The 268,926-nt window shown below is 40.4% G+C and overlaps 7 protein-coding genes and 3 long non-coding RNA genes across 74 annotated transcripts in view; 5 read left to right on the top strand and 5 right to left on the bottom strand.

The window, feature by feature from the left end:
* The window catches only part of LOC122868200 (PH and SEC7 domain-containing protein 1-like), an 82,521-nt gene extending 43,901 nt beyond the window's left edge, over positions 1-38,620 (bottom strand). The window contains exons 1-6 of one of the 5 annotated variants that reach the window (XM_044179975.1): positions 38,293-38,620; positions 10,985-13,521; positions 9,644-9,761; positions 7,887-8,448; positions 7,099-7,566; positions 566-760 (exon numbers count right to left, since the gene is read on the bottom strand). In XM_044179975.1, the coding sequence (XP_044035910.1) occupies positions 566-760; positions 7,099-7,566; positions 7,887-8,448; positions 9,644-9,761; positions 10,985-13,234 (3,593 nt within the window). In that variant the 5' untranslated portion in view covers positions 13,235-13,521; positions 38,293-38,620. The other 4 variants (XM_044179977.1, XM_044179976.1, XM_044179974.1 and 1 more) reach the window with 4 other exon arrangements.
* LOC122868247 lies at positions 4,153-5,775 on the top strand. The gene is made up of 3 exons (XR_006376067.1): positions 4,153-4,525; positions 4,788-4,838; positions 5,730-5,775. It is a non-coding gene; the product is annotated as an uncharacterized LOC122868247 (long non-coding RNA).
* An 11,667-nt stretch (positions 38,621-50,287) lies between the features above and the next one.
* LOC122868229 (elongation of very long chain fatty acids protein 6-like) lies at positions 50,288-70,898 on the top strand. Its single transcript, XM_044180092.1, has 4 exons — positions 50,288-50,709; positions 56,557-56,688; positions 64,866-65,017; positions 68,089-70,898. The coding sequence occupies exons 1-4, from the start codon at positions 50,615-50,617 to the stop codon at positions 68,517-68,519; spliced, it is 810 nt and encodes a 269-aa protein (XP_044036027.1). The 5' UTR covers positions 50,288-50,614; the 3' UTR covers positions 68,520-70,898.
* Positions 70,899-78,468: 7,570 nt separating this feature from the next.
* On the top strand, positions 78,469-104,582 carry LOC122868226 (transmembrane protein 150A-like). Of its 6 annotated transcripts, XM_044180085.1 has the most exons (8): positions 78,469-78,607; positions 81,250-81,336; positions 84,372-84,419; positions 86,737-86,823; positions 88,969-89,036; positions 94,466-94,593; positions 101,702-101,879; positions 103,321-104,582. In XM_044180085.1, the coding sequence occupies exons 2-8, from the start codon at positions 81,272-81,274 to the stop codon at positions 103,566-103,568; spliced, it is 822 nt and encodes a 273-aa protein (XP_044036020.1). In that variant the 5' UTR covers positions 78,469-78,607; positions 81,250-81,271; the 3' UTR covers positions 103,569-104,582. The 6 variants fall into 6 exon arrangements, with proteins under 6 accessions (XP_044036020.1, XP_044036023.1, XP_044036021.1 ...); XM_044180088.1 differs by lacking the exon at positions 88,969-89,036 and having other exon boundaries at positions 78,553-78,607; XM_044180086.1 differs by lacking the exons at positions 78,469-78,607; positions 81,250-81,336 and adding an exon at positions 82,088-82,299.
* LOC122868242 lies at positions 78,538-83,753 on the bottom strand. Of its 7 annotated transcripts, none has more exons than XR_006376058.1 (3): positions 81,477-81,922; positions 79,925-81,320; positions 78,538-78,669 (listed from the first exon to the last, which is right to left on the bottom strand). It is a non-coding gene; the product is annotated as an uncharacterized LOC122868242 (long non-coding RNA). The 7 variants fall into 7 exon arrangements; XR_006376054.1 differs by having other exon boundaries at positions 78,614-78,757; XR_006376055.1 differs by lacking the exon at positions 78,538-78,669 and adding an exon at positions 81,930-82,021 and having other exon boundaries at positions 79,383-81,320; positions 81,477-81,798.
* Positions 104,583-104,624: 42 nt separating the features above from the next.
* LOC122868218 (S-adenosylmethionine synthase-like) lies at positions 104,625-115,529 on the bottom strand. The gene is made up of 9 exons (XM_044180070.1): positions 115,202-115,529; positions 112,900-112,977; positions 111,611-111,733; positions 111,254-111,366; positions 110,794-110,937; positions 108,722-108,940; positions 107,685-107,867; positions 106,745-106,878; positions 104,625-106,616 (listed from the first exon to the last, which is right to left on the bottom strand). Exons 1-9 carry the CDS (start codon positions 115,515-115,517, stop codon positions 106,514-106,516), a joined length of 1,413 nt encoding a protein of 470 aa, XP_044036005.1. The 5' UTR covers positions 115,518-115,529; the 3' UTR covers positions 104,625-106,513.
* A 3,855-nt stretch (positions 115,530-119,384) lies between these two features.
* Positions 119,385-162,873, top strand: mapta (microtubule-associated protein tau a). 37 transcript variants are annotated; one of them, XM_044180037.1, is made up of 18 exons: positions 119,385-119,581; positions 127,447-127,629; positions 139,162-139,327; positions 142,288-142,380; positions 143,380-143,463; positions 144,540-144,563; positions 147,053-147,087; positions 148,764-148,904; positions 149,290-149,356; positions 149,487-149,525; positions 149,780-150,033; positions 151,514-151,531; positions 152,209-152,301; positions 152,960-153,052; positions 153,702-153,794; positions 155,676-155,757; positions 156,946-157,052; positions 159,604-162,873. In XM_044180037.1, exons 3-18 carry the CDS (start codon positions 139,180-139,182, stop codon positions 159,799-159,801), a joined length of 1,569 nt encoding a protein of 522 aa, XP_044035972.1. In that variant the 5' UTR covers positions 119,385-119,581; positions 127,447-127,629; positions 139,162-139,179; the 3' UTR covers positions 159,802-162,873. The 37 variants fall into 37 exon arrangements, with proteins under 37 accessions (XP_044035972.1, XP_044035975.1, XP_044035965.1 ...); XM_044180040.1 differs by lacking the exons at positions 119,385-119,581; positions 127,447-127,629 and adding an exon at positions 128,757-128,780; XM_044180030.1 differs by lacking the exons at positions 119,385-119,581; positions 127,447-127,629 and adding an exon at positions 134,451-134,553 and having other exon boundaries at positions 144,543-144,563.
* A 329-nt stretch (positions 162,874-163,202) lies between these two features.
* LOC122868202 (KAT8 regulatory NSL complex subunit 1-like) lies at positions 163,203-196,909 on the bottom strand. Of its 13 annotated transcripts, none has more exons than XM_044179989.1 (16): positions 196,867-196,909; positions 196,094-196,176; positions 188,333-189,806; positions 174,225-174,366; positions 173,960-174,043; positions 172,268-172,377; positions 171,434-171,575; positions 170,384-170,549; positions 169,625-169,780; positions 168,790-169,008; positions 168,122-168,276; positions 166,588-166,712; positions 166,311-166,368; positions 165,446-165,558; positions 165,074-165,326; positions 163,203-164,905 (listed from the first exon to the last, which is right to left on the bottom strand). In XM_044179989.1, the coding sequence occupies exons 3-16, from the start codon at positions 189,736-189,738 to the stop codon at positions 164,696-164,698; spliced, it is 3,339 nt and encodes a 1,112-aa protein (XP_044035924.1). In that variant the 5' UTR covers positions 189,739-189,806; positions 196,094-196,176; positions 196,867-196,909; the 3' UTR covers positions 163,203-164,695. The 13 variants fall into 13 exon arrangements, with proteins under 13 accessions (XP_044035924.1, XP_044035935.1, XP_044035925.1 ...); XM_044180000.1 differs by having other exon boundaries at positions 166,588-166,709; positions 168,790-168,999; XM_044179990.1 differs by lacking the exons at positions 196,094-196,176; positions 196,867-196,909 and adding exons at positions 189,925-190,010; positions 192,887-193,369.
* Positions 193,456-204,348, top strand: LOC122868245. The gene is made up of 4 exons (XR_006376063.1): positions 193,456-195,994; positions 200,018-200,079; positions 202,886-202,937; positions 204,289-204,348. It is a non-coding gene; the product is annotated as an uncharacterized LOC122868245 (long non-coding RNA).
* A 2,509-nt stretch (positions 204,349-206,857) lies between these two features.
* Positions 206,858-267,764, bottom strand: LOC122867879 (corticotropin-releasing factor receptor 1-like). 2 transcript variants are annotated; one of them, XM_044179285.1, is made up of 14 exons: positions 262,143-267,764; positions 259,104-259,191; positions 256,372-256,431; positions 255,891-256,016; positions 232,603-232,688; positions 225,708-225,814; positions 221,487-221,607; positions 219,926-220,079; positions 217,933-217,993; positions 216,465-216,537; positions 212,676-212,761; positions 212,358-212,493; positions 212,045-212,086; positions 206,858-207,982 (listed from the first exon to the last, which is right to left on the bottom strand). In XM_044179285.1, the coding sequence occupies exons 1-14, from the start codon at positions 262,398-262,400 to the stop codon at positions 207,842-207,844; spliced, it is 1,539 nt and encodes a 512-aa protein (XP_044035220.1). In that variant the 5' UTR covers positions 262,401-267,764; the 3' UTR covers positions 206,858-207,841. The 2 variants fall into 2 exon arrangements, with proteins under 2 accessions (XP_044035220.1, XP_044035221.1); XM_044179286.1 differs by having other exon boundaries at positions 263,911-267,204.
* Positions 267,765-268,926: the final 1,162 nt, after the last annotated feature.

The raw sequence follows: 268,926 nt of genomic DNA, 5'->3' as shown, positions 1-268,926 counted from the left end.
CACTTTTGGGGAGCTGTCATGTCGTCCATCTTTATATACAGTCTATGGTCGCTGCTATGGCTTTCAGGGCGATTGCTAGCACCTCAGAAGGTGATTGCAGACTGGTTGCTAAGTTGTTCAAAGTGGTTGCTATGTGGAAGCTAGTTTTTTTGCTTGTATGAGGTGTTATCATAATGTAGTTGATTGAGGTGTTCCTCAGTGTTGCTATAGTGTTCATTGTGGTTGCTAGGGTAATTGCAGTGGTTACTAGTGCATTTCCGGGTGGTTGCTAAGCTGTTTCTTTGGCTTTTTTTCCCCGAACTGTTGCTAAGGCTTTTGTAAGTGGTTTCTAGGGTGATGTGGATGGCCTTGGTTAGCAGGCCTTACTAACAACAGCTAACTGGTGCTCGTCTATTTAGGTGATTGCCCGGGTGTTGGTAGGTGGTTCCGAGGGTGTTTGGGATGGTGGCTGCAGGATTACAATAAGTGTGCTTGAACGCTGCACAACAAGCACACTTCTGAGAGCCTCACTTTTGGGATTTTCAGACAAGCTTTGCGACAACACAATAACTCTGGAGCCGCTCACTTCTTGCTGAGGTGGCGTGCCACATCGGACTTCCTGAAGCCATCCAAGTTGAAGAGACGTTTGGCCAAGCGTTTGGCGGCTGCTAGGTCGGCACGATGACTGCCGTTGGTGAGGGTGTCGCTGCTGCCCAGACCCAGCCGATCACTGAGGTCCTGGTCCAGCTCCGAATCTGTCGCCAGACGGGCCTTCTCCCTGCTGAGATGGATCAGAGGTTGAAGAGAGGGCAGAAACAGTGAGTGATTAATATCAGACACAAATAGATGGACAGAAAAGGATGTGGCAAGGAAGGGAAAGATGGGAAATGAAGAACACTTGGGTTCAGAGATCCAGGAGTGGAAAGTGGGACAAAGAGAGAAAGAGAAGGACAATTGACACAGATTGGTAAATAATTGAAAAGGAAAGAGAGGAAGGGATAAAAGGAGGAACAAAGAATGATGGTGATATAATAATAAAACTAATAACTCCAGTATATCAATAATTTAATAATACTAATGTCTGATCTGTGCAGCGCCGATCTTAAATCAGAGTTTCCAGCTGTACGTGATGTTTTAAACAAGAATACTAAAATACATAATGAGGAGATGAAAAGAGTAAGGACGATCAATAGAAATAAGCTTAAAAGAAAGATAAATATCTGTTAAATGAAATAAAATTTAAAAAAACATGAGCAGTAGTAAACAAAGTCCATATTTTACATTAATTTTGTATCAAGTTTGACAGAACGTGTGCAAATCATTTTATATTCAAACACATTTGGCATGATTATACACTTTAAAAACTGCATTCAAGATCTCCTCTTTTGCCATCTTTCTCGCTTTCTCGTTATCGCTTCCTAATTAAGCCCCTTCAAAGCATTAACCAGTTCAGAAGTCCAAAACTTATTACATCTGAATTATTCTGTGATAATAATTTAAGCATGTTATGTCACTCTGAGCTAAAAGAGAACTACTTTTCTGGCTTCTGCTAGAATATGGATGACAGAAACAAGGTCTCTGAGTTCAGATACTTGGAATTCGACATGATGCTGACATTTGTCGCTGCCGCCGAAAGCTGTCGACCAGAGAAAACAATCCAACAGTCAACAGCTGAGAGTCGTATTCCAAAAAGCAAGAAACACTTCCTGAACAAGCGGAGCTCTCATTGGGATTTCTCAGCATGAGGAACAAGCCAAGAAAACCCACAGTCCCAGGGCTTTGCTTCCCACACTTACACATCCTTATACTGTCAATGAGTCAGGCAAAATCACAGCAGAGCAAACAGTAATTAATAAAACATGCTGACTGGGTAAGAAAGCTACAAGGGTTCAATGGTCAACTTTGGTTTCACAAAGTACACTGAGCACACAGAAGAGCAAGACTGCAGCCAGCCACTGTGAGGTTGTACTTGAGCACAGCAGTGCTTTGAACTAAATGCTAACATCAGCACCCTAACATGCTCACAATGATATATAAACATGCTGATGCTAAGCAGGTACAATGTTTACCACGTTCACCATCTTAGTTTAGTGTGTTAGCATGCTAACATTAGTACGAAACACAACGTACAGGTGAGGCTGATGCGAATGTTATTATTTTGCAGGTATTGAGTCATAAACCAAAGTATTGGACAAATTAAAAACTTGACCGGACAGTGGCGCTATATGAAAAGTCAGATGTTCACCAAAGTTAGTACAATTCATCCAGATGGGGACGTGAATGCCAAATTTCATTTTAATCCATTCACTCAAAACCACAAATGTCAACGTGCTAGAGGAAAAGTCAGAGGATCCCCAAAGTCACCTGGGAACCATGAATGTCTGCACAAAATCTGGTGCCAATCCATCAAGTAGATGTTGAGATGTTTCAGTTAATAAATGTAAACTTTGACCTGCTGGTAGCACTAGAGGAAAAGGCAGGAGGTCACCGAAGTATATCAGAATTCCTCCTCTGGGGGCCGTGGATGTCTGTACCAAATTTCATGGCAGTATATACAATTGGTGTTGAGACATTTCACCAAAAGAAACCCCCCCACAAATGTCAACCTCATGGAGGCGCTAGAGGTAAAGTCAGGGGATCACCAAAGTCACTAGGCTCCTCTGGGGACCATGAATTAGTTTCCCCAAATGAGATCTACTCTGCATCTATCAATACTGTTGTGAAGTGAACAGACTTGCAAATATACTCTGTACGACTCCTGACACCAAAAAAGACCATTTGAATTTTCCTTCTGGCCAAACATGATATTCAAATCCTCTGATATCCATGGCAGACAGGTGAGACAGCTTCCTGGGTGGGGACCTACCTGTGGCAAGACCGCCTAATTGGCAAATGCCTCTCCTCTCCGACTGCAGATGAACCATCACAGCAGAAGACAGACGGTGTCCTCATTGCCGTCCCCTGACCGGCACCTCGCCTCACACTGCTCGCCCGACTGACCCCTCCTCTCCTCCTGGCCTCGTAACCTGAACGCATCACCGTCCAATCCAGAGAGCAGGAGCCAACGCAGAGGAACACCTGTAGTCGCTCCCAAGAGGCCCGCGGACTTTCACATTCTTCTGCTTGGTTTTGAGTCTGACTGAGACTTCATGGGTCCCCCCTTTTCTTTCCTCCACTGTCTCACTCTCCCTCTGTGCTCGCTGTCATTTGATCTTCACAGCAAGATTCCTTCCCCCAAAGTAAAAGAGCTGTTTGTCCTGCAATGCCTCTCCTTCTCTATCTTTTCCCCTCTGAGTCTGTTTGCTGTTGTTTCTGTTCCTTCTTTTCACTCCTCCCTCTTTCTCCCTCCCTGTTCCACTGTGTAAACTCTCACTGTCCCCTGCTGACCTTGGATTCGGAGCATGGCATGAAACTTTGCTTGTCTATTCCCTAAAAATCTTCCTCCCTTCCCTTTTCCACCCCCCGCATCTCCAATTTCACACACACACACACACACACACACACACAGTATATCCATCCTTTGGGTGTTGTACAAATTCTAGTCTACCTTGTTTCTGTTGTGAGCTTTTAGCACACCTACAGAGAAAACAAATATATGAGGTGTCAGGTTTAACCTTACAGCGATATCTATTGGGTGTGTGTACGTCTAAACTGTTTTCTCTGCAACCATAACTACCCAGGGGAAAAATAGGTGGCCTTTTCTCAATGTCTGGGGCCATTGTTGAGTCTGTTTACAGCATACTCTTCATCAGGGCCTGCAGGAGTGTTCATAATCATAAGATTAAGCCGGCACTCTAGTTTTGGCTCCGCCAACTTTTAACATTGTCACAACAAGAGCCAGCACAATGCCAAGAAGTCCTGAGAGAATTACTAGTATCAGCCTCTGCTTCAACGGTATCCCCGCATAATTGAACCCCCTCTCAGTCCACTGAGCAGCTCTGCACAATGAGCCACTGTCTAATGGTGCAGATCGTCTGAAGAGGGTGATGTGAGGGAAGGAGGAGGAAGAGGGGGGTAGGGGAGTGAAATTCCAACTTTTATCAAAGTATGGACAAGCCTTCAGAAATATTTGTCTCGTCGTCTCGCTCCTGGATTCCACAGCTCTCAGAGCTGCCAGCGTTGGGACGATTATATAAGTGTGATAAGATAAGTTAAACTAAGCAAACACTTACCTGAACTAGTCCAGTGTGATTTGGTTCTCATATAAAGAGGAAGTTAGAGAAAAATCCGTGAGTTTATGTTTAAAAACACTCAATGACGAGAAAAGTGAGAGCAAAATGAAGCTGCTGTGCTGTTCTTAACCTTTCAGAGTATTTGTTACCAGATGAAACTTGAGGCTGGATTACTTTCTCACACACGCACACACACACACACACACACACACACACACACCTCTTTTCCTGCTGCTCAAAGTAACACACCTGCATTAGACTCACTCTTTACAGTACAGTACTTTACAGAATGTTTGCTGTCCTCTTCCGCCACCTAGTGGTCAAAGCAACAAGGAGACCCGGTGCAGTGACTCTACCTCTGCAGTGCTGTCACAGTAAGTTGGGGTGACATTCACAAAGCCAGTCTACCTCATCGTCACACATAAGCACAGTAGCAGTCATTCCCCCACCACAGCAGAGATAGACTGCTGTCCCAGATTTCTGCCATAGTGTGAATCTATCACATGTCTTGCAGTAAGGAGGATGTAACATGGATTAAGAAAGAAAGAAAGCTAATGTTTAGCTACGAAGGAATATTCTGTATGCAACATAAAGACAAAGGATTCTGGATATAAACTAAGGTGTACTGTATTGCAGGTGGGAGTCTGTGGAGAGTAAAACAAAGTCTTTGGGACTCTGACAGTCAAGGTGAGTCTCTCACTGCTGCAGCAGCCATCTGCCTCTGTCTAACAAACCTACACACACACAAGCATGCACTCCAAGTATACAACCATCCAAAAAGCACAGATACACGTGCACGCACACACTCAAACACATACAGATAGGGGAATATGCACAGATGGATTCACAAATGACACACACACACACAGCCTGCCACAGGCAGCCTTCTAGCAACCTTCACTCTAAGCTACTCTAAGCTACTGGGCTCCTGAACAGCACTGCAGCACTGCTCTGCACAAGGAGAATGATACAGACAGAGACACTCATTCGTCTGGAGGCTGACAACAGTCCATTAACGGGGTTCTGACCTCAGATAAAGGCAATCAAAACTGCATTAATACTGAATTAAGATTTTTTAAAAACTCTGTAATTTGTAACTGCTTATGATGTTCCTTCAACAGTTTATTCAAAGGAAACAGGTTGACATGAGACCAGGTTCTTTTTACCAAACCGATATATAACTGCATGCTGTACATATTTTAAATATATTTTAAATTATACTGCTCTTGCGCCTTATTTCAGTGTAGCGTGGCAATAAATAGAAAAAAGTAAAAGAAAACAGAATGATATGCAACAATAAACATGACCCAGATTCTTGGTGAATCACCAAAGCATAGGTCACCCGCATATCCGTTGTCAACAGTCAGCTACTTGCTTCACTTCCCAGTAAACAGAACATGTTTACATTGGAGCTCCGTAGATTATTATCAAAACACAATCATGTATTTTGGCAAGATAACGGCAAAAAAGTATGTGGACACCTGAACATTACAGCTATATGCGATTGTTAAACTTGTCATTCGATAAACCATGGGCATTAATCTGCTGCGCTAACAGCCTCCGCTCTTCTGGTTTCAGGCTCATTTTTTAGGAACCTGGCTGCAGAGATTTGCTCCCATTCAGCCACAAGAGCATCAGTGAGGTCCAACACTGATGCTGGGTGATCAGGTCTGGCTCACAGTCGGTGATCCAGTTCATCCCAAAGGTGATGGATGGGGTTGAGGTCGGGGCTCTGTGCAGGCCAGTCAAGTTCTTCCACACCAAACTATTTCTTTACGGAGCTGGCTTTGTGCACGGGGACAATGTCAAGTTGAAACAGGAAAGGGTCACTGTTGCCACAACTTGTTGTCTAAAATATCACTGTATGTTGTAGCATTAAGATTTCCCTTCATTGGAAATAAAGGCCCCAATGATGACAGAGGAGGGTCACACTCAACAACAAGAAGTCACTTTAAACAAAATGTTTTCGGCCCAAACCATGAAAAACAGCCCCAGAAGTTCACTAAGCTATATGGATTTGAATGTCTACATACTTTTGGCCATATAGTGTATGACAACACAGCTGATTCTGTGATACTGTGATATATTACAAGACTTCCACATTAGCAGTTTTTAGTATTGTTTTTATTTACAAATCAGAGCCAAGCCTATTCTGCATTCACTGCATTATGAATTATTAAAAGCTTTCAGTTTTAAGGACAACTGAGATTAAATCATTTGGGCCAAAAGAGCATTGAGTCTGAGCCTTTGCCAGAAAGCAGAACAGTTCAGTGATCAAATATCTGTAACGCAAGAGAAAGTATCACTGTACTGCCATACTGATAATGGATCACAATATATTGTAATATACTTTTTCATTTGTCCCGCTGAATTTAAAGCTGCTTTATACAATATTTTTATATTAACACTAGATCAAATGACTACATGTAACGTGAAAGAAGGTCGCTCCGTGGTTCCTCTCAGTTTTTAGGTCATTGTTTCGGTTTTACAGCCCACACCTTTACTGTTTTGGTTCGGCCTTATAGCTCTCATCATCAGCGTCTTTTCCAGCAGCAAACCCACTGCTCAGCACCAAACGGCAGACAGACACAGTCAGAGAGCAGCTGCTGAACATAGTGGAGCATCTAGCAGCTAAAGAGCCAGATGTTTCCCTCAGGAGCTGGTGGAGACCAAACACAGAGCTAAAAGGAGAGGGAATATTGAACTTACTGACAGCTAATGTTGCTCTGTGTCTGCTGGATGTGTAAATAAACACGTAGAACAACTTTATAAGTTGATAATATGTCTGTACAGCTTGTTGCACTGCCCTCAAGTGGCCCAAAAAAATCAGTGAATGCAGGTTTTTGTACTGTTCAGCAGTTTGGTTACTATTATACCTGTCATGTGTGACCTTCCCACATAGGCACAGTAACATTTATCATGTCGACTTGACGTGCTGCTAACTCACCTTGGTAATGAGAAAGAAATGTTGCTGTACCAGCTGCTCCCCAGCTGTGCGCACTCTCGTCCTCTGGGTGGCGTGTCGTCTGAACCGCTGCTCAGCCTCTCGCTGGAGGGGGCTCGGGTGGCGTCCGAGTCCCCAGTCACGGTAAAGATAGAATCGGAGAGACTGGGCCTCTCATCGTGTGCCAGCGGGGCGAAGCTAAGCTGGACGATCTGCCTGGCGCTCTGGCAAACCGGAGCGTGGATGGCAGGGGTTAGTGTGGGCAAGTCAAAGGTCAGGACCGTTTGGGTGCTCGAAGTCAGCAGCTCCTCGCTGTCCAGGCTGTTGTACGATGTCCCTTTGGCTCGGTGAGACTCCATGATGCTCTCAAAGTGGCGGCTGAAGGTGTCCTCTGCAGCACAGCGAGGACCAGAGACCAAGATGGGGGATTTCAGGGCTGGGTGGTGGTTGTCAAAAAACGTTTCCATTGGTCTGGACAGAGAGGGAGGTTTTATAAACATTGCAACAACACAGCAGTGTTCAGTAAGAAAAGCTTAAATGTGTGTTAACCAAGGAAACATCTAGAGAAAGGGAACTCCAGTTGTATTTTTAGTAAGGCTGTCTATGCCAGGATGTAATGTACTGTAGTGTTAGAGAGTTGTGACTAATTAATGCCAAACCTGTTTACGGTCTACTTGAAAAATAGGTTATGACGAGTGAGATACAAATTCAGATCAAAATATAGGTCAGGGGAAAATCCTTGTGTGTGTTTGCAGGCGTGTGTGTGTTTTCCTGTGTGTGCTTATGTTCACCTCTTCAGAAGGTGGCCAAACACCTCTGGCTCCTCCTGAGCTGCGTACTGCTGCTTCCTGGTGTCTCCTTGCATCCTCACACTGGCCCAGCTCACCATTTCGTCCTCCTCCTCCTCCTCCTCCTCCTCCTCCTCCTCCTCTTCCTCCTCCTCCTCCTCCCTTCCTCCTCTTCTCTCCTCTCCCACCTCCCCATCTGTCCTCCCATAAACCAGACCCCCCAGCGGGCTGCTGCCTGTCCCTGAGGTGCCCTGCACGCTGCGGTTACTCCCAAACGCAGAGTCGGCGTCATCCTGCTCAGCCAGCAGCACCTCGTCTATGTCTGTCTCGCGGTAGCAGCGTAGTGGAATTGCATCCAGGTCAGTTTCTGAATACTTAAGCGTGCGGCCAATTATGCCGGTTTTGGGCGAAGTCCCGATAACGGCCGGGGGAGGGGTCACCAGCTCTACCTCCACATGCTGCACCTCATGATTGGCAGAAAGCAGAGGCAGTGAGGACGGGGGAGTCGGGGTGGGAGACTCACTGGAGTTGCCACTGGGAGGAGCTGTGGAGGCTTCCAGTGAATCTGCAGATAGAGAGAGCGTTAAACATCAACATCAATCATTTTTTTAACATGTGATTGGTATTCCCTGTTGTAACTACACAGAAAACATATTTAGATAATTTGCTTGCCCTAATTGGTGGTCCAGAACCATAATTAAAGGCTAGGGCTGAGTTTCAAACCTTAATACTTTTTGGTACCGACTGAGTATCGAAAACTGTGAAGTACTAAAAGATGGCATTAAATGTCTGATCAGATTCGTCATCTTGTTTACTTATTGTTTAATCAAACATTTACTGATTTTAGATTCAGGTTTATCAAAATTAAACACATCTCACAACTCTCCATTACACCATTCTTTATTTATGAACATTAATATTTTTCTTGTAAACCTTTTTTTTAACTATTAAGAGTAAATATTGTATTGTGTAAAACCTATTTTGAAAAGATGATTGCAAAAATATTTAATTACTTGTATTTATGGCAGTTTATAAGTCACATGACTAATTGATGGACTACATAAAGAAACTGGAAACAACCTGATGAAGGGAAGATAACTTTGGGCAATAAAGCGTGATATATCGGAGATGAGTTGTGTGACGTATTTAGGATAAGGCTGGTGATATTCTTCTAAAAAATAATACAAAACAACAATGTCTTAGTCCGTCACTCTGACTTCTCTATCCTGTCTGTGGCAGCCCCAAGCCCATTAATTCCAACTGAAGACGTAAATCTTTAAAAACAGATCACGAGTATGGACTTTCATTTTTTTAAAAGGCAAAACATTTCCTATAACAGCTGGGCGCTGTAGTTTTTAGAAAACGTTACTCAAACAGAAAGAAATAGTGCATTTATCGGGGACTATTTTCAGCGGTGGATTGATACACATTTGATGCTCTAGTGAGTATTTAAAGCAGCAGGATGATGTATGTGTGATTGACTCCTAATAAACTACACAGTTTGTACAATGGAGCTCTGTGGCACAGAGGAATAAGATATATCAGGCTGACATATTAAGTCTGAATATGTTGCCCTAAATGACAGACAGTGACACTGACAAGCAGCAGTGTGTCTCAGTTGGCTTCTCTATTTCCTTTATGTCCCCTGAAATATTATCTTGTGAAGAATGAAGGAAAAGGAATAAGAAATCTTCCACTCTGGTACGATATGAGAGCTGAAGTGCAGTAACTAGATGAAATTGACGTGGACATGCTCTCACTTTTCTCTCCCCTGCTAGCAGCCTCCTCAGCAGGGGTCCCGAATAGAAACTCCCACTTGGCACGCGCGATCCTCTGACAATGGAGCGAGGGGACGGGCACTGCACAGCCGCTGTCCGTCTGGAAGATACACACAGAGACAAACTAGAGCTCTGCAGTGCAGCATTAAATGAATAGTCAGACATTTTGGGAAATGTGCTTATTCACTTTCTTGCATAGAGTTAGATGAGATTGATACCACTCTCATGTCTTTGTGTTAAGCCAGGAGGATGATTAGCTTAGCTTAGCATAAAGATTGGAGGCAGGGGGAAAAAACGCTAGCATGGCTCTCTTCTAAGTTAAAAAAGACATCTACCAACACCTTTTTAAAGCTTGCTTGTTGTGTGCCATGCTAGCTGTTTATGCTTAGCTAAGCTATTAATCGCCTCCTTTCTCTAGCTCAATACTTGCACGGACATGAGTTTGGTATCAATTTAAGTGTATGTCCTAAAATGTTAAACTATTCGTCTAATAACTCTAGTCAGTTTGGGTACATTTCAACTAAATTTCAGTCAAATATTTCTCAATAGAATGAAGGTTTGCTACAAATTTAACTAACAATGGGAGCATTTAACTTTATGAGAATATTGATATCACTCTAATGTCTGTGAATATGAAGCTAGAGGCAGGAGGCGGTTAGTTATCTTATCATAAAGACTGGAGGCAGGGAAGAAACAGCTAGAACTGCCTTTCTACAAAGTTAAAAAAAGACATCTACCAGCATCTGTAAAGCGTATTAGTTATATCTCATTTGTTTAATATCTACACAAACAAAAATGTAAAAACTACAGTTTGTGGCTTTAGTGGGAGTTACATGCTTTAACTATTTCTTGGAGAACAACAGCTAGGTGCGGCGACTTATTGTTGTCACTGTGAGGTTGCCAGGCAACCAGACGCTGCACAGAAGTACTGAGCATATGTATAAACTTCTGTTTGTTAAGAAATAGTTCAAGCATGTAACTCCACATAGCCAAAAAGTGTTTTTACATGTCTATTTGTGGGTATTGAACAAATGAGAATATGTTACAACATTAGTGGGGTTCAGAGGTGTTGAAGTTTGGAGAGAGCTAAGCTAGCTGTTTCCTCCTACTTCCAGTCTTTATGCTAAGCTAGACTAACTGCCACCTGGCTCCAGCTCCATACTTACAGCACAGACATGAGAGTTGTATCAATTTTCTCATCTAACTCTGGGCAAGAAAGTGAATAAGCATATTTCCCAAAATGTCAAACTATTCCTGCATTTATAAGTATCAAAACAAAAAGTGTAATTTGTAACTTGGTTCCAAAGTTCACCCAGTTCCCACCTGTATTCCTGAAGTGGCGGCCCCGGTCTCGTTGCTCTGGTGACTGGACTGACTGGACTCTGGGGACACACAGTCCCTGTCCCCCAAGCTGCCCGTCACCCCACTGGAGCTCCGCGAGGACGACCCTCCCATTGCTCCATTCTGCTCCACCTCTGGTGGCTCTTCTACCCTCTGCAAGCGTGGCTGCTGCCCTGCCACAAATCCCTCCACCTCATTGCCCTGTCCTTCCTCATCACAGCCCTCATCTTCCTCTGGAGAGTCCAGCACCACAGGTCCCAGAAGCAGGATCTCTCTCCTCCTCTGCTCAGCGCGTTTCTGCTGGGCTGTGGGACTGAGCGGCCTGTAACGGTGACTGGATTGATGATCAGGAGTTTTGTCATTGATGGACCCAAATCCAGGTTCAGGGCTTGGCCTTGGGCTGTTCTCCTCCTGATTCCCCCACTGTTGCCTGGATGTCCAGCTAACTGGTGCCTCCTCAACACTCTGATTGATAAAGAGCCTGCGAGCAAGCTCTGTGCAGTCCACCCTCTCGAAACAGCTCAGGTCTCCTCTCTTGTCCAGGCTCGGGGACCAGGAATCTCTGGTGTACTGCGGGAGCTGACGGCGATGTAGGGTGGGGGTATCTGGTGCTCGGAGCTCTGCTTGGAATAGCCTCGGGTCCCTAATGGGGGAGCTGAGCTCAGTGGGAGGATGAGAGGGACGGAGAACACGTGAAGGAATGGCGGGGGAACTCTGAGCCGCTGATAACATTGAGCTCTGATGCTGGGATTTCTGATTGCAGTCCTCCTGGTGTGTTTGATAATTACTATGGGAGTTTGTTTCAAGTGACTGTGACTGCAAGCTAGCGTTTTCAGGCTGGTGAGAGTCTGTGTTGTCAGTTGCTGGCGTGTGTTGGTCGTTTAAAGGGATGTTCATCTTGAGCATTTGCTTAGACTGTTGTGCATTTGGAGATGAATTGTGAAATTCTCCGGCGTTCGAGCCTCTTACAGGCTCACCTAAAGCATTGTGCAACGAGGACCTTCTTGCCTCTGTGAAAATAGAAGATACTTTGGAAGCCTCCTCTGCTAGCCTGCGGGCAACTTCAGGGCTATGAGCCGGAGAAGAGGATTTACTGTCACTTAACTGGTTCAAGCCCTCAATTACATTATTGCCAAGTGTGAGGATTGCTCTCTGCGGTGAAGTCTTCCTGTTACAAGCCCTGTGAACATGTCTTTTGGTGGCTGGACTGCCTGCCACAGCTCTGTCCTCTCCTGAGCAGTGAAGACGGCTCTGAGACTCGACACAGGACTCAGGCTTTGAGTGAGGAGACTGCCTGGACTGGGAGGACAGCTGGTCTGACGCTGGACTCCGAGGCAGCCCACAAACAGCCTGGCTCCTATCTGTGATGTGGTCTTTGGGGTTTATGCTGATGTTCTGACGCTGAACAGGAGACCCAGCCCAGGACTGACAGCGTGGCTGTTGGTTGTAGCGTGAGGATGAGGTTTGCTCAAGTGCATGGGCTAGTTTAATCCTCAGTAGAGGGGAGCCAAACTCCTCCACAGCCCTCTGGGTAGCTGCCCTGCCGATGGGGTCCAAGGATGGTTGGCGAAGGCCGGGAGAGAATGCCTGCTGGTGACTTCCTGGAGATTGGAAAGTCAGCTTGGGACTGGAGCTGCATGATGAATTGGGACTGCCAAACCAAACTGGGTCGCTGAGCCTTTTACGAAAGTGAGAGGGGGTGGATCTTTCCTCTCTGGTCCCTCTCTCGCACACAGAGTGGCGTGGACTGTCCACGGTCTTCACATTGGACTTCTCAATGTAACTGAAGGTGACCACAGACCGCGTACCATCACTGACTTGTTCCTGGTTAAACCTCCGGCACATGGGTGATGTGTGAGGGACTGTGACCTTTCCAGAAGAGGGCATTGGTGGAGAGTGGACGGCAGACACTCCGTCACAGGGTGCACTCCACTTCTTAGTGACTGTAGGGGAGCTGCTGGCTTGCTGGATCTGAAAGCTAATAGCGTTTCTAGAAGGAGACTGGCTGTGTGTGCAGTCCTGAACCAGACGGTGCGCTGTGGAGGCCTTGGTGACGTTCTGGCAGGTCGGCTGACTCGCTATCTGAGACAGGAGCTCCGCAGGACTGTCCTGAACTGAATGCCCCTGAGCAATCCCTTCTTCATTTTCTCCAAATGTCCCTTTCCCTCCCTTCTGATCTGGGGCAGATCTCACTTCCACATACAAATGAAGGACTTTTCCAGACTGGGACATGACCTCCTCTCAGGCCGTAATGAGGACAGAGAAGCAGAAATAGAGCAGACAGACAGAGTCAAACAGGGTGAAAAAGACAAAAACAAGTTCTTCTTTGTCCCGTTCTTCTTTTATTTGTTGGTTTGGTTTTTGTTTTTCTGCTGGTGGTGGCTGGTGTCAGTTTATTTTTAGACGGTCTTTCTTCTGCCTCCCAGAGCGTCTGTGTGCAGAGCAGAGACACACCGGCTGAACGGCCAGAGGACAAACATGCCCATGGGACACCTCCAACTGATCCCTATTCTTCATACCTGTGAATGAAAGAAAGGAGGAGTTGTTATCTTTTGTATCCTCAAATGACGCTAGATACACACGATATTCCAGTATTTGTGATGATTAACTTGTTAGTGGTGCTACCAGTTGCTCTTAATACTTATCATTGTATAAGATCACAGAAAATTATTTACATTTGTCTGAAACCATATCAGCATTAAAGGATATTAATAATAATTTACTTATTGTCAACAAATCCCATTAAAAGACCAAAATCAACAATGTGTTAGTCCGTCTGTCAATACTTTCCAACTTTCCTCATTCATACCTTTTTTAAAAACAGGTCACAAATATGTAAATATATAAGTAATTTCCCAAAACAACAACACAACAATGCAACAACACTCCAGCAGTTGAATTTGCGCGAATAATACAAATGCAAAATTTTCTTTGCTTTCTGTCTGAACACACCTTCACTCAAACAGGAGTAAATAGTGCATTTGTTGGGACTAATTTTAGATCCAGATTCATACACATTTGGTGCGCTAGTGAGAATTTACGGCAGCAGGATTTGTTGAAAAAAATCGCCATATCGCCAGCCTCATCCGTTAACGTCTATAGCTGGATCTCAAACAGTGGAGTGAAATCTGTAGAGGTAATTTTTCTGGCAGCCTGTTAATGCCCCATAAATAACATACACACAAACTGAGGCTGTTAATTGATTCATACGGCAATAAATAATAGCACTGTAATCCTTTATCTTTAAGCAGAGTAACAGCGCTCTCTCTGCCAAAACAAAAGAGGAGCAAAATGCTGTAGCTAGCCAAGGTACAGTAGTAGAAGAGGGTGAGTGCCTCAAAAGAGCAACAAAAAGATGGTAAACAGCCTCCCTTCAGATCATTGCTGCAGGGTTAAACCCTAATCCATTAAATTCACACCTCTTCTAAATGCATACAGATAAGGATGTACATACTAAAACTTGTTGAAGGCCAAATGATTGGTGCATTATAAAGGCTGTTACTGTGGACTGAAATAAAAGCTGAATTACAATACATTCACTTGGCACCAGTTAAAGCCAAACCAGGTTTATCTAGATTACTGTACATATCTGGTGAAACCCAAACGCTTCTTTTACAACAACCTTTCAGAAAATGTGTTTTAAGTGGGTTTAACTGTAAATGTATTGAATGACTGTGCCTTGGCAGTGTACTTGTCTCTTTTGAAAGAGATTCTTCTCCTGAAAGAACTTGCCATCTATTCAGCCACTGACATTTTGACTCCTTGTTCAGTTCAGACAACTGACAGACATCTGTTTTGTTGTAAAAGGTCATTTTTTGCTCAGAATTGGTCTTGACAGGACGTTCTGAAATTTTGAACCTGTTCTGAATGTCTGCTTAGACGTGATCCTAACAACTTTCATTCAAGTGGTTTTATAAAGACGTTGAGCCTCTTCTAAACATCCACAGACAGTAAGATGATGAAGGGGATTCGTGAGCCTGAGCCTGAATGTAAATTGAAATTCAAAATTGGTCTTGAAAGCACATAGTGAGTATAGTATAATGATAGATATCGAAGCCGCCAAATATAACACGTCCAAAAACGGGTCGTCCACTCGGTGGGCGGTTCGGTCCCAGCTTCCCCCAGCTCACATGTCGAAGTGTCCTTGGTTAGTCCTATGATTAGTTTCTTTCAACTGATGAGCAGTTGGCACCTGCCATCAGTGTGTGAATGTGATATGTAGTTGAAGTGCTTTGAGTAGTCGGAAAGATATATATATATATATAAGTGAGATGTTATCAAATGTTTACACATTACGCAGATTTGGCCATAAGCCTGGCATTCAGCAGGTACTGATATTGCAGGTAGGATTTGCATCATAGACAATACAAATACATGATTAAGAGTCATATTTTCGCTATTTTAGCCCCTTTTCAAAGAGGCATACTTTGACCTTTTTTTTTTTTTTTGGTTCCATTTCCGGTTTTGTCTCTTAAAGAGGGAGTGCGGGACTTTTACATATAAACGAACGGCCGTTACATTCGAGCCCTTGTTGCCAAACGAGTTCACACAATGCTGATTGAGCCCGTCACCGCCAGGTAGATCTCTCTGTATTTCACAGTATACCGGAGTTTTTAAATCGGTTGTCTCTGGCGACATTCCCGCGCTTGTGCACCGGTAATGATGCGTTTTAATTCAACCAGCAATGGATGGTTTGGCAGAGCAGAAGCAGGGAGCCACCCAGAGCCATGTAGAGAGCTCCGCGATCCATCGTTGCTCTTTATTTTGTTTATTGTGATTGTTTAGTTTGTGTTAATATGCTTTGGCAACGTTGTATTGTATGCAGTCACGCCAATAAAGCTACTTGAATTGAAATTGAGTTGACGCAACTCTCTCTCTCTCTACATGGATCTGGAGCAACCGTAGCGACGGAGTAGGCTGCAGCAACTAGGAGTTAAACCTAAGAAGCGTCCAAGAAAAGTTTCTGATGCTCCAGATTTAAAAAAAACTCGCCGTTCAGAGGAAGGATTACAGTCGAAAAAAAGAAAGCGATCGGCGGCGAGGACAAACAGGGATAACCACTGGTGTAGCTTTAGCTTTTCCTCGTTGGAGAGCGCTGAGAGAAGACACGGATGTCACGTTACTGCTCTTGGACTTTACAGGTTGGTAAAATATTTGGAGTATGTAGCTTTTACATTTACTCTACCTAAATAATGGATTGTTGTCTTGAAACTTGTCTGTATTTTTGTAAGTATTTCTGAACACGAGCCTGGGGCGAGCTCACTGTAGGCGAACATCATAAGCACGCGTCGACAGTGTTTGTGTAATTACTCTCCCTGCCAGAAGGGGGAGACAAAAGTCCCCTCCTCCAGCTTTAACTTCCAGTCACTTTTGTTGGCTACAGTAAACACAAGTAAAAAGTCACGGCCCTGATCGGTTCACACAGCCCACTATACACACATCCACACAACACCACGGACATCAGATTAAAAAGACAATCGTCAGCAAAAAGTTAAGTGTGGCATTAGCTTATATCTAGCTCAATTAGCTGATTGTGTGTTGCAGTAGCTGTGTATTTGGTGAAACGTTGAATTTTTTTAATGCTAATTTATCAGTATGATGATGCAGGTTATTGAGTTATTAACTTTATTTACATTCTTCACAAACAATCATTAAACCAGTGCTTGATGTTTGTTAGACTGCTGCAAATTTTGTCAGTCCTGCTCTGTGGTGTTCACTCGACAATTCCTGAGGAAGATCTCGGTTAGATCGACGAAAAAAAAAGAAGTAATACTTTATTAAATCTACTGGCAGCTGTCAGAACAGTGAGCGGATCCTTTGTCTTCTGTCCTTTCTGTATTGTGCCTTAAATGTCTTGTACGTATCATTTTCTGTGGGATGTATTTTGTACTGTAGTGAGGTGAGTAGCTGTTTCATGGTGTCAGAGAGAACTTGAGCTCATCGTGCTGGGAGAGGAAGCAGGAAATTACCCCCCCTCTTCCTCCCTTGCTCTCTGACTCACCATTGATCTGGTGACAGTGCTTTATCTTACTTCTGAATCAAACAACTCACCGCTCAGGATTCAGTCACGAATGAATCTATTAAAGGGATTGAGTTTCCGATTGCGGGAGAATACACAAATGAAAATCAGATTATCTGATCAGATTTTATTTTGGGAATGGCTGTGACACCGATGCAGCGATGACTTCCTGTGTGCAAAGAGTATTCAAATGAGTAACAGCAAATTTAGTTCCTCGCTTGTCTCCCTCTACCTGTATCTCTCAAACCTCAGAAGTTCGCTGACAAGTCAAACATCAGATCCAGGACCCCCCCTGGGGGGGGCTCAAACACATCATGCACCAACACCAAACTCTCATCACAGAAATGCCTTTGTTATTCTGTGTTTAAATCCTGTGCTAGAGCCACTTTTTTCCTCTTTGTTGAGCTAAATCCCTCGGCAGTTATTCAACTCAACCGAGCTGAAATCTTTCCAATTATCACCCTTCTGTTTAGCATGCAGAACGACTTTACACGCCAATAATGCCACAGACAACAGAACTCTTGTATAAAAAAATAAATTAAAAAAAAGTCACTCAAACGAGGATGGTGAACTCCAGACTGCTGCCAGCAGCGACAGATTGGAGTTGCCTTATGGTAGCTGTGGGAGAGAATGAGTGTGTCCAAAATTGAAGTTGACAGAACAAAGAGAACTTGTGAGGGACTTGGCACGCAACGCGAGCAACTTTCCCTCCTTGACCCCAACTGATGTTTCTGCCCTCGCTTCAAAGAGATCAAACTCACCAATCTTTTCAGCCCAACAAATTTTCCTCTTCGCTCTTAATTATTTTACCCAGCCTCTCTGCATGGAGTCGCAGCGGCGTTTATTAGGCTGTTTGCTGCAGTTTAGACCCTTACATTCACTATTGGCCACCTGATTAAGCATTTTTCTATTTATTGTAGAGAAGAGCAATTTGCAAAGTTCCCTAATTTAAAATACAATTAAAAATGTTTCTTTTTCTCTGGTTCTAATTAGCAAACAACTTTTACTGCCTCTCCATTTGTCACACTCTATTTTTCTGTAATTTTCACACCTCAGAGATACTGTTCTCACAGCTACACTATTCACAAAAAAAGCCCTTTGTCCAGTTGTTGGTGGCTCCATGGGGTCCCATTGTCTATAAAGGTGTGAGGAAGACGACGTGGCTCCTTGGCTGCATCAAGGGATAAAGCCACTGCGCTGATTAGCATATATGATTTGTCATCTTTGTCACTGCTTCCACACTAAGCTGGCTATAAGTGAAATAATCCTTTTCTCTCTGTTTTGGCCCTTTTGTCCACACTAAGCTGAGCTTTTCAAAACTGGTTAATATGTGGAAAAACCTGAAAACCTTTTGTGTATGGATGAGGGAAACAAGGCTCTTGGAAAACAATGACATAGGTTGACAGTCAGGAGCTGTGTGGCAGTAAAGTTAGTAGGTGTCCAGGTAGAAAACAGCCCTGCGGTAAAAATCGGGGGCTGTGTTGGTGTGTTGCTTCAGTTACCAGAAGTTCAGTTTAGGTAACAGATCCATGATTTTGAAGGGTTATCAGATGCCAAAACACTACACAGAGGTTTATAATTTTATGAAGAAGGATTTTATGACTCTGGAAAGTTATCAATCATTTAATCTTTCATCGCGATGATTGTAAGGTAAACAGTAGAAATTCACATTACAGAGTCATCTACCAAGAATGTGCGCTTGTATGTGTTTGATTGGCCAAAGCAGCGCCTTTCTGGATGACATCGCATTGCAGCCAAAGTTGAGCCTGGTTCAACTTTTTTTTTTCCCCACCAGCCTGCGTTGTTTTTCTGGAGCCGTCTGCGTTGGCACCCACCGCTGCCTCAACATTCAAGCGAACGACGGGGCTGTTGGCTAAATTTGATAACCTTTTCTCCATCCGTCCACACAGAGCTGGCGTTTCTCTCAAAACTGAGCTTTTCTAAAATGATCTTCGGTGGATAAATCTCCAAAGCTGTTGTCACCAACCCGTATTTATGTTAGTTTGTCAGATGACATTGCAATCATAAAATAGTGATTTGATCCACGTCTCACTGCAGCAGCACAGGAAATACAAGAAGCATCTATAAGCCACAATCAAATCACTATTTCTTACTTGATTCGTTGTCTGACAACAACAAATGAAAAACATGTAAATGAGAAGAACTAAATGTTGAGTTCGGCTGGATTAAAACAGAGCACTGGTGATCACAAAGAGCAGGAGGAGATATAACGGAGGTTGGACCAGCTGAGACCTGGCAGTGTCTGTCCCACTCCTGGGCAGATGTCAGCTGTGATGCACAGTTTTGTTGTTTGCAGACTAAAATAGAACGAAGAAGACGAAGTTTAATCTGTTTTCTGTGGTTTTGATGTTTTAGTGTGGACTGAAATCAATAAAATCACTGGTGTGGACGCAGTGTTTTCAGCTTATGGGACACTCTCTTGGCTACATCACAAATGTGACAGAGCTGGTCGAGGGATAGATCCACAGTGATTATCATTCGATATGATTTGTCATCTTTGTTGCCACCAAGAGAGGAAGTCTGCAGGACAACGTTGGCTGCTATCGATTCTGCAAGGAGCTGATGAGCCTGAACTTCATTTGTGCCCCTTTTGATCAATGAATTGATCATCTGAGACAGATGCTGATGGGAGCAAGCGAGATAAAGACGGGTGAGAGAGATAGGCTGAAGGAAACAGAGAGGCTGGCAGCGAGAGAGAGAAAGTACAAGGCAAGCAGGAGGAGGGAGTCATGAATGGAGAGTGATGGGAGTGTAGTTACAGGAAGGTCCATGTTAGAAGCACACAACTGCAGATGTAACATAATCCTCTTCCTCTGCAGCGAGAAAGTATAAAGGGTCAGTTAACCTAAATCACAAAATAACATATTTTCCTACTTAACCCTGGTGGGATCCAGCCATGCAGGTAGTTTAAATTCTAGTGAAGATGCCGAAGGTCCCTAAGATACCAAATATCAGGAACATTTTTAGGAAATGTGTGTAAAATGATTCACATGACATGTAGAATATTTCCGTTCGATGGAGTGATTTCAAGGGAATTCAAAGTGCTTTACATAAAACATAAAAGTAAGATAATATAAAAAGACATTTAAAAAAGAGTTAAATAGAAAATATAAACAAGATAAAACAGGAGAGTAAAAGTTACAGTGCAGTGTAAGAGCACAGTCCAGATGACAGAAGATCTGAGTTGCAGAGGTGGAGGACGTATTCAGATCCTTTACTTAAGTAAAAGTTCTAACACCGCACTGTGAAAATACTCCACTACAAGTAAAAGTCCTGCATTCAAAACCTTATTTAAGTAAAATAATTTAAGTATTATCAGCAATATTTACTTAAAGCACCAAAAGTAAAAGTACTCATTGTGCAGTAAAACGCTCCTGTCAGTGTAAAACTATTATATCTGATGTTTCTGGATTCATATTCCTGCTGCATTAATGTGTAAGTTGCATTTTACTGCTGCAGATGTTTAAGGTTGAGCTCATTTTAACGACTTTATATACTGGTAAGCTGCATAAAATGGAAATACTCAAGTAAAGTAGAAGTACCTCAAATTTCTACTTAAGTACAGTACTTGAGTAAATGTACTTTGTTACATTTCACCGCTGCTGAGTTGATAAAAATGTTGATAAACTCATGTGAGTCAGCTTCAGTTATCACCGAGCTTAAGGATCAGCAGCGAGTGCTTTGTGGTGTGTTGTTGCAGCCTAAAAGGAAAACCTGCAGCCACTACTCAGGGCAGAGTAAAATGTACTGCCAACTTAGTTTTTTGAGTAATATTTTTTTTATCTGCAGTTAATATTCTCCTAAAAAGATGCTAGAATTGACCATCAGTTCTTTGTGATAAAGATGCAATTACAACATTATCTATCAGAAAGTATCAGGCATCTATAAAGGAAACTAAAACTCATTTGGGATAAGTGCACAATCAATACAGAGGTTTATACTTCCATTATTATGAAATGCACAATAACCAATGCTATCCTAATTTGTTATAAGAAACATGGAGTTTGAATACTTCACTCAGTGAAAACATGGGAAAAGATGATCTTGAATAAATGTGTATGATACAGGAATAAAGTCACTTTTCCAACCTTAACGTTACTTAAGAGGAAAATATAAGGGGAAAACGTGATCTTAAGGTGTATTACTGTATGTTGCTGTAAGTATTGTCCTTTTCTCCCGCCTCGGCCTTCTTCTTGGACCCATACAAAACTCTTAAATCCCCTGAGTGCCCAGTTTCCTGACAGACGTCCAGCTTGGCACCGGTTCTGGTGGGACCGTCGCTGCTGTGCCAGGAGTTACAATAGAAACAGACCATTACCACTCGCCACCTGCTCACGCTCTGCTTGATTTACAGTGTAACACTTCAATCACACAAATTAGCTAAACTTGGACATTAATCAACAAGGAATCTTCTCTGAACTCCAATAGCATAATACAGTATTCGCCTACTGTAGTTGCTAGTATTTAGATGAGTGAAACAGTGGTGGAAAGTACATTAACTCCGGTACAATCTTTATTAGAGCTGTTTCATTTCATGCTTCTTTTTGTACTTATTGTTACTCTGCTACATACACCTACCTACACTGGTTACTTTGCAGATTTAAGATTTTATATATAAAACATATGATCATCTTGGATGTAACTACCTCAGAATATATAAAGTAGTTGAAATGATCTTAACCTGGCTTACATTTAAATGCATCAATAACAATAATCCAATAATAGCACTTCAGTGCATGTTGGTGTTAACACTTCCTTTTAGTCTCATAAATGGTCTGTTTACTTTTAAAATAAATTCATACCTTTTTGAGCAACACTGGAGTGACTTATGTCATATTCAGTAGCGTTAGATCATCATTGCAACAGCAGACAACAGCCCTGAGGATGGAGAGAGATGTACGATTCATGTGAGGAGGATGCATTAGATGCATTATGTATCTTTGGTCGTATCTTGGCTGTATTTATGAATGTTTTTAATTTTTTTTTCAACCCACTTAATTAAAACGGAGTATTTATTACTACAGAGTTATGAAGTCGGAGGAGTCCCTGGTTCTGGAAGTAAAAGTCCCATTGACTTTTCCTATAGACGATGTTATGCGACTCACAGCTTCTCTCTCGGTTTAATCATCAGTCCAAAATATTAACAACTGTGTTAGAAAATATCTGTTTCTTTGATAAAAAAAAAACTGACACACACAGTCCGCAGCTTAAATCAGTTCACTTTTAATTTCTGGATCAACTTGAAACTATGGCGCCGCGTTTGGTTTATAACTGCAACAACTAAACCTTTTGAATTTGCTTCTGCTCTGATTCACACCTCTCACTGGCTTCTTCTCCGTGGCAACGGCGGCCAAGGCTCATGGGTATTGTAGTATTTAGACCCGTCCACTATGCCAAAATTACAGATAGAACCTGATTTCTCAGAAACGAGGTTAGCATCCGGGAGAGTCCCGTATCTGTATTTGTGTTACTATCGATCTGCTGCAGCGGAGCAAGGAGAAACAAAGAGGGAACTTTGTGCCAGAAGACTGTAACACTGAAAGATTCCCACTTGATTAGTCAAACTCAGACTGCTGGAGCGTCACATTAACTTCAGCTAAACTTTGAAATGTTTTTTGTTTTTTTTTACAAAGAATGAGGACTGTGGATTTTGTTATGTCCATTTCTTGAAATCCTTACTGAAATCGCTTTAGGAGGAGATCTCTTTGCAGCCAGTGTGGACAGAAGGAATTATTGCAGCAATTAATAACTCCTTTATTGTACACGTGGGCATGTGAATTTTGTTTTAAGACTTGAAGAAATATGAACTTAACTGTCCTTGTGCAATCAAACGTGGTGTGAGAGCTGGTGATAAAATATCCTGAGTGGCCTTCGAGGGGAGCCATAATGTCAACTTTTTTTACTCACTGTGATACTAAATTGGTCACTTTTTGGCAAAACGTGGAGGGATCAAAACTGTTCTCAGTGTTCTTGCATTTAAACAACAGACCTGATGTGAGAGCTGTAACTGAAGGACAAAATATACAACTCTGACAGGTTCAAGCAGCGCTTCTTGACATACCTCCATAAACAAAAAGCCACAGCTGCTCAGTATTGATGATTCAGCCTCTTGTTGGTAACAGAAGGAGACACTCACATGCACACATCTGGATGAACTCCATCGGGTCTTTGGGTGGGCTTTCGCAAGTCAAATCACACAGGTAATTAAACCCCAGCCAGCATGTGCAGCTCTAATATTAGCTCTGTGGCTATGATAGGGTGCGGGTGGGGGTGCGGGTGGGGGCTCATGCTAATATTAGCTCTCAGTTTGCTTGTTGCTGGCGCTGTGCACTAGCAGCTATGATTTCAGCAACATGACAGGTTGTGCAGTTTAGGTAGAAACACATTAAAGCCTGCAGAGATTACCAGGGTTTGTATGACGTTAATGGGTGACGAGGGAGATTCGGGGACATTCATAGTGCAATGTCAAGCCTCACTCCACTCATACTGATCCTGTAATATTAGGTTGCATCATACTGCATTTGACACAGCATGCAAATTCCCAAGAAATGGACCGAGGGCTCACTGTCACACCCAAAACACACTGCTCAAGCTTGATGAACTTCCCCTCGTACTGCACTGAATCATAATTAACCAAGCGACGACTAAAGAGGATGAACTGAAATTAAACAGGAGAGAAGTGTCAAAGCTGTCTTGGAGAGACGACTTTGTTTGCATGTGATACAAGGCCGTCTCGCTCTCCAGCTTTCCCCTCTTTCCTTTTTGCCGCTGCCTTCAAAGACACATTCAGACAAAAGAGCTGGGTCCTCTGACTCATGCAGAGGCACAAAAAGTGTGTGTGTGTGTGTGTGTGTGAGAAGAAAGATGCAGAGAAGCTTATTGGTGGAGAAAAGAAGGGAGAGACGTTCAATCAGCACCACATTGGCCATGACCTTGCTTGCTCCTCCACTCAATACCTTTCAACATATCTATCCAGCCGCCCTGGACATGTGCACGCGCGTATTAATGAACATCATTGTACATATCAATGTACAATAAGCAACTGACAGATGTAGCTACATTTTCTACAGTTCTATCTGAAACGTGTGGAAATAATTATATTATATAATTATATTTAAACCTGCAGCGCGCTCAGCTGCTGCAGACTCGGTCAAAACTACAGAAAATAAAATTAAATAAAATTCTTTAACATGCAGACTTAGCATGTACGGGTCGATTACCACTCTGGTGTTTTATTCAACATGTTATTCATGATGCTTCACGTTTCAGATACTGGATACGTGTCTGTCAGCAGCTGTCAGTGCTTTCTCTGCGCAGAGCGTTTATCACCTGAACACTGGACACTGCAGGAAAATATTCCCAGATTGTGATTCCCATGCAGCAGCATCTTTAAAATCTCACAGAAAGTGACTCACATTTCAAAGCAAGTCAGAAAGCACTTTTTCTTGCTCACCCTATTATCTCTACCGCAGGGTCAAGTTCTGCTGAATGGATCAGCCCAGTGACACTGATGCAGACAAAACAGGCCTTTTCTGCCATCTAACGTCGCACCAGAGAGAGTTTAAACGCCCGGCCAAAGATAACCAGGCTACGAAACAAGATGACTAACTTCTTATCTTTGGGTCCAAGAGGACAGTTTTCATCATCTTGCCAAAAGATGAATCCACTACAGCAGTGACAGAGGTGGTTGTCATGGGGCTAAAAACTGGTAACAATTGACAAACTGTGGCTGCAACTAATGAATGTTTTCATTATCAATTAGTCTGTCAATCTTTTTTTTTTTTGATTGACTGATCCTAAGCATTGGCTCTTTCCTTCAGTGCACCAAACACAGCTAAGTGACAAAACCTCGGTCATCTTTCTGCTCTAATGCCTCGGCTGTTGCTCTCTTTTTTTTTTCTGCTCTCTATATATTTGCACTCTTTCCTACTTTGTACTGCAACTGCTGCACGACAATTACCCTCGGGATAAATAAAGTTCTATCTTATATGTTACAAACTACACGTTCACGATGGTCAAAAGATGTGCCTGGTGATGTATAACAAGGACACTCGGTGTCCTGGTCATGTGGACGGCGTTGTTTTTATTTCCAAAGCCTAAAATAAATTCAGTTAAATGTCAAAAGGGGATCAAGCTGTGCAGCTCAGCATCAGCACCGTCAGTAAGGACACGTACGTCTGTTCAAAGGTAACACTGTCATGATACTGGTGTGAGCTAACATTTAAAACTAAATGGTAAAACAGCAACAGCATAGCAATACTAACTAAGGGAGAGGCGTTGAGCCTGCTTAGGATCAGTGTTTAGTCTTTAAAATGTCAGAAAAAATTAATAACGTCCATCACAATTTGTGACGTCCTCAAAATGCCAAAGGTTCAAAACCCAAAGACATTCAGTTTACAAAAAAAAACAGCAAATCCTTACATTTGAACGAGAGAATATTTGGGATTTTTGCTTGATAAATGACTGAAACGATTATTTGATTATCAGATTTGCTGGCGATTAATTTTCTGTTGATCGACTGATCGATGAATTGTCGACACCAAAAAGACTTCATGTGGGATGAAGTAGAGGACGATAGAGCATGTCGTGACTTTAATTTCACTCGTCATGAGGAAACTGTAACCTTCCTCAAATTAATACATGAAATAAATATAAATACAATATTTTCATCATGTTTTCTACATAGTTGTCCATCGTTTGAGATTTGATTACATCATATTGTTGCGCCCTCTTCTTCTGCAATGGTTTAATGTTACCCAACTGGGGAAATAGCGCCACCAGCTGTTTATCTTGCTGAAGCAACTCCCAACATTAGCATAACAGTAGTGGATGGAAACACGGGTTAATTAGCATTGTCTTTTGGCAATTTTCTGGTTGAAATCACATTTTCTGACATCAGTATATATAATAACACAAATTAATGCAAAATCACATATAAAATCACATATAAAATCATGTAAGCAATGAATTGTGTTTCACCGTTTAGCTTTACAAACTCTTCAAATGTGTAAAACAAAACTCTTAATGATGCATTTTGTTAGTTTTGTATTACAGTTTGCTCAGAATCGTTCATTTGGACCACAGAAATGTGTAGAAAGATGACATAATAAGGTCACTATATATTTTCTGAAATTCAGTAAGGATAATAATTACCGTGCAGCCCAAATATACAGCAGCTCATTGGTAAAAATGACATTGTTGGTCACGAGCGACGCATCTTAAACAGTGGGGGCATTGCATGTACTGATGCTCACACGGCTTGATTATACAAATATATGCAGTCCCTCATTTCACACACCCTCACACATGTTCTACCATTCATGCCTTCACACTCACAATCTCACACACCCACAAAAACACTATATACTGTGGAGTCCCACTTTTTTCTGTCCATTAGTCATCGGTTCATAAGTCTTACAACATGACATGCACATCTGGATCATCTGGATCGCAAAGCTGTCAGCTACCTCGGTGGATGCTTATCTTTATCGACCCTGAGTTGTCAGCAGAAACCTGAGACACCAACAGCTACATACAGGCACACAAACACATGCACAAAATCTTTCCTCTCCTCCTCCCATCTCACTCTCACACTCACCTCTCCTCCTCCTCTCACAGCCGCTTCATCCATACAGGATTTACACCTCCCACATGGTTTATCTTGTCTCATCCTTTCTGTTATTCCTTCTTCCTTCCCTCTCATCTTCCCTCCTTCTCTCCAGCAGAGCAGTCCAGACCTGTCCGGCCAGCACAGCCAGCCTCCCTCCCCGGCAGCAAAGCTCACACTCAGCCAAACAGCACGCTCACATCGCCTAGCCCTGCCCCCTTTCCCTTCCCTCTGCCTCTCACATACATGCTGAGTCAGTGTGGAGTAGTTAGTGCGGGTAAGGGAGGTGTTGTGAGGAGGGAACGTGCAAGACGGTGTGTTTAAAGGCACCGGGTAAAAGCTGGACCCCCTCTCCATGTGGGATACAGTTCAAAATAAAAGTGTCAGATGTGAGTGGATGAAAACTGGACATGTGGTCTGATCGGCAGGGCGGCAACATCTCAAGCATGTGTGAACCCCTCCTCCCAAACACTTCAGTGGGAAATAAAAAGATGGGGATATGAAGACATCCACTACACTGCAAACAAACATCAAAAATATATTAAAAATACAAATACTGAGTATAAATACCGTCTACAAAAAAGCACAAGTGACTTCATCACATGTAAAACACCATTTCACGTGATATATTTACACATAAACATGTGGTTTTCTGGAATTTTACACAGAATCAAGGGGAAACTCTTTCGTTACAGCTGCTCACTGTCACGTCAGTGCACACAGGAATAGAAGTACTAATCGAGCAGAAACAGAAACAATAATAAAATACGTCAGCAACGAGACAATTATTTCTAGTAAGAAATAAGAGATGTGCAAATCAAAATATAATACACTATAATACAGCTGTACGTGATGAATTCACCTGATATAGAGACTTGTATTTGTCAGATATTTAACATGTGAAATGTAATATACAGGATACAGGAGCGTGAGGTTTTTCATGGATGAAGGATGTTATGTTCCAGAAACATCACTACTATTTTAAAGGTTTTATTTCAGCTTTGGGTGGGCGAAGTGTCTCAGAAATATAAAGGCAAGCAAATAGATAAAGATAAACTACGACTACAGTGTATACCAACTGTATTTTTTTTTGATTATTTTATTATTATTATCATTTATTTACCTGTGAATTCTCTCTTGTCTGTCCTGCCTCCTGATATTGCCTAGCATTATCGGTCGTACAAAATCTAGACAATTACAGATGAGTGGAGTTTTATTGTATTTATGTCTTTTAAAACTCATGTTGTTTTAATGCCATGTTTCGATGTGTTTCTTCATTAACTGTCTTGTGGTGAAGCCAAAGACAATTTTCCGTATTCTGGACAATAAAATTCCTAACAGACAAACTAACTAACTAAAAATTAAACTTCACAACTTTACCTTTTAAAACGAAAGCCTACCTGCCATTTCTACCTACAAAATCTGACAGAACTACACCATGTGGCCAAAAGTATATGGACACACAGTAACTGTACTTGGTGTACTTTTGGTCTGGGGCTTGTTTTGTCGTTTTTGGGTTCGGCCCCTCAGCTCCAATTAAGGGAGATCTTAATGGTGCAGCATGCAATGATATTTTAAACAATAGTGAGCTTCTCTCTTTCCTGTTTCATCGTGACAATTCCCCCGAGCACAAAGCAGCTCCATAAAGAACTGGTTTTCCCAGTTTGGTGTGGAAGAACGTGACTCTCCTGCACAGAGCCCCGACCTGAACCCCATCCAGCACCTTTGGGATGAAGTGGATCACCGACTGTGAGCCAGACCTGATCACCAACATCAGTGTTGGAGCTCACTGATGCTCTGAAGAAGAGTGGAGGCTGTTATAGCAGCAGATTAACACCCATGGTTTTGCAATGACATGTCCAGCAATCACATGTGGCTGTTACGTTCAGGCGTCCACATACTTTTGGCCATGTTGTGTAACATCTATATTTGGTACATACAGTAATGTCAGTGTTTGTTTTGCTTTGTGACAGTTTTTAAATAATTCAATAGAGCATATAGAGTAACATCACGATAGTTTCCCTTAACGCTGCTGGAGCAGCTGCATCAAACAACAACTCTAAATGATAATAATAATCAATAAAAAAAGTTTTTTAGGGAGACAAAGAAAAAAATGAGTCACACATGTGAGTTATATCAAAAACCTCTTGCAGGGCCAGAAAACATCAGAGGGAAAAAGCAGGAAAAAGCTCGCTCTCACTCCACTGAAATATTAAAGAGAAGCATGGAAGCCTCAAACGCCACAAAAACACTTTTTCACTCTTGTTCTCTCTTCATACGAATGCATACGTTGAGTCAACATCCACACTCTGGTACTCAAACAGCTATAGCGGTTGTTTCAAGAATAAGAAACTACTGTACATCCAATCCCTGATTTATTGAAGATTTTACACACAATGTTGCGTTTATGACCAAATCCAAGCTAAAGTTACGGTTAAAGCTGCACTAGGTGCAGAACTACACCTGATTTATTGTCCTAAATTACAAAATGGAGCTACAAAAAAGCCATTTCGAAGCGTCCCATCCCCACTACTGTAAGTGAGATTCTGCAGAGAGTAAAATGTTTCCCTGTATAGCAGAGACCAGACAGCCAGACTCTCAGGTACAAGGAAAAATACATTTCTGTCTGAGGAGACGCATTTTGTGGATATTATGTTACATACTGTAATATCTGCCTGGTAAAGTCCTTTGAACTTTAAAAAAATACATATGAACCATAATTTATTTCTGTCTTTCTTTGCTGAAAGATAGAAAAACTGTTTACATGGATTTTCTACAGTATTTTGTCATTTAATGACAATTTTATGCCTCTTTTGTATAATGATGGGACTTGTTTTTCGTTGTAAAGCCATAAAAAGTAGAGTGCTTGTGTAAAATGTCGATACAGTAGTCAAAGATATGACAATAAGACCCAGGTTGTAAAATACTGGATCTTCTTTTTAATACGAACACACAGTGGACTGACACACACACACACACACACTTAGTAGGTATTTCTGCACTATCGCTCTGATCTGCCAGTCTCCAGCCGTGTCGCTTTGCTTGTTTATCTATCTCTGTGAGGTCTAATGTCAGGGTGACTGACCATGAGATCCCTCTCAGATTTATAACACAGTGACAAACTGTGGCCTAACAACAACTGCAACTTTCTCCTCTCATCCAAAACGGCCTTCGCAGACTCAGAAGAGAAACCTCGTAAACACAGCAGACAATCAAATCAAAGTTTTAGTGAGTTGAGAAGTTTTTAAATTGGCTCAGAGTCAGAAATTATATCACTTTTCTAGATAGATGGAAAGCCTGTATGGCCAAAAATGTGTGGACACCCAAACATACGTGATAGCTGAACATCTCAATGGGTGTTAATCTGCTCCTCCACCCTTCTGGTTTCAGGCTTTTCTGGAACCTGGCTGCAGGGATTTGAGAGCATCAGTGAGGTTCAACACTGATGTTGATCTGTGCTCCAGTCAAGTTCTTCCACACCAAACTGGGAAAACCATTTCTTCATGGAGCTGCTTTGATCAAGGGCTCAACTACTTTGATAATCGATTAATCGCTTGAGTACATTTTTAAGGAAAGCTGCCAAACATTCCCTAGTTCCAGCTTCTGAATTGTCAAGATTTGCTGCTTTTTGTTACATATAGACACCAAGTTCAGGGTGTTTTGACTTTAAATCCAGATAAAAAAAATGCATTACGTTCCAGTTATCTGCTTAAAGTTACACAGAAACGGTAGCTAGAGCGTTTTTAGCTTCTGTAATGCGACTTATTTCCGAGTGAAACAGTATATGTGGGTTAGGGGTAGTTAGTTACAAAACTGATTTAAACCAAATGCCTCGCGTGATTTAGCGAATGTGTGGAGCTGTGGAGACACATGGAGCCAGTGCATATGATGGGCAGGATATGGAGATGTGCAGATAGAGTCATGTAAGCGCACACAAGTTCAAGATGAGCCATAAAAAAATGTTTTATTTTGTTATAAAAATTCTTTATTTGGAAGCATATTTAACATAAAACAAAAGCTAAATGAACATTTAACACAGGGACACAAGATTATAACATGGACTGTGTCTTTAAGGCTTAAATTTACATTTATGTCTAGGATAGGATAAATTTCTAACCAGTGATAAACTATAGATCTGTTGTACTCAGAGGAGGAACCTCGTATACACAACACAACACTCAAATCAAAGTGAGTGTAGACGTTTTTAAGAACTTTTTAAAAATTCATTACATTCTAGTTAAGTGCTTAAGGCTTAAAATGCCTAAATATACATAATGACTATTAAATTTGGCAGGTGTTAATACAGCTATATTTGTCTTTTATCATCTTGAGCTTTAAGAAACATGATGGACATTATAGACTAAAGACTGAGCGAATAATTGAGAAAATAATCTGCAGATGAATCGATAATGCAGCCCTAAAGATAAGATAAGAACTTTATTTATCCAGAGGGAAACTGTTGTGGAGTACAAAGTAGGAAAGAGTGGAAACATAAAATACCAATAAGGTGCAAATCCAAAATATACACAATGTCAAAAATATAAACAGGTTAACGGTAAGGATCATTCACCATAGATAGATAGATAGATAGATAGATAGATAGATAGATAGATAGATAGATAGATAGATAGATAGATAGATAGATAGATAGATAGATAGATAGATAGATAGATAGATAGATAGATAGATAGATAGATAGATAGATAGATAGATAGATAGATAGAGAGCAGTTAGGCATTTGACCTCTACTCTTGGCCCTTGAAGCCAGCAGCTCATTAATCTAAATAAAGCCACACCTGAAATGTCAGCAAAGTCTGGCACTCGACGTTCATCATCCTCCAGTGTTCAGCACGTCTGACTCTGAGTAACAATATCAGCCAGTCAGGTCCTCTGAGAAGACAGAAACAGGATTAGACAAACTTACAGCTAAAGCAGCTTATGTTTACTTATATTAATACCTCGAAGAGTTTGGAGATGTTTGACAATGACGTACCTCGGACAGGGGGGATTCATCATCATTTTCAAAAACTGCTCGTCAAAGTCTGCGTCTGGCTCAACGAAGCGCTAAAGCCAACAGTTTGGCACTCAGGTTTCCTCTGAGTGTGTATGAGGTGAAACAGGTGAAAATGACAGGCAGCTATCAGCGGCAGCCCATCTCTGCAGACTGCACCAAGCACCGCCGAGCCAGCTTTTACCTTACAGCAGTGTCAGCACTCCTGAGGCAGATGTGGATGAGGCTTTTTTCTGCAGCCTGTATGAAAACAACATCTTGACCGCTGTTCTATTTCAGACAAATGACGTTAAGGACAATGAAATTAAAAGCTCGTGTTGAATGCCAATCTTTGTGGGTGAAGTTGAGAGTCCTGCGGAGAGAAACAATGGCGCTCATTGATCGATGGGGTTTTAAAAATAAACTCCTTGGTGTGACAAGTGGAGGATCAAGATTGGATGTCCTCTTTCTGTCAGTGTGTCCTTCACTCCCAACTGTCTCTCTCCACTTATGTCGGGTCAAGAATATACAGAAGCCTGCATTTTGATTAGTGGTAAAACTATTAGGTGAGCGACAGAAAATCAACCGACAACAATTTTCATAACCAATTAATTGTTTAATTCATGTATCAACAAAATAAAAGCCAGATTACTGGTTCCAGCTTCTAAAATGCGAGGATTTGCTGCTTTTCTCTGTTATATATCATTGTAAATTCAATTCTTTGGGTTTTAGACTGTTGGTCCGACAAAACAAGACATTTGAAGACGTTACTTGAGAAATTGAGACATTTTTATAGACTAAATGATTGTTGGTTAAATTCCTAATTTATATACTGAAACTTTTTCTTATTTTAGTAATTGTGGCCTATATTGGAACAAGCAGAGCAAGCCTCCTAAATCTTTCCTAACAAACGTCTGTTTTACATAAATCATTTCAAGCGCTTGTCTCTGAGTCTGACCGAGCGTAAACACAGAAAGTAGTCCACTGGATTAGCTATTGTAGCTAAATCCAAAGGTATCTACTTCTAGGTCAACTTTTCAGCTAATCAAGCTAGCTGCACTGCAGTTTACACGCGCGAGACTGTGGGTCGCTGTCGATTTAGCGTCGGTGCACGCTAGAGAAGTGATAGCAAACATGAGAAGATACAGTATGGTTATGTTATTGTCTTCTAAGGAGATTTAAGAAAATAAGTGCAATGGCAGGATATCCGGTGGACTATTTGGCGATTGGAGTTATTTCATGTTGATGGCCGAATTTGAACCAGAGAAGCCAGACGAGGAGCTAAATCAAATGAAAGAGGCAAGATTAATAATTGAGGCAGAGGCAGAAAGGAAACAGATGACTGTCCTGCAAGACAGCAAAGAAACTGGTTGTATTCCTGCAGTGATCTCAAATCTAGATGTGAGACTACAACAAATTTGCAGAGCTCTTATCAACGTTGCCGTGGTGGAGGCTGCTTTTCACCTCCCCAAAATCAGCTGGAAGAAAAGATTGAGGCTGGCTGGACAAAACGGTCAGTTCTCCGTATGGGAAACAGCAGCAACAGCGACCTCTACAAAGCAACCAAAGCCTTTTAGGACAATTTTCCAGCCATGCTAACGATGTGGCTTGAGGGATGGCAATGTCACTCTGGCAGTTGGTTGGTCGGTCCACCAATATATGGTCCAGACTGAAAAATGTCAACTCATTTAAGATGAATTGCCATGAAATTAGGTAATTTGTACATTGTTTTTATTTCTAATTAGCAAATGTTAGCATGCTAACACGCTGAACAAGTACAGCCTCACAGAGCAGTCTTAGTCTTACCTCTGTTGCAGTAGAATCGTGGTATATATGAAACAATAAGTAATACATGCTTGTTATAACTGCAGATAAATACTTGTTTAGTTGGAGTTCATGTTTTCCAGGACTCATAGTCAGAGAGGCCACCATTATGAAAATGAGGGCTGGGTTGTGTTCGATCAGAACTAGTTCGTAAGACGTGGAGTGAAAAGCTGGCCGTCATAGAGAGAGGGAGGAGACGCGATATCGTTTAAATAACGGGGATAACGGTGCACATTTTCACGCAGTCTCTCCTGGAAGACATTCATAGTGTGTTGGCCTCGGTTGTTCTCATGAAAATTGACAGAAATAGTTGTGTAAAGAACAAAAAAAGAGAGTTGAGAGAGACGTTCAAACCCTGGCTCCTTTCTCACCTCCACACAGCCGAACAATCACAGCGTCAAATGGGGTGTGAATGTCGGATTGTTGGTTTTGGAAATAAACTGTCGGACACAGGCCCCCCTAATCCAATGTCGGAAAGGTGAGGGGGTTTCCGATGTTATTCGACCATCTGACAAGTAGTTCTGAAGAAGCACACTGGCAGCTTAAGACCTAGGTTGATTTTTCCTTTAAAGCACGGGTCAAAATATAGTCAAAATATTTAGAAGTGCATTACAGAGCTGGTGATTTATGTAACCGTACTCCTCGATTAAATCCCCTGGAATCAGATAAACTGTGATATCACTTGCTGCTGGACACTTAACAGGGCATTGTGGGTTATCAAGCATCGGGAAAAATCAATTACTGGCATTGAAATGTTACCAAACAGCCAAGATCGAAGGCTGTTTCCCCATACTCAGTAGGCGATTTGTTAACTTTCAACAGGGGGGGTGGCCCAATGGGAGCCAAGGAAGGAAGGATGGGTTTTGGTCATTTTGGTCAAGGGGGATCATCCCTTCTCATCCCCCCTCAAATCGCCTACTGCCCATACTCATATTGCACCATTAATCACACGGGATCCAGGCCACTGCAAAGCGCTCCATCTGCACCGCAGCCAACATACAGAAAAAGCCTCACAGATTGGAGCAGCTAGCAGCAGACGAGCACTCATTATAGGGAAACACAGCAGGATTGTAAAATGCTAATGCTCGCCATCATCACACACGCTCACTCCTATCCAAATGCTAAAAGGCCCTTTTCATTGCCAGCACTCTCACCTCCTAAATACTCCCACTACCACACCTCCCAAACGTATTCTTGGCTGGATATTAGATGACTGGATATTATGAGCAGAAAAATACACCATATAGCTCTTCATTACAGCTACACTGACTTTAGAGTTGTACTTGCAAAATCTGCTAGTTCTTTGAAACAAAAAGACAACCAAAAACTGAGCAAATGATGAACAAAAAAGACAGAGACAGTAACGAAGGGATAGCGAGAGGGAGCAAAGAGTGGGAGAGTGTAGGAAGAAATGAAAACAGACGTGGGAAGGAGGAAAAAAACAGCAATTCAAGACCGCTCCGGTCACCAATGCTGTTTTCTCAGCACCACTAACAACATGTGAATAGAAAGAGGGCTGACCATTGCAATCTTCCAATAAGAACTGATGGAACCCAAACAGTGTTAGCGCTAACCACTTTGTTATCACAGCTCTCGCACAGGCCATCGAGGCATCTGTGTGTGTCCTGCTTCCTACAGTACGACTTTTTATCCTCTAACTGAAGGATAAGCTTGCTGATAGTCTATATTTTTGGTGATCTTGTGTATCCAAAGCCTGATCTATCTTCTTCCTGCGTGCCATAGAGCTCCACTGTTGTTCAAAAACTATTAAAAACACATCAGTGAGCCGCACTGTTGCACTGGGTGACATGTTCCTTCATCACCATGAACACACACACTGTAGTTTATTCTGACTCCCATATACGTACATCTAGCCTGGTTGCAGCCCACACATCTCTTATTTTTTTAGAAAATACATCTGATGTTGCGCTCATTGACAGTTCAGTTTGTTACGTTCAGTTAAAAGTACAAAACTAGGCTCATACGAGCTCCGTTTCCAAGGTTAATAAGGTGTCATGAAAGCGCCCAGAGATGCGTCATATTGTTCAACAAACAATATAGCAGCACTATAGTTCAATTTCTTTTTAATTTCAAATCCTGTCTAATATATTCCTATTTGGACAGTCCTGGTAGAGTTCGGTGCACGGGGGGGGAGGATAGCAACAAAGAGGTTTTAGGATTATTCAGATGCAGTTATTATTCAGCAAGTTTTTGGTATTTTGGTGGAAAATGGGTTTTAGACGTTGCGTTCAGAATAGACGTCTCAGAACCACCACTTGCAGCAAATACACAGAAATGTAAATCTATTTTAATCAAACACTCTCCAGCCAGTAGATGCTGTTAACCCTGCATCAAAAATTACTTTTAATACTGTTAAAGCAGGAATGTCGGTACATCAGTCAGCATACATTTAAAAAGGTGATTCTTATAGTATCTGTTGCCCTCAGCTGTATGAAAATCCCTGCAGCCATCTGATGAATCTATGTGCTGATATATCTGCAACCTCGGATTTGAAAAGTGCCGCGTCAGAGCGCAGGGCCATTACGCACGGCTGTCCACTGTGTTTATCTTCATTAAATGACATTTAAATGACACCAGGCTGCTACAGAATAACCACACACACCTCTTCACACTGGTCTGTTGTAGCTCATTTTCTGCCTGCTTATGTGGGAGACATCACGTTAGTCATTAATCCTGCGTCGTGACCTCCTAAATGCATTACGGTGAAAACACTGTTATAAATAAACACAATATAATTTGACGACTTGCAACGTGAGATAAGAGCAGAATAATGACTGACGTGTCGGCTTGATGCGATCATATAAAAAGGCTTCACCAAACAATTTTTTCATTATTTCTTTGTAGCAACTTTGCACTAAATAATTGTGTTTGGTGCTGTGTGTTCACATCGTTCAACAATATGACTGTTGCCGTTATGTTCGACAACTGAAGTTCAGCCTCCCCAAACATCATATCCTGGCGCCACCTATGTTCTCAGTCACCAGGAGCTCCAATGCTAAAAGCTACGGATTCAGTTAGCGATAATAGAGGTTCACTATAGTCAGTTCAGTTTAAAGATTTGGTGCTAAAGATCTGTTCGTACATGTACTGAACACCTCTAGAATACGTCACTTGCTACTGACTGGGAGGGCAAATAAAACTAAACAGTGAAACAAAATGGCACTTTAGTCTAATTATCAAGATAATACACATCCTGCTGCTGTTAAAACTCACTAGATCAACAAATGTGTGTTAATCCGCAGCTGAAAATAGTCCCCAACAAACACTCTATTTCCTCCTGTTTGAGTAATGTTTGCTAAAAACTGCAGTGACCTTCAGTAGGAGCCAATGGGCTTGGAGCTGAGAGCCACAGACACTGTGGGAAAGTCGGAAAGTATTCAGAGACGGACAAATACATTGTTGGTTTTGCTCTTTTCATAGGATTATCCTTGAAAAGACTTTGTCCTTCAAGTTTTTCACTCAAGCCGTTCTCTGAGCACATCTAGGAATTTGTGATCAACTACCCAAGGTGCAGAAACTGATTCTCACTGTCACAGCGTTAAAGAATTAAAGTAATATTATGACGTTCTGCAATGTAACAAACAGTGAGCGTGCAGCTGACTCCTGGAGCAGCTGATTCCTCAGAGAGACGCTCTGACAGACAGCCCTGTAAATGTGATGGAGTAAGATGTGTGTGTTTTACTTCTCTCCAGGAAAGGTGGGAGTCTTTGTTAACCGTCCATTCACTGAAACCCAGAGGCAGAGTCTAGACTGAGCCCCAGGTGGGGGATTCATAAGCTGCAACAAATGAAGACAAAATGCTGGATCTGCTCTCGGGCTTCTACAGAGGGACGTTTGACAGCGTCTTCAACCAGCCGTGCAGCTCTGTCCTCTCTGAGCTGCAGAGAAGAGACCTTTCCTGCAGTGTCATTTATCACCAGGAGCCTCCATTAGCATGCAGCCACATTTGATCCTGTTTTCATCTGAGCTGCAGCCAAAGCTTATTTTCTAATTACTGATTAATCTGCTTTAATTATTTTCTCGATTCATTTCAGCAAATTGTGAAAAATCCCATCTGTCAAATGAATAAAATGTAATGTGTAACTTTGCTATCACAGGAGAGTAAGATAACCAGAATATATTAACATTTGAGAAGCTGGAAACAGTAAATTTCTGCTTTAAAAAAAAAAGATAAATCTATTATCAAATAGTTGCAGATTCATTTTCTGTCGATTAAATCCACTATTCATTTCAGATTTGATGTAAAATGTAGAAAAGTCTATGAATGGATGGGAAACTTTGTGTGTTTGACTGATTTTCTGCTTTCATTCAACACGAAATCTCGTTATTTTTGGCAAAAAAAGGCCAATAATTTGTGTTTTTGTGGAAATATTTATATCCCAAACCCCCCTCGTTTATTCATTTGACAGAATGTGATTAAAAAAATGCAGCAGGTCTGCATTCACCTGTATCTCTTGTGTTCAGGTGCAGTTAACTTATCTAAAATCTTCTCACGTACACACTCACCTTAAAGATGAAACACTCCAGTGCCAACTTTTCCTGCCAAGGGCGAAACTCTGCAAACTCTGGCTATGCGGGCTGTGAACGGCACGCACAGATGCGTCAGTGACCTTTCTCTGGCGGTTCTGCATCCTACAGGTCCCGGCTGGAGGTGTCAGTGATGCAGTGGCTCAAGTTATGCACTTACTGCACGCATCCGAGGCGGCAGCACAGCGCGCTAAAACCCGCAAAGAGCTGAAGCTGAAAACGCACGGCGGTGTTTCCCGCACCTAACGCGGAGATGCAGGTGCAGAGAGCCGGCTACTCACCAGGAGCGTGATGCGATCTCTGGTGCAGCTGCAGCGGCGGCGGCGGCGGCGTTTGTCTTCCCGGTGCCAGAGATGATGAGATGCTGCAAGTGAGACACTGCGGTCCACATTAATCCGCTTCCACCAGCTCCACCAGTGCGTGCGTGTGTGTGCGTGTGCGTGTGTGTGTGTGAAGGGTATGTATGGGAGGAGGGGGGGCGGTGTGTGTCACGGCAGGTGGAAACAGACGTGATGCTGTGAAATGGACAGCTCCTCGTCGGGGTTTTTTCCGTCCGCCTCAGCTCAGAGACATTTCAACTCTTCCTCCCTCTCTCTCTCTTCGTCTTCCCCGCACAGCCTCCTCTCCCTCCCCTCCGGTTTGGGCATGCCCAGTCTCTGCCTCCTCGCGAGCACCAGTTTATTACTTAGGTAGTTAGTCAGGTCAGGTTATGTTACCATCAGTGGTGGGGGAAGTATTCAGATCCTTTACCAAAGGAAGAGTGCTAACGCAGTAAAAACACTCATACATAAACATTTTGTACTTATAGATTATGTGAGTATGAACAGAAATGTACTTCAAGTATTAAAAGCAAATATCATTAGATTATTATTACTATTATCAGTTATTAGTTACATTCCACCACTGGCTATCAAGACAGCAGCATTAAACAACATATAAAAACAGGTTGACAGACAGACAACAGACAGACAGACAGACAACAGACAGACAGACAACAGACAGACAGACAGACAGACAGACAACAGACAGACAGACAGACAACAGACAGACAGACAACAGACAGACAGACAGACAGACAGACAACAGACAGACAGACAACAGACAGGCCTTAAGACAGACAGACAACAGACAAACAACAGACAAACGACAGACAGACAGACAAACAACAGACAGACAGACAGACAGATTGACAGACAGACAAATGACAGACAGACAGACAGACAGACAGACAGATTGACAGACAGACAAACGACAGACAGACAGATAGACAGACAGACAGATGGACAAACAACAGACAGATAGACAGACAGACAAACGACAGACAGACAGACAAACAACAGACAGACAGACAGACAAACGATAGACAGACAGACAGACAGACAGACAAACGACAGACAGACAGACAGACAGACAGACAGACAGACAGATGGACAAACGACAGACAGACAAACGACAGACAGACAGACAGACAGACAGACAGACAGACAAACAGATGGACAAACGACAGACAGACAAACGACAGACAGACAGACAGACACAGACAGACAAACAGACAGACAGATGGAGCTTGCATTAAAACAGACCTGAATACACACTCACAGGTATGTTAAATGCAGGAATATGAGGTAACATAATATTACAAGACATATACGGAGCATTGTAATAATAATAATAGTTATTATGGTTCAAATACTTTGTCAATACATGCAACAAGACTACGGGTCTACAGCTACGCTAGTGGCTCTTTGCGCTAAAAATGCTAACGTTAGCATGCTGGCATGCTCACAGTGATAACATTAACATGCTAATGTTTACCATGTTCTCCATCTTAGTTCCTACCTTTTTCCTACCAGTGGTCAATATTGGTTTCTCTTAACCAAATTGTAAAACGATATTTCGACATGTAAATACGCTTATTCGCTTTCTTACTGAGAGTTAGATGAGAAGATTGATCTCATGTCTGTACGGTAAATATAAAGTTACAGGCAGAAGATGGTTAGCTTAGCTTAGCATAAAGACTGGAAACAGGGGGAAACAGCTAGCCTAGCAGTAACTTCCTGGTTAAGAATAGTCAAGCATGATGAGATGTGTTAATTGTTAATCAGTGAGCTTTAGAGGTGCTGGTAGGTGGATTTTGTTACCTTTGGACAGAGCCAGGCTAGCTGTTCCCCCTGTTTCCAGTCTTTATGCTAAGCTAAGCTAACCATCTCCTGGCTGTAGCTTCAAATTTAACAGACAGAATTGAGAGTAATATCAATCTTCTCATCGAACTCTCGGCAAGAAAGTTATTAAGCATATTTCTCAAAATGTTGAACTATTCCTTTAAACACAATGGTGGCAGATCAGAGACATAATAGATAGTTATTCTTTATTGTCCCAGGAGGAAAATGTTTTTTCAAAGCCTGCACATGTTATAAACGGATACCTGCAATACACACATATATTCACATATAGTACATTCATATATCCTTACATATACTTAAATACACATGTATACACACATCATCCTCCATGTATCTTGCTCCCTCCCCTCATTTACTGTCTTCTTACTTTGGAGGACATGTTGGGAAAATCAGGATCTTTGCACTGAGCTCAACAGGAAGAAAAGAAGGAGACAAGGTATTGGAGAAAGAGATAGAGGAATAGGAGGTTTCCACTTTGAAGTGGAAGACCCTGAAGAAAGCCTTGAAAGAAAAATATATCCCAGAGAGCAGAAGAACTGAGTTATACTGCAAAAACAGAACATTTACCGTAATACAAGCACACATTTGTATGCTGTCGCATCAAGTTTTATTTTGGGACAATATTGTTTTTTATTCCTTTTTTAAATTACATGTGGCAGAGATTTAGTTTGAAGGTGATAGTACCCCCTTGCACACCATCAACTGCCGAATCTGTTCAGGTGTTTCCTGGCAATAATGATTTCCACAGGGAAATAAATACATTCCTTTTTGCGATTAAAGAAATGCTGAGACACCTTGAGATGTCCATGAGTTTCCTCACATTGTCCTCTGGAGTGTAATAGCCCGGCTGTTGTTTATGTGGGATAATGAACTCATCTTCAACTCTCTGTGATCTGAATGTTAATAAAGTCAGGAACCACTCAGGGAACGTGCTGCCCTACAGAGCCAAAATGCAGTGACTACATATTTGGTCAAAATTGAGATGTTAAGATGGAATCAGACTTTTTGACATCTGTTTTGCTGGATAATAATTATCATGCCATTGAAATGTGTCATTTTTGAAAAGACAAAGTATGTAAAATGTCCAAGAACTAGAAAACAGAGCTGAACCAAACTCCAGCTAATTAATGCTAGCTGGTGAGCTAGCCTCAGCTGAAGCTAATTTACCGCCCCAGTTTTCTGTAATTGAAAAATCAATTTTGATGCTCCAACACCTTAGAAATTCAGTTTGTTACACCACATATGTAAGACATTAGCTAAAACTAATCATAATGGAGAAAAGAAGTAACACCGGATAAACTAGTTAGCCAAAAGCTAACTAGCCTAGCTTAGCACGGTGGCAGCGACTGCCGTCTCTGCAGCCTCTGACTCTAATAAAATGTGTGTGATTTCTTGTGGTTAAGCTACCTTTAAATCACAAATTTAAACGTATTACTGTAAAGATTAATTTATTAAATCAACTTGTTATAACTTGTCCAAACATAGAGTGCAGTATATAAATGTTTTTTTAGGTTTTATCCAGTGGTGCAATGTAACTAAGTACATTTAATCAATTACTGTATTTGAGTAATTACACAGGTACTTTATACTTCTGCTCCACTACATTTATTTAATAAATTTAGTTACTAGTTGCATAGTGAGTACTTTTACCTTTGGTGCTTTAAGTATATTTTGATGCTAATACTTATGTACTTTTGTACTTTTACTTGAGTAAAATTTTGAATGCAGGACTTTTACTTGTAACAGAGTATTTCTACGCTGAGGTATTTCTACTTTTACTTCTTCCACCACTGCTTTATGTGAAGGAACTATGGTTAATATTCAGCCTAGATAGGCATAAAGTTAAGGTTTGGCTGAGAGCCTTTAAACTTCAAACCCCTTTTCTCAGCTTCACTGTTTCTGTAAATACTGTAGTTTCTCTGCCATGCAGATGAGAAATGTACTCAAATAGGTATTTTACCACTGTAATTTGTTTCCCTTTAGCCCACAGCGATGGCCCCGACTGTAGCCGATGTTCACGCTTGTCTAAACTGTCAACCTCATTTCCTGCCAGAGGCATTAGCGCCAATTTACTGTACACTGGTTTGAAATGCATTTAGATCACAGCAGTTGTGTTCGTTATAATTCCCGCTATAATCCCTTTGGATCTTGTTCTGCTCCAAATGGAGTCACTGACAAGCAGTGGAGCAATGTAACTAAGTACATTTACTCAAGTACTGTACCTAAGTACAAATTTGAGGTACTTGTACTTTACTTGAGTCTTTTGTTTTCATGTCACTTTCTACTTAATTAGTTTTTACGTTATTTGCTCACCATTTTTATTATATTATAGGCAGATTATTACATTATCAGGTTTTTTAAATGACATTATGCGCACTTATTACATTATCCACAGTTATTACATTATGAGTTTATACAACCCCTCCTCTGATGCTCTTCCTGGGTTTATATTTTATTTTTGGGGGGGCAGTTTTTCTTTTCCGAATCGGGTCTTATGATAGAGGGTGTCGCATGTTGCACAGATTGTAAAGTCCTCCGATGCAAATTTGTGATTTTGAGCTGTATTTGACTTGACTTTGTGGAACTTTAAAGCGGCTAAGATCGATATATTTATAATAATGTAAAAAAGGAGAATAAAAAAACAATATGACAATGTGAAAGGTGCCGCCTGTAGTGATGAACGTACAGCGAATTATTAGCTGAATCTGCAGCTCCCCTCGGCTTCACTGAGCTTCATAGGGAGTTTCAGCTTGCTGTTTAGCTGTCCGGCCCACACTTTACTGTTTTGGTTCACTGTCACCGCTCTCATGGCGTCATTTTTAGCCGTAGTAGACAGCTGTGTTCAGTGAAAAAGCTTTAAAAAACCCACTGTACCTGTCATCATATCTGTGCGAGCCAGTGATCACCAAAGAAAAAGACTAATAAAACAAATAAATTCTGGCTCTTTTTATATACAGATTTGTTGCATGAATTCATCTTGATACTGTCACATTAAATTAATCAGTCTGCGCAATAGTACCCATTTTTCCCACTAATAAAACTCATAAATACCCTCCCAAGAAAAGCATTTCCCCTTCTAAATAACAAAAATCTCACGTGTTTGAGGATGCCTGTGCTGCTGCATTGGACCCAGAGCAGCAACATCCTGCTCCTGGCTGCCATCTGCAGGCGGAGAGGGAGGTGGTGTACTCGGTGGAAGTGGATCAAAGGTCAGCAGCAGCAGCGCAGCGAGGTTGAGAGCAGCAGCTGAGTGCAGACGGCTGCTGTGTTTGAGCTGTTTTCACTTTTCTGTCTCCTCTGCAGGCTCACGATAACTCCTCTATTTATTTACCCACCGGCTTCTCCACTTCAGCGCTGGAGTGCAATTAAGTTGAAGTGTGTTTATAAATCTGAAGGCTTCTGCATTTAGAAACAAATTACTTGTTTGGAAACAGAAAAATCTTGTCATTGATCTTTGTCATAGCAACTGCAGAATAAGAGACATTTAAAGGCTGAGAGTCCCCTTCATGCTTTGTCCAGCAGATGGCCCAATATATTCATTCTTTATTTTAACCTTCCAACTCACTCAACAGTGGTGGAAAATAACTAAGTACATTTACTCAAGTACTGTACTTGAGTACAATTTTGAGGTACTTTACTTGAGTATTTCCATTTTATGCCACTTTATACTTCTACTTCACTAGAAAGAGAAATATTGTACTTTTTACTCCACTACATTTATTTAAGAGCTATACTAACTGGTTACTTTTCAAATTAAGATTTTACATTTAAAAAAAACATGTGATCAACTCATAAAATATGATCTATTGTTACAGATTAAACTACCAAAAGTATATGAAGTATTTAAAATTAGCTCCACCTTGACCAACATAACATTAAAGTACCGCTTACATATGAATCATTAATATTCATCCTTAATAATGATCCAGTAATACAATAGTATAACACTGACAGTAGTCACTTTTACTTTTTATACTTTAAGTATATTGTGTTGCTAACACTTTAAATGCAGGACTTTTACTTGTTGTGGAGTATTTCTGTACTGTGGTATTGCTACTTTAACTTAAGTACAAGATTTAAATACTTCGTCCACCACTGTCAATCAATTTATCATCCTTTTCATTTGCGTAATAATTTTGTCACTTTTGTAAGATGTGTTAAGATGAATTCATGCAGCACATTTGTATATAAAAAGAGCCAAAATCACACAGATTTGATGACAGGTTTCTAAAAAAATGTTACATCTCGCAGTTTAATGTTTCACCAGCTAATCTAACTAAGAGGTGAAGGTGGAGTCTTTTCCTTGTCTCTGCACCAGCAAGTTTGGACGAGATGCTGGACCTCTATTAACTCCCAGTTCCTCCCCCTTTCTGTGCATTGTGTTTTCTGGAATATTACGTAGCCAAAATTGATTGAATACAAATTAATTTAGGAACATGCACCATGTAAGCTCAATATTGCACAATATTCTCTCTGATTTGGAGACAAGCCAATCTAGCTGTCAGTGTTGGAATATTAGAATATATTGTGATCATCTTTTCATGCTTTTATTTATCCACTTTATGTATTTATTCTATGATTTTTAGCCTTGCATGAAGCGAGGCTCTATGTGATAACGTCGGCCTGTTGGTTGGTCCACCATTTTGGTCCAGACTGAAATATCACAGGTTGCCGTGGAGTTTTGTAGAGACATTCATGGTTCTCAGAGGATGAATCCTACTGACTTTGGTAATCCTCTGACTTTTCCACCAGCTGTCATGGTTTTGGGGGTTTTGTCCTGTTATGTCCTGTTTTATTTTGTAATACTCCCCCTCCATCTTGTGTCTGTTAGTTTTGCTTTTGCGTTGATTGCTTCTTGTGTTTTCACCTGTGTCATTGGTTTCACCTGTGTCTCGTTGTCTCCCTCACCTAAGGGTATTTAAGTCTGTGTCCTTCCTTTATACTTTGTCCCAGTTATTATGTTGGTTTTGGCTTCTCTGCTGTTTGGACTTATAGCTACCTGTTTGGTATCTGCCTACCTGTACCTGCCAGTAAGCTCTATTAAATCATTGTACTGTCTCCTCTGTCTGCATTTGGGTCCTTTCCTGTTCCCTGTTCCCTGTTTGCCAACAGCAGGTTCACATTTGTGATTTTGACTGAAATGTCTCGACAACTATTGGATTGGTTGCCATAAAATTTGATTCAGACATTCATGTTCCCCTCAGGATGAATTGTAATAACTTTGGTGAACCTCTGACTTTTCATCTAGCGCCACCATCAGGACAACATCTTTGTTACTGCATACTTTGTTTTATGACCAAATACCTGCAAAACTAATGACATTCCCATCAGCCTCAGCTGCACTTTGTGTTTAGTGCTAATTAGCAATTGTTAGCATGCTGACATGCTAAACTAAGATGGTGAACATTATACCTGCTAAACATCAGCATGTTAGCATTGTCATTGTGAGCATGTTAGCATGCTGATGTACAGCCTCACAGGGCTGCTAGCATGGCTGTAGCCTTGTTAATATACTGTGTATCTATATTCCTTGTTATAGGATATTTATTGCTGTGATATTTTCACTTTTACATTTTGATAATTGATTATTCTCATTTCCTCTACTTCATTATGAGTCTGACTTATAGGTTTTGTAACCTCTTTGTTCGTTGTGCTGCTATCTTGGCCAGGACACTCGAGTTAGAAAATGAAGCTCTTAAATCTAGATTTTGACACCTTTAAGATCAGGTGATAAAGCAGGATCCTTATAATGGACAATGATGTTTAGTTTTAGTAGTGCAAATTCACATTCTCAACAAAATTACAGTTAATGACGTTACCACAAATCAATTGCAACACGATGAACCTGGGACTTGACTGGTTACCTTCGCCCTGTTGGCAATCCAGCCTGGATTGTGTCCAGTCACAGCAGTGAGCTAACAGATCTTTGTGCAGCTGTGCAATCAGGAGTCTTATGTAACTGCACGCAGTTTCAAATGTAGTGACTCACTCCCCTTTGGAAGAAGTACTCTTTTACTTAAGTAAAAGTAGCAACACCACAGTGTAGAAATACTGCTACAAGTAAGTCCTGCATTCAAAACTTTACTTAAGTAAAAGTATTAGCATTAAAATATACTTAAAGTACCAAAAGTAAAATTAATGCAGAATGGCTCATTTCAGAATAATATATATTATCTTGCTGGATTATAATTATTGATGCATTAATGTGTAAGCATCATTAATGATGCAGCTGGTAAAGGTGTAATTTGAATTACTTTATATATTGCAGGGTGGCTTAATCCATAAAAATACATCATAATTTATTAGTTGATTTATATTTTGTATTATTAATCTGGATCTGCAAAGTGACTAAAGCTGTCAAAATAAATGTAGTAGAGTAAAAATTACAATATTTGACTTTGAGATGTAGTGGAGTTGAAGTATAAAGTAACATAAAATGGAAATACTCAAGTAAAGTACAAGTACCTCAAAATTGTACTCAAGTACAGTACTTGAAAATACTGTAATAAAATATTCGATTAATCGACTAATTGTTTCAGCTTTAGATTTAACCCAACAAGCAGACATTTAAATTTGAGTTTATTCTGTCGTGAAACAACATAAACATATCACACTACCAAAAATTCATAATAAATATTCACAATAATAAAAATAAAATGAAGTAGAATGAAATAAAACTAACTATACACAGCATGTAAAGTACAAAAATCAGAGTCCAGTGTCCCAGTTATTGTCTGGGTGGTGATACTGGTGACCAGACTGGACTCCCAGTCCCAGACAGACTGACTCCGACCACAGAGGAGCAGACATGAGCTTTACCTCACCTGCTGTTATTTGAAGAAGACTACATCGTGACAAAGTGTTCAACAACCCCATCATAACATTTCCCGATAGACTTGAGTTCTTCCACCACAGATTTAAATATTTTGGCCAAGTGTCTATCAGAATCAGAAATACTTCATTGATCCCCGAGGGGAAACTCTTTTGTTACAGCAGCTCACTGTCACGTCAGTGCGCACAGGGATAGAAGTACTAAGCAAAAAATATAATACACTATAATACAGGTCAGAAAATAAATTAAGTACCAAGTGAGTATAAAATAAAATAAGTTTGAAGTACTTTTTACCAGTTTATGATAATATGGTATAAGGTAATAGTGCATAAACTTTCAAGTTAAATGTAGCTTATTAAGATTATAATGAGACGGAAGATATTGCACAGCAGTAAAAATATCAATATCAATAAATAGGGAATTTTAAACTGAAAAGAGTATATTGCACGGGGGTATTAACACAGAATATTGCACAATTATTTCAAGTATTGCAGAGATGTTAATGATCCAATGTCCAGTTTAGTGACCTAGGGTCATACAGACTGACACTTAGAGGGAGGAGTTAAAGAGTCTGATGGCCACAGGCAGGAATGACTTCCTGTGGCGCTCTGTGGTGCATTGTGGGAGGATGAGTCTTCAGCTGAAGGTGCTCCTTTGTTTGACCAGCACGTCATGGAGCGGGTGGGAGACGCTGTCCAAGATGGCGTGTAGTTTGGCCAGCATCCTCCTCTCTGACACCACCGCCAGAGTCCAGCTCCACCCCCACAATGTCACCGGCCTTACGGATCAGTTTGTTGAGTCTGTTGGCGTCCGCTACCCTCAGCCTGCTGCCCCAGCATGCAACAGCATACAGGATAGCACTGGCCACCACAGACTCATAAAACATCCTCAGCATTGTCCGGCAGATTCTGAAGGACCTCAGCCTCCTCAGAAAATAAAGGGGGCTCTGGCCCTTCCTGTAAACAGCCTGAGTGTTCTTAGCCCAGTCCAGTTTATTGTCCATGTGTACTCCCAGGTACTTGTAATCCTCTACAATGTCCACGCTGACCCCCTGGATGGACTCTCCCCTGTGCATGTATGCCGACTCTTCTTCTACCTGGACGCAGGTCTAGTAGCTCAGTCTGCCATCAGATTATTTTCAATAATTTTTAAGCAGTATTTTCTTTTCACCTAAATCCACCCTCCATCCCTGCTGGAAAAGGCACTGATACAAATCACTGCTGAAAAATAAAAGTAGTTTTATGATGTGACCACACCGTGGTTAAGGTTTGGTTAGGCACAGAAACAACTTGGTTAAATTTAGGGAAACATTGTGGTTTGGGTTAAAAACCCTACTTCCTTAAACGGTAGGGAACCAGTGTTGTCATGGTTACCATAATAACTATGCGGTTAAGGTTAGGGAAAGATGGCGATCATGGTTTTGAAAAAAACAACGTTGACTGTGGGTTGGAAATGGGAAACGAACCGTTTTAAAGTCTGACATTTTGTTGACCCAAAAACATATTTCACCAATAAGCAGCCTGAACCAGTTGTCAGTCGGTTTTTAATTCATGCTAATCATCTTTTTCATAGGGAGGTCGACATGAAGCAAAGTTGCCTTGTTTCTCTAGTCAAAGGATCAACACACAGCAACATTTTAATCAACATTTTTAAGTGGAAGTAGAGAACTTTTGATCATAACAGAGTATAGTAACTTTCACCACTGCTCATTTTAGTAATCTGGCGTCGCGAGTTTTGTTGGGATAGCTAGACGCTGGCGGCTAATGTTAGCTAACTCGCTAACCTCTATGGGAAACAACAGTAGTAAGCTAACAGGCTAGAAAGGCAGTGGAAACCGGAAGTGCCTTACGAAAGTCAGAACAAACTTTTAAATTAGGCATTGTAGATCTAATATGAGTGACGTTTTAGCAACTGAAATGCTTATTTCTCGTCTCAAATTTGTTCAGAAACAGACTTCTGTGGACTGCTAAGGTGAAATAAGTGAAAGTTTACGTAGCCAACTTCATACAACGGAACACTACTACGCATGCTCAAACCCCATTGGCTCCAGTGGCCTCAGGAGGGCGGGCTGCAGTTGGGCCCCTCTCCGCCCACCGGAAACGATCCTGGGAAAATGAAGGCTAGCTAGCTAATGCTGGAAGCCAGAAACAAACATCTACGATCCATTGTTTGTTTGATAATATAAACAAAGAACAGGTTTTCTTGCGGTGGCCTTTCGAAAATGAGCAGTGGTGAAAGTTACTATATTCTGTTATGATCAAGGAGTTGATAAGCCATAAGCAGAAAGCGTTAGCTAGCTAACGCACTAGCTAGTTGAAAAATTGTCTGGTACTATGGTGCGTGATTTGTTTGTGTACCGCCCCCCGTATAATACTTAGAAATGATTCGCTGAGATAAACAGTGATTGACAACTGGTTCAGGCGGCGTATTGGTGAAATTAGTTTTTGTGACAGTGGATTGTAAGCCACTGATTGGCCAAATGAAAACATGATTGACAGTTACCACGACCTCTCAAAGTCTCCGGTCTGCAGAGATACAAACTTGCATCACTACATGCTCGAGCTCGAGGAAGAGAGAAAGTGCACCGCACAGTAACAGCGCGAGGTACAGGAAATATACGATTCTACTTTCACAATAAAAGTTGGGACTGCAACGAATAATCATTTCCATTTATTGATTAATTTATTGAGTAATTTATAACTCCTTTTAAACTATAAAACGTTAGATCATACCACCTAGATACAAAACGGAGCACTTCAGGCGCTCATATGTACCCACTACCATCAGACTGTACACCAAATACATATAATATTTATTATATTTTATTACATTTTATACTATATTTATTATCTTACTTATACTATATTCACACTATACCATATTATATTTTTTATTCTATGCTATATTGCAGTACTATACTATTATGTTATTACTACATTTCACCTTTATAATTATATATTCCATACTATATCGTACTGTACTTTATTATGCTAATATGTTATACTGTACTATAATATATTTCGACATTACTTAATCATATGACATTTTTAGCATTTCTACCTTGTGGTGTTAGCATATGCAAGGTTTTTTCATAGGTTTACAAAGGGTGATATACAACCCGCAGGCTTTGAAATTATTTCTCTATATAATTTCACAAGCTCAAAATCGCATTGACCCATATCTGAGCCCATATAAATACCACAAAACTAAAAAAAAAGTGTGAATATAGCGTATATTAAAAGCATTAAAAGCTGCCAGTATAAAGGGCCCAAAACAATGGCACAGTCATACGTTGCGTCATCGCTCCGACACGTTTTATTTTGAAAATCCAAACCGGAATAGCATTATTTATTTTAGCTAGCTTGCCGGCCTTGCGAGAAAGCGAGTGACGGTGGGGAAGTGCATCTGGTGGTACCGCATCATCCCGTCATCCCAAACTCTAACCGGTGATAATCCAGCTAATATCATCCGGATAAACGAGCAGCAGTCGGACTGTTCGCTGTCAGTAGGCCGGTTCGGCGCGGTCACATCCCTCCAAATCCTCCTAAAACGTCCAGCGGAAGAAAGGCTGATAAAAAAAAAAAAAAGATGAACGATACTGAGCTCAGTTCCCCGCCGGCGGAGTACGATTTCGAGCGGCGTTTCGACGAAAGACGAGCCCTGGAATGGATGCAGGAAAACTGGTATGTAGGATAATATTAGCCACTAGAAATGGCAGATGATAAGATAAAAATGTCGGCGTGGTCCTCCTCCCCATCCCCGACAGACTGTGGCGGGCGGTGAACGTTACCCCTGTCAGGGCTGCTCGGGGTCTTACATCTTTAAACTGGTCACATCTCCCTCCATTGACGTGCACGTTAATGTGTCGCATCACAGGCTAAAACCCATCAGAATGAGCTGAAGTTAGTTTAAGAAACCGGGGAATCCCATTTTACCCGCTTTAATTCAAACGTCATTGAGGATGCACGATATGAGTTTCATCCGTGCTCCCATAGGCCAGGCTTGGCCCGAATGAAAACTTAATAACAGGCATTTAAATAAAAAGAACATGTAATCTGCATGCATGAAAAATAAATATTGCTTTGGCTACTGAGTATGCACCACAAATATGTTGTCAGCTGTATACACACAAAGCAAAAATGTTGAATCACTGCTTGCATAGACGCCTTCCTCATCGTCCAATTAAGTGTCTTGTAAAGAGGGCGTGACCCCTCACTGAGCCCATCCACAAGGGAAACCTAGTAAGATCACATTTTTTAGCCTCACACTAATAAGGCTGTGCAAGGCTGAACCCTTAATGCAGCTGTCTTTCTGCTACAGAAGCAAGTAAGCTGTCAAGTGAAGCCCCATAAAGCTCAGGGGAAAGTGCAGGGCCGGCCAAACACATCCCATTCCTCCTCCAAACTGGCCCCGGGGCTCCACATTGTGCACACAGCGTGAAAGAAGTAGACACCTTTTTTTTAAAGAGTAACAAGTGAATAACAGCAGGGGAGCTTGGCTAGTTTTTTTGTTGTTTTTTTTTGCACAGGGTTTGGACCTGCTTCAGCATTCTGCTGAGTCGTTGTGTAACGTTGCTGCAAAGAGAAATCAGCAGGATCAATTCAATTTATAGTCTTGCAGTTCTGCAATGAGTAATTCGCTCCTCCTCCCTTTACTTGAAACTGCTTCCTTGCTGTTTCCGGCGATCAGTATCACCACAGGGCAGAGTATGTGCTCGTAACTTAGCCAGTGCCGATACCAAATCCTACTTTGAGGAATGTAAACAAGTTTTTCTTCGAAACTAGGGCTGCGGGTATTTTATCGATTTCATCTGTGGATTATTTTTGATTAATTGTTTAGTCTACAAACACTAGTGTCAGCTAGGGTCCGACCGATAAATCGGCCGATATTCGCTTATTGCAGATACTGTATATCGTATAAATAACAAGAAATTAAAGTACAGAAATGCCAAAGATATGTTTTGAAACGGTGTCACCATTTATTTTTCTTAGTCACAATTGTCTAATTTAAGGGAACCTTATAAAAAATGTTTATTGTTATCGGTCCCATCCATCCATTAGCAACACCCGCTTATCCTTTAGAGGGTCACAGAGGCTGGAGCCAATCCCAGCAGACAGCCATTCACACCTATGGGGAATTTATTCTTCATTTCAATTTTTTTTTTTTTTTAGGGGGAGGATGCCCACGCAGGCACAGGGAGAACATGCATATATATCACACACAGCATATATCATTAGCAGATTTTTAAACTCTCAAATATCAATATCGGTATCTGCTGGCAGTTGCGGCAGATAATCGTGGCTGGCGTAGCTAATGGGGAGCTTGATTAGTAATAGCAGGTGCTATTTTTCCCCCCAGAAAACAGATAGTCGACTAATCGATTGACAGAAAATAAATCGGCAACTAGTTTGATAATTCAGTAATTGTTTTTTTGCCGAAACATCTCAAACAAGCTGTACAAGAACTTTGCACTTTTTCTAACTTTGTCTAAAATTTAAAATTTTTTCATTTCAATCAGGATTTATCTGATCAAAGAAGAAGTAAACAAGATTACGAGTCCGACCAGGCAACTTTTGGTACTTGACAGTTTTCGATACTCTGAGTTAGCTGCCACAGACACATTTCGGTCAGGAAGTATTGAGGTTCGATACTGGGGGGATCAATTCTGAGATGCATCGTGGTTATCTCTTGACAGATTGTCTCGATGCAGAAAAGTCAATAATCTGAAATTGAACCCCCCCCCCCGCCTTTTCGAGGCGGAGCTCTCAGGATGGCTGCTAATGAACCTGAGATTGCCCACAGCGTTCAGGCAGCCTCTCACTGAGCCAAAGTCATATGCTGTATTGTTTATCGCTGCGTATATGCGACCACACTCGCGTTTAAAGCCAGGAAATGTAGATGGGCCAGACATTTTCTGCAGCCTATTCAAAACCTTTTTGTTTTGTTTTTGGTCATTTTAAACAAATGCAAATGAATGTAATAAAAAATAGCAGGAGTTTGGAGATGGCGGTAAAATAAACACATACTTGCCAGTCCAGGCAGCGTTAAACTGACGGGCTTCACTGTCAAATTTACGTTTCAGGGTTGACAGAGACATATTTTCAGTAGAGCCCTTCCCTACTTGTGACTGTCGACAGCCAGCTGTTTTAAAAGCTACTGAGCTGGTCGGAGCTGTATGAATGAGCACAAGCTGCAGATCAGGAATTATCCACAGGTGGAGCGTTACTGATTATTTATTGTTTCTTATTAACAACATGCCGGTATTTGAGTGCCTTAACTTAACAGTAAGAATTATGGCCAGTGAGCCGCTGTTGAATGTTGAATTTACTGCATTTACGCTTATGGATCGTTATAAATACGTTATGTTTTAAAAGTGGCAAGTAGTCACACAGTGAGAAAAAATAAATCATGCATAGAAATCGAACATTTTGATGCGTCAAGATGGATCGATAACTGTTTTATCATCGCATCGCAGCCCTTTGAGTCAGAATCGAATCGTGAGGTGCCTATTCGATACCCAGCTTTATCACCTCTCCTTTTCTTACACACACACACACACACACACACACACACACACACACACTCACACACAGTTCAGGAATGTAATTAAAAGGGTGTATTGTGTTACTTCTTAGCACTGCAGTTCACAGAGAGGGAGGTGTTCTCTGTCGTATCAGCTCCTGTTCTCGGGCAGTATTAATGAGTCGCTCACCTTATAGCCTGCAACAGTAGCTCTTCATCTTTCTTTCTCTTCATCTGTGCTACACACACTCTCAAACACACACTCACGCTCAGATATCTCTACCAGTACACTCGTGCTTGGAACTGTGTGTATTGAGAGCTACTGAACACCAGAGTCAACTTCCTTATATGTGTCAACGTGGTTTAAATAACAGCCACAGTCATTAAATATATGACGTTATTTCCCTGAAGGTTAATATTTTATTTGAAAGAATATTTTTTTTTTATGACATTAGCGGAGGTGGTCTGTATTAGGGATGCACCGATCATGTTTTTTCTCTCCCGATACCGGTCCCTCAACTCATGGCATTTAATGCAGAGTACTGATCCAGAACCAGTACTCTGTTTTTCCCAAATTTAAACTCTGTGTACCTCACTGCATGTCAGGTAAAATGTGGCCGGAGGTTGCTGTGGATGTAACTGATAGAGGAAACACTTCAATTATATGACAGAATCTATTTAATGTGCATTGGTAACATCTGGTCGATACAGCCTGTTTTAAACCACCTGAACCTGAACCAAAAACAATGAGTTGGACTCCATGACCTGGCCTCTTAAAAACTACAGACACCCCACACGGGTATCCCTGGTATTTTTGTCAGTTTTTCAAATTCTAATAAAATTATTGCAAATTATTATCATATTATTTCCTTTGACGAGGAAGTTATACGTGGTCCTATTTGTCAAAATAATAATGTTCATTTTTGATATTCCATATTTTACTTTAATTGGTCGCCAAATTCTTGTAGCCCTTTGACAAACTGTCATAACTCATGATCAAATTTTAAATGACGCGTGCACTAATCACCTGAGATTAATCTGTTTCGCTTATACTGCTTGCCAAAGGTAGACAACAGCAGAAACAGTGAAGATGAGAGAAAAAGGGTTTAACATATTCCAGCTGTTTCTGTAAACTGTGCAACAGATATGTAGATTTGTTGTAATGACTTTATTTTCTGCCATTTTAAGGCTCATTAGTTTACTCTGCAAAAAAAAACAACCTGGCGTAGATATAATACCTAAAAAATGCTGCTCTCTGCCTTTAGACAACACTGCGAGTAATGCTGGATAATCAACTGACAATTAATTGACAATTTTGATACTCTATTAATCAATTAAGTCATTTATCAAGCAAAAATGCTGATTCCAACTTCTCACATGTGGATGTGCTGCTTTTCTCTATTTTATATGATTGAAATATCTTTGCGTTCTCGCCTGTTGGTCAGACAAAACAAGCGTTTTAAGGAGTCATCTTAGACCTTGTGAAATTGTGATAACACTATATTCTGACATTTTATAGACTAAACAATCATTTAATCGAAACAAATACATAACCAACAGATTCATCAAGACTAAAATAATTGTTAGTTGCAGCCACAGTACACCCCTTTTTAAATATTTAAAAAATCTTATCAGTTCCTGCTTGGGCATCCTTGAGGGCTTCGGCTTCATGCACCCAACATGGATGGACTGGGAACGGCTGTCAGAAGCCCCCTGTAGCATTAACTGGGTCAAGCAGCAGCAGCAGCAGCATCTACTCTGCCTGATATGTATTGTACCAATCTGGATTAGTCATCTAGTCTCTTCCCAAACCACCTCAGACTCACGCACAGCCTCACAGATGATCTTTATTTATGTAAAGACTGGATTTCTGTTTCTCCGCCGTTTAGTACTCAGCTGTTTCTGCCTGAGCTCAGCAGTTGACCTTTTCTGTTCTTTCGTAATTTTCTGCTGCCGGCTGTAATTGAAATTGGATCAGCGGTTGTTGATAAGGCAGGCGGAGCAGTGCCCAGTTAAAATTGCCTCATCACTCAGTCTACATGGTCAGTGTGTCAACAACTAATCTCTTTTAATCCTTTGCGACGATTATAAATGAGGATAAGTACGAGGCTAGCGTCAGGAGTGAAGGATGGCTTTATAAAACTGTCATTTTTTAATTTATAGCTTGAAAACACATTATGCACATCTAATGTGTTTACCTGACACTTGGCCCCAGTAAGCAGTCAGTCAGGTCATGTCATATTTGCTTTTAATTGCAGTTGTCTGATCCATTCACCCTAATTGTGTAATGGTCTTATGTAACAGCTCCGATCTGTTTAATCATCTGTTGTTTCAGCGTCTGGCTGAGGTGATTCAGGGTTTAGCAGGACTGTCTGTTGCAGGAAGTCGTCTTCTTCCTCTTTGTAACCTGAGAGGTCAAAGTGCATGTAGGGCTGCATGGCCGAGGAGGTTGTTTCAGTAAAATATTGGCTTTTTGGCTACTTTTTATGTGAAGTAATGTTGTCTTCTCTTTATCATTTGTACTTTATAGGTGGAATCAAACAAATAAATCATTCAACGCTGAAATTCCCACAAGGTAGCAGGTGTATCAGATCAGTTAGTCCATTTCTAAGAGACAGAAGTGATGGGTATGAATTATCTGCACACTGCTTGTTAGTTCCCAATTCTTCTTTACACTCAGCTGCCAGTTTATAATCTATATCTAAAACTAATGCAGTCTAATACAACAGTCCTGCAATAAATTCTCCCTTCACGAAGATTATAATCAGTTTGTCGAAACGGTTTTAGAGGTGTTGATTCAACTGTATGATCATTTTGGAGGCTGTAGTTTGTGGTGCTGTTGAACTGTAGGGTTTCTATTATTTTGTCCACCCAGTTTAAATCAACGACTCTACGCTAAATAACAGAAACACTTCAAAATGTCCCAGCTAATAAAAGTCTATTCTGTTTAATAATTAGTGTATGTATGCTAATGAGTGTATTATTACGGTGTGTTTTGTCCTCCACAGGAGCAAATCGTTCATGTTCTGTGGCCTGTACGCTGCGCTCGTGTTCGGTGGTCAGCACTTCATGAGGGAAAGGCCGAAGCTGAACCTGCGACGCCCGTTAGTGCTGTGGTCGCTCAGCCTGGCCATCTTCAGGTGAGTCAGACTGCTGGAGCGCTGAAATGATTGACAGTAAATGTAATATTTGATCAATCGATTAAGTGGATTAAGTTGTTTATCAAGACAAAATACCTAACAAATCCAGTGGTGGAAAGAAACTAAGTTAATTTACTCAAATGCTGTACTTAAGTACAATTTTGAGGTACTTTACTTTAGTATTTCCATTTTCTGCTACTTTATACTTCTACTTAGGGTTGGGCGATATGACCGTATAGACGGTATATACCATGCGACGGTAGAAATGTGTCCACCGGTAGAGATTTGGCAATACCGTTTCCACCGCGGGAGCTTTCCCTTAGTGTCTCTGCTATATATTCGGGGGAAGGGTATGTAGCGAATCCAGGTGCCTCGCAAGGTAACGTGATTTGGGCAGCAGGACTGCTTACCTGGCGGAAACGCACCTCTAAGCTGGTTTACCAACTGCCGCAGAAGAAGAGAGTGACGAGAAAACATGGAGGAGGAGAGTGAAATTGTAAATACAGAGCAGGAGGAGTTGTTTTTGTTTGTATAGAAGTTCCAATTAAAAGAAGTTACCGTGATGTAAAATTACATATACTGTGAAGATTTTGGCCGTATCGACCACCCCTGCTTCTACTCCACTACAGTTCAGAGGGAAATATTATACTTTTTACTCCACTACATTGACTTTAAACTTTAGTTACTTTGCATATTATTATTACATAAAATATAATCAACTAATAACTTATGATGTTGTGTTATCAGTGTTGGGAAAGTTACTGAAATTTAGTAATTAGTTAGTTACTTCTCTCAAAAGTACTTGAATTACTTTACCAGTTGCTGCATATAAAAGTAATTAGTTAAAAGTGGCTTTTGTGTTACTTTGTCTGCTTCAGTTGTCTTATTAATGCACACATAGCTATATTATTTTAGTGACAGCTGTCAAATTATATTTATCATTGTGCCCGTGATCACTCATAGGAGTTATTAATACCCCTGACCACCAGGGGCAGCACTAGCGTTCCTGCCTGTAAGCTACACTTGGTTAGACAGTAGGATCTGGTAGAAGAAGACTCACGAAGCTGGACGTATGTTAACCGAGCGTCGCTACAGTAGTTGATGAACCCACGTTTCTTCAGTTTATATTAGAAACATTACAATCACGATGATGAGAAGCGATTTTTTTTTTTATGATTATGGATTAATCTAGCCTTTAATATATAAAGTAGTTAAAACTAGCGCCACCTTTACCAGCTGCAACATTAAAGTGATGAACAATGCCTCAATAAACATAATCCAATAATATAACATTATTCTGAAATTAGCCGTTCTTCTGAATGAGTACTTTGACTTTTGATACTTTAAGTATATTTTGATACTTTAACTTACAAAACAAGCAATTTGACACCATCCCCCTGGGCTCTGGGAAATGGTCATTGGCATTTTCTAGACTAAATGATTCATTCATTTTCAATCATTGAATTATTAAAAAAACGATTGATCGGTAATGAAAATGCTGGTTAGTTAGAGCCCTCGTCTGCAGTATGTTACACAGGTGTGAAGGTCTAACATAACAAGACACGATGTAACCGTCTGAAGATAACTGTAGGCCAGAATATCATTTCATTTCTCTTGTGTATTAGAGCATAAAATGTGGAGGTGTGAAAAGCAGAGTGTAGTTTTATTCCTCTAAGGGGAGAGCAGTCTGTGCGTATAAGCAGAAATCAGTTTCTCAGTGAGCCATCTTTCTTTAGCTCCTTAACTAACGTCATTTTCAGGAAACTAAGCACAACAAGAACGATGCTTCGTGGAGTGGATTTTAATTGGGGTGTACTCTATATGGCCAAACGTACGTGGACCCCTGAACATCTTATGTTCAGTACTACGAGTTGTTTGTGCATGTAGATGGAATAAACTCAGGAACTACACTAGATGACCAAAAGTATGTGGACACCTGAACAACCATATGTGATTGTTGAACATCTTATTCCAAACAACGGGCATTCATCTGCTATAACAGCCTCCACTCTTCTGGGAAGACTTCTCACCAGATTTAGGAACCTGGCTGCAGGGATTTGCTCCCATTCAGCCACAAGAACATCGGTGAGGTCCAACACTGATGTTGGGAGATCAGGTCTGGCTCACAGTCGGTGATCCAGTTCACCAAGTTCAAGTGTTGGATGGGGTTGAGGTCGGTCAAGTTTTTCCACAACAAACTGCGAAAACCATTTCTTAAAGAGGAACTGTGCCAATTTTACACATCAAAGTCTGGGGAGTACAGAGGAGTACTACTGCATATGTAACAAAAAGTTGCATAAATCCTTTAGTGTCTCCAGAGGGAGCTGTGTGAAGTCTGATAAATGTCCTCAAGTGATGTCACTTGAGTCAGCATCAGTTGGGGACTACAAGACTACAAGTTTGAAAATCTGGGGGTGTGGAGTGAGAAAGAAGTGACCTCTGTAGCTCCTCATCTCTGCTGGAGCCTCGAGGCTACATTCGCCGCTACTAGCATAACACACCCGAATCTCCGGCCGACGTCTCTGCAGTTGACTTGCATTGTGGGTAATGTAGGCGCCAGGTTTTGGAAGAAGAATGTGTGAAATAAAAAAGATGATATTTCTAGTTCTGCTGCATCGATTTTGATCTTTTTTTTTAAACTGTCCATAGTGAGTCTGACGATGTTATAGGACTGCAATGCTAAATTTGTGGAGTATTCTTTTAATGGACCTGGGTTTATGCACAGGGACGGGAAAGGGCCTTCACCAAACTGTTGCCACAAAGTTGGACGCACACTCAGGGCACAACCCAGAAAAAACAGCCCCAGACCAAAAGTATACAAAAGCATGTGGACAGGAGGAGGCTTGGGGGCTATCAAGGTATTATGGTGTACCAGGGTATTTAGAAATCCTGAAGGTATGAGTTCCAATACCGTCAAAAATACAGACGCTCCTCTTTATATTTAACTGATACGGAGCATTTTTTGTGGCTTAATGTGATGAACCACAGACTGTATATAAAGATGGACGACGCGTCTCCACTTCCTCCCACTGTACAAAAATGACGTGAAACCCCCTTTTTTTTTACAGCATCAGATAACTCATTAAAACCAAACTTATCAGGAAAATTAACACTTGAACAAACATCAAGAACAACCTAAAATGACAGAAACCATCTCTGGCTCATGTCCCGTCCACTAACACGGAGGGGGCGGGGTTTATGACCTACACTGCAGCCAGCCACCGGGGGGCGATCCAGATGTTTTGGCTTAACTTTTGGGGAGCTGTCATGTCGTCCATCTTTAAATACAGTCAATGGGATGATGTTATCTCTGGTGTCCCAATGGGGCAGCTGATGATAAAAATACTCTTTCAGTTAATCTTGTAGTGGAATGTTATTTTAGCTTTAATTTAAAAAAAGAAACAGTCAAATCTCAGTTTGGACTTTTGCTGTACTACAATATTTCCCCCAGCAATCGATACCTGCAGGGCCGCTCATCTCAGTCCCTTCATCGGTTGTTTTTGCCTCTGATTTACTGTTAACAAAAGATGAGTAGTTTGACTGTGAAGTTTTCTGGGTAAACAGGAAGATTAGACGATCAGCATTGCTTTTACCAGTGCAGGATGAGTTCAGGGAGGGAATATGCTCTGAGAATGTGTTTTCTTCTGAAAAATGTTGAAACCAGTTAGATGACGCGACTGTTTCAACACATTCCTCACTGAATTTAAAGGTGTGATCCGTGCCCTCAAAGGAAAGGCAAAACCTTTCACAGAATGAAAAGGATCTTTACACCTCACAAGCTATGTCTGGCCACCATCCTGTGTCTACACTCAGTATGTATTGCAGTAGTGTTGCTTGAGCAGAACACAGTGGTATCACAAACATCTTGCCTCTGGCAGCTGCACCACTTTGTCGTCTTATCTTTCCACAGAATTTCATCCTGGGTATGTGGGAAAATGTGCTGTTTCCTTGACACGTGATATTTAGCCTTTTGATTTACAGATTTATGTTATTTCCTATGTTTAATAGCTTGCTGTGTACCATGAATTTACTGAAGCCCTTTTGAATTAGATGACCACATTGTATTTACATGCCATTAGATGAGAGGACCTAGATTATAGTAATACCCTGGAGGGTTATGTAATTTGTGTGATGTTTATCTCGAAATCCAATTACCATATGAAAACCACACTTTTATATTTAAAGCACCTGCTACTGTATGTAACTGAAAGTGTTACGCTGCTGTGTTTTCTGCTTAGACTGAAAAACCAAACATGGTGCCTACTTTACAATCACAGCCAGCAGAGTTTGTAGAGATTGTGACCCACTTGGCAGGTTGCAGCAGGCGGGGCTGCTGTCCTGAGCACGGAGCTCCATCACCGGTGGATCTGTGGTGTGTTGCGCCCTCCCTCTAATCTTAATCCCACAGCAGTGGGCCCGACCTGCCCTCTCCACCCCTCAGCTGTCTGCAGACAGGACATGACTTTGGGGTTTCCAAGGCTGGTGATATTGTATATTTTTCTTATTGTCAATAAAGAACAAAACCAACGATTAATGTATCTACTAACAAGTATTATCTGTGTATCAAAGCCTGATATATCTTCTTCCTCTGAGCCACAGAGCTCCGCTGTTGTCCAAAAACTATTAAAAACACATCAATGAGTCACACTGTTGCACTGGGTGACATGTTGCTTCGTTACCATGAACACACACACTGTAGTAGAGCTGCAACAATTAATTGATTAGCTGTCAACTATTAAATTAATCGCCAACTATTTTGATAATGGGTTTGAGTCATTTTTTTAAGAAAGAAAAGTCAAAATTCTCTGATTCCAGCTTCTTAAAATGTGAATATTTCCTCCTTTCTTTACTCCTCTATGACAGTAAACTGAATATGTTTGTGGACAAAACTAGACATTTGAGAACGTCATCTGGGGCTTTGGGAAACACTGGTCGACATTTTTCACCATTTTCTGACATTTTATAAATCAAACAACTAATCAATTAATCGAGAAAATAATCGACAGATTAATCGACAATGAAAATAATTGTTAGTTGCAGCACTGTAGTTTATTTAGACTCAGTCCCACACACACCGTCCTGCTGCCCCAAATACTCACTACAGCACCACATATGGATTAATCCACCGCTGAAAATAGTCCCCAACAAAAGCACTATTTTCTCCTGTTTTAGTGACATTTGCTAAAAAGTACAGTGAGCAGCTGTTTTAGGAAATTACTGAGCCTTTTAAAAAATATATATATATATGTATGAGCTGTTTTTAAACATGTATATCTTCAGTAGGAACCAATGAGTTTGGGGCTGAGAGCTACAGAGAGGAAGTCAGAAAGTATTGAGAGACGGACTAACGCTGTTGGTTTGTGTCTTTTCATGGGATTTGTTGACAATAAGAAAAATGTAAAATATCGCCAGCCTTTTCCTGTAACACTACAGTCTTAAAACAACTTCGTGAATTAGAAAATATTATTAGAAATAATGAGAAATATGATGAGAAGAAACGCCTACGGGACACAGCAGCTTCATGGCTCGGCTTGTGAAGATGTCAAAATTTTAATATTTCTTTGATTCATCATTGATAGACATGTCGGGACAATGAAAATGAAGGAGGGAGCCTCTCATTTGACCCGACGCCCAGACAATTTCATTCATACTTCTTTAGTTGAATGTTCTGCAAAGCAAGGGAGTGATTTCTCTTGTAAATTAGTATTTTATAGTATTTTGTACATTTTAAAGTCAGTGGGGAAACCATATACCAACTGAGTTTGTACAGTTTGTGCTTGAAAAATCAGAAAAGTAGGTTCAGTTGATCAGTAGTAGAATTCCTTCCTGCAATCTCTGGATCAGTGTATGATTGCACGATACTGTGATTGCAGGGTTTTATTGACATAACAGGGATGAGTGACGTTGAGTCTTTATGGCTGTAGCAGAGCTGGAACAATGGACGTGGAATCGTGTTTTTTATGAGAAACAATGCCATGGGTTATAAAACTAGTGCGTTTAAGCCTAAAGTTTGTGACTTAGGAAGTGTTTTGACCCTTGAGGATGTTTTCCATTCGGCGCTGACTGAATGATTACACTTTCACACATCAGGGCTCTAGACTGAGACCATCCCATTTTTCCAAGGGCGATGAAAAGACTGTACTGAATGACAAAACCGGTTTTGGGATGCCTTAGGAATGATAATGTTGTGTGCTTAAACTCAGCCTGTTATTTGTAAAATATACAACGAGGTAACCTGAAAATAAATGGCTGTTAAATAGCAACAGTAAGGAAGGAAGGACTTTTTATTTTTAAATAAGTAATGTACATTTCATCGGAAAAATGATTTCATTAGTATTGTCTAGGGCTGGCTGTTGGCACTGATCTCCCTGTTTGATTTATTTAGATGCAGAAAGTCCAGATTTGATTTGTTTTGATTAAATTTGCTTTGATTCTTGAAGATTTGGTTGCATCAGACAGAAACCAATACCAGTATTGCATAGATATGAAACTCTTCTCAGAATGTATGCTGGGGACTTAATTTTTGCAACACTGTTGTTTTCTTTTAAATGAATAAAAGTGCAAATACAAAAATACACAGCTTGTTTCCCTCAGGATGGTGAACACTGTCCTCTGAATGTTCTCATTCTCATCCAGCACGTTGTCTTTATCGAATCCTTTGCAGTGCCCCCCACACAGCATGTTTGCACTTATATACTCGAGCGATCATTGAGGGGCGATCCTCATTTACAATGACATCGAGTCAATTTATAAAAACAAAGAAATGTAATAACAGAGAAAGGTAACACCACAATTAGCTAAAAGTCATAAAACTTTCTGATTAGGAAAGATACATTTGATTGATAAATTAAGGTAATTAAAATGTACAATTACAAGTAGAAGTTCGGAGGTTTAAGATCAAGTTTATAAATGGCCAAAAGGTACAAGTGTATTGATTTTAAGGAGGTGCTGTAATTTGTTCCAGGAGGTGCACTAATTTTAAAAGCAGTTCAGATCAAACTCGTGGAACATGAAGCAATAGCCAATCAGTAGAGCGAGTCTGATAAAGCTCATTGAGTGATGAAGCAATTCTGAGAGGTAATTTGGTATTTTTCCAGGTAGGGCCTTTATAGATAAAAAATAAACCAGTATCACGTCACTCTTGAAGAGAAGAGCATCCAACCCTATCATATAAAATACAATGATGTGTAACATAGGTGTCACCGGTAATAAATCTCAGGGCAGAGTGATAAACAGAGTCCATGCCTATAAATCACATCACCGTAGTCCAGGACTGACATGAAAACAACCCTTTTCCTACAGAACATGAGAAAGATTATTTTATTCCTGTAAAAATAGCCAAACTTTTGAGTCGGCACACACAGATTATCTACGTGAATTGTGAATGTGAGTTTTTCATCAATCCAGATGCCGAGATATTTATGTTCTGTGACTCTTAAGTCTGTTCAAATACCATGAACTTCGTTTTTATCAGCATTTAATGCAAGTCTCAGGTCTTTAGGAGCATCTTGCAGAATGTTAAACGAAGTTTTCGACTGCTAAATGTACAGAATCAGCAAAATAATACAGCACTGTGTCATCCGCATACAGATGAGCAGGACAGTTTGCCAGAGATTAAATATTGTTGATTTAAACAGTGAAAAGAAATATGTATACATTACTTCTACTTTTTTTACATATATTTCGAATGTTTTATCTTTCATTTTTATCCTCTATATTTCTGTTTCTAGCACAACACATTGCATTTCAGTACACATATTGAGGATGTGGCAGATAAACCTTTGAGTCCTTATACGGTATGGAGAGACTTGTCACTATTACAATATTGTGGACCAATAAAGGCAACCAAGAAAAATAAAATTGTACCTTTTTATAACACGGAACTACAGCCTGCACATAACCTTTAGCACAATGCACACATATCCAAGGGCACAGATAGGAAGATCTTGATCTTGCATTTTAAAAGGTCAATATTGAGTCATTCAACTGAAAATCTCACAGTCCTGATGTCATTTTGAACAATCTCTTTCCAGTTCAGGATGATAGACACGTAGATGGTGTCATCTCTGTATTTTAATAGGAATTGTATGATTTCCTTTGAACACAGTCTCTCAAATGTAATTAGACATGAGTTAAACTGTTTGCTAATGTGTTGGCATGTTGTGTGTTCACTGCAGCATCATAGGGGCAGTGAGGACTGGACTGTACATGCTGCACGTCCTCACAAGCAGCGGCTTCAGACAGTCAGTGTGTGACATCAGTTTCTACAGCGCCCCCGTCAGCAAATTCTGGGCCTACGCCTTTGTTCTTAGCAAGGCCCCCGAGCTGGGTAAGGCTTCCTCTAATCTCTCCTGATAGTGTCCTTAATGTCCACGTGTCGTCTTTAAAGCAGCATGACTCACAGTTACAACAGCTACTGAAATGTTAATGATTAGGTGATTTGTATTGTAAGTCAAAAGACATGTAGATGTCTAAGTTAACACGGATCTAAATTTGTTTTTTAGATGTCTAGGTTACATTTAATCGTTGTTTTAACATTTTAAATGACTGTATTTCAGTGTCAAACAGGTCCTAATTACATGTTGAAATGAAGGCATTTAAATGCTTTTGAAACAACCCTTTCAACAAAATCTAAGCTGATTTGAACCTAAAAGTTTAGAAGTCTCTTGGCCTGCAAATCACCAAATCAATGCTTATGGGGAACAGATTTTTAGACTCCAGGTAACAAGTTGGCATGTCACTTGAATTCCTTATCCAGAATGATTTGCTATAAATTGAAATCCACTGAAGATTAGCTTTCCTGGCTCAGAGGGAGCCGCAGCGATGTTACGTTACAGACTTCTTACATCAGCTCACAGGATATTTACATGCAATGAGACACAAGCTTTAACCTTGACTGACCAAATCATTTCTCTCATCTCTTGAGGTATGTTCCTCGGAGCACTTAAACTTTCCAGTAAATTTATCAGCAAACAATTATCTTAAGAGCTGCCTCTCTGGGTGTTGCTGCTGTCGCCGTCTGCACGCTAATCTAGTCTCTTCATGCTCTCCGGCGGACACGGAGACCTGGTTGCTCTGTGAAATGGAGGCAGATGCTGAGTGGGCAAAAAAATCCATTAGTGCATGATTGATACAGATCATGTTTCCTCGGCTGCAGTCAGGAAGAATGCCTTCATCCTCCTATTGGTCAGCCCATTAGTTCACTACAGGATGTAAGATGAGATAAGAAGGAATGCCTTTATTGATTCCCAGAGGGGAAATGCAGGTGTTGCAGCAGCACAAGGACAGAAATAAGTACAGATAAATAGAAAAAGTGAAAAATAAACAATTAGAAGTATAGAAAATAAAAATAAGAATAAAAATAGAAACCACACAAGAGCAATTAAACTCTAAATTACAAGACAAGAGTGACATAGTGGTGTGATTAGTAGCAGCAAAGTCAGTATAGTATAAGTAAGAGTAATATGATACCATCTACTATAACAACATACACCAGAATAATATATAATACTTAGTGTTTGTCTGTATTAATATAGAAATATAGTATTGTATATAATGTAATAAAACAATATAACACATTAACAAAATATTGTATAATACAGCATAAAATATGATATAGTACAGTATGAGTATAGTATAATATATAACAAAATATATAAATAAGACGACGGAGAGGCGTGTGTGTGTGTTATTTATATTGTTCAAGACCTGTATATAGGGAAGCACAGTGTTATTTGCAAATAAGCCTTATAAATTAGAAATAAAGGATAATTCTGGTTTATGACAACTTGGGTCTTTCTTTCACGGGTTTCTATCGGTTATAACATTGTACTCACTAAAGTGATCGCTGAGATCACAGCAATGTCACCACAACAAAGTCTGATGGGGCAAGAAACAGGTTGTAAACAAGCCAAACAGTTTATCTAAACACTCTGTTTGGAGGTAAAACTGAAAGGGAGTGCAGTTTAAATGTTGGTAATAATTCCTCATTGCATAGGAAAACTGTGGTAAATAGCTGAAGTCGGTGTGTAAGCTGTGATGGACGTATACAAAGAACAGTTTGGGTAATAATCTGTTTGCCTTTGTTTCTTTACAGCCTGTCTGAGGTTTAATAAAAACATAATTGATGTATCCTCATAGTGCAGCATAAAACCCCATTAACAGAAATATGTTTGTGCTGGTTAGGGCTGGGTATAGTTATAATTCATTATACAGGTCCGCAAATTCCTTATAATTAATATAATTAATATGATTTCCAAATAATTTTCTAGGAAGCTTCCTGAAAAGAAGCATGTAATTTGGTGCTAACTATAAGTAAACTAGAGACGGTGTTCAACTGGTACACTTCCATTTGGATAATCCCAATTAACTGCTAAGATAATGTAACTGTGAGTCTTTTAGTCGGTGCACAGCAGGTCAGCTGAACATGCAAGCATGTGAAATTAGTCTACAGGCAAACACGTACAGTTCAACATGTATGGAGAATACATTTTCCAAAAATAAATGAACGATGAATACATTTTTACTTGGATTTAAATGACGCGGTCTTCAATGAATATCCTCTGGAAATCAAAAACTGCTGTTAAACTCAACGAAAGTAGCTATCTAAAATAACAGTTTTTTTTTCAAGAACCCTTCAAGAAATTAGTAGGAAATAACCCGTAAAATGAAGTGTTATCAAATTTTTATATACTAGTGCCGGTACGATACCTGAGTTTTCGGTACCAGTACCTGAACAATACTTTTATTCAGAGTTTAAAAATATACTTTTTTTTTTTTTTTTAAACAAAGAAACCAAAGCTCTCAAAACTGTTGTCCAAACACAAGCTGCGGTACAAGAACTAAATAAAATAAAGTCTGAAATTGGCAAAAAGTTGATTTAAATCAGCAACTGTCTGCTCAAAGAAAAGGTAAACAAGATAACAAAGTTGACCAGCTTGCAGTACATGAGTTTATGATACTACAAACACATTTCAGCTGCTGTTACTAAAGTAATGAGGTTCAAATTTCAGCACTGGTACTTATATTTATATATACTGTATATATATATATATATATATATATATAGTGTATGCACCGTACTCATCATACCTCCAGCTGTCTATTCTGTATATAATATTTCACTATTGCCATTATTAGTACTTATTATTGCACTATATATTTTGCCTAATGTAACTGCTGCACATGTTCGTACTGTATATATTTTAGCGTATTCTTAACTACCCCTTACTGTTTATTCTGTTTATACCCCTATACACGTGTCCATACTCAGCACTTTACTGCTTTTTGCACTTCTGGTTAGATGCTGAACTGTGTTTCATTGTCTCAGGACTTGAACTCTGTGCGATGACAATGAAGTTGAATCTAATCTGAGTGATTTCCGCTGCCCGTCTCTCCCAGGTGACACAGTGTTCATCGTCCTCCGGAAGCAGCGCCTCATCTTCCTGCACTGGTACCACCACATCACCGTGCTGCTCTACTCCTGGTACTCCTACAAGGACCAGGTGGCGGGCGGCGGCTGGTTCATGACCATGAACTACGTGGTTCATTCTTTCATGTACACGTACTACGCTGCCCGGGCGGCCGGCCTGCGGGTGCCCCGTCCCTGCGCCATGATCATCACGGCCACCCAGATCCTGCAGATGGTGATGGGCTTGGCTGTCCTGGGCCTGGTGTACCGCTGGATGCACGAGGTGCGCTGTCCGTCCTACGTGGACAACATCGCGTGGGGCTCTCTCATGTACCTCAGCTACTTGGTCCTTTTTGCCTTGTTCTTCTACAACACCTACCTCAGAGGCTCCTCCGGGGACAAAAGATCCAAGGCAGAGTAGCATGTCTGTACTGTGCTCGGCAGTCGTATTGAAGTGTGCCATACGTAGAAATGACCAACAGTGAGGGGCCATGAATGTGTGAGTCACAACTAGTTAACTGGTTGCTCGGTCCTCCTCTTTTTATGACATTTTCACTTGACTTTTTATAGGCGTCTGTAGCTCAGAACAGTGATTCGTCCGTGGATTTAGAGCGGTAGGAAAGAGGAGGCCGGTTCGGACTGAGCACAGTTTAATATGATCTCATAATTAGTTTGGAGTAAGTATGAAAATTGATGAAAGACGGGGATGGAGGAATACCATGTTTGTGTTTGACTAACATAGTACTCACTTCATTTATATTATTGCCTTGGTTACTTAGACTATTGACCAGTATCAAAAAACCGCCATATGAGGGCCAAATATTTGTCAGAGGTGGTTAACAAATGTTTCTGTTCGTATGTTGTAATGAAGAAGCGAGTCCTTGATGTAAAAGCTCTGAACTAGAACTTGTGAATTTTAAATTGTTAAAGGACGAGTTCAACATGTTGGGAAATGCAGTTATTTGCTCTCTTTCTGAGAGTGAGATGAGAAGATTGATATCAATCTCATGCCTGTGCTTTAAGTATTAGGGGGAGTGCCGGAACTACTTCTTGACAAACAGCAGTTTATCCATCCGCCCAGTACTTCTTAGCAGTGTCTCCGGCTATAGCACGGGTTGCCAGATGCAGCTGGTGCACAGCTTTTGGTGTCTGTACAGAGAGATTGGTACCAAACCTGCCAACTTTACTGCGTTGCAACACTTTATGTATGAAACAAGCAAGATACAACGTGTTAGTAATGAGCTTTAGAGGCCCTGGAAGGTGTATTTTTTTCACTTTGGACAGAGCTAGGCTAGCTGTTTCCACCTGCTTCTAGTCTTTATGCTAAGCTAAGCTAACCACGTCCTGATGCTAGATCTGTATTTAACGCACAGACATTAAATTGACAACAGTCTTCTCATCTCACTCTCAGAAAGAAAGTAAATAAGTGTATTACCCAAAAAAATGTTGGACTTTTCCTTTAAAATGGTGTCTGATTCTGCCCTAGCACAACTGTGACCTACAGGATACTAAATTTAGGATTACCAAAAGGGAATCAAGACCTCAATGCACTGAATGGAAGAAGGGTGTTTTCTCATGTTTAGTTTTAGCACTCACCACACACACACACACACACACATTACACACGGCATTTTAAATATGTACCCCTGTCACAGATCGCTTCAGCATGTCACCCTCCTACAGTACTGCTCATAAACCACAGAGCTTTTTATTACGCTGTGTGTGGCTACAGTAAACTGACACATGCTAATACGCACTCATTATTATGCTGTTTTTCTTTTTAAAAGGAACGCTGACGATCAATTTATCTCGGCCTGTACTGTATGTCTGCTCTCACCACACAAGCACTTTGTTAGATGATAAGATGTGAGCGACGCTCTGCAGCTGACAGCCGTCCAAGAGCAAATTACGTCCAGGAAGAGGGATGTGTAATATGTTGAGCTTCTGCCCCTGTCCTTTGGTAAAAAAAACAAAAAAATCAGGTTTACTCAGTGTGCACATTTTGCCTTCTTCATCTCACTCGAGAGCCCAGTCTGCATCTCCCCTTCACGACTGAGGAGCGTTTTAGTGGGTGATATCAACATGGTGTCAACAGCCAGATGTGTAAAACTCTGTCTATGCACAAAGACAGAAATACTTACCTGTCAGAGTTGTGTAAATTGTTGTGAAACTGGGAGCAAATGCACAAACCTCACTGCCACTCCCACAGTTAGCCATAAATCAATATAGACACGCCCCTAATCACCTAATTACTTCACAAGACCGGTCACTGAAAAGAAAAGAGGCGTAGTTTCACTGATTGTCTCCAACCTCCCTTCGCAGGACTAACTAATTATGTACTCATCATTGTACCTGTAAACCGTCTCAATCATTATCAAACATCACGAAAAGCTAGTCAATGATTTAGTTTGTAGCACTTTAATTGAAACAGACTTTAAGATAAAAGATAATATGAAAAAGAACACAAACACATTTTCATTTGAAGGAGTTTTAGAGGCCCCAAAGAAATCAAAGTATCCAGTATTTTACCAGGGAAAAAAGCTAAAATTAAGAGAAAAGTCAGAGAAAATAAATATAATTTTATGTAACAGAAAATATTTGTGTGTGTCCAATCCCTTTGATCCTCTTGTAAACCCTCATATTTATCTTGGGACCCTTTGGGGTTCCTGAGCCCCAGTTTGAGAACCACTGGTTTTAAAGGTCCAGTGTGAAGTCAGAAATATAATATTTATAAGTATGTTTCCATTAGTGTATAATCACCTGAAAATATGAACCGTTGTGTTTTCGTTACCTTAGAATGAGCCGTTTTTATCTACAGAGGGAGCGGGTCCCCTTCCACGGAGGCTGCCATGTTTCTACAGTAGCCCAGAACGGACAAACCAAACTCTGGCTCTAGATAGGGGCGTTTCACCGTAGTTTCTCCTACACGCTTGGCAGGGGAGGATGATCCAAGTGGTATTCAAATGGTTGCAATCTGCAATTTAAACGCTAGACGCCACTAAATCCTACACACTGGACCGTTAAGTACTATGTGTGAGGTGCAGAGCTGTGCCTATAGTTAGTACCAATCCTCTTTTGCATATACTAGTTAATGTGTGGAAAATGGTGTCTGCAGGTTTTTTAAATGCGTACACATCGTCCTACATCTGGCCCCTGGAATCTGTGTTTTGTTGCACTTTTATTTTAATGTACGTACTCGCCCTTTACCACACTGCGGTGTTTGCCCCTTTGTCCCGGTGGTGTTGAACTCTCAATTTTACCTTGTGTGTGATTATTTGAACACATCCAACCCAACATACCGTGGATTCCCATGTGGTGGATCAGGTGATTTGGTAATTACTGAACTATAATTTGATTTAATTTGTACTTGTTGGCTGTAAAAACCATTGAGATTCAGTGATGCTTCACATATTCTGAGATGCTGATTCTGACACGATGTGGTTTAACAGAAGATAACCAGGCTGCTGTGATACTTTGTGCTGCACTCAATGAGCTGCTAAGAAGAAAGGTACAAGATGATGTGTCCATTGTAAATAATAAGAATCTATTTATTTTCTTAATATATAACATTCTCCAGCAAATCTGAAGTGCACCTAGTAGATGTTAGCATATTTTTATTAGAATGAGCTGTTAGATGTCCTTCATTTTGTCCTCTTTTCATCCAAATGTCATGTTTTATGTTTCCTCATTCCTTACATCTGTTGACACCATTTTTGCCTCTTAAATGTTAAGCGATGGAGGATAATGGTAAAGCCATTAATACTTCATGTTGAAAGGAGATTTAAGTAATTGTGTTTAATTTGTGATATGTGTAGTGTAATTTCATACCGTCCTTTTTCTTCATGTCCTGTGTTTTATGCCCTTTTAGGTGAAACCAGTGCACATTATGGATAAATATCTGTGTGTAGTAGCAGCTTACAAATGTACATTGAGGGGGATTTTGGCTTGAACGTAGAGTTCTCTACGCAAAAGTCAAACCGTTATATTTTACTTGTTGTTCAGCAGCGTGTTGGATCTTCAGACGGTGTTTTCATGATGTCTTCTGTCTGCCCGGAGAAATTAAACGTTTAAACGTTTAAATCCAACTTTTCCAGACTGCTGCAGACTTAACGTACAAATATTTTATCATTCGGCGCAGAAAGTAGAATCTATGAAATCACAAAAAGTACCTCTGAGGATGCAACCCGCAGCTGGACGACAGGTTAAGAATAACGTTTTGGTTTTTCCTCCAAGGTTTGCGTAGGGAACGCTGTGTGACCGAATCAGGGAGTAATGTACGAAGTGCTGAGACCACAAACGTCCCCTCTGAATTATCTTCACCACCAACATGTTGCCAGTGTAGCCTGAAGTTCGCTAGTGTCTCTGGACTTCTAACGACTACCAAACCCGTAGTTTTACTCACAGCTCCGAATACTGTTTATCATTTTAAGAGGGTAAGAAGTGTTTGTAATGTCAGTAAAGATTCCTGGTCAGGATTTTAGAGCTGAAAGGCCGACTTGTTGTAACACCTTTTTAAACTTGAAATTATATTATTGAGTCATTTGTGTGCCAAACAATGTTTGTTATTTTTATTTTTTTTTCTATCATGGATCCATGTGAGCTCACTCGTGTCGGTCTGTGCTTTATGTCTCCTCTTGTAAAACATCAGAAAACCTGATTTCCGTGTGGATTCTACTGTCGACTGCGATCGAATGGAGAAAAAAAAAAAACGTTCAAGGGCTTTTGGTGTTGAAATGTTGTCACAATAAATCCATTCTGGTTTTAAAATGTCTCAGTTCATTGTTTCAGGGGGGGAAGCATGCTTTGTTTTCATGTTACAGACAACAGAAGAATAGTTACGACCATTAATTCAGTTATTTTCGAAGTCTTTAGAGCGTAAAAGTATACATACATACATATACATACTAAAAGTATACATACTGTATCCTTCCCATCTGCACCTCTCTCTTCTGTCATAGAAGGTGAAGAGAAAATCCATGAAAAGTTCAATTATTTGTAACTGAAAACAAAAAATCCAGTTCAAAACGATAATTTAAGAGTCAAATGTTGACCAAAACTATGTTTGAACATTAGGTTCTATTGATTTCCTGGCTGTAAAGACCTCAGAAATTAGTGACAACGCTTGTTTTTCTAACTCCCATTAGGGCAATATAACTTACAGACACAAGGGTACAGACATTTCAAGTCAAATATGAATTGAATAGAACATTATAGCATTTAATTTTTTTTAAAGCTTCAAAATTTGTGACATTTTGACATGTTGATTCAAAAACACGCATGTACAGGTGATCCCAGAGTGTCACGAGACTACTGTACTTGAACCAATACTCCGATAAATGTTTCCCACACACCGAAAACGAACCCTGCATTTGCCCGGTTAGTACGGTTGGTTTGGGCTGATGTGAAAGCCGTCAAACGAACTCTGGTAGACCCTTGAGAGGAGGTGGTCTCGGTCCGGGGTCCCAAACGAACTCTGGAGTGGTTTGTTTGTGGTGGGAACGTGATCTGGCGTACCATTAACCACCATTAACATATCACGCTTACCGAACACGCCTTCGGTCCTTGTACATGCTCAATGTTAGCTCCCTTGTTCTGCTCAGTCGTCTGCGTGTGAACGTTATAAGTTAATCGTAGAAAAGGTTTCGGTCGTAGTCATCTGGACGCTGTTTTCAGAATCAAGACGTTTCGGCTCCCATCCGGAAGTCATTCCCAACTGTGAAAATGGTCTGCGAACTCAGAAATTTAAGCTACTCTGTGTTGTTTAGGCCCCGCCCTCAGGGAGGAGTCTTCCTGAGTGTCTGCCTAGTTTCACCTGAAACTGACCTTATAAGTTAACTTAGTGTTTTCAAGACGTTTCCTCGAAGTGCATTCAGCTAGATAATTACCACGGTTATGAGCAAATGCCAACTGTGCCGTCGCTCCAAGCTAAATGAAATGTGTCACAGAGTCCAGAACACAGGACCTTCTTCCTGTATTTACTTTCTTGCTCCCGCCCCAGACACATCTGACCAATAAGCGGAGAGAACGCTCTCACGTGGTTTGTATTATGCGTTTTGGTTCGTTTGGATTTTTCTAAGCGCGAAAAGAAACCGAACCAATGGCAAAACGCTCGAACTGATTCGGTCCAGAGCAAACCAACTACAGGTGTGTGAAAGCGTCAGCAGGTCGGTCCACCGCTTCGGTCCAGACTGAAATATCTCAACAGCTTTTAAATGGTTTCCCATGAAATTTTGTTCAAACATTCACGGTTCCCAGAGGATGAATCCTACTGACTTTGGTCGTCCTCTGACTTTTCCTCTAGCGCCACCATCAGGTCAAAATTTCAATTGTGACCAAATACCTGCAGAACTAAAGACATTCCCATCAGCCTCGGCTGTACTTTGTGTTTAGCGCTAATTAGCAAATAGCAGCATGCTAACACGTTAAACTAAAATGGTAAACATTATACCTGCTAAACATCAGCATGTTAGCATGCTGATGTTAGCATTTAGCTCAAAGTGCCTCGTGGAGCTGCTCGCTGTGGGTAAACAAACCTACACTCATGTTGTTCATATATTTGCTCACTAGATGGATTTTCTTTAGTTAGCTACTACAGCATTTAATCAGTCATTTTTATAACTGAAGGCTTTTTTAGTCACAAAAATGGGATTTAGATAAATGGTAGTTTTTTTTGTCTCCTTTGTCATGTTTTGCAATATTTTGGGAAGCATTTTGTCATTGTTATCAAACTCCCTGCCTTCTCAGATGATCTTCTCTGCTGAGGATGGACTGATCGAGGACAACACAGAAACTCTGCAGACTGATAATCCATCTCTCTGACTTCCACTGTCCTCCACTTTTACAACCAGTTAAACCCCTGAGTGCAGTAAGAGTGCAGGACTTTGTCTTGTGGACGCAGTTAAAACCCTACAAGACTCCTGTGGTCTTAAAACAAGCAGCTCCTCCGCAGCACTGACTCTGTCCTGTAGACGTCCAGGCTGAGATGTGAACCGCTGGGACGTTGTGGGTTGATAGAGGACAAAGCTCTGCCTGCTCAGCACATTAGTCTTGCAGCTGTGGGTGGGTGACGCCAGAGGACACAGAGGACAGACACACTGAGAGGAAGCATCCCAGAAAGGATTAAGGTCACAAGTGCAGGGTTTCTTTTTACAAAACCGCCACATGATCTGCAGCTCTGCTCTGTGACAATATTATATATATTAGAGAGTTTCACTGCAACGAAGTCTCATGAGGTTTAAACCATAATAATCACTGCTGATGCACCAAGACTGTTAAAATAGCAGTGTTGGAATACAACTAAGTACATTTACTCAAGTACCGTGTTTAAGTACAAATCTGAGGTACTTTTCATGCAGCTTTATACTTTTTTCTCTGCTACATTTATGTGACAGCGTTAGTTACATCCAGTTACAACATCCTGCTTTACATTAATGCACGAGGAATAATAATCTGATGACAGAATATATAACAGCACAACAGCCACAGGGACGCTTCACTGCACCGAGTACTTTTACTTTAATACTTTAAGTACTTTTACCTGATTATACTGACATACTTTTACTGCAGTAACATTTCAACACACATTTTTACAGTGTGGTATCAGTACTTTTACTGCAGTAAAGGATCTGAATGCTTCCTCCACCTCTGGTTGTTTGTGACTGACGTTATTTTGATGCTGTAATTTCCCACTGGGATTAATACTCTATCTATCTATTGATCGATCGATCTGTAATTATACAGGCTACAGTAGGGTCACCATAAACTCACCACTGAGTAGAACTACATTTTATTCATGCAGTTAAAGAAAGCCTATCTCATTTGTCCCACTACAACCAGTTCTTCACCATCACTGGGGCATCATGGACCAGGTCAGACTCAAGGTGTCATATTATAGATCCTTTAGCGCCCTCGTGTGGCAGAGGTTAGTTTTCAGTGTTTTCTCTGACTGATGTAACAGAGGAGCTGCAGCAGCTTCAGAAAAACACTCAACTTTGCGGCACAGACGCTTTATTTCCGCCTTAAACACACGTTAATTGAAAGCAGCTGTGGATAAACATCTGCACACTGAGGAGCCCCGTGAGGATGCCTTCAAGTGCCGTCGGGAAAATTGAATTCTTAACTGAACATACATCGATTAATGAGCAATAATAGCTCTAATAATAAGATTTTTCTCTTGCTAATGTGGGTTTTTTGTTGTTGCACAGCAAAAAACTTCTCTGTCTCTCTACATCTTCTTGTTGTGATGAAATACAGTTTTTAAACTGTGTTGTTAATGTACTTATACTGTACATTTTACTACTTGTACCACTACATTTCCACTACAATTATCAGCTATAATTAGTTCCTTTACTATACTAGTAAAAAATACATGTTCACATCTGAAGTAGTTTAACAGCATAAAATACTTCAAATTAGCTCAACTTCAACCACCTACAACATTAAAATGGTGTTTGCATGTTAATGCATCGGTAATAATAATCCAGTAATATAAATAGTAATATAATGAGATAAGATACAACTTTATTCATCCCAAAAGATTTTTTGTGCCAATGATGCACAAGTAAATATAAATAATGTATCTATATGTATTATGTGTACATACATGGTAAAATACACATACATGTATATAATATTAAAGGGGATATTACGCATAATGAATTTGAAACTTACTGTAAGTACCTTTTTCTGACAATAGCCTGCCTATATAAGTACATTTGTGAATGCAGGACTTTTACAACAGAGTATTTTTATATTGTGGTATTGCTACTTTTACTTATGTGAATATAACACAAAGAAAACTGACTCTGCTCGGCAAAAAAATAATTTTAAAATAGTGTGCTCAGTCAAAGTACAAGTACGTCCATATTGTACGACTTGAGTATTTCCATTTAATGCTACTTTATACTTCTGCTTCACTACATTTCAGAGGGAAATGTTGTCCTTTTTACTCCGCTACATTTATCTGGCAGCTGTTGTTACTGGTTACTTTACAGTTTAAGATTTTACATAAAAAAACTTTTTAAACTCAATGCATTGTTAAGAGATTTCCCCTCCAAACTCCTCCTATATATATATATATCACAACCCCTCAGAATTACACATTGATCCATCACAATTAACAGTTTAATAATGTCGTATAATATCACTCACAGGGGCCATTTTTTGTGTGAAGAATCTGTACTTTGACGTTTGACACTTGAAGTACATTTTGCTGATAGTACTTGTAATGTACTTGTATGTGAATATATTGGTAGAAGGATGCTGAGGTTGGAGCTGCCAGGCAGGAGGTCTAGAGGAAGACCAAAGAGGAGATTTATGGATGTAGTGAGAGAGGACATGAAGTTCATTGGTGTGAGTGAAGAGGACGCAGAGGACAGGGTTAGATGGAGGCACATGATTCGCTGTGGCGACCCCTGAAAGGGAACAGCCGAAAGGAAAAGAAGACTTGTAATGTACTTGTAATGGAGTATTTTTACACTGTTGTTTTGCGACTTTTACTGAAGTAAAGGAGTACTTCCTCCACCACATTATGACAAACATTAAATCATACAAAAGTGCAGCAACAATAAAAGATAAGGATGAAAATGGTTAAATGATTTTTAAAAGGGGGGGGGGTGTATTAAACCAGCAATAAATACATTTGAATGCAACATTATGGGGTAAAGACCTGGTTAAGGCGCAGTTAGAGCAGATGGTGGACTTTAAAATCAGACTAAGTTTGAGGGGCACAGTTCAAAATCTTGAGTTTTAAAACAGTGACTTTTCCTGCCCTGCAGAAAACTTCCAGTCACTCATTACACAGGCCCCTCCACCACTGCCAGCTCAGAAACAGGAGCTTACAAAGGGCCCCTGAAGGTATCATATCCGCTTTCTTGGAAAACATTTTGAGCTGATTTGAGGGGTAAAGAAACACGAAACCCAACATCCCAGACTGCACCGAGCGATGTGTAATTTATCTGCAGTCCGGTTGTGAAATCTGCTTCCAGGAACTAGACGGAGAACAAAATGATCCGATAAAACAGCAGCACCTGCAGCTGGTCCAACACAGTCCAGAACAGCAGAGGTCCAGAGGCACAAGCTCATAAAAAAAAAGGAGAAAACGGACTTCTTTTCAAACACTAGTGAAGTGAAAAGTGGCGTCAAACCGACACAGACTGTCAAATGTGTCTTTTAAAAAAGGGGGGTAACATCTGAGTGAGTCCGGGGAGGAGTTAAAAGTTTCTGACTCCGGCAGCTCTCTCCACCTCTGGTCATAACAGCCAGGCTGCAGGCGGAGGACGGGCGGAGTGTGTGATGAATGAAAACAGGAAAACACACCGTCTCCACTTTCTCCTCATCCTGATGTGACAAATCTGCATCGCATCTGTCACGTTTTGACAATGAAATCAGTCGCAGCAGCTCAGGCAGAGGAGCTCGGAAGCGCAGCGACTTCTTGCAACTTTTCCTCGAGTTTGGAGGAGCTGAGATGAGGAGCAGAGCCGGAGGCTTTTCCCACTGAACACACGAGAGGTAGGACCGAGCATCTGAGTCCCTTCAGACCAGCTTTGCACGCAGCTTTTCCTGAAGAAGGGCTGCAGTAAAAACCGAAGGAGAGCAAAGACACAGTGACCGTCTCACAGCGACTTAAAGGTCTGCTGTGATGTCCTGAATTCAAAGTTCCTGCAGGAACACAGAGTTCAAGATGTCATTAGTCAATTGACAGAACTTTGGTGATCAATGAAATGGTCTGAATGGTTCTTACGCCTCCATTTTCAACAGTTTTTGTAGCTGAATACACAGTAGTTCTGTGTTGTTTTTATCTATAGTTTTGTTTTATGGGTGTTTATTTCTTCTGTCCTGTAATCAGTGTTGGATGGTTTAGGATGGCGGCACTGACATTTACAGGATTTTATGGATGAATAAATGTGTTTCTTTCATGTCATCCCACTGTAAATAGAATATTTTTGACAAAATAACTAATTTTAAGACGTAATTTCTGTGTTTGGTCATTTGAGATGGGGATTTGTCTTTATCTGTGACATTTAATGTACCACGTGATGAGGTTAGTTGTAACCCTAGGAATGAATGAGTCGATAAATCAATTAATAGATTGTCAGAAAATGAATCTTTTATAATCGATTAATCTTCAAAGTTATTTTCTAAGCAAAAAGTCCTGAAATTCTCTCGTTAAAGCTTCTCTGTGAGGATTTGCTGCTTTTCTTTGTCTGAAGCGATTTTAAACTGAATATCTTTGGGGTTTGGACCGTTTGGGTGAACAAAACAAGCAATTTCAAGAAGACTCCAGGACTTTTCCACCATTTTATTGACCAAGCAATCAATCGACTACACAAGAAAATAATCAGCACGTGAGCTGATAATAAAATAATTGTTAGTCGAAGCAAGATTTGACGAGACAAGTTTGATAATCAAATCAATCAAGTCATTTATAAAGTACAAATACCAAACATCAGGCAGCTTCTCAATTATGAGAATTTCATATTTTAAATTATAATTATATTATTAATTATAATATTTTTGGGTTTCTTTTTACTGTTGGCCAGATAAAATATGCAATTTTGAGACATGACTTCAGTTTTTGGTAATATCATTTTCACATTTAATGTACTAATTACATATATACACTACACATTACATGTATAGTTAACACACAGAAGGAACACCAAGGCTGGGTGACTAACAAGGTAAAGCAGGCAACTGTCCCGGGGGCCCCAAAACTCCCGGGGCCCCAAAAGTTCCTGGCTTACAGTGTGTCAACTGGTTTGTGCTTATTTTATTAAAAAAACTGACGTTCAAAGTTCATTCTTGTCCTTAAGAAAAAAATCTCACCACAAGGTCCACGTTGTAGCTGTTCTGGAGCTTTCAATCATATCCCATGATCTTCATCAGCAGCTGGAAATCGCCCAGCAGTCGTGGGATTGTAGATGTAAAGACTTCTCGTCCATGCTGGCTTGAAAGTCGAAGTTTAAAGAATTTACAAAATGTTTGAGAATATGCAACATAAAGCTAATGTACCGTCGGTAGAGCTGGAACAATGAATTGATTAGTTGATCGAAAATAAATCTGTTGTGTTTTGATAATCGATCAATTGTTCAAAAGTCATTTTTCAAGCAAAAATCCCAGACGGTCCCTAGTTTCAGCTCGTCAGTTTTGAGGACTCGCTGTTTTTCTTTGTCTTATGTGATTTGTAAATCAATAATTTTGAGGTTTTTGGACTTTAGATTGTAAAAGCCAAACCGAGACAGGCATTTTTCACTTTTTTGACATTTTATAGACTAAACAATGAATCGATTGATCAGGAAAATAACCGTCAGATTACTAGATAATGAAAATAATCAGTAGTTGCAGCCCAAACCGTCAGCCCTCCTTTATCTCGAGGCCCTGTTCATGTGTCAAAATCTCTTTTTTAAGACCTTCATTGTCTCAGTTCTGTCTTTACACGCCACATATTCCTAAACTGATGTGTTTAATTTAACGGCTTCACAGCAGACCTGGGGCCAGGTAAGATCCTGCCTCTCACATGGTAGAGAGGGGGGCAGGAACAGGGGGTTAGGAGGGGCCCGGCTGCTCCTTTCTGCCCCTGCACCCCTGGCAGGTAAATCTGGTCGTCCACAGGTTTATCTGTAAAGATCAATCAATACAATATTGGTAAACGTCTCTTGCACCCCATTGTGAGTGTATTGATCTTTTCTCATATGGTGTAACTGTATCAATACTCCTGTTCTACAGCTATTGGTTTAAACCTATTGCAGGCCTGCAACTGACTATTATTTTCATGGTTGATTAAGCTCTGGATTCATTTTTTTTTTTTTTAGTTTTCATCAATCAATCAGTTTATAAAATGTCAAAATATAACAAAAAATGCCCAAAGTAATGTCTTCTAATGTCCAGCCAACGATCCAAAACCCAAAGACATTTCATTTACAGTGATATAAAACAGAAAATGCAGCAAATCCTCACGTTTGAGAAGCTGGGACAGTAATTGTTGTGATGTCCTAAAAGTGCACGACAGAATTAGTGTAGTTCTTGTTGACCAGAGTAAACTGTAAATTGCAATCATGTCACCGTGACAAACGGGTGATTTAATGGCCTGCTCAGAGTCCAGGTCTGTGGTCCAGGTCTGTGGTGACGCTGGTGTGTGTTGATGCTTGCAGTGGAGATCTCCAGGTGGCCGTCATGTCTCTGTGGATGATCCTTCCTGTCAGCCTGCCCGTCTTCACCATCGCTGGAATATGGGTTGTGTAAGTATACATAAAATAAATAAACATCAACATCTGCTGTCTTGTAGGAACTTCTTCCACGTGTATTTTCTTAACAGTTAACAATAAGTAAACAAACTACGTAGTACAAAGTGTTGCATTAGCCTGGTTAGACGGGCTACCTATTATCCCTGCAGTGAGCACGATGACCTCGACTGGCTGTACAAAGTTCATGAATGTAAAACATCTCCTTCTTTGGACGGAGAGAGAGTAATGGCTTGCTGTTTATTCTACGATTGTGTCGGAGAAGAGTCGTCCTTGAAACTCGTCTCGGCTTGTCTGGTCCGTGTGCCCCTTTTTTCACTCACAGCAGTCACATCTGTAGCTCTTCACGTGACGGCAGCGACCAGTAGCAGCTGCTTTTATGGTGGAAATGAGCGAGCAGAGCTGCTCCTGTGAGCCTGTCACGCTGCCGGTACGAGTCAGCAGGTGGTGGCATGTGCTCTAGTGCCATTGTGGAGGAAACATAAATGGCATCTGTAACATCTGTTTTGAAGTGTAACAATAACTGTACAGAATCGAGCATAATCCAAGACTGAGTACAAGATTCAAGGGACATGTAGTTGGAAACTTACCTTAAGGGAATGGTTTGACGTAGAAAAGGTTTCAGTCGTAGTGATCTGGACACTGTTTTCAGAATCAAGACGTTTCGGCTCCCATCCGGAAGTCATTCTCAATTGAGAATGACTTCCGGATGGGAGCCGAAACGTTCCCGTCGTCTACTACGACTGAAACCTTTTCTACGATAGAACAGTCCTGGACGAATGAGGGACTATACCGTCTTATGGAATGGTTTGACATTTTGGGAAATATGCTTATTTGTGTGGATGTGAAGATCAACACCACTCTCACGTCTGTACGCTGTATATGAAGCTACACCCAGCAGCTTAGCTTAGCATAAAGACTGGAAACAGGGGGAAACAGCTAGCCTGGCTCTGTCTAAAGGTAACGAAATCCGCCTACCAGCACCTCTAAAGCTCACTAACACGTTATCTTGTTTGTTTTGGTCACTAAGCTAATCAAACCACCTGCGGGCTTCAGCTTCATACGTACATTGATTGATTTCTCATGTAAAGCGTATATATCCCAAGATGCAGGACTAAAATACAGGATATTTTGACCTCTGCTGCATCAAATTTAACCATTTAAAAGAAAGAAAAAAAAAGAAATCTGTCTCTTGCAAGTCCCCCAAATGTTTGGAAGTGCAATACTAAATTCCTGCAGTAACCCTTTAATGAAAAGTAATCAGTAGCTGCAGCCTTAGCTGTGCGTCCCTCCTCCTACACACCCTCATGTATGTCTCATGTAACTCCACTGTGTGCGTTCAAGGGCAGTAGAAAGGTCTGGGGAGTAATGAATTAATCATAAAAACAGATATACCATTGTGTAGGTCTACATCAAGAATCAGATAGTAGACTTAAACTCTCCCCTGGTGGCTCACAGTTACATTTCTCAGAACAGTTTCTAGTTATTGTTTCAGCGAATTCATTCACAGGGAATTTCGCAGAACAACTACAAACCTCAAATCTGTGGTCAAATGTTTGCTTTGCAGCACTTGTTGTTAATGAGAGACTGAGGCTATGTACACTGGGCTAAATCCCTGAATAAACCCAGCAGGCTGCACGCTAGGAAGCGCTAACACCTTCATACACTCACCTACTGCAGATGTAGGATGTTGAGATACAGTGAGACGTCAGTGCTGAAAACTTGCCTCACCTTAACGTCTTTGTTTAAGTTGATTTCCGGACTGCGTGACTGTTTCTTTATCTCCCTCTTCCTTTTATCAACTTGGCGTGAGTGGATTGACACAGTCTCCTTTTGTAAGAAGCCTTTCACACCTTCGCAAAGTGGGCGCGAGAATTTCTCACAACTGGTCACCAAAGCTTTCCCTGTCAGAGGCGAGTGTGTGATCCCCCCTCATTCTGCCAGACCTGTTGTTTTTCAGACACGTTGACACCTGTCTGCTGGTGCCTTTGAATGCTCTGTTGAATAGTTGTATCACCAAGACACATAACTGTAGCGTGTACTGGAGCTCTGGCTAGTTTGTGAAGTTTTCATAGGAACGAATGAAGGGATACGGCTGTAAAAAAGAAGGGTCCATTTTTTACATTTTAACCAAAGCCAAGTCAATGATTTAAATCAAACACTACCGAATCTATGAGTAGTTCAAACCAAAATGCTGTGATAACCTCTACCACAGTTCACTGTTTGTTCAAGTAAAAGCAAATCAATCCTTCTGACCTGAGTGTCCCCTTGTTATCAGCGATCAATAGAGGCACTCCAACCATCGCATGCCTAATTTTCAGTTTTTGTACGGTAACATTTGTCAGCAGATTGTTTTGTTGATTCCTGTGTGTATCTCATCTGTGGCACAATGTGTCTTTTGGGTGTTTTGAAAGGAACTGATAGTGTGTTGCAGTGGCTCTTGATATGTTTAAATCTCAGATAACATATTGTTGACATGCGGCTACAGTTAAAAGATGAATCAGAGATGAGAGTTTACAGCCGTGCTAGCAGCTCCTTACTTCAGCACAGAGGTTCCAGTAGATGTTGAGATATTTGTCTGGACCGGCCGACAGGCCGACACTGCCGTCCATGCATCCACGCAGCAGGTTTGAGAGGCTGAACATCTGCTGATCTGTCCTTCATCTGAACAGGACTCTCAGCCAGAGGCCTCAAATGTAATTCATAAAGTTTTTATGGCCTGGAGCCAGCAGCCTCTGTGAACATGTATGACGAAGGCAAGCGGCCTCAGTCTGTGAGAGCAACAGTACGGAAATTCACGTGAAAAAATATGTTGTACTTTTTAAAGCCGCGACTGGCGTTGGTCTTGCTGTATCTGACGGTGAAACAGAGCTTTTGTCCTGCTGTAGCTTATTTATTTTTTGTTAAACAGTAATAAACAGTAGAGTACTGACAGCCATGTTTTGAGAGTGTAGCTTTGAGCATGCTAGTTGAAACGATATCTGTTTCTTCCTGTTCAGTTCTTTGATCGAAGATTCTTCTCTCCTTTACAGATATGCGATGGCCCTGTACAACCAGCACGTCTGCCCTGTGCATAACTGGTACGGTACGCACACACACACAGACACGCACACACACACACACAGATATGCACACATGCACACACATATGCACACTGCTTTATGATGTCAGTAATGTCTGTGATGCACTTACTATTATTGATTAGGTTTAAGTACGTGTTGCCTTGGTTTTGGGTTTTGGTGCCATAAAGTTAGCATCTCTTTGACTTCACAAACACCGCAAACCTCACAATACGTCCACATGAAGTCAGATACATTTCAAACCGTTTCAGGTCACTTGAACAATAGTAAAACAGCTAAATATCTTCTTCTTCGTTGTGTTTTGCTGATATCTGGGAAGGAGGAGGACGTTTACTCTGCTGAGTCTCAGCTGGTTAAACCCCTGTCATGTGATCGATCAGCAAACTCACAATTTAGTTCTCATTTACGTATCTTTTTGTTTCTGTTGTCAGGTCAAGTATGAAACTGTTGTAGCTTATAAACGCTACCTGTTAACCAGACAAACAGTAATTGCTGCGGTGCTGCACTGTGACATCGATCAAATCCGTATGCTATGATCACAACGTCATCTGACAAAAACAGCATGAACAGGTGACAGAAAGTTGTCTTCGTAGCTTCACTGTCCCACAGCCCCCAACTGTGTCTGGGCAGGCTTAAGTCCCAGTTTTCCTGAAGCTGGTTTCCCTCGTCTACACTAAAACAGGAAGCCAGTGTTTTATATTCATTTAAGCTGGAGAAAAGCTCAGTTTCTGGGTCTGGAAAAACAGCAGCGCAGTGTGGACGGAGGGCCAGAACAGAAAGAAAAAACATGATTTTTCAAAAGTAGCGTTGAGGTATTCTCAGTTCCTGTTAATGTGCCACAAAACTGCAAAAGACTCAGTCACTGATTGTGAATAATTACTCACACGTGCTCACTGTGAAAAGTGTGAAAAGTAAAAACACCACTTTCTCAGCTGGTGTGTTTATGTAGCATTGATTCAGGAAAAGGTCATCTTTTCTCAGCCTACATAAACGAGGCCCCGCTCCCCACTTCCTGGGAAGTCTGCGGCGTGAGATGGAGAAGGATTGGAGAGATGAAGATGGGGAGTGGACATAAAGAAAATAAAGTGCTGCAGGGCAAATGTTGACATGATGGGAGAACGTGGAAAGAAAGAGTGGGAGATTTCGAGTTACAGTAAACCGAAGTTTCAGAAAAGACAAGGAATGCAAACACATTGGTTCAAATGGAAGGAGGAGAGACCCAAACTCATGTCAGGGCAGCAGCTGGATTTATCTCTGATATCAGGCGACTTCTGTGGTATGTGAAATGTAAACATGGATTTAAACCATCTGCCTGTTTCTTTAATAAAAGTACCTTCCCAGCTGGTACAGGAAACACATAAATACGCCAGCACATTAATAACAGTTTTAGTTATCACTGTCATTTTTAAAGGAGTAGTTGGTGAATTTAGGTTATTGGTCCAGTTTCCGACGCATTGACTGGTGCTGCTGTGTTTTCAGTGCAGGTAATAACATCTAAACGGCTCTCAAATTATAATATAGCCAAACATTTAAAATACGGACTCCGTATTGTTGTTCATTAAGTCTAGATGTAGTCGTTTGATACAATTCTGTTTGTACATTTCTCGAAAAGGCAAAATTATAGGCCGTTACTGGTATTGGTATAAAGATATTTGGGAGTATTTTGTTTTCAAATCAAGGTCAATGTTACTTTTATTGAAAAAAAAAGCTGGATTAAAGGAATTGATGCATTAAACACACTTAAAATAAATAATTGCTCATGTGCTATCACGCTGTTAATTGTGTGCCCTTTATTCAAAATGTTAGATCCGTTTTCATATTCGCTTTAATTAGAAATTCATCATAAAGCAGCTGCATCTCTCAGGTGTTAGTCTTGCTGATGGCAGTACTATAGAAGTGTATTCTGTGATGAAGTGATTGTTATACTATATACAGGATTTAGAGGAAACCCCTGATGCATCTTACAGCTCTGTAATCAGAACACATGCAGTTATTTAAGAGACATTTCACCTGAAAATATTTTGGGTTAATTTTCGACTGTTGTGCGAGTTGATGCTCAACTATTAACAGAGGTTTAACACATTTGCCTACTTTAGATTCATTATGCACCAGTGATGTGACTCTTAGGGGGTGAAAGATTATGTTTTTGAACTACTTTAAGACGAGTGAGTTTCAGTCTGTCCAGCTGGGCCCAAAATGGGTTTTTGAAGAAGTTTGCTTTTGAAAATCTTCGAGAACAGCTGAACCTTCAGTCTTTTATCCTTCAGTGTCTGCAGACTGAAAGTGAGTGTGTGCGTGTCCATGTGTGTGTTCACAGGCTTTATAATGAGTCATGCGAGGAGCAGCTTCCATTACAGAGGGGTCCTGTTCTGTGCTGCACCCTGGACAACATACCACTCATCAGGTCAGTGACCCCACCTCTGCAGGTATGAAGCTGCTGCCTGTTATGTAACAGTCCCAGTTATCTGGCTCCTGTGGGTGATGTTGACACTGAGTTGCCGCCATTGGTGCGGTTTCTTGAAACCACTGTGGTAAACCAATGACGAAACTGACTGAGGATCCTCTTTCCACTCTCACAATAATAAAAAATAACTTTCAAGCACAACAGAACACACGTTGTACGCGTGATGTGACCGCGGCTATCAAATCATATGAAATGGCATCTTGCCTCGCTGTGGTCATTTCTATATGCTCTGCTAAGTCAGGTTTTGTTTTTTTTAACAGTAAATAGTCGCTTTATTTCTGCTCTTTTATAAAATTCTCTTTTGTTGAAACACTGAACCCAAACAGCAAATAGCTAAACCAGAATATTTCAGTGCACATTGTGTTTTATTTGGCACGCAGTATGGCCTGTGATTAGTGAGAAAACTTAGGAAAACATGAACCTTTGTACTGGACTAGTGAGGTTCAAGGACTTTATGTGAAATATAAGACATTTAAGTCGTTGCAACAGAACATTTATCAGTCAAAACTGTTGAATATTGGGCACTAACCTGCAGCTCCTTTCCCCTTTACATCAATCTGATGGCAATTTAACATGATGGTCTCATGTCTGAATAAGCGCCCTGTTCACGTTAACGTAAAAGTCACGACGGCGATCTGATGAGGTCAGACCTAAAAACTTTTCTTTATCACTTTCAACATGACACAAATCTGACTGGAATGTCGTCAGATTAACGTAAAGGCTGCAGCAGCACAAGGATAAACTCAAAGATCACTGTAATACATGTATTTTCTCAGTAATCATCTCTTATACACAAAGAAAATAAAGTAAATGTAATAAACTAGGAAACATTGTGAAAGAGCCAATTTTAACATCTTCTCACATCAGATCAGTCTATAAAAACTATTTTACTTTCTCTGTGCGACCGAGGCAAAAGAGGTTAAAAGACCCTCGAACTCCACAGTAATGTCTTTCCCTATATTTTTACATTTTCATTCATGCCAACTGCATCAATGAAGAAATGTCCAGCGAAACGCTTTGCAGTACAGAGTGTGAGCCGCTGTAATAGGAATAAAATGAGTCCCAACTGAATGTCCTGAATGTCGGATATTATAAAACAGACAGCAGAATTCACTCTATAATAATATTAAAAGAAGAAACTGATGCTAGTGTGTGTAATGTGCGAGCGTATTTCGTGTCATTAATTAAGGCTTCAACGGCAAAATAAGTTTTAAAATCCATCAGTGATGCAGCCTGTGAGAGAACAGAAAACACTTGCTGTTATTGCTATCATAACATTTCAAATCGTTTCCCCTCCACCAGGTGCCGAACATCGCTGCAGTATCGTGGCTCTGTCGTGTCTGAATGACACAAATCTGATAGACGAAGCCAGCAATGTTTCGGATCTATGTCTGAAAAGGGCTTAATATAATTGAATGCAGAAGGTAGTTTAGTGTTTTTTCTCCACCTGGCTTTGGATAAATTGCTCTGATAGCTGGTGAGCAGCTGCAGTGCAGAGTTTGTTGTGAGATAAGCCCACACTTGCCCGACTGAGGCTCGCGGTCGGAGAGGAAGGGGGACCTCTTCACCTCGACAGGAAGAAGAGCTTTTGTTGTGTGTAGTGGATCCTTCGCCGCACTTTGAAATGTTGCCACACTGAGTCGCAAAATGTAAACAAGAAATGCTCCCCCGCATACAATAATGAACAAGGGGTTCATGCAACTACAGATTCACCCATCTTCAGCATGTCTCTCCTGTTGCTACAGTCCTCGTGTTTTAGTTTCACAACATTTTTCTTGGTGCTTTTGATCTATAGATAAATATCTCAGTGTCATTCTTTCCTCGACCACCCAGCAAGTCTGTCCTTTTTCATCTATAGACATTTTTCTCTGCTAAACTGCTGTCCAAGGGAAAATGCTGGCATGGTTTTAATGCCACAGAGTAAGAAAGCACACACATATTAGGCCGCGCTGCTTTTTCATGACTATTTTTAAGGAATTATTGCCTAACTCTGCAAAAACTTGGTTGAACTTGCACTTTAGCCCACTGAGCCTTGAGGCCAGCCCGCACTAACTACCCCTCCTCTGCTCTCTGTTTTCATTGCAGTAAATGTGGAACTCTCCCACCTGAAAGCTGCTTTTTCAGCCTCATATGCAGCACTGGATCCTTCATGGGTAAGTTTCAATACAGGTTTAGTATTGAAACTAAAACTAGTAGTAGTAAGTATTCAGTCAGATGCACTTTTAGGATTGTGTGTACAGAGAATGTAGGTCTAGTACTTTTTTTACCTTCACACACTGCTCTCGGTTGAACGGTGCTCTGTGCATCCAAAACGTTCAGGCTTGTTTTCTCAGCTGTTGTGGCTCCAGCCAAGTCTCTGCTCCCCCGAATCGACTGCCAGGTCCCGCCCCCCCAAAGGAAAAAGTTACTCTATGCCATGAATGCTGCATTTTTATGCATTCGCCCTCTGATCACGAGGGCAACTACTCTGCTCTGCTGTGTGCCAAAACTACTTTAAACCATCTATTTTGGGTGGTTTACTCCGCTTTATAAAACTTTGTCAGGCTCCTGAGAATTTACACTGCAGGAGTAAACCATAATACCAGCCTGATTTTCTGCCAGGTTTTGCAGCCAAAGTTCAGCTAAAGGTTGGGTTATGCTCGAACTAGTTTATAAGACGTGTTTATCGTTGTTCTGAACGGCCACAAGGTGAAGGTGGAGTGAAGAGCCGGCTTTCGCAGAGCGAGAGGAGGCGCTATATCGTTTAAATGCGGGTTAATATCGCACATTTTCAGACAGTCTCTCCTGGAAGACGTCGTTGGACTCGTGAAAAGTGACAGAAATCGTTGTGTTGAGAATGAAAGAACAGAACGTGGGGAGAAGTTCAAACCTCTTTAGACCATCCGACTAGCCTTTCTGAAGAAGCATACCGGCAGCTTAAATTGAACTGAAACTCCAAATGCACCCCTGTACCTCCACAATGTGCGTCCAATGGGATTCTGGCATTGATGGTGGCTACAATTTTACTGTAGAAAAGAATAGTGGAAACATTTTATGCATGAGTTATGTCACTCTACTCTCCGATACACCTGGGAAATGAGTAAAAAACATTGCAGAAAATAGAATAGAAGGCGGGATACCATGTTAGAAAATGAATATTGGGATTGTTTACATTCTGAAGTCGTCCGTAGTTTTCTAGTTAGCTGCTTTGTAGGATGATGTGCCGCTCTTCATTCTGTGCACTTACGCAAACTATTCGCTCTTAGACTGTATTATGTGACCCATCAGATTCTGTAACCTGAACAGGACTTTCGGCTGTATTGCCGCTGTTGTTATCATAGCTATCAAATTTTGATAGCTTTTAACCAAAAATTGTGACCCTGTATGTTCAGATATTAGATACAGAGTGAGTCATAGCTGTGATAAAACTTGAGCCTCTGTAGAGCACTAACGCCTCTGCTTGAAATATTTGGTCGACACTTTGCTCTTTTTCATACATTTGATCCGCTAGCGTTACAGGTCACAAATTTCGGTATTTGGAAATCACAGCTATCAAAGTTTGCGACCCGATCTCTTGAGACTGGAAGATGTCTGTTAACACACAGTGTGTGCAGCCTTTACTGAGATGTTTTGCACTCACACATTGTTCAGTTAGCCTAGATTCACACTTTTGTAAGACCAAATTTTGGCTCTTGTATTTGAACAGAAAAGGATGACATTGAAGTGGTCATTAGATAATCGCCTTTTGGTGTTTGTAATTTCTCACACAGATGTGTTTGTTTGAACAGCGACTTTTTGATGTAGTATTTCAGAGGAGCTGGGTTTGGTGTATGAATATAGTGTGAAGTGCTGCTGATCACGTAGGCTTATCTCAGCACGACACACTGCTGTCTGTAAACTTCCATCAATACAACACACGGGGAACTGACCGCTGCACAATACAGTATATACTGAGGACAAATATTACAGTTAGACATAATAGAATTTCTTTGTTGTCAGGATTTGAGGATAGCAGTAGGAAAGGAGATAAAATGATGGATGTTCTGAACCTTTTAGTAGTTCAGACATACATGGAAGTAGTTTTATAGTCACATGTTCCATTTCGCAGCTAATCATATATGATCTTGACCTGTCTAACAACTACCAGCCGGCCCTTATAAACAGATATGAAGCTTTTTCTATGTGCAGCTCAGCGATGTATTAGGTGTTATGTCAGGCTTGATGATGGAGTGTCCCATGAGCACACCGTCAAACTATAATGTTGTAATAAATGTTTAAAGCTTGGCAGGAGGGTCCTGACTGAGGTTGCATATTTGTACTCTCTTCAAACATTGAATATCTGTGACATCTCACCGGGGGAACACCTGGTTCTTTCTTTTAGTTTGTTTTTTTTAAGAAAATGCTGGAATTTGGGGACGTTTAACAAAGCCATTAACCTGTCTCAGCTCAGGGTTTTTATGTGTCTGCTATATATCTTACAACCTGGCTGTTAACACCCACTGAGCGTCCTGCCATCTTCATGACTTCACATAACCAAGACGCAGGCCGAGATTTATTATTATTATTAAAATTAGACAATACTCTCAGGAATATTTTATAATCTCATCTAATCTCAAACATTTTATAGTTCATGCAGTTTACACCTCATTACTTACTGCTGGAAGGTAATTTTGAATGGCATACAGCAGCATTAGCAAGAGCTGCGCGGTGTGGACAGGCAGTCGGGGAGACCTGCTGGTGACCCACAAGGGTCAAAGGTCAGGTCAGACAGTAAAGTCATTTGGTTCAAATGAAAGTAGGGCTGCAGCTAACAATTATTTTTATCAGCATTTTTTCATAAAACAACCTGTTTATAATTTTTTAGAACCTAAGGTGACGTCTTCAGATTGCTTATTTCGTTCATCCAACAGTCTAAAAATGAAATATAATCAGTTTGCTATCATATGTGATAAAGAAAAGCAGCAAATCCTCACATCTCAGAGGCTGGGTCCAGGAAACGTTTGGCATTTTTAGTGATGCTAGCAGCATTTGAATGGATTAATATGAAATTCAGACATTCATGTCCCCAACCGGATGAATCCTTCCGACTTTGGAGACTCTCTGACTTTTCCTCTAGCGCCACCATGAGGCTGCCATTTTTGGTTTTGAGTGAAATATAACTTTTGGATGGATTGCCATGAAATTTAGTACCTCGGTGATCCCTTAACTTTTCCTCTAGCATCAATACTTTGGTTTATGACCAAATTCCTGCAAAAAATAATGACATTCCCATCAGCCTCGTCTGTACTTTGTGTCAAGTGCTAATTAGTGCTAACATGCTAAACTAATATGGTGAACATTTCAAATATTATACCGGCTAAACATCAGCATGTTAGCATTGTCATTGTGAGCATGTTGCCATGGCTGTGGACTCTTAGTCTTATTGCTTAAAAAATTACTTAAACCATTAATTGATTATCAAAAATGTTTCTGTCGATCACCTAATCCATTACACGACTAAACATTTCAGCTCCAAATGAAAGCGACTGTGCTGGCGTGTGCGAGCTCACACTCTGGAAATTTCCCCAACATCAAAAGCGTTTCCCCCTTTTTTTTTTTTGTGCTCTCATGAACAATACTCAGTTTATGTTTGTGAGGCAGTTTGTTTAACTCGAAGGTGTGGTGTGAGTGCAGATGAGAAGATCAGACAGTCGATCCCTCGCTGTGCGGCGGCCGGTGAAACACACTGATAACCCAGAACCCAAAACAGGGAGTCTTATCGCCGCGTACACTCCATCATCAAAAACTGAACACTGTGTTTGCTGCTGGACTAACAACATGAACATCAAAACGGTCGCTCTCTGTAGTTTGCAGCGTGATGAGCACCAGATGTGAACGGCATGAGCATCAGATGGATGTGTGGGAGAGCAGCGTGGAACTGCTGTGAAGCTTTGATGGAGCAGTTTGATAAACAGACGTGAGGAATCTGCTCACACAGAGATTTATGTTTCGGATGCAACGCTGTGAACTCGCTGCTCCTTAGATGCTGCTTCACATTCTTGATATTAAAAGGAGAGTAAAGGTCTCTCCTTTTAGCACTGTTAAGTAGGTTTATTCAGGGCATTGTTAGCGTTTTATTGTATTTGTTTGCACATTAATTATAAACACACATATACAGAAATTTAAAAAAAAAACTCTGCAGGAGAGGTGAGAAGCTTACAACTTTACTATTTTGGTTCCCTCTCAGGACTCTCACCAGCGTCAGTTCCAGATGCAGCAGTTTTCAGTGAAAAAGCTGTAAAAAGCCGCTGTGCTCTACCTGCTCAGCAGCAAACAGCTGACAGACACAGTTAGAGAGCAGCTGGTGAACATAGTGGAGCGTTTAGCAGCTAAAGAGCCAAATATTTCCCTCAGGAGCTGGTGGAGACCAAACACAGAGCTAAAAGAGAGAGAATATTGGACTTACGTTCATCAGGTGACACAAACACGACTCCATATGAATGATAACGTTGCTCTGTAACTGCTGGATGTGTAAATAACCAACTGTTTGCCAACAAGGTCAACTTAAAAGGTGATAATGTGTGTGTGTACAGCTTGTTTCCGCTGCCACCAAGTGGCCAAAAAAAGAAGTTCTTGCAGGTTTAACAATAAATAATGTTGAATTTACATTTTTACCAAAGCAAGCACTGTCCTTTACCTCCTTATCTTTAGATGTTACACATTGCCAACTGTAAGTCAAAATCTAAATTGATATATAATTTTTTCCCTCCTGAAGAACATGCAGAGGTCGCGGTAGTAGTGGAGTGGAGTAGTGACTGCGTACAAGCCCAACAGGCTTCACCAGTCAGATGAAAATGGAAGCCTGTATGTAGCCTGAGCCAACGGTCCGCAAAGCATTAGCTGCTGCTTGTAAAGCTTCTTGCTGTGAGCGAACGGAAACAGTTGAAGGTGGCGTTTTATCTACTACATCTAGATTATGGCGTCTCAACTGAAACTGTGAAAGTGTGGAGGGGCAAAAGGAGGATTTTGAAAAGTAGCGCTCCTGTGCAATATACTCTTTTCAGTTTAAAATTCCCTATTTATTGATATTGATATTTATTCATACCTCTATTACTGCTGTGCAATATCCTCCGTCTCATTATAATCTTAATAAGCTACATTAAACTTGACAGTTCATGCACTATTACTTTATACCGTATTATTATCAACCGGTAAAAAGTACTTCACACTTATTTTATTTTATACTTATACCCACTTGGTACTTAACTTATTTTCTGACCTGTATTATAGCGTATTATATTTTTTGCTTAGTACTTCTATCCCTGTGTGCACTGACGTAAAGGCGAGCTGCTGTAGCAAAAGAGTTTCCCCTCGGGGATCAATAAAGTATTTCTGATTCTGATTCTGAATTACACCCTTGTGTCCAACAATCAGTACTGTAAACTAAGATGATGAATGGTGAAGTAACTCCTGAATCTAGATGTGTTTGTTTCTGGATGCAGAGTGTCACCCTGAACATCTGAAATACAGCCTGTAGAGTTGCAGTGTAGTGTTCGCAGTGTTTGGGTTATTCAGCTGTATGATGAAATATGCCGTCGTCTCTCTCCTTTCTCTCTGCCTCCAGTGATGCTGATTGGCCTGCTGCGTTATGCTCATGTGATAGAGAAGCACCAGAACTGTATTCTCAACACGGCCGGCCTCTCGACCGCGTGGATCTGCGCTGCTGGCCTCATCATGGTGGGAAACTTCCAGGTAATCACAATCTGATCAATCACCTTACAGCTTCAGGACTGAAACGTTATAGCAACACGTTCTTTGTTCTTCAGGTTAATGATGTTACTTTTAGAGCAGATTTTTTTGGACATATTGATGTTGGTACCTGTTGATAGATACTGATCATATAACAAAGTGTTAACTACTTCAGTCAGTAAAGCCTTAGATTCAAGGCTGGTTTTCAGACAATATCTCCTACAGACTTTGGTGATCCCCGGACCTTTCCTCTAGCGCCACCATGAGGTTGACATTTGTGGTTTTTAGAGAAATATCTCTACTACTGGATGAATTGTAAGAACTTTGGTGACCCCTTAACTTTTCATCTAGTGTCATCATCACGTAAAAATTTTAATTTGTCCTATACTTTGGTTTATGACCATGGATATTTTTAATAATGCAGGTCTATGGGGAAAATGCATTTTGGGCCGCAGGGGATTTTTCTGTTTTCTGCACCGCGAGTGGCCCCTGGGACAAATTGGCAGCAAGGCTGTCTTTTTTCTTACACAGAGACTTTGCACACTGTTAAGACCTTGTTGCTTAGATAAGACTTTACATGATTTATGGGTCAGTGCCATGGCAACTGACTGCAGAGGGTCTCTGTGGCCTCCATATAACATAAACAGTGTGGAGGTAACATTAGAGAGGGGCCACTAAGGAGCTCAGACCATCCTGCTTCTCTAATTAACTAACACAGATACTCTGAGCTGAAGTCTCTGGTGCAGGTCAGAGATTTGCACCCGTAAATAATCCTTACAGATGGTGAGAACACATGAAAGTTGAACAGGTAAAATAGTTCCTGCTCTCTGCATCTCTTACTGCCAGCCCTGCTGCTACGCGGACTGTATCTGTGCCGCAGCCGAAACAGGGATTAACTGATCTAATCTGTGAGAAAAGTTTTAAAAGCAGTTCGTTTCTGCGCTCACAGACACTTTTCTCACAGATTACTGGTTGCCATTGTTTTAAAAATAATAGGGGCCCATGGCAGTGTTGGTCATTTGCTCTGTCTGGCCATCTGACATCTTGACAACCAGATTGCCATAAAATTTAGAATGAAACCATTATAAATAAATTTATAATGGGAAAACTGCCATGAAACTGCCATGCTATGCAGAGGATTAACCTTCTAAACCCTCAGAAGATAAACCAATAAAACCTCACGTTTCACTTGTTTTTAGCCCCACAAAATAGAAGATAGGGGCGGGCGGTACCACAAAATTTGATTGAGATATGATTCCAAGAAACACCAGGGCCAGAATCACCAATATTGTTAATTTATTATTAAAAGTAGATGATGTACTATCATGTTTTATAGTTTAATGATTCATTAATGGGCTTCTGAATCCACTTTCATTGCCACTGATTTGCCAAACATTTCTTTTTACCGTTCTTATTATTGATGACTCAATCACATGCATGCTAAAACAGTTCAAACAAGACAGTTTTTAATGGTTCATAACAAAAAGTGTTTGTTGTGTGAATTCTTTGAACTAACAAGGTAATCACTGCACGCATGCACACAACAGCAGCAAAAGAGCAGTGAGTGCATGCACTAAGAAAGGTGTTCATGTGCCAAGAACTTATTTTATATAGTACATTGTTCGTTGTGACCATCGCTTAAGTAGTTGTTGAACATTTATATCCTCATTGGCCCATTAGGTGAGTTTAAAGGTGGAACTATACTTCCACTTCTACTCTATCTGATTATATCACGTCATTAGGAGTAATCGACTGGATTATGTCACTAAATACTACTGTGAAAGATGGATTAACCATCTTGGAAGCTGAATCTGATCAGTACTCATGTATGCGAAGCCTCTGCTGGTTGAATAACGCTCCGCTGTGTCGTGGCTGCTCTGATGTGCTTCTCCCCTGCAGTCTCTCAGCACTTTGTAGACCTGCCAAGCAAATTTCTTTTGATGCTGTGTTTGTTCTGTCTGGAGATTGTCTGGCAGCCTCCCTGTGGTAGTACGAGCTTAAAAACAAAACATTTTGGCTGCGTGTTGTGGGTGTGTGTTCCTGCCCTCGGTACAGTCAAGAGAAGTTCAGGTTCAGGAGGCGCTCTCATGATGAAGTCCCCAGTTGTTTTGAGAAGAAGCTCAGTATGAGGGTCACCTTTTGTGCTGATTTGTAACTGTACTGTTGGTTTCAAATAGCTGTTGCGATAAAAGCAGATTTACAGTAGAGAAGAAGAGTTACAGTACAGCACATGTACGCGCATGTACGCTTGTTCAGTAGATGCACAGGGACATACTGCACATGCACACACCTGCACATGCATATAATGTCATTCTGCACACATCGCTTCCCGAGTATTCATTGCCTCAGGTGCTGGTTGTGTTAAATCTGGTGCTGAACATGTGCCAACTGTGGGGTTTTGCCAGGAATGTAGTTCAACATCTGAATTTTACACTGACATGTGTTTTACGCGCAGTGGTGGAAAGAAACTAAGTACATTTACTCAAGTACTGTTATTAATAATGTACTTTACTTGAGCGTTTCTGTTTATATTAAAAGTTCTTCTTCACTGCCTTTTGCTGGCTCATTACCACCACCGGTCAATCGGTGGAATGATGTGAAACCACTGGCAGGACTGTGTATCACGTCGCTGTGTGCGTTCACAAGTCACAAACAAAACGGGGATGCACTGATCCTGTAGCGCTGCTAGTTTTTCAAAAATTCCACAGGATACCTTTAAGAACAATCTGAATGCAGGACTTTTTACATTGTGGTATTACCACCTTTACTTTTAACCTGCAGTAACTGATTTATTTGGCCACTTGGGGGCAGCGGAAACAAGTGATCGCAACAATGACATATTATCACCTTTCAAGTTAATGCGTTGAACTTTTTAGCAAACAGTTGGTTATTTACACGTCCAGCAGTTACAGAGCAACATTATCATTCATTAGGAGTCGTGTTTCTGCTCATCCGATGAATATAAGTCCAATATTCTCTCTCTTTTAGCTCTGTTTTTAGTCTCCACCAGCTCCTGAGGGAAATATCTGGCTCTTTAGCTGCTGAATGCTCCACTATTTTCACCAGCTGGTGTGTAACTGTGCCTGTCTGCTGTTTGCTGCTGAGCAGGTGGTGTACAGTGGGTTTTTACAGCTTTTTCTCTGAAAACAGCTGCCTGTTGCGGCTGAAAACGACAGGCAGCTGACAGCTGAACAACGAGCTGAAACTCACTTTGAAGCCGAGGGGAGCTGCAGGTTCAGGTGCTAATTCTCTGTATCACTACGAGCGACCCCTTTCACATTGTCGCATTGTTTTCACGCTGTCATTTACATTGTTAGCATAGAAAAAATAATTATAGCAGTTTTAAGTAAAAGATCTGAATACTTCTTCCACCACTGGACATGTGTGAGTGTGTCTGTGTGTCTGCGTGTGCGATGTAACATCCATCAGATCTGTTTTGAGATATAAGTGGTAATAATCAGGCACAGGTGTATTGTCAAAGGTCAGTGTTGTATTTGGAGGCCCTCGTGTGTGTGTGTGTGTGTGTTGTGTGTGTGTGTGTGTGTGTGTGTGAAGCTGCCGTCTCAGATTTACCCCTGCTCTGTCTGTACATGTCTGGGCCCCTTTAACTACCTTACACTGCACAGATTATCCTCAGAGTCCATCATCCAATTCACCCACTAGCGGTAAAGGGTGGTCCTCCTCTTCTCTCTGATTGGCTGCAGGGCCCTCCTCCCTGTCCGTGCTCAATCTTACATAATGAACCTCAGTGTTTGCCTCGGAGTAAACCTGGCAGGAGTCCTTGAAGGGCTGATGTACGGTGTAAACGTGCTCCACGCTGACGTAACATCTGCCGAGTGCTAAATGGCCACGCACACACGAGGGCCGTTTACATCTCAAAGTGTTGATGTTGGACTGGAGTTTCAGGAAGTCATGAATGAGACGGGCAAAGGAAGGAGACGTACCGAACCTTGGTACATAAAGTTTTCAATAAGATTTCATATTGGTCTCATTCATTAGTGATCTGTCCACATTTTTAACCCCTTAAGTATATTTTAAGGTTGGTTAAATTATCTTATTCCACACTGTGCAACCGAAGATAGACAGGAAAAGGGGGCAGTAAAGGTCCGCAGGTTGGATTTGAACCCGAGCCGCTGCAGTAAGGAGCGTGCGCTCTACCAGGTGAGCTTACAGGGTGCACTAAGGATTATTAGTTTTATTACTGATTTGATGATTTTTAGTCAGAAAACAGCTGGATGTCTTCAAATTGCCTGTTTCTGTCCGACCAACAGTCTAAAACCCAACGACATAAAATTTACAATGATGTTAAACAGAGAAAAGCAGCAAATCCTCACATTGTAGAAGAACCAGATACATTTTTGTCACTTTTGCTTGATAAATTACTTAAACGATTAATCGATTATCAAAATTGTTGCTGCTAAGTTTTCTGTGGATCTACTGATCTATTAATCGACTTAGAGTTTCAGCTCTAATTCCAACTTTTCAGTGAAATATTGAGTGAAATATTCAAACCCAAGACTCTCATATATTTAATGGCTGCCAGGGGCGGACCTTACCATTAGGCGACATAGGCAACTGCCTGGGCCCCCCAGTTAAAAGCGGCCCCTAACAGCTATACAATTATGACGATGTTGATTTATGAGTTATGTTACTAAATCATATATATCCTGCAGTAACTTACAAAATGCTCTCAAAGCGCTTCTTTTATGATCGCCAGTGTGCCAGGTAATCTTCTTTGCTGCTGCCTGTGAAACCACAAGCAGGGCCCCCAAGTCACTAAATCACACCTCTGATGGCTGCACCTTTCCCCAAGCCTGATTTAGTATTTTAAGTCAAACTGTGGGTTTAAACAAAGTTTCACTGCGCTGCATGAGTTTGTAATGACTTACCCACGGGCAGGTCAGTGGGTTTACATAACTGCGGACGTCACTTCCTTTTCTGCCACAAAAGTAAAACAGCAAATAGGCTACTACTTTTACTGTTGCTCAGAATGAGTAATAATGCTGTAACGTCTGTGTAAAAACTGCTGTAAGTGAAATAAAATTCCAAGAAAGCCACATAAAGCGTGATCAGGTATTACTGAGCAAATATAATTTTATCTTCAGTCTTTTATAGACGTTTGCTTACATTAAAATGTTGAGCATTTTGAAAAGTGTCCCCCTCACTTTTATTGTATTAAAAAATCTCTTCTTACTATCCAGCTGTGAAAATCCAGATGAGACAAAAGAGGAGGTGGTAAAAATGTTGATACGCTCATCTGAGTTGCTTTCAATTGTTGCACTGGGTTTCACCTCTCAGGCTGCATACAACACCTCTGCATGTTTTTCGGGGGGGGGGGAATCCCATTCAAACTATATTTTTACTCTCAATATAGCCCAAAAAATATGCTATAATTGAAACCCCAAATCAATTATTGAATTTTAGATAAGGCAGTTAAGGACTGTGCTTTTTTTGTAGTGAAGATGCACACACAATATTTATCTGCAGTATGAGAGTCTCTATCAACAAATACTAACGTAGTGGGTTTTTTCTCAGCATGTGTAGGATTGGTTTCACAATTTGGGGGACACACAAAAAGTTGGAAGTTAAAACAATTAAAGTACATAGATGATGAATTACATTTCTTACATTTTATATTTGCATATCAATTTAGAAATTATGAAATTTGTCACATAATGCTTTACAAATGAATGGTAGTCTAATTAAAAAACAGAAATGCTGTGTAAATTAAAATCACAGTTAATGCCACTTAAAGTCTTAAGCAGAGAGACGAAGTGTTTCCAATCGGGTTGAAAACAGACACGAGATCTGCAGTTGGATCCTCTTGACATAAGAGGTTATATGAAGGAGATTGTTGAATTTCATTGTTGTGAAGGTGGAGACATCTTTTAACTTGTGCTCTAAAATGGGTGCAGCCTCCTCACTGCAAATACTTGGCATATTCTTCCCAGTAGACATGAATGGAGAACGTTTAGGTGGTTTGTGTCGAACCAGCACACATATAAATCAAGCTTAAACAGCTGTAATGTCTCCCACAATGCACCTCTGTCATTCACTCACACGACTCCGTGTTCAGGAAGTGTCATCCTCATACCAGCTGCTGCATTTGTGTGCGCTCACAGAATACAGGAACTATTTAGAAAACTGTAAATGCGGGGAAGATGCACTTCCTCTGTCTGCGACGCTGAACCTGGATGATTAAATTACAGTAACAGCTTTCTAATCAGCTCTTCAGTTCAAACTGACACAGTGTCAGAGGTGATAATGGAGATGATCTGGTTGACTTTGTAAATTGGTATCATTACAGTTTTTTCTTCCAGCTCCTCTCTCATTTTCTATATCCCTGGTGCGGACCGTCCTGTCCTGTGACATTCGTTGTCAGATGATACTGTGTTAGGTCACGATGACCGCTGTGTATGTGTTTGTGTGTCATTTGTGTTTTTATCAGCTTTGTTGTGTCCTGACGTTCCCACAAGTAATGATGCTCAGATGTTTTTAGATTTAGACTTTTCTTTTTGCACATGTTTTTTGAGGGTGAAGAGTATTTTATCAGTACATAGATAACAAATGTTTTGTGACAGAGATCAGCGTCACAAAACCTGACCTTAGATTTAAATGTCACGAGATCACCAAAGTTATTGCAGTTAATCCTGAGGGGAGCATGAATGTGTGTACCAAATTTCACGGCAATCCATCAAATAGTTAATGAGACATTTCACACAAAAAAAAAACAACCCACAAATGTGAACCTCATGGTGGCGCTACAGGAAAAGTCAGGGAATCTCCACAGGCTAAAAACAGAAGAAACATGCAAAGGAAAAAAGACGTTAAAAATGAACTGGGGCTGACGAGGAAACAAAAGTAAAGGACACAAACCATAACAACTGAATGTGATGCCCATTCTTATGAAAGACGGTTTGTAATGTCAGTATATGAAGTAATTCTGTCTTATCCCCAAGAATACAAAGTTTAGGTGATAACCCGAAACCTTTTCTTACATTTCTGCTTACTTTCCAACATAAATAATCCTTAGCCAAACTCATACTATGCAATTTCCCTGAGGTTAAATAGTACCCAGCAAGATTTGTGTGTTTATCTGTTTATTTCTCAGGTGGATTTTGCCAAAGTCCTCCACTACGTTGGCGCCGGAGTGGCCTTCCCCTCCAGCATGCTGTTTGTGTGTCTTCAGTCGGCTCTGACCTACAGACTGGCCAAGACCCAGGAGGAGTACCGAATAGGTCACTTACGTGTGGGGATGGCCCTGCTGGCACTGATCGCCCTGGTGCTCAGTATCCTACCAGCATGAAGCAAATGCCGTGTTTCTGCTAGCATTGTCTTTTGAGCAAACGTCACGACATTTGTCTAAAATATTTAAGGCATTCTTCTCTCTTGTTTTGTGAGTTTTGAACTGTAAGATCTATTAAAATATCGCTATCACTACACCAAGAAGACATAACTACTACAAAAAGTCTCCTTTTGCTTCAAACTGTAGATAACACATACAGAGTAATTCCCTTTCAACAACTTCAGGGAACTTTGTGGAAGTGAATTGTAACATCTGCTTTCATGAATGGCATGGGAGTGCACTGGTGTGTTACGTTTGCTTGCGTGATCTTGGCTGTGAGTTTCTTGGCTGTCCACACTGTGATGCTCTATCGTCCTTGCAGCATGTGCAGAGGTTATGTGTGTAAATTGTGTTACAAGGCCCCCTGCTGGAGAAAAAACAGCCTTACATCCCTTTGCGTGAGTAGAGCATGGCCGAATCCAAATGGATTTTTTCTTTTGGACTCGGCCTTAAAGGTCTTCAGCCATACATATTGTAATGTGTCTGAAGTGCTGAATGTCGTCACGTCAAGTCTGCGAAGGCACGAGGGGATAAAATACACTTTAAGACAAGACCTCGATTACTGTGCCAAGAGCTTGACCCCATAAGCCATCTGGCATATTTTTTTGGAGCCGTTCCGAACCGAATTTACAACTAGTGTACAATAAGCAGTGGTGGAGGAAGTATTCAGAGCCTTTACTTAAGTAAAAGTACTAATAAAAGTCCTGCATTAAAAATGTTACTTAAAGTACAATTTCCTGATTATACTTACATACTTTTACTAACGTATTAAAAGTACTCAATGCAGAAAAATGGCCCCTGCGACTGTTATACTATCACACCATCACAATCTTGTTTTAACTGTCCAAACCTCAAAGTTATTAAAAATACATTCAAAATAATTAAAAGGAAAAGCAGCAAATTTTCACCTTTTGAGAAGGTGAAACCATTTCGCATGAAAAACAACTTATTATTACGATTATCAAAATAGTTTAATTTCTGTCATGGTTTCAGCTCTATTTGTATATATTGTCAGGTACTGTAGTTTAATTTATAACGAAGCGTCATATTTTATAAGCTCTTCATATGTTTTGTGTACAAAAATCTGTCAGATAAATGTAGTGTAAAAAAAGTACAATGTTTCCCTCTGAGATGTAGCAGAGCAGAAGTGTAAAGCGGCATGAAAAGAAAAGACTTAAGTAAAGTACAAGTACCTCAGTTTTGTACTTAAGTACAGTACTTGAGTAAATGGTTTCATTCTTCCAATAACACACCCATAAATGACACAAATCTGTAAGTGTGGGGATGTTTGGAGTCATGCGAGAGAGATTTTGGGGTTTTGTTTACTGACTTCTTGTCTCACTCCTGCTGTGCAGCCATTGTTCTCCTTAACCTCTGATCACCAGGTGGAGTTTTCTTTTGCCAGGAGAGCTTCGCCCTGCAGCACGCCTCCGCCATCTTTGAGTGGATCTACTGCATGCTCATCATGCTCTTCTACGGGACTTTTGCCTTCGAGTTCGGGGGCATGTCGGGGGACACCCTGATGGTCCTGTCCAGAGGAGGGGGAGTACAAAGCTTCTCCACCTCTGAACACAAGACAGAGGTGGGCGGCGGCTCCAACCACCACCAGCCTGAGAGCTTATCGGTGCTGTAACCAAACTGAAGCGTGCTTCAGCATCCCTGGAGGTCAAAGGGCAACATACATGGGCCAATCTGGAAGACCCCAACACGGAGTCTAGAGCCTGGAAGCTGCATCCTGCATATCCTCACGCTCACTATTGCACACAGCGACGGTGCCAAAGCTGTTCTGCTCAGCAGTGACCAAAGACTTTACAGACTTCACTGACTTCTATCCTGCTTTGCAAAAGTGCAGGCTACACTGCACAAACGTTGCACAATGTTGTAAGTGCCTTTCTGAACACAAAGGCCAGCAAAGAGATGCACATGTACACACACACGCACACAGTCCTCGCTGTTTGTTTTAATTCTCTTAATGAAATAATCACTCTCTGAATTCTTGGCTGAAGTTGCCTTTTATCAGATTGAACGTTCTGAAAGGGCCTCAGATGTTGCTCCTCGCCGAGCAGAAAGCAGTTTGTTTTAATGTTTAGACGTTCAGACCCAGAGCTCTGCATTGTTTTTTACTCAGGAAGTTTTGTTACATAATCAGCTTTTGCCCTTTACCCCACCAGTAAGGTGAAGTTTTCCAAAAACCTTTGACAATAGATGGAAAGTTATTGTGTAAAAGAATAATTTGTTTCTTTCAACGTAGTTTAAATGTTGTACTTTGTTAAATCATTTGTGTTTTTGCCCCAAATTATGTCTGCCCTTATGTTGGACAATTTCTTATGTTTTTCACAAGTTTATCTTGTAATTAAAGTTATGATATCCACAGAAACGTCTTTATGGCAATATGGCCCAAGTAGCTGTCTCATATTGCCCAGATAAGCTCTGTTGTATATTTTGTTGTATCTCACTTCAGCTCTTTACCAAAAAAACTTGTATCAGTGCTCTCAGTAACAGCGACAGGTTTAATGGGACCAAACCTTTCAGTAAGGAGCGATGTTGTCATGCTGTAATTTGATCATATATAGAAATACTTTTCCAAGAAAATAATGTTCAATAATGTATGCAGAGAACAAAAGAATTAAAGCAAATAGGAAAAATATATGATTTTGTGGTTTTATGCAGCTTTGAAGAAAAAAAAATCTTCTTGTTAAAATGTTTTATTGTTCAAAATTCATATTTACATAATTTCCCAGGACTAATGACACAGAGTGTGCAAAGAATAAGATTTGGTTCACTTGACTTCTTTGAAACGTCTTTGGGAATCTTCTGTATTTCTGTAAAAGTCAAGTGTCCGCAGGTCTTGATGATGATGATGATTCATACTGTTTTAGTATCAAATAATATAAAACTTAAGAAACAGCTGTTTCTCAAACAATGACCTTAGCAGAAAATATGATAGTATGTTCAGAATACAGGTTTGTGCACTGATTTCCTACTGAAACCTTCAGCCTATACCGAATGTAATCATTTTAAGATCTTTAAAGGCTTCAGATTATCCAGCTAAAACCTGCAGATACTCTGCAAGCAGCCCGCTATCTATCGTATAAAAGTAAATGTTAGGAAGCATTCAGGATTTCTTTAATTCCCAAGTTATGAGTCGCGGACATTTGAAACTTCTTTGGGACATCTACTGTGTTTCTCCCCTCTGAAAGCATCTTTGTTTTGTCTTTTTGTGTCTGCAGGTCATTTAGTTTAATACCAAATAGTACAAAACCTAAGAAACAATATTTTAATCTCAAACATGGACCTAAGATGTTGGTATAGAGAAAATATAATTGTGTATTTAGAAGAATACAAGTTTGTTCATTAAGACTCCAAAAAACTGCAAAGACTTACAGTTTATTCTGAAGTTTAAGACCTTTTGTAGGCTTCAGATTATCCAACTAAAACCCGCAGACACTCTGCTAGCAGCCAGCTATCTATCGTATAAAAAACTGTCAACAATAATTAAAATATGTAGTGTAAATGTTAGGATGCATGCAGCAGAAATGAATACTTATGAGTCACTAACATATGAAACTCATTTGTGATATCTGCTGTATATCTTCCCCTCCATCTTTGTTTTGCAGTCATTTTGTGGAGATCGAGTGTCTGCAGGTCTTGATGAAATTCATTTTTTAAAGACCAAATGATATAAAACTTAAGAAACAAACGATAGATTCAGGGTACAGATTTGATTTCATGCTGGAAAACAAAACATGAAGACCTCATACAGTCTTTACTGTCTTTACTAACTTTTAAGATCTTTAAAGGGCTGAGATCATCCAAAGTAACACTAAAACCTGCAGACACTCTGCTAGTATCGTACAGTATTAATCATATATAAATACTGACAGCAATAACAAAAATGTAGATTTTTTTTTCTGATTTTTTCAGACGTCATCGTGGTTCTGAAATGTATCTGCAAACATGGCTGCTCTCCCTTTTTGGTCATTCACTTATTTCTGGACAGAAAAGCCAAATAGTTGCAAACAACAAACTCTCTCAACCAGTTTAAGTGTGAAACAAACTGCAGGCATGTGACTGTACACTGTATCTACGGGACAAAAATACCAAATAGCTCACTCATATTTCAGGTTACTATTGAGGGGCTACGAAGTCATAAATTACAGATGAGACCTCTTTCCACCGTCCAATGGCCGGAGGTTATCTGCACCCACCCAGACCCATCTGTGCACCCCCTCCCAGCTGCCTTTCTCTTACTGGGTTACAGGAGCACGAGGGCAGCTATCTATACATCACACACTGTCGTGTTTCCACCACTTCAGAGGACATTACACTGACTTACAGTCATTTCCTGTAGACTTACCCTAACCCTGACCATAACCACTACTTGCCTAACCTTAACCTTAAGTCTAAAATTGAATGATTTACATTATCGGGACTTGCATATTGCCCCCAAAAGGGTGTCCACCCCGCCGAGTCCCCACAATGTGACTGCGTAAACAGATTTATGTCCCCACAACATGAGTAATACACACTCATACACATACACACACACACACACACACACACTGGTACACAGATACTCTAGAAGTTGAGGTTCTTTGGGACCTCCCAGGGAAACTCCTTTCTGCCAAAGTGTCCGTAGCAGGCCGTCTTCTGGTAGATCGGTCTCTTCAGGTCCAGGTCTCTGCAGCACAATCAAGCAGTAAAGGTAAATTCAGGTACTTACAGGTTAAACATGTCCTTACATTTCCCACAACAGTCATGTTGCGTATGACAACAAAGCAGATGCTGTGTCATCAGTTTAATGCTGACCTGACGATGACGCCGGGCCTGAGATCAAAGTTTTTATTGACGATCTGCAGCAGCTCCTTCTCGCTCCTCTGAGAGGAGCCGTAGGTGAACAGGGAGATGGACAGCGGGTGGGCTACTCCGATCGCATACGCCACCTGGAAATACAGACGAGAGACGCAGTAAATCTCTGATGACTTGTAATAGAGAGACTTTCAGTTATTACAGTGATCTGTATTTTAGACCATGCTCGGGGTTAAGAGTTGGGGTTTGTGGATGGATTGAACTCCTTGCACAAGATACAATACATGGTCAAAAGTATGTGGACACAAGAGCATCAGTGAGGTCCAACACTGATGTTGGGTGATCAGGTCTGGCTCACAGTCGGTGATCTAGCTCTTCCTAAAGGTGCTGGATGGGATTGAGGTCGGGGCTCTGTGCAGGCCAGTCACGTTCTTCCACACCAAACTATTTCTTTATGGAGCTGCTTGGTGCACAGGAGCACTGACATGTTGAAACAGAACGGGAGGCGCACTATTGTCTAAAATATCATCGATGTTGTAGCATTAAGATTTCAGCTTCATTAGAACTAAGGTGCCCAAACCATGAAAAACAGCCCCAGAATATAAGTGGAGTGTCCGCATACTTTTGGCCATACAGTATAGGTGAGATAGCAAAGTAGTTGAAATAGTGTCAGCCAAGTTGTTAAGATAAATGAACGTTAAAATATCTTCCTGTGATTGTGTAAACGTTAGCATTCTCTTGGAAGGATAAAATACTAAAGCACGAAAGGCGAATACAGCAAAAACATCTGATCTTCTAAAATGACTTAGAAGCTGAAATGGAGAGCTGAGCCACATTAAAACAAGGTCTGGGAATCAGTTGTCAGGTTAAAGTGTTTTTCAAAGAAAAGCATAAAAATGGTGAAAGAAGATCCACACCAAAGCTCACAGATGGCTCTCACCTGCACCAGCACCCTCCTGCACAGTTTGGCCTTCACCAGAGACTTTGCCACCCAGCGGGCAGCGTAGGCAGCTGAGCGGTCCACCTTGGTGTAGTCCTTCCCAGAGAAAGCCCCGCCCCCATGGGCCCCCCAACCGCCGTATGTGTCGACGATGATCTTCCTGCCCGTCACTCCAGCATCACCCTGACAGAGAATCACACAAAGATTTACTTTTCCATTTTATACACAAAACATTTGTTCAAATGCTTATGAAAGAATCGTGGATCTTAAAAATCACTTCAGTATCTTGTATTATTTCTTATTTGTACTCTATAATATATATATAAATGTGCAGCTGCATCAACATAATGGATTCTGTTGCATCTTGTTTAAACATGCTCTAGAAGTGATGAATGTGCTGCACTTTTGGTAGAAAAAAAAATCACATGGAAAAGTTTAGACACGATTCAGAGCTGCAATCAAATCAGCAATTCTTCTCATTAAATGGTCATCTGTTAATTTTTGCAATTTGTAGATTATTAATTTAGTCCATAAAATGTAAGAAAATTGTGAAAAATGCTCATCATAATTTCAAGATGACGTCAAAAATGATATTCACTTGCATTTGAGCTGCTGAAAACAACAAATGTTTGGCATATTTCCATGATAAAACGATTTAAACAATTCATCAATTATCAAAATTGTAGACATTTTCTGTGAATCAGCTAATCATTTGATTAATAGTTTCTGGCAACAATATGGTTTAGAGCACTAAGTTATCATATTACGCAAAGCGGGAGTTTGCACCGTCACATCTTGTGCACACTGTGAAGCAGTAGGAATTTATAACTTCATCTACTTCCACGGTGCACGGAGAAGAGAGAAATAGTCAAATCGTCAAAACTCCAGCAACACTCGTGAGACCAACTCGTTTTGGCTTGTGGTCTTCATCAGAGTAATCATAAAACACGTTACAAAGAGCATGTAAAGTGTTGCAGGAGTTTTGACCCCTTCCTCCTATGGTTAAGGGACATTCACTGCCACCTTAAGACCTTTACCTGTGGTCCACCAATCACAAAGCGTCCGCTGGGCTGCAGATGATAGATGGTGTTCTCGTCCAGGTACCTTGACGGGACCACGGCCTTGATCACCTTCTCCTTCAGGACCTTCTTCTGCTCCTCCAGGCTGACGTAGTCATCGTGCTGCACTGAGATCACCACAGTGTGAACCCTCTTGGGGATCACAGCTCCGTTCTCTTGGGTGTAATGAACCGTCACCTGGACGGGAGTGGAGAGAAGGTGGAGGAGAGGTTTTAGCGTATTTACTGGAGGAATTACATTGCATTATGCCTATATAATTTATGTGTTATGGCATGTAAAGTGATTTTTAACTGTAAGCCAAAACACAAGAAGAAGCTCAAAATATCCTCTTAATGTTTCCACATCTACAGACAAACTTCCTCTTTTCATATTTCAGCTTTTGCAGATGAGTGTTGGGAGTCTTGCGTGTGCAGTGAGCCCGAAGCACCACCACGATAGCTCTGTGGCATTGCACAGGCTGAAACTGTTGGCGGTGTTATTGGAAAGGCGTCTCCCAGCTCAGATGTTGCATACCAGCGTGCTCTGGTTGGTGTCTGCTGGTAAGCACATTCTGGAGGCCGCTATCACCGTCCCACCTACTAGTGAGTGACTACACCGTACAACCGCAGGCTTGAGTTCCTCGCACACCACGATACCTGAATTTAAAGATGTTTTGATCCATATGCAAATGTTTTATGGTTTACAGCATGTGTGTATACCGACCAATATAAATATTTAGGTTTTTGTCGTGGTTTTGGGTTTGTGTTCTGTTATTTCCTGTTTTATTTTGAAATAGTCTCCTTCCCTGAAGTGTCTATTAGTTTTGCTTGCTGTCTTTGATTGCTTCGAGTGTTTTCACCTGTGTCTTTGGTTTCACCTGTGTCTCGTTGTCTCCCTCAGATAAGTGTATTTAAGCCTGTGTCCTTCGTTTGTTCGGTTGTCAGTTTGTCGTTGTATCTCTGTCAGCACGCTGGGTTCTTGTGCCGTGCCTGTCTGTGGATTTTAGCTGCTCACCGTTGGACTTGTTTTTCTGTTTTGGACTGCTGAGTTGCTTTTGCCTGCCAATTCAGCGTAATCCTCTTTTGTTAATAAATGATTGCTCTGCACCAGCTCTACCTGCTAGTCTGTGCTTCGGTCCTGTTCCATTGTATTCCCTGTTTGACTAATTATAACAGTTTTGTTTTAGGTGATTAGTGTGTTAGGTCATTCAGAAGGTAGAGTGCTGGGATCAGTACGGAGCAAAGTCACACTATGTAAGGACCTGGGATTCTTACACACACCTGTAGGTCTCGTGTGTGTGTGTGTGTGTCCTGTCCAGGTTATACTTTTGGTATTTGGGGATTATGTGAACAGCAATTATATTATGTTTGGAAGTTCAGAAACTTACACCAGAAGATATGTGATTGCAACCTCCAAACATTAGAGCAGACTTGTAAATATGCCTAAAGGATCTTTAACTGGGATATTTTACACGGACATCCCCGAATTGTTGAAGGTGAAATCTTTATTTATATGATTGTGGTTACAGTGTAATATTTATGATGCTCAGTGCAAATTGTTCCTGATGTTTAAGGAAAGATTACGGACATGATCATCATGACAAACAACTCCAGTGAGCGTTACGTGAAGCAGAATTAAAGGTTAAAGATCTGTGTGCACAGTTACGTTCTGGTACGTCACCATCGGCCATAGAGACAGGCAGCTGTAATGGCCTCCCCGAAGAGAAAAGACTTATGATTTCTTTGCTCACTATGGGATTTTAAGGGCAACACCTTTTAGTAAACTGAGTTTTTCTGGTTGGATGATAAGAAAGAGAACCTTTTTATTGTGGCAGATTTTATGTGTAGAGCCTGAGACAGGAGACAAAGTTCTTTGTAATGTAAGAAGTTATGTTCACGTCTGACGAATGTTTCAGCAGTTTTTGGTGTCTTAAAGGTCCGTTTGGGTGGGGCACTTATGTGCAGGCCACAATAAATAACTAACAACCATATCAGCACGTTTTATGGTCATTTTAATTCTGTCTATACTGCTGTAGTGTGTTTGGGTCCCACCTGTGTTTTGGAGTCCGGGCGGAGCCAGGGGACGGTCCCATTACGTCTCAGTTCGGCCATCTTGGCGTTGAGTTTGTGGGCGAGGACGACGGTGAGTGGCATGAACTCTTCTGTCTCATCAGTGGCGTATCCAAACATCAGACCCTGTCCGCAAAGATTGAGTAGTGTTAAAACTAAAGTTATGTTGCCATCAATGTCTTTTGTCCTATTCGTAGCAACCTCATGTTACGTCCTTTACTGTACACAGGTAAAGAGTTGGACTGCAGTTTGAGCTGTTCAGTGACTGATGAGACAGAATGACCTTTAAGTTGTCTTTGATTCGATGGTTTTCAATCTCTTCAAGCATTTCTGTGAATAACATAATTGCGTGACCACAAGTTCTCCAAAATCCAAGTGGGAGGGTTAGTTACGGTCAATAAAACAGTATATGTTGTTGTTGTGTTGTGTTTTTCCGGAGGACCTGGTCTCCAGCTCCAATGTCACTCTCCAGACGATCAATATGAACTCCCTGTGCAATATCAGGCGACTGCTGCTCGAGGGCCACCAGCACGTTACAGGTCTTATAATCAAAGCCTGGACAGACAGAGGAAGAGACAATGAGAAGGGGACATGCACAATTAACTCATTTTGCATTAAAGAAAGTACAACTCCTGACTGATATCGCATTGTTTGGTTCATGTTTGTACACAAACACCAAATCGCAGTCCAGTGGGATGTTTTCACTCATACATGCCCATAAAGTGAAAACAACAGTTGAAGGAACAGGTGCAGAGGTGTAAACTCTGACAATAAAAGTAAAAGGTCTGCTTCCACTCACCTTTGTCGGAGTTGTCATAACCGATATCTCGGATGGTTTCTCTCACCACCTTCTGGTAATCCACGTTGGCTCGGGACGTGATCTCACCACAAAGCAGCACCATGCCAGTCTTACACACCGTCTCTGTTTCAACACAGACGAGGACGTTACACTGCACGTTTGTCTTGATACCATAAAGTGCACTTTTTCTTTTTTTGTTGCTTTTCTCAACAACTGGAAAGTTTAAACAATTCCTCCTTCTGAAATCATTAAAATCAGTCAGACTGAAATGATTATTGTTTTGATTTCGAAGGTAAACTGAGAAACCCATTTTTTCCTGTTTTCATAATTTCATACGTCAGAAGAATAATTGCTTGCACAGTGGTGTTGTTGTGCCAGTATGACTCAGAGTACTCGACAGATTTAGCATTGCACTCAAAACACTGTCGGACCGACGACGTTAAAGTTTAAAAAGAAGTAGCAAAATCGATGCAGCAGAACCAGAAATATCGTCTTTTTTATTCCATGCATTCTTCCCCCTTTATCAAAACCTGGCGCCTACATTACCCACAATGCAACTTGACCGCAGGCAGTTCAGTCAGAGATGTGGGTGTGTTATGCTAGCAGTGGCTAATGTAGCCTGCAGCAGAGATGAGCAGCGGGCTACAGAGGCATGATAAGCTCACTTCTTTCTAACTCCACACCAACAGATTATTTTCATTTTCAGACTTGTAGTCTTCAGACCCAACCGACGCTGACTCAAGTGACATCACTTGAGGACATTTATCAGACTTCACACAGCTCCCTCTGGAGCCACAAAAGGCTTCATACAACTTTGTTCACATATGCAGTAGTACTGCCCAACGCCTGTAAACAGACTTGATTGATTTCCCCTTTAAAGATGCCTGCGAACCAGACTGGGCTCACACAGTGCTCGCAACGACCAGGTAATACATGATGCGTGTCAGCTGAATTCACAAATAAGTGGTGCACTTATAACTTTTCGTCTTGCTTTGGAAAAAAAATGAATACGTTTACAAATGCAAACGTTTCGGGCTCTGTCTTCCTCAGGGCGGAAGCAGAAAAGTTGTGAGTGCTCGCCTCTTTAGCTCCTGACTGGCAGCATCCTGAAGGACAAGAGATCTAATATAAAGGCATCGTTAAATTGTCTTCCTTTGGATAAAACCTGATGTAAAAGGTGATTTATATATATATATATATATATATATATATATATATATATATATATACTGTGTATATGTGTTTGTGCACTACGTCCCTCTGCTGGAGAGAAACACACTGTTACTCACCACAAGCCACTTTGGCATCAGGGTCCTGCTTCAGGTGAGCGTCCAGCACAGCATCGCTGATCTGGTCACATATCTTATCTGGAAAACAAGAAAAGGATTTAAATACATCGATATCTGGATCGCTGCGTGTGCCAGGTTGTTTCCTCGTGTGACCATCTGTCACATTCCTCATCTGGGCAGAGCCTGAAAATATCAGATTTCACTGCTCCATCAGAGTACTACACCTCATTGCTATTAGGAGCTTCGGCCCTATGAATAGCCTCGGCTTGGTGAACGCATGACAGTGTGACACGATACGCTGTAACTCCATCAGATCATCAAAGCACCGCCACACTGTCATCAACTACTGTACTGAAACACGTCACATTTTCCTTTCTTTTACTTCCACTCTGCTTCATTTCACACGGGAATATTGTACTTTTTATTTATCCGACAACTAAAGTTACTCTGCACTTTGCAGGTTCAGATTTTTCAAACAAAAAATATGATTATTTTATAAAATATGATGCATTGTTCAGTGCACAAAATCTCCATCTCATCTCACGTCATTTTAGTCTGTGACTGAGTCCTTTTATATTTTTTAAGTGAAACAAATCAGCCAGTAAGAATATTACAACCTATTTTCAATGCAAATCAACTTGTTTCAAGAATTTTCCAAAATCAAGTTTCATTTTTCATAATTCTAGTGCAGAAAGCTGCCTTATTCTTGCTTGTTTCAACCTACAGACACATTTCTAAACAGGCCGATTTCAATTAAAAACAAGCTGAAACACTCTTACTGCACCAACACATTTTTTGTTGTTCTCGTTTTAAATTTTTAGGACTAAATCATAGACAGAAACGTCTTTATAAGATCGGGGCTTTTGCAGATTTAACTGTTCAGGCAATAAGTACTTTTACTTTTGATACTCGATGTACATTTTGCTGTTAATACTTCAGTACTAAGTAAAATTTTGAAAGCATGACTCTTGGTGGTGTTGAGTAAATGATTTCTAAACCTCTGACACCACCGGAGAAGGAGGTGGACAAAGTTCTCAAATACGATTACCTGTGTATTGAGCAACAGAGCCATTATTATGGGTGTGAGAAGAGCTGAAGTGATTAGTCGATTAATAATCGCAGAAATAATTGGCAGCTACTTTGATAATCGATTTATCGTTTCAGTTATTTATCAGACAAAAAGTGCAACAATTTCTCAGGTTCCAGCATCTCAAATGTGAGAATTTGCTGCTTTTCTTTGTCACAGTAAACTGAACATCTTTGCGTTTTGGACAAAACAAGTCGTTAGAAGACGTCACCGTGGGCTCTGGGAAGTTGAAGTAAAATTTTTAACATTTCATAGACCAAATGATTATTCGACTGATCAAAAAAACAATCGGCAGATTAATTGATAACGGAAATAATCGTAGTTGCGGCCCTACATGTCAGCTGAGCGTCTGCACACAGCTAAAGTCTTAGAGATTACTGCCCTCTGTGTCGGTTGACACATTTCTTACATAGTAAATGTCAGTCACATGAGAGAAAACCCAGAGTGGCTGTTATACCGGTCGATCAGACAGCTGCAGTTCTCAGATCTCAAACTCCCAAAAGAATCAGCAGCAAAGAATCGTTCATGCATTTTTGGCCAGCACTACTCGCGTGTTGTCTTTGCACTATCTCTGATACAAAAGCAGCAGCTGTACGTTCTTCATGTCAAACGAACAACTGAGTCTTCAAACTGAGAAAATGTAACGAGAAAGCAAATCTGTCCGTAACATTTGTGAATGTGGCTGAGCAGTTGTTGATTCAACTTAATAGAAGTTTATTGAATTTGTCTGCTCAAGTTCAGTGAAGTCATGAGTTGTTCATGACTCTGAACTAATTATTCAACCTAAGTTCAGTTAACTCACCTTTTTAAAGCAGCAGGGGAACAGTGCAGCTGCAGAGTGCAAAGTTCTTGCACTTTCATTAAAATCCTAAGCATCATATGCAGCTACAGTGCAGGTTTTCTCTTTGATAATGTACTGAAGCATGTTGAAAAATTGGCAAATCTAATGTCATGTCTGTATAATGCAGGATTCATGCTCTAAATACTTCTTCTAAATACAAATTACACCATAAATCAGTGCTGTGTGGCTCGTCAAACTACTTTTTATGCAACAGTGCCTCCATGCACCGCTCAGGATTCTGCACATTCCTCGAAGTCATCAATGATCACTGAAACATAAAAGTGTTTAACACATGATGACAACCACTGCTCCTCATTCATAATGTGTAGCAGCTGCAGAAGAAATGCTGCATGGAGAGGGAGTCCTCTACTCACCAGGATGCCCCTCTCCCACAGACTCAGAGGTAAACATGAAGGACCCGTCATGAGGAGCGTGGTCGTAGTTCCCATCCATTGTACCATTCATTTTGTCCCTTTCAGAAGCTACCTGGCACGCTGCAAACTGGAGAGAGACAGCAGAAGTGATGGCTGTGGGTGGAGCAGAGGAGCACAAGAAGCGTCCTTGTATTCTTATCAAAACAGGAGAACAAAGACGGCCAGATTGTGTGGCAGACTTTGGCAGCAGTGTAATCTCACAGTCCCAAGGCAGTGCAGCCGGATAACTCTGCACTATATAAGGCAAAGACAACATACACTCATGCACACACACACACACACACACACACACACGGGTGGGGGGGGGGGGGCTGCCATGTGAACCAGTGGGTTAGACCATTCAGTGGCGAGAAAGGGGAGGTGGGATTCTTCTTCTTCTTGGAAATGCTTTTTTTTTTTAACTCCTCGTGTGCTGAAAGTTCCCACTTTGTCAGAAACTGGACTCATCAAACTCAAATCGCTCTGATAGTCAAACTAGCTGTCCTCTAATCAGAAAGCAGAGCGTTCATCTGAAGCGAACGCTCTTGCTCTGAAGCTCCCCCACCTATTCATTCATGCCTACTCTGTGTTTCTTTGTACCTGGGGGCCCCTGAGGTCTCTGATGGGGCGTCTGTGGCTGAGTACACGGGGAGATGTCTGCCAACGGGACAAGTCAAAGCTCAGATATGAACTGATACGTATCGATAAGTATCTGTAATTTGATTTACTTTAAATAACAATAAAACTGTATTGATATACACCTACATCTGGGAACAGTTGGTACTGATGAACAAGATCAGCTGTGTACGTTATGTGAGTTAAAAGTAACAGAAAATGAACTACACGTTGTTTTATATTGTCCTTTATTGGAGCTGAAAAAGATCACCTTTTGGGTTACACTTTATTTAGCATTCATAAGCAATGTATACACATTTAATAAAGGGTTTATAACACACTATAATTAGGTTATAAGGTCTGTTTATTATTTGCCAACAACTTTAACTCCTCCTATGAAGCGTCCATACCTGGATGCTGCTGTATAAACAGATAATTGATAACACAAAATAAACACAGTTGAACTTGTATAAAATATGTCTTTATAGGATAAGTTCTAATTGTTGACAGTTATTGTATATTAATAAACACTTAAAAATGTCCTTATATCTGCTAATCTAGTAGACTAGATTACTGTAATGCACTTTTTTTGCTGGACTGACAAAGCAGGTGTTAAATAAACTCCGGCTTATTCAGAATCCTTCAGCCAGTTTTAACTAAAACCAGAAGGTTTGAACACATCACTCCTATTATAACGTCTCTTCACTGGCTCCCAGTAAAACGAAGAATAGATTTTAAAATACTTCTTATTGATTTTAAATCAATTAATGGCTTAGCTCCGTCCTACGTTGCTGACGTGCTCACCAGACAGATCGCTTAGATCATCAAAAGGCAATCAGTTCAGCTCATGGTCCTACTCTCTTCTTTTAAAAACTGACTAAAAACATCTTTTTTCACAAGCTTTTAGTTCGTTTTAAAGTGTGTGGTCAAAACTTTTATTTTAGAATCAGTATTATTATTGCCTTTTTAATAATAATAATAATAATAATGATAATAGTACCTTCTTATCTTACATGTTTTTGTCATGTACGCCGATTTTTTTGAAGCACATTGAGTCTACGCCTGTTGTATGAATAAACTTGACATAACTACATTATGATGTGTTATAAACAACTTATTACACGTTTATTATCTGCCTTTAGACAATAAATGTTACCATCTTTGGTTGGAAGATGCTAAAATAATGAAAAGAAAACACAGTTGAACCTTATGGATTAAAAGAGGAAATTAATTTAGCTTGTTTTCTGCGATTGTTCTGAGAAATTAATCCATCGTGTGTTTTATGATGTTGTATGATGTTTCCTAAAAAGTCTGATATGCTGTGACAACAGGCCATTGGGTAGACGTGAGCAACTTCCAGAACCTGTCCATTCAGCTGTGTGCAGGCATTTTAAACGTCTACCCCACCACTGCCTCTTCTTCCTCTGATGAAGACATGCTTTATATGGAAACGTTAGCTGCTGCACGTTATTGAAAGCCATAACTCTGTGCTCCAGATCTGCATATCACAAACTGTACATGGTTCCTGAACTGTTTTACACAGAAACTAAGAAGAATAAAAAGTCATACAACACATTTCCTTATTGACCAAAGATAGTAACATGTTTCATCTAGAAGCAGATAATAAACATATAATTGTTAATACCACATAATGTAGTTATAAGCAGATATAAGGACATTTTAAGTGTTTGTTAATGTACAATAACTGTCTACAATTATAACCTATAAAGACATATTTTATACAAGTACAACTGTGTTATGTTATCATGTTTATACAGCAGCATCCAGTTATGGACATTTCATAGGAGGAGTTAAAGGCAAATGCATCAATAAACACTTAAAAAGACGATATACCTCCTTATAACTACATTATAGTGTGTTATAAACCATTTATTAACTGTATATATATATTGCTATCTTGTGAAAAGCTCTTACTTTAACCGTGTGCTCCAGATCTCATCTTTCCAGATCCTCCCTCCGGTTTGAGGTTTGACTCCTTCACCTTCATGCAGCAAAGATTTGTTGACAGAAGTCTTTATTTACATGTATTTATTTACATGTATTGAGTGTCACGTAACCCAGTGTGGGATCATCAGAAAACCTTTATATAAAGCTGTTTATGCTCTGATAAATGCCGATAAACTAAGAAATTGGGGACGTTGTTACTCTAATCACACGTGTAGTTTTGCTTTTACATAAATAGCTGCATTAGTTTTTGAAAAATATGTATTTCAAAGGAAATAGAAAGAGATTAGCAGAGACTATTTTAAGATATTTCTTTTAAAGCTCTCCAGTGCACATCTGTGAGTTCATCTGCTGCAATAAAGCTCACTTTGTGTGTCTGTTGCCGAGCTGTATTGTGACGCTGTGGCCACTGGATGTCAGCCTGATGCAGAAGCACTGTTCATATTTAGACATTTTCAAAGTGCTGAAAGAGCGCTAAACTAACAAACAAACTCCAGTGTAAATATTGTCTTATTTATTATTATTAGTTATGATGTTATGGTCACCACAGACAGACTACATGACCACTACTGAAGAGTGAACAAACAGGAAGTGTGAGCCAACTGGTGCATTTGGAGACACAACAAATCCCGTTATTCATTTAGTGATTGCAATTTAACCACATTTCAACAAAGAACACTGTAAGTAAAGTAGGAAAAGGTAAACATGAAATATGGCTGCTGATCTCTGTTGCCTCTGGTTATCTAATACCATCTTCTGGTAAATAAATTGGGAGGAGGGAAAGTTTCCATGTATACTTATATAGATGCATGCAAAGTTTTTAATAAGGTGTTTTTGTATAGTACAGTCTCAGTTTTCTTTAAGATGCACAGAATAGTGTAATGGTATTGTAACGGAGCGTCCTGGGTTCGTCTAACTGTATAAACTTAATAAGGAAACAATAAACGGGACGACAAGTCCAAACTTCTGAATTTAAACATTATTTATTTATAACATTTTGTTGTAACACACCACACACAATAAAACCCCTTCCCAATAGTGGTGTGTCGGTCGCGAACGAGCCATTAGAGCAGAAATATTTTTTGTTTCATATTATATCATAGAAATTAAACTGAAATATATTGTATGTGTCTGTGTAGAGTTGTGTAATTATTAAATAAACATACTATTTCATTAGTAGGGTGTTATTTTTGTTATACACCTCGATATGACAGAATATTTCAATGCACTGCAGATGAAGAATCTTGCATATTTATTTCTCGCAACAAATAAGAAAGTAACTTAGGCAGCGACCAGCAGAAGTGGTATTAGATGAAGAGCCGTTTGGGAGCCGAAAGAGCCGGCTAAAGGATCCGGCTCCCTTCAAAGAGCCGTAATTCCCATCACTAGAAGGCATGACCCGCCCTACTCTGCCTCTGATTGGCTTAACCTGATATCTTAACCCTAACCTTAACCAATCGCACTCCTCATGCCTAAACCTAACCAACCGAATCAACGAAAGCAACGAGTACTAGCCAATCAGAGGCAGAGTAGGGCGGGTCATGCCTCCCGGGTTCCTTACAAGATGGCGGCGAAAATAACGGCCGAAAGCGGGGATTTATCTCTCTCTGATCTCGTATCGTGCCCAGCTTTAGTGGATCAGAACATATCGGGTATGGAATCAATCTGCAGCTGCTCCGGTTCAAGATGAGACCAAACTTTTATATGGATGTCAGTTTTTGAGCCACGACAAAAGCCAAAATGTGGCCTTCGACAGACTGGGTAAGCCTTGTTATTAGCCTAGCCGATTGCCGTAAATGCTTCTTGCTATGTCGTAACGCATGTCGTAAAATGGCGAATACTGCCGAAAAGACGAAAGTCTAAGCTTTACGATATGCTCAATCAATAAAATAGGTTTTTCAAAAAGCATACAGTCATAAATGTGCACAAATAATATTAGGCTGATGGGTCCAGTAGTGTGCGAGGTTACACACAGTCTCACGCCTGGAGATAATAATGATCTAATCTTAGTACTGTTTAAACATCAAAGATATAACTTTTACAGTATATTGAGACTGGGCTTGGTGCTGGTGGTGTTGTGTGGAGTCCTTACATTGCTAATAATAAAAGAAAAGATGATTTCATGCAGCTGGCAGAGGCTCTGTTGAATGCTGCAATGTCTCCCTCTAGTGTTTGATTCCTTTCTTGTTCTTCAGCCAGTTTTTTTTTGTGCACATTAATTTCCAAGTACATTTACTCAAGTACTGTATCTAAGTACACATTCGAAGTACTTGTGAACTTTATACTCCGCCACATCAGAGGGAAGTATTGTATTATTTGCTCCACTACGTTTGTCTGAGATCTTTAGTTAATTTTCAGATTGCAATTTTTCATCCCCTTCCTGTCCAGTGTTTTTTTTACTAGTTTTTGGACAACAGTGGAGCTCTGTGGCACAGTGGAAGAAGATAGATCAGGCTTTGGACACACACACACAGTACTTGTTAGACTTATCGCAACCATTTCACACCAATCCTTCACTGGTTACCTCCCAGTTTTAGAAATGATCTTATCTCTATGAGCCTGAGTGCTGCTTGCAGGGCAGACAGTGTTAGCTTTGTTTCATGGCTTGACATGGCAAGTGTTTGTAAATATAATTTGCATTTTATCTTTTACAGATTGCAGTACGGTAAAGGACTTTGTAATGTTGTTTACAGTGGGAGTGCATGTGAGTAATTTAACAGTAATCCAGGGGAATTATCACACCGTGTCTGTCTGATTTGGATAAACTCGGGTTACACAACTTTCTTTTTTGTGAGAGGGGGCAGATGGTCAGTTAGTCTTTATGTATTTTTCCTGACAGCGACGCATGAAGACTTAACTGGCATCCAGAGAAATCATTACTGTGACGTGAAGTGCTTTGTACAGTCAACACTGATCTGAATCTACTGTCGCAGTCAGCTCCCAAATACCTGAGCCACTGATTGGTCTTTTTACTCTGGAGCTCCTTCAAAGAGCCGAGAGCAGCTTGTGTTACAGCAGCACTGGTACTGCACTTTCATTCATTTCATTTATAAACTTGAAACAGGCAGCCCAAAACACTGGTATGTTCCTTTTTTTTTTTTTTTTAAAAACTTTGAACCTTACGGCTAAAGAAAAATATCCTCCGTATATAGAAATCTAATATATGGCAGACGTATCGAAACTATTTAGGAAGAAAAGGTTGTGATTGTGGAGAATCAGAATCAGAAATACTTTATTGATCCCCGAAGGGAAACTCTTTGTTACAGCAGCTCGCCTTTACGTCAGTGCACACAGGAGAAAGTACTAGCAAACAATATAATACACTATAAAAACAGGTCAGAAAATAAATTAAGTATCAGGTGGGTATAAGTATAAGATAAAATAAGTGTGAAGTACCAAGTGGGTTTACCGGTTGATGATGATAGTACAGTATAATAATACAATGTAATAATATAAGTAATAAGCAGAGGTGCATGTACTGTTGAGAGTAATAGAGGTATATAATATCAATAACAATAAATAAGAAAAACTAACATGGGAAAACTAATATTGCACGGGAGTATAAACACAGAATATTGCACAATTATTTCAAGTATTACAGTGATGTAATGATCCAATGTCCAGTTTAATGACTTAGGGTCATACAGACTAACACTTAGAGGGAGGAGTTAAAGAGTCTGATGGCCACAGGCAGGAATGACTTCCTGTGGCGCTCTGTGGTGCATTCTGGGAGGATGAGTCTTCCGCTGAAGGTGCTCCTTTGTTTGACCAGCACGTCATGGAGCGGGTGGGAGACACTGTCCAAGATGGCGTGTAGTTTGGCCAGTATCCTCCTCTCTGACACCACCGCCAGAGAGTCCAGCTCCACCCCCACAATGTCACCGGCCTTACGGATCAGTTTGTTGAGTCTGTTGGCGTCCGCTACCCTCAGCCTGCTGCCCCAGCATGCAACAGCATACAGGATAGCACCGGCCACCACAGACTCATAAAACATCCTCAGCATTGTCCGGCAGATTCTGAAGGACCTCAGCCTCCTCAGGAAACAGAGGCGGATCTGGCCCTTCCTGTAAACAACCTGAGTGTTCTTGGTCCAATCCAGTTTGTTATCCATGTGTACTCCCAGGTACTTGTAATCCAATACAATGTCCACACTGACCCCCTGGATGGAAACCGGGGTCGCTGGTGCCTTAGCCCTCCGTAGATCCACAACCAGCTCCTTAGACTTTGTCGCATTGAGCTGCAGATGGTTCTGCTCACACCATGAGACAAAGTTCCCCACCACAGCCCTGTACTCAGTCTCATCACCACCGCTGATACATCCCACCACAGCAGAGTCATCAGAAAACTTCTGAAGGTGGCACGACTCTGTGTGTGGTAGAACTACTACTTACTACCAGTGGTGTAGCACAACAACCTGGGCCTGTCCTCAGGGGGTCTCAGCGGACCCCCTTCACACACATGCTCACACATGAGACCAACTAAAGCATCTGTTGCATTTATTAGGGTGGTTAGTAATGGACTGGTTGGACCACATTTTAAGCCAGTTTTACTTAAAATAATCTGTGGTACTGTGTGTGCTTTAGTCTGCACATTTCAGCAGTTGTGGAAAAAGTATTCAGATCCTCTGCTTAAGTATATTATAGAGTTAAAATACTCCACTACAAGTAACAGTCCTGCATTTAAAAACTTACTTAAGCAAAAGTTTCAAAAGTGAAAGTCGTCATTGTGCAGTAAAACGCTCCTGTCAGTGTTTTATTATATCTGATGTTTCTGGATTCATATTCCTGCTGCAGATGTTTAAGGTTGAGCTCATTTTAACTACTTTATATACTGTTGGGTAGTTTAATCTGTCATCACGTGTTTGTATTGTCGCTGTCCTGTGAGAACCACGTATCAGAGAAACAGCCTGTTTTCAGCTCTGTGACGATGCGTTTTCCAGCTGATCCGAGAGGGTTTTTAATAGTTTATTCAGCTTCAGAAGGAGGAGAGTTTTCTCAGCCCATAAAGGAAACACCTTCAGTTTATCACAGACATTCAAAATCACCACATTTGGAGATACGTGGTTTTCACTGGACAGGAAGGGTAGGAAAACTGTGAAGTGAAAAGTGACTGAAGCCAAATATAAAGGAGTAAAAAGTACAATATTTGCCTCTGAAACGTTGTAGAGTAGAAGTGTAAAGTTCAAGTACCTCGAATTTGCATTTAAGTGCAGTACTTGAGTAAATGTACTTAGTTAAATTACGCCACAGCATTTCAGCTCTTTTATCAACTGTAAAAATTAATTTGCGATACTTTTACTCTGAGGTTGACGTCACATGAGCACATTATGGAACATTTCCTTCACTGCTTCGGTCTTTATTATTCCCTGACAAAGGTGGATCGAAGCCATCCTGCATTTTTGGCCTCTGAGAAAGTTTTACTGTGTTTCACAATACAAACCAACTGATTTAGACATAGTCTCGGGTCATGTGGGTCTTCAGCATTCCCCTCATTATTTACAATGACTTTAAGCTTGTCAAACTTTCATGAAACTAAGGGGAAAACACTAAACGACATTCTGGAGTAGAGATGATTGTTTAAAGAAGTTGCTTCCTTCGTCTCAAAAGCTTGGAAAAGAAGGCAAAGATGGATTTTTTTTTTTATGATGACTTTATCTTGATGAACATGTTATAATTATATACCGTGTGCTGCATCTGTAATGTTTTGCTGTAGACGTGAAGGTCTTAAAAAATGTAAATGGTATTGTTTTCTTTTCTTTTGCAGTATCAGTTGATAATGTCTACACTGTACTGCACCCTGAATCTGGTCATCAGTCATTTGTCCTGTAAGAGAGGAAGTTTAATTATATGTATCAGGTCAAAATGGTTACCACAGCCATATACTGTATATATGTACACATCAGTAGTCTGCCAGTGGCAGGTGTGGTTTAAACAGTTGTAGTACATCAAATGTACAGTTAGGCTATGTGAAAGGAAAACAGAAACTACAAAATTACATATATACCCCCAAAATATCTCCAAATATATCCTTAATCTTTTGTACACATTTTCATGAATGGCGTATTGTAAACCAAAAGTGTGCAGGCTGAATATATTTGAACAATTGACACAATCATAAAACACATCATCAGATATTGAGATGCATATAATAATATATTTGAAAATATTGTGGAACACAGAAAATAATATCTTTTTAAGGAACAGCTTGACATTTCGAGAAATACGTTTATTCACTCTTTGGCAGAGAGTTAGATAAGATCTCATGTCTGTACGGTAAATATGAAACTACAGCTAGCAGCCTGTTAGCTTAGCTTAGCACAAAGAAGAGGGGACAGCTAGCCTGTCCAGAGGTAACAAAATCCACCTACCAGCACCTCTAAATCTCAATAATTAACACGTTTATAAAATGTTCCGTACAAAAGTGTAAAAGTGACACGTTGCGTTTTTGTGGCGGACTATTTCTTGGACAGGAGCAGTGACTTCCTTGAGTCTTATCATCACTGTGTCGTTTTTACACTTTGGTTTTGTGCAGATTAAACAAACAAGATATAACATGTTATTAGTGAGATTTTAAAGGTGCTGGAAGGTGGATTTTGTTACCTTTTGGACAGAGCCAGGCTAGCAGGCTGTTTCCAGTCTTTATGCTAAGCTAAGCTAACCGGCTGCTGGCTGTAGCTTCATGTTTATCATATAGAGATCCGTGATATGGACCATCTCATCTAACTCCGCAAGAGAGTGCATTTCCCAAAATGTCAAACTATTTGTTTAACATAAAAACCTGCAGCTTTAAACTTTAAACCTGCATCGTATTCAACTCCACTGAGCTCCACTTCCTGTAATGCGCATGGAAAGAATGAAATGTCCTGCAGTCCCTGAAGTGGCTCCTCCAGGTGAACAGACTGCTGACCACGTGAGGATTTAAAGGGTGTGTAGAGGGAGATTTTCAGCCTGAGACGGATCCCACAGCAGCACCTGGCCCGCAGCGAACTCCCACCACAGGATAAAGCCAATCATCTTCAGCCACACAGCTAGTGGCAGCTGCTGCACTGGGCAGGTTTCCAAAAAGAGAGAGGGAGAAAGAAAGAAAGAAGGCACAAAGAGTCTCGTCTTGCCAACACATCGTGGCTTCAACATTCCCAAACAGCTCTGACCGTCAGTAATTCCACTGCTGTTTTCCGGAGCTGAATGGTTTCTCGACTTAGTGTAAAAGTTGGCACCCAGTGTGTGATAGTGAGAGGCCACGGGCAGGCCAGTGACACAAGGGCGCACTGTTCAGTCCCCCAGGCCTCCACTGTTTTATGTGCCAAGACTCGACCTTTGTGTGCCGACCGCGCTGATCGGTTACTGTAGCTTCTGTTCAGTCTGGATGTCACACACACACACACACAATCACTGCATGTTAAATAAAAGCTATTTACAACCTGCTTTTATTCCCCCATTCAGTCGCTTTAAGGTTGTTAAAATCATCTTGTTCCGCTCTTTGTTGAAGCGTTATGATGAAGGAAATATCTAAACACAAGACTCGATGTTTTTATGGCTGCACCAGCAGATATTTTAAATGTCTTATGTGCATCAGTTTCCCCAAAATCCAGCCACACATATTTGGTGTCTTTGGAAACTTTGGGATCTCCGCTAGAAGTTAAAATAAAGTTTTGTGGGTTTGAACAAAGTTTGGATGCACAGCTTGAGTTTGTAACAACTGACCCATCGTCAGGCCGCTGTTTGTTAGAGGGCTTAAATATTCAGATATATTCAATGAAAATACATTCATAAAACAAAACAAATGTAAAAGAAAATATCTGACTTAGTAAGAAAATCTCATAACTCAGAATTTGTTTTAAAATGGCCAAACTGACCATCTATGTGTAAATAATGTTAATTGAAATGACACTGAAGGCCTTTGTGCTTTCACTCCATCTTTTCACTCATTTAGGTTTACATTCACTTACAGGCAGCTTTCATAATAACAATTCATCAATAAGCAAACAACCAGCACAGTTTAGGGTTTTTCTATGATATTTTTTGACACATTAATTTCCAGATGAAGCACATTTAGTTAATTTTGTATCGTCAACACTTTTTTAAGACTCATTATTATAATCTCTTTCTTTTGAGTTACCTGCAGGGTATTGTGTTTGTTCACCCCTCGTGTCTGTTAAACGGTTTAGCCTGCCAGTATTAATGTTCCCCTCGTGCGTCGTTAGTTATGTCAGTTTAAGTCACTTAGTTCTGTTGCAGTTGTGTTTCGAGCTTATTTCTGTTTTGTTGACCTCTTTAGTTAATAACCCCTTTAGCTTTGCCTTTTCTCATATTTTTTTGGAGAAATAAAAATCCACCTTTTCTGAAATCCAAAAACCTGCATCCTGTGTCGTCCTCTGGTACCTGAAAGTGCAAACATTAGCTGGACACACACACACACACACACACAACTACGGCTGTGCACCAATCCTGTGCTTGCATCCAGTTTCAGGAAATGAAAGGCCTCAAAACAATCTCGAATTCACTACATGAACACCATAAGCATGGACGTTAGTTACAGAAGACTTTCCAGCAGATGTTGGAGCCTGGCTGCAGGGATTTTGCTCCCGTTCAGCCACAAGAGCATCAGTGATGTTGGGTGACCAGGTCTGGCTCACAGTCGGTGATCCAGCTCATCCTAAAGGGGGAGCTGTCACGATGAAACAGCAAAGGGACAAACACAAACTGTTGCCACGAAAGCTGGAAACTCTCTGTTGTCTAAAACATTATTGTATGCTGCAGCTTTAAGATTGACTTTAGACCTTAGACCTTACTGAGGTCTTGAGTCCAAGGCCCCCCACCACACCAAGATTTTGACATGAATTGTCAAATAATGTTCAGTATTTCAATGTTTCATATTTTATTCAATTAACCGATTATATTGTCTGTCTGTAAGTTGTATTTCCCATAATGAAGATCTTAACCATAGACTGTGTCTGTCTATCTATCTATCTATCTATCTATCTATCTATCTATCTATCTATCTATCTATCTATCTATCATCTCTTTCTTAAGTAAAAATCAACATCAAAATATGCTTAAAGGACTAAAAGTAAAAGTGCTCATTATGCAAAATGGCCCATTTCAGAATAATGTTTATTATATTATTGGATTATAATTATTGATGCATTAATGTGTTCATCACTTTAATGTTGCAGCTGGTAAAGGTGGAGCTTAGTTTAATTCGGAGGAGTTTAATCCATAATAATATATCATCATTTATTAGTTGATTGTTGTTGAATATTAGTTGTGTTTTGTATTAATCTGAATCTGCAAAGTAACTAAAGCTGTCAAATAATCGCAGTGGAGTAAAAAGTACAGTATTTCCCTCTGACATGTAGAGTAGAAGTATAAAGTAGGATACAATGGAAATAATCAATGTAAATGTACTTTAGTTACCTTCCAGCAGTGGAAATGGGCCAATTCTGCTTAGTGAGTACTTTTACTTTAATCTTGAATGCAGGACTTTGTAACAGAGGATTTCTACACTGTAGTATTGCTACTTTTACTTAAGTAAAATATCTTTAATACTTCTGTGTGTTTTTATAGAAAATGAACCAAAGTAACACTGTGTCTGTAAAGCTTGTATTTGCACTTCTTTGTTTACAGCCTCCATGAAACCAGACGGGCTGCTGTGTGCAGACAGGTCGCATTTCAGGACCGACGGTCTGCGCTGCGCCCCGCTCCGCTCCGCAGCGCCCCGCTCCGGCCTGCAGCTGCACTGCGAGGAGAAGCTGTGTCAACCCGGTGAGCGACTGCCGCTGAAGAGACGACACCGCTGTCTGCGCTCAGGTAAGAAAAACCCCGACATATTTCTATTATTTGACCTATCCAATCTCCGTGCAATCGCACCGAAACATCCCAGCGAGCGGCCGACGTGCGAGCCAAACGCTGCGTCGTGTTTCTCCATCGGCATTCGTCTTGTCACTTAATATTTTTTTTTGCTTGAGGTGGAAGAGGTTGGGCCTCCTGTGCGTTTACACGTATAGAAATATCACGCGCATGAATGAGATACATTTTTCTTAAATCCTATGTCAGCATAGATCCTCCTGCAGCGGCTTATTTCGCACGTTTTTAAAAACCAGACTTTCATTACGCGCGATCGCCATCTTCATCTATCCTCGTTACAATAAACAGAGAAAACGTGTTTTTTTTTTTTTTTGGTTTTGTTTTTTGTTGCAGCCATCATCGCTCCAGCGCTGGAGGAGCAGTCACCTCCCCACAAACACGGCACAGCGCATGTTTCCTCCTCATTCCCGAGTAAAAAGCAACAAATAAAAGAAAAAAAATGTCTCCATCCTCCTCCGGAGCAGGTCCTGCTGTCGCTCCAGCCGCACGGAGGTTGCCTTTGCGCGCGATAACAAGACTAATCCGCCAGAATATTTATAATCTCATTATTAAAGGATCCCAGGAGGACAATGCAATGCTATTTCTCTCATATGTACTGCAGTTTATTAGCGGTAAACACCTCTTTTCTTTGTGTCGTCTGATTTTGAGCGTTGTGAATGTGAATTTCTGGCTGTGCGGACTCCTCGCGTTGCCTTTTTCTCCCCCTCCCGTTATTCTGGATCTTTCGCTTCTTTCTTGCATCTGAAGGCCTAAATGGTTTCTAGCGTAGCTGTACGTGCAACACAAACGGGCTCCTTTTTTTTTTATTTCTTTAACGTGAAATCCCGCATCTAAAGCAACGACAAGCCCCTGGTCTATTGCATTCATGTACATGCGTCTCTACTGTATGTTCATATTCTTAAATTATTTAGAGAGCGGAGACTGTAGGGAATCGGAGTGATGCGGCGCCTGTGCGCAAATGCCAAGCCCATTTTTTCATCTGATCTCTCTCCGCTGTCACACAGCCCGAGCAGTGAACCAGGCTGCTTATCTGACACATATGGGCTCTTCAGTAATCCGCTCGGGGTCAGTGGACAGGATCTGATCCACAGTAGGTGCGTGGAAAGCCTTTTCACCCTTCTACAAACCAAATGAAAACAATAGGGGCTGAACGCGCCTTTTGCGCGCCAGTGATAATAAAACCTGTGGTCTGGATGGATTTGTTGGAATGAGGATCTCTTGTCTCTTTCTTCGCCTCAGACACACCTCTTTCCCATCCTCGTGGGGAGAGCCAGTTTCTTGTGCGCCACTCTTTACAAGGAGCGGGCATGTTGTAGTCTGTAACCGCAGCTGGAAGCCATTCCAGCCGGCCAGATGATCTGCGCAGAGGAATGAAAGACATCTCAGTGTCATTTTGTTAATGTTTGAAGACACAGACCGCCTTCTGCATGTTTCTGCAGCGCTTTGGCACGGGTTGTTACTGGAGAAACGTACTGGTATGCGCGCACACAGTGAGGGCTGACATGGACTCCTCCCTTCCAGAGAGCTGCTGAACTTGTAGTTCAAATTTAAAGGATGGGTTCAGAGCCCATGTTGTTGAAGGGATGTCTTCAGGCAGCAGTAACTACAAAAACAGCTATAAAGAGCCAAAGTGAAACCAGAACTTATGGGTTCTGTTTCAGAAGTAAGAAAATCTCTCTCAAAATCTCATTGACATGCTAATAACAAAAAAAATCCAGCCTCGGAAGGGCTCGCTAAGGTCTAATATTGTAGTTTATTCAATATTTATGTTTTTAGCTGCCTTTTAAAGGTCCAGTGTGTATCATTTAGGTGGAGCTACTGGCAGAAATGGATTATAATATTTATAAGTATGTTTTCATTAGTGTATAATCACCTGAAAATAAGAATTGTTAAGTTTCGTTACCTTTAGAATAAGCCGTTTATATCTACAGAGGGAGCGGGTCCCCTTCCGCAGAGGCCGCCATGTTGCACCGCCATGTTTCTACAGTAGCCCAGAACGGACAAACCAAACACTGGCTCTAGAGAGGGCCTTTCACGAGTTTCGCGGCCATCGTAGTTTCTCCTGCACGCTTGGAAGGGGGGGGTGAGGCGAGCGGTGTTCAAATGGTTGCAATCTGCAATTTCACCGCTAGATGCCACTGGATCTTTAACGAACACCATTTCCCATAAACCCTAGACTTTCACAGGCTAAATGTCGTGGCTTGACAAAATGGGCATTATGGTTAGATTTAGCTTCTGCCTTATTTATGTGGTATGACAAACTCAATTACTAAGATGTTGGAGAATCAAAACTGATATGTCAGTTACAGGAAACAGGAAAAAGTTAGCTTTAGCCTTAACTATCCGGAGTGTCGCTGCGATTTGGTTTTTATATCTGTTTTGTAGTTCTTGCTAATTTTACATGATGTATTTGTCTGAAATTGCACTTTCTATGGTAAAACAGATGCCGAAAAATCTGATTTTGGTCTTGGCTCAATTTTTCAGTTTAAGTTAATTAGCTACAGCTGATCTAATCTGTCACCAGTCATTTTAACCAGAGACAGCAGCAGTCAGCTAAAAGTCAGAAGCCGCTACCTATATGTTTTCCATTGCTCTTTTCTAATAATAAAGAGTGAAGAAGAAAAATCTTTGGATAAAAGACGTTAGCGTCTGAGCTTAACGAATACGAGTATTTTGTCGACCAGGATCCGGATCTGGATGAATAACCTTAATGTGTCAAACAGACTTAAGACAGACTTGAACCTATCCTTTTTAATTTCTGATTTTGAACTATTAGATAATTATTAGCTGTCTGCTTAGTTTCCAATATTTCTTTATACCTGTCTAACGATGGAAACAAGCCCAAGACTTTAATCGTTCAGTCCATAACAAAGTCTGATAAGTTGAATTTTATAGATATGTTTAAATGTTGTCAATCGACCAAACCAACACAAATTCACAATAATTCACCGAGCAGTTGAAGGGAAATCCAAAACTACGACGTGGCCAAGTTTGAACAAAGTGTAGTTTTACCCTCAAAGATGCAGGTTCGGTGAAACAGTCTCTGGATCTGGCTGCTGACTTCATCGAGTCATCAGCTTCAGCGACGTGGCTTCGAGCGTCAGAGATTATGAAATGAATCCACACTGAAGTGCTCGTTTTAGCAAAGACCGACGTGTGGGCTCAAGTCCAAAGGTGACCGCATCCAGCCAGCCTCATTTTGGAAGGAGCTGCCTGAGAAGCTTAGGCTGGCAAAACCAACAACATCACTGAAATTACTTCTCTACAGCTTTTTATAGAAGGTAGTCAGATTTACTGTATTTGACTCTGATATCTGCTTTAGAGCCGAAACAATTAGTTGATGGGTCGGTTGACAGACAATTAATCTGCAACAAAAAAAAAACATTTTAATTTTAACGTTTCATTTAACATTTTATTGCCAAAATAATGAATCCAGAAAATAGTCAACAGATGAATTGATAATGAAAATAATCATTAATCTGCTTCTTCTGGGGTCTTACGTTTGATTATTGATTCATGTTTTGGATAATCAAACAGAAAGTTTATCATTATTGCTTGCATTAAATATTCTTTTATCAAACTTTTACAGTTTTGTAAAGACAAATCGATTCCCGGGCTTATCAGTGCATTCATTCAGATGTACAATAAGAAAAAGACAAGATAAACCTGGCAGAGTCGTAATGTCTGCCAAACGAAGCTGTTCAGACGTCGTCTCTTTAAAGAGAAGAAGAAATGCCACAGCGGGCTACAAACTGCATTCTTGTACGCAGTTAATTGGCACCATGCTGATGGAGGACTTTGGTTAACTGCACCAGTAAACAAGTGTGTGTGTGTGTGTGTGTGTGCGTGTGTGTGTGTGTGGTGGCGGATCAAATTGTAGCTCTGGGTCTTGTGTACATATTGAAACATGCAGCAGCTGGAGCATCTGATTACTTTAAACTCCTGCACCATGACAACACAAGAAGAAAGAAGAAATCCTCATATTTTGAATTCCACGCAGCCAGTTTGTAGACTCGCGCTGTGTCTTTTACTCCTCTGCAAACTGGAACTGAAAGTCAAGCTTTGATTATGTAACAAATGTCTTGTTTTAAGAAGCTGCAGCGTCTTTTTAAACTGAAAGGAGGCTGTGTGGAAAGGTAGCAGGGCGTGGTGTACATCCTGGAGGTATGAAAACGCAGGTGGAAAATGTGACTACTGGGCACCACAGATACTAAACGTGTGTTTGTAGCTGCTAGTGGATGCTGAGCCCAAGATGTTTGGCCTCCAGCGCTTAGATGGAGGGCAAACTGGAAACGGGCTCCACCTTCAGCCCCTCCACTGCAGGGCTGGGCCCTCATTAGAAAGGTAGAGTCAGTCTGAGGCTGGCGGAGGCCGGGAGGCTGGGCGAGAACACAGACGCAGGGAATGATGAGGAAAGTAGGTCAGAGATACAGAGGCAATCAAGCATGAGAGCAGCGTCCTCGTCTCTCAGCTGGGCTACAAGCAGTGCTGGTGAGCAGGCAGGACGATGCACGGCATCAGACAACGCCTTGGTTTTTGGGTTTGATCTGTTTCAGTTTACAAAATGTGAGGATTCGCTGCTTTCCTCTGTCTTATGTTTAATGTAAATGGAATATCTTTGTTTTTTTTGACTGCAGGTCAATTTAATAGATAACCCCCCCCCCCCATTACGACAACATATTGATTGGTTTCAGTTGTATTCTCTGCCGTACTTTAGAGCTGAAACCATTAGTCGAATAATTGGTTAATCGAGGGCTGCAACTAACAATTATTGATGACATTTTCAGATGTCTTGTTTTTTCCAACAAACAGACTAAAACCCAAAGATAACACAGATTTTAAAAAAGCAGCAAGTCATCTAATTTTAGAAGGGGGAACCAGAGAATATTTGCCATTTTTGCCTACTTGCCTAATTGTAACAATTGTTGATTAATTCACTGTCAATTGACTACTTGATTAATCGACTAAACCAACCATTTTGACAATAATTTAAATAATTTTTTACATACATATTCTCTGTCTCCAGCTTCTGAAATGTGAGGATTTCCCTCTTTTCTTTGTCTTATATGATAGTAAACTGAATATCTTTGGGTTTTCTGTTTGTGTGACGAAACAAGCACGTTTTGAAGACGTCACCATGTACTGAGAAGGGCATTTTTCACTGTTTTCTGACACTTTATGGACTAAACGTTTAATCAAGAAAATAATCAGAAGATGAATCGATTTTCGATAATGAAAATAATTACAATAATATAACAGCCCTAATCTACATAAAATCTGTATAAACCTCTTGTAACTGTTATTTAAGAGGTACTTCAGTGATGTAGTATTACATTAGGGACTTGCAAGAGACAGATTTAAAAAGAGATGGTCAAAATTGAAGCAGCGCATGTCCTGGTTTTTAGTCCCTAATACGGGTCAAGCTCCAGAAACACTGTGCATCTAATGGTATCTTTTAGTTTCGGTTAGAGCCTTCGTGCCTGGTAAATGCCTGCACCTTTCAAACACCAAACCTCCAGTTTGGAGAGCACGTTTTCTGATTTGAAGATTTGTTGACTCAAGCCCAAGCCGAGGTAACCGGTTATTATTATCAGACTTGACAAGCAGAGCCACAGACGACATTAACGGTTTCCTTCCTGATTACAAAACTCACATTTCTGTGTAAAGTCAGTGGAGTTCCCCTTAAGAGAAATCAACATTTTGCCCCACTTTGGTGCAACACACTTTGGGGTAAAAATCACACACACAGTTTCAGACTGCATGTGTTGCTGCATGCTCAGTGCTCCTGGAGCTGTGTCAACATCCCTGTTGACCGTGCTCCTTGCGGAGCCGTCTTTAGCAGTTTGCTCGGGAGGCCGGAGCCTGTGCCAAGATTACATTTTCACACGCCCCTGAGAGGAACAAGCTGCATCAGCAGACCTTTGAGCCTTTTCCCCCTCATGAAGCTGCAACAAAGACCGCTGTCATGTTCCCTTTCTGCAGCAGGTGAAATTTGTGTGCATGTTTTGTCCCAAAGCAAATCATCAAGAGGGCCTTGTCCTGTCTTGCCCCCTAACACAATGAGTGACTTATGGGTGTGTTGGTGATAATAAAAGCTCTCATGTTTACTGAGTAAACTATAACTCTTTGACACCTGTCTCCTGTAATATAACCATGGTGCAGACTAATGTACATTCCCTCTGTACACTCGATTATCAGCTAAACGATCCAGTTCTTATCAGTCGTGAGTTTGTCTGCTCTCTGACCGTCTGAGCACCCGGATGCAGAGTGAACTCAAAGGGATTGTCTTCATTGGCAAGGGTGCAGCTTTCTTGTTGTTTGGATTCTGTCATGTGTAATGCTACAATGGGAGTTTTGTCCGGGAGCTGTGTGTGAGCACTGAGAGTACACTATTCATTAGACTCTCTATGGGACACACAAACATCACTCTACCATTTATAATATCTTCTTTTTAAATGCAGTTTTGCACTTTTTTTTTTTAAAGGAAAAGGTTTGTGTTATTCTGTATTTTTCTTCAACAAATCCCATGAAAAGACGAAAACCAACAATGTGTTAGTCAGTCTCTGAATGCTTTCTGACTCCACTGTCCTGTCTGTGGCTCTCCGCTTCAAGCCAAGTCTGGTTCCAGACCTTTGAATCGCTGCCTACATCTCCGATTATTTCAGTGATTCAAATAGGTCTGGTGTTGTGCTCATTGGCGGCTGTTTCCACCGTTTGGAAAACACAACAGAGCCAATCAGAGCTTTGTGGGCAGGATTAAGAATGGGCACGTTATGTTCCTGTACCAGCACCCGAAAAATTACGAAAGACATGGCCACGAAAATGGCGGCAAGCGTGGAAGAAATCGATGCAGCTATACAGGTTGTTGTAAGTGAACTTACAGAAATAATAACTCTTAAACTGGCATATTTCTTCAATGACAAATATTAAGTTAACTGCTACTAACAGCCGCTGCTTCTGTGTCGACTGAAAATGACGTTGGTGGGACGGATGTGTGACTTGCTGCTGATTGGTTATAACAAAATGGCAAACCTTGTCAAACAGAAGTTGGCTAACGCAAATGCGATGTAGTGAAACAAAATCGTAATTCAGTTTCGTATCTCAAGTCCACTTGTCTGAAGTAAATATTTTCTCACAAATATAAAGTTTCATGTTTTAAAAAGGCTCAGTAATTTGCTAAAACAGCTGCTCACTGTAGTTTTATCAAAGAAACTGGAGGAAATGGTGCATTTGTTGGGGACTATTTTCAGCGGTGGATTAATCCACATGTGGTGCTCTAGTGAGTATTTGGGGCAGCAGGACGGTGTGTGTGGGACTGAGTCAGAATAAACTACAGTGTGTGTGTTCATGGTGATGAAGGAACATGTCGCCCAGTGCAACAGTGCGGCTCACTGATGTGTTTTTAATAGTTTTTGGACAACAGTGGAGCTCTGTGGCTCAGAGGAATATCAGAAGCCATATCAGGGTTTGGATACACAGATGATACTTATTAGTGGGATACATTCATTGTTGGTTTTGGTATTTTAATTGGATTTGTTGACAATAAGAAAATATAGAATAATGGGAACTTTATCATCTAAGTGATTCCCAACCTTTTTTGTCCAACGTACCCCCACAGCCTTAGGTGCCCCTTTATCATACCCTTGGATAGATGGGATGGCTTTATGGTGTTCAATGGTATTTTTTAGTAGTCAAGTTTGCATTTGTACTACTGCCGTTTGGAGTGACAGAAACTGGTTGTTGACTCGGGTTGGTGGAAAACTGAGGAATGTCTTGTGCAGACTACCATAGTTGGTACGTTATTGTGACAATAACTATAAAGATCACCATCACACAAATTTGTAATCTTACTTGTGTGTTGATTTTTCTCCTAAACACAAATATGTGGATATACATTATCAAATCAAAATTTGTATTTTTTTAATTTTTATTTGCTGAGCTTCACAAATTTTCCACGTACCCCCCTGGTAACTGCAGAAGTACCCCTGGTTGGGAATCACTGATCTAACCGACTGGGGTGGAAATCATCAAGAGAGCTACTCAGGCAGTAAAATATATTAAAAAGATGAAACAGTTTCCATTTGAATTAACTGACGTTATTAACAATAAAGGCCTTTAAACTTTCTATTTTTAAATCTTTCTTTTTCTATTTTTGAAATATTAATGCAAAAAATATCAATACTTTGTGTCAGTGTATTCAAAACTGTTGAGAAAAGGATTGAGATATTTAAACCATATTATTTGTATTTATACCATATCATTGATAAGTTAGCCTGATTATTGGCTAATGTATAAATACAATAACATTTATCAGAATAAATTGTTGAGTCATGAGACCAAATTAACACCATATTACGGCAGAATGTTTCGTGAATCAATACTTTATACTTATATTCTAATATGTCATTTGACTGATTGTGATATGTATGATCAATTCATTACATAAACTGGACATTTTGGTGTAAGAACTGCCTTCCAGAAGGATCATGTTTTAAAGTGTGGTCTATTTAAAGTGTTTTCTGACCTGATCTGGTTGCCTTCCAGTCCAGTTTTCGAGCACACCACAGCACAGAGACATCCACTTAAACACAGACAGTGGCAGAATTTCAGTATTTGTATTATTGGATCTCAGTGCTGCGTTCGACACCGTCGACCACAACATATTACTAGACAGACTGGGAAAACTGGGTGGGACTTTCTGGCTCAGTATTAAACTGGTTTGAATCCTATGTAAAGGACAGGGACTACTTTCTGTCTATAGGTAACTACACATCTAAGTGGACAAAAATTACATGTGGAGTTCCCCAAGGCTCCATTCTGGGGACTTTTCTGTTTAACATCTACATCCTACCACTGCCTCAGATTTTGGAAATAACAAAATATGTTACCATAATTATGCAGATGACACACAAATTTACACAACAATGTCACCAGGGGACTATAATCCCATACAAGTGCTGAATAAGTGTATTGAACAAATCAATGATGAATTTCTATTAAACAAAGATATAAAACCGAAGTCATTGTTTTTGGAGCCAAGGAGGAACGATTAAAATTCAGCACTCAGCTTCAGTCCTTAATGTTAAAAACCACAAACCAAGCCAGAAATCTTGGTGTAGTCATGGACACAGACCTGAATTTCAACAGCCACTTTAAGACAATTACAAAGTCAGCCTACAACCACCTTAAGAATATATCCAGGATTAAAGGACTTAAGTCTCAACAGGTTTTGGACAAACTTTGGAAAACCATTTATCTTCAGTCGACACAACTACAGTAACAGTCTTTACAGGTCTCTCTCTAAAAGATTGATCAGACAGCTGCAGCTGATTCAGAACGCCGCTGCTCGCGTCCTCACTAAGACCAAGAAAGTGGATCACATCACTCCAGTTCTGAGGTCTTTACACTGGCTTCTTCTCTGTCAAAGAAGTTATTTCAAAATACTACTGTTGGTTTAAAAAGCACTGAATGGTTTAGGGCCAAAGTACATTTCTGATCTTCTGCCTCTCTCATTTGGTCTGGGACAGGTCTGCTTTCTTTCCCTAGAGTCAAAACTAAATCTGGAGAAGCAGCGTTCAGTTTTTATGCATCACATATCTGGAACAAACTCCCAGAAAACTGCAGGTCTGCTGCAACTCTCAGTTCTTTTAAATCAAGGCTGAAGACTTTTCTGTTTGCTGCTGCGTTTTTATTAAATCAAATAATGATTAATTTCTTACGCTGCACTGTAACTTTTTACTCTCCTGTTTTATCTTGTTTTCTATTTAACTCTAAGTGTTTTAAATGGCTTTTTATATTGCCCTATGTTGCTTTTATGTTTTATGTAAAGCACTTTGAATTGCCTTGTTGTTGAAATGTGCTAAATAAATAAACTTGCCTTGCCACTTTGTCCCCTCCATGCCGTTTGTGCTGAATGTGGAGCGTTTGTTTGGACATCCAAGGTCAGGAGATATGAAAGTACACAGAAGGAAGGTCACATAGCTGAGCAAAGTGCCTTTAGAGTAGGTTTTATGGGGTGGAGTAACCACGGCAACAGTTTTAGGCGTTGCTGCTTGTAAAGAGACAATTGCATCAGGTGCCATCACATCACTGCAAGGTATTTGGGGGAAAAGCCTGAAGATAACCAGAGGCATCAAAATATACTTAAAGTACCAAAAGTAAAAGTATTCATTATGCAGAATGGCCCATTTCAGAATAATGTATATTATATTATTGTATTATAATTATTGATACATTAATGCGTTCATCGCTTTAATGTTGCGCTGGGTAGCTCGTGAATTTACCCCCAGGGATCAATAAAGTCTTATCTTAACCTATAATAATACATCATAATTTATTTGTTGATTTAGATTTTGTATTATTAATCTGATTCTGTAAAGTAACTAAAGTTATCAGATAAATGTAGTGAAGTAAAAGTACAATACTTCCCTCTGAAAAGTAGAAATATAAAGTAACATGAAATGGATATACTCAAGTCAAGTCCAAGTGCCTGAACATGTAACCTAAGTACAGTTCTTGAGTAAATCTACGTAGTTACTTTCCTCCACTGAAGAGGCCAATCTTTTATGGCAACATCTTCAACTTCAACTACTTGCATTTAATCAATGCTGATTCATTTCCACTGATACATGATATTGACGGAAGATAATTTTGTAAGCTAATGGTATATACTGTCTTTGGGTCACTACGGGCTTTAAGCACTAGAGATTAAACCGAGTCATGTTTATGTGCCAAAGTGGGCATGAGGGTGAAAAAAAAAATGATCAGAAGCTGACAAATCTGCATCAACATACAAACACGGAAAGAGCAGTTTGGACGCAGAGACTGATTACGCCATAAGCTCTCTGCACTGGCTCGCTTTGTAAGTTTGTGTGATAGAGAGTGATTGTGTGAGAGGGCGGTGAAAATAAATATGATTCGAACTGAAAACTACTGATGTAACCAGAGGCTTGGGTCTAATCTGATATGTAATCCTCTTTTTATGAGATTTGACGCAATTCAAATCTCTCCGGTTGAAGGAGCGTGTCGGGGCTGTAAGGTTTATTTCCTGTGGTACAATATATTCGCATCTTAATGACTTGTTCTGTGCTGAGGTATGGCGGTACATGAAACACAAGTGCTGCTTGTTCAGACGTGGTTGTTTAGGAAGTGACAGTGAGGACGGCGTGCACATGGGCAGAAGGGACTATTTTTATCTGTGAGGCTGTAACATGAAGCGCCGACCCCACGTCAGGATGTATAAATAACTGGTTTTCACAGGCACAGTGTCTGTTTACATTTCGTGGGGACGGACTGGGTTCAAGGTGTCCATGAAGCATGCCAACATTATATTTAATCCTTAAAACCAGGTTCTTCCTGGTCAGATACTTTGCATGTAAAACTTGTAACTTGTCATATGTTTGAAACCAGTAATGTGACACATCCTGGACTGACAGTTTGACTCCGTCCTGATCTTCATTTATTGAACTTTTGCAGCCTGACCTGCAACTGGCAATGGACTACATGAACAACGCCTCCAACAGCTACAGTTCTGGAGACACCATGAGCTCCTCCTTAGCCAACATGACCATCAGCGACCAGCACCACCAGGAGAACGGAGTCCAGATGGGACACAGAAGCCCCGGAGACGCCAAAATGAAAGGTCAGACATGAGACATACAGACAAACCAGTACGGTCAACAAAGAGACGCTTCCTCTGTTAATGAATCAGGCTAAATGGTGAAAGTAAACATACATGTTACAGAATAAGTGGGTGTTCAGACTGAAAACAGCCCTGCGTTGAGTAACAGAATCATTCTAAAACTATGAGACAGGATTTTTAAACTCTGTAAAGCGGTAAACAGCCGAAATGCAGCGTTCATGTTACAAAGAAATTTACCAAGAACGTTTGCTTGCACGGATTTGATTGGCCAACGCTGCACCTTGCCAAATTCAAATGAATTAGTTTTTTCACGCAGCGCTGTTGTCTGTCTGAACACGGTGACATAATCCTGATGACATCATTCATATTATCTTCTTATCATTACGTCATGGGTCAGCTCTGATATCATGACAAGATCCAACACAGAAATTCACTCTTAAAAATATGTTTGCTGTCATTTCCCATGAATAATATTTTAGTTTCCAACCAGTAAACATGTATCGTTTGGCCAATGTACAGTTTCCAAGGCTACAACAGATTTACTAACTGATATTGACAAGTTTGAACAGACCTATAGCTTTAAAAAAGGAACGAATAACTGGTTTAATATAGTTTATTTATGTGCAGCAACATCAAAAATACCTGTGCATTTGACGTCCAAGAAGAATAATATATATTAATAATAATAATGATAATGATAATGATGATAATAATGTCTAAATTAACAACAACGCAAGTTAATATGAAAATTGCTTACATTTTCAGGGAAGTTCTGAATGGTTATTAAGCAGCCATGAAAATAAACATACTATGCAAATATAACCTACAGTAGATTAGACAACTATTAGTATTTCTTTTTATTGTATATGTTTGATTATATGGCTGGGCGATATGTTTGAAACCACTATAACGGCATAAACAATGACATTTTTCAATAGATATTCATCACAATATGGAAAATGTATACAAAATTACATATAAAATCAATCAATATTTCGTATATGTCGAACAAAAACAATTGAAATCATTAATTTGAGTAACAAAACTTTGTAGAATGACATAAAATCATATTCGGTAAAGGATAGCACACGATTTTATTATAAATAAAATAATATTATTAACACTTAACGTACCTATTTAGCATATATAAGAAGTATATAAACATTTAATAAATTTAATAACACACTATAATACAATAATTAAATCTAAAATATAATAACTATTGTAGTTGTAAGCTGATATAAAGTATTTATTAATATATTTGTCAACAACTCTTCCTGTGAAGCATCCATGACTGGATGCTGGTATATAAACAGATAATGAATGATAATATAACACAGTAATGTAATTATTATAAATCATTTGAAGACATATTTTATACAGTTGACAAATACTGTTCATTAATAACACTTAAAAATGTCCTTTAATCTGCTTTTAAGGACATTAAAGTGTGTTATAAACCATTTATCATGTCCATGCACTGCTTATAGATGATCACCCGACCCAGCTGACTTGCGGGGCCCCGCAGGTTAAAGGTCAGCTCAGCCCAAGTCAATCACAATGGCTTCATGTTAGCGCTTTAATCCCAGAAGATATTCTTAAATTATCTTGGAGAGAAGGATTTATATTTCCACGCACAGTTTCCTAAAAGTCACTTTAGGTCTGTATAGATTCGGGGCTGAGGCTGAGCCCCGCAGTTTCATCTGTGCTTTGTTTTAATCCCGCTTTACATAATGGATACAAGACATGCTTGACTGGCCCTGAGTGCCCGACTGCAGCTGCACTGTGCTGTGTAATCCAGGCATCTGGGTCAGACCCCCCTCAGAACGAGCCCTGTCTCCATCCTGTGTCACTGTTCGCTACCAATTCAGTTCATAAACAATCAGGCTCTTAATGCTGCACAGAAAACATCAGCTTTTTAAATGTCTGAAAGGGTTATTAATGTGAAAACAGCAAATAAATGTCAAGGGCAGATCTTGTTTGTCAGCTGCAGAGTTTGTAAAATAAATAATAACAGTCCAGACTGTTCAGCTTGTAGCTGATAATCAGTTTCAGTTTCTTCCCTTCTTATCCCGATCAACCATATGGCCAATTAGTACGTAGCCTAGCTTTCCCCAGTTTACAGCCCTCGCTAGTGCAGTCGTTCTCCCCGTTTCTACTTCCCATCATCTCATGTACAAACAGGAAACAGCACACAGAGTCAGGTCCGTCTGCAGAGATAAACAGCACATTTATCAACGGTGAAGCACAAAGTGAGTATCTCATTGATCTGTCTGAGTAGAAGACGTAGTTCAGTAGAAATAGTTGACTTTGGAAAGTGTAGTATAAAGTTAGTTGTGTGGTTAGTTTAAAGGAAATGTAGAACAGTAAATTGTGTTATTCAGCGGTTCGTATGATATCTCTGGGATATGGAGTCCTGTCTAAACTGTATAAACTAAGTAGGAATTAACTTTTTATTACATTTTTTTGTGTTTTAGAGTTGTGAAGTGGGAGGAGCTATTTCTGAAGTAAAGGCCCCATTAATTATCCCCATAAGCAATGTTAAAGTGGCTATGATCTATATTTTACAATGTGAAAGGCGTCGCTCGTATTGATGAAGCAGCAGAGAGTTATCGGCTGAATCTGCAGCTCCTCTCGGCTTTACGGAGCTTTATAGTGAGTTTCAGCTCATTGTTTAGCTGTCCGGCTGCAACATTATTTCAAATGAAGCCATTTGGGTAAAAATGGTGAATATATTTGAATTTGTTCTAATTGTGCAGACCTGGCTAAATGTTTTTTTTATTGTTTGTTCTTGTTATGAGTTAAATCATAAGAGGTTGCCAAGATTTTAACCATTTTAATTCTATTTCACAGCTCACAAGAACATTAGTTGTGCTTGATTTCACCAGTGTTTCTAAGTAACGTCGGCTTCTGTCGCATTAAGCCTCAAGTTTGACCTCCAGCTTACCTTTAATTCGCAGAGAATGAAGCAGCGCTCAGTGAAAACGGGGTGAAATCTGTGTCTGAACTCTCTCAACCAGAGAGCAGCCACTGTGGCGACGAGGTGCAACCTGGTATGCCCGCCTGCACTCCTCATGTCATGATGCTTGAACACCAGAGCCACAACTTAACCCTCACGTAGCATGTTTCAGTCTGTGTGCATATTATCAGTTAATTTCTCCTCTTTTACAAATAACTTTCCTTTGTTTCAGAGATATAATCGGAGAAATGCTCATCTTAGTTTGTTGATTTTCTTCTACCTCACAGTTTTCATTATTTTCAGCCCTCCAACTCTAACCCGTCCTGGTTTAAATTTGGGGTTTTCTGCATGTATGCTAATGTATGCTTTAAACCTGCTCATTTGCCCAATATTTATAGCTTAATGGTGATAGCGAGGCAAGTGTAGCTGTGTTTTCACAACAATCAAAGTGCAATAAGAGCCTGTTACCCAGTGAATCACCACTTCACGAGCCACAGAGCGCTGACTAACATGGAGAATAATGGCTTTCTGTGCCTGTAAGAATTAGCCACAGTAATAAATAATAATAAAACTTTTATTTATAGAGCACTTATCAAAACAAAGTACAAAGCGCTTCACTACAAGAGAAATAAAATACCACAGTGAAAGATGAAATATAAAGAAATAAAATACACAAAAGCAATAAAATAAACAGCCATTTCAGGGAAAATCAGGATCTGCTTTCAGATAAAAATGTGTTTTGAGACGAGACTTAAAAGAAGACACTGACTCAGACAGCCTAATGTCTTCGGGCAGGTTGTAGTAGCTCCACTTCAAGTCTCTCTCAAGCATGCTTTGATCATAAATACAGAGAGTGACAGCTAGTCCAAAGCGCAGTGGAGGGGAGGGTCATCAGGTTGAAAAGCCTCCTTGATCTGTTAAACAGCTCGCGAACATGAGAAATACCACAACTGACCCGTTGCAGGAAACACAAGGTCAGGAGGGCGCCGCTTTAGCCGAGTAAATTTGAGGAACATCTGTCAGATTAGGGTTAGATTTAGGGCTGAACGACTCCTATTCTCTGACTGACAAGTGACATCTATTTATCCTGCAGCAGAGACGTCTGCAGAGAAAGGCGGTGTTGAAGCTGAGCTCTCAGAAATAGAGAGCACCTCGTGTGAAGACGAGGGGCAGCTTGGTATGCCTCCTGCCTTTGAGCTCTTGCCTCCTTTCAGCTGCTTGTGCATTCAGTTGTTTTCCTAGCATCTTTATTTGGGACATTTTGGGAAATACGCTAGCAGTAAGTTCCTGAAGTCTTGTCGTCACCTTGAGGTTGCCAGGAGGCCAAGAAATAATCTGGCAAATAACCCCTCCGTAAAACCACACCTTTGGTTTTTGTACGGATTAAACAAACGAGATATATGACATGCTAATTAGAGAGCTGTAGCCCGGCTAGCTGTATGCACCTGCTTCCAGTCTTTGTGCTAAGCTAAGCTAACTGGCTACTGGTTGTAGCTTCATATTGAACACACAGACATGAAAGTGGCATCGATCTTTTCATCTAACTCGCTGCAAGAAAGTGAATAATTGTGTTTCCCAAAATGTTGATTTATTCCTTTAAGTTTTACGACCAAAGCCTCCTGCTGCTCCCGTGTTTGTCCCGAGTGTAAAACGAAGCTTACCATCTTTTTCTTTCAGCATCATAATTGGAAAAGAGTGGGGGGGTTTTTGGGTTTGTTCTGTGGCTTCGTTCTTTTTTTCTTTATGCTTGCTCTGATGGTTAATACTTTGCTTCTTTCAGAACTGCAACTTGATCATAAGCAGACTCAAACATGTCCTTTTTTTTTAAACGAAAAGATGGTTGCATCCTGGCTATTTCAGAGTGAGCCGAATGGCCAAACCGCAGGCAGATTTAAGACTCCTGTGATCTGTTAAACAGATGCAGCGCTCCCAGTCGTGGGGAACGCCAGAATAATGTTAAAAACAGCTGAAGCACCACATGGAGCACCAGCTTAGGTGTGGTACTGCTACACCATGACAGACTCACATAAAACCTGTGGAAACCTGATCGTTTGCATAGTCATCCCTATGTTTTTGAATGATATATTTAACAGTTATTTGCTATGGGCTTTCTGCATTAACTGAAGACATGCTGTATGTGGGCTTTGCATTGATTTCTTTGCAGTGAGTGAGTGTTTTATGCAGTCATGAGTGACAGAAAGCCATTACTGATCATGCTCTAATGTCTTTTCCATCTGTCTCATCATCAATCAGCAGCAGGAGGAGCTGCTTCAACAGGTAGGCTGTTTTATGTTTTATTGATCACACTTAGACTGTATTTATTTACTGCAGACGAGCGACATGAGTACAGTTATAACTCCAGGTGGACAAAAAGTTACCCAGAGGGGACGGAGCTGTTCTCTGCAATCTGTTTTCATAGTATGTGCCATATATTGACAGAACTGTCATATATTGCTGCTCCTGTATTACACAGTCTGAAGTGTGTCACCTGAATAATTATTGACTTTTACAGGCTTTAATTATAACTAATTAATAAATTAAACCATTTTAAAAAGGTCATTTTGGATTGACATTGCAGTTAAATGATGTATTAATAAACTAAAATTAAAAAATGTATATGTAAAAAGATCACTAAATTTTTAAATTTCCTCATTCTGTCTTTGAGTGATGAGTTAATGGTTGAACTTTAAAATAGAATTGCAAAATTTATTTTAAAAAGGTTTTTTTAAGTCTTACTTTTAAAGCTGCATTATTAGATCTTTTGGCCACTTGGAGGCAGTGCAACAAGCTGTAAACACAACATTGACATAATAATAATAACATAATCTAAACACAGTTACAAAGTGCGTTATTAACGCCAAAGTTTATTTGGTGAACATGTTAATAAACAGTTGCCTATTTACTTATTCAATTTACTTACATATGTGTCATTTCCATTTCACTTAAACTTAAAGTCATCTCTCTTTAATTTAGAGATGTGAGCGTTTAGCCACCTGAAAATGAAGTCCAAGCCACATATATATTTAAATTTTTTACTATATTTTTTATTAATGCAACATTTAAATGCTAAATAAATCTATTGTAATGTATGTAGTTCTTGGTGTCACACTCCAGACTCCATACACTTTTTGTAGCTCTTTAATAGTTTGCTTCATCACTGCAGAAACTAAGATCACCGGTAAAGTTTTTTTGGGGGGGAATGCATTATTTTACAGTCAGAAGGAGTCCAGGAAAGACTTTATATCATATTTGAATGATGCATTACTGTCCATTTTCATCTCATTTTATTTTGATGTGAACTTTTCCACCACTGATCACGTCTCAGTTCATGGTCTTGCATCTTCACATTTTATAGCTCTCTCAGTTTTTTTTCCTGATTAATGAAACACAATAGTCTGTTATTTTCCTCATGGACACCAATTTCCCAGTTCTGTTCACTTTTTTAATTTTTAATTTTTTTTTTTGGTTTTAATGGGGAGATGGAAAACAAGTGCTGTGAATGTCATCATTAACCTGCTTTCCAAACAAATTAGCAAAGCCTGGTTCTGGAGTCCGCAGTGAGTTTGCGTTTGCGGGCGACGGATCAAAGCCTGCTGTAGACGGAGACGCTGGGGAGGGCGTTGACTTCATGGGAGCTTCCTGCTCCCTGGACCCAGGAAACGAGGCGGTGGGAGAGTGTGGGAAGAGGCTAAGTGACTCTTTATGGGCTTCTGAAGACCTCAGCTGCGGGTCAGAGATTAGACGGGACGTACCGGCCAGCAGGGGGAGCCCTGAGCGGACTGGAGCTGCGGATTCTCAGAGGGCGATCAGCCTGGACGCCTCCGAGTGCCTGACTGAAATGAGCAATCTGTCTTTAGTTCGCAGCATGGCTCTGGAAGACCTGACATCCATCGGAGACCGAAGCTTGTGGGTTAATCAAGGAGAGGAGCTCGACTCTGAACAAACAAAAGATGGAGTGACTGCAGATAGAGACTCTGGAAGCAAAAATATCTCCCCAGAAACACAACAGCCGCCTCACACCCAAAGTCTGTCGCACTCTGGCTTTGATTCTCATTCAGAAGATCCTCATCCAGCACGCAGCAGTAGGAACATTTCCGAGAAGGATAGCCTTTTTACCAAAATGCCATCTGGCACGGCAACTGAAAACAGCAGCAGTGACTCATCGTTACATAGGGCCAGCTATTCAAGGCCTGACATTTCTAATGACTCTGACATGAGGAGCAATGTGGTTCAGACCACCGGTACCGCTGAGCTCCAGAAAACACCCCCCCAAAGCTCTCCAGCCAGAAAGTCTTTGGTGCCAGTCGCAATTTTCAAAGGTCTGTTTGCTGTCATGTTCACCAGTTCAGAGTCCTCTTCAGTTAACTCCTTCCACTTCTTTCTTTTACAACGCAGCTTCTACTGTATGTTATGCTGCACTCTCCCTCCGAATTGTTTCTATGGGCGTTTTCTATGACCCGAGGGGAAGCTTGTTGTCCTCCCTCCCCACTTTAGCTTTTCATTTCATCTCTCCATCTCTGCGCACTCTGCTGGTTATGCAGCCCGAAAAGCCACTTTTTGTTTTCCACGAGCACCATGCACGCTGCATACCCCACACCACCAAGATTTGATTTAGTTTCTTTGCCATGAGGATGTGTTTAGGCACACACTTGGAAGCAAAAGTTAGAATTTACTTCACTTGGGTGGATGTTAAGGAGAAATTTTAGATATTAAACTTAAACAAACTGGGTCAAACTCTAAAGTGTGCTTCTCTCTTCTGTCTGTAGCTCAAGCAAAGATGGATAACGGCTCTGCAGACAAGGTATGTGACCAAGAACATTATTAAAGGTGTGTCACTCATTTCTTTTTCTAAGAGGATAATTCTGCTTTATTACAACTTGGGACATATTGTTGTAGCTTTGTCCATCTTTTCTGTCAGTAATTGTACCATTGTATCGCTGAGATCTGGGAACGTGGCGACATCGGATCAAGAAACGGACGATCAGACAGGTTGGAAATAAATCTCCAGGTTAGAGTGAAATATTTGGAGGAGAAAATGAAGGCAGATTATTACCCAAACTGTCTGTTATAAACATCCATCACAGTTAACTGACCGACGTCCTGGTTCAACTTTGACCTACCAAACTTGCCATAGTTTTCCTCTGCAATGAGGCATTATTATGCTCATTTCATGTTTTACCTCCAAATAAAGGGCTTCAGATAATCTGGCTAAACTTCTGGCTTGTTAACAACCTGTCTGATCGTGTTTTGAGACTTTTAGAGCATCAGTCGTTTCTAAAAATACCTAAAGTAACTTATACTTATATGCACCTGTCTAGGACGTCTAATGGCCGTGCAAATTATGACTCATGTCTGTCATGAGCAAAGGTGGAAGTAGCGTGACATTGTTATTAGCGGCGCAAAATCTTTAACAGAGGGTGGATGGTTGTGTCTACAGAGAAGACATTTTTTCCAACAGTCAACATTTATTTTAACCGTGACTACAATCTTTCTCCAACAATAAACCTGCAATAACTGATTTTTGGCCACTTGGGCGCAGTGGAAACAAGCTGTAAATGTAACACTATCATTATCAGTTTTTCAGTTGATATGTTGAACTTGTTAGCAAACAGTTGCCTATTTAGGCATCCAGCAGTTACAGAGCAACGTTATCATTCATGTGCAGCCACCTGATGAATTTAAGTTCAATATTCTCTCTCTTGTAGCTCTGTTTTTGGTCTCCACCAGCTCCTGAGGGAAATATCTGGCTCTTTAGCTGCTAAATGCTCCACTATGTTCACCAGCTGGTTGCTAACTGTGTCTGTCAGCTGTTTCCTGCTGAGCAGGTGGTGTACAGCGGGTTTTTACAGCTTTTTCTCTGAAAACAGCTGCCTGCTGCTGGAAGCTACGCTGATGAGAGCTGTGAGAGTGAGCCGAAACTATAAAGCTGTGGGCTGGAAAACCAAAACAATGAGCTAAAAGATGCTAAAACACAAGGTGCTGAGGGGAACTGCAGTCAGGTGATAATTCTCTGTGGGTTCGTCACTATGAGCGACACCTTTTTTGCATACAAGTAGTAATTTTGCGATCCATTCATATAAACATATTGATTACAGCCAGTAGTTTTGTGCCTACACCTAACCAAAGCGTAGCCATAGCGGTAGCAGATCATTATATGAATCATTTGAATGGTTTTGGGAGCATCAGATCAAAAAATTACATATTTTGTCATTTTGTTTGGAGCATTTGTTGCGCGTTTCTTGCCCCGTCAGACTTCCCAGAGCTCAGCAATTACTTTGGAAAGTGCAAAGTTTTTACAACTGATAGAAACGATGACCAAGACTATGAAAATAAACCAGAATAATCCTTTAAGATTATATTTGTGAAATACATTTTATTCTTTTCCATCATTTTTCATTTGTTAAATCATTCCTTTGTTTTATGGTCATTGTCATTAGAACTTTTGTTTTTTATTCATTTTTCCTCTTCATGAAAAAGACTCAAACTGCCACCAAACCAACCTCTTCTCTTAAAAGACCATCCATAGTCACCAAGGGCAACAAATCACACGCTTCCTCCCGAAACGGCCCCAGCTCCATCCCCATTAAAGCCAACAGCACAGGGCCCAGGCAGCCCGGAGTAAGTACAGGTCTGAATGCAGCTTAGAGTTTAGACCTGAGCGGGGTTCAGGATGGATGGATGTTCAGTTTCCTGACCCCTCCTGACTGAAATATAACAGCTAAGGAGGTTGTTTAGTCAGTTTGAACTCACCCAAACCTTTTTTTGTCAGTTACCATAAACACTAACCAAAGCCTCGTCCATTCATCACTGATTACAGTTTGCTCAACCAGATCAGAAAGAGTTGTACGAGATTTGTGTGATTACTGCATGCAAACATGTTTTTATTACTGACCTGCGTTGCACTTAAATACAAGTAGAATAAAAGAAACTGCAGCTTTCTGAGGTAAAAGCAACGTCTCTGCTGAAAACTAAATAACTTTTTGGTTGTATTGTTGATTTTCAGAGTCTTGGTGGTGCAAAGTCTCAAACCCCTGGAGCCAAAACTTCTGCCAGAACTGCAGCTCAGCCAGGTTTGGAAAGAGGACTTTCCATTTAATTATTTTTATTTAAATTTAATTCTTTTGGTTTTGATTTCTGTCATTTTACATGGGGTAAGATTTAAGGATTACTTATGATGTGTCATATTTTTTTGTGATACAGCTAGTGCCAAGAAACCTCCCACTCCAAAAAATGAAAAAGGTAAAAAAAAAAAAAAAAAATTTAAAAAAAGAAAGCAAATGCACAAATCATTAGAGATCACTTTTAGTCTTGCATAGCCACAATGCCACAGTCTGATCCGGTCCCTCCTGGATCAAACTTGGTCAGCTTTTCGCCAGCTGAGCTAGTTTGTTTTTATTTTTATGATTTATTATTATTTCTTCATTATTTTCCTTTCATCCCTGCCCGTTGACTTGATTAAAACTTCTCACCCATTGCTTCTCCAACTGCTTAAGATGCCCAGAGCGGACAGAGCAGCCCTGGTACTCCAAAATCTCCCTCTAGCCAAGCCCTTGCTGCGAAGGCGGCGGCTGAGGCCAACAAAGTGAAGAAGGTGGCAGTGGTGCGTTCTACGCCCAAATCCCCGGGCTCTCTGAAGAACCGCCCGCCGGCTCCGCTGGCTGCAGCAGCGCCCATGCCAGACCTGAAGAACGTCAGGTCCAAGATCGGCTCCACAGACAACATCAAACACCAGCCTGGAGGTGGAAAGGTACCCTGACTCTGACTCCAGCTGTTACACTGAGTACACTTCATGCTTACTGTAGTTTGCAGATGGGAGGTTTAGATCCATTTATCCATTTAACAGTTTTGGAGTCAGAGCTGCTTTGGAGCCAGAAATAATGTTATTGGTAGGTTTGAACCTCAGCAGGCAGATCCAGAGGTCTACTGGCCTCGTAGACACACAGTCTCAGTTCCCGTCCTACAGCACACAGTTTTTTGACGGTTCCTGATAAAAGGCACATGGCATTAATACATACGTATTTAAGAAGGTAGAATGTAAACTTAAAGGTGCCCTTTGAGGTCTAAGAAACGTTTTGAGACCATTTCCTTCCTTAAACATTTGCAAAGCCGATCGATTATTTTTTTTTTTATATATATTTTAAATCCTGCATTGTTTACAAGCAAGTTTGCTAGTTTGCGGTCTTCTGCACAGCCTTTGAAAGCGCAACACTTCTAATCGCGTTATGCTGCATTCACATGGATTCAGGCAGACGACAAACGGACGAGAGCAGGACGGGAAAATTAGGGGAGGCCGGCAGAGAATACCGACAATGGTAATGGTAGACGGCATTGCCGTCCAAAGTTAAAATATTTCAACTTTTTGCCGTCCTCTGCGACAGAATTTACAGTCGGATGTTACGTAACTCCCTCACACAAGGAGAAAACATGGGAGGTCTAAACAACGAGAAGCTAATAATGTTGGTTCAACAACACGTGGAATTACTGTATATGATCAGAGCTTGAAATCCTACCAAGATATTACAAGAAAAGCTGACGTATAGCAGGTAATCAGCACAGAGCCCGGTGGAATACCAGGTAGGTAATATGGAAAGTGTGTTATACTATATTAGCTTAGCGAGCTATCTGGCTAGCTATTAACTTTGTGTAGCTGACATCACAATAGCAACATATCGCCATGCGTGTTTCATTTTTCCGTCCTGCCATTCCTGTTTGTTTTTCCCGTGCCGTCCACAAGGTGTCGTCCGTCTGCCGTCTGCCTGAATCCATGTGAATGCAGCAATACCGCCACCAACTGTCGATCAGCGGAATAGCGTGAAACTGGCGGCAGGAATCTGTACTGCGTCGCGCGTGCATGCTCGAACAAAAACAAAACGGGGACCCACTCATAAAAACATCACTCCATAGCACTTCTAGTGGTCAAAAACTCCACAGGGTACCTTTAATATCAAGTAATATGCATTATTTGTTTTGGTGAAAGAAGATGTCAGAAGCACGAGCAGTCAGACACGGTTAATGGGGAAGTTATTACTCAAACTGTTTGTTGTAAACATCCGTCACAGTTTACAGACCGACTTCACTGTTCAGCTTAGACCTACTTGTAGTTGTGTGCAGACAGTTTTCCTGTGCAATGAGGGATTATTTGCCTCCGAATGAGGTGTTAAATAAAATGTCGGCTTGTTTACGGACTGTCTGATTGTCTGTTTGTGTTTCTTCGTTTGTGTTCCCAGATCTCAGCAATGTCTTCGGTGAGTACAACGTCATCACAACTGATAGAAAAGATGGCCAAAACTATGAAAATAAAACGTAAAAGTAATAAACCAAAATAATAATTTCCCCCCCAAAAATATAATTTCTGCTTCCAGAGCAGCTGAGAAACGTTCGTGGAACTAAAACTCCAATCTGCCTTTTGATGTTTCGAATGCTGTCAGTGTACTGTGTGTGTGTGTGTGTGTGTGTGTGTGTGTGTGTGTGTGTGTGTGTACTTGTGTTGTGGTTGATGAGTGTGTAAGTGTGTGAGGTCCATTTCAGCATTTAAAGCACCGCAAGTCTTTGTTCTAATTTTGTGTTTACCTTACTGACGTTTAATGGCAGATCAAATAAATAGAAGAGAGGATGAGCATAAAAACTCCAGAAACATTACAGCTGTTTTGAAGACAAATGGTTTTTACATATTCCTTACTGACTGCAATGATTCCCTTCCTGTATGTCGTCCTGTGGCCTTCCCGGTCAATATGAGAGGAAATGAGAATATACATCCTTTCTGTCCTCTCTGGCATAATATCACTTCAACCTGCATGCGGTTACACAAAGCAACACGAGTTAACAGCTGTCTCTGAATCAGTAGTAGTAGCGTTTCTTTCAGGCTTCACAGCTCATGTGTCAAACACTCAAAATCTAAAAGCTGACGTTTTCATTTTTCCAGGTACAAATCCTTGATCAGAAGTTGGATTATAGTAATGTCCAGTCTAAGTGTGGCTCCAAAGACAATGTCAAACATGTACCCGGTGGCGGCAATGTGAGTAACTGAGGGATGAACTCAACACCAGACTCTTGAGTATCTCTGCAGTTATGATCATCAAAACCAACTTTTGGTAAAAAACAACTAAGTGCTCTCTTTATTTGTGCTCTCCATGTTAAAACGATCAGAAGCTGGAGTCTGTACAATCACTAATACTTTTTTGCACTAAAAGCACAAGGTGCATTTAAACAAAAAGCCCACTGCTTTAAAGTACTAAAGTTGGCATCTGTAACATTTTATTAGTTATTATATGATTTTATTTGGCCGTTTGTGTGTGTGGGGAAGTACAGAAAAACAGTGTGGAGACTCACACACACTCACCCGTCCTGGTTGACAATAACATAATACCTTTTAAAACTGAGCCGGTGCGCTAAAAGTGTCACATTTTGCACAATATTTGTATTTCCATGCACTAAAGTCATTAGAATACCCCCAGTAGTATCACACATTGCTTCCTCATGCAGTGGTTAAATCAAGCAGCTGTAACAACAAGTGTGACAAGCATGCATGGACGGCAGCTTTAATGAAATGAGTCATAAAATGTCTAGTCTTCATCCCTTCAACATCTTATTTCCTCCATTTGGGCTGATCCCCTCCTGCAGCTGTTCTCATTTTAATTTCTGATTCGCTGTATTTTTCTTCTCGCACTTCGCAGGTCCAAATCCTCGATAAGAAGCTGGACTTGGCTAACGTCCAAGCTCGTTGTGGTTCGAAAGACAACATAAAACACACGCCTGGTGGAGGCAAGGTGGGAGATCTGGACGGGCGGTGACACAACTCGTGTTTGAACTTTTGAAATAATTGTCAAAATCTGTTTTATTTTTTTTCCTGAGCTCACGTAGAATGATGCCTCTTCCACAAGTAGAGGAAATGTTCACAACGAAGAAAAGAAATCAGTGCAGCTACATTATTATACATTACAAACATCATTTTAGTGCTGTTTTCTCTTATTAACACAAGACTGACTTACAATAGTAAAGTACAGTAGCCTTGCTGCTCTCAGTCACTCCCCTTACCTCTGCACTTTTCCAGGTTAAAATCCTTGATCAGAAGTTGGACTATAGTAATGTCCAGTCTAAGTGTGGCTCCAAAGACAATGTCAAACACGTACCGGGTGGTGGCAATGTGAGTAACTTAGGGGATCAACTCAACACCAGACTCTTGAGTATCTCTGCAGTTATGATCATTACACAAATTCTTGTTAAGAGGAAATTAAAAAGTCCTTCCCCGTCCTCCTTAATCGGCCACGTTCCCTGGTAAGATCTCACACCCTTGAGCCTCGAACTCGTCCCTCAAAGATCTAATTTCCTCTCCAGCAATGGTCCTCATTCGCAGCTCGGCTGCTGTTGCTTTCTCCAAGATAACCCGTCTTCTTTCCCCACATATCAACTTTCCAGGTACAAATTCTTGAGAAGAAGTTGGACTTAAGCAATGTGCAGTCCCGATGTGGCTCCAAAGATAATATAAAACATGTACCCGGTGGTGGCAATGTGAGTAGACATGGGATCTGGCCCGTGGCAAGCTGCAGGTGTGCAGCTGTTGCCAAAAACCCGTCTTGTTGCTTCTACTGAATGCATCTTCACAAAGGAGCAGGATGTCAGAGTGCACGCAACCTCCTGTCTGTGTGAAACCCATTTCCTTCTGACCTCGATACTCCCAACACTCTGTTAACACCTCCTATTAACAGTTTTATCGTTAAACTTATACGCAGTCATGAGCATTTCATATTGACAGTTAGATTACATTAAGTGCAGTACTTAAATACACATTTGACTTACTTGTATTTTACTTGAGTATTTCCATTTTATGCCACTTTATACTCTCAGACGGAAATATTGTACGTTTTACTTCACTACGTTTATCTGACAGCTTTAGTTACTTTACAGTTTAAGAGTTTTGCACGCAAAACATATGAAGAGTTTATAAAATGTGATGCTTTGTTAGAAATTAAACTACCCAACAGTTTATAAAATAAGAGATGAAATGATTAGTTGATTAATCGAATAGTTGATAAACAGAAAATTAAAACTATTTTAATAACTGTTAATTATATTAGTCAAACATTTCGTGGTTCCAGCTCCTCAGAAGTGAGGATTAGCTGCTTTTCCTCGTCTTAAATTACAGTAAACTGAATAAATTTGAGGTTTGACAGCTGGTCAGACAGAATAAGCTGTTTGAAGGTGTCACTTCACTTTAACCAATCGATTGATGGAGAAAATCATCATCAGCTGCAGTCCGATACAAACCGGCTCAACATGAGCTCCAGCTCCACCAGCTGCAGCAGCAACATCCTGCTTTACATTAATGCACGAGGAATAATAACCTGATGACAGAATATATAACAGCACAGCAGCCACAGGGACGTTTCACTGCTTTTAATAGTTTAAGTACATTTTCCTGATTATACATTTTCAATGCAGGACTTTTACTTGTAACAGTATTTTTACAGTGTGATATTAGTACTTTTACTGAAGTAAAGGATCTGAATACTGCCATAGATATACTTTACTACCAGTATGTACTGAATCTTAGATTTTAGTTGTTTTTTTTGTCAGTGCACAGTCATGGTTTACTGTTCTCAGTGCATCTACTGTCACAGCTAACAGTGTTATGTAATGCTCATGGTCTAATGTAAGCTTGATAACTCTGTTGAATCTGTGCTTGTCGGTTTTTACCACCCAAACTGGCCCCTAAAGCAACAACATGCATGAATCCTGTCTGTGGATGTCTTTATTCTCACTGATCCGTGCCAAGATCGGATATTCTTTCCGATCAGAAAATCTATAAAAAAGAAAATCTTAATTCCTTTTTACGGTGGAGTGAGCTAATTGTGTCATAAAGGAGAAGGAGTCTCTCCGCAGTAACAAAGAGTCTCTGTCCTTGGCCTCTCCGCCAAACTGTGCCTGTTGTCGTGAGCGCTGAGATGACCTCAGCTGAGAGACTGAGCGCTTTGTGTTACGAGACAAACGGCCATGACAGGAGAGCCTGAGATGAGGTCATTGTGATGCACGGCTGAGAAATATGGCTTTTATCAACAATCAATGAGCAGTGCATGTTAAAGAATGCAGAATACGATCGATTAAACTTGATATTAAATGTTTTTATCCTGAAAATGGATCATTTTTCTGCATTTGTTTAAATAAAAAAAGGTCACGGATGGTGGCATTAAGACTTTAATATCTAATCCACTTTGTCTTCACGTGTATGATTAGTGTTTTATTGATCTGGGTTTCCTTCCTGGTAACACTTTTAGAAGACTAACAGTTTCTAGGATCAGTTCCAATGTAAGTTGCATGCAAAGTGAGTTTAGAGTGACATCGTGTTGCTTTAAATTAAAACTGTATTTTTCTGCTCTGATTTGTCCTTCACAGGTTCAGATTGTGCACAAAAAGATCGATCTGAGCAACGTTCAGTCTAAATGTGGATCGAAAGCCAACATTCATCATAAACCTGGTACGTTTGTATTCGTAATATCTTTGGACATCATAACCTTTCTAGCTTTTTAGAGCTTTCAATCACATCTCACAGTCTTCATCAGTGAACGGAGCTGGGTTAGGTGTTTCCCTGTAACATGGTTGTGTTGTGTACCAGTGGAAAGCAACTAAGTGCATTTACTCAAATACTGTATAATTTATGCTACATTTCAGAGGGGACACTACATTTATTTCACAGCCGTAGTTACTAGTTACTTTCTAGATTAAGATTTTACGTGAAAAACATATGATCAGTTTATAAAATACAACACATGGTTAAAGATTAAACCAGTGATTTCAAACCTTTTTGGCTCCTGACGCTTTACATAAACACAGTGTCTAGTTGAGGCTCCTTGTCATGTTTCAGATATCTATAAGTTCCACTAAAGAGACATTTTCCTCCTCAGTTTGGTTTCATTAATAACTGTGAGGCCAGAGTGTATCAGAACTTAGTTTCTTCTTCTTCCCTCTCCCATTAATCATCTCACGACCCCTCAGATTTATCTGGTGACCCTTTGGAGGGGCCCGACCCCTAGGTTGGGAACCACTGGACTAAACTAGCTAACCGAATATAAAGCAGTTAAAACTAGCTCCGCCTCGAGCAGCTACAGCAGTAAAATGCTGCTCTAACATTGATGCATCAGGATTAACAATCTAATTGTGTCAGATATAATATATCAGTCACATTTTACTGCAGAACCAGTACTTTTACTGCTGATACTTCTTTATATTTACTTAAGTATGATTTTGAATGCAGGACTTTTACTTGGAGTATTTTTACACTGAGGTTTCTGCCTCTTAAAGGAAGTTTTTCCTTGCCGCTGTCGCCAAATGCTCTCTCTCTCTCTGGGTCTCTGTAAATAATATTATAAAGAGTTCGGTCTAGACCTGCTCTGTAGGAAAAGTGCGATGAGATAACTTCTGTTATGAATTGGCGCTATATAAATATATTGAATTGAACTGCTGTATTAGTACTTTGACCTAAAAGATCAAAGGACGTATTCCACCACTGGTCTTGTGCTTATTATTGGCCTCTTTCTGTTTGTTTGTATTGTCTGTTGCCTCTTTATGTTACCTGTTGTTAAAAAAACAATGTCTTACATGTTTGTACATATGGTTATATATATGTTAACTTATTAATGATGGCGCTATATTCTGTTTTCATAAGGTGGTGGAAATATCGAGATCAAAAATGAGAAGCTGGAGTTCAAAGTCCAGTCCAAGATCGGCTCTCTGGACAACATTGGCCACGTTCCTGGAGGTGGACAGAGAAGGGTAAAAACAGCATGACCATACTCCATGTTAAAAACACTACATTACTTCTTTACTATTAGTGTATTGTTGCCCTTCTTCATGTTATCATGTTCTGCTGATTGCATGGCCAAAGCTTTATCTGCGTAGCTGGAGAGCGTTTTCTTCAGAAACACGGTTTTCAGTCGTCGTTACGATCTACAGACTGACCTGAACGCATCATGAGCAGCATGTGCGTCTCATTTTCAGCCTTTGGGTTTTCTTAGTGGGTGAAACAAAGTCAGCAACACAGCGAGTTTCACACCTCAGAAACAGCAACACCCAGGTCATTTTAACATCAAAAACAACTGAAAGGTTTCAATGACATCTTAAGGAGTAATTTTAAAATTAAAACCACACCTTTTATGGGTTAAAATCGCTGTAAACAGTGTCCAGTGTCTTCACTTATTGCAGTGAGCTCACAACAAGTAAGCTTTACAAGCAGAAACGAGGCTCAGGCCTGAAATAAGTTCCTCCACCTCCTCAGATATTTTACCGAAACTTAATATTCTTCTGAAAAAACAGTCGTCTTTGTAGTGAAGATGGAAAGACAACATTATTTATCATAATAAACAATAAAATAGCATAAAGGCAACTAAATGTGTAGTGTTAGTGCATTAAAAATGCAGAAATGTATGTAGCATTTCTAAAAAATTTTTGTTATATAACCATTATTATGTAAAGCAAGATAACCAATGTCATCATAATCTGTTATTGCTAGATTAATATAAATGTATATAAATGCAGGAAATAGAATTAACAGTTTTTTGTTTTTTTTAGGTTCAGAAATGTTCCCCCGATTTCGGAAACCAAACCTGCATCGTCTGTCTGCACCAAATTGCACTCAAAAATCTAAGCATTTAAAGGAGCTAAGTCTTTATTTTGGTCAGTCCTGTTTTAAAGAGTCGTGCGCCGTTTTTGAAAAGGCTGGCAGACGTTTTCTAACCCACAATGCAGCACGTGATCTTATATTTCAACACTTTTTATTATTGCAAGGACAAAAACAGAGCTCAAAATGCACCGCTAAGTCATTCATCTCGCATCCTTTCCCTCCCCGAGTTTTGCTTTTCGCCCTCTTTTTGTTCAAGCTTCCATCCAGCTGATTTTTACATTCATCATTAATTATTGTCATTATTTTTCTGTTTCTTGCCATTCAGCAGAATTCCTTTTGGTTGTTTTTAATATGTTGTGTTGCATTTTGATTTCTGTTGATACCATCACGTGTATTTTTGTTGCATGCCTTGTCATTTCCCTTGCGGGGGCTCCTCTGTAGAGGGAGAAGGGGAAGGAAGCAGAGGGGAGTACCTCAGACAGCCCCTCTATCCCCTCCCCCGCTGTCACCCCCCCTCAGTCACCTCAGACTGTCCCTTCAGCACCCATCACACCCATCTTGACGAACCCTCACATAAAGATTGAGGACTCCTGTAAGTACTCGCAAGCTGTAATGTTGTGCTGCTTTAAACAACAGCGCAGATGTTTTTTTCAAATCTGGAGCAGGTTGTTTGAGTTTTTGTAATATTTTTATTTAATATTTAAGTGTTTCCACCACATGTAGGAACCTGGCTGCAGGGATTTGCTCTCATTCATACACATTGATCAGGTCTGGCCCCCAGTCCAGTCCAGTTGGACCCCAAACATAAGTAACTCTGCAGGGATAACATGCTGTACATTTCTTCTTACATAGGTTTAAATAGAGTCAGACGAAAGGAGAAACATGTTTAAAGGGGGAAAAGTTGATTTTGCAATTATTATTATTATTACTTTCACACATTCAGCATTGGGGGTCACAATGAGGAAGTAAAGGACTGAAAACTAGAAGTTAGTACAGGGCTCACCTCCACAGGACAAAGTGGGAAACTGCCTCAGACCTCCGGGGGCCCCAGAAGCTCCTGGATTACTGTTTATCAGCTGCTTACTTTGTAATTTGATCGGGAATATGCACCATATGAACTGACACTCGTTTAAGGTACCGGTGAGACATGATACACCGGGAAGGATCCAGGAAGTCCAGCTGGAGTAGCAGATTAAATGAGGATATTATTATATGATCTTTTTAAAGAGCGTTAAAATCTAGTTTTAAGAACTTTATTATTTCAGTTTTGCGCTTACACTGAATGTTGCATATTTATTTTTTTATTTTTAAGATGTAAGTCAGAAAAGAATGCAGAGTTTCGGACAGAATAAAAGCAACACAGCTGTGGCGTTAACAGTGAATGGTTATATGTTTGCGTGTAGAAAATTATTCATGCAGAGAGAGTGGGAGGAACGGGGGGTTAACAGGGGCCCCCAGCAGGTTCATCTGGCCATACCTCTACAAATGACCAAAAAACAAGAGAGAACCTGAGGATTTTGGGGCCCCGGGGCAGTTTCCCCATTTTGTAATCCAGCATCCAGTTACATCGAGTGCATCATGGTGTACATACTGTTGCCCACCAGAGGGTGCTCTACAACACGTACCTGCTATTACCCAGTCAGTGAAGCAGAAGACTGGTAACTCAGGCAGCATGTGTGACCTTCACCTGTGATCTGACCGCAGATTGAGAGCCACAAACTGAGCTTCCGTGAGTCAGCCAAGGCCCGCACCGACCACGGCGCTGAGATCATCTCTTTGGAAGACTCCCCCCACCAGCTCAGCACCGTGTCCTCCTCCGGCAGCATCAACATGGCCGACTCTCCGCAGCTCTCCACGCTGGCTGACCAGGTGTCTGCCTCTCTGGCCAAACAAGGCTTGTGAATGCACCCGCCCCCCCTCCACCTCCACCTCCACCTCCACCTCCACCACACGGCCACATAGAGGAGTTGTGATGCCTTCCTCGTTATTTTCACAGGACTTTTTTAGCTACCCGTCACTAGTTTATCCTTCACTAACCTTTGAAACTGTTCTTGAGGCGTTACTTGTAGAGGTCTTGAGAAAAAAAAAAAACAGATTAACAAGTAGGCCAAAATGTATTTAGTTTCTCTCTGTGGTCTTTGATCTCTTTATTTGCTATTTCTACCTTTTGTAAGTCTCCCTTTAAGAGTTAAAGCACCCCAGCAGAGCAAAATTCTCCCTGTGAATCTGAGGAATTAATATATCTTCATGCATATCCTGGTAAATCTGACATCACTTGGTTTCCTGTCACATTGACTGTAAACCCTTTTAGAAAGTTATCTTTTTAATGTCCCCTTTGATGGGTGCCCCCTGATGTTTGTATTTTTGTTTGTTTTGGGGTTTTTTTGGATAAAAATACAGAATATCAACTTTTGAAAATGGAGGGAGACGCAGACTGTTGGGGTCCGGTTTGTGCTAAAGCAGAAGGAACAGTTACAGGGTACGGCGAGGGGTGTTGGAGGAAAACTGTTAAAAGAAAAGTAGCAAATGTTTCGTCAAGGCAGAAAAAATGCTTTCAGACCTCACTGCTGTCTTTGCTTTGTGTAGTCCCGACGTGCTGCTCCTCGAGCTACTGTAGGCGACAGGGGTGTAACCTGGATTAAAAAAACAGAACGGCTAGAGTAGAAACTTTGGTTTGTGTTGGGCACAGTTTTATAATCGTATTCTGTGGATAAATGACCTGTATTTGATATGAAGAAACATTTGTATTGTGCCTGCTACTGTCAGTGTTAATTTTTTTTTTTGTTACTGCTCAGTTGTAAATGCGCTAAAGCTTGATGTATGAGGAGGAAAAACTTTCCTTAAGGCATTTAAAGTGTAATTTCATGGCCTAATTATGAAGAGGAAGGTGAGTTCATCAGTTCAGCTCATCATTGATTACAGTATTTAAACTGCTATATGCACATAAAAGGTAGGTAGAATAATGTTCATCGCAATTATTGAAAAATTATAACAATTCTTAAAGCGAGACTATGTAAACAGAGGCCACTACAAGTGAAAATGGTGAGGTAATGCTAAACTATTTATCATTTAGCTAAAAGATATTGTAACAGTAGCACAAGTGTCGAGGAGTCATAAAGTGAGCGCACTGACTCTGTAATTGTATATTTACATTAGCCACCACAAGCTGCTGGTCACACCAGACCACGTCAGGCTGTAGCAACAAAAGCCCTCAGTGTGTTTAACTATGCAAGGGTGCGTTTTATTGCTCATGAAGTCGACTTTTCATTTGTAAGAAGAAGATTGTGTTTGTTTCTTCTCTCAAACGTTACATAGTCTCCCTTTAAAGGTTGAAAAAAAAAAAACAACCAAACAACTAGTATTTTAAGATTTACTCAACCGGAGTGAATAGGACTGTCTTGCAAAGCAGATGGATGGATGGATGTTGGACGGACGGGTTGACTGGGCCAAGTTGAGATGAGGGATTTGGAAAGCAACAAGAGGAAACTGTACAGCAATGAGTTAGTTTGCTTGGGCAGTTAATCGTTAACATCTGTACACTGTAGAAACACAGGATTCATCAGGATGTGGCACTCAGCTGGTTACTTTTATCTTCTGCGATCAAAAAATACTTGAGTTCTCTGCAAAGCAAACGCGACACTGCGTGGCCAAAGGTATGTGGACGCCTGAATATTACACCCAAATATGATTGTGAGTGTTTCGGTTTCCACCACATGTTGGAACCTGGCTGCAGAGATTTGCTCCCGTTCAGACAGGTCCCGTGTGATCAGGTCTGGCTCACAGTCGGTGATCCAGCTCATCCCAAAGGTCTAAAACAGGAGTTCTCAACCTTTTTTGGCTTGTGACAACCCTCCTAGTTTTAGTTGAATACTTTTTAGAGGCCTGAAAAGGGAAACGTATTTTGCACAGTGGAAAAGCTGCTTTCATTTCCTGTTAATCATCTCATGACCCCTCAAAGATATCTTGCAACCTCTAGTGCGGAAGTAAAGAGTAAAACATCGTATGCCTTAACTGGAACTAAGGGACCCAACCCGAACCATGAAGAACCCCAGACCAAAAGTACACAGAAGTATAATAAGTTGTCCACATACTTTTGGCCATAGTGTATTTCATATCAAGGACACAGATTGAGGGAGTTGTTACACATTTACTTTCCCATGAGGCTTTATTTAAAGAATCTTGTATTTGTTAGATGAAATGAATGCAACCAGCTGGAGATTCATTACCTGTTTCCTGAGTTTTTCCACAAGAACATGTTCCCTTAAAAATATTCTGTTCATGTGCTCAAAAACATCCTAATGTTGATCAATATTCCTGGTGATTCATTACTATTACTCGCATTAATATTATGTGAAACAACTTCTTGCATGCACCTCATGTAAGAGACAGCCGTCTGCTTGTTGCCTTCCTTTCATTAAGCGGTCTCTTTATATCCTGTTTATATATATGCTCTGGATTTGGAAGGATATACTGATCTAAGACTTTAAAAAAAAAAAAAAAAAGTGGTTATAAAGAGTAAAAACATCCCACACTTTGCTCCCAACTGTGTATGTTGAGATTAAATCGTATCTCTATGATCACAGCGACGCGACACGTAGGACTTAAGGGTGTGCTTGCAACATTATCTGCATGCTAAATTCTTGGTTCTGTTTTCAAATAGACCACATTCGTCTCAGTGTGCAGGACAGACGTGGGGGCCGAGGGGTGGGAGTTGCTCCCACTGCGCAGGGGAGAAGACCGAGTGTGCGGTACAGTTTGTGTGCTTTGGTGGTCCTCTCCACGTATCTCTTTACTGGAGCTGTCGGAGAGGTTTCTGCAGTAACAAAACGCAACACCATTTTTTTTGGTTACTTCTGACGCTGTACAGTTGTGGAAATGTGATTGTTCTCGTTATTGTGCATTTTATCAATAACTGGTTTATGATGATTCTTGTTGCTGTATATGTGTATTTGACAATAAATGCTATGAAGTCACTGTCGTCGTGAAGGATTACAACACAAGTGCTGTACGAAATCACTCCCTAGTTACCACATGGTGCACTATGTTCACTGTCCGCCATTTTATCTGAGTATCTAATTTACACACTGTAATGTGCCCTCAAAAATTACCACAATGGCATGTTTATTTCTTTTTAACAAGCCGCGTCACATTTTATAGAAGCAAAAAAATAACAGTCGTGATGACACCAGCTGTGAACGAGTGAAGTATTGACTGCGTATCACACCGGGAACAGTGAATGAGTGAACGAGGGAGTTATTTCAGACAGTTTTTAAGCTGAAGGAGTTGAGGCCAGAACAATTACGCCAAGTTAAACATAAATGTTTTAATGGTACTATTTACAAAAAAGAAGAAAAAAAAAAACAATTCTGCTTTTTGATTAGGTTAACTGCTGCAACAATCGAACAGGTACATTGACATCTTGCTTAACTACAAAAGAAAAAACAGTGATTGAATGGCTGTGGCATAAAAAGAGGTGTAAAATGAAAACCATAGATTTTTTTTTGCATAGCAATTAGTTACTTTGGGAGTTGGGGGGAGGGGGGGTCAAGAGAAGAGTGTGGTTATGATATTGTGGGGTGGCGAAAACAAAATCCATCTTGCAACAGAGTAGTCTAGATCTGCTCAATCTGAGATTGAACTATTAAACAGCAGAAAATATTCCCTTAAATTGAAAAACCTGAGCTCGGGGTGGCTTCTAGCTGAGAGCTGCTACATTTGGAAGAGAAAACTTGTCAAGCTGAATCAGAAAAAATAAGGGGGGGGTGGGTGCGTGTAATTCTGTTATGTCTTTATTTTGCCACAATTTAACTTTTCTAATACAGCAACGACTGTACGCAAAGAGGAAAAGGGAGTGAAATTAGCAGATGGTACAATCATCCCTATTACCTGCGATTTGTTACTTTTTCTTTTTTAATAAGTGGAAATCTTGCTGTTGTGATAAGACTAACATTAGCATGTTTTTCAGCATGCAGCAGCGCTTTCAGTAGGGCAAGTGCTCAAAAGACACCCCAGTCCTCTATGCCATCACCCTGTTTACAACAGAACTGAGAGAGTCAGAGACTGCGGGGCGAGACGGGAGCTGGACACTCTCCAAAGAGACTGTAAAGGAATGATTTACTATTCAAAAAACACAAAGAATGTGTTACGCTGGAACAGACAGAACAGACACAAATAAAACATGTCAGGAATGAAAAACAAACAAAGAAAGCAACCCAACAAAACTAGACTTGGCAGTTGGAGAAGTGCTCTGGTGATTTCAGGCGACCTCTAGAGGGAGAAGAAGGGGACCACATCTCAAATGTACCTGTTTATTTGGATGAGGGGGTGGGGGTATTTTTTCTTGTTTTGTTATTTGTCACTCCACTAAAAATGTACATGGGAATTACAAGCAAACTAGTCAATAGAAAACACCCTTTGGCCATATTTTGAGGAGTCCGCTACATAGTGCGCTACAAGTGTACACGCGACATATGAAACACCACTAAGCCCCCATGTACATTGTTTAGCCTACTACAGAAAACATTTTTTGTAATGTGATGTTTTATACTTTTTTTGTTGTTTTTTTTTTTACATTTATCCTTTTTTTCCTGTGACAAAAACAAGTGTAGGGAAAGGCTTCTATCTCCATAATGTTCACTAAAAACTGTGAAAAGTATTAGACTGATGTTTGAATATCAAACAACAGGAACCCATTTAATATTTTATTCTGCTTTGAGGTTCTGCTTGTTAATGCCAGAGAGGAGCTATGGGTGGGTGGGTGGGTGGGTGGGTGGGGGGACCTCAGCCTGTCAGTCATTCATCGGTGGGTGGAGGCCTTGTGTTTGGGGCCGTTGTCGTCCTCACAAGGCAGCTCCATGTCATCCGAATCGAGCCGTCCGTAGGCCGTTGCTCGGCAACCTGAGATGCTGCGCATTCTGGGCCTGATGTGGTGGTCGCTCTCTGCCTCGGGCTCCGGGGCCGGGTCCTCTGGCAAGGGGAAGCTGCGACGTTCCCATGGCGCTACCGTCTGCAAACATCAGACACGGTTCATTAAAAGACCCCGAAAACACGGCTTCAAATCTCCAGCATTTCTATAGATTCATGACTGACTAAACTAAACAATTAAAATTAAAGAAAAAAATAACCTCCCTTTATTATTTATTAGGAGTTGAACTTCAGCGATCACAGTACGTACCCTTTCTTCAAAGGTGAAGTCCGGCGTAGAGCATCGCGTGTCCTCACTGGACAGCAGCCGATGGGAGTCCCTCGAGCAGGGTGTGTGGGGGTTGGAGGTGGTGTCCGGGCTGGCTGGACTCATGGGTGATGGCACGTGGCTGTAGTCGTGGAGCATGGGGCAGTGGCCTGGGTCTGGGGACGCAGGCTGAGGGGTGGGAGGGTTGGTCCCGCACAGCAACGGTGTGGTCCGCCCGTCAACAGATTTGTACGACCTGAGGGACAACACAGTCCACATCACATCTACAATCTGCAATCAAAGACTAGTACGGCACTGTGTGTGTGTGTGTGTGTGTGTGTGTGTGTGTGTGTGTGTGACAGTGGTGGTAGTGACCTGCTGCCCCTCCTCTTAGCAGGAGCCAGGGCCATCCAAGTCCAGCGGGAACGCTCCTGGTCCTCATAGGGCTGATGGAGCAGGGTGAAGGCTGCGTCTGTCAGGTCCTCTACCTACAGACACACAAAATACCATCAGCGCCCTCGAAATGTGCTCGCTTCAGTTTAACAGACTAATTGTTTCAGTTCTAATAAACTGACTGATTTTGATCACTGATTAATCATTTAGAGGTCGTTTATTGAGCAACAAATGCCAGAAAATCTCTGGTTCGACGCTGCAGGGTTTCACCAAGTTAAATATAAGACTTAAAGACGTTTTTTTAACACAACACAGAAGGCAATACTTGTTTCACAGTTATACTGCCCAAAGTAGAACCAGTAGGGATGATAAGGCCTAGAATTATTTACCAAGTGCATGAATTTATTGACATTTACCTCACATTTTGGTCAGTACTTCCCAGTAGTATACAACAACAATTCTTAATAATATCATTAATTAATCATAATCCAATTTAAAAAACAACTAATTCATTTAAAGTTTGAATGTTTACATAAGTCAGAGGTCTGGAACAATAGTACAAAGACTGGCTGGGGATTTTCCTGAACTGCTTCTAATATAAAGAGATAACCTTGAAAGTGTTTGACCACCAGGTGTCACTCTTCACTCACAGCCATACAGTACGTTTAAAGTGCAGGTGATGGTGTGTTTTTTTCCTACAAAGTGTATTATATAATACATCCACACTTCTCAGACAGCATCTGCACATTTTAAAGTGAATAATATGGAAGAAGGCAACCGACGTTAGTAACTCAGTGGATCCTAAGAAGGGATACAGTAAGCGAAGACAGTGGTCGTTAGCACTTACCTCCCGTTCATTTTCCTCCTCAGTTATGTGCTGGGAGAAGATGTCCACGGATCGCCACCTATACAAACAGAAAAATAAATATGACTACAGGAAACCAGCAGTTCAGCGCTTCATAATAACTTACAAAACGGAAGAATATAAATACACTGGAAAAAGAGAGCAACCAGCCAGCCAGTTACTGGAAGGTTTTATTCTGCTCACAGGACAAACATCATGCTGGTCAGGTCTGTTGCCCTGAACTGACAGTGGGAGCAGCGAATACAGTGCAGGTATTTACCTGGGTGTGAGAATCTCTTTGTACTGCAGCTTCTCCACTCTGGTGGTGGCAGCCACAGACATGGGGATTACTATGTTGTTGATGTCAAAGGAGCTTTCACCTCGCCTCCTCTTGATGGGCTGCTGCTGGGGGACAAAGCGACATGTGAACATACAGAATGAGGATTCAATACTTATGTATACAGTTTACAGAGGATGTACACAATAACACGCCTGTAATGCAATTAATTACAACGCCATCAAATGTATGACTCGTATACGACCACATGGTTTAATCAGCATTTCTGTGACACAATTTCAACATTTGAACGATCTTCACAGGAGGTGTTATTTATTGCAGGTAGAGCTGAGAATGAATTCATCATCACTCATTTTTACGATTTATCTGTTAGTGTAATCATAATGTGGCAGAGATTTCATGTTAAAATATCTCTCATGCTGGATAAGTCACATGATGAGCTCACTTCAGAACTTGTATTTTTGGAAAATTATAGGATTTTGGATGGACCTGAATTTAACCCATTTACATTGTCATTTTCAGTACTTTTGGAAAAAAATGTAATTAAAATATTGATAAGGATAATTCCACAGTTATTGCCCAGATCACCCACCTATAATTGCAGGACCATTGTATTGGACTACACATTATATTAAGACAGGTCATTTCATTTCATGTTGTTTTGTCCACAAGGAAGGGAAATTTCTAACAGACAAGAAGTTTAAAAATAGTTGTTATCTTCGTCACTGTCAAAAACACTATCAGGGGTCATTTAAATATTGATGCCTTGGGTAGACTTTGCGGACTCGTGTGAGAAATGTTTTTTAAGCAAATTAGCAAAAATCCACTTGTGTGGTGGATGGGAGCCCAGCGGTAGCTGAAACTACAGCAGCTGGTCTGATGTTAACTGTTCAACTTCTCAGCGAGAGATTTTACTTCCTGACACGCAGCTGCTACAGTAACCGCAAACCCCCCCCAAAATAAAACCAAAATAGCAACAACAACAAAACAAAAAAATCACCAAGCAAATTAAGTTTCAGTTTGAGTTTAGTTTCTCTTTCGCTGCCCCCCCCCTCACTTTATCATAATCTTGCATGTCACCAGTGTCAGATATTAGGCTGTATTTGAGCTACGTTTTCTAACATTTACAGTATCTCTTAGTAAGTTTGATGTCTCAGTCACTGCAGAGCAGCCGCCCCACACCAGACAAGTCGAGTCCCACATTTTACCTGTTAAGACTCGTGTTTTAGTGCCTCTGACGCGAAGATATTCTGTCTTGTGAAACCATCAAACTTGCACACAGTCAAAGAAATAAAAAGAGCGTGTCATGGTGCTCTGCTTGGGTTGGAGTTTGGTCATTTTGAGACAAGACTGGGTTTGTAAAACTGACTGACAGCCATGAGGTTTGAAATAGGGACTCCTTAAACGATTATGCGAATCATCGGCATCTAGGGGACATCCGTAATGAAGTCCTAGTTTATTATCAGATAATGAAGCAAGCAAACAAAAGGCGAGACGCCGTCCAGTGTTTCCTTACAGGTGTGCTCGGGATGCTCTGGCTGCTGGGGCCCAGTGGTGTGGAGTTCTCTGAAGACGTGGACAGCTGGCGTGTGAGGGGGCTGTGAAGGGACGAGTGTATGTTGGCCAGAGTTGGGCAGGGGCTGCTTGAGTCCATGAAAAGTTTAGGGGAGGCTGGAGGACAGGAGACAGGCAGATTTAGATGACTGCTCAGTTTCCTTGAGCCAAGACAAACCAATCACTTCCAGTTCCATTTTTCACACCACGAACCTTCACATATCACATTAAAAAAACGGACCTTAAAAGAGACAGTTCACCTCAAAATCAAAAATACATATTTTTCCTCTTACCTGCAGTGCTATTTATCCATCTAGATTGTTTTGGTTTGAGTTGGAGAGTTTTGGAAATATCGGCCGTAGAAACGTCTGCGTTTTTTTTTAATATAACGGAAATACACGGCACTTGTGGCGCTCAAAGTGCCAAAAAAAAATACATTAGAAAAACTGAACAGCAATGTCTCTTTCCAGAAATCATGACCTGGTTACTCTGTGAGCACTTTCATGTAGGAACATGAAACTGCTCACAACTGCTTGATTTTAGGATGAACTGTCCCTTTAATATGAACGCATTTATGCCAGCGATATACTACCCAACCTTTGACCAGGGCTTTAGTCATAAAAGACTCACAGTCAGTCCTGTCCAGCGAGTGCTCTCTTAACCTCTTGCGGCTGTAGTTCTTGTCGAAGGGCCCTAACGGGGTGGTGAGGGCCTGCAGCCGCTCAGTCTTGCAGACGGCCTGGCCCTCCAGCCTGGCTGCGTTCAGCACAGCACTGCTGCTGCCCACACTGCTGTCCACTGTCCTCGGCTTCTCAGCGCGGTTCTTATAGTGGCCCAGTCCTGCAACACCAGCAACCAGTCACATTATTATTAGACGGGGAGTTGATGCAAGTTTTCAAAGTAAATTTTTTAAACTTCAATATTTTAGGGACCACCGCACCGTAAGCCCCCGAATTCATGAGATTTACTACTCTGGGTATGAATTATAAGCATGTTTCATCACTAAAATAAAAGAAACAATGAAAGCTAACGTCGTCCTGTAAAGAACAATAGGTTGTTACTACTGGGGCTGGCTCACAACAGCCAATCATGTAACTGCCTCTGCCCTGTGGCATTGTGAAATAAAACGGTTACTGGGACAAACGGCATTGTGAAATACAAACAGCTGGAATGAAATAAAAACAACCTGCAATAAACTCTGTTCCTGTGAAAAGGAGGAGGAGGATGAAATAACATTTCATAATATTGAGCTGAGTTTTAAGACTGTATTGGCTTATTTCGCAATTCATTTGACTATTTATTTCATCATCTCTTATGAATATTATAATATGGAACAGTTTGGGTCTCCATATTGAAGTCGTATATTCAGGTAATATAATTTAAGGGTTATTGGAGAACCTGCAGACAGTTCCTAAAGTATCGCTTTGTAGACGTGTGTCTGTGGCGCAGTAGCATTTGTACTTACTGACTGCCATAAGTGAGTTAGTGAACTTGTGCTTCTCTTTGGACGAGGACAACTTGTGTTTGAGGGAGAGCTTCTTCAGTGGTTTGCTCCTCTCCAGTGACTTGGTCTGCCATTGGCTCTTCATCACCTGCTGCAGACGTAAGCCTATACAAACGTCTGAGGGAGAAGTAAACAGAGGTTTAAGCCTTAAAACACTAAATTAGGAGATTTCACCAGTATGCAACCAAGTGTGCAGTGTAAAGCTGGATTCTTCAGATTTGCCATCTGTAGTTCGACATTAGCAATTCACAGTGGCATGCAAAATTTATAATAAGCCATAGGCAATCTACTATATGAGCTTATGCCAAATCCATTGTTGTCTTGCGGTTGTAAATACAACTTTGTCTCAATTATGTGTCTGTCTAGTGTGGTTCTTGTTTTGCATTTGGGTTAAAACGTAACAAATTCCTTAATAATTACAAAGATGCCTTGTCTTGTTACACATGATAATACAAAATGGTAAAACAAGAAAGCACAAAGGACACTACATAACTGAATGGTAAAAGGAGCCAGGCCACTGAGAACACGACACTTATTCAGTGGAATATGACACCCATGACAGATCAAAACCATTGTCTAAACATCTGAAAATGTTCTCTAAGAACTTCCTGGAGAGAAGTCTCTCTACGGCCACTCCTTGTTTGTCTTCCCCTCTAGATGTAAAGTAGGAAATGACTGCGTAAACTGAGTTCTCCTTTGAGCGAGGAGGCCAGCACTGACCATCAGGGAAGGAGAGGATGGGGTGGACGCCAAGATCCAGTCTTGACAGGCGCTCCAGGGTGGGCAGCTCATACTGAGGGTCCTCTCTGGGGGTGGGCCAGCCACCACACATCACACAGCTGGGGTTAACCCTGCAGTTACACTGGACACAGCTGTTTCTCTGGGCCTGAGGGTGGACAAATAAAAGGGTTGCAAATCATGTAACGCTCAGCTGTGAATACTCATAATCCAACTACCTACATTAACTATTAAGAACAAATGGCTTCTAGAAATTTTCTACAATTTAATGCACCGCAGTTAAGTTAGATGAGTCACCCCAGAAAACATTTCCCTCTTTGAAGCCACTGGCGTCATGGTGACAGAGTAACTGTATTTTTCAGAAATGGTTCTATTAGCTGTACTTGGGACTGAATTGCAGGCTAATTTAAAAACCAGAAAAAACAAAGCAGGCAAAATTATACTTCCATCCTGCCCTGAAACTATAAATTAACAGCATAACAGACTGAGGAAAAATGGGATTGCATATTGTACTACTTGTACTCAAAGTGCCACAAACAAAATTTTCAGCAGAAAGTACACGTAAGACATTTTACATTAACTCAGTTTGTAATTTAATGACCCACAGAGGCAGAGGGGGGGAGCATCCAAACAATCGGCCAATGTTTCTATTTTCCTCAACTAAAACTTGTGAGTCGTCACAAGGGCGATTACTCTTCTTTGTTGATTGCCCTGGATTTTCATGAACAAGTCAGCCATCTCAGCTATTTACTCAGCTACTGGGTTACAAACCGAGGAACTAATCGGTGAGTGCAGCTTAAAACAAAAATGATGTTGTCTGAGAAAAAGGAAAAAAAAATCCACTTAATTTCTCTCTGCAACCAAGCATTCAACATCTTCACAGCACATATTTCAGTTTCAAACCCATTTATACAAACATATCCTCTCAGTTCCTTTAAGGTGAAAGCACTGCATGATTTAATTAAGATAAATTTGCTGCACGCACTATATGTAAGCATGTACAAGCCTACAAACAGGGACAATGAAACTCACCTTGCCGTTAACGTTAGGCACAGTGTTGGGCTGAATGAGCCGTCGTCGTCGACAGCTGACTAGCGGCCGTGTACGCGCAGCCACGCATGTGCTGTCATAGGCTAACGGCTGCTGGTGCTTGGTATCTGCACTCTCTGCCATCCTATCACAAGGACAACCAACAGAGCAAATTAGGTCACAGATCTTACACCTTCAAATTAAAAAGAAAAACACACTGTCTCAAGTGACAACCAAGTTAATTAAAGATATCAGTAACAAATCTATTTTTAGTCTATCTGAAAAGCGTCAACATAAGTTACATTTGAAGATGAAATAGACACACATATCTAATGGTAAAATCCTCAATTTAATCTCAGTGTAAGATACAGTGGCAACTGTAACATTAGTAGGCCTGCAACTCATTATTTTCATAATCTATTAGTCTGCCAATCATTTTCTCGATTAATCACTTTGTCTATGAAATGTGAGTGAAAAATGGCCATTGTAATTTCAAACAGCCGTAAAATTTCTTGTTTTATTCAGCCAACAGTGCAAAACAAACACATTCAGTTTACTATCATATATGACAAAGAAGAGCATTAAATCCTCACATTTGAGGGGCTGGAACTATAAATAAGTAGTATTTTGGCTTGAAAAATGACAAACAATTAATCGATAGCTGCCAATTACTTTTCTGTTATTCGACTAATTGGTTAAGTGAATAATCTGATAGTTGCAGCTCTAAGCAACATCAGCATCTCATAATTACAAATCCCTAAAATCCATTACTATTAAGAACTCCCCTCGTGTTTCTCAGAAAGCAGAATGAAATGAGGTAATCATTATCTGCTGTACCTGCTGAGGACGCCGTTAACTGGTTGTGTGTTTTGACTTTTCCAAGGGCCGGCCTCTGTGTAGGCGATGTGGGCGGTGCCTGTGTTCTCCAGCCGTTCTGAACCAACATCCTGCATCGACAGATAAGAAGAAAACCAGTGAGACTACACCTTGTGTTAACTGGCACAGTAACACAGGCTGACCAACAGCACTTAGCGGACACAGAATATTTAAGGAAACTACATAATAGACTAACTGAATAATCCCAGTCCTGTGGCCTTGAATTACTCGGTCCCGATTTGTGAAAAGGGCGGGGCTCTCGCAAAATGTAAAAACCTATTCTGCACTGTCATCAAGACGCATCGCTTGGATGTCCTTCTTCACAAGCGTTCACACACAAATTAACACAATTTCAGGGTTTCAATCAAACTTAAGTTATCCTAGGTCTTGCACTCTCAATTTGGAGGTCTCTGTTCTCTAATTCCACAATTGACAGTTCCTCGTTTATCTATAATATTTATTCAGTAATCTTGCTGTGAGAGCAGATGTGTTAAACCAACAATACGCCTCAGCAAAGACACAAAAGCATGCCAGTGGATCGAGGTTAAAGTGAAGACTGACTGTATGACTAATCAAAATACAGCAGTCCAAATGTAAACCACAAAGATAAGAGGCCACGCCTGCAGTTGTACTGGTTTAACAAACATTTGTATAAACAGTCAAACCTATCCATGAGACAGGCTCATCCTGGGATAAATTATTTGGATATGAATGCTGAATGAGCTTATTACACAAAATCTCTTTTGTCTGATTCATTTCAGACCTGAGAGACAGAAAAAAAAAAAAATTATAATAAAAAAAAACAATTTCCTGTGAACATTTAACATTTCGTTTAACACCAGATGCTTTGACAAGAACAAACAAGTTGAATGTTTCATTGATTATCAGGTACCTCTGAATAAACTTGTAAGTGCACAAGAGACTCAACAGCTTACATTTACCTACCTCTGTGTGTGTGTGTGTGTGTGTGTGTGTGTGTGTGTGTGTGTGTGTGTGTGTGTGTGTGTGTGTGTGTGTGCGCGCGCACTGAATGCAGGCTGGTTTAACCACATATTTACTGTGAACTTCATACATTTACACATTGAAAACTGACCAGCATTATTAATATATTTCACACTTGAATGGTAGGTTAACTTGAATGGGCCAGCGTGTTATTCAAACAGCATTTGGATGTTTTTTATTTCAATGTTTGAAGCTTAAAGATATAAATTGAAGACTGTTTTTTGCTGAGCCTTTGCTGCAAGAAATATTCCCTAAATTACAGCTACACTAAGGTTTTTGAGGCTCATTCTTGCTCTTAATACAATTTATTACACATTAATATTAACTGTGAGTTCTTCTTTCACCCAGTGACCTTGCAATTTTTAAATCATTACCACAAATGTATCACCCGATATAAAAAAAAAAGACAAGCAAATTCAGTCACTTTTGCCTCAATAATCACATAAACTCCTCAGGATCCTGGAGAACACTCAATAAGAGATACTACATATGAAAGCCAGATTTAAGAACAACCTCAAACTGTGAATGAACCTTAATAGACAAGTAGGCTTATAGGCTGCGGACATTACAAATTAATTTGGTCCGGACCCAAGAAGACCAAAGCACAGCTGTACAGGCACACCACCCTCTGTTAACTTCCACTCTGCTTACCTGAGTATTTACAGGCTCTGTCTTCACTTCTGTCCCACTTGCAGACACTGCGCTGGGGGAAACGCCTCCCAACTCTACTGAGCCCTATAGAATCAAGACCTGAGAGTTATACTTCCACCCCAAAGATAAATATAAGGAGTATATTTATGTCACTAACTGATCGAACAGCTCAGTGTTTCTGCCAACACATCAGAGACATAGCGAAATCATGTGGTAGCATTTAACACACACACACACAAATCTAACATAAGAGCGAGCAACTGACCTTGCTGGCGCGGATTTGTCTGTAGATGTCGGTCTGCTGTCGAATGCGGTACTCCAAGTCCGAGATGTGGGCCTGGAGCCAGTTCCAGTGGCTGATGATAGCAGCTCGCTCCACGGTGTAGCGGCTCTCTGCCCTCTTCCATCTGGGGGTCAAAAAGGGTGTGAGTGCTCGTTTTAAGGTGAACAGATGAGATTCTGGATGAAATTTGGCAACAAAAAAGCCTATCCACCATAAAAAAAACATACAAATGTAATTATTTATATTTTAAATAGAGCGGCAACGATGAGTAGATTATTCAATTAGTTGAGAAAAATAATTAGCAACTATTTTGATAATCGATTAATCATTTGTCATTTTTTAAGCAAAACTACCAAAAAAATTGCTGTTTTCAGCCTCTCAAATATGAAGATTTTTTTGCATTTCTCTATTTTACATCATTGTAAACAGAATATCTTTGGGTTTTGGACTGTTGGCCGGGTAAAACAAGAAATTTGAAGACGTCGCCTTTGACTCGGAGAACCTGGGAGGGACATTTTTCATTATTTTCTGATGTTTTAAAGACTAAATTAAATTGAGAAAATGTTGTCCCAATTTCAGTAAAGTCAATTCATTTTCCCAAATATAAATTATTCAGTTGCATGTAGTGTACAGGCAAGTATGATGGAAGCCTGGCCTGTCAGGAATCATCCCATCAAATAAAATACATTGAAAAATTCATATAAATTTATAAATATAACACTAAAATTGATAATTTAGAGCACATTATCTAGTGAGCTGCCAAGCATTTCCCCTGTCAGACTGCAGAGGTCAGTGAATCAGCATTATACAAAGCTCCCAGCAATGGCAACTGCAGGCACCCTGGAAAAGCATTCTAATCAAAAGGCAATGTGATCAGGCGTGCATCAAAAGTGTGGGAGAAATATAAAAACGGGGATTTTCATTATACTGGTTTATTAAATGGCAAAGAATGAATGCCAACTGAGAGCAGAGTACTCCATTTTACCAGTATGACACAGAATGGGCATTTCAAAGGCAGACATGAGAGGAAAATGTCTGCTCTTGCACTGTGCAGCAGCATCCACAGAGGGCGCCGTTTCATCAAAATACAGGCTGCAGTGACCGTGGCTGAACAATGAAAAAAAAATATATAAAAATGACTCAGATGGCAGACAAAGATAGACCTTGCACTCCTCTGCGCTTTCTCCTCCCCACACCCGTCTCTGTTTTCAATATTCAGAGCTCCACCAGGAAGGAGGAAGTTGAGAAAGGCTACTGCTGAGAGAGGGAGAAGAGATGGGAAGGGAAGGGGAGGAAGAGGGGAGTAAAAGAGGGACAACAAGGACTGGGAAGCTCTGGCAGCCTGGAGAGGAACAGACGGGCTTTAAAAGCAATCTACAGGCCACAGGGTGCTGGAGGGGGTGGGGCTGGGTCAGGGAACAGTGCGGCAGACACACAACCAACAATTCAACTAGGCATCCTGTCTTATTGTGGAGCTGAGCGGAAGGAGAGTTATTGTGGCTTTGATGCAGAAATCAGCCACCAACCATCCAAAAAGATGTTTTGATTCCTTTCTATGCTCAGCTACAACATTTAACAATATATGGCTTGTTCACGGCAATATAGTACCAAGGACACTGCTGCAAATGCAGCTGCAGTGTTACCTGCTAATAACATTTCCTATTGTTATTCTACAGGCTCAATCCTGTTCTGCACATAAAAAACAAACAAACAAACATGTACTGTTCTTACACACTGGGTGGTAAATGTTCAAACACTGCAACACTCCTGCACACGCCCATGGCTGGTGCATCAGATCAATGCACTGGCAATTAATTTGCATCTGTGAGTTCCTGTGGAGACTCATCTCAGAACAACACTGGTGGCGCAAAGTGTGTCGCACAAATCTACTGCACAAATTACTCTGAGCCTGTGTGCCGTGATTCACCATTAGGGCTTTTCCATTGGCGCTTTTGGCCATGCCGAGTCAAACCATGTTGCGTTGATTTGCGTTTCCATTAGCAGTTTGAACGTGCCAAGTCACGCCCGAGACAGCCCATCTCCCGAGTCGGGTCAAAGCGCACCCGGCCGCCTTCAAGCAGCACTTCGGCTGCATTCGCAAAATCGGGCAATGTGGCACCTTCCCAACATAACGTTTTATTTCTCCGATTCACTGCTTTGTTCTCGCTAACGCCACCCCCTCTCTTCATTCACGCTCGCTCGACCACCGCTGCTCTCCCTAGCTCGTTGAGCCGGGGAGGAGGGGCCAACTTTTAGAAACAGCAACCGACAAGTCCTACTCATTCTGCCAAGACACACCTTCAAGTGGGCAGTCGTGTTGTAATGGAGATGCTGGGCTGAATCAAACCGAGTCAAGCCAAGCCAGCACATGTGCATGGAAAAGGGCTACATGTGGTGGGTGGACAACTGATTCACCAAAGGGGGGGGATATGCCAGATGTGATGTCCCTCAGGGTGAACTGGAAAAGGATCAAGGAGATTCATACTCTCTACGACAGAGAAGACTGGGCATATATTGCAGAGAGTGTCAAAACACTAAAAGCAGGAGCAGACATCTCAGCATTGGTCTGCTTACAAAAGGCAAGTAAAGGCTGTCCACAAGATGACAGAGAAGGGACACGGAGACCTGATCGGAGGGGAGGTAAGGTTGAAGGTTATATCACAAGAACTGACTCAGACTTGACTTATAGGCGAATTAAAATAATTAACTATAGAGAGAGCAGAAAACTCATCAGAAAACTCTGGGTCCAGTGGACAAGAGCTGGCAAGCACTAGTGTAGATTATAGTGAAAGGGAGGCAGGAAGAGCTAAAACAGCAGTTTAGTAAAAAATATAAACACACAGAGGCCATTACAAGTCCAATGACCTTTAATCGTCAAGAGTGACGGAAGAGGGATCAGTTAGCAGCATTGAGAAATCCCCCTCCTCCCAACACAAGAGCTCCACCACCGCCCCCGACTCTAACCAGGACATATTTTCCTCCCCCCTACTCCCATACACAAAGCACCGGCGGCAATCAGGACAGCCGTCGTTTTCTGGCAGTCAGCACATTCTCCATTGTGGTGCTTCTCTGGATGCAGCACATATGTTGTATGGTGGTGGGCACCCCTGTACCATACTGTCCCTTCCAAAACCAACACGACCATTCAAAAATGTGGCCCAGCTCTCGGCCAAACACTAACAGGCCTCTGAGCTGAGAGCTGGCCGCTGTGCCGGACGACATATCTACACCCGATATATGTCCTTCCACTAGAAATGTACCATCAACAGAGAAGACGTGTGATGTTCCTTCATGCTAAGAGAACCAATTCTCTTACGGACACTTTAAAAAACAGACCCAGACATTATTTTAGGTGCTGTTCAATCAGTGCTACAAGTGAATAATGCCAATCACCATTTATATGCCAAATCAAGTGCATTTTTTGTCAACAATTTGATCATCTTTGGTGAAATTTGCACTTTTTGAATTGTCTCGCTCCACGCTCCTCATCTTTCTGCTCTCCTCTGCTCTATAGTCTGTGCTTGTTAATACGGGAGGGGGATGTACTTTCCATATGCAGGGTTCGGCCAGTGATGTTGCTAGGTACGCGTCCTGCATCTCTGACGCATTAAAATCGGACAAACAGTAGCAATAAACCAAATAAAACCTCGCTTTTAGAACACGAGTTTTACCCGAAAGTTTTGGCAGCGCACCAGTTGGTGTGTATCAGCTGTAGCACTCTAGTAAACTTAGCCCGGTTAGTCAGGCTCATGTAGTATCGCTGCTCGACTGTATGGGAGGATTACGGTTTCCCAGCTAGTTAAAGTGAACATGGACAGAGATTAGTGACAAACTGTATGCTGACATTGTTGAACTGAAGTCGGGTTTGTCTGTGGAAACACTTCAATCATCATTTACGACAGCATCACCCGAATGTGTCAAATAGCGTAACAAGACATAGTCAGACTGAAAGGCGAGTCCGCCTCCCCTCAGCGTTCAGGCAGCCTCTCGCTGCAGATTCGGACCGTGCCAAAGTAATAACTAATGCTACAGGAGTGTTTTTCACTGCAGATGTGTCTAGAGAATACAGGCTTAAGCTCTGCTACAATGTGCCTTAATGTGTGCATGTTAATCAGTCCCTTGTGCCGCTTTTTATAAACGAGCACAAGTTCAGGAATTATCAACAGGTCAGAGTCTGATGTATTTATTTGTGTTATTTATTTCTTCTTATTAACAATATGCCAGTATTTGAGTGCCTTATCTATTACAGTAAGAATTATGGCCAATGAGCCACTGTTTAATGTTTACTTTTTTCCAACCGAGGTACATACCAAACTGTGAATTTTGTGAACAGTTACACACATAACATGATATAACCATATAACATCAAACATGAGTTTAACGCTACAATTTGTCAGAAAACAAATTTTATTGTGGACCCACTCAAATGATCACCTGTGGGTCCCGGAGACTCACTACATTGAAAACCTTTCAACATCACTTGTCCTTCCGACAAGTTAATTTGCCTCTCACTTGTCCAGGTAAAAATCACAATTTACTTTTTTCGTTTTGTCTGCGAATGCAGAATTCAGACGAACAGCTGAAAGCATCCAAACCGTGTCACCATGTAAATGATTCAATTTATGAATTTTATTAAAGCAGCTATATGTAGCATTTTCACCTCAACAAATAATTTTCACATTCATTTAGAGATTATATATAAAAATAGGCAACGTAGAGTCAATGAATGTTCAGATAATCCTCTAGGTGACCTGCTTTCGCTATTTTACTTTTCTCATAATGGACCGGTATTTGAAATGCCATATGGCTATTGTAGTTTTTATTTGAGCCATTTTGTAGTTCTTAAGAGCTGCCTTATCTTTAGAGATAACATAACCCAGTAATGACAACTAATCACATCAGATGAGGTGTGGCAGAGAAAGACAGTTAGGTCTGCCGCCAAATACTCCATGTGACATGTTGAGCAGATACTGCAAGAAATTACAAAACCTCAGAGAACAAAAGTAAAACTTTACAGCAATGTGGCCCGTGCGCTAAAATCGGGGAAAAGCTGACGTTTTCCCTTTCATTGTTCGAAACATTTACATGATTTTCCATTAATCTACCATACATAAGAATGTAAATACAAGGCTTTTATAAATCCCAATAAATATGACCCCGTACAGTAACATTTAACACTGCCCCAATGTGTAGAGAGGCAGCTGGCTTTCTGAACAGTGAATGGTGCTGAAATTAAGTCACCAGATGAATTACAAACAAATATTATAATTTAGCCTATTTGACCAGAACAGATGTGTTAACAACAGTACTTTTATCCAAACATAAATGATGCAAAGTATCAGCAACAGCTCATCATAATGAATCATTCTTAAAGTGATTTTAAAACGTCAGTGGTGAGTTCTTTTTGTTCTTGGTGAACCACAGGAAGATTTGGCACATGCGTAATACATTTCTTCAGATGCATATTTTATGGTGTGGTCTCAATTTTTAATTCTTCACTCTTACTGTTACAACTTACCCCAGGTTGTGTTACAACTTACTCCGGCAGTGGGGCAGGTTGTAACAATGGAACTCCTTGTATTTGACATAATCGATTTCTGTGATATAGTTGGAGAAGTTGGAGTTGCTATTTGTAGTAAACCAATAAGGGGACTTTGTGTCAAAATCTGAGAGCTCTAACACAAAAATTAAGCGAGTCAAAAAGTGTTACAGCCATCCCCGGTCTCCCCTCCTCTGATTATTTTGTCCGAGAGCATTTTTTTTTAACATCAACAACATGACAGATGCGTTGTGTTTAGGTAACGTCAAACTTTGATAGCAAGCGTTCATTTCAAAATCGGTATTCTGAATGTATTCATTTAACTAAATAGCTGAGTAATGAGTGGCACATAACATGAAGACACACGGTATTACTTTTAACTTGTTCGGTGGGGCAAGTAGATTTCTCTTCCACTTGCCCTACAAAAAAGCCACTTTATGTCGAGCCCTGAAATGGACACACAATTGGCTAGTGGAAGGAGATTTACTCTGAGGCAATGTAATTATACTGCACACTATGTAATTCTCAAGAAATTGTAATCTGCTCTGCCATTTTTTGCTTATCATTTCATCACGTTACATGCAAGTGTCCTGTATGATGTTATGATGACGTATAAGTACTCAGAAACAAGGGTTCAGACATATGCATTATACCTTATCCCTCACTGCGCTGCGGAGAAATTTTGCTGCACCTTTATTTGTTTGCTCTTTATTACTATTTATTTACTATTTTATAAGAAACGGTTTTATCAGAATATACTACTTCCACAGTTAAATTCAGAAATTCAAAATCTCCCAAAAGCGTATAATACAATTTTTTCCTTTCTGAATATCAAATGATCATATCAACCTTAATTTATGGAAAATCAATACATACACAATAGGGTTTGGGTCGTCTTATGGGCTACTCCTATAAAAGGTACTATCATTTTTTTATATACTTTCTTTTATACTTTTTAAATGTAATGTTGGATATTAATTACTATTTCTATTTTTTTGCACATTTGAGCCCGTTTACAGCCCGTCGGCACCTACTTTTCCTCTCTATCGCCTGCATTTGAGCAGATGTTGATCAGTGCCAGTGGCAAATCACCTTGCATTATGGCGGCGACAAACTTGGTCGCTAAAAAAAAAAAAAGGTACCACTTAGGACATCTGGCAGTTTTACATGCTTTCACTGGGAGTAAATATTGTGGTTAAATAAGCTGTTTTTCTTTTAGAAAATCAGGCTTTTAAATCACAATGTTAAGATGGTAGAGGGCTCAGTGGTCGATGACTGTCAGCCGTCAGCGATGGCCAAACCTAACACACAATACATTTTAAAAAGGTCCAATTCAAAAATCTACTTATCCACAACACCAAAAAATGAATTTAGGGCAAAACAGTAAGCATAGACCACAACAAATATCAGTGAGGAGGCAGTGAATTGAGCTGCCTCTAAACAGCACAAAATATGCAGCCATCCTGGACGGTGTCCTCAGCTGTGTCCTCTGACACTTTTATACACAAAAATATAATACAGCTCTAGCTGGAAGTGCAGCTTGAATCTTCCTCCTTTTCCTCACATCGATTCATTTCCTTGTTTCAGCAAGGTTTTGCAGATGTGCCACAACTCTAAAGCACTGCTGTTGATTGAAAACAGGATTTGAATGTCCATATTTTGCTCAGGCTGGCAATGAAGAGAGGTTAAGGGTCTCCAAACCTGCCATGCTAGCTCTCCAAGCCATCCTGCCACAATAATTCAACACTGCACCCTCAAAAACTTTCTTTGCAGACAACCGGCCATTAAAGCAAAGCTGTGATGCAGGCTATATTTTCTAAATGCAGTTACTGGGCTGCCAAACATATCTAATCTAAACTGGAGTGGCATTTTAATTGTGGCCTATTTTGGGCTAAGGATGCACTGTGTAGCTATATAGATTATGAGGGAAAACCCAACTATTGTATTAGGACTAATACTCAATATTAACTCCAACTGTGGGCAAAAAACACTTGATCAGGACAGCCCAAAGTAAGCCTGTCTGACTTACACAAGGCAGTTGTCTCAGTTTTTAATGTGCATTAGGTGACAACTAATGAGTCCATAATTTCCACTGTATTATACCCATGTTCATATTTTAAAACATGAGCTACTTGAACAAAAATCTACCAGAGCAACATTGATAGAGGTAAAGCAAAACAAAGACCTGCAGACATTTTGCTTTTCCATATCAAAATACAATAAAAACCAGTCTGCAATTACCTTTCACAAACCATCCAGTCATCATTCATGCTCAGTAACAAGAACAAGGGAAATCAAAGCAGCAGCTGTCATTTTAATTTTGTTGTTCTCTAGAGTCCAAAATGTTCAAAGCATATTACAAGAGCTGAAAATTACCCAAACACTGAAACATTTGTGGAGACTGAAAACTGCCTTATTTTTCAGGTCTATTCTGATGTGCCAGGACGGCTGGCTGGAGTTTCACATGACAGCTGGTTAAACTCATCTTTTACAGGAAGAAACTGCCCGGGGGCCGGGATTGTGGACGAGGTAGGCAGACAGGGTGTGGGGCAGGAAAAACTAGAGAGGGCAAATTCAGCCAGAGAGCTGCAGCAGTCATTACATAAAAGAGGGGGGTTATGTAACGCCTGTGGGTTCGTGTTGAGGAACTTGGTCCGAGCTAAAACACATCCAGATGTGTCAAACGGGACAGAAACCTATACATGCTCTCACATACGTACATACATACACGCTCACAGAGGAATGAAAAGAGGGGAAAACATAGCTAAGCTACTCAGACTGCAGAGTAATGCTGAGCCATAAGCATGAAAGGCACGCTGTAGTCTCAGCCAGCCTAGTTACCCTAGTTCACTAGCAGCAGGCAGACAGGCATTTTAACTGTCTTATTGCATTAAGATCATACAAACATGTAGTCTGGATCATCTGATAGACAAAAAGCCTGCAAACCTCGGTACATTTTGTTGCTGGTCAGATAACATAATTTCAGACATTTTCATTGTTCTGTCTATGAGCCGTTATGTAAGCTCTGAGATTTCCTGATGAGCATTATTGTTGCCTCAGAAACAAGAAACTGTGCCCACTCGCTTCTTAACACAGAACAACCCGTGCTTCATGTAACATGCCTAAATAACAGACTTCCCATGAATATTTTATTCTAATGTATCAACTGTCTCAGTCATTTTGCAGCTAGTATAAAAGCAGACTTCATTTCTGAAGCTAGCAGCACCCACACCCTGGTAGAGGCCATTATGGACGTCACATTCAGACAGACACACTGGCTAGAGCAGAAAGGCCCTGCAGCATAAGCACGGCAACAGATGCTGGCTGGCCCCCAATCCCCTAAGATACGGGAAACCACTTCTACAGTATAGACAGGGATGACAGGATTAGTTCTAAGCAATGCGCTGCATCCAAACAAGCAACCCAAATAGGTTATCTTCCACACTCCTAAAAACTCAGCCGACGTTAAATAATTGAGGTGCTGCTGCCTGAAGAAGACATTACATTGTCTCTAGCATTGGCTGGTGTAGTGCTGTAAGCCATTAATTGGTAACTGAGACAAAATGTCAGCTGTGAAAATGTGGCATTATGGGTACACACACACACACACACACACACACACACACACACCCTATTCCTGGAAGACAAACTAACAGTGAGGTATGGTTTTTCCTCTGCAGGGTTGGGAGCTGAGAACCAGTTTTTCACTTGTTGTGGGATGCATGATTATACAATGTGCATCAGACGGCTGCTTATAAAAAGGCATTACAGATGGACAGTTTTAGATTTCCAAGGCAGCTTCCACTCAGTGTCCAGAGAATTATTAGGCTTACATGTGCTACCACTTGGCAAACATTTGCAAACCTTTCACACATGGCTTATTCAGGAACATCTGAGCAAATTAACGTAGCTCTCTGAGCCTGTTTTGTTTTGCTCAATGGACATAATTTTGCTGTATTGTGTAGCAAGTAATACAGGCCAACAAAACTACTGTGCCCTTATAAAAACCATTGCTGAACCAGCTGTCAAGTGTGCTCAGGTTTGGGTTATTTTTATTAGTGAAAAATTACATGGTGTTGCTTAACACAACTCTTGCAGGGAAGGCAATGTCTCAATATTTGCTTCAGCAGGCCGTTATGTGGGTCAGCATCTAAAGATTATAGTTACTGATTAATCAGTTTCCTCCAGTCAACTAGATTTATTATAAAATGAATTCAAGGAATTCCAAAGAACATTTAAGTAAGCTATATGCACAACCAAAAGCCCAAAATGAATTAGTCATCAGTAACTACACCTGTATTACATTTAACCAGACCGGGCAGACTACTGTAGTACACCTAGTCTGGCAGATTTTTCTTCAACAGGTATAGGAAGAAACAAGGAATTTACACTGAAAGTAAATAGTTAATGTAGTTACTGAACATGCTAGAAATGCTGTGGGTTTATGTACATACATTAACTCCAGCTTTTTCAATGAGGTATACAAAAGCAACTATTTTCCTGTTATGTTGGAGGTTTCAATGTTCGCACAAGCTGCAGTAAACATCCGCCATTTCATCTTTTACAATTACACCCTGTAATATTTAATACTGATCTGACAAAAAAAAAAAGCACTAAAAATGTCCATGCTTTTATGGAGATCTATTTTTACGCACTGAGGACTTTGCAGTCGTTAACAACAGTGACTAAGGTAGCAAGAAGGTGCTGTACCTGCTTCACAATAACATCCTTACAATGGTTGGCCACTGGAAAGCTTTCATGGTAAAGCAGGAACAAGATGTGTCATGTTTGCTATAAAAGACTTCAGAATGAAGCAGATGAGAAAAAAACGAATGTGCTAGCAGTAATTTTGCCTGGTTGTTTAAGGAGCTTGGTCATGATTAGAGAAAAACGCAGCGATGACTAAAGAGCTAGGAGGTAGGAGAGGTAGGAGTCATGTTACCATTGTATTGAGGTAGCTGCCTTATCCCTACAGTTAAATATGAATAATACCTCGGCATCTTTTAGATGCTTTGTCAAAAAAAAAAAGGAACTACATGTAGGAAGTATTTAACAGGCTGTTCAGAGACTGCAAGAACTACGCAGTGATGTTGAGAGGTTTTCAAAGTAGTGCGTCCCCGGGACCCACAGGTGGTCATTTGAGTGGGTCTCCAATTAAAGTGTTTTTTGACATTTGTAGTGTTAAACTTGTGTTTGATGTTATTTGGCTATAATTACGGTTATATTCATGTATGTTAAACATGTATCTGAAAATTAAACAAACAGAATCCCAAATCTGAAAACTTTATTTACACAACAATGTCACGTCATCATGACATATTAGTCTAAAAGAAATTCCAGCAACAGTTTTTTTTAGCCAGCAATATGTTTTATCTTGTTCTTTGGTGGCATTTTAAAACTTTTTCCTTTCGCTGATTATTCTGGGGCACAAGGAAGGAAGGAACAGGGCTGTGCGTAGTGAGTGTGTGTTTGGGTGAGAGAGAGTGAGTGACAGTGACTGCACTCAGTGCAGACAGGGAAAGGTTAGCAGTGAAGTTGTCTAGTGGTAGTAAATGTACAGTGCAGGTTACAGTTTGCCCATGAACAAAGCCGGAGGAAAACCAAGTCTTCCCTGTGCTTCCCGACCACGGTCTGAAAGCTGCAGCAGGAACGGTCAACACTATGGTTAAGTTACCTCATTAAGCAGATCATATGATTATAAAAAAATACTTCAAATACTAGTCAGAGATAAACTACTCTTATTAGCTTTTTACTCGCAAGACTTTTATTGCACTTTCAGTAACAAGATACATCACAATGTTACGATGGTCGATGACATCGTTTATCGGCCTAACCCTATAGGTGCGCGCTGATAGTGACTTTATTGCGTCCTTTCATATTTTAATGTGCAGGGCGCATACCTAGCAACATTACTACATATGATTGGTCTACTTGGGCTCAGCGAACAACCAGAGCTGGTTGCTTTAAATCAGAGCATGAACATAACTAGAGAATGCAAATACAATTACTTTGGGAATGTAAAAAATGCACAACACTGCTTGATAATGTACGACACAATCAAGTGTGCTGAAGTAGTGCTACGACAAAGGGTTCAATCCTACGCTCAAATATCAATCCCGCCTTCATAAACACCATCATGGCCTGCGATTAATGCAGCCTTTAACCTTATTTTCCTTTGTGTGGCATTTATATTTATGTGATTATTTGGTATAAACACACACACAATAAATACCCTTGGTCCCAGCCAAATTCAGAATGACAATGCATGGACGTACCAAAATATACATTTTTATCTCTAATTTAATCTGAAAATGTTTTTTTTTTTTTTTTTTAAATGTTGTCATTTCCAATTTCTGTCACCATGACCACAATGTAGCAGACCTTCTGACAAATCCCATTCACTATTACAAACACATAAGCCTAATTCAATGTACTCCTTAGTATTCAAAGAAGATTTACTACTTGTGGAAAGCACCTACAACTTCCAAGGGTCTCCATTTTCAAACCCCCCACCTTTCACTTTCCTTCACATCTTTCACTTTCATTACTAAAAATAACAATAATATTCATATATTAATTAAGAGTGGGGATGCACATTCCATGTAATATCATTGATCATTTACTTATATTAATTAACTGACTCCACGATAAAAATATTTGATTTGACTCAGTCTCGAGAGATACTCAATATTAAAAAAAGGACAAGCATCAGAATATGGGGCTAAAAATTACATCACATGACCAAAACACGGGAAACTGTTTTGATCTTTTGAGATTGAGTGATGTGGATGATAAATCGTTCTTCGCTTAATTAATAAACAGCAAAATTCAAAGTCTACCACGCTATGGTAGGGCTTTTATCCAAATACAGTCATGCTATTTGGTTATCAACTGAAAGGCTTTTATTGCCTCAATGTGTAAATTTATGACTAAAGAGTAACATAAAAAATCTGTATCAAAGAAGACTATTTAAAAAAATTCAACAGTGTTTCAAAATGACTATCTGTATACCTTAAGTCATTGTACAGTACATTGTAAAAGTTACAATGAGGAAGTTTAACTTCCTCATTGTAACATTTACTTTTACTATCTACATAATTAAATAATCTATATTTTAACATTATATTACAGCCATTATCTGAAAACAAAAGCATGTTTTCATTACTTACTAGTATTGGCCATTATCCATGTGTTACATACTTATAAAGTACACACAATAATATTAAGTTTTAAGGAAGAAAAGTGTAGAGTAGCGTAAGTGTGTTTTGTTTTGAGAATTTAAGATCTAAAACAATACACAGAATGGAAATTTACCAACTCAAAACAATTCTTTGTTTGCTACCTCTGTTTACATGAACTATCTTATTCACAATGACTTGTCTCTCACTCCTCCTACAATCTCAGGCCACATAAATGATAGCTCGCTGTCTATTCTCCTTGAAAATGAGAATTTAAGCTATAAATTTGCACACACACACGCTGCTCTAATACCCCATTTGACCTTAAATGGCATAAGACACAGTATGAATACATTACAAGCAATTTTTCTTTTGGATCATGCAACACACACACACACACTTCCTGTTAGGTTATGAAGAAGATATTTAGGTCAAAGGTCTAAAGTCGACACAGGTAAGGATAATAAAAATCAGTGGTCTTAGCTACGTTGTTAATAATCTACCCAATCCTACACAGGTCAGTAAGTCCATTGACGCTGCTGACCCACCTGCTGTATCTCTCTCCCCCACACACACACACACACACACACACACACACACACTCACACTGACTAATGACACAGAAATTAGTGCTCTGGTGTGAACTTCCCATGGAATACATTTGCAGGCTCCTGCTGAGGTAAACCTGACATCACAACAGGCAGCATGTAAAAACATAAAACCGACACCTTCTGCAAAACCACCGCCACCCCCAACTTTGTGTTTCTTCTTGGTTTCAGTTTAAATCAAAACATTCACGGGCTCTGTGGGCGCTCACTTGCTCGCTCTGCAGATAAACAGAACGTTCAGTTTCAGCCTCGGCCCTCTCAGGAGGAAGCACCGTGTGACGAGAGAGCTTTTTACTTCGAGTCCATTCGAGCCTGCGAGTTCTCCACAGGATGATACCACCCACACGACTACACATGCTCACTGGGCGAATGGTATCTCTACCCCTCCCTGGAGTTTGACCCAACCACTACTGAGGCAGACCAGGCAGTTAAAATTGTCATTAGCACCTGCTAGGCCTGAGTAGCATATTGCAGGGCCTAGAAATACAGGGACTTTCACAGGCAGGTTGAACAGCTCCAAGCACCATGGAAATGTTAGAGTAATGTGAGTTACTTGGGCATGGGGCAAGTGTAACAGAACAATATAGTCAACTAATGAATCCTATTGTGCAGGTTCACTATGGAACTTTTTTCCCCACACATAAATTTTTCTCTCAACATTCAACTTGGGCCTTAGCAGTGAATTATCCAGTACTGCAGGGCCATGTACATATGTACAGCCCTAAATAAGCTTTATGTCTCAGTGGGTGAGGGCACTTTACTTACATTTTGACATGTCGCTGCTCAATGTCAACTCTGGCCAGCTCCTCCTCCTCCAGGTCAGAGTCCCCTCCGGAGCTACTTTCTGTTACATCTGAGTCAAAGGCGCTTTCTGCTGAATGAAGGTTGGCCGATCCGCTCAGATACAGCCTCTCCAGTTCCAAGGGCATTGAGCCGCTTTTCAGGAAGCGACTGAGGCTGTCTCTGTTGTTTGAGGAAGAGTGGCGCCCAGTCCTCCACGTAGCTGTAGGGGTTGTCGTCTCTGATTTGCGGTTGCTAGCCAGTAACCGGTTGAGGGCCGAGTCCAAGAAGCCACCCAGCTGCTGCTGAATGTGCCGCTCCACCTGCTTGGCCTGTACAACCTGAAGACGTTTGCGCAGGCGCCGCAGCCGGCTTTCAATCTCAGCTTGGCGGCTGCTGTTAAGAAGGGTGCGCTCCCTAACATGAGCGTCAAGGCTGTCCGAGGAAGAACTACAGGGTAGAGGAGGCTGTGGTGCAGGTGTGCAAGACGGGGAGCCCTGCTGGCTGCTACCTGGTCTCTCCCTATCAGAACCCGGTGGCTGACTGGTAGGCATGTGTGGATCAGCCTCCTCCAAATTCACTTGTTCAGTGGGGTTATGGTTGTCATGGGTAAAGGGGGAAAGTGCAGCAGACTGAAGCACTGGCGGTTCAAGATTTTTTCCATCTGTATTTTGAGAAACCCCAGAGGAATGCTTCTGCTTAAGGGTTCCTTTAACCGGGATATGCCCTGATAGGGTAGCTGTCAAAGTCTCAGAGTCCAAGGGCAGGCTCTGGGACTGAGAGTCTGTGGTGGCAGAAGGCTTGTCACCATTCACTGCCACCACACAGCCAGGGCCAGACATAGTGGCCAGCTTCTTGGCCAGACCATTGACAGGTGCCATGGGCTGGCCACCTCCGTTGGTGCTGCCACTCATGAGGCTTTTGAGCTGCCCGCCAGACAGTTCTATTGCCTGCCTCTTCCTCAGTAGGTAGTCTCCTCCGCCGTTGAGCAGGGAGCTGGGCAGTATTCTGTGGCCTTTTAGCACAGACTGTTTGATGAGGACTCCTTGCAGCTTTATTGACTCCTTAGTTGAAGGGACAGGTGTCACATCAGAGCATAGGTAAGAAGCCACCAGCGGCTGGAGCTTGCCCAGGGCCGAGGCCTGAGCCACAGAGTCGGCTTGGGGCTGCTGTTGCTGCTGTTCCTGGTCGCCGCCACAAAAGTCAAGAGGGCACTCTTCGGAAGCGGCCTTACACTTAGCGGGGCCGCTGCTATGGATAAGGATGTTGCTGGCGTTACCGTTGTTCTCTGCACTGGCCGGTGAGAGACTTGAGGATGGGGCAGCCAGTTTGAAGCGGATGTGGTGAGCTTCGGCTGGGGCGTCGGTGAGAGCGGGCGCCATCGCAGCCATGCAGTGCAGAGGGACGGGCACCGCGGCCTGCTCCACACCACCCGCTTACTGCCCCACCTGAGGACAGCCTGGATAGAACAAAAAAAATAAATAAAGATTGGGGGGGAGGGGGCAAGAAATGAAGTTAAACAAAGTAGTCTAATGAACTCAAGTACCAAAGAACTCAAGCATACATAAAAACCTTACTATATCAAATTCTGATCCTAGTTGGTGATGGACGGTGTTGGGTGGAGATGTTTTCCTATCAACAACTCCCAGGTAACATTCACAACCTTTTACAGAGATGGACCCACAACCAGAGTGTAAACAAACATATACAGACACTACCTAGAACATGTTTAAATATTGATTTAATACTGAAACCAGCAGCTCTATAAAAGTTTAATTTGTATTAGTGCACTCACAATTATTCACAAGGAAGTATAGTAAGGCACGACAGTTAACTTGATAGCCTAAACACATGTTTAAGGAAAATAATATATAAAAACACAAGTCCAGTCTCAAAGGCAATGAGAGTGCTTTATGACCAAGTGGACCCAAAAAACCTGCTTTATGACCAAGTGGACCCAAAAAACCTGCTTTGACTTCAATAAATGCAAAAATATATTTTTACATGTTCATCTCCATATTAACTATTATTTCTCAAGTAAAAGGCAATATGAAGTCAGGCGGTACATACAACTAAAAAGGTGGGAAATTCACTTTTTAAAATGTAAACATCTACCAGCCATTGACATAAATGTTCAGATTCACCAGCCACTCAATAGTAAATCATTAATCTACCTTCCATATCAGTCACTTCCATATTTTACCAGCATGTGGCTGGTGCTAATTTCCCCCCCTGGAAATACTTGCACTACAGGTTCTGTAGGCCTTTAGAGTGAGTGGAAAATTACTAACCACAACCCAAAAAGAAAGTAGCATCTCCAAAATATTTTGCACCAAATATAATCAATGAAAATGCACTATCGCTGCTTAATATCAAGTCTAACGTGCTCTAACAAATCTCACAGTAAATGTCTACAACTAATCTAGTAAGAGGACTAATTAAATGAACCGGTGACGGAAAAGGAACCGAAAAAAAAAACAATTCAGGGAAGATGATCAAATGTACTCTTATCTTTCTGACCATTCACTAAGCTCGCAAAAAAAACCCAAAACACTAAATGTAATTTGATTCCATTGTAATCACAATAATGCATTTGTCTACAGAGGACTTTATTCCAAGACTTAAATAAATACGAAAAAATGAATGACAAGCACTGACCTTGGTGAATGGGATGCTAACATAAAGATGGAATAACAGCAGACATCTGAGCTACATCTCAGGCCAATAAATAATTCCCACTACACCCATGCTTGTGTGAACAAGCCTTCATTGTCATTTACTTACAAGGCTCTTCTTTATGGAATAAGCTTTGGAATTTGATTCTGATGAGGAAGAAACAGGAAAAGCCAATGCAAATTGTCCAAACCCCACTGCCCTACATGTGCCCTGACAAGTCAGTGTGCAGCAGGGTTGCACACAGGCGGTGTAAGTAGGTGGATTTAGGCCCCAGCATTAGTCCAAAGTACATGATGTCATCCTGACTAGGTTCCTGTGTCAGTTTCAGCTGCACCTATTAAAACATTACCAATTTACCAAAATATTACACCCCAGCAAAAATGATTCCCAAATTAAATATGTAAAGAGGACGACAACGAACGTGATTATGGTTAAGTACTGTTTTAGTGGTTAACATGCTATTCACACCGACCTGGACCTGTATATCCATATAAAACTTTATTTATTTATTTATTTAAAAAAAAAAAAAGCCTCCCTTTGAATAAGACAAGAGATAAAAGCGAGCTGCATCTCCGCGTATCGTCTGCAGGTCAGATGAATGGAGGCTCAGTATTTCACCGCAGTTTCTAGTCAGCGCGCACTACGCCATGTTGGTATTTCCGAAGCAGATTATGCAATGCAATTCATCTACCTAAAACCGCCCATTCCGCTCCAAACACACAGAGCTCGTCCATGCCACAAGGGAGAACAATTAAATAACTAACGTTAGGAAATGCACAACTTTAATTCGCATGCATTGTAAATCACCAGTTTCTCTATAAACTGTCTGGCTAGAGACGCGACAAAAAAAAACAACAAAAAACGTCCACATCCAACGTTAGCCAAGCATAACGTAATCACCAAAATGTCTTCCTGGTGTTTACAAAAACATTTGTAAATTTAAAAAAAAAAAAAGAAAAAGGGAAGGGAAGGTTGGCGCCTCTGACCTAGGTGCGTAATCTTTGATTTCTCAATAGCTTCCGCAGCAAACCCATCCACGCGATCGGCGTGTTTGTATCCTTTGTATCGTCACAAATCAGCAATCGATCACCACACATCAGCCAACCGAAAGACAAACATCTCGCCGGAGCCCCGTCGCTCTGTGCACTGCGTGCAAATTAATGCGCTTGGCGTCCGGCTAACGTTAGCTTTGCAAAGCTGCTGATGTAAGAAACACAACCTGCTCGTGTGCGGGTCTCATAAAAACCAACTGCAGCGAAACGCTACCTACCCTCATCGCATTATATATCTTTTTTTTTTTTTTTTTTAGCAGCACGGCTTGGCGATTTCTGGTTTTGCTGAAATCCGACCCGGGAGCTTTACGCAAACCTCGTTAGGCAAGTAAACATTTTAAGTCACTGGCTACGTAACCTACGTTCACCCGGGTGGTAGTTTTAAGTCAATAACGCCCGAAGTAATAAGCATTAAACGCTAAAAAAAAAAAAAAAAAAAAAGCTATGGTAACACGTGCATTAGCGTCAGAGTTAAATCCAGGTCCTGTAACATCCCAAACGACACCAGTCGGCCATAATAACAAGACACCTTCACTTGTTATGGATCACAACTTATTTTTAAAACAACGCTTTAAGACATATCGCAGAGTGGAGACATGGCATGCATTGCAATTAAGACCGAGGAAATAAATACAGGCAGCCTGTTGTCGTAAAATCCACGGTGGCCGTCCTTTGCCTTACTTGAGCACACGAGCTGGCGGGTGAGGGAAATTGTACGCGACGTTAATGCACATATGTCAAAAGCCTAGAAGTTGGGAGTAGACCCTGCCAGTCTAGCTAGCTCGCTAACAAAGAAAAAGGAGGAACCTACCACGTGACGAGGTTGCACTATCCGAGGGAATTTCGGCAACAATCCCCCTGCAGTTTTTTGGTGGAAAAAAAAACAAACCCCAAGGGTGCTAACACAAAAAAACGCGGCTTGATTCGATCACTCTGCCATTAATTAATCCAAAAATGAAACCAGATTGCCCACCCCCCCCAAAAAAAAGGCCCAGTTCCCAGAGCCGCTGGGGCTCGTTCCGGATTCAGTGCAATGGGCGAATCAACGATCTACACCTTGCTCGCCAGCTAGCTCGCCTCGCCGCTACGGCGAATATTAACACAAGGCCGTGAAACAGTCCTTTCTACTCCGAATTACTTCAAACGTAGGCGATTTCACCGCAATCCGTCACCGAAAAATCCGATTCTCAGTAAGCGAAAGGTAATCCAGATGGCGGTTTGTCGCGAGCCCTTTTCTCTCGTTTTAGGGAGAGACGCTTAGAAAATGGCGGCTAGCTCCTCTCCCTCGGATTTGAGTCTGACAAACATAGGAGGGCTGTGTGTGTGTGTGTGTGTGTGTGTGTGTGTGTGTGTGTGTGTGTTGCTGGTAGGCGGGAGACATTTCTCATACTCACCACTAGAGTAAAGGGCAGATAAGAAGCGACATAAAAGCTCAAAAGAAGAAGATACCACAGGAGGGCATTGTCTTCCCAAAAAACACACAGCGCAATGTCAATTTAGCACTTGTTAGACACGGACTGTTATTAAAAAATAAAAATAAAAAAGGTGCTGCTGCTGCTGTATTGCCACGCTGCTATTTATGACTTTTTATTTATTTATGACGTGCGTTTAAATGTCTGTTTTTATCCATATGAAGCACCGCGCGGCAGCATTTACACTGATATATCTATACATTAAGGATTAAATAATAAATAGCTGCATTTTAACAATGGGAATGACTGGCTCCCTGTTTCTATTGGGCTTTACAGGAGAGGGGGTCTCACCGCTTTCAGACAACTGAGCCGAGTCCAGACTGCCTGGCTTTCATGTCACTTTTTTTTTTTTTTTTTTTTTTTTGTTTGTTTTACAGGAAATAAATCTCCCACCACTACAGCAACCTTTGTGAAGGTACACCCAGCGGCCACTTGAAGGAGCTCTTCTCCACGTGATTGTTAAATGCAGCCATAGCCCAAATATATAGCTGTGTAAGAGCAGGAGGGGGGAGCACCAAATAAGACCTAATTTGTGCAAAACAAAACCTACAGCGATTACAGGGGTGGACATAAAAGCAAAGATGCCAATATAATGCAATTTAATACATCGGCCTATAAGATTTTCCTTTTGTTTAGTCTGTGTCTGACGTTAGTAATTGGTAATTTCAGGCTGTAGCCAGTTGGTTGCGTTGTAGTGGATTAAATATAACACAATACACTAGTTTATAATGCAGTACAGCAACACCAGAAACTGCAGCCTCAGTTATATAAAAACATTACACAACAAAACTGTACATGCAAGAATTAAATAGGGCTGGGTTTTGTTTAATATTTTTGATACTAGTGGGGTTCTACAAAAGGCCCTTTTAACAAAAGAAGCCACAGTTCATGTTAAATGCTGTCTAAACACAAGCATCCGTACGAGAATTTTGCATTAAAAGATCGGCGAAAATTGGCAACATTATGATTTAAAACTACCTGATTAAATAAGTTACCAGCCTTCAGTACTTACTACAGTTTTCGATACATCTGTCTATTCAATACCCAGCCCCGGCTTTAAAAAGATAATACTTGTTGCAGGCCTGTTGCATTGGATTGCATTACACGGTACAGGTATTGCTTTACGTGTCCATCCTCTGTACGCTTCACTACAAGAAATTAGACTTGGCAGCGTACTTGTGTATGTATGAGGCCTTGTATAAGCTTTTAGCTATTGCGGTTCTATGCACTGGCTGATAAGAAAATGTTTCCGTTGCAATTTAACAGCATGTAGCTCAAAATTAAGATCAAGAATTCAATACATTTAGTTAAAACTGTCCTTTTAGATAAGTTAATGTCTTCATAAAGTTCACGTCACTGTGTACAGTACTGATATCTCTCATCGTTACATTTTTTTGTTGTTGAGGACGTTTAAATCTCTGTAGTTATTCGCCTATTTGTACTTCTTCATTTAGGGACTACTGTTGCTGGTGCTTATCTTCTATGGCTTTTAAATAAACAACTGTTTATGACATCCTGTGCAGATTTTCCCAGAAAAGACTTATTGCACATTAGATGTTTACATGTTGTGTTACATCCTTTGATGAGTAATAACGCATAAATGTTTATAATGATGTTATGCATCGTTAATTTAAGCCTGGCAATCACCTGAAATGGGTTAAGTTTGGTAAGTAGTGTGAATTTTGATGGGTTCAGTGCCTCTGATCAGAGGACGCTTGTGACTTACACCGCTGTATACCACTTTTACTGTTAGGTAATGCAAATAAACGCATACCACTACGGGTCTTGCATGGCCTCCGTGCATTATCAGACTACCAGAGTAGACATGCATAATAAATAAGTAATTGTCAATGTGTGTGTGTGTGTGAGCATTTGCGTGAATGAGAAATATAGCAACTGTCTATCCACCTGTTCTGAAAATGATATCAAATTTACATCTGCATAAAAGTCTCGGGACGCAAACTACAAATGTCAGGATCAAATAGCTGATGTCTCTGATAGTTATCCAGTAAGTTATCCAGTGAGCTGCATGTATCCTTGTCTGCTGTAATGGTAATTGGTAAATACATCCATCCATCTTCTTATCTCGTTCCAGGTCACAATAGCAACAGGCTATGCAAAGTTGCCTATACTTCCAGCTCCCAAGCCACATCCTCCAGCTCCTCCTGGGGGATTTAGAGGCGTCTCCACACTTGCCGGGATATGCAATCCATCCAGAATGTTTTGGGCCCCCTTCCAGTCGGACACGCCCGTTGTCTGAAATACTTCCACAGTGTGTATCCTAATTAGATGCACCTCATGTGGCTCCTTCCCAGGCAGGAGGGGCAGCTGTTCCTGTTGGGGTGAGCCAAAGCACCCGAAAAAGGCAACTGGTTTCCGGTCGGGCCACTACTGGTATCCGCTACCTCATTCTGGTCTTGGTGACCACTCAGAGCCCACGACCACAGGTGAGGACTGGTCGAGAGCATCGCCCTCTGGCTCCGTCAGAAACACACAAAAATAAAAACAAAATAATAATAATAATAATAATTACTATTTAAGAATACCTTTAACTCCATTGTTGAAATACTCCATTCAGCAATCCAAGGGGCCATGATTCCGGTTACCACACATGGAAATAACACGACACCTAAAAACAAAAAGAACGAATAGACAAACATTAGTTGAATCCTAATTCCTAACATTTCGGGACAGAGCCAGGCTACATAAAGTTGACAACTGTTTTGGCAGCGGTGTGACTCTCGAGGATTGTCTTTTTTTTTTTTTTTTTTTTTTTTTTTTTTTTTTTTTTTTTACGTCCAGCTGGCAAGCTAACGCTAGCTTGCTAATGTTACCTACACGAACGTTATCATTGCAAATTTATAATGAAAAAGTTTTAGACGTTGAATAATTTTAACACTGAGCATGAAAATTTAAAAGTAAGTTATGAAGCGGGTTTTCTTTATTGACTATCACGTCAAAGAATGCACTGCCAGTGATTTTTGTGATACAATTAACAGTACTTTCTCTCAAGCTAGTGTTAGCCAAGCTAATGCTTCAGACCGACGTACAGCGACGTAGCGAGCTAACGCAGAGAGGCTGGCCAATAACAGCCAATTTAGCTAGCAGGCTAAGCTAACGCTCGCTAGCTTGTTTGCTTCCCGATCCCATACTGACTTCTCAATGACTACCGTTTTTTGCACGTTTGGCAGAAAAGTGTACTAAAAAAATCTAACCTACTCAAATCGAACAGCCGAAGGTTTAACCAAATGAGTATTTTTTCCTGACAAGCGGAGCATTCATTAATTTTGAGAAAATATCAAGACAAAATCTTACTTACCTGCTTGTCCTGTTACTAACCGTTTACGACTTGATAACAACCATCCCCCGCGTTCCTATTGGTCGATGGTTCCATTTGAGGCTTTCTATTGGCTCACACAGTTGTCAGTCTAAGCAAATGCCCGTACAGCGGAAATGTGGACGAAAGTTCATAGCACGAAACTTCATTATCCAAAAATATTGTTTTCATTTGAAAATGTTTTCTTGAGTCCCACAACCTCCCCGTCATTTGTAAATGACTGCTTTTACTGCGCCATTATACGAGTGTTGTTTACACCGCCCGCATGCTAGCTACTCATAGTCCAGCCTGATGTGTTTTCACTCTATGTAACTACAATATTTTTAATGCTTTGTCTTTGAGACTTTGCTTAGAAATGAACCACTTATTTTCACAGCACGATACAAATCACGGGCAGATAACGCCGATGTCTGCAAATGAGTTTGTTCAGTATATTTCATTTGATCTTAACATCAAGTGCTAAACAGCTGGTGGACTGACATTTGAATGGTCCTTAAATCTTTGCCCCAAAGTAGGACAGGAGATACAAGGGAAGCCATTTGCTCTACAAGAGTGGAGTTCAAGCTGGGGCTGGTGAGACAGGAGACACGTGTAGGCAAGGGACAGAGGATGGATGGCAATATAAATTAGTGAGGCAGTATTGGGCTGGTGGTATGAATATCCAGGATTTGCAATATCCAGCACTGCAGTTGGGATCGTCCTCAGAGGTCCCCGTAGAGTGATTGAGCATTTCCCCACATAGTGTCAGCAATGCTTAAGTCTGACCTTTCTCAATCATATTTAAATATTGAATGAAAATGACCGGCATCCCACGTCCATGGCAGCTTAGCAACAAAGGCCTGAATTAGAGGATGGCTTTCTACGTTTAGAGCGACTGCAGCTACAAACACACGTTACAAATGTTAGAGGAACAGATCACCCAAACAATATTTACCCTGCTTTATTTCCTATAATGTTTTTAATGTATGCATTGTTGGCTTCAGTTGATCCATCACTTCTTACCTAAATCCTACCTTGTCTTTACCTCTGTGTGTATTGAAGACCAAGGTTGGGCAAGAATGCTGTGGTGATTATTGACATCAGTGTTTTCATAATGTACGACAGACGGAGGTGGAAGACATATTCAGATCCTTTACTTAAGGGAAAGTCGCATCACCACCAGTGGTGCAATGTAACTAAGTACATTTACTCAAGTACTGTACTTAAGTACAAATTTGAGGTACTTGTACTTTACTTGAGTCTTTTCTTTTCGTGCCACTTTCTACTTCTACCTCACTACATTTATCTGACGGCTTTAGTTACTTTACAAGTGAAGAATTTAGCATACAAAAAATATGAAGAGTTTATAAAATATGATGTTTTGTTATAAATTAAACTACCCAACAGTTTATACAAGTACAGCTGAAACGATTAGTTGATTAATCAATTAGTCGATTGACAGAAAATTAATTGGCGGCTATTTTGATAATCATTTAAAAATGCCAAAAATTTCATGGTTCCAGTTTCTCAAATGTGAAGATTTGCTGCTTTTCCTTTTAATTATTAAATAATTCTAATGTTTTGTTAATAAGTTTGAGCTTTGGACTGTCGGTCGGACACAACAACATCGTGAAGGCGTCACTTTGGGCTCTGGGTCGTCGTGACGGTGTTTCTCACTATTTTCAGAATTTTTACAAACCAATCAATCGATCGATTGATGGAGAAAAGAATCAGCAGATGGATCCAGAATGAAAAGCATCATCAGCTGCAGTCCGATACAAACCAGCTCCATCAGCTGCAGCAGCAACATCCTGCTTTACATTAATGCACGAGGAATAATAATCTGATGACAGAATATATAACAGCACAGCAGCCACAGGGACGCTTCACTGCACCGAGTACTTTTACTTTAATACTTTAAGTACTTTTACCTGATTATACTTACATACTTTTACTGAAGTATCATTTTTAATCCAGGACTTTTACTTGTAACAGAGTATTTTCTACAGTGTGGTGTTAGTACTTTTACTGAAGTAAAAGATCTGAATGCTTCCTCCACCTCTGAACACCACAATGTAAAAATACTCAAGTAAAAGTAAAGCAAGTAAAAGCCCTGCATTAAAGTAAAGTACAGAAATGTTATTAACAAAATGTACCTAAGGTATCAAAAGTAAGTAGGTCTACTGATTATGCAGGCAGAATACCCTCTATAATCAGTATTATATATTATAATATTGGATTATTATTACTGACGTGTAAGCAGCATTTTAATGTTGCAGCTTGGTTGAGCTAATTTTAACTGCTTTATATACTGTTGGGTAGCTTAATCCTCAACAGTCATGTTTTCTAAGCAAATCATACATTTTGAATGTAAAATCTCCGAAGTAACAGCTGTCAAACAAATGTAGTGTATTAAAATAATAACACTTCCCTCTGAGATGTAGTGGAGTAGTGTAAAGTAACAGTTCCTTAAGCAAAGTACCTTAAAGTTGCACTTAAGGTCAGTACTTGAGTAAATACTCAGTACTTAGGTTCATGTGACAAATTGATGTTTTGTATTTCTTAATTTTGCCACCTTCCACAATCACTAACTTTTTATAAATAATTCAGATAATAACATGTATCCATAATGTGCTTGACTGTAATGTTCCTTCTGAGGGAGTTAGAGTTACTTATATTTTATTTCTTATATCGCCGGTGTGATTTCTTGTGATAACGTGAGATTTGTATTTTACCTGTGATAATTTGTGAATTCAGTCCCACGTGAAAGGCAGAGAAAGAAACCTGTAATGACCCCAACTAACCAACACACACACACACACACACACACTTTCACACATCTGTATAGTGTTCGAGTGAACTGTGACGCAAGCTGTTACTCGGCACCATCTCCTAAATTTCTACAGAAAGTTGACTTGTGATGTGGAAAGAGATCAGAAACTGTCCTCGCTGCATTATTGATGTACGCTGTTAGAACATGCATTTCCAGCTGTATACTGTATGTAGTTGAGCAGCTAATAATAGCTCAGTCTGGTTTTAAACCACATCTGAAGCTTTTCCCCATAGATTTCTCCCTGTCTGTCCTCTTCCTTGTTCCTGTCTTTAGCCTTGGCTCATCCTAGTTCTTTCTGCAACCTCTCCATCTTCCTTTCAGCTCATCACTCAGCACAGCTTCACCCATGAACTTTCTTGGCATCCACCTTTACTTGGCATAGGGTAAGAGCACTTTACAGAGTGTGCATTTGTATGTGAGTGGCGTCAAGAGTTCGTGGCCTTCAGATCTGACCTTTTTGTCAAGCTTCAGTCCTGATTGTAAGTTCCTCCTCACCACCATCTAAATATTTGTAGACCTTCTGTTACGTTAATTTTGCCCTATAATGGAAAACTCCCATTTAAAGGGCTCAAAACACTGAGGCAACATCTAAATGTAGTTGTAGAGAAAAAACACTAGATGGCGCTGAGACATCACACCCAACAACATCATCAGCTGCACATGAGCCTCATACAAGGCAACTTGCTCTCACTCTGACATGCTTACTATGGAGTAAATCAGTTATTAGCCATACTCTGGTTTTGAACTGTAACGTCTCTAATATTTCTGTTAACACTTTAAGTTATTTATGAGCAGTACACAAACATTTAATAAATGGTTTATAACACTATAATGTAGCTGTCAGCAGATATAAGGACATTTTAAAGTGTTTATTAATGTACAGTATTTGTCTCCTATGAAGACATATTTTGTATTATTACAACTGTATTTTAATATATTATCATTTATTATCATTTATACAGCAGCTTCCACTTATGGGTGCCAACAACAGGAGTTATATTTGTAAACAACCACAACTACATTATAGTGTGTTATAAACCATTTATTAAATGTTTATATAGCGCTTATAAATGCTAAATAGGGGGGACTTATTAATTATCTGCAGATGCTTTCGTGCACCAGGGCTCACTGAACGGTTTGGTGAGTATGAAAATTATGTGAATAAAATGCTACGGCCTTTACAGTCACCAGATGTTGACCCAGTTAAGATTATATATATATATATATATATATATATATATATATATATATATATATATATATATATATATATAACACATTTTTCAACATTATATGAAAAGGATATTTTCAAAGATCTTTCAAATAGAAAAAAAAAGTTGAACATGATTTTGTTTTAAAAGCTGCTTTACCAAAAGGTAGTTTTTCCCCATTAATGATATAAAATCCTCAGCCCATTGGTCCTCAGTGTCTGTGGATACAAGCTCTTTTTCCTCTGATCATCCAATTACTGTAACACAGGTGAGACACTAGACAACAAGCGATCTCATCAGCATAATAATGTATATTGCTTCATGAAAGCTTCTCTTTTGTGCATCACATTATTTGCATTTCGCTGTAAATCCGGATGACGTATTTGGTATATTAGGAAACACTGTGATCTTTGCTAGAATTAAAAATGCAGTTTTGTGCGTCTTCACAACAGGAGTTTGTAGCGATGGACCTACCAAACAGTCTGTGGGGTCGAAGAGGTTATGTTCTTATTGGGACTGTTACCATCATTCCTTCCCATTACAATAATGTCGAACTGTGGTTCCAGCCCGACAGACCACAGCCAAAAATGTGCCTTATTAGTAGACAAAAGTAAGATGTTTGCATGCAACAGTAAGCCATTTAATATTAGACAAAGCCTGACTCACTCATACTGCAGGAATATGAGCTTAACTGGGTTATTTTAACAGAGTTATATTATTGACAAGTGAGCTGGTTACTTGAGTAACCATGTTATCAGCTGAACTGTCATGCATATAAATGCAGCACTGAGAGCCAGTGGGCACGGCAGCTCCCTTCCAACATACAGTTTTGTCCCATTGATACCCTTTAGCTTTATTACAGTTATTATACTCATCTTATTCCACACTATCTGACAGCGTCTGACATCATTTATATTCTGTATCGTCTTCTTCCAGCTCTTCATTGAAGCCACATGATGGTTAAAATATTCAAACCAAAGCCTTGATGTTTTTTATTGCTGCACCATTCAATCAAACGGAAATGTTCCAGATGCCTGGTGCATCATTTTATATACATTTTGCCAAAATTCAGCTTGAAGCATTTGGTACCTTTGGAGAACTGAAAATAAAGTTCTGTGAGTCTGAACGATGCTTGACTTCACACCATGAGTTTGTTTAATGACTGACCCACCATCAGGTCAGTGAGGTTTAAGAGGATATATCAAGGCAATGGTGGATATGTAGATGTATTGATTTTCCTCCTACTCCTTTGTTGAATTGCCTTGTTGTGAAGGCGGAAGCAGCTTCTCATTTGTGCTCTGAAAGGGAGGCAGCCTCTTTACTACAAAATACACCACACTAATAGCAACTAATAATAATAACAGTAGTAACACTAGTACTGCTCCAGACAAACAAACAGTGATTATGCAATCATCTGAGAAACTCTGACTGTTAAACTAATAAGAATAAGAATTAAATCATCCTGACTACAGTCTAATCAGTAACTGTGAAGATGAGCAACTCTCCCAAAGCTAGAAACACTGACTGCAAAAATGAATCTGTAAGATGGCAGTAATAGTTCGCCTAAAGCTGCTCTGTAGGCAATGACTAACCTTGTTGGTCTCTTTTAAGTGTTCGCATGAAACTTCACATCCAATTTAGCGTTACGGTAGTGCCAAGAGACCTAAATCACAACACATATTGTGATCCTTTTGAAAATTATCATGGACACTGTCACAGTCAATTTTTGCAACTTGAATTTTACCCCCCTTTTCTTTCTGTTTTGGAGCTGTGTATTGGCATGGCATCACAGATTAAAAGCAGGGAAAACTCCTCTCTCTTGTTCACGGTTATGGGAAAATATAGTGAATGTTCACTTGGGCAGAAGGATCTTATTTAAAAGCTGATGTTCAGCAGTGCTCCCCTCTGAGACCCACACACAAAGCTTAAAAGGTTCACACAATGCTCAAAATGTATTTCTTGTTTGCTTTTGTCTCAGGGGACTGTGGAGACAAATGGCACTGTGATCCTGAGCACAGCCTTTAAAGCAGGTAGTTAAATGTGTATATGTGTATTTTTTTATAGAAAGCGCATTCTGTTGTCTCTATAAATAAAGTGACTTGACTTCTCAGCCATTTGTTACATTTTTCATTCAGTGAAATGCAACACACAGAGACTGGAACATGTAATTGGCATTAAAGGAACCACACTAAGATGGTTTAAGTCTTATCTATCAGATCGATCTCAGTTTGTACATGTTAACGGTGAGTCCTCGGAGTTCCACAAGGTTCTGTGCTTGGACCAATTCTATTCACCTTATATATGCTTCCTTTAGGCAATATTGTTAGGAAATACTCCATAAACTTTCATTGTTATGCGGATGATACCCAATTATATCTGTCGATCCAGCAAGATTTAACTAATCAGTTAGCTAAACTTCAAGCATGCCTTAAGGACATAAAAACCTGGATGACCTGCAGTTTTCTGATGTTAAACTCTGACAAAACTGAAGTTATTGTACTTGGCCTCCGAGACACATTATCTAAAGATATAGTTACTCTAGATGGCATTGTCCTGACCTCCAGCAGCACCGTAAGGAACCTCGGAGTTATCTTTGATCAGGATTTATTCTTTAACTCCCACATGAAACAAACTTCAAGGACTGCCTTCTTTCACCTACGCAACACTGCAAAAATCAGGCACATCCTGTCTCAAAATGATGCTGAAAAACTAGTGCATGCATTTGTTACTTCTAGGCTGGATTATTGCAATTACTTATTATCAGGCTGCCCAAATAAGTCCCTTAAGAGTCTCCAGTTGATCCATAATGCTGCGGCACGTGTACTGACAAGAACTAGGAAAAAAAATCATATCTCTCCAATATTAGCTTCTCTGCATTGGCTCCCTGTAAAATCCAGAATAGATTTTAAAATCCTTGTCCTCACCTACAAAGCTCTTAATGGTCAGGCACCAACATATCTTAACGATCTTATAATACCTTATTATCCTACTAGAACACTGCGCTCCCAGGATGCAGGGTTACTTGTGGTTCCTAGAGTCTACAAAAGTAGACTGGGAGCCAGAGCCTTCAGTTTTCAAGCTCCTCTCCTGTGGAACCAGGTCCCAGTTTGGGTTCGGGAGGCAGACACCATCTCCACATTTAAGAGTAGGCTTAAAACTTTCCTCTTTGATAAAGCTTATAGTTATGGCTGGCTTGGGTGAGTCCTGAACCATCCCTTAGTTATGCTGCTATAGGCCAAGACTTCCGGGAGACTTCCCATGATGCACCTCTGTATGCATTTTTACCCATTAATGCATGTTCCTAAGTCAGCTTTCTCGTCTCTCTCCCGTGGTTTTGTGCTTTCTCATTTCTCTCCTCTCTCTTTCTGTTGCTTTCAGCAGGTATTTCTGCCTCCAGAGCTGCAGAGTCTGGATCTGTGATTGTGGACCGCCTGCTGCCCCCGTGTTCCTGCTCGACAACTGCTACTACAGTTGTTGTTATTAGTCTTATCACTATCATTCCTATTGTTATTACTTTATTAATATTAATATTACCACCACCATTACATCTCTGTCTCTCTGCTCGAGGTTTCTACCTCTTAAAGGAAGTTTTTCCTTGCCACTGTCGCCAAGTGCTTGCTCATGGTGGGATTTGTTGGGTCTCTGTAAATAATATTATAATGAGCACGGTCTAGACCTGCTCTATAGGAAAAGTGCAATGAGATAACTTCTGTTATGAATTGGCGCTATAAAAATAAACTGAATTGAATTGAACAGTTTATTATCTCTTCACATCTTTTCAAGTATGAAAATAACAATATTGAAAATAAATAATAATAAATAATATTGTGAATTACATTGTGATTTTGATTGACCACCATATGTACCACATAACTATGGAGAAGTCAGTGTCAATAGTTGACCAAATGCTTTTTACTGTGCTGGAATGAAAACATGTCACCAACATCCTGTGCTGCTTATTCCTGCTGACATTAAACTTTTAAGGTTGCTGCATTTTAACTTTTCTTATTTTACTCTGCAAAAGTGCATGATAAATAGTCTTTTCTTTAATTTGAACACATAGTCTGGCATTATTTTACCCCAAAGACCTCGAATGACTGCAGGAAGCAGCTACACACAGATTGCTGAGTTACAATAGATGATTAATAATGACGATTAGAATAATACACATCACAGTGGCATATGAAATTCTGTTGTCTTAAATAATTTAGACATTTCATCACAACCAGAGCTCACACATCACTTGAAAGGGATTTTTTAAAAATCGTGATTTTAGGGCAACAAAAAGATTAGATTCATATACAATTTGACATAAACAGCAGTTCATAAAAATGCACAGGTGCTAGGCATACTGGTATAGTAGGAATGTGGACTGTGAATTGCTGACCACATGGATAATGTACCCATATGATTCACAGTGTGTGGTTTGTGTTTTTGGTTTATATTTGTGACGACTCCACTGGATCTTTAACGCCCCGCTCTAGTATTTATATATTTACAATAAATCAGTAAACAAAGTTACTGCGTAGCCCACTCAAATGTCATTCTTCATGTCAACCGAACACCACAGAAAGTCACTTGGAGGATACAAGAGTGAACACCTTCCTCATCAAATATACTGTATTCTTCTCCCCTTATCTGGCTTGCTGGTAGAGAGGCAACAATAGTACAAGTCTCTTTATTCAGCTGAAGAGTTTTGTTCCGAAACACTATACATCCATGAAGTTCATTCTTGACCTTATTAATAGAAGTTTGACAAAATAATCTTAACTCAAGGTCCACTTACTAGCATTTTCTGGAGCTTTCAATCACATCTCACAGTTTTCATACATTGTGATTTTGATTGACCACCATACAATATTATTTATTACATAATTAGTGACATTGTATTTATACTGTACTTCACCATCTACCAGTAAACCCACTTGGTACTCGACACTTAGTTTATCTTATACTTATACCAACATGTTACTTAATTTATTTCTGACCTGTTTATAGTGTATAATATCGTTTTCTCCTGTGTGCACTGACGTAAAGAAGAGCTACTGGAACAAAGAGTTTCCCTACGGGGATCAATAAAGTATTTCTGATTCTGATTCTGATTCTGACATCCAGCAAAACAATGAAGAAAATGCTAGCACGTGAAATTTGACTTAAAGCTGCACTAATCAATATTTTTATTTGAACGGTGGATCAAATGACAATGTGTAATGAGAAAAGGGGTCACTCAAGGGATAAACACGCAGAGAATTAGCGCCTCATCTCTACAGAGATTTTTAGCATCTTTCAGTTCATTGTTTTGGTTTATCAGCCCACAGCTTTACTGTTTTGGTTCACTCTCACGTTTCTGTTGTTTCCAGCCACAGCAGGTTTTCAGTGAAAAAGCTCAGATGAACCCACTGTACACCACCTGCTCAGCCCCAAACAGCAGACAGACAAAGTTAGCAATTAGCCGGTGAACATAGCATAGTGGAGCATTTAGCAACTAAAGAGACATATTTCCCTCAGGAGTAGGAATATTGGGCGTACATTCATCAGGTGGACACAAAAACGACTTTAAATGAATGCTTGTGTTGCTAACATCTGTTTGCTAACAAGCTCATCATAACAGCTTTATAAGATGATAATATGTCAATGTTGAGTTTACAGCTTGTTGTGCTGGATATAAAAATAACACTTAATGCAGGTTCAAGATTATTTTGTCGAATTACACATCCAGTTTGGATAAAACATTTCCTGAAATTAGGGGAATATGTGAGAAACATTTCTAAAAGCAATAGTTAAACATTCTGGGAAACACGCTTATTCACTTACTTTCTGAGAGTTACTGTGGATGAGAAGATTAAGACCACTCTTAAGTCTGTGTGTTAATTCTGGCACTGGAACCGGGACCAATTAGCCTAGCTTAGCATAAAGACTGGAAGCAAGGGGAAACAGATAGCCTGTCTTGTTTGTTTAAACGTAAAAAAAAGACAATTTTTGGTTTTAGGGAGAGTAACTATTTCATTGGAGTATTTTTGGACATTGGAGACATGCAGGCTAGCTGTTCGCCTTGTTTTCAGTCTTTATGCTAAGCTATGCTAATCACCTCCTGGCTCTAGCTCAATTCATAACGCATGCCAGTGGCATCGATCTTCTCATGTAATTCTCAGAAAGGAAGCAAATGACTTCAAACTTCACTACTAACCCACTATGTGCTTGACTTTAATGAAAGCAGTAAATGCCACACATGTATTCATGGTAGACATATTATTTTGGAACAAAACTCTTCAGGTAGAAAATATGGAATGTGTTTATCTTCCTGGAAAGTTGATGAAAGTAGCATGACTGCACCAAGCTGACTGAGAACAGAGGAAGATAGCACAACACAAAATTAACAAACACTATGACCAGACCAATTGTTTGTGACAGCAAAAAAAGAAATTAAAAACTGAAAACAAAATAACTTAGTCACTGCCCCTGTAGCATGTGAGTCCAGTGTCCGCTGGGATGGAATCCAGTTCAGTGCAGTCCAGCGGCACGAGCTTCAAGTTCTCACAGATGCAAGATAGCCAAAAAAAAAAAGAAAGTGTGCAAGCAGGAATACAACAGAGAATTTCTATGGCAGGAAAACATTAAAGAATATGGAGTGCTGTACATTCACACCCAAAGTGACACAGATCCAAACTCAGCTTGGTCACGTGCATCCACTAACCTCTCATTTTATAAAGTCTGCAGTGTCCTTTATCCCCGTCCCCATCAATTTTCTCCTGAAAGTCTGTATAATGTCCCTCCTGAGGTTTAGGAGACTGATGCAGTCTCTCTCTTGCTCTCTAGCCTCGCCCCAGCTCAGAAAAGGTTTTAGCGTACTCCAGTGATGTGGCAGAAAATGATGACAACGACAGCTGGGGGTTTCTCCCAGAACACGTATCTAGGACAAAGCTGTTCCTCTCTCTCATAGCGACGTGGACTGCTTGATGCTGTGAAAGCTGACCCTTGAAGGTGAAGTGGGGATGGACATAGCCTGGGTCATCCTGGCTCGGATGGAGTGCTGCTCCTGCCAACGGTGGAACCGCTTCCTCACAGCTGATCGCACCTGTCAACAGCAAACCAGGAAGACTCAGTCAGTTGATTGACCATTGTGTTAACTTGGTAATGACTTGATTCATGTGTATATTACCTCATCATCTTTTTTTGCTGTTAATAATAACATTGTGCATATTTTAACATGCAATGTACATGGATGCTAAAAGCTGACATTAACATAAAAGTACTTCTAACGAAGTAAGGCGCATGAGGTGCCTCAGTTCAGTGTATTTTAATGTTCAGGTTAAAGTTATCAATATATGCAAAATATATCTACAGAAAGTGATAAATGCAAATGTTAAGAGATCTAAAACAGACAGATTCACAATAAAAGTCAGTGTGTCTGGTTAAATATGGTTCAAATGCAAAAGCAAAAGAATATGGTTTGATCGATTATTATGATTAACCAAAAATGTTTGACACATATAAAGACTAGACTGCATGAAAACTGTAAGACAGTAAGTAAACAAGACAAAATACTGCGATAGATATTAAGTTAATTTAAGATATTAAGTTAAAATTATGACATAACAAGTCAAAACGTTGAATTATTAAGTCTAAATGATTAACATTATTAAGAAAAAGTGTGAATTATAAGATATTGAGTCAATGTTTATCTTACTACCTCAGAATTCTGACTTAATATCTCATAATTTAACTTAGTATCTCTAAATTTTGACTGAGATTTTGACTTATCTCATAATGTTGATTTAAAACCTCAACTGTAACTATCTCATGATTTGAATTACCATGAGCACTTTTATTTTTATTATTCCTTTAACTTAAACATTTGTTTTTTTTTTCCTGGCAGAAATGGGCTTCCACATGTTTCAGTCTCTGCAATGTAAAACTGAATCTACAGCTAAACTTCATATATAATTTGTAAACAGAATCTATGTAGCAACATGCTATAAATCATGTTAATGATGCTTTAAAAGGGTTCCTCCTCTCTCACTCCCATTCTAAAATCAATTGTCCCACTTCTGTACACCTCGTGCCTCCAGTAATCACAATATAGTTTCAAAGGAAGAGTTTTAACCTAAAAAGCTGATCCACATAAAATACCAAAACCTAATTTTGACACACTATAATATTTTAAAGCTCAGTTCATCAGCGTACAAACCGGCATTATGTTTGGCTAGTGTCCTCTGGCCTGAAGTAAGATCATTCAATCCTCTACACACATGTTTCAGTACTAAATGTTTTCCTTTTCTCTTGAATGTGACTCTGGGTGTCCTTTGTTCATCTGTCTCATTTCTTCCCCCTGCCTTTCTGCTACGCTCAGCCTGTAACAAAACACTAAATCAATATCCTCTGCAAGCTACACATGCTGTTTAAGCCCCTTATTGGAGCTACAACAAGGTTCATGATGAGATATTCATTCATCATCCAGCCGGCTAACACAGTGTGAGACGGTAACCAAAGGGCGGCAGTCAGCTGATTTAACATCCACATGCTACTCGAGGAATAACTTGTAAGGTAATGATTATTCTGTGATAAGTCTGTGGCTAGATGGAGCTGGGTCTTGCTGACTGAAACATCAGATTATGATTCAGCTGATGAACCACCTCGATTAAACCCAAAGAGCTAACATAATCCCCATTATCACGGTGAAAAGGTCAAGCGATAACGTAATTATCTTCATGCCTACTTTCTGACTCAGGTGGCACGATTAGGGTCTATTCAGCGACATCAGGCAGTATTTCACAGGTTGAAGTCAAAGCCAAAAGGGTATTGATCATAACTTTGGAGAGCATGATGGGGTAGTTAATTTACCATTTTAAGTATCAAGCTGTCCTTTCTGAGATGAAACCTTTAAAGGCCCTAAAAATCTATTTCCTGATGGGGTCCCACATAAACACAACATTTTTTGCCAAAGTTCAAACAGTTTTTTTTTTGTTCTCACTGGTTTGAAGTGGGCAGGGCTCATTTGGAAAAAGGTGATGTCACGTATTTCTGTGCACCAATCAGAATTTAGCAATATATCAATTACAATGTGATGACACCTGTTCGGTTGTTTGTTTCTGTTGCCAGCACTGTCAGTCAAATCTGATCAAACCACACCCACAATTACTGAATTTTTCAGCTTTAAACGGACAGTTCACCCCAAAATCAAAAACACATATTTTTCCTCTTACCTGTAGTGTAACTCTCTTTCCAGACATCATGACCCGGTTACTGAAGATAATCCACAGATTTGTTGTGAGCAGTTTCATGTAGGAACTATTGGTAGAAAGAAAATAGTTCCTACATAAAACTGCTCACAACAAATCTGTGGATTATCTTCAGTAACCGGGTCATGGTGTCTGGAAACAGGCGTTGCTGTTGAGTTTTTCAAATGTATGTATTTGATGCTTTGAGCGCCACAAGCCGAGCGCCATATAGTCCCATTATACGGCCGATATCTTCAAAACTCTGCAACTCACACCAAAACAATCTAGATGGATAAACAGCACTGCAGGTAAGAGGAAAAATATGTATTTTTGATTTTGGGGTGAACTGTCCCTTTAAACTCTGATAGTAACACTTGTGTAAAGTAAAACTGTAACTGTACAGAAAAACATATTTTCAGCGGCTTTCAAAATCTTTTGATATGAAGACAGAAAGGTAAAAAAAATAGAAACAGGGTCAAGAAGTTACAATATTTACTTACTGAACCACTACAGCTGCCGTTAATTATATTGCTAAGACGTGATCTGGTGCCGGTGCATCCTGGTAAGAGTTTGACGCCGCTTATATTGTTTGTATTTGCATGTATTTTATTTCTGAATGCATGTTTTTTTATGCTCCTTTTCAGCCACGTTAGCAGCTTGGCTCTAAGGCAAAGTCGGTCAGTTGGTCCACCACTTTGGTCCAGACTGAAATATCTCAACAACTATTGGATGGATTGCCACGAAATTATATACAGACATTCATGATTGCCATAAAATCTGGTACAGATGTTCATGTCCCCCTCAGGATGGATTGTAATAACTTTGGTGATCCCTTAACTTTTCATCTAGCGCCATCATCATTTTATTTAATTTAATTTATTCATTTCAATATGAATTTAATTCTGTTATGTGCTATGTGTGTAGCATGAAGGGACTACAAACTTCATTTCATTATACAACCTTGTGTTGTAAAATGATAAATAAATTACTTTATCATCAGGTCAAAATTAATTAACCTAATGACATTCCCATCAGCCTCAGCTGTACTTTGTGTTTAGAGTTAATTAACAAACGTTAGCAAGCTTACACACTAAACTAAGATGGTGAACATGGTAAACATTATACCTGCTAAACATCAGCATGATAGCATTGTCATTGTGAGCATGTTAGCATGCTGACATTAGCATTTAGCTCAAAGCACCACTGAGCCTGAGTACAGCCTCACAAAGCTGCTAGCGTGGCTGTAGACTCTTAGTTTTGGGAGGTGATTCAGTGTATAAGGCTAAATCTTAGTGACCTCTTCTGTTACATCTGTTTAACTTCTGTTATCTGTTTTGTGCTGTTTGTACAGTGTAAAAAACTAAACTAAATTATGAAATAATTGTTTGCATGTCTTATTTCCTTATCCCTAGCTTGTGCAATTGTTGCAAATGTTTTCATGCCTGTCCATCCGCCAAAACAGAAATCATATTACAAAAACATGTCACGCAAAAACCTTACAAAATACTGCTACTACACACAATGATACTAATAAAAATAATAAATTACTACTAATATTAATAATAATAACATCATGCATTAAACATAAAGTAGCATTTCTGCATGCGGGCATGCATATTAATATTTCTGTGCTATTTTGAGAGGGTTTCACCCCTGATTTCTCCATGGAACCAAATTAGGGCTGACATTGTCATAAAGCATAGAAAGTGATGTCACTTATGTCGGTACATGACAAGTCTTAATTGTGCCCTAAATATAAGTGCTTCAAGCTTTATCTCTCAATTCCCTGGAATCACATACAGCAACAGCCACCAAAAAGGAGAGTGGAAGCGCCTGAAGTGGGAAGTATTATAAATAATTGTCTGAAGCGGGGGGGAACATTAAATGTTAGATCAATAAGCGGATGTGAATCTGCTTACCTCACTGTTTAGGAAGCAGTAAAATACTGACACAAAGAAGCCCTGTGTGAGAGGAGGAGGGAGATAAAGAGAGGAACAAAACATCATCAAAAAGGAGGGCATTCAAAACATCAACGCCCTGATCCTGTTTAATCGCATACACAGCAGCTTATCATACATGTTACATTCATTCAATCATCTCCAGAGAGGAACACAGTAATGTTGCTGTCCACTCATTACAATTACTTGTGTCTTTATATAAAAAAAAACATACACCCACACAACGATGACAATATACTCTGTCTCTGAAAGCCTTTTGGATGCTAAATCCTACCTGAAAGGATTCCAAAAATGAGTTGAAATATATGAAGACGATTTGAGAGATCTCATCTTCCCCCGGGTTGACAAAGAACAGCATATAGGTGATTCCCAGGAGAGGAAGAAGTACCAGTGTGGCCTTCACAGCTTTCCTGCAGACGAGGAGACAGAAATACTATTGTCTACGGGCACCACTGTCTTTTAGACAGAGTCAACACTTCACTGATCAAGTATAAAACATGAATTATTTAAGGCGTGTACATGCAGGAGTATCTGAAAAGTTTTGTCTCTTGAGTTTCTCACAGCTGAATGCAGCAGATTACATTAAATGTACCTGTATTGGATTGTCTCTGATGTGGTAGAGGCTCGCAATTTGGTCATCAGGATTCTCACAATGTTGAAGAGGAAAATGAAATTGATCTGTGGGAAAATCAAACAGACTCTTTATGAAGGCATTGTAGTGTCTAATAATGTCAGAGAAAGGCTGCTTTCTGTTCAGGGGACACAGGTTCAACAAATCACAAATACTGAGAAGAAATATCAGAAGCAAGAAGAGGGAAGGAAAACTACAGGAAAAACCATCAGATAGTACAACCGCAACTCTCAAACACATCAATAAACTAATCTATAGACGGGTTTCTTATTTGCAAACTTGCTGGAAACCAGAAAAATTACTGTTAAGAGGTAAATGTGTATGTGGCATTCATCCCCGCATTTACAAGCCAGTTTTTTACCACGCATCGCTGACAGACAAATAGCTAGCTAACATGACACATCGAATTACAGAGAGAAGTGGGAGCTAGTAGCAGTGCTAATGCTAACACAGGCTAAACAAACTGAAAAACGACCTGTGTGACCCAGACAATCAAGGCGCAGCACAGGTTAAGAGCATGAAGTTCCCCTCACACGAGTAATGTTAGCATAAAAACGTTAGCATATATGCTGTATGTTTGTAGTTTCCATGGTCCAAGTACATACAGGGAAACTTAGGAAACTGCACAGATTCAACAAATCACAAAAACTGAGAAGAAATATCAGAAGCAAGAAGAGGGAAGGAAAACTACAGGGAAAACCGTCAGACAAACTGCAACTCTCAAACACTTCAATAAATGCCATCTTTAGACTGGTTTCTTATTTACATACAACGGAGGACGTGTCGGAAGCAGGGCGGTACAACACTCATTGCCACAATGTCATGATAGTTTATGGACATTTTCAGTATTTAGAAATAAAGCAACTTGCTGGAAACCAGAAAAAAATACTGTTAAGAGGTAAATGCGTATGTGGCATTCATCCCCGCATTTCCAAAACTTTTTTTATGTTGTTGATAGACATCCAGCTAGCCAACTGACGCGAACGCCAGAGAGAAAAGGCAACTGGTAGCAGTGATAACGCTAACCCCGACTACACAGTGAGAAGCACAGGTTAAAAGAAAATATTCTGGGAAACACCCTCATTCGCTTTCTTGCTGAGAGTTAGATGAGGAGATTGATACCACTCTCATATCTGTATGGTAAAAGTAAAGCCGCCGCCAGCAGCTGGCTAACTTAGCTTAGCACAAAGACTGGAAACGGGGAAAAAGCTGGCTTGTCTCTGTCCAAAGGTAACAAAAGCTGCCCTCCAACACCTCAAAACCTCACCAATTAACACATTGTATATTGTTTGTTTAATCTGTGCAAAAACCAAAGTGTAAAAACGTCAACTGGTAGTTTTACGGGCCAGGCAACCAGGAAGTTAGTGGTCCCATCCAAGAAATAGTTCAGCAAAAATAATGTTTTTTGTGTTTTTTAATATAATTATATATTATATAATATATTATACATGATATAACACTTTAAGGGGGGCATTCTGCATAATGAGTACATTTCTGTTTGATATTTTAAAGAAGCAGTATGTGGGATTTAGTGGCATCTAGTGGTGAAATTGCATATTGCAACCATTTGAATACCACTCGCCTCACCCTTCCCTTCCAAGCGTGTAGGAGAAACTACGGTGGCTGCGAAACTCTCGAAAAATGCGAAAGGCCCAATCTAGAGCCAGTGTTTGGTTTGTCCGTTCTGGGCTACTGTAGAAACATGGCGGTGCAACATGGCGGCCTCCGCGGAAGGGGACCCGCTCCCTCTGTAGATATAAAGGGCTTATTGTAAGGTAACAAAAACACAACTATTCTTAATTTCAGGTGATTATACGCTAATGAAAACATACTTATAAATATTATATTCCTATTACTTCCTATATTATATTAATTTAGCTGTTCTGTTATATTTTGTTATGTTTTTTTAACCAAAGTATAATTTTAAATGCTAAACTTGTAATGGGGTATTTTTACATGGTGGTATTACTACTTTTACTTACAAGTAAAGGATTATTTCTTCCACCACTGTTATGGCAGCACATTTTGACACAAAGTAAAGTGTGCGTGGAACATGTGTTAATAGTGTTAATAGTTTTAGTTTGGTTTTTGTCTAGTTTTCTAGGACTAAGCTATATCAGGCTTTGGCTATAGAGATAATACTTGTTTAGCAGGATGAATTCATTCTTGGTTTTGTCTTTTGGGGGATTTGCTGACAATAAGAAAAACATTAAATAATGCCAGCAGTATCGTTAAAACTGTTTCTTGATTATCTTAAGTGCTCCTTGAGATAATTTTTCCACAATGTGATGAAAGACAAAATCAACTGCTCATGCAATAGGTGTGAATGATGTAACACGGGAGCAAAAATAGCTGTAGGAATACTTTCCAGGGCCAGTTGACCTGACCTTGGCCCAAACAGATGCATGGCAAACTTTCAAGAATCATCCATGATACTGGTCCTCACTAAACACATGCATTAATGCTTAGGTTAACATTTTTAACAACATCCTGTATTTATTCGTTTTAGCAGTACATCACTTTATTGCTGACATTAAAGGCACCGATGGTAAGGCATGGAAAGTTCACAACCACAGCACCCAGGCAGGAGATACCGCAAATATTCTGGTGACCTGACATTGATCCTGCAGGATCAAGTGCTAAGCAAAGAGATAAAAGCCAGAGAGAACTTGCTATTGAAAGCAAGACTGGAGAATTTTTTTGTGAAAGAAGCAGAGAGATATTGAAAGAGGCAGATGTGTGCTTTAGGGGAGAGTAAGGCAGCAGAAACAGAAACATAAAGTGCCTCTTGGAGAGATGACTTTCCTAAGGAGAGAAGATAAGGGAACATGCCGTTTCTGACAAGGATGGGAAGGTCGCTCCACCACTGGAGTCCCAGCGGGGAGAAAATAGTCCAAACTGAGCAGAAAAATGGCCAAATCACCACAGCGAGGGGAATTCTAGCAGAGGTAGTAGTCATAGCGAGAGGGCATGCATGTGGATAAGGACTGAGGACAGTATTTTGGAAGCTCAGCCAGGAGGGGGTTACTGTAGTCCAGACGAGAGATGACTAAAGCTTGTACAAGGAGCAGGGCTGACTCCCCAGCCAATCTGCAGGATCATTCACATGAGCCCTGCCGAAGGGCTGAGCGTCCAGCATCACATAGACTGTTAGCAGGGTGAGGAAGAGTCACAATAACGCAGCTATGTTCTGAATGCTGAAGGAGACGTCTGGCAGGTGGTTGGTGTCCAGTTTAAGATGTTATATTATGTTCTTCCCTCTTAGCTGTAATTTAAAGTTTAGCTACTGAATGTGGAGCTGGAAGCACACGAGAGAGCTTTTCGGTTAAAATGACAACACACACATTCTCAATAGTTAATAATTGATGAAATAATTTAATAAAAGCGTGAAAAACTCCCCCTGAGGGTATGGAAATTACCCAATGTTAGAGATAACTCCTAATAGGTACAAACAAGACTGAACACATGCTTGGATTTCTTTCTTGTTTTTCAGCAAAAAGTCCAAAATGATTCCCATATTTCTTGCAACTTGCCAAGTTGCAGAGATTTAAAACTTACACTTGGTAGGTAAAGTGTTGCAGCTTCAAATTTATCATTTCTAACGTGAAGAATGTGTTGCGGTTTCCAACTTCATGCCTGCCAGGCATTTTAAAGACATAATGAAGACTAATTGTATCAGCAAGTTAGGTAAAACAGGTTCTGTGCTGAATGCTGCTACTGAAGGACAAAAAACAAAAAAGTGACTCTTACCACTAACACAAGAATCATGGGACCTTGGTAGATGTAGTCTGTGTATACACCAGCTCGCTTCCCAAACCAGCACCTGAAATGTCAACAGAAGCAATCAGCCATGCTTAGTTCTAACCGGCAGATATATATTTATATTGTTCCTCATCGTCCTTCATAAAGAATTTCCCTCCGAGTTCACTATGTGTTGGAATTAATTTCCTAATTTGTGCTCAGGGGTTTTAAACACATGTTTTCCAGTCATAAATTTACCCAAAATATGAATTACAGCGCATTTGGGATCATTTTGGCCAGAGGTGAGAAATTCTTTCAAAGTTACACTTCAACTTAAACCCTTTTAGATACCACACGGTACATATGTATCATATGTATTATCAAGTTGTTAAAACCTATTTTTCTTAAAACAAATGAAAACATCTGCCAGCGTAATGAGACTATTTGTGAGATTTGCTCACAAAAAGATAAAATGTCAACAGCCTTATCCTTTAACAGTGCTACAATATCACAGGCCTTATGCTTTAAGGGCTTAAATTACAGACAAGAATGATAAAAAGGAGATTTTTTCAGCGCACATGTTTAAAACGCTTCTCACTGGTTTTAACAGACGACATCACATGACCCCAGTCCTGGCTTCTCTCCGTTGGCTCCCAGTTCGTTTTAGAAGTGATTTTAAGATTTTACTGATCACTTTTAAAGCACGTGTGGGTCTGGCCCCAAGCTACATAACCAAAAACGTTGACCCCATACGAGCCAGCCTTAGATCCTCAGGTGGGGCCCTTCTGGCTGTTCCAAAGTCGAGGCTTAAATCTAAAGGTGACCGTGCTTTTGCCATCAGGGCCCCTCGACTGTGGAGCGACCTGCCTGAGGAGATAAGGCTCGCAGAATCAGTGACTTCTTCATTTTTTAAAACTCATCTTTATAGACTTGCTTTTACGTGACGTCATCCTCTTATTCGTCTCTTTATTGCTTTTATTGTTCCCATTTCTTTTTATTTCCATTGTCAAGTTTTTCATTGTCTTTAAGTTGTCTCTTGTCTTAATTTTACCTTCATTTAGTTTTGCTTTGTTTGGCATTTCTGTCTGGCTTTCTGCTGTTATACTGCCTCCTGTTTCGTCTATGCCTTGTCTGTCAAAGCACTTTGTAAACTCTGTTTTTAAAGGTGCTATATAAATAAAGTTATTGTTATTATCATAATCCGTTTTCACCTATCTAATAGGTGCAAAACCCTAACCACTTTTATCAATCAAGCACTAAGCACTTCCAATCAAAGTGAAAATGGTCGCAGGGGTAAAGTGTAATTAGGAATACTGTTCAATGCAAATGTCATTACAACAGGTTATTAATAGACATTCATCTCCTTAATGCAATACAGTTTGACTTTGCCCTTGTCCTTTTATTACCGAGCAAAGAAAAAAGTTTCCTTGAATATCTAAGAAGAATTTTACATCAAGAGTCACAACAAAGGGCTTACTTCTCATTGTCGTAGTACAGCTTCCCAATGGCCCATGCCACAATTATAGGGAATGGTATACCTGTGAGGCAAACAAAACAAAAAAAGTTACAGATTCTTCTTTCATCTTTCTCTGCTATTCAGATCACAAAATATCACTCCGGGGATTTCTGCTGCAATTTGAAATCCTTGTCTTTTTTTCCCCCAGCATAGCACCAGCGCCTGCCAAGCTCTGTCAAAAGCAATTGTTGCTTGTGTGCTGTGATCCACAGATGCAGGCCGAGACATGTCACCATCTGAATATTTCTATAATGAATGAAAAGCTGGACTCTGGTTGATGATAATGCAGAGTGATCTTCTGATTTACTGACTTATAGGCGTATAATAGGGCAGACAAACAGCCATCACTTACATCTAAATGATACTAACAGAACCATAAAGACCCTGCCAGCTGCTGTGTCACAAATGTAAGTCTCACGTCTCTGGAAACTTTCCACCTCATTAGCAATATACTGTCATCAGTGTAACGTTAAACCTCAGGAAAATCTACTCTCACAGCCCCGAATTTCTTGAAAAATGTCATTTGTCTTGATGTTCTCGTCGCTTGTCCATACCGCTCTGCCTTTATAATATTTCTGCTCTTGAAGCCGGAGTTAAAGCTAAGCGAAGCAAATAAAATTTGATCTTATTTATTTTTTCACAGCTGTTCTGAAATGTGCTGCCATCTCCCCTTCACACGGAGGCGTCACGCTGCCCTGGGGGAAATGTAATCCAGCTGGCACAATACACCTAATCTCAACAGCACATAGTTTAGTTTGACAGTGTGAAACGGGGTGTTAGTGAACTCCACACCGATACATTTCCCAGCTGCCACACGAAATCCTGGTATCTCCATCAAGTCAACTGCTCCCATTGTTGGGTAAGTTTGTGTCTGACCTTCAGTTTGTTCTACTGAAATGAAATGTACCCAAACTGACTGGAGTTAAACGAATAGTTTTGGGAAATACAATCACTTGCGAGTTTAATGAAAAAAAAAATGGATACCACGCTCATGTCTAGAGCTAGAGCCAGAAGGTGATTAGCTTAGCTTAGCATAAAGACTGGAAGCAGAGGGAAACAGCTAGCCTGGCACATAACTCCCCATAAAACTCCATTTTGTCACTTTTACATTTCTGTTTGCGTACGTATTAAACGAACAATATACAACATGTTAGTTATTGAGCTTTAGAGGTGTTGGTGGATGTAATTTTGAACTTTGGACAGAGCCAGTCTAGCTGTTTTCCCCTGCCTCCAGTCTTTATGCTAAGCTAAGCTAACCGCCTCCTGGCTCTATCTTCATACTCACAGACATGAGCGTGGTAGCCATATTCTCATCAAGTCAGTTGCTCCAGTTGTAAGTAAAATTTGTATCAGACCTTCAGTTCAATCTATTGAGCAATGGTTTGATTTTTTGTCTAATTTAAATTAAGTTGAGATTGAATTTACCCAAACCGACTGGAGTTATTAAATGAATAGTTCAACATTTTGGTAAATACACTTATCTTTCTGAGAGTTTTATGAGTAAAACTGATATCGCTCTCACGTCTGTACGCTAAGTACTGAGCTAGAGCCAGGAGATGGTTAGTTTAGCTTAGCATAAAGACTGGAAGCAGAGGGAAACAGCTAGCCTGGCACATAACTCCCCATAAACCCACATTTCTGTTCGTGTACAGATTAAACAAACACAACACAATGTGTTAATTAATAAGCTTTAGAGGAGTTGGTAGCTAGGAGGCTAGCTATTTTCCCAATGCTTCCAGTCTTCATGCTAAGCTAAGCTAACCACTTCCTGGCTTCCGCTCCATATTTAACGCACAGACATGAGAGTGATATCGATCTTCATGTTTAACTCTCAGCAAGACTGCAAATGAGTGCATTTCCCCAAAAGTCTTACTATTTCTTTAAGGTTTTCATTCAGCTGTAGCGATAAGTTAACTGCGCAGGTTGTTTAAAGAGACACAGTAAGTGTACGTACACCAGCCGATGCAGATGAACATCCACTTGCGCAGCTTGTCGGTGGAGTAGGTGAGGACGATGGCGGTGTGGAGGTAACAGCCCTCACCAAACATCCAAAAGAAATTGGTGGAGTGGAAATAGTTGAAGGAAGCGGTGACGAGACGGCACCAAACCTACAAAAGGAATTCTTCTGTTAAACATTTTACAGTTTCTGTTTTTAAAGCATAACACAAGTTCTTTAAGTTACATTATCATCATTTCAACACATTTTTCCTTGTTGGTGTGTCTGAGGAAGCTCCATTTCAGATTCAAGGTTTGGCTGCTAAAAAACCTTTTACTGTAAAGCAAGAAACATCTTCTTTTTTCATGACGTTTGCTAAAAGTTTTATTTCCGAGCAACATACATACGGGCGATAAATGAAAGGAAAAACCTGTAAAACGAGTGGAGAAATATTACCAGTGTGGATGCTTCACTACAGGTCACGAGGGCTCACTGAATGGTTTGATGAGTAAACCAAATGCTGTGGGCTTCAGAGTCACCAGATCTCAACCCAACTAATGGGAGATTTTGGATGTCAGATACGCTTGTTCGCCACATAGAGTTTACATACTTGGAGAATCTATGACCAGGAGTGTTCAAACTCAGGCTCATGGCGACCCAACACCTTACTAAATCACATTATCGCCCATTTTTTTTGCTGTGATTTGACACCTATTATCCTTAGCTCACGAAATTCAGCAGGTGACTCTCACTTTCAGTTTGAAATTCAGTTGCTGGACCGTCCTTGTAGACACCAAGAAGGAAGAATTTTGCAAACTCTTAAACAGAGATAAACTAGTTAAATATTCTGCTTGCCATGCTTCATTGCCAACAAAAAATTAAATTGTGGCGAGAGGAACAGTTGATTATTAATTTCTTTCATTAGAGGATGATCATGTGTAGCCAGCTAACACATACAGGTCTGACTACAAATACAGGGGTATATTTACAGGATGTCATAAATGATTTAAAGTATAAAAGCTGGATGTTTTCGTCCGTTTCTCAATACTTTCTGATTTCCATACATTGTCTGTGGCACCCAGCTCCAAGCCCATTGGTTCCTACTGAAGACGTAAACCTTAAAAAATGGCTCACAAATATACAGTTTCATTTTTAAAAGAGGTAAAACAATTTCCTAAAGCAGCTGCTCGCTGTAGTTTTTATCAAACAAACAGGAGGAAACAGTGCATTTGTTGGGGACTATTTTCAGCGGCGGATTAATCCACATGTGGTGCTCTAGTGAGTGTTTGGGGCAGCAGGACGGTGTGTGTGGGACTGAGTCAGAATAAACTACAGTGTGTGTGTTCATGATAATGAAGCAACATGTCAGCCAGTGCAACAGAGCGGCTCATTGATGTGTTTTTAATAGTTTCTGGACAACAGTGGAGCTCTGCGGCTCAGAGGAAGAAGATATATATACAGACAATACTTGTTAGTCGGATGCATTTATTGTTGGTTTTCATGTTTGCTTGGGATTTGTTGACACAAAAAGTGCTTCTTGTTGCATATGTCAGAGATCAACAGACAAAGTGATACGTACCACGTTGCTTTCATGCACCTCGGGACTCATTGTCAATTGGACGATAAACCAGGTGGCGTTCCTCAGGATGAAGGCTGTGATGAGGTTCCAGTGGATGATGTTTCTCAGGCAGCGGATGCTCCTGTGAGGTGAACAGAGGAAAATAACCTCAGGTGTTTATGCCTCTTTTTCAACATTTCTCCTGCAGTGCCTGGGAAAATAATATGATTTCACACTGAGAAGAAAGATGAAAGATGGGGGGGGGGGAGTAAAGCTCAAACTGGTGGGAAATATCTGAATTAAATATCTCTTTTCTGCTGAGTATTTTAAACAAAGACATTAAACTCACAGTATTTAGCTATTCCTCAACCATGAGATCCCCCTTAAAGTAATCCCGGAAAAACAGAAAATGAAGATGATTAATAATGAAGAGATGTAGCCTCAAAGTAACATTTCCCATCACTCCCCAGTGCCCCTCACCCCTAATATAATATGAAGTAACATTTCATTCCCACTGTTTGCACTCCTGCTTGTGTCACGTCCTGAACGTCTGATGTTTTTTTAATGCTGTAAATAAATCGACCTTAGGATACAATTAAAATCTGCTTAATCGCCTCAGAGCAAGCGGTCAAAAATAGAAGCACACAACTGAACGGACAGAACAAACCAACCTCGGTCACTGTAGCGACAGCCTCGTTTGTTGTCACCAGCTGACGGCATTATCAGCGAGCAAAGGCTGCTTCCCCCTCCGCCAACGATGAATGACATGATTTATTTTTTAGTATGCATCAATTCTTAATAGGTGTCACTTGCACTGGCTTTGTGCTGACTGAGCAGACCCGCATGAGCAAGATTTTTCCAGTGGCATTGTATTATTGTGCCTTTTTACATTTTTTTTAACCATGGAGCTCTTAAAGAAAACAACAGCCTCATTTACACAATAACAGCTGCATAGAAGTGCTGCAAAAAGAATAATCATAATATAACAGAGAAGTAAAAAACAAAGCAGCCTTAAGGTACAGAAAATAAATAAAGTTATGGTATATAAAGTGTGTTGACCCACAAACAAGCAGCTAATTCCCCCCCCCATTATGTCACACTGTTACAGGAGCTGCCATTAGTATCACAAAGGCAGCGGCTGCTGTGCCAGAAGCACAGTCGTATTCATTACGCTGTGTGACCTCACTTCCCTCGGCTTCCCGCTGGTGGGGCCAGCACGGCCTGACGCGTATTAATTAACAGGGAAGCCGAAACACTCCCGCGGACACGTCTTTGTTAAAAACACAGTGAAATAAATAAAAATACATTTGTTCTTATCCTGCGTCTCTGCATTGACGGTTCAGCTGTTTCGTGTTATAGGAGTCGTAAGCAGTGACCAGAGGTGGAAGAAGTATTCAGATCTTTTTACTTAAGTAAAAGCAGCAACACTACAGTGTCAAAATACTGTCACAAGTAAAAGTCCTGTATTCAAAATCTTACTTCAGTAAAAGTACACAAGTACTAACATCAAAATATACTTAAAGTAAAAGTAGTCATTATGCAAAATAATGTTTATTATATTATTGGATTATAATTATTGATGCTTTAATGTGTACATCACTTTAATTAGTTAATTTGAATTACTTATTTAATTACTTGCTGTGTAACTTAACATTTAATAACATAATTTATTAGTTGATTTATATTCTGTATTAATGATATAAATCTGCAAAGTAACTAGTAACTACAGCTGTCAAATAAGTGCAGTTGAGTAAAAAGTAGCATAAAATGGAAATACTCAAGTAAAGTATAAGTACCTCAAAATTATATTTAAGTACAGTAACTGAGTAAATGTACATTCCACCACTGGCAGTAACACACCTAACCTATTTTATTTTACATTGTATTATATAACTTATATCACTGTATAATAATACTATACTGGTATCGTGGATTTTCTATATTGTATTATATGCTACATCATGTCTTCCATTGGATATATTTCTAAGTTTTGTATCGTTTCTGTATAGTATAATATAGTATATGTTGAATGTATGTCCGACAAAAGCCTTTTTTCAGCATTTTGAGTATTTTCTTTTTCTCTTCCTGTAAAATATATTTAATGACTCGTTCTGCACTCAGAGGCGTTTACATTAATGTATCTGATCAAATGTGATTTGGTGCGGCCGTCGTATAAAACTGGCTTCGTTAGCTTGTGTGTCGTGGTTGCTAGTGCAGCAGTGTGTTTGGATATTCGTTAAAACCTTGTTTAAATTTCCAAAAGAGGGTGGTTTAATTTATTAATATCTTCCTCTTCCTGATCTAACAACACAGGTGAGGGAGGCGTGGGTGAAGGTGAACAGTCGCCTGCAGCTAGAAAATTGTCGTGCTTGCCCTCGTGCTCGCTAAATCGTGGCTGCTTTCCGAACAATTTAATCAAATTCCTCTTGACGTTATACTCTGACTGCATACAGAGGAGTTATTTCTAGCTACAAAGAAAAGTCCCATTTATTTTCATGCATATTAAGTGTTAGGTGACTGACAGTCGGAGCACTTCTCTTTGAGCAGCTGTGTTAGAAAATATCCGGTTCTTTGATTAAAAGTCAAAGGTACAAGGCAGTGGACAGAAAACATGAGGACAAAAGTTGCAATTACGAATCATTTGATGTAGTTTGTTCGTTTTTCTTTAACTAACTCATTATCATTACATCGGTAAGCCGTCACATCACAATGGCGCCGATTCAGACTTTCTTCAGTCGTTTCTGTCTGCTGTTCAAACTGCAAAAGCTCCATATAATCACTGTTTATAAGGTTTATAATAACAGACCAGCAACCACCTTGAATCATGAACATTTCTGTAGCTTTCAGTAAGCTTTTAACCAGGAAGTAACATACTGTGTATCACAGCTAAACCTTCAGTCTCCAGTGAGGGCGACTGGTCATCAGTGTTCGTACGTTACTGAACACCTCTATTGACTATCCCAGGGTGCACTGCGATAAGAAACATCCAAACACAGAGCTTAAAATACCATTACGTGCGCCACAAATGCCGAGCGAAAGTTACAACCTGATTAAACATTCAGCAGTTTAAATGAATTCACTTTCAGGTTCTGGATCAGTTTTGGATGAATTCGGTAACTAGACTCCAAAGACAGCTCATGGGCATCAAAGTATTTACACCAAACTGTGGCTCCGCAGGCACAGAGCGGGTTATTCACTCATCTCAGGCTCGGTGGTTCGATCCCTGACTCCTCCTATCCTCCTTGCATGTTAGCTCAGTGCCACTGGTGTGTGCGAATAGGTAAAAAAAAACTAAAAAACAGGATTCCTCAGAATTAAAGTCAAAATAGTTCAACCTAAATGGCCATAACATAAACCTACAATATTGTTGAATCATCCAGGAGAGTCCTGTGTTTCTATGTTGAGGATATCGTTAAAAGAAAACCTTGAAATAGGAACTTACAGTGCAATTTCTATTCTGTTTCACTCAGAAATATGTCACTCATCACAGAAGCTATTTTTTAGGATGAACTTTTCAGCGGTCTTCTCTCTGCTGAGATCCTTTTCTCTCTTCCTTCTTTCAGTTCCACAACACTGGACAGGAGTGTCAAACTCTCTCTCCATCACACTGGCAGCGGTAACCTTCCCTTAAATGGTTCTCAATCTCATTAAAACTGAAGAAGGTGAGTAATAAATGCCAAACTCCTTCACTACCCTAATGCCATTTTTAGCCGGCCGACGTCTGTCCTCCCTCCCCCTCCCTCCCCGTCCAAACCGCTGTGGCCCACAAACACGGGTTGTGCATAAACGCTGTCCTGTAAAACGTCTATTTATTTCGTCTCTCTGTGCCCTTTCACGCTTTTCTCACCCCCCAGGGGTGTCTCGGGGATCAATAACAGCCCCGGCTGTTGAGGGTGCTAAGACCTTTCTCTCTCGGTTTACTTCGGTTTGTCAGAGAAACCCATTCCGCCTCCACCGGTGGTCCCAGCAGGCCTCCACAAGACTGCTTTGGTTTTCGACGCTTTCGGAGATGGGTATATTATTCCCATTTGTGAGGAAATGTGCCCTAGTTTTTGCGGGCGTCTAAACCCCTTTACATCTGCGGGATTGAGATAGGGAAGGTTTCATCCCATGACCAAACGGTTTTTGAATAAGAACGAGAGGCGCATTGAACGAGGGATCTTGAGAATACTGACGTTTCTGTCACATCAAGGATGTCTTTAGGATTATCAGTGGACTGGTGGCAGTGAGACCAACACTTACCTCAAACACAAGAAGAGGAAGAAGGCTATGAGCAGAGCCACCATTGAGATGCAGTGACCCAGGAAGTTTATGATCACAGCTATTTGGTAGTGCATCTTGCCTTTTTTCTGCAGGGAGAAAAGAAACACAGGATGAGTCTTTTGGGTATTTTCCGATTTACAGAAACAATATTTTCAGGATAAAAAAAAGATCCTCTTTTGTCTATTTTTCATTTTTTAGAGCCGACTCCTGCTGGGCTTTTTAAAACGGGTGGATTTAGAAACTTTTAAATGGGGAGGAGGGCAGACTTGGCACAGTTTTTAAGAAGCAATAACAAACTGTACACTGTTTATTCAGTGTAATAAATTAATGCCAAATGAACAACATTAAATATTCTAATAAGAAATAATATCAATAAATAGCTCCAACTCCAAATATCCAACAGCCATGGGCAGATTACGAAGCCCTCCAACCCTCCTACAATGCAGCGAGACACCCAGACTGAGAGACAAGGCGGTATTGTTTGTGCTCCTTTTGTGTCTCTTTGTAGTCGTTTTGCTTCGCTTTGTAGCCATTTTGTGTCTCTTTCTGGATGTTGTGCGTCTCTTATAGTCTTTATAGTCTTGTGTCTGGTCATTTTGCATCTGTAGTAATTTTTCATCTCTTTGTAGTCGTTTTGTGTATCTTTGTAGTCGTTTTGTGTCTCTTTGTGGTCGTTTTGCATCTCTTTGTAGTCGTTTTGAGTCTCTGTGGTTGTTTTGCGTTTCTTTGTGGTCGTTTTGCGTCTGTAGTATTTTTCATCTCTTTGTGGTTGTTTTGTATTTCTTTGTAGTCATTTTTTGTCTCTGTAGTCATTTGTGTCTCTTTGTGATGCAAAATGACACTAACAAGCCAACTACCTATAACCTTGGACCCCATGGCGCCAATCAGATTTCAGCAGGGCCTGTACACCCCCTGGCCACCCCTCTGGCCCCACTCCTGGTTTTAAAACATGAATACTGGGAGGCTTGTGAGCGTGCACACACTCACATATGCAGTAGCCACATGAGGCCTTCTGGTACTACTGCTGTAGCCGGATGTTTTACATAGAACATAGACACATCTTCCTCTGAATTGGTGCCTAAGACCACTGTCTGTGACTCAGATATCCATTGTGATCGGATTTTCCCCACACCAGCAACAGTAATCTCTGCTGTAAGTGTATTTATGTAACCTACTGGTGTCTACGCTGAGATTAAATGTGGGTTTAATCCCTGCCCCACCCGCCCTGAAACACGTCATCTTTCCTATTCACTTTATTTTGGGGCAGCAGCTCAAATCTTTAACTCTTTTTAAATCTATAGTGGACAAATGGCATGGTATCTTAAAGTCAACGGCTCCAACTCTTTCCTTTCTGAGTCATGAATGTATATCAGAGTCTGTATGACGCTTTGTTAAAATACACAGGAACAGATATTTGTGGGACTGGTTTTCTGAAAAACTAGTCCTAATACTTAAACAAGAAAATAGGTTTTTTGTCACTGCCTTCCAAAAAGACTCATATGACCATTACAAAATGAGTCATGTGGGCGTTTTCTGACCTGCCACCTCTGTGGTTTAGGTTTGACGTATTTTAGGCAACTAAAAGTACTTGGTTGGGGTTAGGGAAAGCTCGTGGTCATGGTCAATGCTGTCGTTTTTCTAGTGAAGGCAGAATAATCCTGCAGTGTGTCTATCAGAATGTACATTAAACGATAGGTTTGGATATTTTCTAGTCTATTTTAATACAATACTCACGTGTCATATGTACTATAAAGAGTTATAATCCCTGCTGTAATCATGGCTCTTGTCCATACATTAAGTGATCCTTTCGCAGTGTGACTGTAAAGAGGTTTGCATGCTTCAAACATTTCTGGATAGTAAAACAGCTTATTAACCTTTGTACATTTTGTCGGCACTAACACGACAACGGGAGGCAGTGTGATGCAGCAAGGAGGAGGATGTGACATTTTCACAGAGTGTGGCCATTTAGAAAAGGTATAAACACTTTTGTCTTTAGTTCACTTTTCGTACACCTCTTCCTGAGTGCATCCCGCCGTTTGAGTCAAGCTTTCAGGCTGCAAATCCTAAAAGGATGTTGTCTCTGGCTGGCAGCATTACATCAGACAACTCCCATGTTTTTATTTGAAGAATATTAGCTTTTGCCATCAAACAGAAGATTTGGAGCCCCACAGGTTAGACTGGACAGAACTCTTTTGCTCCTCAAGCTGTTAAAGTAGAGTTTGGGTTTTCAGTAGGCCAGGAGTACGGTGGCCCGGAGAGCTCAATGCACTGCAAATGGAAAAAACGTCTTCACTGATTTGACAGCACATGCACAGCATTTAGAAAAAATGAAAACACAACCAACGGAAAACAACAGAAGTTTTCAGGGGACTTTAAAAAGTGATGAACACACCTGGGACACGCTACTTAATTCAATTATCCATCAGTGTTGGAAAATGAGCAAACAATGTAAGTTTTTCCTTTTTAACATTCTGATTGATTCAGATATTATTTCAGATATTTGGTGTTAATTCAGCATTAGCCTTTTGTTGATTACTAGCTCACCAATTCAAATCTGAATCATGCATTCAGAATGTTTAAACAAAAAACTAAATTAGTTTATTTCTATTAACTGAACACAACAGTTTTTTAACTAATTTCTGTGTGACCTGCAGCGTTTCTGTATTTGGTTGGGTTTTCTGTATTTGCAGCGTTGTGTTGGCAATTGATGTTTTCTTTATTTGCATGTGTTTTCTAAAGTTGCAGTGCACTGAGCTCTCAGGGCCAACGTACAGGAGTCATGTTGCACTGGGTTCTGCTGCATTGCATCCAGCTGATGTGAGTTTATTCTTTTTAGACCTGTGCAGGCTAAGCACTGAATGTGAAAGCAAGGGATGAAAGTGATTGCGCTGCAGCTGTTTATTCGTAACATCTGATGTGATATACTGTACATGTTTGTAGCGCTTGTGTTTGTGTTGTCTGGCTGAATGTTGTGTTTTTTGTTTCGAGCATACTGAACCACAGTCCACATTTTGTAAAGAAATACATTGTCACGTTCAGCCGGAGCTAACATGAGGCTTCAGCAGTCTGAGTTAGACAAATCACGTGGGTCTTTTTGTCCTGGGAGTTGTATTTGTGTATTGTTGGTTTTTTTGTCCCAATAAAGAAACCTAAATGTAACTACCAGGACATGTCCCTCTGCTGCAGTAAAATGCATTTTTTCACCAAACAAGGACTAGATTTTGTCCCCCATCTTTTACAGCGGAGTGATGCTATAAAGGGATCACTTCAAGGGTGGTCAGACAGGAGGAATGATTACAGTGACTAGTTACACTAGATTACACATTGAATTATTACTCTTTCAATCTACATGTGAGCATGTGTGCAGTAATACAGACCTGACAAAATGTGAATCAGTCCTTTACTAGACAAGGACTTGTGCAGGACATAAATCAAGCTAACGGGAGTTTTTAAAATGGATAGCCGAGCTGTGAGTTGAGCCTGAGAGGAGGGGGTGGACGACAAGAGGATAATATAAGACCCACCCACCACTAGCTGCAGGTCTCACAAAATGTGTGGGCCACGAGAGTCAAAACCAAACCTGACTCACTCTCCTTCTATAAGAAACAACAAAGACACTTATCGTATATTTGAGAAAATATCCTCAAGCAAGTCCCAAAAGGAAAAGAGGATTTTTTTTTTTCCTCAAACAAACTTTCCAATAAGCCTTTGATCCACACACTTTCTCTTCCCAGTGGGACCACTGAAGATCCGGTTCAATACAGGCTGAACTTTTAAGAGAAGCTACTTCAACTCCCCCCCTCCTTTTCCCTGATGTCAATCACGCCACCGCTGCCACCCGGTGATTTATTTTATGGCTACAAAAGGAAAAAAAATCAAACACATTTTTAAAAGGTCAGACACTCTATATCCATCTTCTGCAGGGATCGATTGGACATCAGAGTCAGAGTCTCTGAGAAAAAACACTAAATGAAGGGTCTTAGTCCACAACACTGTTTCCTCATGCTCACAGATGTAGAAGTACTAAAGTAGTGCATCTGGTGACCTAATTGACTGGTCAACATGCCTTCACAAGTTTGACAAAATCCTTTAAAGAATAAGGGGATATCGTCCCATGAAAAGACCAAACTTAACAAAGTATTGTCTGTGTATCCAAAGCCTGATAAAACTATGAAATTATTAAAAACACATCAGTGACCCACACCGTTGCACTGGATGAGATATTCCTTCATTACCATGATCAAGGCCAGTTTATTTTGAAATAATCCCACATACTGTTCACCCGTAGCCTCACTCCAGACCTCCCAGTTGGAAAACCAACCAACCCAATCTGAGTTTTGTAGTTGTGATTAAGAATTGTGATGTTGTCTTCCTCTGGCAGAGACACAAAAATTACAACAACATACAGCTTCAAAAATGGTGACAAGGGTGGATGTTGTTGTCGCTGCTATTCAGGTTTTTGAAACTCACATTACAGAGATAACACTTACAGAAAAAGCTCGACATTTAGAGAGTTAGATGAACATTGATACCACTCTCATGTCTGTGCGTTAAGGAGCTTGAGCCAGGAGGCAATTAGCTTAGCCTAGCATAAAGCCTAGAAGCAGGGAGAAACAGCTAGCTGTCAAAAACCACAACCTGACGGTTTTACATTGCTGTTTGTGTGCCTATTAAACAAACAAGAAGCAATGTGTTGATAGTGAGCTTTAGAGGTGCTGGAAGGTGTATTTTTTCACTTAGGACAGAGGCAGGCTAGCTGTTTCCCCCTGTTTCCAGTCTTTATGCTAAGCTAAGCTAGGCGCCTCCTGGCTGCAGCTCCATACTTAGCGTACAGACACGAGACTGGTATTGATCCTCTCATCTAACTCTCGACAAGAAAGCAAATTGTTGTGAAAACTGTTAAGTTAAATGCTCCTAGCAACCGCTAACACAGCTTCCGTGTCGACTGACAATGACCTTAGCAAGACAGATACGAGACTCGCTACAGATTGGTTAGAGGAAAATAAAACGAATCACCACTCCCTGCCAAACAAACAGTGACTAACATGACATGAACACGATATCAGGCTGAATAAATGATGTTAAACGAAATGGCTATTCAGTCTGATGATCAGGCTAACGCACACCGTCCCGCTGCCCCGTCCCGCTGAAAACAGTCCCCAACAAATGCACCGTTTCCTCCTGTTTGAGTAGCGTTTGATAAAAACTACAGTGACCAGCTGTTTTAGGAAATTACTGAGCCTTTTTTAAAGATCTCCACCTTCAGTATTAACGAATAAAGCCACAGGCAGGGTCAGTCATTCCCATCGCATAGGGCAGCAACGGAGTCCCTCCACTCCTGTCTGTCCGGCCTTCTTCTCCACGGTTCCCCAGCTTTGTCGGTGGTGTTGTAGCTCTATCTTGATGGTCCTGCGCCATGTTATTTTGGGCCTCCCTCTCTTTTGTTTAGCCTCTGGGGTCCAATTCAATGCAACTTTGGGAACTGCTGTTCTGAGCACATGTCCACTCCAGGTCCACCGGGGTCTCTGTAATGTTGTATGTATTTCGTCTTGCTGAGCGATTCTGAGAAGGTTGTTGTTTGAGATGTTTGGCCAGAAGATATGCATGATTTTTCGTAGGCATGATGTACGGAAGGTAGATCATTTATGGGCGTTCTGTTCTGTTGTTTTCCAGCATTCTGCTCCGTAGAGTAGTGTTGACAATACGCAGCTTTGGTACATTCAGAGTTTGGTTTTGGAGCTGTATTGGTTAGATTTCCAGATTTGTTTTAGTCTTGTGAATGTTGCATGTGCTTTATTTATCCTGTTGTGAATGTCTTGACTGGTTCCCTCATCGTAGATAACTTCACACACAGGCTAGAGACTCAGAAAGTATTTAGAGACGGACTAACACAGTGTTGGTTTAAGGATGTAGATTGTCTTAAAAATGGAAAAAGAAAACATTCGGACAGAGCATTTTGAAACCTGCACAGGGTTACAATGTTTGTGGAAACTCAACTTTTCAATATTCAGTTTCAGCAGATGGTCAGGCCAAGCAAAACAAACATACTGTGCAACATATTTCCATCATGTAATTTTATATTTCACATACAATGCTTCAAATGTCTACTTGTCACAGCCCGATTCAGGTCAGCGTGTTTTGTCTGAATGCTTTGTCCTCCGTTCAAATCCAAATTAAAATAAGCACTCATCACTATCAAATCTGCACATCACAATGCACCATCCAGGTGGAGGCTAAGAGCATGCAAAAAAACAGCAACATGTGAATGGATAAAAATCTGGAGCACAGCAGGACCACAACAGCAGCATGCTGTTGCTTTCAACCAAAGCCGACCGACTGTGTTTTCTTCTCTGCTTTCACAACTTGCTCAAATCACTGTTGTGGTTTCTTTTGAGGAATTTACAAAATGAAACGCTTTTTGTGTGTTCAAAAGAGAAATAGCTGCAGGTTGATTTGCAGATTTCAGGCTCCCACCTACATATAAAACCAGCCAAGCCTGCACAACTTTGGGCAAGATGACATAAGAGTCGCAGTGCCAGCGCCTGTATAATGCAAATTCAAAATATTCATTGTGGCTTTGAAACAGATTCCTTCAAGCGATGCTCTCGGGCCTTTCATACTACATTCATGGTATTTTTAGCGGTTTTTTTTACTGTAGTGTCCTTTTAAGGCTGCAGGCTCTGAGCAACCAAACCCTGAGTCCATATTTACTATAAATAAGCCTGGAGCAAACCTGCTACACTCATCTCCCGCTGCTAACCTCGCCTTTGTTGTTTGTTTTTGATTTAACGTATGTTTCGTGCTTTGAGGGTCTTCGTGAAAAGCCTCATTAATCAGGATACATGCACACAAGCACCACACACTGACGTCTTACCTCCTCGTGAAGTATGGCCTTACACATGGAGTAGTTCCCCTTCAGCGCCCACGTCCCATTTGCAAGACATTTCCTATAAACATTATCTGCACAGAGAGCAAGACAAGAAAAGGAGAGAAGGCTGTTGTTAAAAGGATTGATTTTTCTCATATTTTCTTCATTTTTTCAAGAGTCATTTTTTATTTTTTGCTTCTTGTTTTTTGGCCTTGTATCCCTGGAAATGTACAAGATGTGTATTCCTGCTCGATTCGTAGTGCCACTGTGACCTTTTCTGCTTTTGAGTCTAATAGGGAGCGATATCATTAGAGGTAGTCTTAAAAGCTGTGATTTTTCACACGTTTGCTGTCAGGACAGTCTACCACCCTCTGCCTAAGCATTGTTACATTCTTTACATTTAGACCCCCGTTTTTATCATCAGTGCTCCACGTTTAACCTGCATTTTCCATAATTTTTCTCACAATCCGTTGACCCACCATATCCTCGTGTCAAGCTGTTCACAGAAGATGTGGGAAAAGAGGAGCAGGTCAGCGAGTTCTTCACATAAATGGGCGATTAATGACAATTTTACTGCAAGCTGTGACACAATTAAAAGGCATTACCATGTCAATCTCTTTCTCCTCCTTTAAATCAAAAGAAAGACTCAGACTGGAGCCGAAACAGAGTGAACCAGTACAAGCGTGTTTATTTCCTACTTCAAAAAATATCATTTCTGCACATTGCTGGATAATGCAACCCAAATAGCAGGGGGTCGGCATTAAGGCTCTGACAAATGATGAGTAAAATTATATTTTTCCATGCAGGCCCGCTGTATCACAGCACACATTTCTTGCCGCATTCACAGGACAGAAATGACAATCTGTAACAAATTTCACATTTGTCATTTCGCATTTATTATTTCTTAAGATGAAGGAAATGAAACCGTCAAATAGGACACTGTGGAGTTGAAATACTGCAAATGAGGCAATTTAAAGTTGAAAGCAGAGATGTCAGAAATATTTTAAAGATTTTATTTATTTTTTTAACATCAGCAGCTGTCTGCAGGGGCACAGGTGAGGCTGCCGGATCTTACAGCCTGTGAATAAAATGTTCAAGGCTAAAGCTCGAGGGTCGGTTAATTTAATGATAAGCACGGATGAAATTAAGTTAGCTCTGGTGCTCGCCATATAATAATGTTAACAGGTTGAAATGATTATGTGGCAGGCACCAGGACTAATGCAACATACATCATTCAGAACAGGTTTGAAGGATCTTCAGGTCAGGTTTTCTGTCAGTGGGGGAAGATTTTGACAATCAGCAGTGAGAGCACGTACGTATGTGTCAGCCAGGTAATCGCTCGTCCTGTACCAAAACATTTTTCACTGAGTTATATGGACAGGTCTGACCCTGATCTCCAGGCGGGTTGTCTTGGGTCGTTAGACGCCTTTTCCAATGACAGTCGACCCGTTTTCAGAACTCGTGGAGAAGCTGAAGTTTGCTGAGCCTTCACTGGCACGGTTAAAGCTGCACTGGTTTTCTCTGCAAGAGGTAACTGTTTTGAAAGCTGTCCAGAAATAATGAATCACAACATCAGTAAGATGGAGAGTTTGTTTGCGTCTATTTTAGGACATATTTGTACTTTGCTCTCAGGAGAGCCAAACATTTAGCCAAATATCGAAAATCTACACTGTCCACATTAAAATTAGTCTGACTCCAGACCTCTGAATTGCTGTCCACATGTTTTTTTCCCCAGCGCTCATTAACGGCTGTTTCTGCGCAGTTGGAAGAACAACCGACCAATCAGAGCTTTGTAGGCGGGATTAAGAATGAGGACGTCATCTTCTTGTGTCAGAAAAATGGCCACAGAAATGGAGGCGTAGATGAGGTCGACGCAGCTGCACAGGCTGTTGTACGTTGACTTACAGAAATAATTATTAATATAATATGCACATGTTCGATCAACATGAAAAAAAAATAGGTTAACGGTTATTGATTACTTTTTCTACTTCTTTTTTGGCATGGCTGTAAACTTGTGAAATTTAAATTAATTCCGTCTGTAAATAATTACATAATCAATTTGGGATAAAACTAATTAAAAACAAACAAAATGGCAATTACTCCCAACAGTAGAAAACAATACAATATAGCATAAAGATTTTCTACAGACTGAAGCTGCAGCTTATTGCGCCCGCTGTTAATTAATAAGTCCATTTAGAGTTTCTGGTTTAACCATTAACATCATAACACAAGACTGACATTTTTAAATGTGCACACCTTGCAGATAAACTCAGTTTTTTTGGAAACATGTATCAGATGTATTCACATCAGTGTTTACGTGGCCTGCGATGGAGGCTGGAGACATTTTTGGGGAGGGCAGGAGATGAAATGGGATTGGGTTGCCTGAGGGCAATAATGTGCAATGAGCTGGGTAAAAATAGCATGTTGACAGTGTAAAGGCACTGTCATCCCCAATCTAGATTACCTAGCTTGTGATAGTCCCTAAACCCCAAACGCAATATCCTAGAGAGCTTTAAAATCTCTGTGGAGAATTATGTCAACGTCAAAAGTTAAGAATGACAAAGTTCTGTAATGGACTGACCAAATAACAGACAGACTTTTTTTGTTTTGTTAAATTTTTGGATTCTTAATGGAGTCTTAAGAATACATATTTCCATTTGAGTCCATAGATGGCAGTTCATTATCAGTATTTTGTCTATATTGGATTTTAAGCTGCATTATTTCTCTTGAGAAAATCCATTTTCTACTATCAGACTTGTGACTGACTGAATTAAAGCTGCTCTGGCAAAAAGACGCACATTTTCTCCCATAATTCTCTCATTTTATTCAAATCAAATTTACATGGCAATGCATGATTGGATAACTTTCCTCTGGGTTCACGGTCGCCAATAATTTGCATGGATTATAGTCAGAGCGATAAAGTCACTTTGTTTAGAGAGCGCACATTTAAAAACCAAAGTGCAGCGCTCATTTTTTTTAAAGAAGGATGGCAAACCAGATGTGTAAAAGCAGAAAAAACAACCAAAAACAAGCAGAGACGTCACAGTCGAGGTCTTCATGCGGAGCCAAAAGCTTGAAGGTGTAAATTGTAGAGCCTATAAATTAAGCAGTATGACCTTGATCTTTCTGGCACTGCACCACAGAGTGATTTATGGCTTATAAACCTATTTATAAATAAACAGTAGACAGTATATATCCTAACATTTTCTAACAAAGAATGAATGTTATTATGGAATAAGCAAATTAAGTCACCTGGTAATAATCCTCTTTAACAGTTTAATGTTCATTTATTTATTTATTTTTTTGCCATTGTTTGCTTCCAGTTTGCATGAGAAGAAGTAAAAGGAGTTTTACGGCTGAAGCAAATTAAGGTTAATTTAATGCCCTGGCACCTTTTCATTATTTGTTAGTTATAGTAGCAGTATTGTTGTAAGGGTTAGTGTTGTTTCCATTTGCTACAGTGCTGCAGTTTGTAAACGCTGTTTATATTTTGGGCTGAAATATGTGGAAAATGTTTGACAATTGAAATAATTTGGAGGAATAGTTTAACATTTGGGGGAATTTGCTTATTTTGCTTTGATTCTGAGAGTGAGATGAGAGGATTGGTGTTAGCCTAGCATAGCATAAAGACAGGAAGCAGGGCAAACAGCTAGCCTGGCTCTGTCCAAAGTGGGAAAAATACACCTACCAGCACCTCTAAAGCTTACAAATTAACACGTTTGTTTAACCGTACTTGAACAGAAATGTAAAAATGAAAACATTCTTTACTATTAGAAAACCTAGTCCAAAAATCAGCTCATTTTGCTGTTTAGACCATTTAACCCATGATAAACAGGTTTAAGCTCAATTTTTCAATGCAAAAATAGTAAATTCTTGTAGCACGATGTGTTTAAATTTGATAGACGTACACTGAAATGTACGCTAACCTGCAGCTCTGTGTGTGACTGTCTTCAGATCAAACACTACGACAGAAGGGTGGTGATATATATAATATACTGCTAAACTACCTTAGAAAAACAGATGGTATATACCTTTTTATGACAAAGAATAAATGTCACTGAATATTGTCATGTTTTTCTGATATTGTTTGCTGTCAGTGTGCATGAGGGAGTTTTACAGCTGAAGTAAATTAAGGTGGATTTAATGCCCAGACAACACAGTGGCAGTATTAGGTTAGGTGTTAGGATTCCTAGTTGTTTGCAGGAGTTGCACGATGCAAAGACTCTTTTCCTTTTGGGCTGAAATATGTGAGAGGCAAATGTTTGACAATTGAAAGCAGCTAGCCTGGCTCTGTCCAAAGTGAAAAACACATTCACTCCAACACCTGTAAAGCTCATTAATTAACAAATGGGAGCTTGTTTATTTAATCCAAACATAAACTGAAATGCAAAAACAACAATTTGTGGTTTTAGGGGGAATTACGTGCTGGAACAATTTCCTTGGCAAACAAGAACGATGATACGATGCACGATGTGCACAGCTTTCAAGTCAAGTCATCACAGTTAGGTTTCCAGGTTTGGTATCATCGTGCCTGTACAGAGACCAAAATCAAAACTTATTGTAACGTGTTAAGTAGTCAAGTTTCCATCCAAATTTAGCATACGTTTTAAACAAATTTACAGAAAATTGGCTAAAGAAAATGCGTATTAATGTACGTTTCCATCCACGACTGTTATGTGAATATTAGGAGTTGGTTCATGGAGATAAACATTCGTGCTAATTCTCAGGTGCCATTAAACCACTGCAAAAGAAGAGGGAGCAACAAGATGACGTCATTAAACCTCAAACGATGGAAAATGATGTAGAAAACAAGACGGAAATACGAGATTTATGTTTGTTTCATGTATTAATTTGAGGAAGGTCACAGTCTCCTCATCGCTCCACACAGACATGGACATTTAAGTCACATGCTTCATGTACATCATGATTTATTCACTAAGCCTCTTTCTATTTTTCTTCGAATTTCTGATGTTTTCACTCTTTTTTATGTGCAAATTCCAAATACAGGTGGATGGAAAAAACACTTACTTGATCTGGAAACCTGTAAATAGGCTTTTGCTGTAATTGGCAAATGGATAAACTGTTGTTAGCCAAGAAATAGTTTCAGAATATAACTCCCTCTAAAGCCATATAATGTCAATTTTACATCATTGTTTATGTACGGGTTAAACCAATGAGATACAGCATGTTAATTAGTGAGCTTTAGCAGTGCTGCTAGGTGTATTTTTTTGACTTTGGGAGAGCCATGCTAGCTGTCTGCTTTCAGTTTTTATGCTAAGCTAGGCTAACCACCTCCTGACTTCAGTGTTCTTAACACGTGACTGATGTCAATCTTCTCATCTAATTCTGGGAAAGAAAGTGAATAAGCACATTTCCCTAAATGTGGAGCTATTCCTTCAAGTGAATGACCTGAGTTGATACAAAAAAAGTGAGTGAATTTACAGCAAACGGACAAAATGTGTTCAGGCCAGCACGTGTGTGGTTTAAGTTGGGACGGAGGCCAGTTCCCGAAGTTTCTTGGAAAAATCCCTCTCTATCTCACTTCATTAAAAGTTACAGGGCGGACTTTCAGTCGCACATGTAGAACATTCAGACATAACATGAGATGAGATTCGTACTGTGCACGTGTTACAGTGCAGCTCACTCAGACTGCAGTGGCACTACTTTATTAACATTCTCCTGCAGTCTTCTAAGGTTGCAGGGAACGAGCCGCTGAAAGCATCGTAAAAAAAAAAAAGGAAAAAAAGCCATTTGAATGGGTGACGAGCTCAAGGTTCCTAAAATAACTGCTGATTTCATTTAGCAACTGCTGCCAAACTGGTCATTTGCCAGCAGTTATATTAACGTCAGACAGGTTTGTCTCTGCAGCATCTTAGACGGCTCACAGTGGATTTCATTGTTTGTAGGGATGTACGCTACAAAGTACATATCAGTTCTAATCTTTGCTTAGTGACCGGCTATTGTTGTTTCTGAATGGGTGTTAAAAACAGCGACTGATCTGTGCCAGGTGCTAAATCCTCCCTGTGGAAACAGGAGCTCTAGGTACATGTGGATGGAACACAGGCATCCTTCCAAGCCCGGGGCTAAACGATCCTCTTTTCATTTCATACTCTACAGGCCGTGCGAACGCACTGCTTAGTAACAAAGATCATTCCACAGAGGACCCTCTCTGTGGCTAAAAAACGCAGAACAGAGCAGAAATGTTGCTGTAATTGTTGCTACGCGAGCAAATATGCTGACCCAAATTTAGTCACACTTACTTAGCACTTCAACACGTCGGATCAATGGCTGCAGCTAAGAAGGATCTTCCTCCTCTGTGCATTTTGAGCTGGGGTCTAATTAAAACCAGCATGAGCAGGGAAGAAAATAACATATTTGCACTAAATGAGTTGTTTTGATTGGGTTTTTTTTTTTTTTGTACAACTGTAGAGCAAAACAGACTGTAAAAATCTGAGCTGTAACATGATGCGTTTACTTCGTTATGTAGGGCAGCCATTGTTCGTGGAAGCAAGTGAAGTCACTGTACAAAGTTCTGTACTGAGGTGCAGATATTATCAGTGTGAGACTTTCACTTACGGATGTCCTGACTCGGTTTTATGATCTTATATTTGATTTGATTCTATATTATTTCCTTCATTGTCCAGCTCACAGAGCCGTTTTAAGCCTGTGTTAACATAAGTGAATCAGTTCAGACGTTTGCAGCTGAATGTTGTTTCTTATAGTATTTTCTATAACGTCCATAGAGTGTCAGTGTGCACGTGTTGCAGGAACATCTGGACAGGATTCAGACACTAGTTAACCTCAGCACGAACTAAATACTGAAGCTTTCAGCCAGCGGCGGCCCTGTAGAGGTTTGGTTCACCTGCAAAATGTCACTGAAGTAAACACAAAGCGAACGCTCCGATCTCATCGTTCACTGAAACTAGAAACAATAAGTCGCGTTGCAGCAGCAGAGTTACGGAAACGCTGAACTTCTTCAAACAAGTTGATTTGCATTGAAAGCAGGTTGAAATATTCATACTACACTGGCTGCTTTTGAAAAAAAACCCTTTTTTTTAAAGAAATAAAACTTTCAGGACTCAGTTTCAGACTAAAATAACTTTTCTTCACTGATGCATCACGTTTCAGAAGTTGATCGTATGTTTTGTATGAAAAATAAGCTGCACAATATGCAACATAACTAGTAACTATAGCTGATTAATGTACAGGAGTAAAAAGTATATTTCCCTCTGAGACGTAGTAGAGTAGAAGGATAAAGTAGCATTAATTAGCAGAGGTGCAGAGAAGCAAAGTAAATTTGAGGTACTTGTAATTTACTTGAGCATTTCCATTTCATGCTACTTTCTACTTCGACTCTGCCACATCTCAAAGGGAAATATTGTACTTTTTACTCCTCTACATTTATCTGACAGCTTTAGTTACTAGTTACTTTATAAATTAAGATTTTTGCACACAAAAATTTAAAAATGCCAAACATTTCATGGTTCCAGCTTCTCAAATGTGCAGATTTGCTGCTTTTCCTTTTAATAACTGTGATGTTTTGTTAATAACGTCGAGCTTTGGACTGTCGGTCGGACACAACGACATTGTCAAGGCGTCACTTTGGGCTCTGGGTCGTTGTGACGGCGTTTCTCACTATTTTCAGAATTTTTACAAACCAAACAATCAATTGATCGATTGATGGAGAAAAGAATCAGCAGATGGATCCAGAATGAAAATCATCATCAGCTGCAGTCCGATACAAACCAGCTCAACCAGCTGCAGCAGCAACATCCTGCTTTACATTAATGCACGAGGAATAATAATCTGATGACAGAATATATAACAGCACAGCAGCCACAGGGACGCTGCACTGCGCCGAGTACTTTTACTTTAATACTTCAAGTACTTTTTCCTGATTATACTGACATACTTTTACTGCAGTAACATTTTCAGTGCAGGATTTAACTTGTGACAGAGTATTTCTACAGTGTGGTGTTAGTACTTTTACTGACGTAAAGGATCTAAAATGCTTCCTCCACTTCTGGAAAAAGGGGAATGAATTCTTGCGTAACTCTTCGTCTCTTCCACAAACAAATCTATTAACTAACAACTCATAAATCCCAAAGTAAGACTGTTTCTAACATGAAGCAGACAGCAGCTATATTACTGCAACTTTCCACATCTCCCAACACTTCCACACTGAAATAATCGTGAGTATTCAGGTGAGCCGTTGTACCTGTGTTCTGAAAACATGCGGCCCTGCTCTTCATGGGAAAGTTTGCTGCCACCTCATTTTCCTTAAAAGAAAAACTCATCCAAACTGGAAACTGGAGCAACTCTTGAGAAATTGCAGGCAGTCTATACAGCGGGGAATAGATGCCAGTTTTCACGCTGGGTGTGTATTCTGGCTCACTTCTGTTTGGCTCTGCAGAATGAGACACCTCGAGGGTTTGCAGAGGACTGCACAGTCTGTTTTGTTTTGGAACGAAGCCTAAAGAGAGAAGAATAATCTACGTTCCGCGTCTTACTTACTGTAGGATCATGTTAAGAAAAAGGTGCACCTTTTTGACTCATCCCATCACTTTAAGATCTTTCCCTTTTGTCTGTTCTGTCTTTGACGTTACCCGTCCACACGCCCACACGCGCTCGTGAATTAATATTCAACAAATGCTCCGCCATGCTCGAGCTCATTCAACAAAAAGATGCATTGCATTCCTTGTGAGTGAGCAGGAGGGTGAGCCGGGGCGAAGGGTTTTGCCACCCCGCTGGCCGCGAGCACTACTCTAAATAAAACTACACCCCTCCTCCTCCTGCCCTTCAGCCTCTATCCACTTTGACTGGCGCAAGACTCGACAACTCACAGCAAGTCGGTGAAGTGGGCATCCACATAAACAAAGTGCATTCACACATTCAGATGCTCCCACACTTTCAGGCACACACACACATGCACACAAACATACATATGAAAATCCACTGGCCTCCCTCTGGGGGCCATTAAGGGAAAGTCAAGCTTGGCAAGAAATGGTGAAGGGGTTTCCGGGTGGGGCAAGACGTGCAACAACAAAGATAGCTATGCCAGGCTGAGTCACGAACCTAGAGGAGGGCGTGCAGCGCCGCGGGCAGCTGTCACGAATCAGCGGCTGAGCGGTCTGGACAACGCCCCCTGGATGTCTGTCAGCCCCTCTGTGCATATGTTTGACAACATGCTGTAATCGTCTGGGAGAGCGTCAAACATATCGAGGAGCTTGCAATGATTAGCGTGATTAGCATGTGTTGATCACTCCAATTAGGCTTCTTTCAAAGCTCCAAGTCTCAGCAACTCAAGTGCATCTGGACTTTTTTTGATCTTTTTCCCACTCATTAGATTTTATTTTCCAATTTGTTTCTTCTCCCATGTAGAAACGAGGCAGAATTATTATGTCAGGTCATGTATTCATTATATTTTTTCAGCACAAATGAGACAGATATCTTGAAGTTTTAGCCATGCATGTGTTAACTATTTACACGGGTAGGCCTACTACTTACATTTTCTTCTTAAAGTAACAAAACTGTTGGAGAATTCGTTTTAGCGATTTTGTTCCTGCATTTCATATATTCGATCTTACAGGTGACTTAAAGGAAAAGTTGAACATTTCGGGTGAAAACCCTTATTGGCTTTCTTGCCGAGAGTTAGATAAGAAGATTGATACCACTCTCATATGTGTCTGTTGAATATGCAGCTACAGCCAGCAGGCGTTTAGCTTAGCTTAGAATAGAGACTGGAAACAGGGGATAACAGCTAGCCTGGCCTGTCAAATAGTAAAAAAAGGTCACCGACATGTTAATTAGCGAGCTGTAGAGGTGCTAGTAGGTGGCGGCAGCGGTCAGGGTGGATAGTGGGCAAAGAAAGAGCCGGACTGTGACTCCAGAGACCGGGGTTTCCATCCAGACTCACGTCTGTGGTTTGGTTTAGGCAACTAAACGGGCATTTTGGTTACGTTAAGGAAAGATCGTGTTTTCAGTTAAATGTTAATAAGCATGTTGTCACTGCTGACCTTTTCTGCATTAAACCAGCCCGCGATCTTTCCCCAGCCTCAACCAAGTGTTGTCAGTGCCTAAACATAACAATAAAAACGTTTAGTAACGTGGAAGTCACTTCGAGCAGATATTTTATTGCAAGATTGGATATTTTTTGGAGGAAAGCTAATTAAATTGTTGTCAGTGACCATTTGACTGACACGTCCAGTGAAGCTCTGCTTGTTGTTCTCAGGTGACAAAAGGTGACCGGACCTTTGAAATTACAAACGCTGCATCTGTAACATCAAATCCCTTCCTAAAACAGTCTTTTATAAGAAAGCTTTTACGCATACTTAATATTTCTTGTGTTTTACCTTTCCATCCTTGTGATTTATATTCTCCCTGTTTTTAACTTTTTAATCTCCTGTGTTTAATGATCTTATTGTTTTTATTTGCTTTCTTATTTCTCTGTAAAGCACTTTGTAACTTTGTTAAGAAAAGTGCAATACAAATAAAGTTGTTATTACTATTTTTGACATTTTTGTGACTTGCCAGATACGTTAATTAACATTTTCTCATTATGTTAATACAAAACGCAATCTGGTCGGTTTCCTCCAAAACATATTTACTGTTACAATTACTTATTACTTATTATTATATGTTTAGTTGTATATAAACATCATTTCTAGGAGACAGTTTTGATTTTACAACACTTAACTTGTGTTTATGGTATCTTATCTTTTTCTGATTTGTAATCACAATCATTGAATTTACAGTTTCTCTGTTTCACGCTTGCTTAAAATGAAATAAAACAAAACAGATATTACTGATTATGTAAACAATATTTTGATGACAGTTACAGAGGACTCTGGACCTGAGGGGTTAAAAAGGAGGCCAGTGATTTATTGATTTGTCCTTTATGATCAGTTTGACTTGTTCTGATGAAAAGATGCACTGAGTGAAACCATGCAAACGCACTTCTGTGGCTCTGCAACTCAATTCGAGGAATTGTCACAATCTAATTTTGGAGCTCCAGCCTGGTACCTCGATCCTGATTCATGGAAGTGCTGTTTCAAAGTATTGCTATTCAGGGCAGCAGCACGTTCAGACACAATGGATGTCTCTGTTTAGCATTTTAAGCAGCAGCAGTTTATTTATAGAGAACATGATTACAAGTACAAATCTGACGTACTTGTACTTTACTTGAGTATTTTCTTTTCGTGCTACTTTCTACTTCTACATCTCAGAGGGAAATATTGTACTTTTTTACTTCTCTACATTTATCTGACGGCTTTAGTTAATTCACAAATTAAGATTTCTGCACAAAAAACATACAAAGAGTTTATAAAATATGATGTTTTGTTATAAATTAAACAACCCAACAGTTTATACAAGTACAGCTGAAACGATTAGTCGATTAATCAGTTAGTCGACTGACAGAAAATTAATTGGCAACTGTTTTGATAATCGTTTAAAAATGCCAAACATTTCATGGTTCCAGCTTCTCAAATGTGAAGATTTGCTGCTTTTAGTTTTAATGATTTCAGTGTTTTGTTAATAGTGTTGAGCTTTGGACTGTCGGTCGGACACAACGACATCGTGAAGGCGTCACTTTGGGCTCTGGGTCGTTGTGACGGCGTTTCTCACTATTTTCAGAATTTTTACAAACCAAACAATCAATCGATCGATTGATGGAGAAAAGAATCAGCAGATGGATCCAGAATGAAAAGCATCATCAGCTGCAGTCCGATACAAACCGGTTCAACATGAGCTCCAGCTCCACCAGCTGCAGCAGCAACATCCTGCTTTACATTAATGCACGAGGAAGAATAATCTGAAGTAAAGGATCTGAATACTTCCTCCACCTCTGTGTAGCTGTTACAGGTTTCTCCTTTTGTAACCTGCCCGCTGCGAATAAAGTTTTGTACTTTTGATGTCTCATGTAAGTGGGTCAGGATGAGGGCAGGGTTGTTTCCTAGCAGATTTAATATTTGTGGGTTTTGAGTCCGGTTCATGACCGCTCATGTTTTCTGGAGCAGAGACAAGAATTCGCATCACTCTTCTTCTTCACTGCAGCAAGTTTCAGAATCTAATTTAAGATCCTTTCACTTGTCTGTAAATCTTTTCGTGGATTTGTCTTTGGCTTTGGAGTTGAGCTGCAGCTGAAATACGTCCCAGATCTCCAGCTTCTTTCTGCACCAACGACTCAGACAAACAGGGAAGCCGACTTCTGCACTCGTGGACCTGAACTCTGCAGTAATCTCCCTCTGGATCTGAGGACAGCAGCTACATCCACTCAGGCTTTTAAGTGCCCGCTGTCTCTGCCCTTGTCTTTCACCTAAAGTCACTTATTATTCTCCTAATACTACTTACACTACTACTACTACTACTACTGCTACTACTTCCTCTGGCTTGTTATACTTTACTGAGATTAGCACTGAAACCGTTTGACTGAGGATGCAGTAGATGCAGTTTGTTATCTTTACTTATTCTCTTGACATTTGAAAGATATGTGACTTTCCTTTGCTTTATGTATTGACTATGTTCTTATTCCTATTAATCTAGCTCATGTGAAATTTATATTTTCACATTTATTTTCTGTGAAATGTCCGATAATGTGCCTCAATGTGAAACATCATTTCAAATGTGATAAATATGTGAAGAAAAGTGTTTTATTATTATTATTATTAGTTTGCAGCAGCAGCAGTAGTAGCAGTAGAAGTGGTGGTAGTAGTATTAGAATTAATATCTTGCCTGTTTCATCATCTTTCATCTAAATGAATCTCTTGTTTTGTTTGTTTGTTTGTTTGTTTGTTTAGTTCCTGATTATCTGTATTTGTAACAAGAGTACAAATATCCTTTTAAAATATATGTATACATATATATCAAAGGCAAATGAAAATAGGTCAAATATAGTAGCAAAATATAATACTAGTTAGTAACATAATCAGCTGTACCGCAACATGCACTTTACAGTCAGTTGCCTGCTGATCAGGATAGTCTCAAGTCTAAACTATGACTCCTTAGAAACCTCTTCAGCTGTTTTTTAATTAAGTTAAAGGTGCTATTTTCATCGAGCAATTAACAAATTATCATGAAATCAGTTATCATGCTTTCCATAATAACAGTAGCATAAAAAAAAAACCATGTAATTATAAATGCTTTAATACTATAATCACCTCTAAGTTTCCTTGATAGAGACCTGGAACTTTATAATAAATAATATTACAATGAAATATATACTGTTGAATATTCAATCTGCTATTTCCAGTGTCAACAATGATAATAATAATCTTTTCTACAAAGAGCACTGTCCTTTACGGCATTATCTCTGACTGACCATCAGTTTTAACGTCTTTTTAGGAAAATTGTTAGCCCTAAATAGAGTCTGCAGTCTTCCTCTCAGGCTAAAATAAGGACAAAAAAAGTCCATAAATCACTATACTACGTGTCCCTGGTGGGAATTACGCCTGTTGCTCAAACCCCAAAAATGACTTAAAATAGAATGGTTTGTGTTCTTGACTACAGACATGAGTGAGGTCTTTTCTGAACGGTAAATGAGTCCGAATTAGTTCACGTGATGCTGTACCAAAACATGTACAACAAAATTGTACGTTTCTTTCTTGCCTAACTTTAATTTGAATTTAATTAATTTCCTTCTTACTTTGCTGTTGTGTTTTGCACTCTTGGCACAAAATAAACAACTTTTGGGATGTTTTACGTGGATAGAATAATTAAGAGTGTTTTTGATAAAGTACGCTAAGTTATTCCAATGATTTCATTACTTCTGGGTCTCTTATCCATTGTCGTACGTCTCATTTTGTAATAGCACTTATTTTTAGAGAAGGTTATCATTGGGAAAAGGCAGCTCGGCTGTTGTAGAACACAAATAAAAATATGAATCCAGAGTAGCTGACAATACACGTCTTTTTTTGAGTACCCGTATTCGTGCACCTACAGTCTTTATCATACTTTTTCAGGATAAAAGACCACAAATCAGCCTCTCAGATACAGATTCTAGGGCCTGGACCACATTGCAGGGTGATAAAACAAAACCAAAGCTGCTTTAATGTTCTTACATATAGAAATATCTTCTAAGAGCAGATATTCCTCCATTTTAGCTATAATTGTGTCTGTATGACGAGTCCAAGGCATTTTCATTATCAAGGACGACACCTAAAGTTTAGTTTTTGGAGCTTTAAAATGGATAAAGATAGTTGAACAGCTGTGTGCACCATGTTAGACAGCAGCAGAAACACAGGAAGTGAGAGGAACTTGATCTCAGTGACCAGTGAAATTGAGGAAACTAATTCGTCACAGTCTGTTCAACCTGCATCTCCACATTCTTTGGTGAATACTTTGGCTTGTGAGGCACGTCAAGCACTCAGATTTAAAGGCAACTCTTGTCTACACCTACACAAAACATCCGGACTCTTAACTACAGTAAAAGCTGAAAAGCGTTTTCAAATAGTAGCGATAATATCGAACATGTGCTTGTGGTTAAAATGAGTCGCTTCATTTTGTCGCAGGAATGTGGTGAAATTAGCAGAGAAGCATCAGAACTCGCGGGAGAAATATTAGAAATAAAGTAACGTAGAATCAGAGGTGGAAAGTACCTACATTTATTCAAGTACTGTACTTTAGTATCATTTTGAGGTACTAGTACTGTTTTGGAGTATTTCTGTTTTCTAGTTTTTGGAATTGCTCCAGTTTGGATGAGTTTTTCTTTTAAGGAAAATGAGGTGGCAGCAAACTTTCCCATGAAGAGCAGGGCCGCATGTTTTCAGAACACAGGTACAACGGCTCACCTGAACACTCACGATTATCTCAGTGTGGAAGTGTTGGGAGATGTGGAAAGTTGCAGTAATATAGCTGCTGTCTGCTTCATGTTAGAAACAGTCTTACTTTGGGATTTATGAGTTGTTAGTTAATAGATTTGTTTGTGGAAGAGACGAAGAGTTACGCAAGAATTCATTCCCCTTTTTCCAGAAGTGGAGGAAGCATTTTAGATCCTTTACGTCAGTAAAAGTACTAACACCACACTGTAGAAATACTCTGTCACAAGTTAAATCCTGTATTCAAAATGTTACTGCAGTAAAAGTATGTAAGTATAATCAGGTAAAAGTACTTAAAGTATTAAAGTAAAAGTACTCGGTGCAGTGAAACGTCCCTGTGGCTGCTGTGCTGTTATATATTCTGTCATCAGATTATTATTCCTCGTGCATTAATGTAAAGCAGGATGTTGCTGCTGCAGCTGGTGGAGCTGGAGCTCATGTTGAACCGGTTTGTATCGGACTGCAGCTGATGATGCTTTTCATTCTGGATCCATCTGCTGATTCTTTTCTCCATCAGTCGATCAATTGTTTGGTTTGTAAAAATTCTGAAAATAGTGAGAAACGCCGTCACGACGACCCAGAGCCCGAAGTGACGCCTTCACGATGTCGTTGTGTCCGACCGACAGTTCAAAGCTCAAACTTATTAACAATAAATTACAGTTATTGAAAGGAAAAGCAGCAAATCTGCACATTTGAGAAGCTGGAACCATGAAATGTTTTTACATGAAAAATGATGAACTATTATCAAAACAGTTGCCAATTAAGTCAGTAAACTAATTGTCACAGTTTTGAGTTTTATTTTGTAATATTCTCCCTCCCTCTTGTGTCTGGTAGTTTTGCTTCCTGTCTTTGATTGCTTACATTGTTTTCACCTGTGTCTCGTTGTCTCCCCTACCTGAGTGTATTAAGTCTGTGTGTTTCCTTTGTTCAGTGTCAGATCGTCGTCGTTCCATGAAATGAAAATAGCAATACTCGAGTAAATGTACTTAGTTACTTTCCACCACTGACTACAATCATCTGACAGCTGGAGTTACTTTACAGATTAAGATTTTACATACAGTCACCCTTTAAAATTATGATGCATTTGTTTCCTGTCAAGTCATTTCAGTTTGTTACGGAGTCCATTTTTATTTTCTCAATCAGTGCAGTAAGAATATTGCTGTTTTCAGTGCAAATCAGTTTGTTTCAAGTGTTTTTATGAAATCGTGTTCAAGATAAGTCAGTTCTTACAGGTTTATTTGCATTAAAAGCACGCTGAAATACTCTTAGTGCACTAACACTAACTTTTTTCACTTTTTTTTAAGAAAATAAGGTCTTTAGGAGCAGATTCTAGCCAGCGTTGTCTTCAGAGGATTGGGGCTTTTGCACTGTTAGAGAATGAACTGTACATAAAGCAGTTAAAACTAGCTCCACCTCCACCAGCTATAAAACCCAGTATTAACAATCTAATAATACTAATATATATGTGTAACACTACTGTATGAAATGAGCCATTCTACAGTACTTTTACTTTTAATACTTTAAGTACATTTAGCTGATAATACGTCGTACGTTTACTTAAGATTTAAAGGAGTATTTTTACATTCTTGTATTACAACTTTTACTTCTTCCACCACTGGATACTGTTGTAAAGTTATTAATCAGTTGAGCTCAGGGGATGTTTGCTTACGGATTTGCATATATTATCTAAAATAAGCTTCTATTAGTCCAGAAAGATGGCGCTGTGCTCAGTGGGTGAATCCTGCAGAGCTGGAGAACACTGGAGCTCTTCAAGAAAAACAGCTGAAATCTTCAAACTTCGATCTCACACGTAGAGGCCCTGAAGTTTGCTCTTCATGTCTGACGCCGGGCTCATGGAGAACTTGAAGTAGAAAAGCTTTAGTAAAATTTCAGAACGCACTAAAGTACAATCTCTCCTGCAAAAACCTGAAGAAGCAGCCCGGAGTGTGACACGGGTATTTACCAATGGTGGAAAGTAACAAATGTGAGGAACTTACTTGAGTATTTTCATTTCATGCTACTTTCTACTTCTACTCCGCCACATCTCAGAGAGAAATATTGTACTTTTTACTCCACTACACTTATCTGACAGCTGTAGTTACATTTCAGATCAAGATTTTATACGTCAAACATGTGATCAGTTTATAAAATATACATTTTTAAAGATGAAACTGCCCAACAGTTTATATAAGTTAAAACAACATTCAGATGCTGGTTGGGTGGTAATGACTCAGGAATAAAATTCCAATAATAAATATATATAATAAATGTAACACTTTGAATGGAGCCATTTTGCATAATGAGTACTTTAACTTTTGATACTTTAAGTACAATTTGCTACTAATACACGGGTTTGAGTACTTTTTCCACCACTGGTTTTTGATTCTAATCAATTTGATCAATTTAAAAAAGCTACTAAAACGCATTAATCAGATACGCATTTCAAAGATGCATTATAAAGCTCAAAGTAAATATATATATATATATATATATATATATATATATGTATATATATATATATACATAGTGATTCTTATTAATACTGTTTCCTTCTGTCTTTAAAGCTATAATTAGGGATTCACGGGAAACTACATAGAAAGCTGCTTAAAGTGCGTTTTCTGCTCCTTAGTGATCGATAAACGGGTCATTTCTAACGATTAAATCGTTATTAGCGTCACCATCAGCAACCTCAGGTGTCACCGAATCAACCAGGACTCTTAAGGATTACAGCTTTAAATGATGAATTTTTAAATAATCCAAAAATGAAAAGCTTTTAAATTATTTAGGTTTATCCATTGATTTATCTGCTCATCATGTTCCTCCACAGAAAGGGAGTCTGCGGCCACGCCAGCAGCTTTCAGCTAAACGCTAAAGTCAGCATGCTAACAATGTCGATGCTAACATGCTGATGCTATATAGGTATAATGTTCACCATCTTAGTTGATCGTGTTAGCATGCTAACATTCGCTAATTAGCACTAAACAAAGTACAGCTGAGGCTGATGGGAATTATTCATTAGTTTTGCAGGTATTTAAATAAATATTTTGACCTGATGGCGGCGCTAGATAAAAAGTGCTTTACTTAAGTAAAAGTATTAGCAACAAAACGTACTTAAATTATCAAAAGTAAAAGTACTCATTAGCTAGCAGAACGGCCCCTGTCATTGTAATGCCGCAGTATCATATACTATATTATCGGATTATTATTACTATTAATGTTGTAGCTGGTCGAGGTGGAGCTAATTTTAATTACAAGACTTTATATACGTTATTTGGTAATTCGACCCTTAAGAATACATCGTTTTAGAAACTCATTATAGGTTTTTTTTATATGAAAAGTAACTAAAGCTGTCAGATAAATTTGGTGGAGTGAAAAGTACAATATTTCCCTGTGAATTGTAGAGGAATAGAAGCATAAAGTAGCTTAAAATGGAAATACTCAAGTAAAGTACAAGTACATCAAAATTGTACTTAAGTACAGCACTTAAGTAAATAAACTTAATGACTTTCCAGCACTGCATCAGACTCATTTTGACTGTTTGTGCTGCTTAGTGTTTGCTGAATAACGTGATTGTGAAAGAAAACTCTCACAGAGCCTTGTGTTCACATTAGGCGTCCTTAATGTAACAGGATCCCATCAAACTGGTCCTTCAGCTCAATGTGATGAATATAAGACCTTGAGGAGAATTAGTCCTAATTGACGCCTATGAAGCGTCTGAAAGGTCACAGTGTTTGTCTGCCTTTTGAAATAAACAGAACTGTGTGCAGAAAAATGCATTTTCTGAACCATTTAGCTAATGAAATGACAGCAAAACAGCTCAGGTGTCGGTGCTTCGTTACACGTTCTTCCTTTGCCTCTTCTGACCTCATCGGTGAACAATATCAAATATTTAATGACGATTAATAATAAACTCGTGCTAAAACCGCACCTTGGCATTTGTAATCCATGACTTCCAATTCAGTAATAATATCATAGAGGATTTTAACATTCAGTAAAGAAAACACGTCATCATCCTGTATCCTGAACCCTTTTTCCACTTATTTTACCAGAGCTGCCTGTTTATTTTATTGTTTTTATGTATTTTACGTAATTTATATTTTATCATTCACTGTGGTATATTATTTCTCTCTTTGTGAAGCACTTTGTACTTTGTTTTGATATATAAATATAATTTTATTATTATTATTATATTACTATTCACCTTCGCTGGCAATGTCAGCTGATGGACAGTCTTTTTTAGGCTTTTGGGCTACGCTTGAATAGAGATTATGTTAATCCTGAAGGTGAAATGAACCTCGCAGTGTCAAATTACCGATGAGCTCCTGCTGAATTATAGCCCGGCTCTCTCTCTGGTTCCTCGGGGTCCTGTGGGGGTTTTAGACTTTAAATTACCAAGAAACACATTTGCTTTTATCTCCTAAATTGACTTAATTGTGTTTACTATATGTCCCTCGATGGTGTTTGTTTTACCTTCAGAGTGCCGCAGTGCCCTAGATAGATACACATCACAGAGCAGATCCATGTTTGATAAGAATCACAGCCAGCAAGATTTTGTGGACGTTATAGCGGTTATTGGTTATAAGGCTCATTCATGAAAACATGAATTAAACATGAATCTGATGAATTATAGAAGTTAAATTCTTCCTCATTTTGCTGAGGACGACCCGAAAGGACAAAACTTTAAAGGACCAATACACCAAATTTTAAATCCTGCGCTCAAACTCTCCATTTTAATCATAAAAACTCACGCTAGCTGCAAATGTTTTGTTGTTTTGGGGTATGTTAGAATCTAATTTGTAAGTCTCATTAAGTTATTGTTTAATAATATTAGATTGATCGACAGTTGGGGTTATTTTTAGGATGAAATCTTATGATTAGCTATTATGTTTGTGATTTTATGTTTGCACTTTTGTTTAATTCAGATTTTGTAGCACATTTAGTTTTACAGCTGAAACGATTAGTCGATTTTGATAATCGATTAATCGTAAAAGAAACTCTTAATTTCTTCATTCATCAAAGAAAGAAAACAATTGAAGGCCATAACTCCTAATTATGACTTCTGTATGTCATGTGACTTACTATCTCATAATAATGAGATCAGGAAAAGGTTATGGATTATCAGTCATCGCTATTTGAGAAGACAGCGGCATAATGAAACTACCTGATTTAATTTGCTTCAAGACACTGGGAGATATTAATGTCACTGAGTAATATGGATGGTATTATTATCATATGTCAACATTGTGCTTTTAAAGTCTTTGTTCAGGCGGAAAGCACTCAGACTTGCTCAGAGTCGCTCTGTTTGTTCAGCAGAAGCTAAAACACAACGGGAAGCTCCATAGATACAAAGTCATGCATCAGAAATGCGTCCAAGCTGCCGTTGTGGTAATAAAGTTAGCAGTAAAGTGAAATAAAAACGTCTGCAGCGGCAATACAGCTGAAATTCCTAAACTGGGACTCTGATGGGTCACAGGATGCGGTGCAACACCTGTAACCAGATCTTTAGTAGAAACCTTCATATATGACAGTAAACTGATTTTTGACTGTTGGTCGGATAAAAAAAATATCTGAAGACGTCATATTATGCTGTAGGAAATTATAATGGGCATTTTTCACTATTTTGTGACATTTTTTAGACAAAACAATTAATTGATTAGTCAAGAAAATAAGGTGCAGATAAACTGATGATGAAAATAATCGTTAGTTGCAGCCCTGTTTTGTGATCTGTGTAACTCGTTGTTGATGCCTCTTGGCCAGAATCTCAGTGAGGCTCCCCTGGTTAAATAAATAACTCCCTTTTTTGCAAAAAAGTGATTTTAAAAATTACTGTTAATATTTTTGAATCACTGAAAGGAAGAGAAAATATCTTTGAACGTAAGTTAGAAATGCTGCTTCAGCCTCCGAGCCTCTGAGTGGGCGGGCAGGTGCACGTGTTTGATCGACAGCTGAGCTCGAGGGCGCACAAGACACAATCTAAACAAACCTTCAGCTTACAAGCTAAGGACAGACGGCATATTGTTAGCAGTGGTGGTGAAGAATGAGGAGCATACAGTGGCTAGTATACGTAGCCAGTACTTTAGAAGTGCTGCAGTGCTACCACAACCACCTAAGAAATGTCTGAGTTATTTTTTAAGGTCTACAAGATGTTTCTCAACACTGCCAGGGAGATTATTCTGGTGCAGAAAACTAAATCGGGTAATTTTATTTTAGCTTCACTGAAAATTCTTCCCTAAAAACAGACACATTTAAAGATAGTGACTGTAAGGAATATCAGAAGAAGCCTCCTCAGGTCACTGGAGGAGCTCCGGCCCTGCAGGCTGATGTTAGCAGAGCACTTTTCATGTGGTGGATGTTTGTTTGGTTCCTCATTCAGCATTACATTTCAGACCCGTGGAAAACCTACACGAACCCGACGTGCATTAATACTGATCTGAAGCTGATCTGAAAGGGAGCCGAGGATAATTACACCTAATCCAACACCCAAACAGAGAGAGAACGGCAACGCTGACAGCAGCATGATGTTCCGCCAGTCAACAAGCAGAAAAAGAGAAACAATGCATGTCGTTTTACCTGCGTTTCACAGTTCACACTCTCCGTCTGCTGTGCTCACAGCTTATAGAAAGTCCACTCAGGTATCAGACCACCGATAAGACTGCAATTTGAATGTGGTCCCAGGTTTGAGTCTTGATTATTAGGAACTCAGTGAAGACCTCTAGTAGACAGAAAAACAGCAGCGTTCTCACCAGTATATGCAAAGACAGGGGGGCTGTCATGACGTAACAAGAGACTAAGAGTCTGCAGCGATGCTAGCAGCTCTGTGAGGCTGAACTTGGGCCGCATTCAGACCGACAGTAGCCCTGCGTGAATGCACCCATCGCATTGGCCAATCAAATACATGCAAGTACACATCCCTGGTGGATTGCTTCGTAACAGGAACGCCATATTTCTACTTTTTACCTGCTGATTGTCGTGACGAAAAAGATAAAAATTGTTGCTAACTTTGCGAGCCTTTAAACGCACTAATGTGTCGCTCCAACTGGACTTCCTGGATCGATTTCATTGGCTGTATTCGAAACCGCCTGCTATACTAAGCAGTACGTGCTGATTTGGCCAAAATGTAGGATGTAGTATGCAAACAAAAGCAAAATCTGTAGTATGCCAAAAATACCCGGATGCCGTACTGATTCGGAAAACATCTCCAGTACGCATCGGACCTGTCTAACTCGCGTACTGTGTCCCACAATGCAAAGCGCTGGAACGGTCACAACAACTGGTCAACTGGTCTGGTGGACAAGGAGGAATATAAGTGCTCTGTCCCTAATAACAAAAAATATAACTCAACGTCAGATTTAAGTTTCGTATGTCCTGTTGTGTCTTCCATTTGCAAATTCCCAGTAAATGCAAAGTGCAGCTGAGGCTGATGGGAACGCCATTAGTTTTGCAGGTATTTGGTCATAAACCAAAGTGTTCGACAAATTAACATTTGGACCTGATGATGAAGGATGAGGCTCACCGAAGTTAATATAATTCATCCTGAGGGGAACATGAATGTCTGAACCACATTTCATGACAATCCATCGAATACTTGTTGAGATATTTCACTCAAAACCACAAATGTGAATCTCATGGTGGCGTTAGGATCACTAAAGTCAGTAGGATTCATCCTCTGGGGACCGTGATCCGTCTAATAGTTGTTGAGATACTTTCGTCCGGAACAAAGTGGTGGACCGACTGACTGCCATCCCCACTAGAATGGCTAAAAATATAAAATATTAATTTCACCCTTTTGAGAACAGATTTTCTTTCAACAGAGAGCACCGGACGTGCAGATCTGTTTGCTGTAGCGATTTAATTTCAGATGTTTGACCTTAGAAGCTGCTGTGGTACAGAGGAGTTCAAGAACAGTTTGGAGCAGAAATCTGAACCACTTTCACAAAAACCTCAGCCTAAAAATCTGATTTCAATATCTACAGAGACAAAAAAAAAAACTGGGTCAGATTACTTGATTCTATGACCCAGATCATGTCTGAAAAAGCAGCTTTGACTGGTAGTGATTACCAAAATTAAGAATCAACACCAACAGTGACATTTATGTCTTGCTCTTTATCTCCTGTTTCCATCGTTTTAACAGGCTTAAGCAACTCAGATGGCAGCGATTTAAGGTTCATTCTGTAACATTATCCCACGCTTCTTTTGCCATTTAAGTCCCGACACTCTTGTCTTCACTACATCGTGCTCCCTTCTTCTGGCACTTCATGGTGTATTATATCTGCAGCAGTCCTACTTTGTGTACACATGTTTTGTTTTTACACTTTTGTGCGTCTCTCGCTAATTTGTATGCTCATGCTAATTTCTGTATACACAATTACGTAAACAGGATTTGCCCATGGGGAAGACGAGCAGAGGGGGAAATCAAATTAAATCTTGTTTTTAATCTGATGTTTCTGGTTGTGCTGGCTGGAGCTGACAGTGCGGACTTACTGGTGGTGTTGTATCTGACACCGTAGAACATCTCTGGACAGGGTCGCGACACCATCTGGCCAGCGCTGCTCCTGGGCCAGCAGGTGCCAATGCCATCGATGGAGGTGTCACAGTAGAGACCTGAGCCTGAAGCGTGAGGACAGAAATGTCAGACACAGACATTCCTGGCATGGCTCGGGACTACATATAGCCACGGTGAAATTCTGACAATGCTCCAATGATCTTGGCAATACATTGTGGAGCTGAATAAGCTGTTTGTGTACACAGGCTTTAATGATTACTCCTGCGCCGAGCGTAGTCTCCTGTGGCTCGTCGCCAAATCTATTTCTAGCATTGTTCTCGTCTTTGATGTTAGTCCTTACAATCTGAGTTCAGATCAGACTTGTCTCCCTTGTGGGGTATTCCACAACAACTCTGCTTTGTAGTAACTGCGCAGGGAATCAGTTTCACACATTTGAGAAGAGCAACGTTTTCAACTCACCGCTCCACTGACCGGTGGCATTGCTCAGGGTTTGGTTCCAGGAGGAGGCCAGGGACTGTACTGCAATCCAGAGGGAGAGTTTCATCAATAACCTCAGTCGTTGTTTGCACGATGTAGAAGAGGCTATGAAAATCTCATTAGATTCAGCTTAACAGCGACAAAGGGTTAGCATTAAAGGGCAACAGTAAACATTGGTGACAGACCTTTCCCCGAGCAATAACAGGACGGCAGCAGCAAATATGAATCTAGACGTGCCCCGAGGGTCAAGCTATTATTTCTGTAATAACTCAAGAAGATTTAGACAAAAAAGATCCGGAAATAAGGATGTTCTGCAGAGCTTCAGTCTAATACTTTCAGATGTTTTTTAACCAGCGTTTTCACACCTGTGCATGCTGAGAAAATTAATTAATCTCAGTAAAATAGGAAATGAGCAGTTTCAGAAACTGTCCTCACGAGAAAAACAACATTGGTTGTTTGCCCAAACGCCTAAAACGACACATATTTATGTTTTCTTGACAAGCACCTCTAGTGGCCGCGCAAATTATGACTCTTGTCTGTCAGGAAGTTGCGTAACGTTGTTGTAGCGCCACAAACCCTTGTAGTGGCGGATGGCTGCATCACGCTGTTCACATCCTCTCTCTTGGTTTCTTTTAACCAAAGAAAATATCCAAGTGGTTCTTCCTTTAACAGTTTACTAGCAATGCGGGGCAGTAACGCATTACTTACTAACATGTCACAGTAATGAGTAGAGTAAGGGAGTACAATTTGAAATTCTTATATAAACTTACTAATCAGATATCAGTTTGTGTTCAGTGGACAGGCTGGTCGGGACGTGTTAGCTTAGTGCAAAAGAGCAGAAATGCGACTCTCTGTAACTCCAAAGTTGTCTTATGTACATGTTGTGTGTTCTTAGTGGCTTAACTGGTAAACTTACACTCAGGAATCGCCTGGTTTTGGTCACCTGGAGTTGGACTGTGTGAACCCCACAGCTATGGTCAGAAAATACCTCCACACTGTCGGCTGGCTGCTCGTCGGACGTCTTATTTTCTATTTCTGCATGTGTTAAATACAGAATATGTGACGTGTGGAGGATGTGGAGCTGTTTAAAGGCACCTTTGTGTAACGAGTAACATAACTAATTACTTTTGCTGTTGAGTAATTAGTAAAGTAATGTGATTAAGTCACTTGTAATGAGTAGTTTATTATATTTTTCGAGTAACTTGCCCAACACTGATCGCAGGGAGTGCTACTCAGCCTGTGAAAATAGTTGTGTTATGTCTTCTGTAGTTGTGGAGGAGAATAACTCAACAGACTACAAACATATAACAGAAAGTCTGGGCGCATGGGGTTTAAATTATGTGGGCGTTTAGGGTCTAATGAAAAGATACTATCAAGTTGCCTTGTGGAAAAAGTAGGATCCGGTGTTTTTGGAGCTTGACCCACACCAGGAACTACAAGTCAGGTTATTTCTGCCTCTGCTGCCTCATTTCATATCGCTCTTTTTTTAACCTGGACCCCAAATTTATGGAAGTACAATGTTTAATCACCGGAGTGCTCTTTTAACCAAGTAGCCAGTGAGGCTTTATGTCGTTACGAGTCGTTTGAAGGCAGCGAAACAACCATTTAGTCCCATCAGTCGTCACTAGACCTGAGTGTCATTTCAAAATTCTCAATATGAGTTGCAATATGACACCTGAATGCAAATAAAGAACTTTTTCTAAATAAAACGGAGTCTAAAGTTTGAAAAGTTGATTTATATCAGGTAATATCTGAACAAAGAAAGTTCAAAGTAAACAAGCCGAAGAATCTAACTTCAGTTATTCAGTGCCAACTTTGGTACTAGACTAGAACTGGAACAAGTTATTTTCAGGTTTTTATGTTTTTTATTGGTTGATCAAGAGAAACAATTTAACTACTATTACAACTATTTATATAACTCATTAATCGTTTAATTAGTCGTTTAATCGAGCAAAAAAGCCAAAAGTTCTCTGGTTCCAGCTTCTCTAATGTAAAAATTTGCTTCTTTTCTCTGTATTATATCATCGTGAAATGAATATTCGATAATATTTAATATTATTTTGAACTGTTGGCCAGACGAAACAAGACATTTGAAGACTGGGACCATGTCAGGGGCATTTGCTGACACTTTATAGACCAAATGGATAGATTAATCAAGAAAATAACCGGCAGATTAATCAATAATGAAAATAATGTTAGTTAGATCGTAGTAAGTTCGACACCCAGCAAAGTAATCACGCAGCAATCTGACAGCATAATAACAGCACAGACAGCATCGTCATTACTCTGTTAAGAGCTACCTGGAACATCTTTATGAGTATTAGCCGGGGCGAATCACAAGAAGATCATTGCTGTGCATTTGCGCAGGGTTGTGTGTGTGCTCTCTGGGTGTGTGCTGCTGTTTTAAGGGGTTGATAACCAGCTATTGCTGTACTTGTGAGGTCTAATGCGAAAAAGGGAAAACAAGAAAAGACATTCTGCCAATAGCCACAAAGGGAATGCTGTGATTGAGGACGAGGGTTTGGCATTTAGTGGTTACGGTCATGAAATGGAAAAGACTGAAAATCAATTCAACCTCACACGTGCAGTAAGGGTAGCGGAGCAACGTGAATCACTCAGATTGGATTGTACTGGGATATAACTGCCTTTTAAAAGCTTGTAACAGTTGCTGTAGTCGTGCTGGTGTGGTGAACTGATGTTTGTTTTCAACTTACATGACACATTCCCGGATAGCATGAGCAGAGCTTCACATGTCAAATCTGCTAAAGAGCCTGAAGGCAGGAGGCTTATGATGGCACACACCTGCGAACAGAGAAGACAACAACACAATCAAATATTAACATGACATAATGTGGAATACAACTCTGTCCTGGTGTTTCATTATTCCCTGAAAGTCCCGCTGAATTGAACTTAAAGACTCTTGGTGCCCTTGAGCAGACGATGCATGTATTAACAACTCCTCGTGCCTAATTTGGAGCACTTTGTAGTCTGTAATCATTTTCCGCATCAACACTCTGATGTTTACAGATACAAGGATTCAATAAAATATAAAGGCTAGGAAATTACTTACTGCCTTCTTGGAGGGTTGTAACGTTAAATTCAAACTATTTCTGTTTGTGCATCGTGTGCGTGGTTGCAGTTCGCCTACTTTACATGTGTGCAAGGGGAAAAAACACTGAATAATGCACATAATTATAAAACTATCAGTAAGCTGCTCAGGAGGGGTTAATGCATCATGTGACAGAAGTACCAGCGTGTTTTTGCTTGTTTCGACCACAATAACAATGTTATTGCTATGTTATTTAAGGTTTTGTTAAATGATTAATTTTTCATCCACACACTTTGATCTCAACTGGATTTCTTGGACTGCTGGAAACGGTCCAAACCAGGAGACACAGCGAATGTGTTTACTGTGCTACATGTTGCACTGGTGACATCTGGGAAGTACCAAAGTGCCATTTTATGAGAGGCAGAAAAGCCCACAAAAGACTGTAAAATGTGATCACTTTAGTTTTTGTTTGGACTAAACCGGACTCTCTAATTGACCCCAAACTAGGTTACATGTCGGTGCAGCTGTCCTTGAGTATAGCTGTTCCCTGTGGACACGAGAGGGCGGCTACTATTACCTATAAAGCCAATGTTTCCTCCTTAAATAAAACATTCCTATCAATAATGCAGCGCTGAAACAGTAAACATTTCGCATTGTTGTCCGACAGAAAATGAAGGAAAAGTTGCTTAAATTCCTTTCTTTTTTGTGTCATTGAATGTGTCATTCTTGTGTTTAAAAGGCACATTCATACCTGATGCTTACAGCAGCGTGAAATACCAGCAGTGTGTGTGCAGTCACATCATATAAAATGCCAGACTGCCCCAGATTTCAAAGAAGGGCTCCCGATGGCTTGCTGTGTCTGTTTCACGCTCAGTGAATCGTGGGCAGGTATCCGAGCACAATACTGTACTGGCTGTCCGCCTCCTTCCAAGTAATTACAGCTCAACAGCTGACAGCCACAATGTAAAGGATGGGATAAAACCTGCCTGTGATGCTGTTAACGGGATGAATTTCATCAGAGGGCCTCGTTTTAAGTATTCAGATCCTTTACTTGAGTGAAAGCAGTAATACAACAACGTAAAAATACTCAGTAGAGGTAGAAGTCCTGCCCTTAAAATAATACTAAGAGTAAAGGAGTATTATCAACTAAATGTACACCGAGTGACAAGAAATGCCAAATGTAACCTTTCATAGTGTTATTTATGTATTATAGGACTGCTAGCACTGAAGCATTGATGTGTGAGATGGTTGAAGTGGAGCTACGAGCTGCAAAAACCTCAATCTTAAAACGACATTTCTGTCCTGAAAACCATATTTTGCGTTGCAGTAAGAATATTCAACTTTTTCTTCTTTTAATTTAAATCGACTTGTTTAAAAAAGTGGGTGTCTATATCCAGGGCTGTTTCCGGACATTTTGGTGCCCATCGGCAGACGCGTCCACCGCCCCGAGGAGGCCGATCCTTTCATTATAATATTTCATAGCAATTATTTTAAATTCAACTTCACCCCACTTGTGGTCAGTGTCATGTCATCGACACTGTAAATTAGTATCTTTACGTGAACACTCGTCCCTGTTCTGACTTTTCCTGGTTCTAATCATTCTCAGGATGTGATATAGAACATAACCGGGTTATTAATATTTGTCTTTGATGCCTCCACATTGAACAGTCTCTGTCATTTCTGTATCCAGCTGCAGTATTATCAATATCACTTATTATTTGATTCTATTTTTGACTAATATTTCCTTCATTGTCCAGCTCACAGAGCCGTTTTAAGCCTGTGTTAACATAAGTGAATCAGTTCAGACGTTTGCAGCTGAATGTTGTTTCTTATAGTATTTTCTATAACGTCCATAGAGTGTCAGTGTGCACGTGTTGCAGGAACATCTGGACAGGATTCAGACACTAGTTAACCTCAGCACGAACTAAATACTGAAGCTTTCAGCCAGCGGCGGCCCTGTAGAGGTTTGGTTCACCTGCAAAATGTCACTGAAGTAAACACAAAGCGAACGCTCTGATCTCATCGTTCACTGAAACTAGAAACAATAAGTCGCGTTGCAGCAGCAGAGTTACGGAAACGCTGAACTTCTTCAAACAAGTTGATTTGCATTGAAAGCAGGTTGAAATATTCATACTACACTGGCTGCTTTTGAAAAAAAAACTTTTTTTTAAAGAAATAAAACTTTCAGGACTCAGTTTCAGACTAAAATAACTTTTCTTCACTGATGCATCACGTTTCAGAAGTTGATCGTATGTTTTGTATGAAAAATAAGCTGCACAATATGCAACATAACTAGTAACTATAGCTGATTAATGTACAGGAGTAAAAAGTACAATATTTCCCTCTGAGACGTAGTAGAGTAGAAGGATAAAGTAGCATTAATTAGCAGAGGTGCAGAGAAGCAAAGTACTCAAGTACTGTCTTCACTGCTACTTTACAATTCTTCACTACTACATCTTTTTTCTCCACTACAGTACATGTATCTGACAGTAGTAGTTTTCAGATTCAGATTAATAATACAAAATATAATCAGCAAGTAAATTATGATGTATTATTATTATCTGTTAAGATCCGGGGGGGGGGTCCCAAACCTCCCAGTAGTATATAAAGTAATTAAAGTAAAGAGCAGGTGGGTTGGGAAAGTCCAAAGTCAGTAAGTTTAATAGCCAGTCTGCCCGGGATGACGGTGTTAAAGCATCCTCACACAGCTGCCCTGGTGTTCCAGGCGGGTCAGTGCGGTGTGAAGAGCGGTGGCGTCCTCTGGGTGGGAGGCTGGCTTTGATGTGCTGCAGGACCAGCCTCTCGAAGCACTTCGCGCACCGGTGTAAAGTGCTACCAGACGGCCGTCGTCGAGGCGGTCCTTTTTCAGCAGCGGAGTGATGATGATGGATTTAGACAGGGACCGGTTGAAGATCTCCGTGAAGACCTTGGAGAGCTGGTCTGCACAATCCCGCAGCACCATCAGGGCCTCACGTCACGCTCCTGCACACTGAGGACGCGAAGGTGAAGTTCCTACTTGGTGACGTGCTGGACGCCCTGCCACACCCTCCGTGGGCTATTATTGAGGCGGTCCTCAATCTTCCTCTTGTAGACCGCTTTAGCGTCCCTGATGCCTTTCTTCAGGTTGGCTCTAGCAGCACTGCACAATAATTACAATCCAATAATATAATACACATTATTCTGAAATGGGCCACCCTGTATAATAAGTACCGTCACTTTTGGTAACTTGTAACAGAGTATTTCAACACTGTGGTGTTGCTACTTTTACTTCTTCCACCACCGTTAAATAGGAATACTCAAGCGAAGGACAAGTACCTCAAGACTGTACTTGAGTAAATGTACTGGTTACTTTTTGACTTGATATGTGAGTTGCTGCGTTTCATGATCTTAAATCCTGGTGGGAACCTGAATGCACACTAACCCATGGGGGAAAACTGAGGTCCCCGTGGGTAGAGACTGCTTTTTGAGGGTTAAGACGTGGCTTTAGGGTGCAGGTTGCAGTTAGGCTGAGGTCAGGCACTTAGTTAGGGGGTTCGGGTAAGGGGAAAGCATCGTGTCATGGACGCGAATAGAAAGCAGGAGGATTTTTTTTAAAAAGGCTTCAGAGGATTCTTGACTATTCTTAGTGCAGCAGCGGCTCTCCTCACACAAGTGGTACAGGAGGCAGATGAAGCAATCCACCTCGGGCATCTGTAACAACATCAGCCTGTCTCTTCTGAGTGCAACAAACCACATGTCCTTACTGTTGCCTCTCTCTCCATTTTGTCCAGAAGGTGCCACGGCAGAGATAATATCAGATGACTCATCGCAGGGAAGCGTTTGTGAGACCAAAATGTTCATTTTGAATATGTGCACTTTTTCTTCATGTGATCCAAACAAGCAGGAGACCTGAAAGTGAGAGGGGTGCACTTGCTGCATTGTACTCTCTTTTTAATCTCCAGTGTCCCAAATCCGGGTTTTTCAGCATCAGCATTTTGAGCTCCAGTCTCCGGGGGGATGATCATGTCACTTGGGATCGTTTTCTCATGCCATCTTAACCCAAAGTCCTGGTTTATGTTTCAGTTTTTGCAACTAAACACGCCATTTGCAGCTTCGGCGCTTATTTAAACTAATATGATGCAGATTGTTCTTAATACTGGGAGCGGTGCAGAGGGAAGGAGGGAGAAAGAAGTCTCTGTCAAGATCTGGCTCAAACCTTTTAGTTCAGAGAAATGTCTTCTTTTTGTTTTGTTTGTCTTGCTTTTAATGTTTGTTTGTTTTTTAAATAGCTGTGACATGGAGACAATATCCAAAAACTGACATCTGGGTGGGATGATAGTGTTAAATCCCCTCGCATCAAGATTACACTCAACTGAAATCCGCGAGAACAAGACGGATCTGCTCGCTTTTATTAAGCTATTTTAATTTAAATGTCCAAACCCGAGGCGAGGAGCTAGCAGATGAAGTCGAAGCGCAAAAGGCGCAGAACTTACCTCAAGCAGACAGAAGCATTTGCGACGCATTTCCAGATCTTTTGTTTCACATAATTTTCACGCGTGTCGTTAAATGTCTTCTTGTGACTTGATAATCTTTTGATCCGCCTCCCCGCGCGCCTGAGCACTATCCTTTCAGTTTAATTGTGCACAAGAAAAGTCGCAGCAGCAGCGGCGGCGCACAGTTTTGCGATGGTGCCAGAAACGCGTTGATGTTGGAAATGTCACTTCTGTCAACGGAGAAAGGCGCGCGCGGCCAGAAAGACACCGATCGGGACTCCGGATGAGCTGTCCGGATGATCTCAGAGGTTATGATCCATTAAGAGTCAGCCGGTCTTCAGGTGATGAACTGTCCTTTCCGGTCGGGTCGGTTTCTCGTGAATACTCAAATGAAGTCGCTCCGTCAGTTTGCGTTACCGGACTGGAAACCGAATCCACCTTGGAGAGACGCGCACCATCAGAGGGACACTACCGTACCCTTCACGGCTGGCCCCGAACCAAGACTCCCTTTACATGCACGGGTTTACTCCGCAGGGTCCCGCTGCTTCACCTCCTGCGTCTGAGTCGCGCGTGGAGGCGCGGCGGTGCTACGGATCGTCTCCTCGACGCGCCGCCCACGTTGAGCCACTTCGTCCGGGGGGGAGCCTGCGACGCGAGGAATAACTCCTCGTCGTGGAGTTAATTATGCAACGGCCCTGCGCTGATCCAGATCTTTAATCCCTGTGCAATCCAGACGCCACTTCTATGAGAAAGTTAAAGGATGGGGTAAACTGATTTTGGAAGGATCCGCGCGCATCGCTGAAAAGAAGAGAAGCTCTAATTAAGCATCCAGGAAAGGAACCCTTTTAACATGTGTCCCCATTTCCAGTTGAATCCGTGCCAAGCCCAGAGTTAACAGATTTGGCTGTGGGCTAAATGGACAGATGGTCCCAGTGTGTCAATAAAGTTAAGCATCCCCGAGGATCGTTTTAAATAAAATACAATGGAAATGAGCTCCGGAAACATGCCCTTTAAAAACAGACTCATGCGTTTGGATTATTACTGAAACAACTGAATCAATTAGTCAATTGACAGAAAACACTTTTTGTAATTAGTTTAGTGGCCGGATCCTCAGTGGGGTCCCAAATTAAATCTGGTGAGTCATAAGATGATTAAATGTCTGAGAAAGAAAGAAAAAAGATGATTTCTGTTTCACAAAATTATGTTTATTATTATTATTGACTTTTCTCTAAATTAGCTCATACTGGACCCTTTAAACCTGCAATAACGCTGCGATTTGGCCACTTGGGGGCAGCAGAAACAGGCTGTAAACACAACACTGACACGCCCTTTAAGTTGATTTAAGCTGAAATGGCGAACTTGTTAGCAAACAGTTGCTTATTTACACATCCAGGAGATACAGAGCTACACTGGCAGTAATTTGGAGTCGTATTTGTGTCCACCTGATGAATATAAGCCCAATATTGTCTCTCTTGTAGCTCTGTGTTTGGTCTCCACCAGCTCCTGAGGGAAACATCTGGCTCTTTAGCTGCTAAACGCTCCACTATGTTCACCAGCTGCTCTCTAACTGTGTCATAAAACCAAAACAGTGAGCCGAAAGACTTAAAATGCGCCGTGGAGCTGCAGAGTCTGGTTTTAATTCTCTGCGGGTTCATCACTACGAGCAACGCCTTGGACTTAGTCATTTGATCCATTGTTAATATTAAAGAAATATCGACTGTAGCAGCTTTAACCTCTCCAAGGCTCTAAAAATCCTTCATATCGATCAACCTGAGAGAGAGAAATTACTGTTTGGCTGAACGTCTCATTCCCCATGCTCACTCGCGTTGCTTCATTTTAAGGGGTCACAAGCCAAAACAGTTGGGAAAGACAGGTTTGAGTCATTTATTGCGGAAAGACGCCAAATATTCTCTGGTTCCAGCTTCTCGAATATGATGATTTTCAGATTTGCCCTGTTTTATATCTTTGAAAATTGAATATCTTTGAGTTTTGGACTGTTGGTCAAAGTCATTTGAAGACGTCTCCCCTGGACTCTGGGACATTTTTCACATTATTGTCTGACACTTTATAGCCTAAATAATTAATCGACAGATTAATCGATAATGACAATAATCACAAATTGCCATCCTAGATTGATTTTGTAGCGTCGGGGGACTTCCACCCCCGTGTTACTCCTGTTCCTGCTTGTTTAAATCCAAATTAATATTTCACACGACACATCATATCATCAGATGTGATATTTTGCTCTCATGCAGGAGGAGGGATGTCTGGCTTCTAATATCCATACCACTGAGGCTTTGAGTGCACAAAATGCTTTATGCACACTGCGCTAAAGCTTTCTTTAGACCTAGTGACGTGCAAAGAGGCATTATTCAAAAGATGCTTTAATCCAAGGTGACAGTGCCCTCCCCTGAGTATGCCATCTCATGGCGTGTCAGTAGTGGCAACAAGGAGAGCATGGCAAACTGGGTTATGTGGTGAGGATACTGTTTCGACTTATTAATATGAGGCTGCTCCTTGTAGGACAGAGTGTACCTACTTGCTGTACACACACCTGTCTGTCTATGAGACTAGCATACAGGTGCTGAAAAACATCCTCTTCATCAGTCTGACAGGTGTCACGCATTCTTTAGTTGAACCATTTGTTTTGGTCTTGATGTGGATTTTCTGAGAAGCCACCTGGGTTTGTTCACGAAGGTTGTGTAAGACGGTCTTTCTAATCCTTTTTCCTGCAGCTGGAGGAGTTCATCATCAAGCAGACTGTAGTCCACGCCCTCCTCCTCCTCCACCACTTCTTCATCTAATCTGAAACACAATTTATCTTCAATCTAGGCATGTGACACCCCCAGAGCTTGAAACTCTATACATACTCTTATTGTATGTGTGTGTGTGTGTGTGTGTGTGTGTGTGTGCAGCGCTGTGCTAAGGGTCACTCCAGATGCATGGACAATGACAAAGCAGGCGGTCGTCACACGTTGGGGTGTTGCACATTTAAGGTGATGAACACGCACTCGGCTCCTGCAAAGGTCCAGGTAATCACTCTCTTCGCATTAGTGCGTTCGGTGATGAAAATGAGTAACCTACAGATCCACCGCATGGCCGGTTCAGATACTTGGGCGGGAAGGAAGGAAAAAAGTGTCCGTTCTTATTCTGCTCACAGAGAGGAAAACAATTTGACAAACTGAAACAAGTCAATGAATCAATCGATCAACTAACAGAAAATAAATCTGCAACTATTTCAATAAACAATTAATCATTTCAGTCATTAAAGCCAAACAAGCCAAACATTCTCTGGTCCCAGTTTCTTAAATGTGGTGATTCGCTGCTTTTCTTTGTTTATATCTTTGGGTTTTGAGCTGTTGCTCGAACAAAACAACGCATTCTTCTGTTTCCTGACATTTTAAAGACAAACTGTTATTTAAGAAAACGACAATGAAAAGAATCCTGGTTGCGGCCTTAAAGATTTTAAAACATGAAGTTCATTCTTGACCTTGGAAACTGCAGTTAACAAAGCAACCACAAAGCAAGGTCCACTTACCTGCTTGTTCAGTCAAATGCATTTGCGTCAACGAGTTGACCATTTATAGCAAACAGTTATAATTAGGTTTGGCGGAAAAGGGTCTGCTCTCATAGAATCAGAGCAGCGGGGCTGTGGGAACTAATCCCCCCTTAAAAAACACACATACGTGAACAAAAATATATCACATAAGGAGGAGGTTGGCGCTGCAGCAGCACTCGGCATGAGTGCATCAGCAGGGTAACAGTAAGAAGTGTCAGGTTATAATCTATATATATGTGTGTATATATATATATATATCAGAATCAGCTTTATTGCTTTATTTTTTAAGTAGGTCTACACATGAAAGGAATTTGCTTTGGTATTTTGGTGCAAAACAATTAACATAGTAGAAATATAAAGAAAGATAAAGCAAGTACTGCAGGTAGAGAATCATAAATATAAAATATAAAATTGACAACATACACTGTTATTTAAATTATAGTTTGTGCAATGTGCAATATATCACTGCATATGGTTGTATGTCCTTAGTCAGTGATTGTGAAGCATGAATAAAAGAGCCAATGTAAGCGTGACTTCAGCGCTCTGCATGAACACTATGCTCCATTTCTGGAGCTTTTCACCGTATCACATAGTCTTCATCAGCAGATTGAATTTGCTCAGTTGAATTTTCAACTGAGGTTGAAAGATAAATGCATTTGCGACACATTTCCACACTTTTATTTTTCACAGCATTTTAATGCGTGTCATCAAATTACTTTGTATGACTTTGTTATATTGTATAATAATAATATACATATATCTTTTTTTCGGTGTTGCTGCAAGTGAGCGAACCCTATCACCAGACTAGAAATCTATATTGGACAATTTCCAATGGGAAAAAAAGGGACTGGAGCACACTGATTGATTTGCAGCCTTTAATTGTGCAAACAAACTAAAGTGCAAACAGACTAATGATGCAGTGTCTTCATCAGAGTCAAAATGGACAAAGACATGAGGCAAACACAACCTATTTATACTGTATTTATACAGTCAGCCTAGAACAGGTGTCATTGGATAATGAACAGGAGTTGGAGCTGCCACAGCCAGTGTCCAAGTGCACACCCCCATGCATTAACGCCACATCAGAAACAAACAAACACAGATATATCTTAAAGTTACAAAGATAGAAGTGCAGCAAGTACGAGTACTGCCTCCATCAAGTGTAATAAATTAGAGGAAACATGACAAATTCAGCTCTTCATTCAGGCCAAAAGTCTCCGCTGTGTTAAGAATCCAGTCGGTCTCTCTGCAGAGCAGTGAGCTGATAAAGTCTCCAGCTCTAGGAGAGGGTGAGATTTGATGTCTTCCCTGAACTTTAGTGACGCTGCAGAGCTGTGGTTAGCCTGTGCATAATGCAGAGCAACAGCATCGTCCATGTTTTGTGTGTGTCTTGCAGTTTTGTGTGTGTCAGATATGCAAATCTTTAGTTTGTCCAATGGACAGGGACATTTCAGCTT

This window comes from Siniperca chuatsi, linkage group LG20 (assembly GCF_020085105.1).
Source record: "Siniperca chuatsi isolate FFG_IHB_CAS linkage group LG20, ASM2008510v1, whole genome shotgun sequence".
NCBI lineage: Eukaryota > Metazoa > Chordata > Actinopteri > Centrarchiformes > Sinipercidae > Siniperca > Siniperca chuatsi.
The sequence above is the reverse complement of the archived record's forward strand: the minus strand, read 5'-3'. Positions and strand labels throughout refer to the sequence as shown.

Bases quoted from the DNA above. Each gene is read 5' to 3' on its own strand.
- mapta (XM_044180015.1), top strand. From the start codon at position 145,786: ATGTCATCATTAACCTGCTTTCCAAACAAATTAGCAAAGCCTGGTTCT. The intron at 153,053-153,701 runs GTGGGAGATCTG...TCAACTTTCCAG, and splicing joins ACACGCCTGGTGGAGGCAAG to GTACAAATTCTTGAGAAGAA. The intron at 155,758-156,945 runs GTACGTTTGTAT...TGTTTTCATAAG, and splicing joins CAACATTCATCATAAACCTG to GTGGTGGAAATATCGAGATC.
- LOC122868202 (XM_044179989.1), bottom strand. From the start codon at position 189,738: ATGGCTGCGATGGCGCCCGCTCTCACCGACGCCCCAGCCGAAGCTCAC. The intron at 172,378-173,959 runs GTAAGCAGAGTG...CTGTCGATGCAG, and splicing joins CAGAGCCTGTAAATACTCAG to GATGTTGGTTCAGAACGGCT. The intron at 171,576-172,267 runs GTACAGCAGATA...TCCTTGTGATAG, and splicing joins GTTAACGGCGTCCTCAGCAG to GATGGCAGAGAGTGCAGATA.
- LOC122868218 (XM_044180070.1), bottom strand. From the start codon at position 115,517: ATGTTGTCTTTGCCTTATATAGTGCAGAGTTATCCGGCTGCACTGCCT. The intron at 112,978-115,201 runs GTGAGTAGAGGA...CTTGTTTTCCAG, and splicing joins TGTGGGAGAGGGGCATCCTG to ATAAGATATGTGACCAGATC. The intron at 106,617-106,744 runs GTCAGCATTAAA...ATTGTGCTGCAG, and splicing joins AGGCCCGGCGTCATCGTCAG to AGACCTGGACCTGAAGAGAC.
- LOC122868229 (XM_044180092.1), top strand. From the start codon at position 50,615: ATGAACGATACTGAGCTCAGTTCCCCGCCGGCGGAGTACGATTTCGAG. The intron at 56,689-64,865 runs GTGAGTCAGACT...TGTTCACTGCAG, and splicing joins CTCAGCCTGGCCATCTTCAG to CATCATAGGGGCAGTGAGGA. The intron at 65,018-68,088 runs GTAAGGCTTCCT...CGTCTCTCCCAG, and splicing joins TAGCAAGGCCCCCGAGCTGG to GTGACACAGTGTTCATCGTC.
- LOC122867879 (XM_044179285.1), bottom strand. From the start codon at position 262,400: ATGGTGCTGCGGGATTGTGCAGACCAGCTCTCCAAGGTCTTCACGGAG. The intron at 256,432-259,103 runs GTAAGTTGAAAA...TCTGGATTGCAG, and splicing joins GCTATCCGGGAATGTGTCAT to TACAGTCCCTGGCCTCCTCC. The intron at 212,762-216,464 runs GTAAGAGTCACT...ATTTTCCCACAG, and splicing joins CCATGATTCTTGTGTTAGTG to ATCAATTTCATTTTCCTCTT.
- LOC122868226 (XM_044180085.1), top strand. From the start codon at position 81,272: ATGTCTCTGTGGATGATCCTTCCTGTCAGCCTGCCCGTCTTCACCATC. The intron at 81,337-84,371 runs GTAAGTATACAT...TCTCCTTTACAG, and splicing joins ATCGCTGGAATATGGGTTGT to ATATGCGATGGCCCTGTACA. The intron at 86,824-88,968 runs GTCAGTGACCCC...TTTTCATTGCAG, and splicing joins GACAACATACCACTCATCAG to TAAATGTGGAACTCTCCCAC.